A 285877-nucleotide genomic window follows, 5' to 3' on the forward strand; every position below is an offset into this window, starting at 1 on the left:
CCCCACACTTGTTAGCTCTGGCGCCTGGGGCCACTATGTCCTGCGGGCCCAGGTGCAGTTGCATCGCCTGCACACTCAACAGCCATGCCATCGTCTTACGGTGGATGTTGATGGCTGATTCCTGTGCGACTGTTCTCCCGTGTGCCGTTGCGCGTTGTAGGAAACCTGTGGTACCTGCTTGTGGCTTGGGCCACGCATTTGACCCTCTTTGGCATTTTGCTGAAGGACTTTCTGCCGCACGTCGCCTCCAGCTTCCCACTCGCCCACAGCCAAGGTACAACGAATAATCGAGCAGGGCAGGAGGTGTTTGTTTTTGTGTTCGCTTCAAGATCTTTACGGGCCGATAACTTCAAACGCCGATGCCAAACTGGTTGGATTTGTTACGAGACTGCTTCAAGTTAGCTTTCCTTATCTCCGTGTTATGTCTCGGAGGAAACGACTACAAGCCAATTACGGCGAACAGGCGGTTGTATTTGAAAACAAAATACTTGTGTGTAAAGTAATACAGGTGTGTGGTGTTAAACGTAATTTGTTTCACCTCCACCATCAATCATCGGCCACGATCAATAAACTGCTGGATGAAGGCCTCCCCCAATCTATCGCCATCTCTCACGATCCCGTCACGTGATGAGAATTCGTTTCAAATGCATCATTGGTGAAAATTATCCTGAACAATGTCAGAAGCCAATGTGTCCAATGCTCACACGGTAAGTGCTTATTCCTGATAACATTCCTCAGCCAGTGGTATCAATTCCACATTTCTATGGCAGGGTCATTACATTATAAGTGGCAAGTAAAACTATATTTAAAACGCTGGAAATTATCAAATAAATGTGAGATATCACAGCGTCAATTATTAATTCAAAACACGTCTTAAAAACCCATTGCCTAAAATTTACAAATACAGGAAGCTCCTATAAAACGTTGAGACAGTGAAGTTTTTAGAGATAAATAAAGGGCATTTTTATACAAAAGCAAAACAGAAACAAGAGTTATTTGAGAATTAGTTAAACGGCATGTCTTAGTACGTTTGACTCATGATGATGATAATGTTGATGGTTTATTTTTGACAGTGGATGATGATTAGTGTCATGGTGATAACTGAGGATGATAACGACGACGACGACAATGCTTATTATTTAACACTAGCATTGCTTGGCGATTATGATTGAGGCTCGTGACGATGATCATTTACGATGATTAACGATGCACCTTGCCATCGTCATCCGTCACCCAACGATCCATCATCAAAATCACCCGCCCACCATCCCTTCCCGCTCCCACGGCGTGCAGGCGTGGTGCTGTGCCTCTCTGCGTCGTTGCTCGCGCTGCTGCTCTTCACGCTGCTCACCTTCCTCTCCCTGGAGCTTGCCATCGTGCGCGTGCCCCGCGCGGCGGGACATTCCCAGCTCCCCGCCGGGCAGGCCGCCCCCCCGGGGCCGACCCCCACGGGGTACCCCCCCCCGGGGCTCGCCTGCGTAGTACGGGGACGACGCCTGCTGGCCGTGGCGCTCTCGCTCCTGGGGCTCCAGCAACTGCCTCTGCACGCGTTCGCCGGGCTCGCTCTACTGCTGGCTCACACGTTCCTGTGCGTCGTCTCCACTGCGGTCGACGGGGTGGTTCGTCCGCCTGGCACCACCGCCGTCGCCGCCATCGCCGCCGCCGCCGTCCCGTTGAACGGTGGGCACCGGGACGGTGGGCACCCGCGACTCTCGGGTTATTCGGGGACGGATTTACTGGGTTGCAGATGAACCACGCGTGCACTATCTCCCGCGTGCAATTCTGCAGCGTGGATATTGCGTGTAAAAGAGGTGCGACTGCACCAGCGGGCCCTCCAAGCCAGCAGGGCCTGTGTCCCAGACATCTCACCCCCGAGGGTGCCATGGTGGTGAGATGTTAACTACCTCGCCTGGTGTGCAGGAGGCCGTGGGTTCAATCTCGACCCTGACCCCTGCTGTATATGTGGAGTTTGCGTGTTTTCCCCGTGGTCACGTGGATTTAACTCCGGGTCCTCCGGTTTTAGATTAATTATTTGGCTGCTAGAAATGTCCACATGATATGCTACTGCGTTGAGCTATTATTTGTGGCAAGGTTGCTTCTGAAAAAGCACACATACCGCAGTGGGCCTTACCTGGTAAATAAAATAGTTTAGTGTTTCTTCTTAAAATAAAGAAGGGGAAATTGGACAGAGCCCCCCCCCCCCCCCCCCCATTTTATTCCTTCCACCAGGGCCCATGCCAACCGCACTACGCCACCAATTACATCATCATGAAATGTTTCAATTCACGCGGGGCGACCAATTGTGAAAATCCGTACGCGTTCCGCCGTGCAGGTTCCCACGCGGGTGCTTCCGCCAACCACACGGACCACGCTGGAACCGAACCGGCGGGCGTCATCGTGCCGACGGCGTGGGCGGACATCGGAGCCGTGGATCTGCACCTCGACCCGGCCGCCAAACTCTGCCTGCTCTGCATCAACTACCTCACCCCGCTGCTGTTCCACGCGACGCGGGAGGCCCGGCCGCTGTGGCGCAAACATCGCGGCGCGAGCTTCGCCTACTGCGCGTTCCTCGTGCTCACGGGCCTGAGCCGCCTCGCCTCCTACGCGGGCTTCCACGCGCTCTACCTGTCCGCCGCGTCCGGCGCGGCCGCGACGGCCCGCGGCCCAGCTCCCTGGCCGCGTCTCATGCTGCGCCACCCCCAGGCGGTTTTGTCGTTCTACGCGGCCGGGCTGTTACTGTCGCTGGGGGCGACGCTCGGCGTGAAGGCGATCGCGTACCGAGCGCACGGAGCCAGCTCGGAGGGCGTGCGGCTCCCCTCCGCGGGTCTCGTCTCCTGCCAGCGCGCCGCCGCCCCCTCCTCCCGCTGCCACCCGAGGCCGCGCGCGTCCCTCGTGGCGACCGGGTTCCTGAGCCTCGCCGCGGTGGCCGCCAAGCTCACCGTCGCGGTCGACGTGTGGTCGCTGAGCTCGCGGCCCGCGACCCCCGGGCGGCCCGGCGGCCTCCCGCTGGCGGTGGCGGCGTGCGGAGAGGTGGCTTCCTGCCTGCTGTGCCTGGCGGCGTGCCTGGCGGCGTGCCTGCACCAACTGAGCAGCGGGCGGCGGTGGGAGCGGCGCCACCGCCGGCTGTCGGGGTCGTCGCTCAGCGACGTGGCCAGCACCAGCATCATCTACAAGCCGGCGGCGCTAGCAGCACACATCTCTTACACCCCCACCAGCGCGGTCAGCCGGACGTTCGTCTACTGAGAAAGAGACGCTTCACTCGGTGTGCCCGACCCAAAATAAATCGACCGACCGACTGATTGTTTACACCTGACCGCCGACACAACGTGCGCTGTATGTTTAATGACTGTAATCATTCGTGGTTGCATTATTTCCCCGTTTTTCTCTGTGTAAATGTGTTTTGTTTGTATGTATGTATGTTGAACTTCTTTTGCACCGTATGTGGCCAACCTTGCTAATCGGAGGTGCGGGGAAGGACAAGAAGCTAAATACAGAGAGCAGTTCTAACGAAATGAGTTTGCAATCTGGATGTAAGCTTTCGGTCATTCTTGATTTATCCATGGGAGGATTATCCAGGTTGCGGGTTAAAATAAATATCCTCATGCACGCCGGTTGAATCCCGAGCTGCCCTCCACGCGTTGAGGGTCAAATGACCCGGTGCCCACCTCGCCACGCATGCGTCTGCACTGCATGTAAAGCTCCGCACCTCCGAGTCACGGTCATGTATGCCTGTGGAGTGTCGTGCGCAATATAAATTGCAATATTATAATAATTATTCAAACGAAATGGGACCTTTTTTTGCCAGTATCAAAGTTTGAAGGAAAAATTAAGAATAGGTGTTAAGATGTGCAAATAGAAACCTTTTGCTCTCGGAAGTGATAAAAACGCGTGCCACGTTCGACTTCTTCACCCCGATGCTCAACAGTTGATCAATACAGACACGCTTTTCAAGCAATCATTTGCATTATCGGGGTTTTTCCCCTTTTATCTGGAATCCTCATAACCCCAAGATAATCGAGATTTGTCTGTACGTTGTTTCTTTTTTTCTCACACCACCTGCCCCGATTAGCATTTCTTGTTGCACTCTGGAGTCCGTCCAATGCTGCTGAACGTAATTTCACGTCATTTTACTTCTTCACAGAAACGAGATGGCTAATGGGGTGCTTGCGTCGTCCCTGTAGCTTACGGTGCTGATATTTATTTTACAAAAATTCTATATTTAGAACCTTTAAACTTTCAAATGTTACAATAATAACGAATACATTTGGCGTTAGCACCATTCGTATAGCGCAAGGCAGTATCGCGAAGTGTATAGTCTGCCCGTAAGGTGGCGATGTTGCGATTACGTTTTACCAAATTATGTAATTTGCGAAAAATTTATCAAATTTGTAAAACTTGGACCATGCCGACCGGCACACATAGCGGTTTCATCTCCGTTTCAGGAAATAATAGTTGATAACGGTTTGTAGTTTCGCAATCATAATAGAAATATACACAAACAGTGATTCATAGATTTTGACCAATAGATCGGCCCTCCCATAATGCCTTGCACGTCACGTGACATTGGCAGCCGAGTTTCAGACCACCAACTCAAACGAGACACAATTGCGGCCACATTTCTTCAAGGCGGCAGCTGCAGCAGGACAATGATGCAACGATAGTCATCAATGAGTCGTTTGCTAGGCCCACTTGGCCACAGTGTAAGCTGCGTCTATGGTAAATGCTAACGGCCCCAGCAAAATGTAATCTGAACCCTAGTCAGCCACACACGTGCACAAATAGGCCGGGCTATAAGAACACCACTCAGCACAATGCACATACCATCATCGGACGTTTGTTTACTGGAATAGGTTTGCTTCAATAGTTGAATGGCTTGAGGCGACTGTTGACAAATTATTTTGTTGACAAAACTACCCTTTTCGTGTTCCAGTGCTTACGCGGGAAATGGCCCATACTTCAGTTTCAATAGAATCCAGCCACATTCCTGGGATGGTTTCCATTTTAAGCTTTCTCTCCCGCATGCGTGGTCCCGCTATTTTTTTTTTCCAAAAAATCGTGAGCTGCCAAGTAATGAGGTGCAGAGAGATTTAGCAGCTTTTCAGTTTAAATTTCAAACCATCGGCTGTTGTTGTAGTGGTGGTGGTGTTAAAGGTTTTAAGTGCACAAATGTTACCTTCCCCCCCCCCTCCACTTTAATTCGTCAACGTTGACTGCGTCGGTGGAATACATTGACATATCATCAGCCCTGATCAATCCACTGCTGGATGAAGGCCTCCCCGAAGCTCTCGCTATGCCTCGTGTTCCTGCTAAAGTATTGGCCTCGTGTGACCGAGTGATTGCTCATTTTCACGAGGATTTGATGACATCCAGCAGTAGATTGGCAAAGTGGTGTCAATATCTTTAGTTACCCCTCCCCCCCATCCCCCCATTGCCATTGATGTAAAGCGCCTTGATATGTTATGAAAGGCGCTTGATAAGCTGGAATAATTACGACTGTCTGCAGAATGTAACACAGACGTGACCTCGAAGCAAGCAATAGCTGCTGGTGTGTAACGCTGTCATGTTCACGTGTAAACACAACATATTTGTGATCAAATGAAAAACTTTTTTTTCTACTCCGTTCATTCGTGTTATTGAACATGTGTATCCCGGCTTGTTCGGAATTCTGGCTTCGAGAGAATGTTTACCGGATTGGCGATATCATAGGAAAACGTTGACCGATGATGCATCAGGTAATCGTGCACTCTGCAAGTGACACGTGTATGCACACACGTGTCCATCCGTGCATTCATAGACCGTCACCCTCGTGCAGGTGTGCATCCCCTGTGTCCGTGTGTATGTGCCTGTGTGGACAGCCCTTGCCCCTACAGTCACATATGTCTGTAGGGGACCTTCTTAGTCTTTGTACTGTGCGTGTATATGTGTGCCTGGATATTTGTGTGGCTGTGTGCCTGTATGTGTGAATACATGTTCCTGGATGTGTGTGTGTGTGTGCATGTATGTGTGTGCGTGCGCTATATGTGTGCACGTGCATGTATGTGTGTTTGTGCATCTCTACATGTGCCTCTGTGTATGTGTGTATGTACCTACCTGTATATATGTGTGTGTGTGTACCTGTATGTGTACGTCCCTCTGTGCATGTGCATCTTCACATGCCTGCATGTACACACCCGCATTATACGTGTGTATGTATGTGTGTGTATGCCTATCTGTACGTGCCTGTATATATTTGTGTAGGCATATGTACCCGTGCATGTGTATATATATAGGTGCTCGCCAACAACACTTGCCCCAACAGTCTGTTCAGTGTACACGGCAGGCAGGGGTGTGGATCTTTGTCTGGGTGTGTGTGTGTGCGCGCGCGTGCTTCACTGCTCCCGTACGGAAATGGGTCCTTGGCCCCACGTTCCGCCCGAAGTGAAAACAAGCGGGTAAGGCGATTCCTCCAGCTCTCGCTCCCTTGCTGACTTGCTTACATCCCATCCCATCCCTCCCACCCCATCCCATCCCTCCCCTCCCACCCCATCCCATCCCTCCCACCCCATCCCATCCCTCCCACCCCATCCCATCCCATCCCATCCCTCCCCTCCCCTCCCACCCCATCCCATCCCTCCCACCCCATCCCATCCCTCCCACCCCATCCCATCCCCTCTCCACCGCCACCTCCCTTCACCCTCCACCGCAGCCACAGTCTTCTCGCCACGGACCGCTGGCGGCCGCTGACAAACGCGTGCCAAAACAAGGCGCCTCCATGAGCCCGCACCTGCACACGACATCAAGCAGCCACGGCCGCGTGAGAGCGGCAGCGGGGATCATGGTCAAGCTAACTTCTGCCCGAACTTCCGTTACCCCCCACCCGCCCGCCCGCCCGCCCTCCCAGGAGTATGCCAGCCAGCCAGCCAGCCGGCCGGTCCCTAATATAGCAGCAGCAGCAGCAGCAGCATAGTCAGCCATGTTCAATCCACTGCTGGATGAAGTTCTCCCCAAAGCCAACGGCCTCTCCCGCCGCCACCACGCGATGTTATGATTGCACCTCGCAAGCTGCACGTGTGCTGCTTCCACGTGCAGCGCCATCCGAGTGGACGTCGTCTCGGGCTCTTTCCCATTCCAAGGCTGCCCATCACGCGTCCTGTGCAAGCCCACTGTCGCTTCTCGACAGATCGAACGAAGTCATGAAACCGTGAAGTGTATAATTGTAAATGTTGTGGATTTACTCTCCAACACACCAGTGGGCTGAAGTAATTAATAGGCACCACGTTTTGTTTACGTGACAAACCTTACTGGCTGCGTCGGGTGGTGGAGGGTCACAACACATAGTTACACGATCTAACTAAAATATTCTTTATTATGAATAATATTGGTCGCGAAACGCTACGTGTTAGACTGTATATTCTCTGTATATCCATCTGATTCTCCTGTTTGGCTCGGTGTAATTGCGAGGATACATCTCCCCGTGCTTTTTTGCACACTTTTCAGATCAAATTTTGTCAATCATCACGTTTCTGGACCATATGTCGTAGCGGACAGTGCGCACTGATTAACAGCTGACTTCTGTAGGCACACTGCTCTGCTACTTTTCTTTATCACGTTGAGCTGTCCCAATACAAGTCCAAACTGCTCTCGTCCGCCTCTTTATTTAATTCGTTTGATCCTGGGAACGCATTCAATATCTATCCCAGGTACACATACTCTGCCGCGTTTTCCAGTAGGTGTACCGAGGCCACTCTTGTTTAGCGACATTGTTTTACCGAACACGTATGCGACATGCATGCGATACAATACATATGTAAGGGGTAAAAAAAAATAGATTAAAAAAAAACGTCATCATATATAATGACTACTTTATCAAGCCACTACTAGAGGGAAGTGATTTAACCATGCTTCACTGCGCGTTGGTGAGCGGGGGTGGTCATCGCGTTATCGTGAAATTCATGTAACGGTTCTGGAAAAAACACCCACGGTGGTAACCCACCGCAGTCTGATTTGGGCAAAACGTTACTGGAGCAGATAGTCAGTCCGGGCTCTGTCCCAAAAAAGCGAGGCCGAGCCAGACCCAGACGATATTGGATCCATGACGCAGCTGCTTGGGCCAGGGCTCAGTGTGGGACCACGCTCACAGAGAGCACCCTTGCGTGCGTGCGTGTCTATCCTCGGGGAGGGGAGTGGGAGTGTAGCGGTTAGCACGCTGCGCTACGAACCTCGTGACCCGGGTTCGATTCCAGCTCACGGCCAACACCGGTGACGATTATCTGAACCGGTCCTGGGCCTCCCCTAGGTCGACTCAGCCTCACATGAGTATCTGGTGCGATGTGTAAACATCGCCACTAGGGAGACAAAGGCGGTCGGGGCGTGGTGTTGGCCACCCACCCCCTCGTGTGCCGTGCCGGCTTTTATAGGTGCTCTCTAACTGCACTTTTCCCTACGGGGGATCTTTGTATTTGCCTTTATCCTCGGATCGACGAAGGTTCGAAACGAAGGGAGTTCAAATTAGCCGTGTAACCTATACACAGATTACCGATTACTTTGAGGTGTGTAAGTTAGACACTGATCTTAAACGTCATGAAATGACATTCTTTTTAAAATAAATTACATTCATGCATTAACTGTGTCCGTCTGCCCACCTATAACCTGGGGCCACTATAACTCTCGTAAAGTTGTTAGAAACTTAGCCTCTTGAAAGCCGGAAAAATTGTAAAAAAAAAAATAGGGTGGTGCAAACTTTGAAGACACAAACCACGGCAAAAAAAACACTTGCAAATATGCAAACGCATTTTTCATTGACAGCTACCCGTGGGCTTCCGCACTCATTAATTACTTCCGAAAACAAAGGCACGTTGGAAAACGTTATGTAAACATTATTCTTTGTTTGTTTACTTGTCATATTTATTTATTTAACCGGGGCTGAACACGTGCCACGACGCAACCCACGTGTCATCATCACGAACTCTCTCTCGGTGCGGCACCGTGGCTAGGAGATGTTAACTACCTCGCCTGGTATGCAAGGAGGTCGTGGGTTCGATCTCGACCCTGACGCCTGCTGTACATTTTGAATTTGCATGTTCTCTGCCCGTGGTCGTGTGGATATTTTTCCGGGACCTCCGTTTTTTTCTGTCCATATCTAAAAAACACGCGTTTAGAGTATTTGGGTGCTATACATTTCCAAGTGATAAGCCACTTTGTTATTGAACTATCATTTGTGGCCAGGTCGCTTCTGAAAAAACAGCTATATAGCAGCTCAATGGGCTTTAACAGGCTAAATAAATAAAAGATCGCTCCAAAAGCCCTCTCGTGGCCAGCAGACCTCGATATTCCCATTTAGCTCCTGAATGTATTGCTGACAATATAGAACGAATAGAATAGCACACATGACAAGATTCGTGACACATGTAGAAGACGCGTTTTTGCACGGCATGGATGTTTACTTAATTATTTGAATACGTCTGAAAAACTGGATCTGCGAGGGAGATCTCTGTGCCAGAAGTCCATTGTTTTCCAAATGTGGATCCGTTCACAATTTGTGCAGATGAGCATACATTTTTGCGTGGGAGAGCGGTGGTGTAGTGGTTACATAATCCGGCAATCTGAGTTGGATTCCGAGCCAAGGTTTATTTCAGTTGGAGCAGTCCGGGACTGAGCTCAGGAAAAGAATTCCCGCAATCCCTTTCATACAATATTCCATGAGAAAGGTCACTTCCCATCTATGGCTCGCGTCTGTCGCGAGTAATATCAGAACCGATCCCGAGCCTCCCCTAGGTCGACTTAGCCTTCAGTGAGTATCTCATGCGGTGTGTAAACATCAGCCCTGGGGAGACAACAGCGGGTGGGCGCGGTTATGGCCACACAACGCCTCTACATAGGTACTCGCGAACAAACAACAAACCAACTCAACACATCCGTCAATAACACTGTGGCATTAAAGAATAAAATACAGTATATACTACACGACGTTTCGGGCAATGGCCCTTCTTCACAGCACATAGGCCATAAAGGTGTAGAGGCCAGAGAGGTAGATGCTAACTCTATCTTGAAAAACATTGCCTTCAAAAGAAAACGATTTAAGTAAGTATATTTTCGGCGATGGCCCTTCTTCACAGCACAAATATGTACCGTCTCCTTCTATGGCCTCTCCACCTCTCTGGCCTATGTCCTGTGAATGAGGACCATTGCTCCAAACGTCGCCTATTGTGTTTATTGTTTATTGTGGCCACAGTGTTGTTGATGCATTTGTTGCGCTTCCGTTGTTGCTGCTATGTGTTTGTGCACCATTGCCAACGCAATAACATCACCAAAAAAGTTGCCCCAAAGCAGTTATGTTCAAGGCTACGCGGGCGATCTTTGCCTTTGTTTGCTTCTCTGCGCGCGCACGTGCGCGGGCGCGTGCACGTGCGCGCGCTCGCGCTCGCCCTGCAGGCTGGGTGCGTGCCATGATGTGGGCGGCTGGAAGGATGCCGAGGGGATGTATGGGTGAAAGGTTCTAACCCCGGTTGTCAGTGCCCCGAACGAGATGGAATACTCCGGATGAAATATCCCACATGGGCGCCACGCCTGCACGAGGCTGCAGGTGCAGTGTGGTACGTCGGACAGGAACGGCGACGCCTCATCCTGTGTGAATGACAGCGGAGAGAGAGGCGAATTCCCACCGCTGTGGAAACACGGACGCGCGCCTGTGTCTACCGCGCGCGTGCGTGTGTACGAGCGTGTGCGTGCATTCTGTGTGAACAAACGTGTGTGTGTGTGAGAAAGAGAGAGAGCATTCACGTGCACGTGTGTGTGTGCCATTTACTGGGGAGCGGTAGTGTAGCGGTTAGCGCGCGGCGCTACGAACCCGGCGACCCGATTTAGATTCCCGTTCATGGCCAACACCAGTGACGATTATTTGAACCGGTCCTGGGCATCCCCTAGGTCGACTCAGCCTAAAATGAGTACCTGGTGCGGCGTGTAAACATTGGCACTTGGGAGACAAAGGCGGCCGGGCGTGGTGTTGGAAACCCACCCCCTCGTGTGCCGTGCCGGCCTTCATAGGTGCTCGCTAACAGCACTTGCCCCAACAGTCTGTTAAAGGCTACACCGAGGATCTTAGTATTTGTGTGCAGGCGAACGTACGTGTGTGTGTGAGCAAGCACGTGTGTATGCCCGGGGGGGGGGCGGTGGGGGGGGGTGATTGTCAGCTGCTGTCACATTTTTCCCTAAAAGGTCACTTCCCGTGCATCATCATCCCAATGAACTAACTGATCAAGCTAATACCGATGTCAAGGTAATATCGCAAATTCAGTCTAGTGGATCAGATTACTTTCCTACAGCCTTGCTCCCAATGTGCACTGAGAAGGAAGGAGCTTTAAATGAGTCGAGGGCAATTGAGATATAAGAGAGCATTGGCGTACGGCATTGGCCAACATGTATTGCTTTGACCCTTGTGTGCGGTATTGGCTGCCGGTGAAAATTACCCCTGAATACGATGATGGTTAAAGTGGCACCTTTACAGCTGATGGAGAGATATCGCTGCGTGTGCCTAGGGAGGGCCCTTGATTGTGATTGAAGGATGCCCTTGAGGCGGACTAAAGTGTGCTTTAACAGTGGCTAGGGAATGACCCTTAAGGGTAAACTACAGGAGATTAATCTAAGGCCGAGCAGTTGGTGTCGTTGGAATAATCAGCACCGAGAACCGCGGCGGGTGGCTCAGAGTTCAGAGCAATGTGCAGGCCCCGCTGAGATCCTGGGGTCGAATCTGGGCAGCCGCTTGTGATGAAAGTGGGTTCTCAATTGTGTCGTGAATTGATGATCACTGTCCATTCGCCAATAACCATGCAAAAAAACACATCACGGTAAATGTGGTTCTCTGTCCAATGTTGGCTAACTTCCGACTTTGAGGATTAGAAACATTCGTCTTAACTGTCAAGCGACGAAGCACATCTGTCAGTGACAGGGGCAGCGAAGAAAGTGTTACCCAACACTGTGTAGACCAGAGCTCACTTGACCGGATCTTAGAGGGACCTCTGTGGTATCCACTTTCACGTGCCCTTATCCCAACCGCAGGGGTTGTACTACTCCGCGAGCGATTCGAATGAGACCCTTCGTCTCGTGCTATGACACTCATAGCACGTTCGGGATTAAACTAGCCACCTGCAATACAAACGCGGCGAATGGGATCAATAGTAACAGCAGCCGTACGGGTTCCTCATGACAATTACTTACATGGACATATATACAGGGTGGTACAGATGTTTTGGGATCTCACAATTAATTGACCCCTAACATGTTTTTCCCTTTGCTTATTCGTTTCTGTTTTCACACACATTGATATGCAAAAAAAAATTACGTTTTCGAGATATAACTCGGGGTCACGATACATCTGGATCATCCCGAACAAGTGCAGCAGCACACCGCGTGTGAAATAATAAAAAAGTTGGAGGCGCCCGTGCTGGGCTCGCCTCGTGTGAAACCCTCCCTGTGAGCAAGCACCTGCTTCATGCAGCAGTGCTCTTCCCTCTCCCCCCACCACCACCACCACCACCGCCACCACCACCAACACCACCCCCACCACCCCCACCACCACCCCACCTCCACCACCCCCACCACCACCACCCCCACCACCACCACACAACCACCACCATCACCCCCACCACCACCACCACCCCCACCCCCACCACCACCACCCCGACCACCACCACCACCCAACCACCACCTCCACCACCACCACCCCACCACCACCCCCACCACCCCCACCCCCATCACCACCACCCCCACCACCACCCCCACCACCACCCCCACCACCCCCACGTACCTCCCCCCACCGAATGCCCAACACGCTCATTGTGCCACGACTTGTATTTCTCTCTCTCTCTCTCTCTTTAAGGGAGTGTGTGGTGGGGGGGGGTGTGAACAACTCTACGAAGCAAGAAGCTTGACCCTCAATTAACCCGCTAATGTGGAAAGCCCCGTTTTCTCGCGTTCGCCTCTGGTGAGAACTGGGCGCTTGCCTATCGCACTGCCAACCGCCTCCTCCCCCACATCCACCCCGGCATCTCTGGCCTCCCCCACCCACCACCCTCCCTGGCCAATCACCCCTGACGGCTGGCCATGCCGGGGTAACTTCCCCCACATCACGGGCCCCCCTTAATCCCTGGGAAACGTGCGGGAGTGGATAAACGTTGCCGCCCCGTCACCAGCAATGTTCCCGCTCACAGGTCACGGGGGGGGGGGGGAGTGCTGTGCGTTTGGGCTGTCGGTCGGTTGCCGTCGGCACGCATCGGGCGATGAATCTGTGCGGCTAAATTCCGTGTGAATTTAAAAAAGTTAAACGGAGCGGGGTCGTGAGAGACGGTGGCAGCTTCTGAAGGGGGGGGGGGGGCTTCGTCCAGCAGTGAATTCATCACGGCTGATGATGATGATGACGAAGTTGTGTGTGCCATAACCTGATACATCATTATCATTGTTGTTGTGACTTAATGTTATAATTAGATTGTCGTGTTCTTACTGAATTCCATAACCGTGCAGGCATGGGCTTATATGTTGTAACATTACACCAAATTAAGAGTCAACTTTGTTTACTTTGTATATTGTGGGATTTTTAAGATGTGTAAAAACATTGTCCACTAATTTGAGATTATCTCTTTCACTACTGTAGAGTTTAAACCATTTTACGAATTTCAAACAGCACCTTAACTAAGCCACATCAACTCCAGAACAAATTAACGAAACACCAAGCATTACCGAAAATGACAGCGCTTTGTCAATCCAATCCACTGCTAAATGAATGCCCCCCCCCCCCCCCCCACATACGCTGTGTCAGTCACAAGGCTTGTTTGACCATATTTCACCACATTGGTCAATGCAGGTTGCTTTAAATGGGGAGGCCCAGATCAGTTGAGCTATCACTCACCATCGCCAGGCATGGAACTCAGGTCACCGGGGCGTACATTAAAACACCTTTACAGTCCTGCAGTGTGCTGTGGTAAAGAAAAGCGGAGAGAGAGAGAGAGAGGGATCACAGATGGGGTTGGTCGGTTGGTTGGCAGTGGGTGGGAGAGTCGGGAGTAAGTGCTGGGGCCCTTCTAATCGCCTTGCTTTAATCGCTCCCGTGAAAAGGTGGCCTCAAAACCTGCGGCGATTAATGCACGCGGACAATGTCCTCAAATCCCAAATTGCTCTATGAGAAATCTGGAAAAGATTAAAGGCTTCGTTCTAAGAATGAGGGAGGGAAAATAGGTAAAAAAACTTTTCTTTTGGGAGACGCGATTAGCGTCTTTCTTTGAGAGTTTATTTTTTTAAATCACCTTCCACTCCTCCTCCTGCCAACTCTATTTTCCCGTGTAGTTTAATGGGCGTGTGTGTATGTGTTTTTTTCTTCTTCTCTTCATGCAGTCGGTAGGTGGGAGTCACAGCGAATAGGGGGATTTACGTAGCGGCACAAAGAGCGCTAAACCCTTGCGACCCGCGCTTCCTGGCTCCTAATCAGAGCGGGCTCGGCCCCCAGCCTCTGCAGCTCCCCCCTCTGCGCCACCAGGTCGTTTGATGATGATGATGACCTTGCAATCTGACATCATGCTGCCCATTGTGTCCGGGTCGCGTGACCTTTGCAGGGGGCGGCAGGCCCTCTGTCTCTGACCGCGCCCGCAATTAGTGCTGCCCCTTTGACCGAGCAATTGCACGGTCGGTACGACAATGGCTGCTTAAAATACTACCCGGAAGTACCTCATGCTATTAAAGTAAGATCAACCGTCGAGGACAATCATTAGTCTGCGGTATAATGCATTCCATGCCGGCATAATATGTGCATGTGTGTGTGTGCGCGCGGGCGGTGGTGTGGGGAGCGGTGGTGTAGCGGTGAGCGCTACGCTGCGCTACGAACCTGGCGACCCGAGTTCGATTCCCGCTCACGGCCAAAATCAGTGACGATTATCTGAACCAGTCCTGGGCCTCCCCTAGGTCGACTCAGCCTCAAATGAGTACCTGGTGCGGTGTGGAAACATCGCCACTGGGGAGACAAATGCGGTCGGGCGTGGTGCCGGCCACCCACTCCCTCGTGTGCCGTGCCGGCCTTCATAGGTGCTCGCTAACAGCACTTGCCCCAACACTTGCCCAGGCGAAACGGGGATCTTTGTCTTGCAGTGGTGGCACAAGTGTTTGTCGCGCACTGAGATATTTTTCCCAGCGACCGGCAACCTGAGTTCCATTCCCAAGCCACAGCTAACATCAGTTTCATGACTGTGTGTGTGTAATAAAAGACTTGACCACGATCTCTGGCTCAGTGTCCTTTATTCGGTCCGTACTGCGTTCCCACACGGCTGTCTCTCTTATTCTCTCTGTGCTGGTTCCGATGTCACTCCAGTCCACATCAGCAGCCCCGCTGCTGTTCTTGTCGCTCTTGCAGCCCCACAGCAGCTCCGCTGCTGTACTCTCACACAGCTCCCTTGGCTGTTCCTGCTGCAGCTCTGACAGCCTCGTGCTGTCTCGCCTTCTCGTTGCTCCTGCGACTCTTGGCAGCCACCTCGCTGCCCCTCACACACAGCCTTACTGCCTATCTCTGTCTGCAGCTTTACACCTCCCAGTAGCTCCCTACTGTTCCCAGGGTTGGCTCCCGCTTCTGACGGTGCCCCCTCGGCTCGTACGCCCGCGTGGCCCCACACCTTTCCATTCACACCCCGACTGACTCCTCCTTCCGGTTTACGCGCTTAAGGACCCCCTACCTTTCACCCACGTCACCTGGCTCCGCCTCCTCGTGACGTCACATCCGGAAGGTCGCTTTCGCCCGCATTACACCACCCTCCCCCATAGAAAAAACCCAGCCGACCTCGGCTGAACAACACCAAAGCGTAATGCGGTGAACCGACCTTCCCCCTTAAAGGACACTAAGCATGCAATATAACAACAAGAACAACACACAAGTAACATCGACGAACGTACGAAAGCATGCGATAAATACGACGGCAAGAACAAGAACAATAACAACATACAATCAACGAAACGTAAGCGATTTGGAACGAGTGCGGGTCGCCGGCCCGTCCCGGACGGTCGGCGGCCCACTTGTAGAACGGGGACGCGATGGAACACGAGAAATGACAGGGGGTAATTCCCCTGCTGCGATTGGAAGTCCACCGACATCTCGTGTCCCTGACGAATCAGTCTTGCTCGTATTCCGCGAATGCGCCTGCAGCGGGGTCGGAAGGGTCGCCGGGCTTGAAGGTACCGCAGCCCTGGCAGGCGCCCTCCGAACAGGCCCACTCCTCCCCCGCGGTGTCACGGTCGGCCTGTCTGGAACAGGTACGACAGGCGCTCCAGCAAGATCAATGGACGCAGGCGGGGAAGAGTCAGAGTCAGCAGCAACAGACCCCGGCAAGGCAACATTGGGAGATGACGCATCACGTAGGGGAGCAACATATGGTTTCAACCGCGACGTATGAACAAACCAACGGCGAGAACCAAACTGAACGCGCGCCGACTGTGGATTGGGAACCTCAATGAGGCGCACAGGACCATGCCAAGGTTTGTGCAATTTAGGAGAGGTCCCCGGCCGCACCTGCGGGCAATGGAGCCAGGCCAGGTCTCCCACCTTCCAGGGGCACTCCCCCTCAGACCGCCGAGCATACCGCTCGTTCCGGGCCTGGGCTTTGGCCGTAGCCACGCGGGCGTTTTCCCGCGCCTCCGTAACCCGGCGAACCGTGTCCTGAATGTATTCAGGGAGTGGTTTACGAGGTCCCTTCACGCCAGTACCCAATTGCACATCCACCGGAGGCACGTTTTCCCGACCATACATAAGGTAAAACGGCGAATACCCTGTAGCCGCATGGGGCGTCATCCTGTACGCCGAAAGCACTCCGGGGATGTGCAGATCCCAATCCGATTGCTGTTCACTCACAGTATGGCAAAGCATGGCAGACAATGTCCTGTTCAGCCGCTCAACCATACCATCCGTCTGCGGATGGTATGGAGATGTCCGTATCTTCTTAGTCCCAAGGCCTGCACACACTTCAGCCAATAATTTAGAAGAGAAATTTCGGCCCTGGTCCGTGAGGAGTCTCTCTGGCGCCCCCTTGTCCATAATGTACCCAAACAAAAAGGCGTCGGTGATGGCCGCGGCCGACTGATCGGGCAACGGCCAGGCCATCGGCCAACGGGAGAGATACTCAACCCCTACCAGCAAATATTTATTTCCCCTCGCCGATGGTGGGAAGGGTCCCAATATGTCCAGTGCCACCAATTCATTGACTCGAGACACCTGAATCGACTGGAGAGGCGGCACGTAAGGATGTTTAGGCGGCTTACGCCGGGCGCATTCAGGGCACGCGCGCACGTGCCCTACGACATCTGTCGCCATGCCGTGCCAAAAATAATGACGTTGTAACGTCAACAAGGTCTTCTGCACCCCTAAATGCAATAGTGTGTCACAATGGAGAGTTCTAATCAACTCAAATCGCAAGGACGTTGGTACCACCACACGCCAGCTTTCCTGGAACCTTTCCTGCCACATAAGCAGACCATCTCGGAGAGCGGTTCGCGGCCCCACAGCCGAACTCGGACTCCCATTGTCCCTCATAGACCACTTCCGCATGGACAACAACGACTCGTCCATCATCTGTTCCCGAATCCAGACAGACCGCGGCAGATTCAAAACCCCATCAGTCGGTCCCGGTTCCATCGGAGTATCCGACTTCCCGACGGCCAACGTAAGTGGCTGAGGGGGGTTCAGAATCGGCGAACACCTATGCGTCCCCGACGCACATTTACAAGGGGCGCGCCCTGGTAATCTAGAAAGTGCGTCAGCGTTCGCATGGCGCACTCCCTTCCGATGTTGAATTTGGAAGGAAAATTCCTGCAGCGTGTCCAACCAACGTGCCCACTGTCCCGATGGCTGGTCCATTTTAAGTGCATATTGCAAGGCCGCATGATCCGTACGCACAATAAAAGAACGACCGTAAAGGTACGGTCGAAATTGCCGTAGGAAAAAAACAACCGCCAAAAGTTCTCTACGAGTGACACAGTAGCGTGTTTCCGCAGGCGACAAGACTCGGCTACCATACGCCACGACGCGCTCTACGCCCCCTTTAGACTGTGATAATACCGCCCCAATACCTGTGTCACTCGCGTCCGTATCAAGAATGAAAGGGCGATCAAAATCGGGATAATCCAATGTCGGGGCCGTAGCCAATAGATCACGCAGACTCCGAAAGGCCCCCTCTTCCGGCTCTCCCCAAACAAATTTCCGTCCTTTACCCGTAAGGAGATGCAAGGGCCTCGCAATCGTCGCAAACCCCGGCACAAATCTTCGGTAATACGAGGCAAATCCCAAAAACCGCCGAACATCCCCTACAGAGGCCGGAGTCGGCCAATCCCGGACACACGCCGTCTTTTCCGGGTCCGTGGACACCCCCTCTGCACTCACAATGTGCCCCAAATAACGGACGGACCGTTGCAGTAGGTGGCATTTCTTTGGTTTGAATTTCAAATTGGCAGAGCGCATCCTCGTGAACACTGTCTCCAGCCGCGTTAAATGTTCCTCAAATGTGCGGCTGAACACAATAATATCGTCCAAATATATAAGACACGTCTCCCACTGCAACCCCGTCAAAACGAGCTCCATCAATCTTTGAAATGTAGCAGGGGCCGCATTCAATCCCATCGGGAGGCAGTTGAATTGAAATAACCCCTGCGGCGTACGGAATGCGGTTTTCTCCCGTGAGGACTCGTCAAGGGGAAGCTGCCAAAATCCCGAAGAGAGGTCTAGTGTGGAAAAGAACTTAGCCCCCGACAATGCGTCAAGGGAGTCGTCCATACGCGGCAGGGGGTACGCATCTGCCACCGATATCTTATTCAATTTCCGGAAATCGACACAAAATCGCAAGTTGCCATCCTTTTTCTTAACCAAGACCACAGGAGCGCCCCATGGGCTGTTAGATGGCGATATAATGTCCGCAGCCAACATGTCTTCCACCGACCCCGAACGTGTTCTCGCTCCGCTGGACTCATCCGATGCGAATTTAACCGAATAGGGGCAGCGTCGCCCGTCTCAATGTGATGGGAAAGCAATGATGTGCGTCCCAAATCCAAATCGTCGGAGCTGAACACATCCGAATACATCAGCAACAATTTACGCAGCGCATCACGTTGCCCCACGGACAGGGAAGAATTTTCGTCACATAAGGTAGCGATCCAACGATTATCCGAACCCCTTGGCTCGGAAACACCAGCGACCACTCCCCGGCGATGCGGACAATCGTGCGTCGCAAACGCCGTAGTGGCATGTGCCACAACCGTACCGGCCGGAACACGGATGTTTTCCACCCCCGCATTAAGCACCTGTAAAACCGGTAATTGATCCGGCCGGACGATGGTCTGTGCCCCAACTAACGCCAATCCCGTTGTTATCGTGGTGGATGGTGACAACAAGACCCCTTGTGCTCCTAGCCGATTGGGCAGGGGCTTCCGATACCGCAAGGGTATAAGCATCTGTGAACCAGGTGGGATGTCCACAGATGCGACGGACAGCGCCTGCACCTGTACGGCCGAAGCAGGTCGCCCCCAGGGCGACGGCAGAAACGAGATTCGACGGCCCCCCGGCAATTCAATACAATTCTCATTGATTTTAATCAAAATGGGCATCTTAGCCAAAAAATCCGTGCCTAGTAAGCAAGGAACCGCCAAAGATCTTGATATTAACACAACGCCCGAAGCCGACACATCCCCTATAGATATCTTAGCATCCACCTGGCCCACGATACCCATACTACCCCCGTTCGCAGCGACGCAAGACCCATAAACCGGACGCACAGCCCCCGGCGGAATGCCCAACAGATGGAAAATGACATCCGATATAATAGTCGCAGACGCTCCCGAGTCGACCAAAATGCGCACGTCCACACCTTGTATGGACCCCGGTACAGTGGACGAACCCGTAGCGGCCGCGACAACTCTCCGTGCCAATTTGCGCCACTGCGTAACTGAATGACAAGGCCCCGTCGATGGCCTTTCTTTAACAACAACAATAGGATCGCGCAACAAAGGTGGTGGGTGAGGTGTAAAGCCTTGCCGAGTGTCTGGTGCGTGCCGACATGCCTGTTTCGGAGGTTCCTTGGTCGGCTTGTCCGGTGTTGTGGGCTCCTGCTGCGGCGGACCCGGGAAGCGGGCCCAGCAATCTTTGGCGTAATGGCCCCTACGGCCGCAGCGAAAGCAATCGGCCTCGTTGCGCCGAAGCGCAGGTCTTGCATCCCGGCGGCCCCGTCCCGATGGCGTAGCGCGCGGCCCCGGCCATGGAGAGGAGGCAGCCGTCAGCTCCTGTGGACCCCGCTCATCCGGCACATAGATCGCCCTTGTGGGGTCCCACCCCATCGCGCCTCCTTCCTTGACGGGCCCACCCGTCCATGCCGCCACTTGCTTCCAGCGACGGAGATTAAACTGCGCATCCAGACACTTTGCTGCCGCCCGGGACGTGAGCTTCTCATGCCCACACACAGGCATGGGGATCCCCAGATCCCGAGACAGCTCCAGCATTTTCCCCAATATGAGAGGCTCGAGCAGATCCTGTGGCGTGTCAGGATATGCTGCCATGGCCAGCTCCAACACCGCACCCCTGAACGCCACGGGCGATTCTTCGGGTGCTCGTTGTCGTTGAGCGAATCGCCGATGCGCGTCGTCAGGTGGCTCATAGGCGTCGGCCATTTCCTCAAAAACTCCACATAAAGTCTTCTTCTTATCGGCCGTTATGGAACGGAAAAATCGAACAGATTCGTCGTCCAGTAGAGTCGGCAACACTTCCAAGGCCTCCGCATCGGTCCATCTTGCTGAACGAACCGCCGCCAAAAATCGGCAGGCGAAAGCGCTCCAATCGCCCCCGATAGAGAATTCCTTAACTGTAGTAAGGTGGCGACTCCGACTCCTCTTTACGCCGTCTTCCAATGATGGTTGTTCGGGAGGCAAATTCAAAATGGCGTCGGCCCGCGGCGTGGCCAAGATGGCGGTTTGGCGCCGCGGAGCGCGCAAGATGGCGTCTTCTTGCCGCGTGGCCAATGGCGGCGGCAGGGCAGGCAACGTGGCGGCCCGTGGAGCACCTTCTCGTTCCATCGTCGTCCTTGGCGTAACGAGGTGACATAGATGCGCCAGGACGTCCTTGAGTGTCTTCAGTTGTTCTGCCACCTGTTGCCATCTTTGGTCAGCGTCCGATGTTGTTGACGGACCCGCCATCGCGCCGACATCTTCCACGCCCGTCCCCGTGCTCCCCTCAGCAGGGCTCTCCTCCACCACCCCAGCAGAATCCGTGGTCGGAGGGAATTCGTCGTCGTCGGACGAAGAAGCCGATGCTGGCGCCGGGGGAATTTTCTTCCTTACTTGCTTAGACATGCCGTTTCACTTCTGACCCCAGTGTAATAAAAGACTTGACCACGATCTCTGGCTCAGTGTCCTTTATTCGGTCCGTACTGCGTTCCCACACGGCTGTCTCTCTTATTCTCTCTGTGCTGGTTCCGATGTCACTCCAGTCCACATCAGCAGCCCCGCTGCTGTTCTTGTCGCTCTTGCAGCCCCACAGCAGCTCCGCTGCTGTACTCTCACACAGCTCCCTTGGCTGTTCCTGCTGCAGCTCTGACAGCCTCGTGCTGTCTCGCCTTCTCGTTGCTCCTGCGACTCTTGGCAGCCACCTCGCTGCCCCTCACACACAGCCTTACTGCCTATCTCTGTCTGCAGCTTTACACCTCCCAGTAGCTCCCTACTGTTCCCAGGGTTGGCTCCCGCTTCTGACGGTGCCCCCTCGGCTCGTACGCCCGCGTGGCCCCACACCTTTCCATTCACACCCCGACTGACTCCTCCTTCCGGTTTACGCGCTTAAGGACCCCCTACCTTTCACCCACGTCACCTGGCTCCGCCTCCTCGTGACGTCACATCCGGAAGGTCGCTTTCGCCCGCATTACATGTGTATGAGATCCACCAACCGTCGCGTCTGTAGTTATTGTGTTACAGACGTGCATGTATGTATGTTGAACTTCTTTTGCACCGTAGGCAGCCGCCATCCGTGCTAATCGGAGGTGTGACGTAGCTTCACATTATTGCTCAACGAAGTGACTTATCGTGTGGACATTTATTTCGGCCGAACACTCTAAACGCGTGTTTCTAAATGCCTCTGGGAAAAACCCGGAGGAGACCCGGAGGAAAGTCCACGCGACCACGGGGAAAACATGCGGACTTCACATATACAGCAGCAGACGTCAGGGTCGGGAACGAACCCACGGCCTCGTGTATACCAGGCGAGGTAGTCAACATCTCCTAGCCACCGTGATGATGATGAGAGAGAGAGACACGCAAACTCCAAATATACAGCAGCAGGCGTCAGGGTCGGGAACGAACCCACGACCTCCTGTACACCGGGCGAGGTAGTTAACATCTCATAGCCACCGTGATGATGATGAGAGAGAGAGACACGCAAACTCCAAATATACAGCAGCAGGCGTCAGGGTCGGGAACGAACCCACGACCTCCTGTACACCGGGCGAGGTAGTCAACATCTCCTAGCCACCGTGATGATGATGAGAGAGAGAGACACGCAAACTCCAAATATACAGCAGCAGGCGTCAGGGTCGGGAACGAACCCACGACCTCCTGTACACCGGGCGAGGTAGTCAACATCTCCTAGCCACCGTGATGATGATGAGAGAGAGAGACACGCAAACTCCAAATATACAGCAGCAGGCGTCAGGGTCGGGAACGAACCCACGACCTCCTGTACACCGGGCGAGGTAGTTAACATCTCATAGCCACCGTGGTGTAGCATAGCTCCCAGAGGTTGAGCCAGCGCAGCAAACAAGCGAGTTGCAGGTGGGTTTCCACTGGCGCATCTGAGTCGAGCCGGAAACCAAAGTGCAATATTTACACACAGCCTCACAAGGGCATCTGAGTCTGACCCGGCGCTAAGCAGGGTCAGGGGTGGGCGCTGACGACTCTGTCTGTCTTAGCCCTCCGTATGTCGGATTGTCTGTAGCGAGGGTCGTGATAATTCGAGTGAAAATGATCCAATATGAACGCAACTTTAGCGTGAAGTTGCGTTGCTATTTGGGACTTAACCGAGAGAAAAACAGGCCACATTGATCAAAGGGTTTACATTACCTTCTTATATGTTAAAAAAGAAAACTGCGTTAAAATAATTACCTTTGGCGAACAATGCGATTGTGTCATTCGGCGTGATATCATCTCAATGTGCAGTTTGAAACGTAACGTTATTATCGCTAATTGTAATCCTTGCGAGGACAAATGCATGCTGGAAAGCGTTCAAGGATCCATGCGTAAGCACGAGATGAAGACAAGGTTACAGAGAGACAAGAAGACTGAGAGACAGAGACACCGGGAAGGAGACCAGCAGAGACAGTGACAGGGATACAATGATAGAGAGAGGGAAACAATTACACGTAAAGATAGAACAGATAGAAATCTAGATAGCGAGACTGGGAGACAAGGTCACAGACAGACAGGGAAACCAAAGAAAATAGGAAAGACAGACAGAGACTTTTGACTTTTAAACAACTTTTATTGCCGCCAGCAGCAACAGCACTGGAGGCGATTCCGATTATGAAATACATACAGTCACCAGCAAACAAATAAAACGAACGCGATCAAAGACAGACAGAGAGACAGAGGCATGCGGGGAGACACTGAGACTAGGATACACAAGCGGACATGGAAACAGACAAAGAGACACGGAGGAGACAAACGGTGCTGTATATTTCTCTCTTGCTGTTAGTGAGCACCTATTAACATTAGGTCATCGCTAACAGCACTTGCCCCAGAATTCTCGGGGCAAAATTAGCGTGCGCTTTTTGCTTGCGCTCAACACCTGCGGGAGAAAGTTAATTTATGAAAATGTTTTTGAGAAGTTCTGCCCTATAAATAGCCATACCCACGTGGCATGCATTATTGCATTTTTATGGATTCACAGTTAGCAGATGGGAATTAAATATATAAAATGTATTCAATTTAATTAAAGTCCCGTATTCATTTTATATTTCTTTCTATTCATTACATGTCGTATTCATGCTGTGGGAGTGTTGTGGACATTTGAAAACATGACTTTGTCCTCATCAATTTTATATAGCGCGGTAATTTCCACATGCATCTCTTACAATTACGGTTACATTAGTGTATTGTAATTTGTTTTTGTATTCGCTTGTCATTTGTATGTCCCCTCTTACAAAATGTCATTTCAACACGAACCTTCGTATTGATTCCGCAAAAATGATCTACCGCTGGTGCATCACGGGGCTTGTTTGACCATACTTCACCATACTGGTAGGTGAGGATTAGTGAAAGGTAGTGGGGAAGGGGGGGGGTGGCGAATGAGGGAGGTGTTGGAGAGGTGGCTCAGGACACGTTCAGGTAAACATTGCAGTGCATTAACCACTGCGCCACCGCTCCACAAAAACCTTATACATTACACTGCAGAAATAGTATCACGTAGGACAAAGTCATTTAACAATATACATTACTGCAGTGGTATATACCTGGCAGACTGCATTATCCATTAATCATTCCGTAATAAAGCCATTTAATCATTACGTAACATTCTCCAATTTCGCCACTCGCTAATCCATTCCTTTGTTGAAATTGTTCAGGAGGAATGGCTTCAACGTTTCCCTCCGTTCGAAAACACCGGCGTGTTTTATTGCATTTTCCAACTTCAACAAAAAAAAACATACTTGGCACCAGCGGTTTCTCGGTTATTTGAAAATAGAAAAAAGGGAACACATCCTTGTAATTATTTACGTAACTTTATAAACGGAATGTACGGGCCCGGTGTTCGTTACAAGCTCAGCGACGGTGTTATTAATATCGGGTGGAAGTCCGTTACGTTTTGCCGCTCCCATCTCAGGAACGCACTTGGGCAGGGGGATGACATTAAATCATCCCGTGTGCAGCTGCTGTGCGGATTATTGTCTTGCATCGCCCGAGAAGTTAGAGGCTACTTAGGGAGGACCTTCATCCAGCAGTGGATCGAGCATGACCTCGGGGCAGTGTAGACATACGCGCGTTTGCACGAGCGCGTTTCCTGCGTCAATAAAGCACGGGGGAGATCGAGCCCCGAGTGGCGTTTGCGTGGCGCAAGTCACCATGCCATTAGATGTGGCTCGAGGCTAGAAGCCATGAATGGGCACTGTCAAGAGAACGTCGGAAGACAATTTTGAAAAGCACGCCAAGAAGGGTGGCGGCGAAGGTGCTCGCTGGGTTTTACACCGAGAGACGGAAACAGATGGAACACGTGGATTAAGAGAGCCACGCGCGGGTTCGAGACATCTCGAGATGAGCACAGTGCCCTGGGCTTGGGCCGGGCACGTCGTGAGAAGGGATGCGACGTCCGCAATAGAGATGGAGTGATGAAATCAGCTCGTGTGCGGATTGTTACATCGAAACACAATTGAACGGCATTTCCATACAGCGCTGGATTTATCGTGGCCAACAACGATGACGACGACGACGACGATGATGATGTGTTCTAAGAATGCCAATTATTCTTGCGTTGGGATATTTGACCGATTCCGTGAACAAAATATTTGAGGAAACCTAAGAACCCGGATAACACCCACGACGCACACGAGGGCGATGACACTCGGCACTGCCATCTCCTGGCCACGCCTGGCGGTCCCGTGCCTACACCACCTGGCAAGCCCTGGTGGCGGTCACCCATTAAAGTCCCGCGCCGACCAGACTCAACTCTGCATGGCTTGGGGGAGATTTGCCGAGATTGGCGCACGTACGGAGTGATTTTGGGTCGACGATTCCAGTCGATTAGCCAGCGTTCGGCAATCAGAGCCGTATCGGAGGCGGCAGAAGGCAGCAGTCAGTGGCTTTGGATGAAGAGGAAAGACCCCAGCTGGGCCCCGAAGTGAGAGGGCCAGGAGGTATGCGGTCAACAATGCTTGACTCAGGGAGGAGGACGCCCCTGCCATGCATAGTCCATTGGGATGTTGGCTATCAACAACAAGGCAACTCCTATGACTAATTGGGAATGGGACGCAAGCGTAGGATTGATCACCCTGTCGCTGGCCGCCTTTGGGGAGGCTGTATAGTGTGAAAGGCCGAAACACCCTAGGAACCAAAGGTTCACTACTGACGACGCGCTCCCCAAATTTCACCAGGCTCACTGTTCATGAACTCTTGGAAGTGCTTACACAAAGGATAGTAACATCTCATCCTGTGTTCTTGGAATCGTATCATTGCATTCCACAAGCACCTCCTCCCCCAGGAGCCACCAGAGACGATATCTGATCGATCTGATTGATCTGATTGTAACCGTTAACTACACCAACTGCTGAAATCATCTGGTGGGGGAAATTGCTGCTCCGCTATTTTCCAGTGAAGACATGACGCCTGGACTTTGGGCTATCCTCTCGCATGGATGCAATGGGAGAGGATAGTGCAAATCCAAACACCATATTGATTAATTACCAGGATTTTTTTCTTCCTGGGAGTGATTTGTACGCTCACGAAATAGAGCTGTCCAGGGCGGTGCCGTGCGAGATTGTTGTTCAGCGTGATCGGTGTGAGAGGAGAATGAATGATCTGTTATCGACTTTGGCTTCATTTTCACCACTAACAGACACCACGTTGACTCACGGCCGCACTATATGTAAGAAAATAAATCTTTAAATATATATGACAAGGTGTCATATCATGAGATGAGATACAGTGTCGACTGTGAACTCTTGCAGTAAACCGTGCATCGCTGTGTTCGACAACAGCTGGCCAAGAAGCAGATTTCACGTAACTACTCACGAGTTCCTGCCATGCGACCTCTTTATGCAGTAGAGAAATGTTCATAACGTGGCTGTCGAATCTAGAAATGTTTTTGATTCTCAGAGCTGAAAATTAGACAAAATGTGACTAAACAAATGTAATGTTTTTTTTCTATTTAAAGTCAATGTTGACCAAGCTGAGATCATCAACGCAACCACACTTTAGAACCTGGTTAAATCATGGGTGGCTAAGAAGTGGAAATTTAACCCAGGTGCCTCAGACACGCTGGCTCAATGGTCGGAAGTTTTAAAACACATTCCTGCGGAGGGAGCTGGTAGGAACGTTGGGTTGCTCGGTCAATGGCCAGGGTCAACGGCGGCGTGGTGTATTCCGCAAATATGCCCGACTGTGAGGGCGGGCACAAGCCGGCGTGAGTAGGTTAAACGTTGAGTTTTATAAGGGCACCACGGGGTGACCAGCCCCTCCCCACCCAGCCCCACCCTTCCCACCCCCCACCCAGCTCCACCCTCCCCTCCCCACCCAGCCCCTCCCTCCCCACCCAGCCCCTCCCTGCACGACGGACGGACACAATAACCCCCTGTGGGCTGGTGTAACCAGTGGGTTCCTACCAGTAAAATACTGGTTTATACGTGAACTTGTCAATTGCAGGGCATTTTTACGTGTAAGTATTCGTTATCGGAGCACGTGCTAATGTTACGGCTATGGTGGTGTGACATACGGTAATTATACAACTTACACACACTCGAGCAATCACAGTGAATTCTCTTCGCTAGTCAGACAGATATAAACTTGTAAGTGGACGTGAAATGAAATAGCAGTTCACACGCTTCTTAGTTAATTAAGCAGCTGCAAAGTGTTAGACGAATACGTCAAGAAAGCCATGCAAATATTTTCAGCATTGTTTTTAAGCAATACGAAATTTGGTGGTGCGTGCGCATTTGTGTGTGAGCGGGGAGCGGTAGTGTAGCGGTTAGTGTGCTGCGCTATTAACCCGACAACCCGAGTGACGATTATTTGAATTGGTTCTGGGCCTCTCCTAGGTCGACCAGGCCTGAAATGAATGCCTGGTGCGATGTGTAAACATCGCCACTGGGGAGACAAAGGCGGTCGGGCGTGGTGCTGTGCCCTGCCCGCCTTCATAGGTGCTTGCAAACAGCGCTTGCCCCAGCAGTCAGTTAATGCTATATGGGGCATCTTTGCCCTTGATTGGCAACGAAATACACTGAACTCCAACAATCAAACTTGCACGTGCATTTAGATGACTCAGAAATCGTGTGTACATCGAGGCTGTCTTGGTGGCCAACAACATAAATCAACAACAGACCATGGTCCATTTAAATGCATTATACATCTGTACATCTGTCCGGGGTGTAGCAGTTGGCACCAATGGACTCGCAATCCAGAGGGCGTCGGTGCCCGTGCGAAATCCCTGCCGCGTGGCAGTTGACACAGTGGGGCGTGTGTCGTGCACCGCCCCCCACCACCCCACAACTCTGTCGAGCCGACAGAACAAAATATATGGAAATGAGCACACCACAGTTAGTCGATCGGCAGAGGTCGTGCGTGTTGCAGCAAAGTGTTGGTTACTCCGACCTACCGATTCCAGTTAGTGATTTTGTTTTTACATCGTTGAGGTTGATTCATCAGGAATGGATTGACTGGAGAGGTAAATCCGAATCTGTATTAATACTGGAGGAATCCGATGAGCTATGAAGCTCTTTTCACAGATGTCCAGTATAAAGCTTTCGTGACTGCAGGGATTCATCTTCTTGGTTCTTTCGGTAAAGTCACGTAGAATGGAAATAATAAAATAATAAAAATAAAACATAATAAGACTTTGTCTTCTCGACAGACCTGCTCTCCACCTGAGGACGGCTGCTTGCGTTGTGGCCGAAACGTCGTGAGAATTATTTTATGTTTTATTTGTATTATTTTATTATTTCCATTCTACGTGACTTTACCGAAAGAACCAAGAAGAAGATGTCCAGTAGTTTCACAGACGTCCAGTAGTGAGGGAATGTTGCAGATAACACGGATACGTTTGATTGCTGGTGGGACAGATGTGTGAATAAGGCTTGGAGGTGACCTAGCAAGTGCCTGGGCGAGCTCTGTTGGAGGTCAGAGACATTTCGTGAAAGCAGTAGGGCAGTTACCGAGTGTGCAGGTGGTGACATTGCACCGACCCACGCGCAGAAAGGGCCCAGGTGCCGGGCTACGAAGATGGAAGAAACTGGACAGGTTGAGGTGGGGGGGGCATTTTATCCCTGGCACCAGGGCACATGACTCACCATGCTACACCTCCGATTAGCACGGTTGGTTACGTACGGTGCGAAAAAAGTTGAGAGCGTGTGGAGAGGTGTCTGTTGTGAAATCATGTTGAATATAAACTAAAAAACTACTCATTTAGACTGCTGTGTGCAGAGAGGCGGGAGGAATTTTTTTAGAAATGTGTACCGTCGTTTCAACTTCCACGCGGGGAGAAAAACTAAAACTCAACTAAACATTTTTATTTAATTTTACCAGGTAATGCCCATGTGAGCTATACAGTTATATTTCAGATGCGACCTGACCACAAATGATAGCTCAACGACGTGGCCTATCATGTGCACATTTATAGCAGTCAAATACTCTAAACACAAGTTGCTATATGTAGAGGGAGGACCCGGAGGACCCGGAGAAAAATCCTTGCGACCTATGAGTTGGGCACATCTGGATGAAGGCAGTGATGGGTGTCATCAGCGTTTCATCACATCATAAAAGTTGGACGTCACCTTCATTGTCAATGAAAACACAGTTGACGTTTCTGCGTTGTTACTTTGATTTGGAGGTGCTCTGCCTAACGCTTGAATTATACAAGTAGCAGCGATCGTTATTTGAGCATTCCAGCGCTTTGGACAGCAGGTGGCAGAAAACATCTTTAGTTGCGGTAGTCACGACAAAGCAGAGTCAAGAAAATAATGTCCCCCTGAACAGTTGGGTATGAGCAATGATTGTGTACGTTTCGTACGTTTATCATCACCTTCATCATCATCATCAAACATTATTAGTCCACTGTTGGATGAAGGCCTCCTCGACTCGTCACCATCTCTCACAGTTATGCAATGCAACATACGGAGACGCTTAGTAGTTTTCTGTGGTTCTTTTTAACCACTAAAACAATTTGGCAGTGAGTGCTATGCTATGAAACCATACAATAAAAAAAACACTTACATGTCACTCACTCCCTCCACGTGTGTTGGTTGGCACTGGTTTGTGGTGATTGTTTTCCATGAATAACGCTTGGGTCGTCATTAATACTATGGGAACCTCATTTGCCAGTAAAAATATGATAATTGGTTTTTTACCCTTCTATCTGGCAACAAAACTGACACCTTTTTACAAGGAGTCATGTTTGCATAGACCGCAATACCTGCAGTCATAATACAAACAAAAGAACATAACTCTGATAGGGCAGTGCACATTATCAGAGTTATGTTCTTTTGTTTGTATTATGACTGCAGGTATTGCGGTCTATGCAAACATGACTCCTTGTAAAAAGGTGTCAGTTTTGTTGCCAGATAGAAGGGTAAAAAAACAATTATCGTCATTAATAATCACGATACCAAGTAGGCAAATAACGATGCACCTCTCGTGAAAATAAACACGTTTTTACACTTCAGCGAGATTCGTTCTGCGGTCCTCTACATGTTCAGGTGTTATCGGCCAATTAATGAGTGTTTACAGGTGGAAGAAACCTGGAGAAACCCGGAGAAAACCCACGCGTGCGAGGGCGAAACACTCTATCCCGTACAGATGGAACAGATGGACTCCACAATTTGCTGTACCGCCTTCTCCTGGACAGCCAGGATATAGCTCCTTCTCAACGCCCACGGGGGCGGGTTTCACAACATCTGAGTGATCCACCAACCCTCACCTCCACAGTGCTGGATTGTAGGCCACGTGCATAGCCACCACCGCCCGGCAAATTATAAATAGCGGGCATAACCCATCGCGTCCATGGATTAAATATTATTAAATGTGTCCATGGTGATACAAAAATGTTAATAATAATAAGATCATTCATTTAGCGGCTTTTCATCAAGGATCTCAAAGCGCTGTACAGGACACAGCAGCAGCAGACACTTAACATAAAATACATTTTAAAAATCCTTCTACTAAATTAACTAAAAGTTTAATAAGCGGAAGCATATAAATATGGTTTAAGGATCATTTAAAAATGTCTTTCATCAATATCATTGTAATTATATTGTATAAGCTTATGACACTCGTACAAGAGTATGTGTTTAAATTTATGTTTGCTGTGTGAACTGATGAGATCAGTTCATGAGATCAATTCATGTACACGAGATGCACTGGATTATGAAGGATCGCTTACAACTAGCTTCATCAGGCTATCGCCTGATGAAGCTATTTGTAATTACTGGCGAAACGTCGTACTCGGATTGTAAATGTTGTGGCTTGGCTCTTCAACACACAACCGGTGTGCTGTACCAGTGACGAATTGGCACGTTCTGTTTACGTGACAACCCTTACTAGTTGGCTGTGTCGGGTGGTGGCGGGTTTTAACGACACATTCATATATGTATGCGATCCAACCCAAAAAAAACCTCTATTATGGATGATATTGGTCGCGAAAGCCTTCGTGTTAATTACTTTTTTCTATGCGTAGACCAACATGGGACGGTGTACCCTCTGCGTATTTATTAGTTGCAAAAAAGTTTCGCTTGACCTCCTCCAGCCACTTGGGGCCACTTGCACTCACCGCAACCTCCAAACAAGGAAGGCACATCCTGCCACATCCTGCCATGAAAGTGCGACTGCATTTGCGACAACGGCGAGAGGGGAGAATGTGCCGCGTGATGATAATAATAATAAAACAATCCTTCTAAATTAGACGTGGCTTTTCATTATAATGGAAAAAAGCACACTAAAACTAATTACTGATAGTATTTTCTTTTAAAAGGTTGTCCTCGCGGTGCCCTCTTGCCGCATGCATTCATCCTCCCGCGCTGTGTGACCTTCCGCCGCAACCAAACAGGGCGCTTCAATGGTGCCACTTTCATTCCAGTCGGCTAAATGATATTCCCAACCCCTAATTAAGAAACAGTACCCGAGTAATTATCACAGCGCTTTCCTAAAACAGTGTCGATGTAGCACGCAAATGCAATCAATCAGTCGGGCCTTGAGTGGCTTCGTCGCGATAGACGAGGATGTAGACCGCGAATTTAAACGCGTCTCGTCAGATGTGGCAGTCACAAAAAAAAATATCAACTGCATCGAACCGACATATATTTACCCAGAGAAGCCGCACCGGAGCCTCGAGATACTTCCACGGGCCATGTGCCTCGTTCTACATCGCGATGTTTGGCCAATTCCAGTCTTCTTCTTCTTCTGCTTTCGTATGGCGCTTGAAAAACAGCAGCAGGCTACAGTTGTACGTTGAATTTTGCGTGAGCCACTCTTGCACGGCATCTGGAGTCGTAGCTGGGTGGAACAGTTAACTTGTTCCACCAGGACATGCGTGTTGTATTGGGGTAGCTGGGTGGAACAGTTGACTTGTTCCACCAGGACACGCGTGTTGTATTGGGGTAGCTGGGTGGAACAGTTGACTTGTTCCACCAGGACACGCGTGTTGTATTGGGGTAGCTGGGTGGAGCAGTCCACTTGTTCCACCAGGACACGCGTGATGTATTGGAGTAGCTGGGTGGAACAGTTGACTTGTTCCACCAGGACATGCGTGTTGTATTGGGGTAGCTGGGTGGAACAGTTGACTTGTTCCACCAGGACATGCGTGTTGTATTGGGGTAGCTGGGTGGAACAGTTGACTTGTTCCACCAGGACACGCGTGTTGTATTGGGGTAGCTGGGTGGAACAGTTGAGTTGTTCCACCAGGACATGCGTGTTGTATTGGGGTAGCTGGGTGGAACAGTTGACTTGTTCCACCAGGACACGCGTGTTGTATTGGGGTAGCTGGGTGGAACAGTTGACTTGTTCCACCAGGACATGCGTGTTGTATTGGGGTAGCTGGGTGGAACAGTTGACTTGTTCCACCAGGACACGCGTGTTGTATTGGGGTAGCTGGGTGGAGCAGTTGACTTGTTCCACCAGGACACGCGTGATGTATTGGGGTAGCTGGGTGGAGCAGTTGACTTGTTCCACCAGGACATGCGTGTTGTATTGGGGTAGCTGGGTGGAACAGTTGACTTGTTCCACTAGGACATGCGTGTTGTATTGGGGTAGCTGGGTGGAGCCGTTGACTTGTTCCACCAGGACACGCGTGTTGTATTGGGGTAGCTGGGTGGAACAGTTGACTTGTTCCACCAGGACATGCGTGTTGTATTGGGGTAGCTGGGTGGAAAAGTTGACTTGTTCCACCAGGACATGCGTGTTGTATTGGGGTAGCTGGGTGGAACAGTTGACTTGTTCCACCAGGACACGCGTGTTGTATTGGGGTAGCTGGGCGGAACTGTTGTCTTGTTCCACCAGGACACGCGTGTTGTATTGGGGTAGCTGGGTGGAACAGTTGACTTGTTTCACCAGGACATACGTGTTGTATTGGGGTAGCTGGGTGGAACAGTTGACTTGTTCCACCAGGACATGCGTGTTGTTTTGGGGTAGCTGGGTGGAACAGTTGACTTGTTCCACCAGGACACGCGTGTTGTATTGGGGTAGCTTGGTGGAACAGTTGACTTGTTCCACCAGGACACGCGAGATGTATTGGGGTAGCTGGGCGGAACTGTTGTCTTGTTCCACCAGGACACGCGTGTTGTATTGGGGTAGCTGGGATGGAGCAGTTGACTTGTTCCACCAGGACACGCGTGTTGTATTGGGGTAGTTGGGTGGAACAGTTGACTTGTTCCACCAGGACACGCGTGATGTATTGGGGTATCTGGGTGGAACAGTTGACTTGTTCCACCAAGACATGCGTGTTGTATTGGGGTGGCTGGGTGGAACAGTTGACTTGTTCCACCAGGACATACGTGTTGTATTGGGGTAGCTGGATGGAACAGTTGACTTGTTCCACCAGGACATGCGTGTTGTATTGGGGTAGCTGGGAGGAACAGTTGACTTGTTCCACCAGGACACGCGTGATGTATTGGGGTAGCTGGGTGGAGCAGCTGACTTGTTCCACCAGGACACGCGTGCTGTATTGGGGTAGCTGGGTGGAACAGTTGACTTGTTCCACCAGGACACGCGTGCTGTATTGGGGTAGCTGGGTGGAGCAGTTGACTTGTTCCACCAGGACACGCGTGATGTATTGGGGTAGCTGGGTGGAACAGTTGACTTGTTCCACCAGGACACGCGTGCTGTATTGGGGTAGCTGGGTAGAACAGTTGACTTTTTCCACCAGGACACGCGTGTTGTATTGGGGTAGCTGGGTGGAACAGTTGACTTGTTCCACCAGGACATGCGTGTTGTATTGGGGTAGCTGGGTGGAACAGTTGACTTGTTCCACCAGGACACGCGTGATGTATTGGGGTAGCTGGGTGGAACAGTTGACTTGTTCCACCAGGACATGCGTGTTGTATTGGGGTAGCTGGGTGGAACAGTTGACTTGTTCCACCAGGACATGCGTGTTGTATTGGGGTAGCTGGGTGGAACAGTTGACTTGTTCCACCAGGACATGCGTGTTGTATTGGGGTAGCTGGGTGGAGCAGTTGACTTGTTCCACCAGGACACGCGTGATGTATTGGGGTAGCTGGGTGGAACAGTTGACTTGTTCCACCAGGACACGCGTGCTGTATTGGGGTAGCTGGGTGGAGTAGTCTGATTGTTCCACCAGGACACGCGTGCTGTATTGGGTAGCTGGGTGGAGCAGTCCACTTGTTCCACCAGGACACGCGTGTTATATTGGGGTAGCTGGGTGGAGCAGTCCACTTGTTCCACCAGGACACGCGTGTTGTGTTGGGGCAGTCGTCAGAGATATTCGCCTGATGATTGGCACCTCACCGCAATTGCAGTTTTGGTGGATTCATTCCATTCACGGAGGAGACATCAACACCTTCTTCCGTGCGTTGTTGTTGTTGTTGTTGGAACACGGTTGAGAACGGTCCCTGCTGATGTCGGGGCAGAGAGGAAGCAGGCTGTTCTTCGTCGGGTCTCCAATAAGGTTCATGCCAATTCCTTGAATGTTTGGCTTCATATGGGAGAAGATGGTGGTACGAGGAGAACACCCACATTCCGCCCTGCCCACGAATGGCGAAGTATGATCAAATATTCCTTACAGCCTGAAAAAAGGGCTTTACACTTGGGGTTGTACAGAAAACACTCAAATCTTGGCACAGATTCAGTCCACACGTAATTAGCAGTGAGCGGATCAAATCTCTCTGTTGACCGAATCCATTGCTTTTATTCCATCTTTTTGGCACCTCACATTAACCCTTGCCGACAGCATCTGCTGAAGATAGGCAACTGATGTTCACACAGTACATGGCATTTCTCAGTGTCCCACTGCAGACCAAGTGTCAGTGCTTGAACGTTTGTTTGTCACGCACGCATGACGCTTACATGGGAAATGGCTGTGACATATCTAAAATTGGTAAATGCGTACGAATCCCCTTTAAACATTTCCTTGGCTTTTTATCTCGGTTTTTTTCTTGCTCGCTCGTTCGCTATTTCATGTTTTGTCACGAGCCTGCGACAGAGATTAAAGCAACTCTGACTGTCCCAGTTACTCGGGATAGAAATAAAATATATTATTTCACAATATATTAGGTCGAACTAAAGAGCTTGTAAAGTCGTGGAGAGGAGCGCATGTTAGTAAGGCATGCAAACCAACCAAGCCAATGTCGCCAAAAATCAAATGCACGTCTTTCCAATGGCTGATGTTGATGAAAAGCAATAGCTATAATTTCACATTGACGTGGCAGAGCCAGATTCATTGCATCAGGAGCAGCAGAGTGGCGTGTCGCTGCGATGATGCCTCCGTTTGTATTTGTGAATTTGGCAATGAGTCGTTATGTCCCACGGTCTATGCTGGGTGATCACAGTCGCACACCACAGAGTTCTTAACACACAAACAAAACAGAGGTTCCTTTGTAAAATGAAACATAAATTGCCAACATAATGTCACCCGTTTATATTGTCTTCGCTCGAAACAGCAGGCTGTGAGGCCTGATCATCCTCATCAAACTTCACTAAATAACAACAAATTGCACGGGCCGGGTTGTGCTTTCACTGGTGCGTCACAAAAATGGGCCATTTTGCAATGTTGACGATAATGCCGCAGATATTGTTGCTAAAGCGTCCTATTTGTTAATGACTCTCGGTGCTATGCAGTCGAAACAAGGCTATCGCGCTTTGTGATATGCCGGTTTAGAGACTTTTTCCTGGGATTTGTTGTTCTCGCTTTGCTCCAAACTCGAAGAAGCAAATCGCTCTGCACTCAATAAACAATGACAGCGAATATAGATTCACGGCCGACATCTCAGAAGCAGACAATCTGCAAGGTATCTTCATAACTTATCTCGAAGCGTGCAACTGTTTTATAATGTTGTAAATTCTTTCAGCCCGACTTTTTTTTCTTCTGGATTGAACGCTGGGCCTTGTGTTTACAAGTGTGGGGGAAAACAATTTGGCTGTTAAACTTCATACCGCTTGATGCCATAAAAACCCGAGGCGAAATCATTAGTAGCAATCTTTTTAATTTATAAGGTGACCTAAACAGTCTCCAGAGGTCCTATTAAAACAAGCACTCTGTTGTAATCAAAGTTTTGTTTGAACCGAGACCACAATCTACAAGGCAGCAAAATAACAGGCCTGGTTAGATGACGTTTACGGATTAAAAACACATAGAGCACCTACGTTGACTAAATGTAGTCGTGGATTCGTATATTTTCTTATTGTTTTAATTTTATGTTCAATCTGGTTTGTCAATAATAATAATGATTCTAGATTTGAAGCATTCGTGACTGCAATGATTCATATTCTTAGGTTTTTTCGGTAAAGTCACGTAGGTTAAAAATTAAAATTAATAAAAGTAAAATAAAAACAATTTTAATTTTTTACCTACGTGACTTTACCGAAAAAACCTAAGAATAATAATAATGATTGTCAATCTATTGCTGGAGGAAGGACTCATCACGCTTTTCAAGGGCGTTGTTTGACCATACCTCACCATGCTGGTCAGTGCGGGCTTGTAAAAGGGGGAACTCTTGTCACTCGCCACTGATGTTAATCACGGTCGGGAATCGAACTCAGTTTCGAAGGATCATAGCACAGTCCACTTGCCAATGCCTCACTGCTCCCGGTAAAGGGTGAATTAGTATTTTGCTAAAATATTGGGCATTACAAAAGTAAAGCCTTTTGGTTGCCACTAATAATAATAGTAAAGGTATTAGCGCAGGTATTTATTGATTTATGACTCAAAGAGAACTGAGGATTAGGACCAAGCATGGGAAATTAACCAGAGAGGAAGTCGCAATCGTAAAAAAAAAGCCGGGGTAGGGCTTTTATTGCCGACTTAAAATTCAGTTAGGGAAGGGGAGGGGGAGAGACACACGACCTTAATGGAATGGGTGCCCGGGGACACGGTTGTAAAAGCAAGCTCCTGGTCACACTCCGATTCAAACCCCTGGGGAAAGTCCGTGTTCTATCACGACGATCTGGCCAAGCTTGTCCGTGCGCGCCGTCGTTTTCAGTCACCTCGCGCAAGGTCGGACTGCCACCGCTTGCCGCACACGGGTTCTTTGTAAACTCCGCTCAGGTGTCTGGTTAAGACAAACAAACAAACAAAGGACACAGCGAGCGACGGTAACTCGCAGAGCAGAGCAGGTGTCCTCCGTGTTTGTAGGGTCGCATCTTAAAGTGAGTTGCGGTGGGATAAATATTGGTTACGCGCGCGTGGATTGCGTGACGTTTCACAAACATGTGTTTGGTCTTGCTGGGGGTTTAATTAGCGGTGTGGAAACTGACGGGTGGCTGCCACGGGGGGGGGGGGGGAAATAAAAGTTGCGTTTGAAGTTTTTAGTTTTTGCAAATCGTTCCTCGATGTGCTCGGTGTGTGTCTCTACGTTTCGAGGCGGGCTGTGATCAATGTGCCCGATTTTCAATCGGGTGAGTCCCTAATAGCAACGCAAGTTTAGTATGTAGTTTCGTTCAGAGGGGATCACGTCCATGTAAGTTCTCCTGCCCCCTCTTTACAGACAGACAGACCGACATAGCTAATGCATAAACACGCTCTCAACCCTTGTCGGAAAGTATTACAAAACCCCACGGAACAAAACCTCAGCGGCGGCACTTGTGTGACATCACTGAATTGGGCAGACCTTGCCACGGTTCCATGGCTTTGTAAACACAAAGTGATTAGAACTGTTTGCCGAGCTACCCTAGTTATCTCCTAATCCCGTTCAAACTCATCTCGGTTAATAACATTTTGAATTGGGGTGCCATCGAAGGGGGCCGGCGCGGTGAGTAATTTCCAACGCGAGGTATACATGCCGCATTGTCTATGGCTATGTTTCTCATTAGTGGCTTATTGCGAAGCTTGAAAACCTTGCTTGAGCCCTGAACAGCACTTATCCCTAATGCGGAGGCTTTAGACAAAAGCGAAGTGCCGCTCACATTTTTCCTCTATTAGCACCTTGCTGGTGCACATTTACATTCACGGGGAAAGGGACAATTATCCAATTTTATTTTCTGACGACAGTTGCAGCCATCAAATTAAATTCCTATTAAAATGTAACACTGATTGCCTGGGAAACAAAATGTAAGGGTTTTTTTTTTTACTCCCCGGACAGATTTTGAATATTAAACGCGCGCTGTTACTTTTTCTTTTGTAAAGATGAGCGCTGCGTTAAATTAAAATGTATATTAATGTATTTTAAAGGGAGGCTTTGGGTAAGGATGGCCAGGGGGCATGCTGTAGCCCAAGGTTGAGTGTTTTAAAGAAACCGGGGTCAGGCGTCTATTAACCTCGGCTTTATCGGCATCATTTTGCATTTAAATGAAAAATGTGTTATGTTTCAAAAGCCCTTTTTAAAATTAATAGCCAATCAAATGCAGGACGGACACACTCAGTGACAAACAAAAGAGTCTGGCATGACTTTTTTTACATCTCTGAATTGATTGAAGAGTGGAGTTTTCCACGTGTTGGGAAACATTTTTAATAAACCTCATAGAAATTCGAATAACTTGTATTGTGCATGTGCAGTAACGTACTTGGCGTATGGAGCGATTGGCAGAGCGAATCGCGCACTCTGCTATGAGCTCAGCATCCTGAGTTTAATTCCTGGTCATGGCTAACATCGATGGTGAGCATCATCGTGAAGTATGGTCACACAACCCCCCTAATTATCACAGACTTCGGAAGGGGGAGGCTTAAATGCAGCAGTCAGTTATCAAAAGGAGCTGTAAATTAAAATAATAATTATTTTTCTGTATTAAATATATATGCAAAGTGTATTTTCAGCATAATGATGTGCATGTACTGTACGTATTAATCACGTAACTGGCATGGCATCTCAATGTGATTTACAGCTACAAAATCACTATTTACACTAATACCATAATAAATGCCAAACACCTCGGGTAAGGAAGGTAAATTTACTTGCTATACTCTCTCTCTCTCTCTCCCCATGAAACCAGCTCGTGCACAGGCGCTAGGTGATTATTATATCGCAAGATTATGAGAGGTGGCGGTGGCGGTTTGGGAATTGGAGATGCCTTCATCCAGCAGATAATTGACCAAGGCTAAAGCTGGCGATGATATTGATGATGTGATGACATTTCCTCCCGATGATAAATGTAATACGCATTACGTTGACGGTATATTAGCCGTGCAGTGGTGGAGCACACGGGTAATCCAGCACTGTGGAGGCAGTGACGCGTTGGTGGATCACACATATATGTTGTGAAACTCCCGTGGGCTTGCAAGAAGAAGCAATGCTGTGCAGCAAATGTGCACCGCGCCTGTTCTGCCCGTAGAGGATCGAGTGTTTCACCCTCACACTCGTGGGTTTCCTCCGGTTGCTCTGGTTTTCTCCAGCATGTCAACACTCGTGAGCACCTGAGTATATAGAGAACCGCAGAGCTTGGGGATATGGTTTGTGGCTCCTCACGCCTCTCGAGTCGTTCTCTCTCTCTCTCCCTGCGAGGGTGAGTGAATGTTGTGTGCGGCGACGCGTGACTAATTGAAATTGTATTCATTAAATCTAACCCTCAAATTAGTACAAGCTATGATAAATCAGCGGCGACTCTGAGCCATTGCAATTGTTTACGCAATAAACTGAGTAACCCACCGCTGAGCGAAACGTTTAGGAATTTTTATAAAATAATTCCACGGGTAGCGCAAACATGATATTTGCATCGTTTAATCCAAAGGGGAAAAACTTGTCGCCCCGTGGCTCCCATTATGCGCGCAACATGCTGTTACAGCCTAGTCGCGCGAGTAGTTTCGCTTAATGAGTTTTTGTTAGTGCAGCCCCGCGTAACCATTTACGAAACAAGAGCGCGATAATTGAACCTGCAGCCGAGATAATTGCTCGATGGGAGAAGGAAGACCGGCAATGATTGACTCGCATTACGAGCGGTAATGTGCGCGGCATGCGAGAGACAAAGCAGCATTGGGGCGGGGGGGGGGGTAACGGCGAACCTGTCACCGCGTGATCACGGCCGCGCTGTCCGTGTCCTATCGCTTGTATCTGTGAGTGGTGGGGACCCGTCCGCTTGGGCGGAGAAGGCTAACCGGGCCCCTGCTGCTGCTGCTGCTGCTACTGCTCGCCCCCGTGCCTCGTGAATGTTTTGCCTCGCTGGAGGCTATTATATCCCCCGCCGCCTGCTGTAGAGGTTCCCAGAGGAGGTAAATATCGTGGCCGAGTTGCCCTTGCAGTCCAAGTTAACTGGATTAGGCAAATTACGGTATATAGGGTGGCGGCGGTGGGTGGATGGATGGACGGGAGCTTGTGGTTAGCGCACTGCTGCTATCCGTGCATGTATTTGCGTGTGTGTATGTGTGTGGATGCCTTGTGTGCGTGTGTGTATGTGTGTGGATGCCTTGTGTGCGTGTGTGTATGTGTGTGGATGCCTTGTGTGTGTATGCGCAGGGAGCGGTAGTGTAGCGGTTCGTGGCCAATATCGGTGACGAATATCTGAACCGGTCCGGGGCCTCCCCTAGGTCGACTCAGACTCAAATGAGACCCTAGTGAAGTGTATAAACGTCGTCACTAGGGAGACAAAGGCGGTCGGGCGTGGTGATGGCCACACACCTCCTCGAGTGCCGTGTCGGCCTTCATAGGTACTCACTAACAGCACTTGCCCCAACAGTCTGCGAAGGCTTTACGGAGGATCTTTGTTTTTTGTGTGCGTGTGTGTGTACGCGCGATGAAACTGCTGGCCACAATTTCCGCTCACGGCTGACATCAGTGGTGAATATCTAAAGGGGACCTGGGTCTCCCCTAAGTCGACTCGGCCTTAAATCAGCACTCGCCATAACAGCCCGAGCAAGCGACGTGGATAATCTGTGGCTTTGTGCATTCGCGTCTGTGTAGGATCGAGCGATGACGCGGTGGTTGATGCACTGCGCTGCGAACCCGGCAAACCCGAGTTTTATTCCAAGCCGCGGCTGACATCAGTGGCGAGTGGTATGTCAACTGGTCGTGGGGCCTTCGCTCACGTCAGCAAGCGGCACTGACCAGCGTGGTGAAGTATTGGCACCACAATCACCACAACCGGTATATAGCGTGGTGGGGTGGTGGGGGGGGGGTAGGCTGTCATTCCTGAGTTGATTGAGAAGGATTGTAAAATATAAAATGCAATGAACTGTGTGCAGGTGGCTTCCCAATAAAGTTGCGTGCAATATTTTAGATGCATTTCTTTTACGAGAGCCGACGGCTAAGTTAAAAGGGGAAACATTAACAGTGCGGCAACTTGGCTTCGTGGAGGAAAGCCTAATTTGTGACTGATGGCAATCGCACACGTGAACCCACCTAGCGAGAAGATTGTGGAAGGATGTTTACCAAGTTAATGGCATCGGTGAGGAATGTTTAGCAATTGCATCTATCGCGGCAAGGGTGAGTGACTGGTAGCACCTCTGTCTCGCAGCAATTGGCACGTGGATTCGATTCGCGAGTCGGGCGATTTTCTATGCGGAGTGTGTGTTCGCTCTCCCCATGTTCTGCGTGGCTTTCCCTCCGAGTTGTCGGGTTTTAAACAAACAATTTCACCACCCGTGTCGGGTGGTGGAGGGTTACGACACATTTATAAATAACGCGATCTAAACCCAAAAACGTTGATTATAAACAATTTTTATTTTACCAAGTAAGGCCCACTGAGCTGTATAGATCTTTTTCAAAAGCGACCTGGCACCTAATGATAGCCCAACGAAGTGGCTTGTCATGTGGAAATGTATAGCAGCCAAATACTCTAAATGCGTGATTCTAAATGTGGAGGAGAAAACTAGAGGACACGGAGAAAAATCTACGCAACCACGGGGAGATAAGACGCGCAAATTCCAAATATACAACAAGCACCAGGGTCGGGATCGAACCCACGACCTCCTGCATACCAGGCGAGGTAATTATCATTTCGCCACCGAGGCGTTAAAAAAAACATTCAATAAGCTGCAATTGGTATTGGCCATAAATATCCCAATGCTGAACAATCGACTGCAAATTACTCGATTGGGATTGCATGCAGCAGCATTGTGCCCCTTTCTGCGAAGACTTGGCAGCAGAACCCTCTTGAAAGAGGATCTTGAGACTCGGTGATGCTTTCCAGGATACCAAGCGTAGGGATAATATGAATAATCACTTCCACCACCAATGAACACCAACACGCGTCATGAACACTTCACAAGCTGAATTTGACCATCATCAGGGTAGGCGTCTGTGGATATCAGGAATTAACGAATCACTCTCCGCCGTTTCCCCCCACGTCTCATCAATCTATTGTTGCGATGCACCATTGTGATTTTCTTAAAAAGAACGATATTGTGTATATATTCTAGATTTGAAGTTTTCGTGACTGTGTAATAATTCTCCGGAGACGGATTCGGAATCGGTCTTCTTTATTTTCACTTCACGGTACACTTGTTCCCACACGCTCCGTTGCTGGCAGACAACGGAGAGCGGCAGACTCCCACAACTCCCACCGCGCACGTGGCACCCGGAGCCCCGTTCGCACGTGGCTCTCACCCCGTTCAGTTCCCCGTCTCCTCTCGATCATCCCTCTCTCCTCCCTCTTAATCCCTTCGTCACGTGGTCCCCCCAGCCAATCCTCCATGGGCAATCTCGACCGTTCTCGATGGTTCCCTGTCACTCCCGGGACCACGCCTCTTATCCGGATCCCCATTAGCTGGGGCCCCAATGGCTGGGCCAATCACCCCTGATGACATGCCGTGATCACGCCGGCCCCACGCTCCCTATCTCGACCCTTATTAGCTACACAGCAGGACCGGCAAGCCAATCCCCCACGTGAACCCACTATAGCTGTTATTACAACTGCAAGGATCCATACTCTTTGGTTCTTTCGGTAAAGTCACGTAGATGAAAAAAAAATGCAGATAACTAAATTAAATCACGACGTTTCAGAGGCAACACAAGCTCTCACTACAGTGATTTTGCTGTGGCTGTTCCACCTGATGACGGAAGCTTGTGTTGCCTCCGAAACGTCGTGATTCAATTGAGCTATTTTCATTTTATTATTATTTTTATTTTTCATCTACGTGACTTTACCGAAAGAACCAAAGAGTATTGTGCATATATGTTTAACACCGCATTGAAAAGTAGCGTCTGTAATCGCTGTAGAGCGGTTATTTCAACCCATGAAAAAGAACACAGAAATACAAACCTTGATTCTTACGCACGGGAAATGCCGCGCGTGCGTCGTGAGTTTAAGAATCAATACGGTATTGACGAATCGATTCACCGTTTGTAACCCTTAATGAATACCCACTGTCGAGTTTACAGTGACACGTTCCAATTATCCATCAGACTATTCGACACCACGCGCTCTCAGTCTGCCCAATGTGCGTGATTGCATTCAGCAGCATACATCACCTGCTGCAGAGAGGGTATTTTATCATCATTATTATTAACACACACACACACACAGCAATGAACCTGATAATACTAGTTTAAACAAAGCCAGGAGTGGTTTATATATAATTAACATAATTCTAGAATTAATTGCTAAATTCCAGCCTGCGGCGTAGCAATTTTCCCACTGATGTCACGCCCGATAACAGGAAGAAACCAGGCAGCACAAATTAACATTACCGATGTATCGGCCTGGCTTAGCTGATCCTCTCCGTGCAAACCAGACGGTAATTAATATGCATTAGAAATCCGTGTTCCTATAATGCGGGCGAGGCGGGATGATGATGATGACGATGGTGGTGATGTACTGATAACGGGGAAGGAAAGGACTACGAGATGTGTACAATTCCGCTTCGTAATTTATTCTGGGGCTCTTAAAACCCGCCGCCGTGACATTACCACCGGGTATTTTAAGTGCGCTCCATCCCCCAACCCCGCCACCATATCCTGCAGGTTTAACTACAAGTACAGCCTATGCATAGTAGTATATGGCATCAATTGAAGGTACTTCAATATAAAAAGCGCTTTATAAAATAGAGGTTTTTATTTTCATAATTATCGTCATAAACAGGAATCTATGTTGCCGCGGTGTAACGATTAGTGCACTGGATCATTAATTTTATTATTAATCCAGAGATCGCCAGTTCGATACTATCTCCCGGTGCGGCAGCTGCAACAATGGACATTGTTTCAACTTCAAACTCATTTACGGTGTCCGAAATCCATGGACTCGACAACATAAAGTGCAGATACATTATATACTGTTCGTGTATAAGGTATTCTTGTTGAAGAATGCACATGTGCACAATTTGTATCAATCCCACATTTTTTTCCCCCGTATAACTTTTTTTACTTGAATAAACAGCACTTTATATACATTGTTTGGAAACTTGATTATTCCAAATACATATTTAAACACATCTAAACAAGAAACACAGGCCCCGGGGAAAGAGGCAAAGTAAAATGTTCAGATTGTGGCATTGTGACTGTGTGGCATATAACCTTTAAGCCTCAATACAAATGTGCGCGAAGACAAATCGACGTACAACTTATTACATGGCCCGCTTACCACTGCCCCTTGATTCCAGAAAACGTCGTGGTTAACAAGTGGGAAAACTAACTGGACTGTGGAGTGAATAACGTCTTCATTTCCAGCTGGCTCAAGGTGGCCCCATGCCAAAGAGCCACGCACAATGAGCTTTCTGTGAACTTGGCAGCAACAATTTCATAGCTGCTAATAAGGTGTGGCATCTTGAATCTCCCCTATACAGCACCGCGTTTCCATGAGCCGCAACACTTGAATAGGTTCCATACCTTCCCCCCACCTGGCATACCTGTTTCCTACATGTTTGGACAGCTCGAGATGACCGTGATTTCAGCAGGAGCTTGAATTCTCCAGGCCAATTTCACGTTGCTGACCTGACCCGCATTCTCTGCATCAGAATTTGCACAGGACACGTGGCGAGAAGAGGTGATGGGTCAGCTGTTGAGACTAACGATGGCGAGACATGGCAAAAGAGGGAACGCGTTAAGGAGAATGTCCACTGTAGAGATGGAGAAACGAAAACTAGCTCATGCGCAGGAGCTGCATAGATATTTTGTATCGTGATATTGTGGGGGACGGTGATGGCTTCTTCTAGCTGTGGATAGATCACGGGTGATTCTGATGATTTAGTAGTGTACACGTTCTTCGGAGACAGATTCACACAAGTACGAAGTTATTTGATTTATCAGCAGTCAATGCAGAGCTGTGCTTCAGTAAGTGAGGCTCCAAAATATCGACAATCTATCACTTTCAATGAACATTTGTTTAATTTATTTCCTTACATTGATTGGTGCGATGGTTCAGAGTCGCATCAACAGCTATTGGCTATTCCTCTTGCTATCCTGTTGCACGTTATTGCCAACGTAAGTCAACGGGGCCTTAAGTCCAGAGGCCACAACGTGACTGCGGGCACCGATCTAGAACCTTGTTACCACTCGGGAGCGCCACCGCCCGCTTTGATAGTTCGCCGGCAGCGTTTGAAACGTCAACCAGGCCGGCCGCTACTGAAGCGGTCCACTCACGCGTTCGTCAACACTCGACACGAACATTAACACGCAAAAAAACACATGTCGGGTCAACTCCCCCCTCCCGCCACCACCATACGAAGGAAGAAGTCCATCGGCCTGGACCAGATGGTTGCGACCTTTCAGAGGTCAGTGTGTCTCAAGATTTCTCGGAGGATGATGATGATGATGATTTTGTATTGTAACGATGCATCAATTCGTCAAATGTCGATTTTTTTTAAGATCACGTTACATGTATCAGCATCACTTCTGAAATAAACGATGCTATGAATTCGATTGTGCTTTTTTCTAGTGGGTTTACGTGGCCCCTCCAGTTACTAGAAGCTGCTACGTAAAAATATATATTCTTTATTGAAATCGTGACCCAGAATTTCGACAATCCATTGAATCGCGAAGGGGCTGGTGGTACATGTTGTTTATGTCGTTTATTGTGAAATTTCGGTCACAGTTCCTATGATCACTGTTACATTGCTTATGGCTTTATTTTGGTGATTTCGAAAAGTGTTTTGGTTTGGCCATGTTTGTTTGTTGTAGTACGGAGTTAGACTGATGGCTTTAATCTAAGTTGTTTTGTGGTTGTTGTTGTTGTTGTTTGACTTGCATCCCACTGGGATTTTTGCACACAGCGTTGGTGTACAGTGCTTTTTCTGGGAGATTTTGCAGTTTTTTCCTGTATTTTTCTGTTTGCGCATAGTCACTTTAAGATGTTTTCTTGTTCATGTTTTTTTTTTGCGGTTGCACCCGATTCAAGAGCCGAATAGCTCTCACATGGCTATACCAAATAAATGAAACTGAATGAAATGAAACTGAACTGAATTATGCTCAACATTGCAGTTGTGCAAGAGGCTGGCGTACTTGCAATCGGCACGGAGCCAAACCGCCCAGTGCAGGAACCCTCCCACTAGGTGGCGATCTGGCACGAGACAAAATTGTGGTCCACGTGCAGCAGCCGGCAATCAGTGCCACTTAAAATTGTCAGGTTCATTGCCCCTTCAATGTGCGGTCAAGCAACTGCCACATGGGAAAGCGATATCGTCATATCGTTCAGTCTCATGTGCGAGTATGGGACCCCCCTCCCCACATCCATGCGTGCTGACAACACCTTGACCCTTCTCAAGTCCCGGCTTACGACGTCGCGTGTTCCATCGGCTTATGGCTGCCTCTCTCCGTAAACTGAACGTGTAAGCTACGTCTGTACAGCGATCCCGACCCTGACGCCTGCTGTATATTTGGAGTTTGCATGTTTCCTCTCCCCGTGGTCACGTGGATTTTTTTTTCTCCGGGTCCTCTGTTTTTTTTGCGCTCCACATTAACAAACACGAGCTGAGAGTATTTGGCCGCTGTAGTTTAGCACGCAATAAGCCACTTCGTTAAGCTATCATTGGTGGCCAGGTCGCTTCTGAAAAAGAGCCTGGTAAAATAAAACATAGTTTGTACTGCAGTACAGTTTTATTTAGCTCCAGCATCAAACATTGCGCATCAAACCTTATTTCGTGTGGTTTTTTTATTACGATAGAATATTTAAAACCAAACCAGATTGATATTTTTCTACGTTTAACCTTTAGTCATGGTACTTCACATTCACAATACTACGGGGAATTTGCGATGCACTACTGTACATTATCAGCCTGGATCTCTTGTCACTTTATGAATTTATACAATGTGATTCCTTTTTTTACACTTATATGGGACTATAGTTTTTAATGGAAAATTAACGGATAATAATACACTGTAACATGATAACAATTGTATGTTAATAGCTTCAAAAAAGTAAGTCTCCACTTGTCAACACGTGCCTGGAATCTTCTCCAGGTGGTCTCCAGAGCCCGGAAGCACATTTATTGTGGTATTGTTGCAAATTCTCAGAAGTGTCAAAATGTTTTTGAAGCACCATGTATACTGTGCATAATTAACTAATGTTCAGCCTTCATGAGTTGCACGGCTCGTTTTCAGGAGCATCCTGTTAAAAAAAACATTTGGATGTTTGGCCAATTTCAATATTTGCCATATGGAAGAAAACACAGCCAGCGACACCCCACGCCTAAGAGGGAGAGATCAAAGCTTCATGCAAATAAAGTAAAGAATCCACGACTGTGCTACCGTACTCTGCTCACCTCACAACACGGATAGGTCAAACACACATGGTTGTCCCTGTCTCCTGAGTACTAATCATCCTCAATCTTGCTTAGGTTCAAGGATCTGACAAGTTCGGGTTCATTTTGGGTGCTTTTCTCTAATAGAGACCAGAAAACAGAGAGTGCAGACTAATGTAAACAGCCTCACTTCCTTTCTTTTCCAGTATCGGCAGGATGGAAGTACTATAATCATAATAAAGCCTTTCATCAATCCCCTGCGGGATGAATGTCCCGCACGTTGCGCTCATCACGTGGGCTGTTTGATTGCAATTCGTCGGTCTGGCCAATGCAGGTTGGTCAAATGTGGGGGCAGGATTGGTTCAGATATCACTCACAACTAATATTTGCCGTGGCCGGGAATTGAACTCGGGTCGCCGGGTTCATAGTACCACATAGTACCAAGACAGAATACAAATCTTTCTGGCCGAATGAGAATTCAGGTGAGCGTTGTATCCATGCGCTCATCACGTGGGCTATTTGATTGCAATTCGTCGGTCTGGCCAATGCAGGTTGGTCAAATGTGGGGGCAGGAATGGTTCAGATATCACTCACAACTAATATTTGCCGTGGCCGGGAATTGAACTCAGGTCGCCGGGTTCATAGTACCACATAATACCAAGACAGAATACAAATCTTTCTGGCCGAGTGAGAATTCAGGTGAGCGTTGTATCCATGCGCTCATCACGTGGGCTATTTGATTGCAATTCGTCGGTCTGGCCAATGCAGGTTGGTCAAATGTGGGGGCAGGAATGGTTCAGATATCACTCACAACTAATATTTGCCGTGGCCGGGAATTGAACTCGGGTCGCCGGGTTCATAGTACCACATAGTACCAAGACAGAATACAAATCTTTCTCGCCGAGTGAGAATTCAGGTGAGTGTTGTATCCATCTTAATTATAAAATCTCCTGCAAGGCACTCTGACTGAGCATGGACTGGGGGTGGCCGCGCAGGTGACATTCTCACTGTTATACCGCAGCAAGGAATCGCATTGGTGATGGGGTGACGTGGTAATAAAGTGAAGCCTCCAGCCAAATCACCCTGAATGTACCCAGTCCCATCAGGAATCTTAGAAGCAGAATGGAGCCTGTTTAGCACTTGAGTGGGAGACTGAGTGACCAAGAGTTGTATGCTGGGGCTGCAGGGTGCTCAGGAGATGGCAGTGCCGCAATGGATTCTTGAATTTACCTGTTTGGAGCTGTGAGTGTTGCCGTCTTGATCGCGTAGATTGTCTCAATGTACCACCGGTTCCCTCTCAAATGAAGCCAAACATTAATTTGTGGAATTGACCAAACACCCCAATGTACAGCTGTCATGCAAAGGAGGCTCGAAACTCATCAATGCTTTGCTGGGGAATTAAAGAGGCTGACAGCAGTCATTGTTCGTATGTTGTACATGTTTTCCAAGAGGCCTGACCAGTGTTGAAGAGTAGGGGGGCGTCCATAAATGACGTCACGCACCTGGGGGGGGGGGGGGGTCAGACATTTGTGACGATGGGTGACGAGGGGGGCGGGTTGAGAAATGTGACGCCACATCAAAATGCGCAACTTTAAATAAATATAGACTACGCGTTCTACTTAATTAAATAGACTTTTTAATAAATGTTTTCTCCTACAACATCAGAGTGCAGCGCCACACTAAATACACACTACAATGACAATAGTTGAAAGCGATTTTAAGCATGTTTTATTTTGGGGGGGGGGGGGCAGAGCTTTGTGACGCCATATTTGAGGACTGACTTTTTGTGACATCGTGACGAGGGGGGGGGGGGTAAAAAATCGTCAAAAAATGTCCAAAATCGCGTGACGTCATTTATGGACGGCCCCTAGGCCAAATATATCCTCGAGAGAGAGAGAGATACTTTCCAGAGCCCTCTCGAGTGGAGGCCCCAGCAGCGGTGTGAGCGAGCGGTTGCAGTGCCGCGCCTTTTCCCGTCCGCACGTCGACAAAACCCTCGGCTTCACTTATTTTTTACGCAACGACATCCGGTTTCGTGAAATTGATAGTTAATAGGCGGCATTACCACCGGTCTGTGAGACTAACCGCCTCATTACTTAGGGCGGCATTTGGCAGTTGAATAAATATTATGGTGGCAGTGCTTCAGAGGGACGACAGGCAGGGCTATGGGTGGGGGTAATGGAACATTCTTGGAATGGGCAATGGGGGGGGGGTGAATTCCTGGTTGGAGTCTCACGCGAACCCATTTAAACACTGGTGAATTAAACAATAAAACAGGAAAGCATCATGCACTGTACGATCTATAGACGTGTAGCGGCGCATCGATCCACGGCATCAAAATCGATTCTTACTCTCGGGATGCCCGTGGCCACATGAGAATTACCACTTTGGATCGGTTCGCAAACAATGGTTATCCGTCACTGCAAGCAACTTGGCCGCGCTAATCGGGTGCTGGAGGGAAATTTGTTTGACCCAACACGAACACGGCGTTTATAATTTGAGCGCGTCGCAGTCACTCTCATCAATGCAAGGGCCTTATTATACCTGGTTGACACACACGGTGTGTTGAGTTTTTATTGGATTATGCTCAGGTGTGTTTAAATGTGTGGCCTGCCAACGGCACTCATGAAAAACGAGTCGAAACGCATTGTTTTCAAGATCCCCCCCCCTTCATTAGTTATGCAGATAAATCGGCACATTTTCGCCAAAAAATCTTACGAAAAGAAACATTTGGCACTACAAGCACTGTTTAGTTTTTTGTTCCTTCTGTGCATTAAAATTGTGCTTTAAATCGCCGGTAATAAGGCACCTTAGAAACACGTGCATAAATGCACCGTACTGTATAACTGCAGCGTAGTGGTTAGCAAATTGTCATTGAAATCGATAATTTGTATTTGGTAAACCAACGTATCCACGTTGAGATGCACCTTCTAATGGGCACTGGGCCGTTGATACATTCCATCTGATCATATCGCGACACGGGGGAACACACAGACTGCCTCTCTCGGCATTCCTTTTGATCGTCTCACACCCCCCTGGGGTTGAGGGAATCTTCGCTCGGAAAGGATGCATTTTTTAACACGCTATTCTAAATCCACCACAACAGACCGTATGAGAAATGTGCACAGCTGCCATATGGGACTTCAACATTTCGATATTCCAGCGATAGTTTACACAAACCCATCAAGCTTGAACCACAATAATTTACTGATCTCGTCAAGGATCATAAACTATCACGAAAACTCCGGTCATCCTCGCAGCGGCTTTTGACTAACCACAGAACAAAGACGGCCACTACATCGCATGCTTACAAATGCAATTCTGCAACCGTCTGGAATGCTCTTCCTTCTGGTATCAGGTAGCCGCTGGAGTTATGCACTTTTAAAATCTCGATTGAAATCTCATTTCTTTTGAACTGCTTTTTGAGTTTAGTTTGTTGTCCTTCCCCCGCACATTAGCACGGTTCGCTACGTATGGTGCGAAAGAAGTTCAACATACATAAATTAACACTTGATTCATTGGTTTGGGTTGCATGGTTTTGTTACACAGGGCTTTGGGATCTACCAGAAGCGTTGGGATGTATCCGCCACGTAACGTCACAAGTAAGGAATTCTAACTTCTCGTTAGTAAAACAGTTCTGCTTTTTTGGATAGGGCTTATTTTTGTGTGTAAACACCGCCGCAGTGTTTACTGACATACACAACAAAATACCGCCGTCCACAACCGTTGTTGTCAGTTGCAGATGCAAGGAATTGGTCAAAAAAAAAGTGTTGTTTAAAAGCAGGCAGACGATCATGGCAGCGCAAGTCTTTACTTCACTCTCTTTTGGTTCCGATGAGACTTGGGTTGGAGCCTCACAACCAGAGGACTAAAGAGTTCGATAGACGACACGGTGCTGCCTGTATACGTGCTAAATATAGAAACATTTAGATATTTAGTTTGATATTCATTTCACACAACTGTTTTTTGCATTGCAAATATATAATTTGACCTCCCCCCAGCGTCGCAATTTGATCCCAGAGTCCATTAATATTGGTATTGTTTTGACCGTTTTTAAATTGGGGTTTTTCCCCATCCCATGCGTGGTTCTATTCACTCCATTGTCCTCGTAGTAACACTGACCCCTCCTAAATTTGCAGATGAATTACATACATTGGAAATAATACATTTCGTACACGTACAATGCCAAACGTGTATCGCGAGGGTAAGAAACAATTTAAATCGATGCATATCGTTACATGCCTCAATTAAGAGCAGGCACAATAACGGCAAGGATCAGAGCAGGTAGCGGTGTGCAATGCACAACGCAGCTGGCCCGATATCCTCACACCATAACTTAAAATCAAAGTGGTCAGATGGCCTGGTTCAATCACTGACATCACAGTGGAAAACCCCAAGTGGGTAATTGGCCCAATTGCAGACCAATTGCTCATGACCCCCTCCATGACCCCCCCCATGACCCCCCCCCCCAAATCACCCCCGCCCAAATCACCCGCCCCCCATCACCCCCCCCCCCATCACCCCCCCCAATCACCCCCCCATCACCCCCCCCCCAAATCACCCCGCCCAAATCACCCGCCCCCCATCACCCCCCCCAACACCCCCCATCACCCCCCCCCCAATCACCCCCCCAATCACCCCCCTCCCATCATCCCCCATCACCCCCCCTATGTAATCCAGAGCCCAAAACCAAATGGTTAACTTGTTGGTACCGCCGGAGATGGCAACACTTGAGTTGCATCAACATTTTTTAAATTACCGATGAAAATTAAGCATAACAATTATTTTGTTTATTCATTATCACATGCACTATTTCAATTAGCCATATACAAAAACGTGTGCATCACTAAATATTTCCCACCTTCAGTGCTACTAAATGATGCTGCGGTCCCATGGAATAATGGGCCTGATTGCGCACACTCGTGTTGTATTTAACCAGGCAAGGCCCACTGAGCCATGTAGCTCTTCTTCTAAAGCGACGTGTCCACAAACGATAGCTCAACGAAGTGGCTTACCATCACGTGGAAATTTATAAGCAGCCAAACGCATGTTTTTAAATTTGGAGGGAAAAACCGAAAAACCCTGAAAAAAATAATCGACGCGACCACGGGGAGAACACGGGGAGAACACGGGGAGAACATGCAAACTCCAAATTTGTAGTTGTTAAGGTCAGGATTGGAACTCACAACCTCTTGCATACCAGGCGAGATAGTTAACATCTCACCACCGTGGCACCCCAGTGTTATGACGAAGCGTAATATCCTGTTGTGGCTGCTTGGCCAGGTAAAATGACTCATACCGTGACTTATAACCCACGTGGCCAGTTGGCCCGATGGTACTTACACCACTTTCAAATTCAAGCAGCAATTTAGGATGATTGCATACCCACGCCATACACAGCGTGGTCCAGATGTCTTGTGACTCTCAATTAATTGACCCAAAACAAGTATTTGCCCTTCGCGTATTCATCTTTGTTTTAAGTAAACCTTACTTTAAAAAAAGATATGAAGTTTTACAGAATGTATTTTAGGGAATTAAACATGGGGTCGCAATACATCTGGACCACGCTGAAGCACAATGACGGTGTCAATTTGGGTCTGATTTGGACACTCGTTGAACGATGGAAAACGCAAGTGACCGTTTGATCAGATGACAAACTCACGATCTAATTCGAAACACAAGTGGCCTGTCGGCGAAACGACGCCGCGCAATGAAAACTCACGCAGCAAATTTGGCATCATAGCACTCACACCTCGTTCCACTTTGTAGAAGATAAGGCCGCACCACAACACGCAACTCCAACACGAATGTTCAGTAGCCTGTGGCCAACAACACCCGCCCAGAATTGCGAAACCGACCGATTACCGTACAGTAGCTTCCGCCTTCCTGTGCTTCCTCCTGAGTAGAACCGGCACTGTGCTGCGATGCAAAATCTCGCGATGCCTGCTGGGAATAATATCGCGACACAAACGAAGATTCGCACCGAATCGCACCCATTAATTTGAATACTCGCATGGCTCTACAAATCCTGCAAATGCTATGAAAATCAGCAGTGCTCCATGGACTGCTGTATGAAGCCCTCAACAAGCCGTCGCCACATCTCACGGCCATGCCATGGAACGACAATCAGTCGAGCACCTAACACACGTGGTGTTTTCATTAAGTCACCTCGGGTGCATTCCGTCACGTGGCTGTCAAAGCGAATGCTAAACAGTACAATATCGTTGAAAATTCTAACGCTAGTTTTCTTTACAATGGTATACCTCCAAAGGCAGCAACAAAATAGAATTTACAATATACGGCAACGACAAAAAACGCCAAAAACAAAGGCAACAGCTGATTAACGTTAAAAGCCAACCAATGTTACAATAAGATTGCAACAGCTGAAGCAAATACATAAAAACTAACAACTGCCACAAACACAGACAAAAAAAACGCTGCCCACAGTTATTAAGACGCATCGGATGTTTCAACAGCACCGGAGAAATCCAATAACCTTTCTAGCAGCAGCAACGACAACAATAACCGCTGCCCTTAAAATTAATTTGTTTCATCTCATGTACACGGAGGTTACCTTTTCCAAAGACCATGCCCGGTATATGTTTTTCAGTCATTCTCGGTCTATGACACCTATGAAGGATTCTGTAATCAAATTTGACTCAATACAGCTGCTAGATATTGGCACAAATCAATTCCTGCCACCTGAAAACAAATGCCAGTTTTCTGGACTGGTGGCAACTCGGCTTTTCCCGAACAATTTAATGGGAACTGATATCGCACCGTAACAACTGAATTACCCAGGCTCGAACTCGTTTACACTTGTGTAGTGACATAGAATCGGTCACGTAGCAACATAGGGCTGGCTATGCTGCTACGCGACACAATACAGTAATGGACAATCATTTACAGCCCATTGTCAAGACACTGCTGGATGAAGGTCTCATTATGCCCTGTTGATGATGATGGGGGTTGTTTGACCATACTTTACCACCTGGTCACTGATAAGTGTGGGTTGTTGAAGGTTAGGGTGGGGAGGTCAGAGCTGGTTCAGATGTCACTTGCCATTGATGTTAGCCATAGTCAGGATTCAAGCACAGGTTGCTTGTGAAATTTGCTTTGCACAAATCTAAACATGTGAAGAAGTTAATATGATGTAATGTTATTGGTTGTATTTAGATGCTATTTAATAGCAAATTGTGTATTATTAATTGTTTTCCTGCTGGGCAGACATGTCGACACGTGTTATTAATTACAAGCACCTACAGCTGTTTGTAAACAATTGCTTTGCTCCAAAACCTTCTTGGGATTTCTGTATGGAGTACTTCATGATTGGGAAAATAAGCAGCATTGCTGCAATCCTTTTCAAACCTTTTTACAGAGACTTCCACGGAATACTAGCATGCATTTTGTGACGTGTTCAATTTGAAGGGAACGCCAGTCGTGAATGTTAGCTAATCTCTCGTCCTCTGCAGATGCGGTTGCGTGTGCGAGTTAAGCAATGGCCTTGCTCAACATTTTACTTCGTAAAATCTTGTCTACATAACAGCCGCCAGCAGAGCCAATAAAATAACTATTTCTGCAATCACCGGTCTTTGATCATGACGATGATGATGGAAATATTACTACACAAGCCAGGCAGCTGCTGCTGTGGCATTGGTGTCAACGTGGGGCGATTTCAGAAGCTTGAGCCACACAGCTGCTTTATTCAATCACGCATTGTTTTACAATAAGCGGTGCAAAAAAGGAATTCTCAACAGAAACCACATTTAAGGGATTTCACTTTCATCAGGCCTCTATGGCCAATAAAGGAGGACAAAGTTAAACAGTTTACAGCAGGTGTTTGGACCGGACTGTACACACATCGCAATACATTTTTGAGGCAGTTTGATTGTCCTGCTTTTCCAATTAAAGTCAGCAAACATCCTGGTTTGGCTGGAACAGTCGCTCGTTTCAGAGAGGCTATAGTGGTGTGTCAAAATCACTTTAGAATATTTGTATTTTTACCCGGCTTCACACTTTTTGGCCTCATTTCCGATTCATAATACGGGCAACGGTCATGACTGGCCAAGGAGTAGGCGGAGACTGTGGAGCAGTAAGCCCATCGTTAGAATGAGGAAAGCCACTGTTGTGGGCAGGGATAGTGAATGAGTGGGTGTGGTCGTGTAAAAGTGGGCGTGGTCAGTAGAGGGAGGGGCCTGCCAATCCACCATGTGCCATGGTTGAGCCTCCCAGAAGTTTGGTACTGGTAGGAACCTCCTAGTTACACCAGCCCACAGGGGATTATTGTATCCGTCTGTCCATCGTGCAGGGAGGGGCTGGGTGGGGAGGGGAGGGTGAGGAGGGGCTGGGTAGAGAGGGTGGGGCTGGGTGGGGAGGGTGGGAAGGGGCTGGGTGGGGAGAGTGGGGCTGGGTGGGGGGTGGGAGGGGTGGGGCTGGGTGGGGAGGGGCTGGTCACCCCGTGGTGCCCTTATAAAACTCAACGTTTAACCTACTCACGCCGGCTTGTGCCCGCCCTCACAGTCGGCCATATTTGCGGAATACACCACGCCGCCGTTGACCCTGGCCATTGACCGAGCAACCCAACGTTCTCACCAGCTCCCTCCGCAGGAATGTGTTAAATTTATTTCGAATGTGCACAGTGTAGAGCATGTGCAATTAAATTCATGCAAAGAAAAACAATTAATGTACTGTACTCCAAGTGATGAAAAAAACTTCAAACATGTGTTTTTGGCCATCGAAACGCACGAGGTATCTTGATCTGGTGAAGCCCGACGAGGCTACGGTGGAATCGTGAGCGATTGTAAACTAATTTATTTCGCACCGCTTTTTGTGTTTAGTTTGTGATCCTTTCTCCACACCTCCGATGAGCACGGCTGGCTACGTACAGTGCGAAATAACTTCAACATAGATATATACAAACAAAAAGGTAATCATATGATAGAGAACACATTCCAGTTAAAGACGTATTTTTGACTGTTAATGAAAGTAAGTGTGCACAGGAAGGATCCGTCGTTAGAAAGGATGATGACCGGTGATTGAGAATAATCACGGAGCGGCAGGCAAAGGATGGAATTCACCGAAGAGGCTGTCCACCTCAGTGAAACAGCAAATAAAGAATCTACTTGTATGCAGGTGCTTCAGTGTATTGTTATATCACTGGAGCATGAGGGATGGCAACGGCTTAAGGAAACTTGCATCCAGCAGTAGAATGATCATGGCTGATGATGTTCAATTTTGTATTCTTGCATTGGTTTGTGTTCTCACAAAGCTATTGCTTTACACCAGGGGTGGGGAACGTCCGGCCCGCGGGCCGTAGCAGGCCCGCAAAATCATTTGATGTGGCCCTGCCAAGGCAACCGCAGGCGGGACTCGAAATTCAATAAATCTATGAGCGAACCTGGACAAGCAGTTGCGAGTAGCAACATCAACACCAGCTAACATCACACGCCTCACCAAAGAGAAGCAGTTCCAGCCATCACATTAGGGGTGAGTTAATTAAATGTTTAACCACATATAACAGGCTAATTTTAAGTTGATAATTTTGTATGGCCCGCGAATTATGTTATAAATATCCAAATGGCCCTTGGCAGAAAAAATGTTCCCCACCCCTGGATGCAAACTATAACACGCATTAAGCAACTTTGGGTTTAAGCGTGCCATTGTATCATTAGATAAATATATGCAATATACAGTACCGTATCTGAATTGACAAATTGCCCTAAATGTGTCTGATCTTGACATGTTAAACTTCGCAGGTTGGAGCCTGGTTAGTACTATACTTATGTAATAAAGGACTTCGCCACGCTTTGCTTGGTCTCCGTCACTCTTTATTTAGGTCAACACCCGCACCCCACTGGTCCCGACACCGGACCAGCTGTTCCTCGCGACGCGCCCCGCACGCGCTCTTCGGTTAGTCTTTCCAGCTCCCCCGCTCCGCACACCGCTGGCCGACGGTGTGCTGAGCCCGTGCAGCCACGTGGCTGATGGCGCGGAATCCCTCCGGCCACCCAACGTGGTCCCGCTTCTTCACTCCAACAACTGACCTGGAGCCCTTACGGGCTCCCACCTATATCCCCTTCACCACGTGACCCTGTCTCCTCCCTCACACCACGTGCCTCCGAACCTTCCAAATCTCGCCCCTCCATCGCGCCCTGCTGGCTCCGCCCCTAGGTTCCGCCCCCACTCACCTCGCTTCCGATTGGACCCGAGGTGAGCGGGGACCTTCACATACGCCCCCATACTGGCTCCTCCCCCCAATACCCCGGCCCATGTGATTGGCCCAAAGGCCAGCAGCGAACCCCGCTTGCGCTCGCATTACACTTCGAAGAGAGAGTGCCTGAGAAATGGCAGCTTTTGTAAGCCTGGACTGCGAGGTCGCCACAAGATGCTAGCAAAGCAATGGATGTGTTGACTCTGTGTGGATCCTTGTAACATGCTCCTATGCGTGGTGAGTTCTCTCTCCAGCTTCATTGCACGTGACAACACACACGCGTGACTGAAGACGGCCAAACATCCCAAAGCAGAAGTAACATTAATGAAAAGGTGGCTTTAAGACTCGGCGAATAATTCCTGGGTAAATAACGGCCGTAATTAGTAAAACATTTTTTTTTTAATAAAACACAATTCAGAAAATGTAGGAAACTGTTAGTAATCGCATTATTTGAAGCGTTAATAAGTACAGGCATACGTCGAGAGGATAGCGTTTTGTCCGTAAAGTCGGAGGTTTTCTTCGCATTTAAATGATATCATGGCATGAATGCTCGCATTCTGAAGCAATATTGTGAAACACGTTTTGCCTGATCTCATGACATCATATTTATTTAGTTATTTTCTCCTTTACTGAGCAGATTGGAACATGAATTACTCTCATTTGTGGATGTATGCTAAAAAATGTTTTATTAAATCTGGCATTCCCATACAAACCCAGATTTATATTAAAACTGCAAAAAAAATTGTGGCTTCATGTGTATATTCCTGTAATTTTTTGCAGATTTGTCCTGGAATAATACGTGCATTGCACATTGGCAAATTCCAGAAAAAAAAAACTTACTTTATCCCAGCGGATGCAGCCCTGACGTAATGGTTAGCACACTGTACACGTCTTGCAATCCAGAGGTTGGCGGTTTGATCTCGGTGGCGAGATGTTAACTCCCTCGCCTGGTATATGGGAAGTCGTAGGGTTCGATCCCGACCCTGACGCCTGCATGTTTGGAGTTTGAATGTTCTCTCCGTGGTCGCGTGGATTTTTCTGGGTCCTCCGGTTTTTCCCCTCCACATGTAGAATGAACACGCGTTTCGAGTATTTGGCTGCTACACATTTCCACATGATGAGCCGCTGCGTCGAGCTACCACTTATGGCCAGGTCACTTCTGAAAAAGAGCTTTATAGCTCAGTGGGCCTTAGCTGCTAAAATTAAATAAAAATGTTTAGTTGAGATTCAGTTTATCTCCCCGCGTGGAAGTTGAAACAACGGTACACATTTCTAAAAATTCCTCCCGCCTCTCTGCACGCAGCAGTATAAATGGGTACACCACAATCGATTGGCAGATCGCTTTGGTGGGGTAAAGTGTGGGTACCTCCACCACTTGCAAGCCATCTGGTCAGCGTGGAAGACTCGGCACACTATCCCCTTATGGCAGCAGTGGCGTGAGCAAGCAAATTGTAGGGCCGCACCTTTACCTTATTTTTTTACTTATTTCAGTGAAAACTGTTTAAGGAACAATAGGACCCATCCCTAATCGTGACCCGGAAAGTCCCCGTGGGTGCATATCATTGTTCGGACGTTTCACTTTACGACAACCAGATGTTCACCGCTTGGTGTTCTTAGGGGGCAGGAAATGGTTTCCCGTGAAGAGAGTTTCTCCCTCCCCTCTCTTTTTCTGACTTGGCCTTTGCACATTCCTGAAAATTTTCCCTGGTCTGCATTACAAAGGACTGAACGTGACCCCCAGATCAAGTCTGCCTTTGTGACAGTGTATGTAGGGCAGTACTGAAGTTCACCACCGCCATGACTTTGCAGTGAGCAGACGATTAGAAACATATAGTGATACGTATCATTTTTTGATACTAACTTATGAACATCACTGCCAGATCAATTCATTCTTTTTTATATTTACAGTGTGTGCAGACCAGTGCAACTGTTATCTGCGGTGAGAAGATAATTTATACCATTTGGACCGAAGGGTTTGTATAGGTTTATCAGCATCATCCTCGGACATTATTTATCCGATGCTGAAGGCCTTCTCAAGCCGTCGCAATCTTTCATGGTCTTGCGATGCAGCAGTCCATCTAACTCCTGCACAAGAACTGATTATATTGCCCCATCTTCATAAATAATACTTCTGAATATCAATACATCATAAGACATGAACATTAAATAGTAAAGTATCAAGTAGTTATCTATTAAAATATAAATGTATTCACAGAATTTCAAAACCATTCTCAAAATATATATTTTTAAAAGCATAACTTCAGAAAAAATATGCTGGAAAGTGTCATCCAAGGCCCACTATGATTTTCCATGCCAGGTAAATGTTTCATCCTTATTGAACATCTATCTTTTGCATTGTAATGAAACATAGCCTAACCTACTGTAACCTACATGTAGATCAAACTTCGCCTTCACATTTTAAATGTATTTCTTCCCTATAGTCACTCCGTCGATGTTGCCTTGATTCCTGACCAGAAACGAAGTGCCCTCCGAAGGTGGCACGCTCGGCCACAGTGTCGGGCAGCAGTTGAGAACCTTTTCCTCAGAGGGCCGAACAGAACTTCCAATTTCTGTACTCTACCTTCGGCGGAAAAAAACTTTACCATAAACCGTAGCGTTATCTAATGTGAACTACATCAGAAAGACAATGTTACTCGGTGAAAAAAAATGTATTCCCCTCTTATTCCCGATTCGTACCGCTAAGATGTCGACAGTGACTATCGTTCACGGGCCGTTTAGAAGTGGGAGTGGGAGGTCTTACGTGGCCGCAGGCCTACATGACGTAAAATCGCGGGCCGTATGCAATAGTAATGGGGCCTCATGGATTACAGTCAATGGGGTCTTGTGAAACGAAGACGTGGGTCGTATGAAGCTGTGGGCCGTGTGGAATAAATCGCAGGCCTGATCCGGCCTTCTGGTTGGCAGGTTCTGCACCATGGACGTATTGGTAAGGTTCTAGATTTGAAGCTTTCGTAACTGTAAGGATTCATACTCTTAGGGTTTTTCGGTAAAGTCACGTATGTAAAAAATAAAATTAAAAGTTAATAAAAGTACTAATGGAAATAAAATAAAATAATAAATCACGACGTTTCGGAGACAACACAAGTCTCCGTCATCAGGTGGGACCGTAACAGCTAATTGATGCAGTAATTTCAGCTGTCACGGTCCCACCTGATGACGGAGACTTGTGTTGCCTCCGAAACGTCGTGATTTATTATTTTATTTTCATTATTACTTTTATTAACTTTTAATTTTATTTTTTACATACGTGACTTCACCGAAAAAACTTAAGAGTATGTATAGGTAAGGGTCTGGGTTGGAATACGGGGAGCGCGCTTGGCTTTGGTTCTTTGGGCGTCAATAGCAGGAGAGGATGGGGCCATCTGGTTTACGGGAACATGATGATGACTCGAGCCTGGTAGGCTACAGCAACGCGTGCCGATCGGCGCAGCGATTTGCGTGCCCCTGTGACACATCGCGCCCGTCACTCGGCACCGACAACTCGTACCGCAGGACGAGCCCCGCGGGGTCTGGGTGCCGGTGGGCTCTGCTGCTCTTTACATTCGGCGAGATTCAATCTTGCCTCAGGGGCACACGTGTGTTATTTTGCGAACATCTTTGCTGCGTCCTCTCGTACAGCTAAAAATAAAGAGGCAAAACTGAAATACTCTTAGGTTTTTTCGGTAAAGTCACGTAGGTAAAATATAAAATTAAAATTTATGAAAGTAAAATAAAAAATCACGACGTTTCGGAGGCAACACAAGCATCCGTCTTCAGGTGGAACCGTCACAGCATGATTAATTGATACAGCAATCATGCTGTGACGGTTCCACCTGAAGACGGAAGCTTGTGTTGCTCCGAAACGTCGTGATTTTTTATTTTACTTTTATTAATTTTTATTTTATTTTTTACCTACGTGACTTTACCGAAAAGACCTAAGAGTATGAATCCTTGCAGTCACAAAAGCTTCAAATCTAAAACTTAAATATATGTTTTTTTGCAAGGCTGTTTAATTGATCAGCGACCATTGTTATAGGCTGGTGTTGGGCTACACAGTGAACACAAAAACACAGAAGGGCAGCAGAATAACCCATTGGTACTCTACTTCTGTGTTCTCATGTAAATGTTATCCGGCTTCACCAAACTTCACTGCCCAGCCTGGTAACCGTTGATGCGCGCAGACTTCTCCACAAATCTGGCTGTCGCCTGATGAAGCTAGTTGTAATTACTTGCGAAACGTCGTACTCAGTTTGTAAATGCTGTGGCTTGGCTCTCCAACACACCGGTGTGCTGTACTCGTGACGAATTGGCACGTTCTGTTTACGTGACAAACCTTACTATAGGAACCCTTACTAGTTGGCTGTGTCGGGTGGTGGCGGGTTTTAACGACACATTTATATATTTACGCGATCTAACCCAAAAACCTCTATTATGGATGATATTGGTCGCGAAAGCCTACGTGTTAAACTGATGCGCACAGCATTGGGAAACTCTCATCCACCGGTGTATTCAAAAAGGGCTCCACAGTTAATGTAGATGTGTACATGTGTAATTGAAGTGACTTCACCGGGTCAATAACAGACCAAGAAATAATATGCTAATTAAGTTTAGGCATGGGAGCAATTAAGACATTGAACTACCGAGCGTATTTTTTAAGGTTCTATACAAGGCTAATCACACGTCATGAGCAATGGCTGGTCAGCAGTAATTTCCCAAGTGCATTGACCTAATGATCACATTTATACTTAGCAGCTACTGTTCTTTTATTCTGGGGCTGTGCCTCTGGGGAAAGAAGCGGCAGTGGTTAGCGGGACTGCACTGTGAACTTGATGAGTTCAACTCCTGGCCATGGCTAACATCAGCAGCCAGTGATATCTGAAATGGTCCTGTCTCCACCCCCATGCCTTTATTCAACAACCCACACTGACTTGAGTGTTGAAGCATGGTAGAATAACCTCCATCACTGACATGTAGTGTAAACCTTCCAAGGGATATGCCAGTACGTACGGTCGTGCCATTTTCATAGAACAAGACATTTACTGCACTATTAACCTGCCATGCAACTGTTTTTCATCTTAAAATAGTATACCCACTATAGCCATGAACACAACTAATCAATGCATTTAGCAGAAAGAATCAATACAGGGCAATCAGTGGCTAACCCGTCTCAATGTTTACAAGTGTGGCCCAGTGGAAGGGCCATCCATTCTGCTTTAGCAAATCAGAGGCGACGCATCAGGAAGCCGATAACGCATTATCAGCAATGTGTTAAACGGTGTTTGATTTGCTTCGAAAAATCCTGTGTGGTCATGAAAACTTGCACACAATTCACCGCACATTTGCTCCGAAGTGACAGGCTACATATCAGAGGTGTACATTTCAACCCCCCTCTTCAAGATTCAGTGAATTGCTGGGAATCAAGGATACAAACTGGAATCACGAATGGACGTTTATTTTTGTAACCCTTGTGTAATTGTAATGAGTCTCTCGTAGATGGAGGGATCATTTGAACCGATGACAGAGAGTAATGATTTGATGCATTTAGCATGAGTGTAAGAATCAATATTAATTAATGAATATTGATAGTGTAGAATACAATGTGGATTTACCAAGCGTATACATGCGACTGCATCTCAAGTTGCTGTACAGAAACAGTGGACGTAATATGTATATATATAAAACGACAGTCAATCATAGACAGAGGGAAATAAATGAATGTTTTGAGCCCCGGACTTCAACATGGGCAGGGATTCGACAGCGCAGACGGCTCGGGGATAGGAGTTCCAGAACACGTGGGCAGCAGAGGAGAAAAATTAACCCGTAAAAACAAAGTTTTTCACTATAAATCCTTTATATGCGTGGCATCGGTTTTATTTTATTCATTTCTGTTTTTCTTGAGTAAGAGTTTCATTTTTATCACATTGGTATTTTAAATTAAATATGAAAAAAAAATTCCCTAAAAAGTGGAAAATTTTGGAGAAAAATTTTTTCACGAAAATAAATTGTCACGCACAACGAGTCTGTGTGCAAAATGTCAGCTCGATTGGATCACGGGAAGTGGGTTAAAAACGACCGAAAGATTTGCACGGTCGTAAGCGCGCAAGCAAGCAAGTGAACTTAATATAAAGGATTTAAAAAAGGAATCCCCTCTGAGCGAAGGTTTGGCGTGGGCTTGGTTGCTGGAGAGGATAGCGCATGGTTGCGAGTGGAGATCGATGATAGAGAAGACGTAGGCAGTGGTGAGTAGAAAGAGGACGTTAAAGACCTTGAGGAAGGCGCGTGTAATCTTGAAACTGATCCGGGATTTGATTTGGAGGGAGTGGTATGATGTGGTCTCATTTACAGTTGTCTGGCAGCGGTGGTATATTGGATCATCTGGAGTTTAAAGATTACTAATTTTCAGAGGCCGTTGAAGAGAGAGTCGCCATAGTTGAGTCGGGATGTGATCAAGGTGTGAACGACAATTCACACCTTGATCACATCCAGCAGCAGCTGGGTTAGGGAAACGGAGAATTTGGGAGATGTGGCACGCACGGAGCTGTAAGGTCCTGCAGAGTTGAGATGTGTGGAAAATACGAGAGCTCAGGATCAAAATACAACGGCAAGTTTGTGGCAAATTATTGGCCGGTCTTTGTTGAGAGTGGACTTTTTGTTGATGAACAGTACTTCTCTTTTGGCAATATCTAGCTGGAAAAAACATGAGAACAATTGCCATCTATCCACTTTCACTAAATCCACAAATATTACACACTGAGTTGCTGTATGCATCGCGGTCTAAGTACGGCTAATCCTGCACTTAAGCGAAACTGTAAACAATTTGCTCTGGAATGTAACTGACCGCGCCCAAACAGTGCGCGATTATTTTTGGGAAAACTGTGCATTGGGATTGTATTTTGAATCCTTTCGTTGCCAAGCAATGAATGGATGTGTCACGAATATATTATGTCATCTATAGTATGTGTTGGTAGCTGTACATTTAAATAAATTCGATGTTGTACCACCCATCAACTGAAACTGAGATCTATGTACAATATAATACGGTAAGAGTAATAACCTTCTACCCGTGGCACTGGACGGGGAGTAGAGTGAAGGATAAAATTAAATGAAGAATGAACTGGAAAGGGAAGAGACAAGATGAGGGCAGACAGGGGCAAGATGACCGGCAAAGAGAAGGGGATGTTGGGATGGAAGTCCGCAACGCAGACAAAGAGGACAGAGCTCAAGATGAGCAGCAGCAAATTAACAGGAGTGCAGGCAAGAGGAAGGGGGAGAAGGAATCACGAATCCAAGATGTCAGAGATGAGAGGGGAATGAAGAGGGAGTATGAATGTTGGAGCAAGCGGTAGTGAGCTGCACGGAGCAGTTCCTGTTTTCAGAGGGGGGGGGGGGTGTGGGAGATTAAGTGTCCATACTTCACCATGCCTCTCCCTGACTTCGCCGCAATTAAATGAATGCTCATTGAAAGTGATACTGTGCAATATTTCGATGGACAACGTGTTTTTTTTGTGTGTGCGACAATTTATAAATAAAATGTACATGAAATAAATCATGTTAATGACTTTGTCAATGAACTGCTGCTTGAAGGCCTCCCAATCGACGCACACCGTGTCCGTCACGTGGGCAGGGGTCACGTGCTGCTCTTTTCGGGATTGCTGCGTGACATTAATCACGTGTCATTTTGAAATATTGAGGTGGGTTTTTTTTGGTTACCCAATTCGAACAACAAAAATGCATCCGCTTGTTATTATGTTTGCCGACCCCTTGATCGTGGGGATTGTTTGTGTATGCTTCACCGTGCTCGCCAGTATGGTTATGAAGTGGTTTATGACCGGTGGCGGGTGAGGCGGAGAGGGGGGGGGCAGGAAATGGCTTTAGTCAATGGTGTGGTGGATATCTTCTTTGTCTCGGTTCAATTTTCGGAGTTCACAGTGGCTCAGTACCATGTGACGTGGTCGATGGTCGGGTCAGCGTTTTTGGAATCGCACGCCGGGCTTTCGTTGAATTTACGCTTGCGAGTGTCATAGCGGATGGATCTGCCAATAGACACGTGGATTCAATTGAACGTGGACCATTGTTTTCGAGGTATTTGTGCCCTTTACCTCAAGTCACCGAAAACACCCCACATTTACATGTAGCTCCAAGCGTCAACAAAATATAGATGTGGTCCGTTTTTCGTTGTTGCTGCAAACAAGAATACTGCAAATGGCTCGGAGGCACACGACCTCAGATCAAAGGAAGAGAATTAACTGAGAGGGCGTAGTCAGTGAGACAGCTGTGGAGTGTGGAGGCAGTGCGACTGCACTGGGACCCATGGACTAGGCCATGAAGAGGGTGGATATTGGACACGGGGCCCCATTTTATTCATTGCACCAGGGCCCGTGCCAACAATGCTATGCCACTGGGCATATAGTATACAAGGCAATTATCTAGGAATGGCCGTTTGATTTGTTTGAGGGAAATACTTCAACTATTAAAAGGAGAAACAGATGCTTCCTGCAGCTAGGGCAGACCTTCCTGTGTTCAGCGCACGATATATCAATATTGGATTGACTGTAACTGATGAAAAGGTCACCTTTTAAAGTTTCCTGCATTTCTCTAATTTCTGTACTTGTGCGATTGCGAAATGGCACAAGAGTAAATTCAGTGCCCAATCTTATTTTATAATTGAAAAGCATGATTACACAAAGGAAGCCTCTTAAAATATCACTTTTTTATTTTATAAAAGAAATAGCAACAAAAATCTGTCTATAGTTTTCTAGTTCGATTTTTGTTGCTATTTATGTTATGTCTGATGATGATTGCTCGTGTTGCAATCGAAACGTCGTAATATGCTATTATTAAATTTATTATTTCATCTTTAGACGTGACTTAACCGAAAGAACCAAAGAATACTGTACATCTCTCTGTCAATCCACTGCTGGGTGAAGATTTCTGCACCATGTGTCAGTCACGGAGGTTGATTGACCATACTTCTCCAAATTGGTTTGTGCTGATTCGTGAACAAGGTAGAGGAAGGTTCAGATATCACTTGTCACTGATGTTAGCGATGGTATGGAATGAAACTCAGCTTTTTAGGTTCATAACCCAGGGCACTAAACACTCTTACCATGCCTCCATGTACTTTCTTTGACAGAGGGAAATAAATACCAAAAAGGACAGTTCAGTGAAGGATATCCTGCAAATATTTATGGCTAATTTGCTACCCACATATCAGCGAGATCCTGGCAAGACAATCTGAAACGGGTGCAAATAATTTAGACTAATGAAGAATGATGCAGAACCTATTCAAACATTTCTATATTTTCAAGAAGCCACGTAATTATAGCGCCATTATTAAAAAAAAATATTTGCCTGCTGGATAAAATAAATGATGTTATATTATATAGAGGACAATTAATTATTCAACCTGGTTTGCACAACCGCACCCTCGTGCATACAAATACTGTACGGAGGGATCGCGAGTGGACATGCACTTGAATTAATGAGCGTTTTCCTGCCTGCGAGCCAAGAGAGCCATTCCATGCCACATGCGAATGTGAAATGCGTTCACGCAATGGCATGCAGGAGCACTGCTCACCCTGCCAGACCGTTATGCTAGGCAGCTGAATAACGTTCCTTTTTGGGAAAACATCGCTTTTGTCCCAAAATTTGCTGATTTTTTTACCAAGAAATTAAAAAGAATAATCTTCCTATAATTTTTTTAAATATTAATCTACCACAGACCTAATTCACAGCCTCCCGTAATTTACTGGCAAAAGGGCCCCCATCTGCTCCCAGCATTTGGCGAGAACGGTGACGTGCATGAGAAAAGCCCACGCACAGGAGGCTACTCTAGACTTGCTCAAAGCCTGCAGCCATCTGACATTTATTTTCAAAATTCCCCATGCCAGGTGTGGGTAAGAAACTGTGGTAAATACGGCCCGACTGTATCTTAAAATATGTAGGCAGTACACGCGCTGCAGCCTCTGTTAATTCACACTGCAGTAATTCCTCGGCTATGTCCAAGTTTCAAGGGTACACTGATTTTTCTTTTATAAAAAAAGGCAACCACCAACTGCTGCAAAATTAAATAGTATGAGCTCATAACAAGTGAAATGCGGCGTGAAAGGCATGGTCAGTCATTGCATCTATCACATCATTGCGAGTAAATAACACGGAATAACCTTGGAATATGAAAAACATATTCCCCGATAATTATTTAATACGGTCTCATCGACATCAGTTTGGCAAATAATCTTCAAAGAGGTTCATAACTACCTAGCTCTTGCGACATTGATAATACCAAAATTATTGAATTGACGTTCCAAATAACACATTTAACCCTGTAGCAAAATTCACGTTTTGGATAAATAACTTATTGCCAATATCATACGGTGATACATCTATAAAAACACATTTAGGAACGTTACCGACACTTGTTTAAAGCTATGAAGGGCATCGCCAAAATGCGATTATTTAACTGCGACCATTCAGTTGACATGGTACAGTACATTATAAACTCAATCTTGTAACAAATGATTGTTTTAATATCGCACGTATTCCTTTTCATATTGCCAGTACAACTATAATACTGTCATGTAGATTTAATACTAATGTTTTGTATTAATCATATTATTTGAATGTAAATTACTTTAGGAATACATCAATTATTGACAATAACCATATCATCTGAATGCATCCATGAATAAGCACAACACGTGCATTTGTCTGATGCTGTACGGATAAGCAAAATAAAAAAAATACTTCTCTATTTTATGATTTGCATAGCGTGGCTTTCGTGTGGCATAAGCCCCCCCCCCCCGTCGCGTCTGTGTTTCCCTTCCCTCTTTCTACATTTGGCCATTCGGCAAGGGGCCGCGCAACAACGGGAGGGGTCAACGTCCCAAGAGACCCACGTGGCTCCAGAGATGAAGAGCAGTGGCGCCGGCAGTGACGTCAAGTTAACAGGATTATTTATATCATTTATATTGTCCCCTTTCTGTACAAACAAGTTGCGACACCCCCCCCACACACACACAACATGCACAGCACCCACACACACACACCCCCCTACCCAAGTCATGATATCCCGTAGTCCCACTCGTAAGCTAAGCAAGCAATCATCTCACCAACAACCACCACCCACCCAACCCAACCACCCCCTTTCCACCCTCCCACCCCCATTCCTTAAGTCGGCAGCGCATGTCAAGACACACACACATGCTTACGGCAGCCGGACAAACACAGCATTGTGTGTGGGACGGTAGCAAAGTAGCGGGCGGACACACACGGACGCACACACACGGACACCACCCAGTGTGTGAATGCACGCGTGTGTGCGCGCGTGTTGCGCACAATCGGCAGATGCTATCGTTGACGTGCGAACACGGCGGCCTGGAGAGACAGCGAGAAGCAGAAACAACAGCAGCACGGGCAGAGATGAAGACGACATTCTGATTCTTCGCAAGATACAGGAGCGCAGTGATCAACTCCCGTGTCTCCATCAGTGCCCGCGCTCTCGTCGATGCTGAGTTTAAGAACGAACTCGTGTTTGCTGCTTTGTAACTGTAATTCTTGTTTTTTTTTAACAGAAATATTTCCTGTCCGTCTTGGGGTTCTGCTCGGGATATACGGAGGGCGGTCGGAACGCGTCTTTAAGCGGAGAGGAATTTGGACAGGGAAGAGTGCAAAGGAAGATCTGGAAGACTACGAAAGGGGAGGATGATCGTCCGGATTGAACTTAGTGTTTGTTAGTCGTGGCCAGAACCTCTCTCTCTCTGTTTGCGGTGCTTGTTGTTTTAATTACACGAAGGGAATATTATTAGAGAGGAGTGAATACAAAAAGGGGCAGGATATAAAGAGAAGGAAGACAAGCCAGTTCGAGGCGTAGTGACGGATGGCCACAAATAGATACCAAGGCTGTATTTTAATGTAGATTATTTCGGTCGAAGGCAGAAAGGCAACAGCAGAGATAAGAAAGTGGCTTAATATGTATTGTTTTGTCTTATACAGCACATTAACACACCGTGCCTAACACTCAGTATTTTTGATGTAATACCCACGTCCAGTCTAGGTACACAGTGGTTATACAACATCACCACTTATTACTAAAGAGGACATCAGTAGTGTACTGCGGTTATTGTAAGATAATTGTTACTATATTTGAAATCAGTTAAGAAGACCCTATTGAGAATAATCCTATAAAATATATGACAATAGGTAACATAGCATATCAAAGGTACATCGCTTATTTAGATAAAGTGCTTATAATACCAAGATAAAGAGCATACTAAGATAATTATAGTATCAATACACAGCATCGTTCAGCTAAACTGTTGAGTGCTATTGTCTAGATACATAGACACCGCCGGATAGTGTTGCTATTGAAGAAGCCAAGAGGGGAAGAAGAGGAAGATGTCTTCTGGATCTCTAGAGGAGCAGGCAGCTCAGAGGTGGTGTCCCACTCACGTGCAGATCACCGTGCTCCAGGCTCGTGGCCTGCGTGCAAAGGGCAAGAATGGAACCAACGATGCCTTCGCAGTCATGGAGCTGGGCCGAGAGCGATATGCCACGTCCGTGCTGGAGAAGAGCTCCAATCCCGAATGGAAGGAGGAGTGCTCATTCGAGTTGCCCCCAGACGCCCTGGTTGGAGACGGAGCGGCAGGAGGAGGTCACCGCCAGGAGTCGCAGAGCTGCGTGGTGGTGGTGGTGTCCGTGATGCACCGCTCCTTGCTGGGTCCTGACAAGTTCCTGGGACAGGTGTCCGTGTCGATCTCCGAACTCTACGTCGACAAGTCCAGACGCAAGCCCGAGTGAGCTATGGGTGGGGGTTGGGAGAGACACGTTTGGATGGTGGAGCTGGGTTTGGGATAGGAGATGGATTTGGGATAGAAGTTGGGTTTGGGATAGGAGATGGGTTTGGGATAGGAGATGGGTTTGGGATAGAAGTTGGGTTTGAGATAGGAGTTGGGTTTGGGATAGGAGTTGGGTTTGGGATAGGAGTTGGGTTTGAGATAGAAGTTGGGATTGGGATAAAAGCTGGGGTTGATATAGGAGTTGGGTTTGGGATAGAAGTTGGGTTTGAGATAGAAATTGGGATTGGGATAAAAGTTGAGTTTGGCATAACAGTTGGGATATAATCTGGATTTGGGATATAATCTGGGATAGGAGCTGGGTTTTGGATGAAAGCTGGGTGTGGGATAGGTGATGGGATTGTGTTTGGAGTTGAGTTTGGGTTGAGGTGGTATGGCGGAATTTTACAGCATAGTGAGCTTGAGGATTAATTAAAACGTCCAAGTATCAAAATGGAGAGCCCACCTGAAAACAAAGTCCTGAGACTCGGTGAGGTTTTCCTGGATTATTAAAGGACACCGTTTTAACTATTATCGTGTCAACTTCAGACTCGAATATATCTAGACTGTTATCGAGTATTGTCGGGCAATACTGTGCCGTAGTGTACTCTATGTGATTGTCCTGTAGGTATCCTGTACTGGTTTCCGTCCAAGTAATGTGCAATTTCCACCATTATATCAGGTCTTGGGATACATAGTACAGTACTGTAATAATATGCAACCTATATTCCATACCATAATACTGAAGTAGTCTCATTACTATACCGTGCTGTTGAAATGTCCTATTACGATGCAAGTGGGTGGGTGTGTGTGAAAAAGAGATGGCGTTTGCAGGCAAGACTAAGATACTGTTCTTTTACACAATACTCCAACATGCTTTCTCAGTCTTAACATGCTGTCATGACGTGCACACACAAGAGCAGTACAATAACTGTAGTAGTCTACAGTACATTTGCTGTACATTCACATTTAGAATAGCACAGTGCAACCAGCGTGGTTGCAGTATGGTGTAACAAAACCCACTCGCACCCCCCCCATTCGAGTATCAACACAGGGTGGGGACAGGCATTCATCGAGCAGTGGATTGGCAAAGGGCCCCACGTGTTAACGTTGCATTGCAGCGACTCCACACTTTGTATGCAAGCCTTGGAGCCACAGTGGCTAATACAGTACGGGAATAACCATGCACACACAACCCTCCACACACACAGTGTGTGTGTGTGGAGGGTTTAGTGCTTATGCCTGCACTGCATACAGTAGAGTAGTGGAAAACATAGTGCTCAGCAGTCGTGAGCACATTTGAGCTCTGCGTTGTCTGGGCCTCGGTGAAATGTCCTCGTCTCAGCAATGCATCTGCAGTCATCAGCAGCTCACAAACAGAAATGAAGCCTGCACCCACCGACAGCACTTGCATACGGCTGCTACCTTCTGCAAATAGTGCTTGAAATCATGTCCGTACAGTGTGCAACATCACTTCAGCCAGAACTCAGCGTTATTACCTAAACCCGAAAGCTTGTGAGAAGAACAAGAGCACAACAAAGCCTTTTTTTTTAATCCATGGCCAAACACAACAGGGCTTGTGAATATTTTTTGCTGATAACGGCTTTGTTAGGAGCCCTACGGGGGAATTCTTTAAGCAAAGGAGCTGTGGAGGCTTGGTTGGCTTTGGAGATCACACAGACGATTACACCAAAAAGTGGACTCTAGGCAGGACACGTTGCTCAGAGGTCGTGGACGAGACCAGGAGCAGAGTGGCAGCCTAAGGAGGGGGGATACATCCCTTGAGAGGACATCCGCTGCAGTGATGGAGCGATGAAATTGGCTTGTGTGCAGGCGCGAGATGGATCGTAGGATCGCAACAGCGAGAGATGACTATGGTTTGGCGTGGCCTTCATCCAGCAGTGAATATATCATGACCGGTGATAATAATGATGATCATTGTCAACTGGTCCCACCCAGAACATTGCTTCTTTGTTCCCATCGTCGTACAGTGGAGCATTATGAAAGGCAGTGGTGCAGCCATTTATCTCCCTTGTAATTGAGCTGGCGGTCAGTCGGGGTGGTGTAGGGTGGGGTGGGGGATTGGTTAGGCTAGAAATTGCAGGAGTGTCTTGCTGCGTGCTGGAATTTTTAATGTTAATATCTATTCACGTGGTGGTAACTCTTAACAACCTTGTGTCTTGGTATTCTGACAGGTCCACCTTGGATGTGCCCAACAATATATACGACCACATCTCCCTGAATGCGTCGTGATGTTTTCAGAGCTTGTCAGCTAAAGCAGGGTTTTGAGCCTTCTTAACACTTGCACGGGCTTTCTCTCGGTGTCATAGCCGCTAGGCTCTGAATTGACCACCATATGGCAATGATGAATGTATCCCCTTCCTGTGCGAGGAGATGGGCATTCTCAGAGAACCTGGGTTTCCTCCCACATGTTAGACTCTCTCTCGGAATTAGCCATACATACCAGTACAGGTGTCTCCTGCAAACAAGTCTTGAGACTTAACGAGGGTTTCCTCGGTAAATAACGATGAATAATAATTATTATTGTTATTATTATTACATGACACACCGATGACATTCAACAATATTCGTTGCCTACCACCCAAACGATATCAGTTTGTGTCCCTTATTTCCGTGGTGTGGAATTCATATTGCATCTGCAAATTACGTTTTGACCTTGGTTATTACGCTCTAGTCATGCGTGATTGAAAAACGGTGCGATGACGTATCCACGATTTGTTTTTATATGACGGTCCACACTTGGTCACCTACAGTACAGTGCAGCAGCTGTTATTCTGCTGCTGCTGCTGTGTCCTACAGAATGTCGAGGCATTGTTGCGTCCTGGGAGCAGATCAGGGTCAGATTTCGAAATGCCCAAGTCATCAGCTAACCTGGTTCAGCTGTTTGTTCCGTTGTGTGCGTGACTTTCTGTCAACGTAACCAACTGCAAGGTAGTTTCTTGTGGGATTCGTTAGCGAAAAATCAATGACAACTCAAGTGACATTCAAGTTGGTCAATATTTCAGCCGATACTGTGTAAATGGCCGTCTTGGATGTTGGACAAAATTGGCTGTGATAAAGAATGGCATTTTGACCAATAAGCTGACCGATACACAGCAATATGGGCGACCAATATCACGGATCCTCTTCCAGTAATACTGTACTTATTTAAAGCGATTTTCCAATCCACTGCTGTCTGAAGTGATCCCCACGCCATGTTGGTCATGGGGTTTGTTTGACCATATTCCATCACACTGGTCAGTGCGGATTGGTGAATAGGGTGCGGTGTCCAGGACCGGTTCAGATATCACTTGCCACTGATTTTAGCCATGACCAATAAATTAACTTAGGTTGCCGGGTTCATAGCGCAGTGTACACAGCAATGCGCTACTGCTCCACCCCAATACTGTAACTCTACAGTAGAATACATTCCTATAATATATTAGCACAACCAAAAAAAACAGCAACATGTTTAAATTAATATACTGTATGCGTTTAGAGTATTTGGCTGCTATACATGTCCACATGATAAGCCACTTCGTTGAGCTATCATTTGTGGCCATGTCGCTTCTGAAAAAGAGCTAAATAGCTCAGTGGGCCTTACCTGGGAAAAAAATAGTAAGATAGAGTAATATATATGTGGTACGGTTGAAACGTGGTTACCTACAATACAGCAAAGTCTTTCAACTTTTCGTAACAGTTTGCTGATGAGTAGCTTGAGTTAGAATACCCTGTGAATACAGTATGAAGTCTATGGCCAAATCCTCCAGAATGTCCCCGATTTTGTCAGATCTCAGAAGCTAGGCAGGGTCCCAGATATAGGTTGGACGGGTGACCACCATGCTCAAACAGGTTGTTATAGGCTACAGGGCAACGTGGTGAGTAGCAGAGGGCAATGCAGTGAAATCAACTGTTGCACTGTACTACTATGCCTCTGCTTCTTTGGCTGCCCGACTTCACCAACAAGCACTTACCAGCGTTTTGAGGTGTAAATCCCACGATCTGCACGGTGCTAAAAGGGCCCTCATCCAGCAGTGCATTGACAACATCAAACCACACAACATGGGTGCAACATAGTTCATGAGCAATGGATACACAACGTATATCCATAAAATCCGGTTATAGCCTGTCATTTCTGAGAAAGAAAAAAAATCACTTAAGTGAATAGCATAAAATAATGAAGACATTGAGCTTTGTCAGATGAATAAACAATGCTTTAATGTGCCTAATGGAAGGCTGCGAAAACACATGAAACCCAAAGCCATTAATGCCTGCAGTAAAATTGGATATTTGCAATTAAAATACTGTGACGCATACTGCAGTACATGAACTGCATGACTGCTGCATTGTAATGGTTAGCATACTGGCCTTGCAGTCCAGCGGTCGCCAGTTCGATTCAGTCTTCTGACGCGGGAGTTGAAAACTTTAAACAACGGTTGCAAGTTCCTTAAATCCCCTGGCCTGTCCACCCGGCATTATAAATGTGTACACTGGAGTCGATTGACAGGTCGCTGATGGTGGGGTAAGTGTGGAGTACTCTTACTTTCCTCGAGATATCTGACCAGTGTGAAACAGTAGGCCAAATACCCCCTCGAGGGTTTATAGAGCTTCCTTTAATGGAGGCCCTTCCTCCAGCAGTGAAAAGAGCAAGCATTTGCAGGGCTACACATTTGCATGGTCATAGTCTATGAACGACCGTTTCCTTCGATTTATTTTTCAGGTAAACCATTATTTGTTATGCTGGTGTCACGATGACATTTCAGTATATTTAATCTGCGCTGTGAACAGCATTGTTCTTTCTTGACGTTTCTGCACGGCACGTTCCAAAAAGAATGTTTGAGGCCAGCTGCCCTGAAGTGAGAGTGTTTATGATACTCCGTGACGTCAATGATCCCTTTAAAATATCTAAAATTATTACCTTTGGTACTTCCTTTGGTGCCAAACACTGTACTATATCTGTGCGTAACAACACGTAGCTCTCTCGCACACGTATTCAACTGGCCAAGTTCAGTGTATACTCTATCTTCCAGATAATGTCATGTTGTAAATCCACTGCTGGATGAAGAGCTCCCCATGCTTTCTCGCTGGGTTCACAGCAGCCTGCACTATGGGTTAATTTCAAGGCCATGGCTAATATCATTGGCGAGTAGCATCATAATTGGTCGTTAGGTCCCACTCTTCCCCAACCCACGCTGACCACCATGGTAAGGCTTGCTCAGAAAACACCGATGACCAAGAGAGTGTGGTTAAGGCCTTCACCCAACAGTATATTAAGGGATTGTAGATTTGTATTAATCATGATTTTTACACGTAATATTGTATATGAACTGGTCATGTCAACGATCAATTTGATATTTGTAAGAAACGCTCATTTACTGAGCGTTTCACTGCCGTGGCATGTGGAAAGAATACATGATACCGCAGGCAACCTTCCTCCGTTCTTGTGGGTGCTGTGTCATCCGTTATGCGGCTGCAGTAAGGCAATGTGTGAGATAGCGACACTAGCACCGTGTCACTGTCAGTTTCCTGGCATGCGAACACAGAGATACAGCAACTTCCCGCATTGTGCCAATATGCTCACGCGAACGATTCTAGCAAGTCCGTGTGTTTGTCTGCTTCGTCCTCCATGAAGGCCCATTAGTGCGATGTGCTTCGTATCTTGCTGTGCTGGGAAGTCCCATCAAATGTCCCTGCAGATTGTTGTTTAAGGGGCCGTGAAGCTAAATTATATCTTGTGTTGCCGGAGCAAACCACGTAGATTTGTGAGATAATTGAGCACGTATTCGGCACGCTGTTCTCCCTCGCTAATGTTTTGTGAGTAGGTGGGAAGGGGTGGTGGTCTCTTAATTTCACATGCTGTAAGTGCAACAAATTGAACCAATTATGCACACTTATTTATTGTTCACAGTAATAGCAGCCATTAACTTTACGCAGTACACGAAACGAAATGCAGTGCAGAATAAAGCGTTGTTTTTATAGAAAATACGGTACACCGTGGTTTATTAACATGCCGCATTGCATTTTGTTGCAGATTTGCCCTTCTCCAATGGCAGTGTTCTATTTGAGGCAAAATAGGAGGCAGCGTAATATTGAAAGATATTATGTAAACACTGGATGCCACCGTGGCACAACGATTCGCAGGCATGACTTGAAATTCAGAGGTCTTCGATTCAATCTCCCAGTTCGGGAGTTGAAACAGTGGACACTTTTCTCACTTCTCCCTGCCTCCGGACACGCAGCAGTATAAATTGACGCACCACTTGTTCCATCGGAATGTCGTGCGTGGTGGGGTGAAGGTTGGCTATCGCCATCTCTTCAAAGACGTCTGGCCCGTGTGGAAGAGTAGGCCAAATTTGCCTCCGGTGAGGACGCTGGCGCTTCCGCAAGTGGAGGCCCACTTCGTTCAGCAGTGGCATGAGCGAGAAATTGTGGCCCTGCACTTTTACCTTTTACCCAGCAGGTAAACGTGTAAAGAGCTTTCCATTCTGCTCCTTTTCTAAAGAGGCCATTGTTTGAGCATCTGAAACACGGAGCAGATGTGTTGCCCTCATTATTTATTGCACTGAAAAACAGTCGGGCGATTTTCCAGAGTCTGGCACATTTAAATTGGTAGGTGATCCAGAGAAAAGAATGGGGTGACGTGCCTCGTGGGTTTTTTGTTTTCATGGATTATGTTTTTATTGTTGATATTTTTGTAAGAATCTTAAAATATTTAGCATTGCCAACAATGAGAAGGCATTTGCTTTGTGATAGCTTGTGGCTCAAAGAACTCTTTCATTTTTAAAATGTTTCTTTGAAATATAATGGAAACAATAACCTGTGTTTAATATGTAACCTGTTTGAAATTATCTTTTGTTAAAGCAATGTATAGTACTCTAATACTTTAGGTTACATATATAGCAGTTTTGGAACTTATGTTTTAGCAAAAACTCATTGAGAGATGCATTAAATTGCCGTTCATGTGGATCATATATACAATGGAGAGTTTATACTGGTAGGAACCACCTGGTTCCACCAGCCCACAGGGGATTATTGTGTCCGTCCGTCGTGCAGGGAGGGGCTGGGTGGGGAGGGAGGGGCTGGGTGGGGAGGGGAGGGTGGGGAGGGGCTGGGTGGGGAGGGGAGGGTGGGGAGGGGCTGGGTGGGGCTGGGTGGGGAGGGGCTGGTCACCCCGTGGTGCCCTTATAAAACTAAAAGTTTAACCTACTCACGCCGGCTTGTGCCCTCCCTCACAGTCGGCCATATTTGCGGAATACACCACGCCGCCGTTGACCCTGGCCATTGACCGAGCAACCCAACGTTCCTACCAGCTCCCTCCGCAGGAATGTGTTGCAGCATTTTTTCTCTTGTGCTCAGACCAATAATACAACGTTCATAAAACTGAATTTCTGATTTCAGTGAGAGATGAAAGCTGTATATGGGAAGTTAGGAGTTGCTCGCAGAGGTGCAGATCGGTGGTCGAGCTTAACAAGAGCGGCAACCGAAGAAGGGAGTGATAAAATAACCCCACGTTCTCTCTGGCTCGATGGCTTGTTGCATTGTGGATTTGTGGGACCGAAGGATGGCAATGGATTGAGGAGGAGGCTTTCATCTAGCAGTGGATTGATTGCGACCGATGATGACGATGATGATGAGAGTTGAGAATATATGCAAATGAAAAAAAAATACTGTAATATGTAAATGTGAGTGCAGTTATTCTGTGCTGCACCAGATTGCTTGGCCTCTCTTGGGGAAATAGATCCCTCTGAGTCAATCTGAACCAGGATGACCATGCGCTGCCTTCATTTGAAATCCCTAGGGGCTGTTTTATAAATGATCATGAACAGATTTGGTTCGTACTTTTCTTTTTGCAGTTAAACGACACTGAGTCGTGCAAGGAAAACGACAATTTATTCTTTAAAATACAATTGCCTCCACATCTAAAAGCAGTCGTACCTGCACTAAAGCTCGCCGTGTATGCCGTCCGCTATTACATTGGGATAGGAACTGGAGACTCGGCGGTGCGTTCATAAATATGGTCATTGCAAGGTCATTAGATGTGTGGCGGTCTGGCTGGCAGAGCATCATTAATTCCTACTAAGCGTGGCTCAGTGCAGCTCATGATCCATTACGGTTCCACTTTGACGGCGCAGTCCGTGGTGGTTTAATGCTCGCACTCAAGACAGGCCTGCCAACAACAGATAACAGCAAGAAAATTGCATCCAATCAGCACTTGCTCGTTGCCACTTGTTTTTGCCTTACGAAAGAAATCCTCCACTGCAGAGCGAAAATTGGAAGGAGAAGAAACTCCCGCACCCCCCACCACCACCACCCACCACCACCTTGACTCCATCGCAAGCAAATTATCGGATGCGTTGTCAGCGCCCGTTTTTTGGTGCAGCCTACATACAGCAATGTGCAGTTTGCTCGTCGATATCGAATTGTCAACAAACTGGTCAAACGGCTGATGTGAATGCTTTTGTAATGATGCAAGTGCAACTCTTGTTCACGCTGAATTAGTACTGCGTCCCAATACCATCACCCCCTCCCCGTTCACTTTGTCGTTCGGTGCCGCGACGTGTCTGTTGCTACATACGATGAGGACCTGTTTATCGCAACCCTTTTTTTTTCATCCCACGTTTCGTATTTGCACGCTCTGTTTACAAAAAAAGCACGCCACAGTATTAACAGAGGTTGCCTTATCTTCAAGTGCCGTGTGTAGGGTAATGGATGCGTCTCGGGGGTTTTATCGTGCACGGACACAATAGGCGCTCTTCTCCTTGTAAAGCTAATCCCTATTTATTGCTCAAGTTACGGTTAAATGTACACTGAATATGGGCGCAGGGTTTCCTGTTCCCACTGCCCGCGGCTATCGCAAAGATATGTCTGGAATGTCTTGGGAGAAAAAAAATGTGGTCTAGCGTTTGCATGCTATATTTAAAATGCACAGAAGACGTACACGCTACAAACGACATTATAACCATATAGTTTACGGTATTGTAGTGTAGTAATCTAGTACTTGTCCGTTAGCCACTTCAATATTAACCTTTTTTTATGTATAGACTTCACCCTGTGGGGATTCACTGTAAAAATGGGCATTCAAGAATATTTAAAAGCAATAAGAATCATTCATGTGTGAGAGACATGGCCCACATTTGTATCTTACTCGCAGTGCCTGATGCCAAAATATGAAATTACCAAGTTCAGAGGGTTACTCTTTTCGAATCACATTTGCTCTGCACAGGCCCAAACTTCCAAAATTGACAAATGGCTAGCAACAAGCAGCACTGTTGAGAGTGTAACAGACACGAGTCAATGTGTCTTGCATTGAGCAAGGTTGTGAGAAGCTGGGAAAAGAGATGATGGGAGGGAATTCCCAAGTCGAGCAGTGCAATGAAACAAGCAGAAAGAGAAGTGTTTTGACCTGCAGCACGGTGGTGAACACAGAGTGAATGTGACCAGGGCCACTCGGAGGAGAAGGAACAAAAGGGGCAATTTGCCACTGGCCTCACACATGAAAGGACTCCGCAACGGGCCTATATTGTTGATGTTGCTAAGGAATAAGGGGGCCCCAGTTGGCATTCTGCTCTAGGCCTCCAGGAACCTCTGGGTAGCCTTGGATGAGGTGAAACAGTCAAGCTCGTTGGGTCTGCAGCCAAAATATCAAGATGAGTAATTTATTTCGAATTTGTTTTAAAAATAGCTCAATATTTCAAGATCCACAATGCACGTGCATAACGGTCACGAAGCGGCCATTAAACAGCCTCGTGCGGCTCTGGAGCCGCAGGTTGCTGACCCCTGGTCATGCTGGTAGGCCGAGTTGCCTCAGAGGTAACTGCAGTCTGACGAGTCGGCGCTACACCACCCTTAAACCTCTCCCCCTTGCGTTGGCATTCCTTGCAGGTGGTACAAGTTACACTCGAAAGCCGGCAAGAAAGAGAAGGACCGGGGCGAGGTGCAGCTTTCGGCACAGTTCATGAGGAACAACCTGACGGCCAGCATGTTCGACCTGTCGGCGCGTGACAAGCCCCGCTCCGCCTTCGGCAAGTTCAAGGACAAGGTGAAGGGCAAGAAGAAGGGCAGCACCTCCGACTCCTCGTCGGCCATCGTCCCCGGCGTGCTGCGGATCGACAGTGAAAACGAGGACGAGGATGCGGAGAGGGAAGAGGAGGTGAAGAAGAAGGCGAAGGGCAGGAGCTTCCTGACGCTGCCGGGCATGAAGAGAACCTCGGTGACGCACTCCTCATCCTCATCACTTTCCTCCTCGCACGTGTCCATCCCGTCCACCCCTGATCCGTCGCTGCCGCCGCTGGGACTCCCGTCCTCCGGCCCGGGCGCTGGGGTCGGGGTGACAACCGTCATTACTCCCCCACCTGTTGAGCTGGCTCCAGAGCAAGACATGACTGGTGAGGATGTAAGAGCGGTCAATTAGGCATGTACCACCATACACTTCAGATTATGTATAGCAAAAAACGTTTTCCCCCTCTATTTTAAAGCAGAAGTTGATGGTGCATCTTATAATCTGGAAGGTGCGTGTGTGTGTGTCAGACCAGATTTGTATAACTTTAAACATCTTATCATCTAGACAATACTGTAATAGTGCATCAATAAAAATGTATGTTTAAAAAAACCTTGCTATGGCTAAGATCAATGGTAAGAGATGTTAACTGATCCTGCAAACCACCTACTCCCCCTAACCCGCACTGTCCTCCATCAACATGTACACTCCCCAATACAGCATCGGGAGTCGTTCAGCACCGGATTGACAAAGGGCTTCAACTCATGATTATTTGTTGATAGGTCATTCAATTGCCTTGATTTTTCAATCGTATTTTTATACAATACATTTCTTTAAAGTGATTTCTGGAGTGAATGCAAGACGTCTAATCTGAAACATTCACCGTACACTATATCCTCATTCATGTTTTCCAAAGAAAGCCTAGCAAAATTCGATTTAAAGCTTTCGTGACTGCAGGGATTCATCTTCTTGGTTCTTTCGGTAGTCACGTAGAAGGGAAGTAATAAAATAATATAATTCTCACGACGTTTCGGCCACAACGCAAGCAGCCGTCCTCAGGTGAAGAATGAAACACCACCAAGCTAGGAGCGTATATATAAGCTGGGTTGTTATGTTGTTAAGGCGCTCTTCTTCCCACCTCCCCCCCTCCAACCCAGCTTATATATACGCTCCTAGCTTGGTGGTGTTTCATTCTTCACCTGAGGACGGCTGCTTGCGTTGTGGCCGAAACGTCGTGAGAATTATATTATTTTGTTATGTTTTGTTTTTATTATTTTATTACTTCCCTTCTACGTGACTTTACCGAAAGAACCAAGAAGATAAAGCCTAGCAATGTAAGTTTTTTTTTGCCAACACGTAATCTGTTCCCTCATTTCATATGCACCTCTTCTGAGGTAACGTTAATGCCATTCCTAATCGTTGCACATCAATCTTCCACTTGCGTTTTAAAACAGTAACGATTAAATCATGACTGCGGTTATTTCTAAAGGTATTTTCACCAAATCCATGAATCTATCCAGATATTATTCACGTGCTATGATGAAACTGATTTCATGCCTATTACTCGACTGTCTGCTCCCTTTATTGTGTTTTACTGCACTTTTGTACGCACCTAGAATTAGCAACACACTTATTGTCATGATAAAAAAATTATGTAAACAAATTAATGAAATGACACTACAGTGTTTATCAACACTGCCATTACTAGCAAATGTGTTTTTATGTCTATTGACATCACAATAATGTGGTGTCTTTTTCCAACATTATAAAGCCCCTACCACATGTTCTTCACTCCACCAACCAACGCTTTCTGTTGCAGCAAGTGGGAGACCGCTCATTCTCCTATGCTGCTGCCCCTGTAAACTTGAACTCCATTCACCCTGCCATCCATGCTGTCAAATCCCAACTCAAGACCTTCCTTTGGTTCCTCTGCCTTTGACTGCACGCAGAAAGAAAATCAAATGGCCACTGTTTATGTGCAGTGTCTCGAAGATGTGGTCGCATTTATTCACCGTATTAACCCAAATTGTATCGTACTGTGCGAAGTCTACAGGGAATGTCGATCAATATTTTCAAGTGAAATTTGTCCCGCAGGCAGCGTGGGTCGCAGGAGGACGCAGAGTGCCGACATAACGATGGCCCTGCCCGTCAAGGAAGAGCGAAACCTCTTCGGGGGCCTGAAGCCGAAATCCGAGACGGCCTCCAAGTCCTCGCTGTGCATCAATGGCAGCCACTTGTACGTGCCGGAAAAGGGCGCAGCCGCCACCGGTGGGCAGAACCAGGCCCAGCCCAAACCCAACATCGCCCTGTCGCGATCCCTGCAGAACATCAACAACGCGGAGGAGCAGAAGCCCTCCATCCAGAAGACGGCGAGCGTGGGTAAGGCCGACGCCGTGAAAGCCGGATTTTTCGGGGACAAGAAAGCTGGCAGCGACAAAGTCCTGGAGTCGACCTCGCTGCCGGAACCGGGGAAGGATGGAATGCACAAGGAGTCCCGGAGGTCGCTGGACCTCAGCAAAGGCGTCGGTCTGGACCTGTTTGACAAAGTGAAGGTCAAGGAAGTAGACGAGGGGAAAAAGGAGGATGGAAAGAAAAGTCGGCTGAACATCAAGTCTTTTGTGACCGGGTCCAACAAATCTGAAAGCGCCAGTCGGAGCTCCAGTGGGCAAAACCTGGCCGAGGAGCTTGCTCATGGGACCACGTTCGGTTTTCATCGGGACCACAAAGACAAGGTTGTGAAAGTCAGGTATGTAACAAGTTTGCGCGGGTTTTCATTTTATCATGGCTTGCCAATTTTCCTTCCATCACTATGAGCCCATTATGCACCGTGTGTCTTGGCAAGCATGCAGTACCGGGCAATCGATAGGCCCTTTCAGTAGTTTGCATTAACCGTGCAAGGGCTGCTCTTTGCTAAACGCAGCGTACGAACATTTATATGAAACATAGTGCATAACGATTAGGTTGCATAATAGTGGCCTGAGACAAAATGTATTAATATGTATATAAAAAAAACGAATGCTTGCTGTACATATATTGAATGATCATCATCAAAGGAAGGTTATATAATGTGATATTACAGTGATGTAAAAACACGTGGAGAGGTACATACTTGGAAAAACGTTGAGAGACAGGAAGAACACATGCAAGTTTGAGGCATCACTGACTTTAAAGAAAAGCAAGTTGGCTTGAAATGGACGTATCACCTGAAGGCATGGTGGGCGTTGGTTGAGACTTAACAATAGCAGGTGGTAGCCACAGGTGAAGACACACCTGGCACCACGTCCGTCATGAGGATGGAGCAGTGAAATTAGCTCGTGTGCAGGAGGTAGATGGGGTTTTTCCATAGCAAAACTGAGAGACGTCAATTTCAGTGGATAGATGAGCATGGCCGACAATGAAGATGTTACACTGTATCGAATAGTTTTCTTAAATTGTGTACGCTGCAAATTTCACAAGTACATCGTTTGTGGCGGTGTCAGAATATTTCTTACAAAGGCCACGCTGCCAGGTGGTGTAGGGCACGTGACTAAACATATACAATAAAAAAAATGACGGCATGTCAAAAACAGCTGGGTAAAAGTTGTCGATACACCTTAAAATACTGTAATGGGATATGCTTTAAGGGCATGAAACACATTTACGTATTCACGGGTGCGTGTTGCAGTCAATTCAATGCCATTATGCGTTTTGTTCCCTTATGTATTTTTAATCAGGGCGATGTCGCTGACAACGAGCAGCATTAATATTTTATCGGCGCTCACACGTCGTTCGCGTGCGATAGTGACAATTTGGAAATAGGCGTGCGGGACCGTCCGTCTGCTGCCTCAGCCGGACCACCCACCCTGAATAAGGTTGTGCAACTTTCCTGTTGCCTTCGCTTGCAAGTGGCACTGACACGGCTGCGGTGCCAGATAGCTAATATCGCGTTTGTTTGTAAGTGCCTATCAGAGGCTCTGGCAAAAAAAAAAAACGGGTTTAGGCAAAAACGAATGCATCATGAGGAAACAAAATGGATGACCCACACACACAGTGTCGTGGTTGTTCAGGGCAGAGACAAACATTACATCGGATTCTGCATTCTGTTGAAATGCCACCAGTTCATTTTGTGGGCGAATGTGTAAATGCTTCAGAGCACGAGTAGGCAACCTGCGGCTCGCCTGCCTGTCTTCGTTTCTTGCAGCCTGCAGGTCACTTGATCCAGGACCACTTTCAAGCAGCCTGTTAACGATATGTACACTTCACTGCGATCCATTGTAGCCGCGCTAATCGGCTATTAGAAGGGAGGTGTTTTCAAGCTGTCAATAACCGTGTTTCTAATCTGAGCACGCTCAGTCACTTCTGACACTGCCAGGGAGGGTCTCTTGCAGTGACAGAAGGGAATGAGATGTGTGTGTCTGTTAGTGTGTGTACTTGCGTAGTTTTGTGCGTGGGGAGCGGTAGCGTAAGTGCTACAAACCCGGCAGCCCGAGTTCAATTCCTGCCCACGGCCAACTCCAGTGACGATTATCTGAACTGGTCATGGGCCTCCCCTAGGTCGACTCAAACTCAAATGAGTACCTGGTGCGGTGTGTAAACATTACCACTGGGGAGATACAGGCAGCCGGGCGTGGTGTTGGCCACCCACCCCCGTGTGTGCCGTGCCGGCCTTCATAGGTGCTCGATAACAGCACTTGCCCCAACAATCTGTACAGGCTGTACAGGGGATCTTTGTATATGTGTGGCCTGCCAAAGGTATTTGAAAGTCACATTTGGCCCTCGGTAAGGACAAGGTTCCGCACCCCAGCTGTCGGCTGTCAAGTACCACAACGTTTCACTCTCACAACCCATATGTCTATAATGCAGCACAAAGGGAAAAATGCCATAAAAATGACTAGGCAGTGATATTATTATTATTCTTGTTTAACTAGGAGAGCCTCACTGAGTCTCATGATTCTTTTTAAGGAGCATGCTGCTAATTTTTCATGCTCAGGACAATGATGTATGTGTAATTTGCGGTGTAAGTTTTCAGTATGGCAAATTTGAACTATGATGCTGGTACACATTGACCTCCTCTTGCAAATGACATCATGGGATCTTAAACGTCCACTGTGATGCAACATTGCATGTTTTTGTAATGATCGAACCCACGACCTCCTGTATACCAAGCGAGGTCATTAACATCTCACCACCACGACGCCCTCATATTTTAAATGATAATAGACACCTTGGTATTAATCAGGGCGGGCGCTGGATTTGAACCGTGAACATCTGCAATAAGCAGTGAACGCGCTAGCCGCTAAGGCTGCATTATCTTAAGATTGTTAAAGGCACACAGAGTATGATATGTAACCCATCATGCAAAAAATATATAATGCATCAAAAAGATGTTTATCAGTGTGCAGCTACTTAATGCACGTAAACCCCGTACAGTACTGTATTCTCAAAAGTGTAATACATTTGCCATGAAAATAAAAAAACAAATTTGATACAACCCACGTAAATCATATTTGATATTATGGGATCAAATGGAGATCACGAACAAATGGGATCATTTTCAGGTATTGGCAGGATTTTGTATCTATCCGACATAGCGTTTCGAGTCACTGCTGGTAAGCCTACGTTTAGTCTCGAATCATTTTACAGCAGTACGCAGCTCACCATGTATCACAGCAACATGCATCATCTTTGTTCACATTTAATATTCGCCATTTACTTGAGGTTTTTTTTGGACATCCTCTAATGCTTTTCTTATTCAGAGTGCTCTGTAACGCGATAGCTGTGCGATATGTATGGCCTTACTTTGGAACAAAATTGTTTCCATATGCAGTACAGTACTTTGGCTTGGGCTAGGCAACCTCTGTCAATCTTGGAACACAAAATTGGGAATATAACAGTTCTAAAATGTAGTCGTATGCTATTTTAATGCTATGTTTTTGCGTGTATTGAAAGTAATTTAAATGGCAATACAGTACAAGCGAATATATACCTACTGTACTGCTGCTTCTACGGTCTAACTTGACCTCTTTTACATCTTTGAAAGAGAGCTTCATCACTCATCGGATTCCTCCTCCACTCGAAATAAAGATTCTGTATATACAGGACCATATAGTATATACGATGCTACATATGTATGCTATTGCAGGGAACGATGTTGTGTGTGTTTTTTGGGGTGCTAATTAAGGTATTAGAAGTGGTCAGCAATACTGCGCTCTGGATTTGGCCACCCGACGTTGATTTATGACCACAGCTCACATCAGTACAGGCAGTCCCGCCCGAGATATGAATTTCCAACTTACGAACATCCGCACTTACGAACGAACCGCTCTGAGGTTTTATTCAAGATGCCATTTAACCAACCGACTGGCGAACGCTCAGTCGTACCAACGAACCCAACCGCAGAACTATGTTGTTCGGCGGAGGGATCCTTCGCGAGATGTAATGAGGCCCAGCACCCTAGAAACGCGCAATCTGACAAGCAAGCCAGCATCAGGACTCAATGCAAGTGAAAATAAAACATAGTTTTTTTCATTTCATGCTTCTTTAATTTACGCAAATTTATGTTTTTCTTCTTATTTATGAGTTTAACAATGTTTTCCCTCTTTTGTTGAACCATAACACATTTTATAACACTGACCGTATGTACAATTACATATTGAGTTCCGAGATATGAAAAATCGACTTACGAACGGGTCTCAGGAATGTAACCCGTTCGTAAGTCGAGGACTGCCTCGTAATATTTAAACCAATCCTGGACACCCTCTTTACAATCTTCCTTCTTCACCAGTGGTATTAATATCATTGGTACGTGAATGACGCTCAAACATTAACATTTCATCAAAGTTTCATATCGTCTTTGATGCTGTGCTTTGGCGATATCAAAAATAGTTTGCAGTTTAATTTCCTACAGTTCAACAGTGCGACGACTCACGTGTTTGGGCTCTTATGCCAATGTTCGTGCCACCGTCGATGACCTACGTTTGTTTTCCCCACTTGGCGTTGTTAAAAAATCCGGGTGTTGTCTTCGGCTTGGCCGCTGTCATTCAAGCCTCATGTTAAAAAACACCACTGGAGCAGCTTTCTTCCACCTCACAAACATCGCTCGTCTGAGACCCTGCTCGTCCGCTTCTGATGCCGACGGTCTGATCCACCACGCCGTTGTGTTTTCAAGGACCGATCATTGCAGTGCTGTCTCTTTAACGTGCCGGCTTTTGAGACCAATATTATCCATAAGAGTTTTTTTTTTTTGGGTTAGATCGCTTAAACGTAAATTTGACGAAAGAGGAGGATTTCTCCACAACTCCGGCTGTCGCCTGATGAGGCTGGTTGTAATTACCGGCAAAACGTCACGGTACGCGAATGGTAAATGTTGTGGGTTTACTCTCCAACACACCGGTGTGCTGAACTAGCAACGAATTGCCACGTTTTGTTTACGTGACAAATCTTACTAATTGGCTGTGTTGGGTGGTGGCGGGTTTAACGACACATTTATATTTACACGATCTAACCCAAAAAAAAACTCTTATGCAGTGCTCTCTGTTCGGTGCCTCTGCCCCAGTCCTAAATTGCAATACGTCCTCTACTCGGCTACCAGAATTGTATCAAGAGTCCCGAACATGCGAACATATCCGTCCGCTCTAGGCCTCTCTTCGCTGGCTTTCTATAAAATCCAGAGTTGTAATCCCCAAGAAATTCCTTCTGACAAATGAGGCTCTCGAAAGTGGACAGATTTACTCACCCCAGTATGTGTGGCCATCCCGAAGACTTTGTTCTTCAATGGGCCAGTGGCCCTGTGCATTCCCCGTGATGTGGTGTTGCACATTGGGTTGCGCGTGCCTTGTGTTGCGCTGCTGCCCGTCAGGAGAGGGCTCTGCACAGCGTTGTTCGTGATTCGGTGACAACGGCGGTGGCGCTGAAACCCGCGCCTCAAGACGCGTGCATTGTCTCTTGCGTTCGGTTCTATAAATTAGCTTCTATACTTTTTAGTTCCCCCCCCCCCCAAGTGCTGTATTATTTATGTGTTTATGTGTGTGCAATATAAATGTAGTTTATTATGATGGTTAACCCACACTGGCCAGCATAGTGAGGTATGATAAAAACAGCCATGTTCGACTGCCACGGCAGTGAATTGGAAAATGTCTAAAATATAATTAGTTTTTTTTAAATGATTATTGTAATGTTCATTGCTTCAGTCTTTAACAAAGATTTGATTACTTTTACGCATGTTATTTTATTATCCAGTATTTAAGTGCGCCAATGAAACTTGAAATTACTCTTTACCGAAATGTGTTTGACAACGTATGGCCAACTACCCCACATGACCGATGGTGCATTATGGGGAGGCCTACAACCAGCAGTGGATATACGAAGTTGCCCTAGATTACTTTCGTTATTACTTTGTAGCATGCCGACGTTCAACCATTTATGCAAGAGATTCGCCTGCACAATGTGTCACATTTAAAACTGGCCTCTGAGGTGCACTGTACTACTTGCACGATATTTATAACACTTGTAAAAATAAATATGATGACATCTCTGCTTGACTTTCACCAATACGAATAGCTGCGACAGCCCGCATACCGCCACCTACTCACAAATGAGAGTGCGTACGCTTCGGGTCCGCTTGCTTTTATTACTAACATTGCAATGGGTTCTCAAGTCGGCTTATTCAACGTGCATTCGAATATGTTGCGCAACTTTACTGCCTTAAAAGGAAACGTGGAATAGACGATTTAACACATTGGGTCTCTGTGTGTCTGTGTTGTGTGTCTCTCTCTGTGTGTGTCTCTGTTGTCTCTCTCTGCTTGTGTGTCTGTCTGTGTGTCTCCCTGTCTGTGTTTTGTCTCTCTCTCCCAAAGTTAGTTCTACCTAATGACGGTTGCTTGTGTTGCAATCGAAACGTCGTATTCTATTATTGAATTTATTTTCTTTCTACGTGACTTTACCGAAAGAACCAAAGAGTTAACACGTAGGCTTTTGCAACCAATGTTATCCATATTCGAGGTTTTCTGAGTTAGATCGCGTAAATATAAATGTTTCGTTAAACCCACCACCACCCGACACAGCCAATTAGTAACGTTTTTCATGTAAACAAAACGTGTCAGTGTGTTACTAGTTCAGCACACCGGTGTGTTGGCGACGTTTCGGGCATTGGTCCTCCTTCACAGCACGTAATCTATGTACTGTATCGCAACATAAATGATTTGTGTGCTTTAAATCATCTATGTGCTGAGAACCAATGCCATTAATTTCACCTATTATGTTTTTCCTTTTGAGGCCACAGTGTTATTGACGAATGCGTTGAATCGTTTGGTCTATGTGCTTGTGCACCACTGTCAACATAACAGAATCACCAAAATAAATAGTTTTCCAAAATGTAAATGCTTTTTATAAACGGCAGAAACTGGAGCCACGTTCTCTGATCTATGATTTTACGGTAGTTTTTTCCTCATTATAACTGTCTGTGATTGGATGGAGTCACATGTAGATTATTTTTCTTAGAACGCATTAACGGTGTCGTAAATGAATTTTTTCAACAAAATTTAAAAGACAAACTCTCCACATTTTAGCCCGTTTGTGAGTGGGTATACTTTTTTTGGATGGACAATATACATTGTTAATCATTCTATTGCTTTTTTGGGGATAAATGGTACTTTTTTTAGATGACATAGTACATTGGAAACCCACGTATTCCTTTAAGAAGAATAAGCACGCTTTGATAATGGCTCGTGCAGATGCTCAGCTGAACAAATATCATTGACCGGTGCCTTCAGCTCACGTAATAAATACTCATTTAAGCTAAAATTATCAAAACGTTCACGGTCTGTGAACACTTTATGGATACGCGCAACTTAACTCGTAACTGTCATACCTTCCACTTGGCATGCAACGATGAATCAATTCACCATCTCTTATGCTCACTAATCTCACATGTCGCTACACGGAGTGGATATCACTGAGACGGTAAGAATTACACGAAAATAATCGATCTAAAATCGATTCATGACCCCAAATTGTGATGCTTCATCAAACTTCTGCTGGTGATAGGGAAGGCGGGTGGGGGGGGTGCAGGCAAGGGGGCAGGGGGGTTGCAGGCAAGGGGGCGGGGGGGGGCAGAGTGAATCGTTGCGTAATTTCTAACCCTCCTGCGTCTCACAATAACGGAGCGCCGTGGCTGGAGACGAGTAAGAGGGTAAAATGATTTGTATTCCTCCTGCCCCTTGTTTTGTGTCTCCCCCACAGACTGGACGTGTCTCCCGAGGTCGAAACCACAAACCTCCCACAAAGCCCGTCCATGTCTGATAACTCGCCCCTCGCTGCGGCAGCTGCACCCGCTGTGCCTTTCCCTCTGTGCCCCCTACTAACACCCGTGCACTCCCCCACCTCTCCTTCCAGCCCCATGTCCATAATCTCACACCCTCCCAGCACACCCCCTTCCATTCTGTCGCAGTCTCCCCCCACGCCCGCGTCGCTGCTGTCGTTCACCGACATTGCCGAGGTTCCCAAATCCCCCCCTGCACCTAGGCCGACGCCGCGGCCTTCTCCACACGCCGAGAACCGTGCCGTGAGCGCGCCCGGAAGTTCCGTACGGGAAAACAATTTGTCGAATGCAGCGGCGGCCTTCGCTCGGGACGATCTGGTGTCGCCACCGCCACCACCCTCCTCACCGGAGAAGGTTTCCACCAAATCCTCCAACCCCTTCTTTTTCCCGTCCTCTGCTAAAAACCCTTTCCTGAGCAGCCATTCCTTTAACCCGTTCCTGGATGTTCTGTGCGAGGGCTCGGAAGCCCAAGCGTCGCAGGCACCGACGGTAGCGAGAGAGGGCGACGCGACTGAACGTGCTCCCAAGACTGACGAAGCCAGGACACGTGGACTTGAGAATGAGAAATTTTCCGCTCACAAGAAGGACATCCAACATGAAGGAGCCAAAGATTTTATGACAGGATCGAAGGGGGTTTCTGTGAAATTGAGTGATTTAGAGACTGGCAAAGTTGATAAACTGGTCACTCAAGATTTATCTCCGGGTTCATCTCAGATGCAGGCTACAGGACCTCCACAAAGTGCCCGTCTGAGGCCAATGCCAACAATGGGGAGGATTGAAAAACAGGAAAATGTTGCGCCACCTCTAAAAGCTGATGATGTGGTGCTCGCACAGACTGCTCGCCAAGACGATCCTATTCACCAAAAAACACAGATGCAGTCATTTTCAGATTTAATATTGGGCAAAGGAAAGGTTTCTTCCCCTATAAGGTCACCGCTTTTCCTGCAGGGTGTTGAGGAGAATAACCAACAAAGGAGTGGGACAGGCAAGTCCTGTTCTGAGGAACAGCCTACTAAAAATGTGCCTGTACAACAGGAGAAAACTCCTGCCCAACTGGTAGACGCCATTGCAAGTAAGAACATAACGCCGGGACTTCAGCCAAATCTCTTGGATAAGTCAACCACTAAGATGTACAGTGAAGTTGAAGGCGCCGACCTAGAGTCGTCGTTAAAAATAAACTACTTGGACCAGGACGAAACCTCGTATTATCCTGTCAAAAGCCAGTTATACAGGCCTCACTTTTACAGCGCGTCTACGTTACGCTCGGACGCGGCTGAAACTTCGCCGCCTTATTTACAACTCTCCGTCGCCGAGGAGGACTTTGAGAAAGGTTCTCGCCGCACACCCCCTTCGCAGTTTCAGCCAAAATCGCCCGAAGAGGCTTCAACCGACACGAACCTCAGCGGCGCGCGCGGCGCAAGCTCTTCACGCACAGCGTTGGGCTACTCCGAGCGGGGTGTAGAGTTACCGGTGAAAGACTCAGACACGCAGCCATGCATTTTAAACATAGAGGTCACCACTCAGCCTGCACGGAAGTATGGTTCTCAACCACTGGACACTGCCTCCAAAAAGAATGAAGAAGGTTCTCGTAGCGGGTCTACGCTCTTCCAGTCGTCCTCCACTCTGGCCGAGTGGTTGGAGGCCAAGCACGCACAAGCCACGAAGAAGAGTGAGGAATCGCTGTCAGGCACTACCAAAGGCAGTTCTCTTGCTGATGGGTTGGATGTTTCGATCCTGAAGCAGCCGAGGAAGGACGATAACCCCAGTTCTCTGCATGAAGGAATAACTGACGATGGTTTGTTTGTTCGCACCTTCACTACAAGGGCTACTAATTTGGAAAGTAAGGGCTCAGTAAAGATGGACAATGGAGCACTCTCAGGGAAGAATTTTGTGCCTTCTGGCTCCTCTGCCTTGTCTCCCACCGACGGAGCGGGTAGCAAAACATTTTCGCCAGACACTTTCAAGCCCATTAATAACTTGGAAAAGATTGATAAGGCCAGCTCGTCAACAACACCCGCAGACGTCAGCAGTGAAGAGCCTCCACCGGACGTTGCCGGTGCGACCGAAAGGGACGCGGCGTTGCAGTCGACGTCCAAAAGGCTACACAGCGTAGACACAGCGTCTCGGGTGACCTCCCCCTCCGCACCGCCCCCCTCCCCTGGCTTTGTGCCTGCGCTTGCTGAGCCCTGCACCCTTCACCCCATCGCGCATGACTCTGTTCCTGCCCCAGTTGGTCGTCCCGTGATGCCCTTTACGGCGGCTCGCGAGTTTGGTCCATCCGGTGATGTGGGTTGGCACAGCCGAAGGGAAAAGGGCCCTCCATCCTCCTCTTCCCCACTGGTTTCAGCCTCGGAGACACGGCCAGGCTGCTCGGAGCCGCAGGGATGTGATGCTGGAATCAGGTGAGCCTGACCACGGCACTTTATTGATGGACGCGTAGCAGGACAGGGACTTGGGTCGGGAGTTGAACACAGAGATTAGTGTGAGCGTATACCAGCAGAACTTTATACTGTGTCTCCACATATGAATACAATTCTTTTTATACCATCGACCTATTGCATTATTGCAACCAAGTTTACACAGCAGCTTTTACTTAAGCACACAAACACTGGGCCGGTTTTGACATTTTTGGATAAATAGCTTCTGGGTTGCCATCTGTTATTCAAATTAAATAATTCGTACATTTGGTATTTGTGCTATTCTCATAGCGCAAGACTATGACAAAGACGTTATGTTTCCCAAACATAGTCTGTGGCAGTTTTGGCAGTCGGGGCTATTGATTGTTATGTGTTTTCCCGTTTGGATGATTTACGGATTTTTTTTAATTCGGCAAATTTGGACGACGCTGGCACAAATAGGCCACAAGAGCATTCCACTTAAGCTATGTGGCCCTTTTAAGCGCAAACGTTTGTACATAGAGTTCAGTACCATTTAGCTGATAGTAGTAGGCTCTTGGAGTGTATAGTTGGAAGCATTCCTTGATGCAGGAACAATTTATCTGGGATGTAAAATATGTTCCAGGAAGATGTTTTGTCAGCCGCAAGAGGTCTTTGGGCCGGATATGTAACGACATCTCAGTTGTGAGGTGCATGATGCAATGCATCATATGATATGTCGGTCATTATATTAAAATGGAGAAGTGATATGAACAAGGCCCATTCCCCAAAAATGTCACGTGTTATATGCTTGTTCTTTTTAAGGCCACAGTCTTATTGATGAATGTGTTTGAGTTTTTAGTTCTCCGTGCTTGCGCGCCACTGCCAACGCAGCATCACCAAGTAATGAACTGTTTTTTTTGTATTTGATATTGACGCAAACGCTGCAACGACGCTTTTAGGATAATCTGGCGCAAACACGACTGCAAAAAAAAACAAAAAGACGCAAACATTAAAAGAGAAATAATGCGTACGGTGAGAGTAGACACGAGACGAACGATGTTTTTTTAAAAATCATGACCCAGAATTGTAAATATGCATCCGACTTCTTCGGTAGCAAATCGTTACGTGCCGACCTGAGACTGTCGAACTGCAGGGGGTCATGTTTGGACAGGGCGGTGTCCTTCAATCCTGATTGGTGCATTCAGCGGCGGCGCTAACGAGGTCTTTCTCACGAGCGTTTTTGCACACCTGAAAATGTTCACCCAGTGAAGCTATTTTCAGGGGTGTTGCAAGAATCCCAGCAAATCGCTGGGGTCTCAACGCGCAAAGATGGGCGTGCGGTTCACGCGTCACATTGAAACATTCTCACGCAGAAAATGGAATAATTTAATGTTTAAAACGTGTATGCATATACAGTATGTGTTAGTATTCACGTTGGCATGCAGGGTAAATATGGTGTATTTCTGTATTATTACCAAAACAGGCATTTTGCAGTTGAGGAACAAAAATGTGTTAGCATAGCTGCTGTTTAAGTTGCTCTTCTTACTTTGTGTTATGTTTATATATTAAATTAGAAGCTTCCATCTTCTTGGTTCTTTCGGTAAAGTCACGTAGAAGGGAAATAATAAAATAATAATAATAATAAAGACAGACCTGTTCTTCACCTGAGGACGGCTGCTTGCGTTGTGGCCGAAACGTCGTGAGAATTATTTAATTATGTTTTATTTTTATTATTTTATTATATCCCTTCTACGTGACTTTACCGAAAGAACCAAGAAGATGAATCCCTGCAGTCACGAAAGCTTTAAATCGAAATTTAGAAGCTTCCATTAAACAATCATCAAGAGTTGTGTTGATGGTGTGGTGGGACAGCAGCTAATGCACTGCGCTATAAACCCGACCGAGTTTGATTTCTGGCCACAGCTAACATCAGTGGCAAGTAATACCTGAACCAGTCTTGGCCCTCCATTCACCTGAGCAGTGTAGCGGAGCATGGTGAACTCTCACAACTGACACGGCATGAGGAGGCCTTCCTTCAGCAGTGGACTGTCAAATTAATTTAAATTACCATTATTAGGTCTTGTATCGATAGTGAAATATCTGTCACGACAACTTATCCCTGTGAAAGCTGGTACAGGGTGTTGTAACATTTGCTTTATTGTGTGCGGTGGTGCACTTGGGCAATTGCTTGTTGAAGTCAACAAGGAATTGGCTGCAGGATTTTTATTTGTGTAGCAGCAGTGTGGTGGTGATCACACTGTGCTATGGATCCTAAACTTGAGTTTGATTCCCGGCCATGGTTCACGTCAGCGGTGAGTGATATCCGATCCGGTTCTGGTCACTCTCCTTTCCACTCATCCTCGCTAGCCATGGTTAGTGCAATTTCTAGCCTGCACCTCTCTACCTTTTACATACGTGTAACCACTTCATTCGGCAGTAGTTTTACTATTGCCCGTCAGATAAAAAAAATGTTTTACCTATGTTTGAAAAAAACGACGTGATTTTAATTTTACCAGGTAAGGCCCACTGAGCTATATAGCTCTTTTTCAGAAGCGACCTGATCACATACGATAGCTCAACGAAGTGGCTTATGTTGAAATTTATAGCAACCAAATACTACTCTAAAAACATGTTTTTCAATGTGGAGGGAAAAACCGGAGGACCTGAAGAAAAATCCACGCGACCACGGGGAGAACACGCAGAGGCGAGGGTCGGGATTGAACCCACGCGCTCATACCAGGCGAGATAGTTGACATTCTCTCCTCTGTGGCGCCCTAAACAAAGAGATTTAGGAAAAATAAAAAAAATACGTCGTACGTTGTATTGTAAACCTCGATTTAAATGTGGTACGCGAGCAATGACGGCCAATAAAGCTGCCAGCGTATTTGTCTTTCGTTGCAAATGCAGCCCCCGTTCGGTGCCACCGCTGAACGCAAGCGGGAAGAAAATGGAAGAAGATGTCAAAACCTTTCCAGCTGGAACTCACAAGGTTGGTTATCTGCAGTTCAGCGACACACTCAATGAGACCTCTCTGTAATATGTACATTGCGTATTCATTGTAAACGCATGTTAACGTGCCAAAGAAGTGGTGTGTGACATTAATCCCGTGACGTTGCCTGGGGCTGCAACAAAACGAGGCTCGGGTTAGCCACAGTCGTCACAGTGAATGACACAGAGTGCCAGCACACACATTCAATATTTATATATATAAATGTTACATATCTTATGGGATACTGCCGAGCTTTAATGGTTAACACAATAGACTTGCATTGACGTTTGCGCGGTTTGATTCAATCTCCCGGCGCGGCAACTGAAACCAGAGACAATCCTCTTGAATCACCCCACCTCTGTCCACCCAGCAGTACGAATGGGTACGTCAGAGTTAGCTGCTCGGCAGGTCTCTTGTGGTGGGATAAAGTGTGGGGACACTCACATCCTCTGGGACGTATAACCACTGGAAGTGTAGGTCAAAAACCCTCTACTGGGGCCTTCTAGAACTCGTCCTAGTCGACTGAAATGAGCAAGCAATTGCAGGACTGCACCTTTGCCGATGTACGGATACGTGTTGCTATAAGTTTTCTCTGTTTATTTTGTGCGAGAGAGTTTCACTGGACTCTCAGTGCTCCACCGTGATGTCTGGAGAAGGACTCCAGAAGATAACAATAGGCCTTCTCACCCACACTAAGGACATACATTTTATGAGCGTTGCAAAGAGTCTTCATCGCATGGCGTGTGGGAACCTCCAGCCCGCTGGCCCAAGTGCAGTTGGCACCACCTGCACGCTCGATAGCTATGCCACTGCCCCTGAGCGATGTGGCTACTTTCTCATTCAACCTTCTGCTGAAGCTCGGTCTTGCTTTGGTGACCATCCCGACACCGTGAAGTGACTACACGTGAGAGAGAACCCAGATTAATCATAGAATGCTGAAACCCAGGTTCCAATCCAGGACCTCAGTGGTGCCACCTGTCCTAGTTCTCACAGAATTGTCCTTCTTAGACGTAGCCATCCTGAGAAATCTGTAAGTCTTCACGGAGCATGACGATTCCTGCTTTTTGTCTGTTCCGTAATAATACGGCATTCAAAACAACACATTTGCACACGACCCCACATTCTGGCATTGTGAGATATTCTTCTCCCCGTGATACGTCGCAGATATATATATACATTTTTGCCACCACAGAGGTTGCAACCCTTAGCTCTGACCTCCCCACTCCACCCCGCCACCCCCCACAACCGAGCGTCGCCCTGAAGCGCTGCAACTCGTTGCGCCCTCCTCCCGCGCCCCCAGGACGGCGGTCCGGCGGCAAACGCCTCCTCGGCCGCGGTGCTCTCGCGCCTCTCGCACGCCGAGCTGGTGGCGCTGGTGACGCGGCAGCAGGCGGAGCTGGTGCGGCGCGACGACACCATCCGCAACCTGCACGAGTACATCGACGGGCTGCTGCTGCGCATCATGGAGGAGACGCCGCACCTGCTGCTCGTGCCATACCAGAGGGCTGCTACGCTCGGGCAGAAGTAGTGCCCTTGGCATCGCTTCGTGCCCTCGGCATCACTTCGGTTCGGCTCGGCCCCATGTGCCTCTGTTGGTCGCTCGCCGATGCCGGTGGTGGGCTTGCCAGCCCGGTTAATGGTGTGCGCGGGGCTTAATTTCAACCGAGCATGTTCGGGTCAGCGACCCTAACAATATTTGCGCTCCCGGTGCACCACATCGAGTGTACCTGTCGCTACGGCCGTGGCTACTACTCGTCACGTGCAATGTTCTCCAGTCAACCGGCGAGCCGGGAAATATTTAGTGAGAAATTAAGCCCTGGGCATGCCCGGATGTACTGCATAGAAAGGCGTGATATAAATATTAAATTACGATGATAATATTTATGAGGAGTCAGCCATTGGGGTGGGAGGGTGGGGGCGAGGATTTAAAAAAAAAACTGTCAGCTGAAAACAGCACTCCGCTATGCTCCCCTACTCGGAGCGCTGTTAGTGACATTCCCATCAGCTGCTCGAACTCTGGACAGTTGCTGGTGAATTAACCATAAGAAGTATATTTACAGGGAGGTAAAAAGAGTAAAATGTCTGTTTGGGTTCTATTAGACACAATGTGAACAAGTATAGGACGTTGATCAATTAGCTTAGCTCAGATATGTGCGTGGGCTGAGGCTCATGATTAAGGACTACAGTTGCTGCCATCCACACTTGCCCTGTGGTACAAGGACAGATTTCATGCGTTTACTTGTGGAGCTAAATAAGACTTCTTTGGCCATGTATTAAAACGCCCATAATGGGAGTATTCTCTTTGCAAGGCTTTAAAATATTTATGAATCTAACTAGTCTTTGTTATTGACCAGCAAGGCTAATTCCATTTCAGGCGGTATTATTATGGGTATGTGTTTGACACCCTCTTATCGAAAGCAGATATACATACTGCATTCCGCTAATTATAAATGTCCCAGAAAGTAAGGCGCACCTCGGTCTTGTGCCTGGTGCCAATAAAGTTAAATAAAAAATCAGGTCACACACATGCACACACCTACTGGATTGCAAGACTGACCACCAACTTTAGCTGTAAAATACAGGGGAAAACAGTGCGCCTTATTATCCAGAGGCTATGGTGATGGACTGGTAAAGGACGATCGAGATTCATTTAGTGAAGATGTACGTGGATGGCCTGTGTGTTTGGGTGCCACGGTGGCGAGATGTTAACTACCTTACCTGATATACAGGAGGTTGTGGGTTCGACCCTGACACCTGTATATTTGGAGTTTGCATATCCTCCCCGTGGTTGCATGGATTGCTTTTCCGGGTCGTCCAGTTTTCCCTCTACGTTGAGAATCAAGACGATAAGCCATCTCGTTGAGCTATCATTTGTGGCCAAGTCGTTTCTGAAATTAGAGCTATATAGTTCAGTGGGCCATGCCTGGTAAAATACTAGTTTAGTTTTACACGTGACTGCACGGCCAGTGGGTTACGTATGTGTAAGCAAAAGTGTTTAAAAACCATACTGCAAATTTTAATTGACAGTGCGTATGGGATATGTTAACCAGTGTCGAATGTGCTCTTCCAAATAAGGCACGCCGCTATGAAAACAACCCAAGCTCGTCAAACCATTTTGGGGTGGAATTGCTGCAGGGCTGCTTGTTCATTGTCCCAAAGGATTGGTGCAGTTGATGATTGAAATTATTCAGAAGGTCTAGGTCCAACAATTGTACTGCATGCATGAATACATGTTTATGAGTTACGTTCCATAGATTAATTCCCATTTTTATTGCATTACAGTATTTGGTTTATCATCAGAAGTATATTATTGTAAATTTGGGTAAATACAAGTCCGTGATTATATGCCAAATCAATTCTGTATATACAGTATAGTATGTGTTTATACGATAATGTCTGCCTAAATATGCTGTAGAAGAAACGACAATAATGTTCATTGCAAAAATGGAAATGTCAAATTGAACTTCATAGCTGTAAGTGAAAGCACAAAGCCAATTAAGAATATAGGAAAGTAAAAATTACAATAATAGTGATTGTAAGATTGTATTGTCTATCAAACAGTGTTGATTATATCTGGATCTGTAGTGGTTGAATGTTGCTGAATTATTGTCGGTACAAACAGGAACTTAGCTTTTTTTAAGTTGTGACAAAACTGAATGTGTAATGCTCACATAAATGTGAGCTTTATTTTACGCGCAAGTATTTTGTATTATTTTACACCAGCTTTATTTTGGCTTGTTTACACTCCGCTAAATATTGTTCGCATCTGTATGTGATCTACAACTACTAACTGCCGTGCTTTCCATCGGATTCAGTGCTACATCAGTTTATCGCATCATAACATATTTAATATACCGCACACCATATTGAACGCCTGCGACCAAATCACCCAGAATGCACGCAGTGCCGTCAGATCTTGGAAGCTACACATGGGCTGAGCACGAATGGGTGGCCACCACCACGTGCACACAGAGGATGTCGTAGAGCAGCGACAGAGGGCATTGCAGCAACGTCCATTATTGCATTGCACTTGTGTGCTCTCAACATGCTCACCGCCTTCAACCCACACTGACCGGCGTGGTGAAGTATGGTCAAATAACCTGTGACGGCCCGCACGGTATGTGGAGGCCCTTACCCAGCAGTGGATTGACAAAGGGCCGTACCGGTATTAGCTTGCTGCCTTACTTTGCTTCAGTATTATTTCATGATATATAAAACAAATCGCATTCAGGTAAATGCGCAACAGGAAAGTGTTTTTGAGAGAAAAGTCAATATTTGCTGGCAGTAACACTGCAAAGAGGATTATTGCCGAAGCCATGTTTAAAAATGACACGGCAATCTGGTGTCAATGTGCTTTGCAACGTGGCCATTTAGGGGCGCCGCGGTGGCGAGATGCTAACTACCTTGCTGGTATACAGGAGGTCGATCCCAGTCCTGACGCCTTTATATTTGGAGTTTTCATGTTTTCTCCGTGGTCGCATGTTTTTTTCTCCGGGTCCTCCGGTTTTTCCCTGCACATGGTAAGCAACTTTGTTGAGCTATCATTTGTGGCCAGGTCGCTTCTTAAAAAGAGCTATATAGCTCAGTGGGCCTTACCTGGTAAAGTTAAAATCACGTAGTTTTTTTCAAACATAGGTAATTATATTGTATATATATGGCGTCCTCTGGTCTACCATCGTTTGAGACGAGGCTCAAAAGAAAGCTCTCCCTGGTGTGGACCAATCAGTTTCAAAGACAATGCATATATTTTACACTGGTCAACAACAAAAAAACATTTTTTTCTGGCCTGGACTTTTGCAGCTGTTCTAGACTAATTTCAGGGTGCTGATTCCAAATCTGATCTCAGATTTGCTCTATCACATCTCATTTTTATGCTATCGGCATACCCCATTTTCATTGATTTTATCCGAAATTAACTCTGTCACTTATGATTGCAAGTTGTTGCGAGTCAGTGACTGCTTTAGTGTTAAAATATGGTGCTGTATTTTTAGGATAGTGTGTTTATAATATCATTTTATGTAGATATACACATTTATTTAATATTTTTCTTCTGCAGTTTTTATTGAAAATGCAATATTTGATATCTCAAAAACCTGAATCAGCACCCCAAAATTACCTTAAAACCGTTGGAATACCTTATGCCAGAAAAAAGTGTGTTGACCAGTGTTATCATTCTGACCACAAGCATTGTGGTTAATGCAGACATGATTCCTTGTTAAAGGTTTCAGTTTGGTGTTTTAACATCTTAACACCTGTTTTGTTGCCAGAAAAAATGGTTTAGTTTTATTTGATGGACAGCTTAACTGGCTTTTGCAAGATGCTTGATCTGCATCGATTTACAGTGCATGCAGTCAATCCTGTAGGAGGACTGGCTTCAAATGCCATATTCAGTGTTCCCCGTCATATAAAATGACCCAATTAGTTGACCTGGATGCATGAATAATATTTTTTTGCAAAAATATTCTGCCAGCATCTTAAAGATTTTAAATTTCTACTTTGCCTTAAGTGTTTTAACACATGTAAACATTATGTATCCTGACTGATGTATGATTTTTTTTGTTATTGGTGCTGTACGGACTGCAATAGACTCAATCAAAAAAATGTCGCTGCCCATAAAACTAACTTGTCTATCTCTACATTTAAAGTGAAAAATCACAGTTGATGTGCACAGGCCCAATAGCCACAAAAATGCCAAGCGGCCAGCAATAAGCAGCACTATAACAGCATATAGAAATGATCAGGTTTTCCTGAAAAAAATTCCCCCTAAGTGCTACATTTTTTGAGAAGTGGCATGCGAAGTGTTTCTTAATTACATTTGCGGTTCCCTGATGTGTGCAGCAAATTGCGTTTCAAAAAGCTATGTTTTTACAGTATTCTGTTACTGGAAACACCTTATGAAAGTATTCGCTTTCCCGTTCCGAGGTTTCATCTATTGTTGCTTGTTTATTTTCTTTGACAGTTTCTAGGAAAAATACAGGGATAAAAAAGAAATTGGACGGTCCAGACCGAATTAACCACATATTCATTACTGCTTCCTCTGTTGCTTTTGAATGATAGCATTTAAAATGTACGCCCTGTGAATCGGCTATAAGTTTTCACTTGACGTTGCAACGTGATTTGTTTTTAAAGCGCCGTTGTTGATTCCCACAAAGAAATTATTTATTCAAAGGTTAAAAAGGGACCACCATGCATTGTTTTGCTCTTAAAAAAAATTGTTGCAATTACAAAGGCTCCTTCCTTGAAGTTACAGAAATAATTACGGCAACAACAACATTATACTGTGGCTGAAAGTTGGTTGCCTCCTTTAAAATAAAGTACATATTGTTATGGAACCTCATGTTATTTCACTCTGCCAACATTTTTGTTCTATTATACATCTTCATTTTACAGTTACTTAAATGTCCCCACATAATATAGTATGTAAAATAAAAAAACACATGGAAGGTATTAACATTGTAATTTTGTTTTAGAAAACAATAAGGGAAATTATATTTGTAAAAACCAGATGGCTAAAAAAAAGATTTCGAAATTAAATTGGTTTTTAAAGTAATTTGAAAACAATAAAGTTACATTTTGAAATTGCAATGGCCCATATATAACATGTATTAATGTTATTTGATACATATTTTATTTTCATAGAAAATAATCCCATGCACGCACGTGGATTTTTTCTTTGGCATGTTTGTCCGCAACATTTACTTACATCCGCACAATTGTGAACGTGGAAATAGCGGCTGGATTTTCGTAACTAAATTGCATGGTGGTCTGCCTTTTAGTCCCATTGCCACTCCGGGGAGAGTAACTCAGTCAGCCTTGCAGATGTATAAATAGTGCATGGTCACACGTGCGTGTACGCGTACAGACCCGTGTTTTGTAGAAATGTATACGCTTGTGTGTGTTTGCGTGCGGGGTGAGGTGGTATTGCAGTTCGCGCACTGCGCTACGAACTCTGCTACCCGATGTCGATTCCTGTTCGCAGGCCAACAGTTGGCCCGTCTTGGGCCTACCCTTAGGCGAATCAGCCTCAGATGAGTACCTGGTGCAGTGCGTAAATATCCTAGATTTGAAGCTTTCGTGACTGCAAGGATTCATATTCTTAGGTTTTTTCGGTAAAGTCACGTAGGTAAAAAATGTTTTAAAATTAATTTTAATTGTTTTACCTACGTGACTTTACAGAAAAGAACCTAAGAATGTGTAAACATCGTTGTTCGAGAGACTAAGGTGGCCAGACGTGGTGCAGGCCACCCATCGCCCTCGTGTGCCGTGCTCGCTAACAGTGCTTGCCCCAAAAGTTTGTTAAGGCTACATTGTGTATGGGGGGGGGGGGAGCAGCGACATAGTGGTTGGTGAAAATTAGTACACGGTCAGGTCCTGGACAGGCACAACACTGTACGCAGTCTAGGGAGTGACGCACTAAGACACCTTTATAACCATACTCTTTGTTTTTTCGGTAAAGTCACGTAGGTTGCGTGACTTTACCCACTTTTATTTTTCTTCAAATTGCCAACATTTTTTCCATTGAACTTGTGATAGTTTTCATTCTATCATCTCCAAATGGCAGAGCCACATCGTTGTTAGCTTTAATAATTCACATTTTCCATGCACTAAATCCACCTGCTTTCTGGACAGTGGGATACTGTGGCTTATTGTGTTTTTTTTTTCCCCAGGGCATCGCTGAGTTTTTCAGTCAATCTGACCATGGTCAAAATGACCCAGAATTGTGACAATTAATTGAATATGGGAAGCGAGGAGTTACGGATAATTACACCCCTATTATGAACAGAATACGAGGCTGCGCTTTCATTGACAATGCTATTTTTGTCGCTGTGGCAACGTGGATTGTTTTGTTGGTATAGCAATGTTCATGCATTCGTTATGGATTAGACTCATACGATTGCGCGATAACCAATGGTCAGACTTACGTTTCTGATCCATGTCATTGCAAGTAATGTACACTGATGACAAAACCTTGTTCTTTGGGCGCAATTCATTATTAAGTTCCGCTTTGCCAAATGTAGAAGCGCTGGCTAGGCATCTCACTGAGGAAGAGGAACACGTGGATTTGAGAACATACGCACGTTTGAGATATTTTGGAAAGTACACGTCCGTTCGACGGAATGAAGGCCACACTGGTCCAGACTAATGACAAAGGTGGCACACCCTCCCCGAGAAGCCCTCCCCTGTGGAGATGGAGCAATGGGATCGGCTCACGTGCAGTGGCTCGATGGGATTTCCGCTTTGCAAGATTGAGAGAAAGCGATGGTTTGGAGAGAATGTTTGAATGTTTGTTGTATGCTGAACTTTTTTTCGCACCGTACGTAGCCAACCGTGCTAATCAGAGGTGCGGGAAGCTCATCGGAGAGCCATTCATCCCACTGTGGGTAGATTCCCGACTGCTCTGGTACTAGTGATTGATAATTTTTCGTGCAAAACGTCAGCTTATTCAAGTACAAAGCAACTCGTAAAATCAACATCGATGTATTTTACCTGCCCTGCGGTGTGGATACAAATGCATAATGATTCTGCATTCTTGGAACACGTGCATCGTCGGCTGTTTATGTTCTGGCTGCAACAGCACAATGACTTGGCAACTCGTGCAACCCAAAGCAGACTTCACAAGGCAAATCATATCCAGGACCCAGGACTCTAACAGCACCAATTGGCCAATTCGCGTCCAGTTGCTGGAAAAGGTTTAACGGAAATAATTTCCATTTTTATTTATTTCAGTGTGTTGCTCATGGGGTTGATGCAGTTGGGGGGGGGGGGGTGGGGGGGGGCGTGAACATACTTCACCATACTCATCAGTCTGCATCCAGGAATGGCATGATCATGGCATTTGATGATAATGGCGAATTTGCAATTTATTTTCACGTTGTCGTCTACAGTAAACAATTCTGATCGGAGAGTTCAGTCTCAAATGTATATATATAAACGATATACACAGCTTGTTTGTTCATTGTAAACGAGTGCCTGCACAGTCACTTGTGGTTGGTTGCTCATTCCCGGCAGCGTGTGACGAGTGGATCATAAAACCCGTGCTATGTGGAAGTTGACCTTGCAGTGCGTGTGACCTTTTGTTACGCAATCGATAATGTTCAGTTCATGTTACTTGCGAGCTTGCGTCTCAACGTGTGTTCTGCTGTTGTCCTCCGGTCACCGGTTTTACTTTCGTTTGCCTTAAATTGCTGCAGTACCGGAGACCCGTCGCGATTATGCAGAGGTATCCGACAACAAGGTGTCGGCAATTGTTGCGCACAGTGTACACGTCTCGCTTCAAGTTTGCGGGCGGAATGCCAAGCAAACGTTGTCTTTTGGACGTCGTCTCGAGTAAGTACAAGGCACGGCTAATAGTTGGATGGGTTATGCCATGCTGTTGTGAAGAGTCGCAACACTCCAACCAACCTACCAAAGAATGTTGCTGCGGCGTGTACGGCATGGCAGTGTTGTGTGTTGCGAATAAACTAATAAAGGGAATCAATGAAGAATCTGCCCGATCCATTTTGCCCTCTTAAGTGGCATTTGTCATCTGCGTGTGCGGAGAATGTTTGTGTCATTGGTGGCCGCGCATTTCTAGAACAGCATGGCCGTGCGCGTGTGTGTTTGTGCCTATTTTTTTTCATTGGTGCTCGTTAACAGCACCTGACCCAACAGCATGTTAAGGCCTTCTTGGTTCTTTCGGTAAAGTCACGTAGAAGGGAAGTAATAAAATAATAAAAATAAAACATAATAAAACAATTCTCACGACGTTTCGGCCACAACGCAAGCAGCCGTCTTCGCCTGAGGACGGCTGCTTGCGTTGTGGCCGAAACGTCGTGAGAATTGTTTTATTATGTTTTATTTTTATTATTTTATTACTTCCCTTCTACGTGACTTTACCGAAAGAACCAAGAAGATGAATCCCTGCAGTCACGAAAGCTTTAAATCGAAATTTAGCATGTTAAGGCTATACGGGGGATCTTTGTCTTTGTGATTTTTATGGAGCGGTAGTGTAGCAGTTAGGGCGATGCGCTACGAGCCCGGCTACCTGAGTTCGATTCCCGCAAATGGCCAACACCAGTGACGATAATCAGAACTGGTCCGGAGCCTCCCAGAGGTCGACTCAGCCACAAATGAGTTCCTGGTGTGGTGTGTAAACATCGTCACTAGGAAGACGACGGTGGCCACCCACCCCCTCGTGAGCTGTGGCGGCCTTCAAAGCTGCTCGCGAACAGCACTTGCCCAAACAGTTTGTCAAGGCTATTCGGGGGATCTTTGTATTTGTGATTTTGGCCACCCTTTGTGGGAGTGCCCGAAAAGGCCTTGCGGTCTGTTTCCTGGTGCCCTCTTGTGGAAGCGACACGCATCACTTCCCCTCGTTTAATGCGATATGAAGTGAGGATCCAAGCAGGAATGTTGCATTTCCATGCCAAGGAATGCCAAAGAGTGTCGTGTGGGAGGCCATGAACCCGAACCGCCGTTATTAGATGCTGTTCATGAAGGGTGGAGAGCACAGCCCACTTTTCCCCAACTTTTCGACAATTGTACGAATCGTAGCTATTTCAAATTCGCGATTCTACTTAATTATGTTTTACAGAAGCTGAAGGGCTCATGCGAACCCACTGCATACAACGTATCATCATCATGATCAACCATGGTCATTGGACTGCTGTATGAAGACCTGCTTAAGCCTCCAGCCATCTTGCCATCATGCAATACAATAATCCACCTCTAGCACCTGCACATGATCTGGTTTAATCGCTAATCCTCGGTCCCCTTGGACACGTTCCATGCCTTGGCTGCCGCTGTGATTTGTCTTAAGCATGGCCATCATCCCTTCCAACGGACGTGATCTGGCCACGCCTAATTATCAATGTATATGACATTGAAAAATGTCTTATTTTTAAACGTGATCCCATGAACATGTCGTGAGCTTTAAGAATCCATATTAATAGATGCACCGCCACATGCCTGTCTATCCACTGTTGGTACAGCAAATACTAATTATATAGACTCTACCCCCCTGCCCCACCACTTACGTTTGTGCCTCTTCCCGTGTCTTCTCTTCTCCATATTAAAAAAAACCTACGTTTCCGCTCGCAGTCCCTGTGTGAGTGGGGGCAGTGAGCCCAATTGTCTCCCATTCTTTAAACCCAGGAGCACTGAGTTTGTGTTTCGGTCCACGGGATTTATTTGCCCTTTTTCGTGCTTTGTACCGGGCTCTTATAAAAAAAAACTCTTAAGAATGTATAGACTCTACATTGCTCAATGCAGTGAGATAACAAATCATGTGCGTGGTTATGAAACGCGATGTGCACAATTTGTTTTAATCTGCATGATGCAGTCTTAATTCCCAAAGCGCGTTTGATGTGGTCGGGTGCATGGCCAGATGTGCGCTGCGTTAATTAAATCACAATTATGAAAGTGGTCTGCTGTAGTGGCAATGGGGTTGTTGGAGTAAGAATGGCGTGGCCCACGTTAATGAGCCGTTTGAGATGAGGATGAATGGAAGCTTAAGTGGAAGGCTGTGGTGTTTGTGAGCAGGTGAGAGGCTATTGAGATAATGATGCAATTGCTCTTTGCTGTTGCTGTTAAGACTGATCGGGGGAAACGGTGACATCGCATGCCTTCGTCTACGATGATGATGAGGATGATGTGGCGAATACGTGGCACAAAATGAACAAAAAATGTACGTGATAATTACCGCAATAATCATACCAGGGATACAAATGTTGTTAAATACGAGCGATTTACACACACTTAGAAATATTTTCTAAACTAGGACAGCGCATACTGTGAAATGAACTCATTAGAATTGATCAGAGCAATGTTATTCAAGAGTTACACAAATTACTGAACAATGCATGTTTCTTCTACGTTCGAATGTCTTCGATTCATGAGTGCCTTCTTATGGACAAATGCCCAAAAAACGAACAGAAAATCAAGCATTCGTGAAGGGGGAGGGGTAACACCCAGCACTGACATTTCCTGGCCACATTGCAGCCTATAACACCTGGCAAGACCTGGCGGTGGTCACAAAACCAAGTACAGGTGAGAAAGGAATTGGCTAAACATGTCAAACTCGGCAAAGTTTAACTTGGAAACAAATCATTAACATCGTCCACGTTTTTGTTCATTCTACAACACGTCGATTCATTAACGCGGGTAATACACCGTGCGAGTTGGAATGACCATTGTACCCACACCAGTGCTCGGGAATAATAAATAGCGATCGGGTACTGTTTCAATAATCTCACGTCGGAGTGTGTTGGTTCAAGGCTGGCTGGGCGATTGCAACCACGCCTCTCACACCTTTAACACTAAAACTACGGTTTAAGGCTCAATGCAATCATAGCTTTGTTCATTTGTCAATAACTGTCGGAAAGGTGATCCAATATGAACAAAACTTTAATGTAAAGTTGCGTTGGTGTTAGGGAATTCCACCGACAGGGGTTGCCCAAAATGTGGAGATAAAATACCAGCGCTAAAAGGACCTGCCTGGATGTTTTATCGAGGTCTAATGACGTATTTTTTTTACCAATTATTAACAGGTAAGGCCCACTGAGCTATAGAGCTATTTTTCAGAAGCGACCTGGCCACAAATCATCGCTCAAAAAAGTGGCTTATCATGTGAAAATGTATAGCAGCCAATTCCTCTTAACGTATTGCTTTGCCTGTGCGCCTGTCATGCGCGCTCTCGTTATTACCGCTAATTAAATGCTTCCGAGGACAAACGCTTGTTATAAAATACACCATGCATATGAGGTGCGAACACTCAGCACTGAATTATTAAGTACCGTACTTAATGATTGCTTCATCCAGCAGTGGAGAAATCGTGATTGATGATGAATACATAGTAGCAGCAGGGGGCATTTCCAATTCCCCAGTGTGCTTTGAAACAACTCATGGCCACTAATGGCTCGGCAAATATATTTAAGTGTTATGACGTCTATAGTACATTTCGATTTAAAGCTGTCGTGACTGCAGGGATTCATCTTCTTGGTTTTTTCGGTAAAGTCACGTAGAAGGAAAATAATAATAATAATAAAAACATAATCAAATAATTCTCACGACGTTTCGGCCACAACGCAAGCAGCCGTCTTCAGGTGGAAAACAGGTCTGTCGAGAAGGCAGAGTCTTCTCGACAGACCTGTTCAGACTCTGCCTTCTCGACAGACCTGTTCTCCACCTGAAGACGGCTGCTTGCGTTGTGGCCGAAACGTCGTGAGAATTATTTTATTATGTTTTATTTATATTATTTTCCTTCTACGTGACTTTACCGAAAGAACCAAGAAGGTCTATAGTACAGTTATTACATTTTTTGTTCCCTGCAAAATATCTTTGAGTCCAAAGACTGACTATTCAAGAGGGTCCTGATTGTCAATGTTTAGCCTCTTCATTTGTTTATCCTTACACTGTAGCTGAATGCACACATAATACAGTCATATCCCCATCTCTTCGTGGTCCTCTAACCCAACATCTGGCCGGGTGGCAGAGAAGGGTGTAGATGTAGCTATGTTGGTGTGATATATATGCACGTAAAATTCACAGCCCTTTGTCAATCCACTTCTGGCTGAAGGGAGTCACCGTCACCTTGTCCACGTCATTGGGGTTATTGACCATACTTCACCACGCTGGTCAGTGCTGGTTGGTAAAGAAGGGGTGCATCCAGGAATGGTTCAGATCATCACTCCCCACTGATGTCAGCCGTGACCGGGATTCAAACTGATGAGTTCACCTGCGAAGTACACATTTCATGTCCACTGCTCCTCCCATTAAGCTTTTGTCAATGACACGAATTTAAAATAATTTCGTAAAAAAACACTGGCCTTAAAATAAAAATATATAATAAACGACGTTATCATAGCACATAAACTGATCATCGTTTTTTGGCTTAAAAAATTTTTTATTATTAAATGCAAACTCGATTAAATGATTATGTCAGCTTCAATAATTAGGTGACGAGGCGAGAAGCCTCACCCATTCATTGGGGCATTCTCGCAGCCAGCAGTGCACCACCCTGCGGTGGGACCACGTCCAACTTACACAGTACACACCTTGCTGCAAGTGCCTCGCGTTTGTAATACGTGCTTACCACACGCCGTGGTTGGTATCCGTAGAATCCGAGGGAGGCGGAACTGATGCGCGCAACGTTGGCGCAGCCTGTGTCCCTTGATCCGGCAACGCAATCTGCTTCACAAACAATTAGCGCACACTTTTTAGCTAACTAGAGCGTAAACTTACGCACGCGCACAGACACACACACACGCGCCCACTCTCACTCACTCTCACTCGAATAGAGTCGACGGCACAACCTTTGCTACGCGACGCACGCTGCAAGTTCTTAAAGCGGCGATGGAGGAGCGTCGTGAATGCCCGCCATTCAAGCTTGGAAAGTCCATGTTTGACCAGGTAACACAAAAAAAGAACAACGTTTAAGAAAATAAAATAGATATACTGTACAGTATTTTAAAATATCCTCTACCGTACTATTGTTTCCAGTCTTGTTGAAGGAACTAAGTCTGTTAAAAGCCAAGTTGCGTAGTTTAGTGCGCGCGCGTGTGCGCGTGTGCGCGTGTGTGTGCTGTGTCATTGCGTAACGTGAGAGATAACGCGGTAGATGTGTTACAGCCACGTGGAGGGGGGGGGGTGTTTTAGTGTTTAAACATGCGCCAAGATGGTCAGCCGATGGAACGTTTCCGAGAGAGCAAAATAGTGGCTGTCCACCACGTTCTTCCGCGGGAGACGGAGCGACGGCACCGCCGTAGCTTGGCGAGGGGGTAGGGAGGGGGAGCGACTTCTCATCCATCCAGCGGTGGATTGCTCGTGCCTCATCGGACGCGATATACGGGGAGTCGTTCCAGCTTTAGCACGGGCGCTTCAAATCCGCCGCTTTCGACGCTTGATCCCGCGCGCTGCAAGATATGCGGCTCCCTTCGCATCGACTGCAGCGGCGACAGTACACAACAGACTGCATCCGCTATTGATCGGCTCGGCATGGACTCGTTGGGCCGGGAGAGGGAGGGAGGGAGGAAGGAGGAGAGGAAGCTTTCCGTCGTGATGTGCGGGTTGTTTTTGCTCTTGTCGAAAAGAGACCGCGTCTACTTTGCGTTCTTCACACGCTGCCCACTGCCCCCCCCACCGCCGCCAGCCCACACCCCACCCTGACCCCCACTCGCTGCATCCGACTATAAAAGATTTGGATGCTACGTGGCACGGGTTCATGGCTCGCGACACATCCCGTCTCGATGTTTTGGCGAGGCCGGTTAATCGGCGGTGCCTCCTCCTCCAGGGTGTCCTCGCTCTCAGTCAAAGGGTCCTGTTGCATTTGGGGCGATTGCTTCTCGGCCGTGAATGCCATCAAAGGTCCACGGATGTTTTGCTCTGTGTTGGAGGAAACTTGGAGCGAAGCCATCACGCAATCCGAGGTGGTGGTGGTGGGGTGGTTACATTTCGGCACTGCCATCAGCTGGCCACACCTGGCAGCGGCGTGACTACAACTCCTGGCAAGCCTTTGGGGTGATCACCCACCAGATTGCCTCGCTTAGAGACCTCTCAACTGCTTAGCTTTTGAGATTGCCGGGGAGCGGTGGGAGGGCGAACGCAACGTGATTTGGTCATAGGCGAATATTTACGTGGCTTCGTACGATATGCTTCGTCGACTTTACGCACCTCGAATTCACCGCGTTGGCGAATTCACGTGGGGACGATGCCGAAAGGAGCATGGTGCAGATGACGACGCAGCGTTAAAGTGCTGCACGGCGGGACTCGCGTCCGTGACGTTTAGACACGCGCACTTGCACTCACAAGCACGCCTTTGTCCAACACAGCATTTGTACCAGTTGCACGCGCCGTTGCTAAGTACATTTTTTGTTGTTGCTGTTGCGTTGACACTCTCCACGGCAGTGGCGAGCTCACGACAGTGTGAATTTCATTTGCTCGGAGGAAACAAAATCACTGTTACAGTCGTCGCCGGCGTCAACCGTGATTTGTCCACTGCTGGATGGATGCATGGTCCTGCGAAGCGCCTGCACAACGAGCCGATTCGATCGCTCCATCTCCACCGTGGGCGTTCCCTCCTTGGGCTGCCACTCTGTCGCTAGTCTCGACGACGAGCGGTCATCCTGCCTAGGCCTCATCCGTGCTCATTACTCCATACCTGTCAAGCCCTTATCAGTGCCTACCTTATGATAGACCACTTGAGACCTTATTAGTTACTCCGTGTCCTTATAAATATCAACGTCCATCCTGCAAAGTCCGCATTGAAACGGCTGCATGCCGTATGGACATGAAAACTAAATTTCCCTGTACAACAATACGGGGTAAGCTGTATGGGTTGACAGGTATGCGTCACTCACAGAGTCCGTATGATGTACAGTATCTTGTTCCGTATGGAGTTTGAAAAAGGCAACAGACTGACATTTTTAAGTGTACGTTGCGAGCCATTCCACAACATACGGGGCTGAGTGGAGTTGGCGAGTTCCACCAGAATACGCGTGTTGTCTTGGCCAGTGATCAGTGATATGTCCGATGGTGAGCGCCTCACCACATTGTAAGTTTGGAGTATGATGTATATAACTTGTGCACGTTTTCTGGTCCATGTGATCCCTCTGTCTCTCTGTGAGTGACCCCAAGCGTGCACCATATCTTTCCTTTGTCCACTTGTAAACCTTGGTTCCATTTTCTTTGTCGGTGACCATATCTCGTTGATCCATATGTCATAGCAGGAAGTTTGCACTGTTCGTAATAACGGTTTTTGGGTTAGATTGCCTAATTACAAATGTGTCGATAACCCACCACCACCCGACACGGCCAATTAGTAAGGTTTGTCAAGTGAACAAAACGTGCAAATTAGTTGTTACTTCAGCACACCGGTGTGTGTTGGAGAGTAAACCCACGACATTTACAATTTAAATATTAAGTTTCGCTGGTGATTACAACTAGCTTCATCAGGCAATTTGTCAGAATTGTGAAGTCTTCCTGTTTGCGGTCTTCAATATAGTAAGTTTGCACTGATTGAAAACATTTTCCTAATGCGTAATTATTTGCTCAGCTAAGCCTTACTGTTGAGTTTAAAAAAGTGTTTTTTCTGGAGGGCCTTGTGACAGGATTGTTTGGCCATTTTGTTTTGGACATGTTTGTGCGTGTAATTACATTGGGGTGCCTGGAGAAAACACACACATTCCAAGGGGAATAACTGAAATGCCACACAGGCCACAAACATACTTGCTGTACTGCCTTCTGGCACCTTGTAGCCGCTGCAATGGGTAGTCACACGCGCGCCACACACTCGGATCTCAGGATGATTTACCAACGCCCACCTACAAATCTTAGGCTGTCAGGTGCGTACCACCGCAACACACGCATGGTAGAGGCATCGTATTGAATTGACTATTAAAAAAAAAACACTTGGCCGATGGTCCAGAATAATAATAACAACGCAGTGGCAGCCAAGGAACGTGATGTGTCTGAGAAGATGTCCACCGAGGAGATGCAGTGAAGTGCAAGTGCTTGGTGGATTAATAATAATAATAATTCCATTCATAGAGCACTTTTCATCAAGGGTTTCAAAGTGCTGTACAGGACACAGCAGCAGCAGACACTCGGCATTAAAACAAATCAATTTACTAAATAAACTAAAAGCTTCATAAGCAGAAGCGTATAAATAGGTTTTAAGACACGTTTTAAAAATGTCCAAATATCCTGATATCTCATGGAAGAGCGTTCCATAGTCTGGGGGCTACACAGGGAAAGATCTCGGTCACCCATAGACCGAAACCTCGAACTGGTGATGCAGAGAAGATCTGCATCACGCCCAGATCTTAGGGACCTGGAGGGGACATATGGGTGCAGCACGTCAATGATGTAGGCTGGGGAAAGATGGTTCACTGCTTCGTAAATTCACAATAGGATTATGACATCACGTGATGATGAGAGATGGTGACGGCTTGGCGAGGACTTTATCCAGCAGTGGATTGATGATGACTGATGATGGTCATTCAGCGCTGCTCTGTCTCAGTCAGTGGTTTTGAATATCACCCTAGTATGTTTTGTTATATTATTAATGTTACCGTGTTATTATTTTCAGACCACATTCTACGGACGCCTTCGGCACTTCCTCGACATCATCGATCCAAGAACTCTGCTCGTGAGCGAGGTGAGCACTGGAAACGGCTGCTCTGGCATCTGGAATGCCTTACTGGGAGTCTTGATACCTGAACCTCTGAGAGAATGGAGCTGTGCTTTCCATGGCCATTAATAACCTGTGCGAGTTGTGGATCATTACTTTTACTGTCCATATAGGACATATATACACGATACCTGGCAGAGCCAAATAATGAATTTAGTACTCTATATATTTTTTTTATTTCCGCCAGCCAATCTGGATTATTGCCGAGTGTGCTTTTTTTTTGGTAAAAAAATTATGACAATTCCAGAATTATACTTCATATATTTAGCAAGGAGTATCTGACAGGCATTGCAGTGATGAATACATCGTATGTTTGAAAATGTAATTGTAAAAGGCATTTCCACTGAAGTGCAGTTGCGTGTAACAATTCACTGTGTCAGTCCACTGCTGGATTAATACCTCCCCATGACACGTTGGTCACGTGGATTCTTTCACCATATTTGACCATATTGGCCAATGCTTGTTGTTGAATTTGGGGTTGGGGTGTAGGATTGTTTCACATATCGCCAACCACCGATGTTTTTCCTTGGCCTGGTCTCGAACTCATTTCACCAACTTCACAGCACAGTGTGCCTACCACCTTGACACCCCCCCGCCCGCATCCCTTGCATGAAACAATACTCTTAATGTGCTATTTTTCCAGTGTGAATATGAATGTATTCCTATACCTACATAAAGTAAACCATGTGGTAACCTTAAACAAAACATCTGAAGCTCACGTTTGCCGAACACACAAGTAATATTTCATATCTTTGATTTCTCTCCATAGGCCGATACATAATACTAGTGTGGCTGGAAGTCTATCCTTAACGGTTATAGTGTCTGACTTGTATAATTTGGCATTGTAGTGCATATAAAAACTGCTGGCGTGCATGATGTGCAGAGGGTTTTGGCCTGAAGGACACACAGAGCATGTGGTGTACTCACTTTGGTTATTTAAAAAAATTAAAACACAGCGCACCTTTGTTAAAGATCCGTTCTCTCTGCCGTGTTTTCTAAACGCTTGTAAAACTCAAGTGCCCGGTAGACCAGTCCCCTAGTTTGTTTTAAGCCCTGTTTTTTTTATCAGTTAAAAGCAAAAACATATATTTCAGGTCCAGACTGTTGGTGTAAGACATATGAATGAACGTGTAGAATGTAGTGCCCTCTGATTCTCTCTCTGTCATCCGGAGAATTTGCCAATTTTGCATAGTCTGAGGGATTAATGCTGAACCTTAAGAATTACGCGCGTGCCTTGGTCTTGTTCTATAAAGCTTGGGCAGTAACTATTACCCTTAATAAAAAAGGTACCTTAGGCTGGTTATATGAGCATCAGGCATTATTGATCAACAAGAAGCCAATAGGTTGCTTTGTGTAACTCTGAACTTGAGAAAATTATGTTGAACCCTGATCATTCTTAACGTGCCTTATTCTGCTTCTATGAACCTTGGTTATCAATTATCAGCTGCAGTAGCTCCAAAGGTGCCTTAGTCTGGCACTCTGTGTATAACTGCGTGCATCGCTGTGCGTGCGCACATATACTGTGTGTGCAGACGTTGTGATGTCGCGAAGTCCCGCATTCCCGTTGATGTTCTTGGTGACGGACACAAATGATTAATTTTTGCGCCAGTCCATCGACAGAAAAGGGTGTGGTAGATGTGGCGCAGTGCCACGTGCACAGTGCTGTAAAGCCTTCGAGCTAAGTTTGAATTCTGGCACAGCTGACATCAGTTGGCGAGTGTTATCTGTTTAATTCTAGATTTGAAGCTTTCGTGACTGCAAGGATTCATATTCTTAGGTTTTTTCGGTAAAGTCACGTAGGTAAAACATCAAAATTAATAAAAATTAAATAAAATAAAAATCACGACTTTTCGGAGGCAACACAAGTCTCCGTCATCAGGTGGGACCGTCACAGCCAGATTAGCTGCATCAAGTAAGGGATTACATCTTGAATCATTGCCTCACTTGATGCAGCTAATCTGGCTGTGACGGTCCCACCTGATGACGGAGACTTGTGTTGCCTCCGAAACGTCGTGATTTTTATTTTATTTTATTTTGATTAATTTTGATGTTTTACCTACGTGACTTTACCGAAAAAACCTAAGAATATGAGTGTTATCTGCACTGGTATGTAGGCCACCCTCACCTTCTTTAACCCGTGCTGAGTAGCGTCGTGAAGCATGGTCAACCCCCGAAACCAACACGGTGTGGCCAGTCCTTCATCCAGCAGTGGATTGACAAAGGGTTGTACGTTACATTATCGGTGGAAGATATCCTCCAGACGTGAAGCATGTCAATTAATATTTCTGCAATCGACAGTCACCAATCGGATACAATTCTACACGCATGATGTTTAGTATTTGCATTGCAATCTATTTGGCATGTACAGGAGGCTTTGGTTATTTTGCAAAAGCTGTCCCCTTTGGTCTTTAAGCACGAGTATATAAAATGGTATTGCGTTCGAGGCTTCGCCTTGAACGTTATCTCCATAAGCCACCCGGCCATCTCATTTGGGGTGAGTGTTTTAATTTGAGAGAAAAAAAAAATCGGGATCCAAATGAACATTCCCATGTCTGCAGGTCAACATGTGCCGCAAATGATTTTCTCAAGGCGTTACGTAACGACTGTTTAAACCTGAACCATTAACATTTCTTGTTCAAATGTTCAATTTGCACTCGTGTCGCTTAGCTTGCGCGTATGCATATTTCGAACCGGTTCCTCTGTTTTCCACCGGCACGCACGCACGTACGCACGCACGCACGTACGCACGCACGCACGTACGCACGCACGCACGTACGCACGCACGCACGTACGCACGCACGCACGTACGCACGCACGCACGCACGTACGCACGCACGCACGTACGCACGCACGTGTTCACTTATTTCGTCATTACAATTGAGAACATCTGGTCCCGAGCCCGCGAGGTATTTGAGCTACGAACGAACCAGCCCTCCTTCCTCCCACATCTCCCCCCCTCCCTTACCCCTCCCGTATCCCATCACCCCCGGCTCTGTGACATTGAACTTGTCAGCTTTGGTTTGGCGGCAGATCGGTTTACGGCTGCACCTGAGCGGTCGCAATTAGCCTTGTTGAGCTCGGCCTTCCCGGGCCGGACCACCCGGCTGCACCCGACGCCCGGGGTCCCCACGCTGTTTCCCGGGGGGGGTGAATGCGACCAAGGCCTCGGCCGCAATTAGGCCGCGGACCGCCGTGTGGCCTTGATGTGACGAATGAGGCGCTAAAATTACGGGGGCCCGCTTTCCCGGTCGACCTCCCTGCAAGCGAGCGGCCTCCCATATGGCCCTGCGCGCCGCGACGATTGACTCGCAAGCTGTTTTTGTTATCGTTGTTAACGATTATTACGCGGTGCGGTGACGCAGAGGTTGAGCGCGCCGCGCTGTGTTGCCGAGTCGGATACCCCCCCCCGCCCGGCACAAGCTGATGTCGGTGGTGGGGAAGGTCTGAACCGGTCCTGGGGCACCATTCCACGCAAACCCACACTGAGGTTGAGCAAATCCTTCGCCAACCTGCGCCGACTAGCACGGCTAAGTATGATCACGCCTACCCCAAAATCAACATGGCACGTGGAAGCTTTCGGCACACAGCGTTGGTGACGGATGGTTATAACAAAGAGAAATGTTTAAGTAAATTGCAAGTTTTGCTTTGCAAGTGTTGGGTGATGGCGAATGATTGTTACCACGACCGTAAAGCGATGAAATTGGTGGCTGTGCAAATTGGGCAGTCAAAATAAAAAAAAAATCATCCTAATAATACATTTGGAGTGTCATTTTGAAGGTAATAATAGTGTTGTGGTAAAAAAATAAAATTGTATAATCCGGCTTGTTTATGGACTAAGTCACTGGTTTGGCGCGTACGCGAAAGTAAATGTGTCGTCATTGTCCCAGCCTGGGTGAAGCAGTCGGTTCGCTCTTCTCCCCGATTGAAAAGGGTGGCCCAATTTATTATTTTTGACATCTGGATAAAAGTCATAAATCGTTAACATACTATGCCCAGGTATAATATGCCACTTCGTGACAAATGGTTACCCACTTATGTAGTGTCTGAATTGTACATCAAGATATCTGTGAAAAATAACTTTATAGCTCATCGTATTCTTCCAGTATTAATAAATATTCTGATTCTGATCGTGGAACTGCCCATATGGCAATGGACTTGCTGTGATGCACCCACTGAGATGGAGATATTGTCTCAAGGTTCATTGATTTCGTCCCGGGATTTTAACTCGGTGAATGTGGATTGAAGGAACGATATGCAACATAACCACAGTGCCACATCAAATATCCTCCACCCAATGTGTGTTAATACGTGACAAGGTATTCGAGGTGTAGTGATGTGTAGAATCTTCGATTCAAATCGAATGTTATGCTCAAGATATATGCAGAGGATTGTGCGCTTAAGAATTTACTATTTAGCGTTCATGTTGGAAATTTGTTCCTGTAAACCCCTGCAGCTACTAGAGGTCATATATTGCACCGGAATGTTTAAACAGTGATATATCTATATTCTTTGGGTCTTTCGGTAAAGCCATGTAGATACAATTTTTTTTAATACAAATATGACGTTTCGATCGCAATGCAAGCAATCGTCATTAGGTGAAAAATATATATCTTTTGTTTGTATAATTTTAAATTTGTTCAGTTATGTTGCATCATTGGTCTAAATGTAGCGTTACTAAATCCGTTTTAACGAATGGATCATTACATGCCTACTGAATAATTCCCAACTGGATTTTTTTAATGTTGAGGATATATTACCTCCACCATGATCTTCGCTATTTTGCATGCTCACATGTTGATGTGGTCGCATTTAAATCCTACACAAGTCTAAATAATAAGTGTATACATTTTAATTTATATTCAGCATGTTTTAAATCAAACTTTTATCCATCCGAAAGATCTTTTATTTCCAAATCAACCGGCAGGAAACGGCAGTGTGTGTTTCGCGAGTTGTTCGTAACCCCGAGGTCACTTCTCCACAACCCACGATTGCACGACCCCGTTAAGCGGCACCGATTAGCTCGCAGCACCTGGCGGCTTCGCCATCCGGACCGAGTGACGTGGACAGAGCCTTGACCTTCTCGGGAGCAGCGTCTCATGGTGGCGGTGGATTTTTGTCGGAATCGGGTTTCCGAGCGGAGCTCCCGTGCCCACCGCGCTAAGTCTCACTTGCCGCACATCTGTCCGTCTGTCCGTCCCATCAGCTGACGCTCACCCCAACCATCCCCACCCACCCACCCACGCTCGCGTGATCGTTCCCTTGCTTTGGACACGTGTGCGAGACCACACAGCCTTGAGGACTGTGACGGATGTGTCGGCGGATATGGACCTCCCTAACGAGCTTCGGCTAATTGCGAAGTCCGCGGCGTGAAGTGGAACGCGTGACTTGGCGCGGCCTCCGCCAAGTCTCTGGCCGGGGTAGAGGTGAGGGGCGATGCATCTGTGCACGCACGGTGGCACGAGCGAGCGAGCGAGCGGCGCCCAAATCCCCGCGGACGCAGCACCGGCACAGCTGTCGTGTAACTTCAGTGTCTGCGTCGGCCCCTCCACCTTGGCCTAGCTTCCTGCGTCCGCCCATCATCGGGCGCGTGCGGTGCACGTTAGTGTAGATTGCGTGGAGATGAACACAGTCGTGACGTCTTGTGGGCCGTCTTCTGCTAAAGAACATTTATAAACGATGAAAACCTAAACGTTGCTCTCGTGTCCAATGTTGTGATCATCAGGTTTCGTGCCCTGGCCGTGCTGTAATTCCATCAGACTGTGTAGGAAGCTGTGGAGTTGCTGCTGCCTGTGGGGTGCTTGTAAACTTTTACTTGAGGACATTGCGCGTGTGTTTGCTTTCGCAATCGAGTAGAGCTGTCATCAGCAAATCGATAGCGTGTTACATGTTGAAATTGGCGATAGTTCCTGTGTGAAAGCATCCTCCAATTACATTGCAAATTGCTTGTAAATAACAGTGTTATATGTTTCACTTGTGTACGTTTGTACACTGCGGTGCTGCTAACTTGAAAAAAAATAAACCAAAATCACTCTGCACTCTTGCAATCTACAATGCCCCAACACAGGATAGTGTATCGTAGACTCTATGTTTTAGTCAATGGCATTTTTAGACATTTTCTTTCCACGACTAAAGTACTCGAGACTTTTGACTTGAGCAGTGTTATTTTACACTCGGCCATTAAACTAACATTGACATATTCACGATAATAATCACAATCCACACTTCTATAGCGCCTTTTACCCAGAGGTGACAATGCGCTGTACAAAACACGCACGCAACACGCAGGCTCGCACCAATACAATCCAACACCAAAATATACGAATTGAAGCGGATACGAAAGCCGTTTTCACTCCCAATGTGCTGGACACAGCTGTTGCTGTCCCACGTGCATCAGCATCGCCTTGCTTGGACTGTGGATTAGTAGGATTGTTGCTTCTTTATTCACGGAATGAAAACTCTGGTCGAGGACAGCCGTTTTGTCGCGAATGTCTCGTGTGTTAGTAACCAGCGTACATTACAGTGATGCTGCATTTTGCACAGCACAGTGATCGTCTTCAAGATGTTTACAAGAAAATCTCAATCTTCTCACTACCGATCGATACACAAGCACCACTCTTACCAAAGTGATCATTATTGCATACTTACTGTCATAGTGATGGCGATGACAGTAAGTTAGAATGATGCGGAAACATTGCTCGAACGATTAGCCGGGTAATTGGAACTTCTGTTCCACCCGTTGCTTGAAGGTTACTCTGGGTTAAAACGGGCCCTCTCGGTTGTCTCAAGGAACGTCGGCGCAAACTTAGCTTGCGCTCGCGTGCCCTCCAAAGCTAAGAAAAGCAACGTCACCGGCGTGGGGAGCGAAGGTGGTGGGGGGGGCTCAACAAATCGGTGACTCGGACATCGCTCAGCGTCGACGCAATGTAGGCAACCCACCGAGTGGTGCGCTCTTTGGACATAACAACGCTGTTTCCTTTCGGACGGATTCGTCACGTCGGAAGTTTGATGAGGCGGTGACCGATGCCTTCATTTTTAAACGGTGTGGCTCTGACGTGAGCCGCTCGCTTGTCCGTTCGTTGAACTTGCCCTGGTCGTGCAAAACGAGGCGCTTAGTCTGCAGGAAGTTTGAAGGCAATTTGAAACTGATTTCTCCGCCAAACGGAAAACCAATCGTCGCCTCACTCGCCCAGACGCCCGCGATCATTATCCTCTGTGCGCAGTATTCGCTTCCCCGTTTAATGTGAGCAGTGTTACTTGAGATTGAGGTTATTACATTTTGTAAGGTTCACGATCGTAATGAAACATAACGTTTTGCAGCCCTTTGGCAATTAGCTGCTGGATGAAGACCTTCCCGAGTAACGTTGGTTGTGGTGGTGGTGGTTTGACCGTACCTCGCCGTGTTGGTCAGTGTGGATTGGTTTGGTGAAGGGCAGCTTAGCCTGGTCGTTGGCTGGAAGGGTCCTGTTTTAAAATCACAGCAAGAGGTTGGCTCATGAGCCAGGGTTAACTCATTCCCATCGTTAGCACAGCAAACAAAAAAACACGGCAAATATTGTTTTAAACCAGACGGTAAAAGGAGACCAAAATTTGTTCTTGAATGGAAATGCAACTTAAGCTTACACCTTGAATCCCTCCCTCACTTGATGCAGCTAATCTGGCTGTGACGGTCCCACCTGATGACGGAGACTTGTGTTGCCTCCGAAACGTCGTGATTGTTATTGTTTTATTTTAATTTTAATTTCATTTTTTACCTACGTGACTTTACCGAAAGAACTAAGAGTATGAATCCTTGCAGTCACGAAAGCTTCAAATCTAGAATCATAGCCATCGTTCGCTGCTGGATGAAGGCCTCCCCCCCAACTCTAGGCATGTAATAATTCAACTCCCCTCGGCCCCCACAATATATTTGAGAACGTTTTACCAATCGTGTTGCATTTCCATTCAAGAACAATTTTTGGACTCCTTTTTACCATCTGGTTTAAAACAATATTTGCCATGTTTTTTTTGTTTGCTGTAATATCGGCGTGTCATTTTCATGAATTGTAAAATGAATCGAATGAGGGCTTTGTTGACCCATACTTCACCACGCCGCTGGTCAGTGTATGTTGGTGAAGGGTGAGGCTCACAGCCAGTTCAGATATCACTTAAGCTGTCACCGAATGTGTGCTTCAGTGCGTGAACCGCTGTGTCACTGTTATTATTATCATCAACAACATCATCATAAAAAAACACATCAAAGGAAGAACTTACATACGTGAAGACCAATATAACATTCAGAACTTAAGACTCGTAACTTTTTTACTTTCTGAAGTATTTTTTTTTACATGACGATAACAACAACCAACAAGTCACATTTAATTGAGAGCTGCACAGGCACCAGTTGCGGCAGCGGTGTCGTCGGAGTGAAGCTCACAGCGGGGGCCCCGCGCCACCGCGGGCGCGAAGACGACGCGGGAAGTGACAGCGCCAGATGGCGGCAGAGCTGCTGGAGCTGTGACTCTCCGCGGGGGAGCTGTCCTCGACTCGTGGCTCCCCACCGAGCCACACCGCCACGACCGCCCCTGCCGAGCACGCGGGCACACACGCGGGCACACACACGGGCACACACGCACGCGCGCACGCGCACACACGGGCACACACACGCGCAGACACACGCGCACACACGCGCACACACGCGGGCACGCGCACGCGGGCGCACACACGGGCACGCGCGGACGCACGCGGGCACGCGCGTGCGTGTCACGACAGGTCCCGTACGCCGCGCCCGAGACTTCCCTCCCTGCGGCGAGCGACTCGGCCGTAAACCGCCGCCGGCGCCTCCCTCCTCTGCCGCCGCCCGCGATTTTCGTTCGCTCCCCCTTATCTCTCCTCCCTGGCGAGGCTGCATTTGCATAATGATTATCACACGCCTTGACGTGCGAGTGGTGTGCAGTCGCCCCCCTCCCCCCCCCCGCTCTGTCTCCCTAAAGACATAACCAGCCTTGCCCCCCAGCCTTTGCCCGTCTCAACTCCCCTGCCCCCCCCCCACAACTTCAGCAACAACCTCCGTGACCGCCTCCTCCCCCCCCCTGCTCTCTCGCTGATTCTCGTGCCGCGCAGCAGTGGTGTGTTGTTGGCTAGGGAAGGAGGGGGAAGGGGGGGAACGGCCACGTGAGAGGGGACTTCTGAGGGCGAGCGGCGATCTGCGCCAGCGGGGAGGTTGGCTCAGGGTTCGTGTTGCTGCTTCTTGAACCTGAACGGTGAACGGGGGGAGACCCTCCCCCGTGGGCCGCCCTGCAAATAAACTCGGCCCACGCTCACCCCGCGACCATTTTCCGAGCGTGAAATGTAAGATCCGTTTTCGTCGTTGTGCTCCTCGAGTGTGGGTGCGAGGACGAACGTCAAGCCTCGGTCGGCGTTTATTTTTTCTTTCGAGCTAATGTCCTTTAATGCACGGTAGCGGCGCTGGAGTGCGGTGGAGTGTACGCGTGGTTGTGTGTGTGCACGCGCGAATGTGACGATGTAAAGTTAACATTTTGTATGGAGTAGAGTACCTCCACTCAACCTTACTTGGAGGAGGTTGCAGTTGTTGAGTGCCAAAAGTTCCACTGCATTACTTTGGTACGATCGGTTAATTTCACAAAAAGAGAAAGAGTCACTTTCGTTTTGCTAAAATTGGCCCTAGATGCTTGCCCTGTTATAAGTTAAGCCTGCAGCGTAATCGTTTTAAAGCGATGTAATTGAAATGAAATAAAAATAAGCGTGCGGTTCAATAAAAAATAACGCTTTAATGCTCGCTGCGTTGTCAAATATGCGGCGTTTCATGCATAAAAAATAATCTGTCATCACCAACTGTGATATCCGTGGCAGTGTGTTTAACGCTGTTTTTATTAAACCACCCAGGGGCGGTTCTAAAGTTCGTGACTCCTGACGCCTGCTTGAGAATTTGTTGGCAACGTACACATTTTACAAATTATTTTGTGTGGCTTTTTTACGTCTCGCAGATCAAGAGATTTGCCAAGATGCCTCCAGATTTTTCCAAGTGGAAGTTTAACATCGCTCCCTTATCAATTTGCAGCTTTATTAAGGCCCCCCACCCCCATGACAGGTTTAACCCTTGTGATGGGTTGAGCATACTTCACGCGGGTCAGAGCCGTTTGGTAATGGGTCAATGGGAGAAGGGTCGTGGGGTCACAGCGCCGGTTCACGGATTCGCTCGCCACTGAATGTTAGCCGTGTCCAGGTATCGAACTCGGGTCCGTCGGGTTCGTAGCGCAGTTCGTGACCCTCTGTTCCATTGCCCCCCCCCCCCCCCCGTATTGATTTGCGTGACGCACGGTGAACGAATGTTTTAACTGAGCCGCGGGATGATTGACGGCACTTACAGTGCAATGAATATTTGCAATTTAATTCGGTGGTATAGATTACTTTAATCGTGCAGTCCACACTTTTGTAAATGTGGTGAATGTACTCTCTCAAATATCATAATTAAGCTAAATATATGAAACACTACTATTGTATCCAAATTATTGGACTCTAATCACGATACTGTAATAATGTTCAGTCCATCTACTTGAAGGACTGACCACACACCGGGTTTGTAATCTGGGGCGTGTTTGACCATACTTCGCCACGCTGGGCAGCGCAGCGTGATGGAAAGCGTGTGGAGTGTGGGGGTCGGGCAGGGGGGGGGCGTTGGTGGATAGGACTGGTTCAGACATCACTCGCCACCGATGATGTGATATTACCTATCACGGGGGGGGGGGGGGGGGGGGCGGGCGAACTCAGGACGCCAGCTTCACAGTGCAGCGAGTGCCGTCTATCCCCCACCCGTCTTGTGGTGCAGTGGCCGGCGTCAGACGTACGACAATCGCAATAACACTGCATCGGCGGCGGGCCGCAGTTGCGCGCGAAACACAAAGGCGGCCTTCATGGAAACGCACCGTCGCGATCGTTCGGTTCGAGCGGAACAGTTGAGGGCAAACCGCTATTTTCAAAACGGTTCAGGTTATGCGTAGGTTTATTGGTGTTCGAGAAGGGAAAATAAACGACTCAAAATGAAAACACGGCGAGGTTGCGGTCGGGCGTGAGCGGACGTGGCCGACTCGACACGCGCGTGCTCGTGTGTGCGCGCGTGTGTGTGCGCGCATGTGTGTGTATGTGTGTGCGTGTGTGTGTGTGCTCGTGTGTGCGTGTGCGCGTGTGTGTGTGCGTGCGTGTGTGCGTGTGTGCGCACAGTGATTAGCACTCTGTGCACCGAACCCAGCGAGCCGAGTTCAATTCCCGCTCACGGCCAAAACCCGTGACAATTATCTGAACCCGTCCTGACCTCCGAACCTCCCCTCGTTTGCGTGCCATGCCGGCCCATCACAGAGGTGCTCGCTTAACAGCACTTGCCCTCAAAAGTCCGTTCAAGCTGTACGGCGAACCCTTGTCTTCGTGCACCCGCGCTGTGTTGTTGGGGTTTGTGTCTCGGTGCTCAGTCGGCAATGGTGAGTTTGGCCGCTGTGTTGCTCCGTAAGTGTTAGCTCGAAGGTGGCGTTAGGCCTTTGTAAAAGGTGGGATGTTCATGCTCCCCGTGATGTACTTGCGTTTATCTGCAGTTCGCTGACTGCTACCAAGTCCAGGATGACGGCAGGTGACAGGCGTGTGCTTATCATCCGATTACAGGCCACGGCTTCTGGTGGAAATTCTACATTCCTATGGCCGGGAGGGACAGTTTTCCCATCGAAACACCACTGTTGATGTTGTACACAGTATGTGTGTTAATGTTGTTAAAGCGCCGTCTATGTGTATATCAGCTATAGCAAACGTATACAATTTTTAAAAAAAATATTTTTTCGCTTATTGAGTTACTTTGGAACCAAACTGCTGTGTAGAAAAATCTCCTCTCACAGCAGTGCGTCTTCAATGCAGCACACAGCTGCACCGCAAGCGATCAACAATCTGGGGTGTGACTTGATTCAAATCTGCAATTATTTTTGGCCTCATTTCCAGTCTTTTGTTATCGGTATTTGTTTCCGTCTTGTGGGTGTAGTTTAGTTTACTTCATCAACCCTCTATCCCCCAATCGTTGTCGCATCACGAGACGGAGAGTCTGCTTGGAGCTTCTCACGAGAAGGTAGTGCGGTCCTTCATGCGAGTCAACAGAACCATGCACGTGGGTATCCCAGGGGCTATCTCTTTCCACACAGTAGTGGGCAGAATTTAGGACGAAGAGTATTGTTACATCACGTGACAATCATACCGATAGTTTGATTTCCCAGACCAGGAATTTAGCCACATTCAGTGTAGAAATAAAACGATTGTGAAAGTTATATATACATATTTTTTTAATGTGCAGTCACTGGAGGCAGCTGGCCTGGATTCCAACGCAGGATCTCAGCAGTGCCAACTCAGTGATCCATTCTGAGCCACTCTGCCACTTGGCTTTAATCGGTTCCTCCACACGACGCGATTCGATGCACGTATCATGATCGTAACACTCGAGTTTCAGTCGACGGTCGGAGGCGCATCTGTCCCGACTCGCGCTGCCGAATGCGGCGCGCGCGTGCCACATTTCACCTTCGCCGCGATCGTAAACGCCGCCTCAAGCAGTTCTCGCTTTGTACGCGCGGCTCAAGTTCGTTTGGAGAGAGGGCGCGAGTTTGGAGGAGATGGGTGGGTTGTAGGTGGAGGGTTGGTTCCATTTCCACCCCCACCCCCCCGCAGTGTCACAGATGCGAGCCTCCCCGGAGAACGTAACCCCTGCACGCCGAGGAGAGGTGTCTGTACAATTAAACAAGTGTCTGTGCCGATAATTACAGGAGCTGTGTGTTTAATTACGTGCTAATTAAGGCTCGGCAGCACACCGCTAGGGGGTGTCCGCCTGACGCCCGTCTGCGCCGACGCCGCACAGCCGACGCCTCGGCAGGCGGAGGGCAGCGGATGATGGGAGACGGCGGCGCGAGGGGGTCCCGCCTGTGCCGCTCCCTCCGGACACGTCGCACCATCGCCATCTCGGCCCCGAGCGTCCGGGGTTGGTGGGGGGGGGGGGCGGGGGGGGGCGGGGGGGGTGGCCCTGAACCGCACCGCTATCGACGCGATCCGGTCTGCACTGTTTGGGGATCGCGGTTGGGGCGGTCGTGGTGGTGGTGACGGTGGCGGCGGTCGTGCCCTGGGTAATTGTGGGGGCCGTGGACGCCGCTAGGGTAATACGTGTTGCGTGCACCTCTGAAATGCTACTTTGTTGTATTGTTGTTGTTGTTGCTGCTGCTGCTGCGTGTTTAGTGACGTGTGTCACTGGAGAGGATGGACAAGTCAATACGGGGCTCTGGCCTGGTGTAAGAGTTCTGTGCGTGGGCAAATACGCCACAAACAAATGATGAGAGCAAGGCAGTTAGAATGAACACAGTCGTGATGTCTTGTGGGCCGTCTTCTGCTAAAGAACATTTATAAACGATGAAAACCTGAACGTTGCTCTCGTGTCCAATGTTGTGATCATCAGGTTTCGTGCCCTGGCCGTGCTGTAATTCCATCAACCGTGGAAATTCGGGGTGTAAACACAACACAACTTGGATTTGTAATTTGTCCGAAATGCGAGACCGCATCTCTAACCGGCGTACAAATGGGGAGGGACACGCACATCGAGGTAATAGTTGCATACCCGAGTATAGAATCACCTTGCACGCATCGTAGTGTAAAACACCGATTGTGAACGATTGCAAATGTGGCACGTGAAGCCGCAATGACACTCGAAGCAAAATTCCCAGACGTGTTTTTGTATTACTATTATTATTATGATAACCGCCTGTAAGGGGAGTGCGCGCGTTTGGCTTTCGTAACGGCTCTCCGAGCGAGCTTCTCGTCGTGTCCTATCGGTGTCGACTTAGAAGCGCGACGCTGAGCCGTGTGCGCGTGTCACATCGTGTGTGCGTCTTAGCCAAAGTGCGTTTGTTGTTTTGTTTTAAAGGTGCATCTTTAGAAACGCGCCATTGTGCCGTGCGCGTGTGGCTCGTGTCACATCGTGTGTGCGTCTTAGCCAAAGTGCGTTTGTTGTTTTGTTTTAAAGGTGCATCTTTAGAAACGCGCCATTGTGCCGTGCGCGTGTGGCTCGTGTCACATCGTGTGTGCGTCTTAGCCAAAGTGCGTTTGTTGTTTTGTTTTAAAGGTGCATCTTCAGAAACGCGCCATTGTGCCGTGCGCGTGTGCGCGTGTGCGCGTGTCACATCGTGTGTGCGTCTTAACCAAAGTGCGTTTGTTGTTTTGTTTTAAAGGTGCATCTTTAGAAACGCGCCATTGTGCCGTGCGCGTGTGGCTCGTGTCACATCGTGTGTGCGTCTTAGCCAAAGTGCGTTTGTTGTTTTGTTTTCAAGGTGCATCTTTAGAAACGCGCCATTGTGCCGTGCGCGTGTGGCTCGTGTCACATCGTGTGTGCGTCTTAGCCAAAGTGCGTTTGTTGTTTTGTTTTCAAGGTGCATCTTTAGAAACGCGCCATTGTGCCGTGCGCGTGTGGCTCGTGTCACATCGTGTGTGCGTCTTAGCCAAAGTGCGTTTGTTGTTTTGTTTTAAAGGTGCATCTTTAGAAACGCGCCATTGTGCCGTGCGCGTGTGCGCGTGTCACATCGTGTGTGCGTCTTAGCCAAAGTGCGTTTGTTGTTTTGTTTTAAAGGTGCATCTTTAGAAACGCGCCGTTGTGCGTGCACGTGGGAGATGGCGACGGCTTTGGGGAGACCTTAATACAGCAGTGGATTGACCATGGCCAATGACGGCGATGATCATGATGATGACGACGATAATGCGTACAGCAATATATATTTTTGTTTAATTTATGTCAACATTCATCACTTGCGCGAAAGGGGGGGAAAAACTAAAACACACGGGGATAATTTTACGGCATTCTAAAGAAAAAAAATATATATCTTCAGCGTTTTAAGAAATGTTTTAATAAAACATAGCAATGCTCGTTCAACGCCCGTACTTAAGTTTATTAAAAATGTAATACTTTAGCTGACAGACCATTACTCAAAAACTATTTCACACGCACATATATACCTACGTACGTACGTACATACGTCCGTGAGTGTGTGTGTGTTTGCCGTGAATAGGATTGGCACTTTTAATTCAAGTGCTATAACCGAGTTTAACAAAGAAAATCTGGATTTAAGCCTTGGGCTGTGGAGCCGAGCGTGCACACGTGTGCGAGGAGAGAGGGGCCAGAGGAATGTTGAGGCTTGCGGAGCACCAATCAATATTCCACCACTCGTGCTATAGGGCTATTGAAGTGTAATCTATTCACAATTGATTTGAGAGCTTAAAGGGACCTCGGGCTCTTTACAAGTAATTGGATGTTCTTATATTATGAGGTTCTTCCCACCCCACCATCCCCCCTCCCTCACCTTCTTCATGTACACATAACTTAGAGATGAAATAATTAAATCAAGGCACGGCCTCCCGAGTTATTTCCGACCGTCGCAGGACAATCTCTGTTTGCTTTTTTTTGTTTGTTATTCGCTACATTTCACCAATGCCACGCAACCACCAGGGTGCCTCGTATGAAGCCCACTGAAAGGCTGTCGGAGCAGGTGACATCAGCGAGCACCTATTAAGGCTGGCGAACAAAGACACGCGCAGGGGGTAGTTAAAACTCTTTAACGACGACGAAGATGAGCTATGAAAATCGATGTTATGTCGACGTAATGCAGTGCTTGTTTGGAAGACGCACCGCGACCAATTGTAGGGTGGAGCAAGCTCTCGCGCACGCGTTAACGTTGATCGTACACAGTTTTACTTTTAATTAAAAAAAATTTGAAGTACGTGTAGCAATGCTTACACTCGTCGTAGTCATAATGAATAACAATTTCCCCTTTTTGATGAGTTACAGTGCAGTTGTGGTTTAGGGGCAACAGCGTGTGCAGGCATTGAGGTGCTGTGCCATGCACCTGGCGATCCGGGTTCGATTCCCAGTGACAGTTGACGCATCAGTGGGGAGCGAATTTATGAGCAGGTCCTGCCCCCCCCTCCTCCTCCTCCCCCCGCCATCCCCACTTTAGCACTCTTTTCTGACCAGCTGGGTGAAGTATAGTCAAATAAACCACCACGGCTGACACGACACGGGGGCGGGGTTGGGGGGGTGAGGCCTTTATCCAGAAGTGGGGTCTATTCCATTGGGATATGTTCAGGAGCTAAACGCGAATGGCGATGTCTGCAGGCCCCCACAACAGAGCTTCGGTAAATTTCGATTTAAAGCTTTCGTTAGTGCAGGGATTCATCTTCTTGGTTCTTTCGGTAAAGTCACGTAGAAGGGAAGTAATGAAATAATACAAATACAACATAATAAAATAATTCTCACGACGTTTCGGCCACAACGCAAGCAGCCGTCCTCAGGTGAAGACCAGGTCTGTCGGGGAGACAGCGTCTGAATGACGCTGTCTCCCAGACAGACCTGGTCTTTCAGACGCTGTCTCCCCGACAGACCTGGTCATTCAAACGCTGTCACCCCGACAGACCTGGTTTTCACCTGAGGACAGCTGCTTGCGTTGTGGCCGAAACGTCGTGAGAATTATTTCATTATGTTTTATTTTTATTATTTTATTACTTCCCTTCTACGTGACTTTACCGAAAGAACCAAGAAGAAGAAGAGCTTCGGTAGTTTTGCTCCTCCGTTGAAGGAGCGCAGACTCGGGCGGCTCGCTTCTACGGTCGATGGTTTGGATTTACTTGGCCACAGTCGCACCGCTGTGGCTTGTCTTCAGTTTTCCTCTTTACGAAGGAGATGTGTGCACTTTCGCGGATTATATATCGTGAAAAAAATGCAGTGAAAATGGAGCGCAGCTGTTTGTTTGTAGCTGAATATCCACATTTATTTTTATCCGGATTCACAATGATGTACGGTACCGCGATTTCTCTTTTTTTAATTTGATGCGACTTTTAAAACAAAAGCGGCAACTGGTGAGGGAGGTAAACCGACGCTACTTAAAGATGTAATGTCCTTTGTGTTGGGGTAATGCGAGTCGATAGCCATTGCCGTTTTAAACAAGAGTTTGCTCGCCTTTAAATTTTGCAAGGGACATAAATAAATGCGACGTTGCATCACAGCGACACTCAACGCTCACTGACACAATGCAACGCGCTTGCAGAGTACGCCGCAGTCATTCAGCTGTTTATCACCGAAATTCACTCGCGGCAAAAAGGACGATACATTGAGATGCGTGGGGAAAAAAAAAGCCCTGAATTGTAAAGTCTGATGCTAAGCTTTGATGTGACTTGGGTTGAAAATAAGATGCGTACTTTCGCGTTAATCTGCGTGACATTATGTGCTGAAATAGATTCATATCTCTGTGACATGTTGGCTCGATTTCCTCCTCGTGTTGATTATCGTTTGGTGGTTTTGCCGTATGATGTTGATTTTCTTATCAAGGCTGGATGGTACGTTTAAATTGTAACTTACGTTGGCTTCTGTCTTTTTGTGTGATGTGCCATATTTATCCGAAATAAAAAATTGTCCGTGCATTGGTTTATGGTCAGAGTGATGATCAAAGTCTTCGTGTGAGAATGCATTATCTGCACTTTAATGTCACGTGTTAACCATCTATAAATTGCAGAATATGTCTTGCAGGCTGACGTGATTTCATTCGATTTCAAGAATTGAAATGCTGCAATGGGTGGCTAGCCATTCAAACTCTTTCCCAATAGAGTTGAAATATCCTCTAAAGTTATTAAGATTTTGTAACTGCAATTAACATAAAAAAACTATCAAAACTGCACAATCTAATTGAGCAACAGCGTGTCGGTTAAAAGTGTGTCCCCTTTTGAGACTACTGACACGCACCTGTATACACTCCGCATGCGTACCATGTTTGCATAACAACAAATGATATCTGTTGATGTTTAACAAAAAATATGATAATTATTCACCCAGGAAAGTTTCGCTGTGTCCAACGACTCCTTTTCCGAAGGGTCCTACAACATAGGGTTTTTATTTCAAGACATTTTCAGCCAATTCATGGTGATTATTTGATATGTGGGAGGAAACTGGAGCACCCGGAGGAAACCCTACACGTGCGTGGGGGAACACTCTATCCCCGTACTTTTGGTGACGGATGGAGATTAGTTCACACTTGCTGTACCGCCTTCTCCTGGCGGCTCAGGGTATGGCAACATCCACGCCCACAAGGAGTTTTCACAACATTTGTGCGGTGATCCACCAATCCTGGATTACAGGCCACAGGCATAGCCACCACCGCACGGCTACAATGAACATCTAACGATGATGATGAACTTAATGAGTGACAGCTCATATCTTTGTTGTCAGAAAATCTGAGATGGTGAACGTTCTCTCCATTTACATTCATGCCTTTGTTTCAACTGGAACAGCCACACTGAGATGGCGTTGAGAAATTAACGAAACCCCTGTCACAGGGCGAGTTGAACAATGTGACGCACTTTCGCCATTCAAGGGAAGGCGTTTTCTCTAAATGATTCACCACCCGTAGCAAACGGTAATGATGGTCATGATTTACAGGGCCTTTTGTCAGCCCACTCCTGGATGAAGGCCCTCCACACGCCACGTCCAGTATACCCGTCAATATACGGCAGAGACATTTCAAACAATTGGCCAACAGCAAAATTACTTAAATTTCGATTTAAAGCTTTCGTGACTGCAGGGATTCATCTTCTTGGTTCTTTCGGTAAAGTCACGTAGAAGGGAAATAATAAAATAAATAACACGAATTATTTTATTATTTTAGCACGTTTACTTTTTATTATTTTATTATTTCCCTTCTACGTGAATTTACAATTTTATAATGTTAAATTTTTATTATTTTATTATTTCCCTTCTACGTGACTTTACCGAAAGAACCAAGAAGAGCAAAATGACTGTCTCCGACAGCGAGGCGTCGTCATAATGCGCTCGCAGAAGGAGCGCGGCGGAGCCTCTGGACCGGCTTGACGTGCGTGCGCCTGCGCCCGCCGGACGCGAAGATTGCTCGTAATTGCAGGAACGTTGTTCAACGTTGAGCGCCGCGCGCGCGTGTGTGCGCGCGTGTGCGTGTGTGCGTGTGTGCGTGTGTGCGTGTGTGCGTGTGTGCGTGTGCGCGTGTGTGCGTGTGTGCGTGTGTGCGTGTGTGCGTGTGTGCGTGTGCGCGCGTGTGCGTGTGTGCGTGTGTGCGTGTGTGCGTGTGTGCGTGTGTGCGTGTGCGCGTGTGTGCGTGTGTGCGTGTGTGCGTGTGTGCGTGTGTGCGTGTGTGCGTGTGCGCGTGTGTGCGTGTGCGCGTGTGTGCGTGTGTGCGTGTGTGCGTGTGTGCGTGTGTGCGTGTGTGCGTGTGCGCGTGTGTGCGCGTGTGCGTGTGTGCGTGTGCGCGTGTGTGCGTGTGCGCGTGTGTGCGTGTGCGCGTGTGTGCGCGTGTGCGTGTGTGCGTGTGCGCGTGTGCGCGTGTGTGCGTGTGTGCGTGTGTGCGTGTGTGCGTGTGTGCGTGTGCGCGTGTGCGCGTGTGCGCGTGTGCGCGTGTGTGCGTGTGTGCGTGTGTGCGTGTGTGCGTGTGTGCGTGTGTGCGTGTGCGCGTGTGTGCGCGTGTGCGTGTGCGCGTGTGTGCGCGTGTGCGCGTGTGTGCGCGTGTGCGCGTGTGCGCGTGTGTGCGCGTGTGTGCGTGTGCGCGTGTGTGCGTGTGTGCGTGTGCGCGTGTGTGCGCGTGTGCGCGTGTGTGCGCGTGTGCGCGTGTGCGCGTGTGTGCGCGTGTGTGCGTGTGCGCGTGTGTGCGTGTGCGTGTGTGCGTGTGTGCGTGTGCGCGTGTGTGTGCGTGTGTGTGCGTGTGCGCGTGTGTGCGTGTGTGTGTGTGTGCGTGTGTGCGTGTGCGCGTGTGTGCGCGTGTGCGCGTGTGTGCGTGTGTGCGTGTGCGCGTGTGCGCGTGTGTGCGTGTGTGCGTGTGTGCGTGTGTGCGTGTGCGCGTGTGTGCGTGTGTGCGTGTGTGCGTGTGTGCGCGTGTGCGTGTGTGCGTGTGTGCGTGTGTGCGTGTGTGCGCGTGTGTGCGTGTGCGCGTGTGTGCGCGTGTGCGCGTGTGTGCGTGTGTGCGTGTGTGCGTGTGTGCGTGTGTGCGTGTGTGCGTGTGTGCGCGTGTGCGCGTGTGCGCGTGTGCGCGTGTGTGCGTGTGTGCGTGTGTGCGTGTGTGCGTGTGTGCGTGTGTGCGCGTGTGCGCGTGTGTGCGTGTGTGCGTGTGCGCGTGTGTGCGCGTGTGTGCGTGTGCGCGTGTGCGCGTGTGCGCGTGTGTGCGTGGACATGAACGTGGGGCGCCGCGCGTATAAACGCGCGGTCCGTGTACACATACGCGCGTGTGTACGACCGCGGCGCCCCGCGTGTACACGAGTAGTCCTGGATATATAATCAGAAATTGACTACACGTTACATTATACTGTCATTACTGTAATTGCCAGTACCCACAGAAATGATGTTAGTGAGCTGCGCTTATTAAAGTCACTTGTTTAATGGAAGTATTTTGTAATTATAACAAAGAACACGACCTCTTTATTACGAATCCTCCCGCAGAAGTTTTTTTTTACGGTTATTATAAAAAAACATATTAAACTAGAAGCAACTTTTAACAAGCAAAGTGATTAGAGTGAAAGATTAATTTGAATAAAAGAATTTGACTTCAGATACAAATGAGAAAAAAAATATTGAATATGTAAATCGCTTTAACAGCATGGCACATCAGTTTTTAAAAACAGTCTCGTAGCCAAGGGGAACATTTTAAGTGCTCGCATTTGCCTGGTAATTTCAAATTTTCTGCTGGGAAACATGAAAAACGATCCCACGTGCTTGCAGTTGAGAGAGAGAAAAAAAGCCTTTCTTGGTTGACGTTAATTTAAAGTTTAAAGGGCTAATTTGTTTGAACTGGCGTATTTAATTTATAAGAACCTCCGGGCCCATTATATGTTTTAATAACTTCCAAATCACTTGAGTGCGGGGTGGATTGCGCGTAAGATCCTGTTCGTTGCCATTCCCTCCAAAATTCCCGTATCGTCTTCGCGCCGTTTGCTTTTATCGTAATTGCGCTCCCAACGAAAGTTCGCGGACGTTCGTCCGTACGTGCATGTTACGCGTTAAACCGGTCGCGCTCACTGCGGCGCGCGGGCAACGCTGCGCTCGTTGCCTCTCGCGGTGTTATTCACATTCTAAAAAAGACACCGCTGCATGGGGCTATTATGACAGTTGGCCCCTCCGAGTTCAGAGGAAATGTCTCACGGTTTCTGACGTTTGCTTAAAAGGTGTTTAGGCGCCGGCTAATAAGAAGCCGATTTTTGAATTGCGAATGTTTTTTTTCTTCTTCCCTTCCCTGTGCCCAAAGACAAAATTGGCCCCACAAGAATGTGCGAAGGAGGAGAAATACGATGTAAATAAATAACTAAACGTGGGAAGGCATTAAGGGAAGGTTTTGAGGAAGGGGGGGGGGGGTTGAGGGCAAGGAGGGCAGGTGGGGGGGGGGGGCTGGTCTCCTAACAGGTGGATAATGAGGGTGCAGAGCGAGGGCGGGTATTTTTTTTTCCCCCCGTCACCGCTATTTCGCGGGGAGAGACAGCGGGAGTTCCTTTGCACTCGGCTCCGTTCTCATCATTACGCTCAAGAAACTAATTAATTCGGCTTCGCAGTGGCCCGTAGGAGGGCCCAGGCCTCTCGCTTTGATCCGGTGGCGTAAGAGTCATCTCGTTCGCGCTAATTGGGGTTTGTTGTGCGGCGACAGGAACCGATTCAACACCCCTCCTGCCGCCCCCCTCCACCGACTTACACCCCCCCGCCTCCCCCTCGGATATGCGCATGGGTGGGGCCCCTCGGTCCATCTGTCTCCGTGAGGTGAACCAAATGTTGCGGTGATGTTTTAAAAAAAAAAATCCATTTTGTCTCGTTGATTTTACCTAACTTTACTTTCAACGTTTTTTCCCCCCTCTCTCCCGTTCCTTGTTTTGCTTGGAATGCTCCCCCCCCCCCCCTCTCCGCCCCCACCTGTCGTCACGTTCGTCGTTGCCCGCCGCTCCGTCGCGAACCGCCGACCCCGGCCCAGAGGGAGCTGCTGCGAGCCGTGGAGACTCTCGATGACTACAAGAAAGGCGTCGCTCGTCCCGGGGTGACGGACAAGCAGGTAGCGCGACCTCGGGTGTCACGTTCGCGCGTGCTCGTGTGCTCGTGCGCGCGGGTTCGCGCAAGAGACGGAGAGGCACGCCGACGCGCGTGCGAGCGTGGGCGGTGCCGCGCCGCGCAGCGGTTCGTGCGCCCCACGCCACGAACCCGGCGACCCCAATTCGATTCCCGCTCACGGACAACACCGGCGACGATTATCTGAACCGGTCCCGGCCCTTCCGTTAGGTTGACTCGGCCTCAAACGAGCAACTGGTGCGATGTGTACAAGTAATCGCCGCCCGGGGGAGACGAAGGCGGCCGGGCGTGGTTCCGGCCACCCACCCCCTTTGTGGGTGCTCGCTAACAGCACTTGTCCCAACAGTCCCACAAGGCTATACGGGGGGGGGGGGGGAGATCCTTTGCCTTTGTGCGTCTACCGCTGAAGCAGGTTCCACCGTTGGAACCACGCGAGCGCCACTTGAGATCGAGACAAATCCGTAGCCACATCCGTCGTGCTGCGTTGAGGAACTTCTCAAACTTCTCAACGCAGCGCGTTATTCATCTGGCTCGTTCTCCCCAAACGCATTTTTACTTGCTCGGGTGTTCGCTGATGTGCGTGTGTATTTTGGCGCGCGATGTGAAATATTTCAAAAGGCGCGCGTTTGGTTGGTTTGCGTGAATTAACGGTTAGCGTTCCCGCATAATATGCAATTGTTTACATTGCAATTAGTCGCTGAGTCACTTTACTGTTGCATGTGGTGATACATTCTGAGGGTCCCTGTTCAAATAATCCAATTACGTTATTATTATATGACTTCACAGGAGAAAACATGACAATTGCGGTTTAGGAAATAAATACGGTGATGTCAATGGAATAGTATTCACAAGCCTGCTTTTGTGGTGTTTCTGTACGTTAAATACAGCCGTTATTTTCTGTTCGTTCAAAAATGAATTTACAATTAATACCTACCTGGTATATTTCAACAATTATTATCCAATTAACGCTAAATTAGCAGTTTCATTGATTCACTTAATTGGGTCATAAACAAATTGTGTTCATCCTTTCAACACAATACTTTGAAATTGCACCGTGGACTGCTTAATTGGTATGTAAATGAGGCGTTCGCTTGTGTATTGTTTGCATTATACACACACACACTCTCTCAAAATACATTTCTGTTTGAAGATACCTTCTCACTTCTTAATCGTGTATTTAGCTGAATTCGTGATTGATGTAGGGACCATTAAATGAAGGTAGCCCCCAGTTGGTGTTCGAGGTGATGAATTTACATATCGAGCCATCGCATTAATAACGTACTCACAGCTTTCACCGGTGTTGTTCGAAGGTTGCCCTTCATGACAGGTTGTCAGTTGACTTGGTTTCAATGAAATGGCAGCACAAATCTGGCCACTTGGCATGTGTGTGCATAGGTGCACGTGTGTGTGTATATGTGTGTGTGTGTGCGTGTGGGGAGCGGTAGTGTGGTGGTTCGCGCGCTGCGCTACAAACCCGGTGACCCGAGTTCGATTCCCGCTCACGGCCAACACCAGTGACGATTATCTGAACCGGTCGTGGGCTTCTCCTAGGTGGACTCAGCCTTAAATGAGTGTCCTGGTGTGGTGCGTAAACATCGCCACTGGGGAGACAAAGGCGGCCGGGCGTGGTGTTGGCCACCCACCCCCCTCGTGTGCCGTGCCGGCCTTCATAGGTTGCTACTCGCTGTTCTGGCTATCCGGGGGATACTGGTCTTTGTTTTCTCCCTGATATTTCCACATTGACTTGTCGGCTGGTAGCGCTGCATAATTGGGAAATGGGCCAGGAAAAAGGAAAAGGCTGTAAGGTAAATGGATGCTAATAAATCCAATTCATCGCTTCATTGCCACCCCCCCTCCCTCTAATTTAATGGTTTAATTTACACATCTCTCTCCCTCTCTACAGGATCCTGCCAGTAATTGACGCTTAAATTGATTAGTTAATTTACCAATATAGTACTTTACTAATTCGTGCGTTTCATTATCATTATCCCTACTTACCAACACGATTCCGGTAAATACGAGTGCAGTTTAAAACATGTATATATATATCTAATATAAAACTGAGGATTGAATAGTTTAAGTGGTTGACATTTTATTGATGACTTTGTTTAGAGATTCACGGAAATCATTCTCGGTGAAAAATCCTGACTATACATTGATTTTAACTAACTATGTTATTATTTAAATTTGACCAGTTAAGGCACACTGAGCTATATAGTTATTTTTCAGAAGCGATCTGGTTACAAATGACAGCTCAACGAAGTAGCTTATCATCACGTGGAAATGTATAGCAGCCAAATGCTCTAAACTCATGATGTTGATTCTAAATGCGGAGAAAAATCCATGCTCCAACGGTGAGAACATGCAAACTCCAAATGTACAGGCGTCAGGGTTGCTGTATACCAGGCGAGCTAGTTAATATCTCGCCACCATAGCAGTTTGCGTGGTTCTACATTTGGTGATGGAAACATACTGTGTGTATTTTTGTTACATCCAAAATGTCGAATCAAAATTTTTCGTTCGCTTGTAGGTTTTGTTCTGGAACACACGTGAGCAATCTCGACAGTGGGAGAGGCTCAAACTCTGGTATCGGCCACTTGTGTCGGAAGCTGACGGTTGACCTTCGACCTAGTCCCATTACCCTTTGACTCCGCGTCGCGAAGGGGGGGTGGCTTGTTAAGGTTTGATGGCATCGACGCTGAGGCCTGGGGGGTCAATGTGAGTGCTTGTTCGATGCCAAAACACTCATTGATGGAATTGACCAAACATCCGAATGAAGCGGGCCCTCCTGAAAAATGTGTGCAGAGACTCGGAGAGAGCCTTTCTTTTGTAAATAACTGGAATCATTAATTGGCATTTCATGTTATTTTCAAAATGAACTCCAACAAGCATTGCTTCAAGAAGAGTACGTCATTTATTAATCAGCGATAATTATGAACAGTAGTGACAACAATTGCAGTAATTTTGGGAAGACTTTCCTTGGTAAATATATTAATGTAATTATTATTGATATTGGTCTGGCCTTTGTGTGACGGATATAGTGCGACCTGGCACACATTTTAGAGGTGCAAGTCTGGACTTGACGATGATAACCCACAGGGCTTTATTTAACATTTTGTCTGACTTCACCCCTAATGTAAGAGTGAAATGTCTTGTCGCATGATGGGGTGGCATGTAAACGTCATGGCATTGTTAAGTTAAATACTCAAATCAAGACCGCTCTGGTTTCATTTTAATAGTTGTTTGACCATATGCTGGTGGCTCAGCGGCTTTTGGTTGGAAGCCTATGAGTTCGAATCCCAGTCGGGGTCGACTCGGCCCATGCTCCATCTCGGTTCAATAAAATAAATACAACTTCAGGAGGAAATCAAGAGCGGTTATCTTTTATAAATACTCTCTTGCCAAAGAAATGTGGATTTCATACCACGAGCTCAGGGCTGTGAAGAGGAGGTGAGCACCACCCCATGTCCAGTTCAGTGGGAAACCACTTGGGCTCTTTTGAAAATAATTATTAGTGGTTGGTGAATGAAAACTCAATTACTATATTTTTCGATTTAAAGCTTTCGTGACTGCAGGGATTCATCTTCTTGGTTCTTTCGGTAAAGTCACGCAGAAGGGAAGCAACAAAACAACAAAAATAAAACATAGTAAAATAAAATAATATAAAATAATATAATAATATAATAAAATAATATAATAATAATTTTATTATGTTTTATTTTTGTTGTTTTGTTGCTTCCCTTCTGCGTGACTTTACCGAAAGAACCAAGAAGATCAATTACTATAATTACTGAGTCTTCATTCACCAAGCCACACTGACCAGCGTGGTGAAGTAATGAGACGGCCGGTGGTGGCTACGCACGCTTCTAATCCAGCACTGTAGACGCGACGGTTGGTGGATCGCACAAATCACGTGAAGCTCCATCTCTGTGTGGACGTCCAGGAGGTGTCATCCCCTTGTCTCGCCAGGAGAATGCAGTACAGCAAAATTGTGGACGCCACCAGTTCCGTCTGTGGGATAGAGTGTTTCCCCCTTGCATGCGTGGGGTTTCTCCCGGTGCTCCGGTTGCCCCCCCCCCCCCCCAACGTGCGAACACTCCTTAATTAGCCAATAGCACCTTACTATGCAGAGGAACATGGAGCTTGGGAAATTGTTGGCACCGTGAGGCTGCATTCCCGCCTGTCTGGTTCCTCGCGCCTCTGAGTCGTCGCCTGTTTTCGACAGTGAGTGAATACTGTGCGTTTCGTTACAAGTTGAAATTTGCATTATTATGACTGACAGCAGTAGAGTCACAAAGTGCTGTAAAAACCAAAACATATTTGACTGTCAATGTTACATTGAATAAAATAAAGAATACTTAGAATAATAATAATATAAAAGCAATCGTTGTTTTTATATTCTATGGTTGTTTCGGTAAAGTCACGTAGATAGAAAGATAAAAAAAAAGTGATTAAAAAAATCACGACGTTTCGATCGCAACACAAAGCGGTCCTGATAGAATATGAATTCCTGCAGTCACGAAAGTTTTAAGTCAAAATCGTTGTTTTGTTTTCTGTTTTTGCAGCTCTGGGAAGCGCAGAAAGTCAAGCAGGTACGTAAAACCCACTTTCTCGGTGCGATCCGGACCCTCCCCGTGAAAGCCGTGAGCGCAAACCCGCAGGGGCGGCAGCGGTAGCGGCGGCACGGGCTTCCCAGCGCAAACGCACGCCGAGTTCGTCAGCTCCCCGGTGCTCGGTACAAAGCCTCCCAGACCTGGACTTTGGGGGGGTGGGTGGGGGGGCAATCCATTTGAACTCGTCCAAGCGATGAAACAAAAACACAAGAACGTCCGCACGTCCGCACGCACGCACGAGGCTGACCGAACCTGAACTTCATTGTCCTCGCCCACAATGCCCTACTCTGTACGCTGACCCCCGAACAGAGACGTTTGAGACGATTAGAGAGTCACTCGGGGATCAGACGTGGAAGCCCCTCGGAGTGCGCGCACAGTTGGTTTAACATTTGCATAATCCACCGAGATCGGCCATCTCCGGGCCCCGCTCGCTCGCTCGCTCGCTCTGCAATGCGGCGGCCGCATTAACATTTTTTGCGCGTTGCAATCAACTCGTCATCGGCTCTCCGCGGAGACTGAGCCTTTGTGCTCTAATCCGAGGGCGAAGCGATTTACGCCCAGGCCACTCGAGTCGCGATATTGTGTGTGATATCGGCTTTGTTTGCCAGAGAGCCCTTTCCTCTTAGACACCCCACCACCCCCCTTTCATTTTTTTTGGTCCTCTTTTTACCTTAAGATTTTGGAACCGGGCGGTGTGCTAATTGTCCGTTGTGGCACTGTGCCAGTGTGTAGTTATTCAAGTGTTCGATCGTTGGAAGTGATACAGCTATATCTCTTGTACGATGATGATGCTAATGGTGATGATGATAATGATGACGGTGGTGATTTTGAAATTAATATATCGTGTCTGTTTGCGATGTTAGGCCGGTAGATTTGCGAAGTGATCTCCGTATCTGGGAGGAAAGCAAGGTGCTAAGAGAAAGCCCCCACATTGTTCAATGTGCTGAATGGATGAGCAAATGTTAACTTACTTGCCCGTTATGCAGGAGATTATGGGTTCGATCCCAACCCTCGTGTGGATTTTTCTCAGGCTCCTCCGGTTTTTCCCTCCATATTTAGAAACTTGCGTTTTCGAGAATTTAGCTGCTATACATTTCTACATGATAAGCCACTTTGCTGAGCTATCATTTGTGGCTAGGTTGCTTCTGGAAATGAGCTATATAGCTCAGTGGGCCTTACCTGGTAAAATAAAAAAATTGTTTCATTTTAGTTTCTAATTTAAATTTCAGGCCTACTTGCTCTTAGAGACACGCGTTTACTAAAAAATGATTTTTTTTTCAGTTTTCGAAATGAATTACCATCTACAGCGACAAATAGGTGATATTACAGTTTAGGTGACTGTGGCTTACAACGTGGCACCCGGCACAGCTCACCATTCTTGGTGGCACATTCACACAAATTCACGGGGCATCTTTGACTGTACTTCGCCTGCCCCATGAGTGTGCGCACCGTTTGTGGCAGCCTTCATCCAGCAGTGGATTGACAAGCAGACGTGACGTTTATTCGTAAGAAGTTTCATTTGCAAGCTGTTTAGCGGTAACAGTCGTAACGAACGATAGGAATGTTTGTTGCCTTTCAAAATGCGCGTCTGTAACAGTGCCATGAGCGACAGTTCCAGAGTGTGCTCGTTTTGCTATATCCACGAGGACGTCAACTCGGAGGTTGTGTGGCAAAGTTTAAAATCATGATTTTAGATGGAATTTGTTTCGCTAACTTTGCCGTGTCATCATCCTGTGTCCGTTTGACACGAGATGATTTCCGCCGCGCACCATTCGCAAGCGTGGTCCTATTCGACATGTTGTGTTGAATTTAGCGCCTCTAGTGGTTGCTGCAGGGTTTCCACCAACGCGCAAGCACTTAAATCTTACACAGGTCAACAATAAGTCGCTCACACGCACCCTTTCCCAATCGATATGTTTGGAACACTTGGTGTTAATTGATTAATCAATGCATCGTCAGTCACACGCCTAGTGTTCACATGCTATAACCTCGCCGAATCAAAGAAAAAAATTGTCTTAGTTAATTTCTGCCGTGATATAATTCGCGCTTTGAGATCTTGATCACCTTCGTTGGCATTCGGCGCTGTGCTAAGCAATGCCATTAAAACACTAACAAGTGATATTGATGAATCAAAGTTCCTTTTCTAGAACATGGCCCATTTTACTGCCTGTTTGCAGTCAATAGACGAAAGAAATTATAATGTTTTTTTATGAAAACCCCCACTAGGCCTGGAATGTTCATCATAAGCCAGATGTTGGTGGAGGCCCAGGACACGAGTCAGGATGAGGGCACATGCTCTCTCGTGGCCTAGGGTAGCCAGCACGCACACGCGCGCACACAGACGCACAGACGCACGCACGAGCACACACAAAGCACATGCAGGTAGTAGGCATGTGCATGCATACATGCACACGCGCGCACACATATGCACGCACACAGACGCACGCACGAGCACACACAAATCACATGCAGGTAGTAGGCATGTGCATGCATACATGCACACGCGCGCACACATATGCACGCACACAGACGCACGCACGAGCACACACAAAGCACATGCAGGTTCTAGGCACGTGCATGCATACATGCACACGCGCGCACACATATGCACGCACACAGACGCACGCACGAGCACACACAAAGCACATGCAGGTTCTAGGCACGGGCATGCATACATGCAGACGCGCGCACACATATGCACGCACACAGACGCACGCACGAGCACACACAAAGCACATGTAGGTTCTAGGCACGTGCATGCATACATGCACACGCGCGCACACATATGCACGCACACAGACGCACGCACGAGCACACACAAAGCACATGCAGGTAGTATGCACGTGCATATATACATGCACACGCGCGCACATGAAAATTCTCGCACACGGGGAATTCGCATGGACGCGGGCACACCCTCGCGCGCATGCACCACAGTCATATGTCGCTGGTGTTGGCCTTGAGCGGAAATCAAAATCGGGTCATCGAGTTCATAACGCAGCGTGCTAACCGCTACACCACCACTCCACACGTACAGACACAGGCACACACGAAGACGCACATGCACTGGCGTACACACTCATCCATAAACGTTGGCCCCGTTCTCCCCTCTGTCCCGAAAGTGCTCTGACGGACAGCTAACGATGCTAATCTGCTGCCTTTGTGAGCCAGTTGGAGCATAGTGTGGAACCAATAATCAAAGCCGCGCTTTGTCAAGTCCAACTGCTTCTTACCCATTCCCAGCAATGTTAAGCCTCAGCACGGTGATTTTCAACCTCTTTGAGAAACCGAAATAACACTGTCAAACACAACCTAGCCGCGATTGCTCATACATTAAGTCAAAACAATTCCGCCACCATTAAGTCGCATTGCTGTGCTGTACTGCAAGATGGGTCACGACTCTGCCGGGTCCGCGACCCGGAAAGTATTTTCGCACCCGGGGTACCCACGTCCAGTGCTGCCTCTCGCTAAGGCTCTGGCTACTCGAGTCACGTGCCACGTCTACGCCGGTCTACCAGCGGCGAGAAATCGTGCAGTCCTGTAAGGCGCGTAAAAATACACCTGAACGACTGTTGTTTTAACCCAGACTTCTTCCGAGAGCTTCCCCGCCTTAGCGCAGCCGGGCCTGAGCGGGTCTACGAACTCGCGCGGGGAGGGCCCATCATGTGACGGTTTCGGTGAAGGCGCGGACCCGAGTGGCTTTTCTGCCGCTCTGGACGGGCCGCTTGACGTGCCCTTTGAAGCGCTCGCGCGCACAAAATCCCGCTTTGCGCTGCCACCCCCGTCCCCTTCTGCCTCGGTCGACTTTCCTTCCGCGGGCTGACGTTCGCAGTTTAAAACCCTAACGGTCCCGCGACGGCGTGAAACGCTGCAAATCACCATCGGCTGTTCTTCGTTGGCTCTTAAGCGCAAATCTGCTCCTGGCTGTCGTGGCCCTCGAAAGGTTAATTTGAGCAACAGCTGGTGAGATGGGGAGCGAGAGCGTGGCAGAGTACAAATTGGCCTCGCCCGGAGCTTCACGGCATGAAACCCCCGTCGTCAGGAGGCTGTGCAAAGAAGTGGCATGGCGCTAATTACCGTGCTTCCTTTATCTTGGCTGCACATCTCTCACTCCCCATCACTGGCGCTCTCCCTCCCTCACTCTCTACCCTCTTGTTGCACTCTCTTTCAGCCTTCCTGTCCTACTCCCCGAGTGTAGGTTCTTGCAGGAAAACATGAAATTGCCGCTGATGATGGTGATTTTCTTTCTCCCCTCCCCCCATACTTTTCTTTGGTGTCTTATCTGTATTTGTTGTGTTCTATTGTGAAACAGTGGCGGGGTGGGGGGGTCGGTAGGATGCGTGCAATGCAATTCCCCGTCCCTCCCACCCCCGTTTAATTTGATGGCACGTGTAAGGAGCGGCACCTCGTCGAAATGTGTCGCTGCGTGGGTGTAGTTTTCTAGCTGGTGACAGCCCCCCGGGTTGCATAATACATCGGTCATAATTCCCGTTGCGCAGCCAAAAGCCTCATTGAGTCTCAATAATATTTTTGTTGTAAGGCGGGTCCTGCTTCATTGGGACGTTCGGCCATTTCCAGTCGTGAGCTTGTCGGCTTTGAGAAAACCGCAACGTGGCACAAAAACCAGAGAAGCCGGGAGAACAGACCATGTGCGTTTCGCGAGGGCGCTTCGCTCCCAACTTTTCGCTACAGACAGATTCAATTACCCATCTCCCGAGCCTGGGACAAATGCACAACCGAGTCGTGAGTGGCGACGCGCTCTGCGCCCCAAGCACAGTGCCCGCAGAGGCCAGGAAACCGCGATCGCAGGTGCGGCTCGGACTTCGGCATTTGATTTTTGTGTGTGAAGAGCCCCATGGCGTCGGGTAATGGGAAGTGCCCGTGCCCCAGGTCCTCTACGCCGAGCCGTCTGCTTGCTCAACGCCGTTCTTCGATCGTGCGTGGTGCGCAACATTTCTCTCTCTCTCTCTCTCCATTCCGCTGAGGCGAAGAATTCGCTCCGATGTTTATTTTTTTTTAACTCAGTCCCGGTCGTTCTCCTCTCCCTCTGTCTCTGTGCACGCTCTTAATGGCTGTTTCTCTCGCAGGCCATTTTGCACCCTGACACGGGCGAGAAGATTTTCATGCCGTTCCGGATGTCAGGTGAGGCTTTCGCTCGGCGCACTCGGACGCGGTCTTTTCGCACCGTGTCGAATATTTTGCTCGTTAACGAGGGGTTGCTGGGCTGCTCCCTCCACCACAGCACCCTTGCTCCCTCCCCATGCGGACTTCCGTGCCTTGCCTCTCCCGCTTGTCGCTGCACCTCCTTGCTTTCACCTCCAACTCCACGCCGTCTCCACCGCAGCCACCGGCACTCCGACCACCACCACAACTCCACCATCACCGCCGCCACCCACACTGCACACCAATCACCACCACTCCAACCACCACCGTCACCGTCACCACACTCATCATCACCACCGCTGCCCGCCACCCCCACCTGCAACGGCACCACCAACCCCACCACCGCCACCGCTACGAATCAACACCCAGCACCGCCACCCTCGTGGGCCCTCCTCACCCGCTCACCTGGTGTGGCCGTTGGTGGCAATTAACGAGTAGCGGCGTCTGTTAGAGAAGGAATTAAATGCAGAAGTGGGGAAGGGAGGAAGTGAAAAAAAAATTGGAAAGAGCGTGCAAAAGAGAATCACGGCGCAAAAACGTGATCGACTGCATCCAGCAAAGTTTTACAACTGCGCGTATGGCTGGGCAGAGAGAGAGAGAGAGCCCTGCTATCAGATTAAGCCAGGCATGAAATATGAAACTCATACCCAACCTCCAGCCCGGGTGCTTTTTTTCCCCCCTTTCCTCTCAGCGCAATGGGATGTATATTTAAAGGACCTTAAAAAAACCCAGCTTTAATGAGCCAAGCGTCTGTAGATTCATCAGCGACTTTGTTTGCCTGTTACTTAACTAATTGAATTTTGGCGTGGGCGTTGTTTTCAAATAAAAAAAATGGTTTACAAGGTAAGCCCACTGAGGCTATATGACAACCTGCCCACAAATGATAGCTCAACGTAGTGGCTTAGCACGTGGAAATGAATAGCAGCCAAATACTCTAAACGCGTGATGTTGATTCTAAATGTGGAGGGAAAAACCGGAGATCCCGGACAAAAATCCAAGCAAACCACGGGGAGAACGTGCAAGCTTAAAAAATATACGAGCGTCAGGATTCGCGATTGAACCCACGACCTCCCGTATACCAGGCAAGGCAGTTACCATCTCGCCACCGTGGGTGCCCCCCTTTTGCCCGCGCTCATACCGGGGGCTGAGAACTCCGTGGCGTTTGTCTTGTTGAACGGGAGTGGGGGGGGGGAAGGTGGCGTCTTTGACGTGAATAGCGATAAATATCCCGCCCGTCGCCGGGCTCCTTGCCTTCAGCAGCAGCGCCGGCCCCTCTTGAAGATAACGCACAGCTCAATAAATAACCCTTGGGAGGGGTTAATTGATCATTATCGCTATCGGGCAAACACCCTTGAACGTAATTGGCGTTCCATATTTCAACACGTCCAGGAGTGCAAAGAAGGAAAGTCCCTCCGAATTAAGCGATGTCGTTACATTACCCCCGCATTACATTGCCCGGCGCAAACGAACGGAGCTCGCAGTAACACACTCCGGTAATTTATTGCCCGTGCGCGCACATGTTCTTGGGAATAATGCTCGGCTCGGTAATGGCGGAAAGTGTGTGTGTGGGGGGGGGGGTTTCCCCTCTTTCCCCCCCACCGCCACTTCTCCACCGTGACGCGCCGCGTTTTAGCGACATGCTCGGAGCCACGATCCACGTGTGGGCGGTGGCCACCGCTCGTCAGCCGGCTGCTCGGGCCGGGCCGAGGGTGCGGCGTTGCCGCCATCGCATGGGGGATTCCGTGTGGGATAATTACCGGCGAAATTTGCGGGACAGGTCTGAGCATGCGGCCGAGCGAATGTGTGGCGTTTCCGAGAGGGTGAACCACCGCCGCCCCCCCCACCACCCCCCTCTCCACTGCCCCTCCCCTCACCACGCCATCGCTACCCTCCTGATCGTCTTCATAAGCGCACACAAATCTGAATGCGGTGTTTTATTTTCCGTCTTCTGCAGTTGTCATTTTCGCGTCGTGATACCAAAAATATCCGTTTGCATGCATCTCACGGAGAATGGCCTGCGCGGAAGCGGATATCACAGAGCTTGCTCTGAGATCGCTTCAAGTGGCCTCTGGCCATACAGTAGAGAGTCGTGCTCGTCTCGTGACGGTCAACCCGATCGTTAATTGACAGAGCTCGTATTTTACGCGCAGAAACACATTTTACGTTCGAGTTTTTGGTCATGCAGTCATTTGTGAGAACGCGGTTTAGGCACGGGTGGCTGCTTGCAGTCGAACCCAGGAGCGCAGCGGTGCTCAGCGCTCTGACCTCTGAGCCACGTAGTCACCTCTTAAAATAGTTTAAAAATCATACGTGAATTATACAGCGTTAAAAATTACGTTGCATTTTCTCAAACAAAACGCATTTGCAGAGATTATTGTTTTTTTTAAACAATTTCATCGCAAAGGTGACTTGAGATGGATAAATGGGAACGTAATACAAAGTTAATACGCATCATTCACCTGTCACAATATAATGCTATGGATCTCATCAGATTTCGGAAGCTAAGCAAACTTGAGCCTGGATAGTGCCTGGATGGGCCACTGCCATGCAAAACAGGTCTTACAGGCTCTGAAGGCAACGTGATGGGCGGCAGAGGACAGTGCACCGTTGTACTGCACTTCCATGCGGATATGTTCACCACCTTCACCAAACCGAGCTGAGCTCACAAACATAACGATTACGGCCCACAAAATCCACATGACCAGGTGAGGCCCTCATCCAGCAGTGGACAATGGGTCGCATAGGTGCAGGCACAAGCAGCGTCCGCAAATCAGCTTTCTGGATAACAGCGCACCGGGTCGTGCTGACCACGGTAAAGTGCCACACTCTGCTGCCCCGAGCATTTCGATTTTTTTTTCTCCTTTGGCGACGCTGCACAGGTGCCCTTGTGCTGGCACATTGACCGCCCCGCACACATCGCGGTGACTAATCCCCAGTCGTACAACCAATCCGTCAACACCGCCTACCCGTGTCAGCCGTGCGCCACCTGCCTCTGCGTTTCTTCCGCGGCCTTCGTGGGTGGAGTTTATCCACCCCCATTTTTGTGAACCGGCCGCAGTGGCACACGCCATACACGTGATGTATTGAAATAATATTTTCTATCGGGCACCGCGGTTGCGATCTATTGACTCACTATGTCTCTCACCGCTGCCCTGTCTCTCTTCTATGAAGAAGAGCCATTGCCCAAAACATTGCCTAATGGACACTGTTTCTTCTTTAGAACAGTGTTGATTGATGCGTTAACCTGCAAATGAGAAGTACTTAAGTATAACTTATAAAAAAAAAACAGACAAAAACCTTTTCCATGAGCCTGAGATTTTACTTACTATGCACTCCCCTTCCCCCTTAATTATATGTTGATATTTAATGCTTTCTGTACCAACGATGTTTAACATCCTGTGTTTACACAGAGACAGGGGAAGGTATTATTATTGTTATTTCTTACACACCCCAAGCTTTGCCAGTAATAAGGCAAGGAGAAGCAGGCCCACAGCAGACATGGCCGAAACACGTTTGCGTCAAGACATGTGGCGCGAATTTCACACCACCTGGGGTGCCTAACGTCTACCTTGTTCGCGCCAGATCTGCTAAAATAACACCATAACAGTCGTTAAATCCAAGGGTAACTTTTGTGGATGTTTAAAGTGGCAAGAGCTGTAATTTAAAGGCCTTGCAAGGGTTTTTATTTTGGAATATATATCTATATCTCCGTAATACCCCTGTGCCGGTCGTTTTCATGGACCGGCTTGTGAGAGGCCTTTTCCCAGGCCTATGAACCTCTTAGTATTCATGCACCCACTGCTTCGTCATCAGCCATGATCTATCCACTGCTCGATGAAGGCCTCCCTCCCCAAGCTGTCACCACGTCCAACAGTCACGTGATGCAACAAGTCTGGCTTTTGCACCTCTTCGCTGTGTTCATCCTCTTGGGTGTGAACGCTGGCCCGTCAAATATCCTCGCGACGTGTCCCTACCCTACAAGTGGTGATATTGTTGTGCTACGATGATTTAAATCGTTCTACATAATGCTCCAGATATATTCGATGAAAACGGTCGTCCACCACAATTTTTTTTTATTCTCAAGATACCACTCGTTTGCAATTTTAAGTATAATACACAGCGAATCATGGCCAAGGGAGGGAGTGATTTGCCAAATGATCATCATAACTAGACTAATGACCCTTGCGATGATATGAACCCAAATTGGAAAAATATACTAATTGGCTGAAGCCATGAAGCAACATCACTCCTTGCTGTGAAACTACTGTAGACCATAATTGTCTAAAACATAGCGGTTTCGTAATAGCCCCTTTGCTATAAATAACGGCACAAAATACCAAATGTATTAATGATTTCAAGGACCGTGTAATTGCCCGTCCTTGTGGATAATCCTTGGCCCTCCTTCGTGGTGTCCTAAGTCTAGACACCGATCTTGTCGCCTTGCTTGCCACCACTTGCAAGGCCTAGCGACCTCTGCCTCCACGTCTAGCCCAAGCTGCGCCATGCTTTCCACTCGCAGTCTGAATGCGCCGGGCGCCTTGACAGCCCATGCTCCTCTGCGTCGACGTAAACCGTTACGCTGGCCTCTTGTGCCTTGCCTCCTGTGTCCTGGCCTTCTCTGTTCTGCCTCCTGTGCCCGGCCTCTTTTGTTCGGCCTCCTCTAGCCAGCCTCTCCTGTGCCTGGCCTCCTCCTTCCGGCCTCTCGTTGTCTAGCCTCTTGTGTCCTGGAGGAATCCGATGAGCTATTAAGCAATTTTTCACAGATGTCCAGTAACGGTGGGTGAGATAATTAAAACAACAAATGATACGAAACACGATGAGAGTGCAAAGTATAAGAGAGGTAAGCAAATCATGAAACGAATATTTGTTTTTATTTTCCCAGGTAAAGCCCACTAAGCTGTTAGCTTATTTTTCAGAAGCGACCTGGCCACAAATGATAGCTCAACGAATTGGCTTATCACGTGGAAATTTATAATGGCCAAAAATTCAAAATAATAAAGACATTCCCATGGGCTATGTCAGCCTAAACGATAGCTGATGTCCTTCAACAGTGCCGATCCTATTTTTCAGCCGTTCATGGCAGTAAATAAAATGCGTTCCATTGGTTGGCAGCTGCAAAACGTTGCAAAATTTTTCCTGAACGCACTTTTCCGACTTCAAATCCGAGATGATTTTTCATTGGAATCACATGACTCGGCAGCGAAAATGCTCGACGGGGCCTCTGAAAGCAGCTGTTTCAGCCCATAAAACAGGAGGCCGATTGAGCGCCGGCAATGATTCGATATTGTTTATCACATTTATTAAGCACATGTGCTGGCGCTGCTGGAGAGGGTGGTGTTGCAAGATGTGTTAGATGTTTATTACGTTCGCAGCCATTCACTCAAAAGTAATTTGTTGACATAGAGCGAAGTGCTTATTAAGGCGAATGCATACCTGTCAACCCATACGGTTTGCCCGTATTCTTGTGCAGTGAAATTGAGTTTTCAGGTCCATATGGCGTACAGCCGTTTCAATACGGGCGAAAAAATATGTCTATTTGTGTTTCTCCCTAATGATGGGACTTTGCAGGATAAACGTTGAGATGTACAAGGGACGGGTTGACCAATAATGTCCGAATTGGTCTGTAATAAGATAGGCACTGATAAGGGGTTGACAGGCATGCGAATGACAGTGTCTGGTGTGTGTTAAGTACTTTGCTTTGTTGTTTGTGGCCTAAATTAATGGACAAATAAAGGCAAATCAAGAGTTGTTTTGAGCGAATTGGCCAGCAAATGCAAAACCAAATACCGCCCTGTAAATTAACGTTAATTCCGCATGTTTTATGGTTGAAAAAAGAAAAGCTATATTCCCAAGGCAGCGTCACTAATTCTGTATACAAATTAAAATTACTGTAAGTTCAAGGTAAGCAGTGATGTTTATTTAAAAAAAAATGATTGTAACTTCGCTTGAATGAAGGTAGTGAGTGTAGAGCTGAACACATTTCCTTTCCGTTTGAGGCCTTGGACTTAGACTTTATTATTCCAGCTGGTGAGGCACCAGTGAGCAGTGAGCAGCTCTGTTACAAGGACGACCAGAGCTCAAGACTGTCGGCAGTGCTGACAGTTACAGGACATTGCAGTTAACGGGACATCACAGTTACAGGACATTGCTGGGAGGGAATGTGAAAACTAACAAGAGCCAAAAAACATTTATTTTACACGAAACAAGTCTTGCCCGTCAAGTTGTATATAAGTTGGACCGAATCGTGAACTCGTAACAGAATCCACAGCCATCCAAAACCAACGTCTTCATTCTCATTCTTCTCATCTGAGATGCCCAGGTGGTTTTTATGAGTGTAGTATCTGGCTTTCAGTCCTTGCAGCAGTTTTTTTTTACTGTTGCTTTTCTAACATTGCCATTATTGATTATAAAGTGGTTAATAACCTTTACAAAATCAACAAAAACACTGGGAACCTGATTAAAGAAGTTACATTTTGTTGATTTTGGCTAATAATTCCACGGCATATTTTCCAATATTACGTAACCTGGGATAAAAATAGTACTTTAGAGAAATGTAATTACCACGCATTTCATAAATGCAGTCTTGAACACATTATTATAATTATTATTATACGATGCCTTAATGTGTGTGGCCTTTTTAATATTTTATACAAATTGTAATGATTATTTTGTGTCGTGTTTTCTTATATCGGTTTTTTTTTTGATGAGCGATGACGCGTTTATTACTGGGGAGGGTCCTTGCCAAGAAACACCGTGTGCAAGTTCACCAGCATTTATTCTCAAGACAGAGACGTGTTGGAACCGGTCCAGCGTTTGCTTGTCGTGAACCAATACTGCTGATACGATTGACTTCCCAGTAGGCCGTGTGGCAGATGGTTTGTGTAACAAAAAAAAACAACGGTTTACAGAGACAAATATTGGAAGGAGACATTGTTTATTTCGTTAAACAAATGTAGGGTCACTTATGGGTAAATAAAGTCATAGAAGCTTGCTGGCGGAAAGGAGCAATGAGGAATCTCGTTATTACAGTGGCGTGCAATTTGTGGGTCGCAGCCCTTGTGTCTTAATCAGTTAGCCTAATGGGGTGGCATGGCAGGGTGGGCGGGCGGGCGGGCGGCCGTGCGTTCAGGCTGGGGGGTGCTTCTATTTTAGCAATGAAGAACACGCGAAAATAAGGCCAGGCAATTCCGCACTCAAACAGGGAACTGTTTTGTCTGAAATTACCCTAATATAACTTGATGCAACACAAGCTCTTGTTTCTATTTACCACTGTATTCATAACCGCGTGCATGTGGTACCGCTGAAGCCACGGCTCCCATTTCATGGAAAAGCGTAATCCTATCGTCCGTGACCTTCACGGCGGTAATTGTGTTGCTGTATATTCCTATTGACTTGAAAATTGCGTTAAAATGAAATAATTAGCCATCGCCGGGCAGTGTAATAACAGTCGAATGAATCATGTTTAAGAGATTATAATTAAAACCAAAAGCACGTTATAGGAAAAGGCATCTCAGTTTCGTTTAACTGATTTAAAAATATCAGGCCACCAGCGAGCGAGATTAGGGTAGGAAACTCCGAGTCCAGTCCGTTCATTATGAAATTGCCACGAAAGAGAAAGTAATTTAAGAGTAATGCCAGCCTAATTCATGACTTAATGTTTCCCTTCTGCCCGGTGTCTGGCTGTTAATGTGAGGACTATGTGCTCTGTGATTAAAATATAACGAGCAAATTTCTTCTCTCCTCAGGTTACGTACCGTTTGGGACCCCCATAGTGAGTATGTTACATCTCATCCATTTCATCCACACTGCTTCATTTATTACCGCATTTCTTTCAGGATGTAACCTCACACCTGACGTGACTGCCCCGCATTATTGCGTGTGTTATGACCGGGGGTAGTGGGGTTTGCGCCGGCGTTACCGTTCGCAGGAAAAGCATTTTTACGGTGAAGGGGAAAAAAAAAATCTCACAAGATTTGCCGATTGCTTCCTCATGTTATTCACTTCCTAACCATTTCTGTTATAAATGAAATATCCTATTTTCTGTACTTTACAATTTCGCGATAACAATGACCGCGGGAGGATCAGCGGTGCAGCGGGTTAACGAACTGCCCTTTGAACCCAGCGGCCCGAGTTCAGCGGTCTTTGAACTGAACAGGTGCCGGGCCGCCGCATTACCAACCCCGCACTGTGCCAGCACGGCGAAGTAGATAACCCTCACTCACGACCGGTAGAGCATGGGCAGGGCCTTCACCGAGCAGTGGATTGACAAAGGGGCCTTCATCGTTTTCGTGTCCATCGTACCAACGTCGTCAGACCAATGACGGTCGTTTTGGACACTGCTCGGAATACCCGTCGACCTGAGTTTTGATTTCCGGCCACGGCTAACATCGGTCGTGCACGATGATATTTGAACCGGTTTCCGCGCCTATCCCCAATTCGACTCTGCCTTTAACGAGTTCCTTCTACAGTGCGCAAACGTAAGCGCTGGAGAGATCAAGGCGACCGTTTCGCGGCCCTCGTACGGTCAGTCACTGTGCGCCAATTGGCATTAACTACAGTTCCACTGTTATAGGTTACGAGCTTGCAAACCATTTCTGCGCGATATTTTAAGACCTCGCCGGAACCGCGAGGGGGTTGGCTGCGGCACGTGGCCTTCACCCAGCAGTGGATAGACACTGACCGATGACGACGTACGCCGATCGCGGAACCGTTCGTGAAGGTCCGTTTCACGTTTTACTTCTCCGTCAATGCGACCACTTGCTCATGCCCCCCAACCACCTTAGAGACACGGCCGCTGTCGTTGAGTTGAGGCAAGTGGGGTCCAGCTGTGTCACCGCCCGCCCAGTGTCTTAAGAGGGGAGGCGAGAGCCACCACCCTCGAGGCGTTTGACGATGCGCCGTACGAGCGATTAAAATAAATTATTGGTTTGCTCGCTGGATTGCGGGTGTGATGATGAAGGCCATTGCATGGACGTTGTTTTTAGTGAGCCGCAGGAAACACTGGGGGACTGGGCGTATAACGAGCATCGATGCCGACGCTCGGGATATTTGCATGTAATCGTGGACGTTCAAATGGATGTTATGTTACAAGTGATGCAAATGATACGGGAGTGAAACGCCAATGTTGCCCCTCGGGTTTAATTTTTACAAACACTGCGCATACGAGACGGAAAAAACAGCAACAATTGAGACACAATCTAAGCGAAAAGGCACAAACTATACTGGAAAAAAATTCAACCCTCCGAATCGTATAAGGACCTTCCAACCTTGAGCACGAGTTTAATCGTAGCGAGGGGTGAGGCGGTGCGTGCCCCGTTACCCCGTAGCCTGTGTGAGGCCGATTGCTACACGCAGCACACATGACGCTTGCGAAACGTCGCTCGGGCAGCCGCGTATCGGATGCTCAAGCAAAACGGTCGCACCTGCTGGTGCTGCTGCCGCCACAGCTCGGCTGGCGAGAATTGCGGCCGCTCAAGCAAGCGCAGCCCCAACGACCGAACGTCATGCGGAGGGCTTGAAACGCGTTCCTGTTGTCTTTCCCAACGCTACGTCCGGCCACGATCCTATCCAACGCTGGATGGAAGGCCTCCCTCCCCCCAAGGCCGTTTCGCCGTTGCTTGTGGTTTCCTGGGGCTCTGGCGTTGCGAGCCGATTTTGCCGCTCCAGTCTTCCGGGGTGGACGTGCTTCCGGACGTGTTCTCTCCTTTGGCCGTCACTCCGTTGTTTAGTGCAGACCACCGGTCATGGTCCCTTTTATAGCGGTGTGACCTCCCGTACAAACGCAAAAAATTACGGCCCAGAGGCCTATTGGTTTCACTTCCATTGGGCAAGATTAAGGCTGCAGTTCTACCATTGCTTTGTCTCATTGTAAACACTTCCACACATATATATATGATCGTCAGTGAACCAAGTAGTTCGCCTCCATGGAGTGTGATCCTGCAGCAGATGGCAAACGCATGAAGCCTACCACCAGTTTCCACGGGGCTCCACACAGTTAGTTTTGTGTGTGAAATTTTAACCCGACCGTGTGGCCGTTTCCACTGAAAATCGAAAATGCCGAGCACACAACTTTCCCCAAACAAGTTGGGGATTGTTTGGCAGTCATTAACACTGACCATGTGTGGTGCTTGGCCCGGGACGTGGGGGGCCTGATTGACGATTAGAAATCGGTCAATACAAACACGCCGCTACAGAGAGCTGCGATGGAGCTGCAGTGCTGTAAAATATTTACTTTAATGGGGCGAATAAGTACGTTTGTTATTACAGATTATGCGGTGATGCCGCTGCTGCGTTGGCAGTGGTGCACAAGCACAATTATCAAATAATAAAACGCTAAGCATGTGTCGACAACACTGCGTGGCGACGTTTCGAGCAATGTCTCATTTTCATAACGCACTTAAATGTGTCATCTGGAATGCTCTTCCGATATTAGGAAGCCAATGGGGAGCGATTCACTTTTAAATCTAGATGGAAAACTCAATTCTTTAGAACTGCTTTTTGTGTTTGGTTTGTTGACCTTCCCCCGCACCTCTGATCTGCACGGTTGGCTAAGTACGGTGCGAAAGAAATTCGACATTCATACTTACATTCATGAATGTGCTGTGTTTTTCACGTTTTATTTTATTGTCTGTTCTCATATTCCATTAAGCCACAAATGCACACACGCACAGATCCAGCTGAACGTGGTTAGTCTGCGTCGTATCGCAGTGGTCTTTGTTTCATGAGAAGGATTTCCTTTGTGAGCCTGGAAAGCCTCGCTGAGACCTCGGTAACCCAGTGAAGAATCGCTCTCCTGGGGGTGGGTCTTCATTATTGATACGTGTTCAGCTCGTGGAGCATCTCAGCATGTGGGAAGTGACCGCGATTCCCAGAGAAGACCTACGCAAGCGAGACGATAGGTCGAGCAGCAACCTCTTCGCCGCACTGCCTCCTACAGGGCAGCAGATGGGTGCCTCGTGCATCGAGTGGTGGGGCACGGCCGTTGGTGATTATTGACGAGTGACATCTGAACCTGGTCCTGGCCTTTGAGTATCTGGTGCGGTGCGTAAACGTCGCCACTCGGGAGATAAAGGCGGACGGACATGGTGCTGGCCACCCACCCGCTCGTGCGCTGTGTCGGCCTTCATAGCTGCTCGCTAACAGAAATTTCCCCATCAGCCTCTGTAGGCTATACGGGGAGGGGGGAAATCTCTGTCTTTTTGTTGCTTCGTGCTTACGGTGGCTTCATCTTTGCCTGATCTACCAACCCGGGCCTCTCCCAACTGTCCGGACTCGGGGGGGAGGCCTGGAGTTTGGCGACGCGCACCTGGCGGATGACCCCGTTGAGACGAGACTCGCTCCAGAATCCTCCGCAGGGACAGGGGCCTGCCAGGTCTCCCCTCCTCCTCCTCCTCCTCCCTCCCTCCCTCCTTCATTCCTGCCTGCCTGCCTCCTCCTTGGCGGCGGCCTCGCAGGTGCCACGTCTTGCCGCTCGGGGAGTTTTACGATCGCGATGTGAGCGGCCCTGTCAGTGCTGACGGTACACAGCTGCCCGACCGACCGTCGCAACTCCCCCCCCGCACTCCCCCTCGCACACCACCCCCCCCTCCACCCCCACGTGTTGTGCCAATGCGACAGTGCTGCCACTGTCCGCCCTCCGCGAGCTTAGCCACGAGGGCGCACTTGGCCACGAAGCATCTGGTGATCAAAATTAACCCTGCGTGGGGAGGGGGGGGGTCGAGAAAAAAACGCGTTGAATGCATTGCGTCAATTGGTTTGAAATGTGTCGGCTGTTGAAACCTCGTGAAAATATATACAAAAACAAATACTTGCCTTGGAGTTATTCTCATTACGCTTCACCTATACCCTCATTGCGCTGAGGGACGCATTGCGTCATTGGCATTTACCGTTGTGGACCGATGGGAGGACTGATGGTGAGACGGACAGAGAGGGACGGACGAAGGGTGAGGAGGAGGGGGGGGGGCACGGATCGAGCTGCCTGTCGGCGTGGGTGCCGCGCTCTCCTGTGCCGCCGTGGGTGACACAATCCAGACGCAGAGAGTCGGAGGAAGATCCTTGCCATGGGGCGGATAGAGCGCATTACTCACGCGCAGGGGATGGATGACTTAGCGCGAGCGCGGGGATTCCTTCGGGCCTGCGGCGTGGCCTCCGGGCCCCCCCCCCCCCCCCCCCCGTTACTCATGCCGAGTTTGATAACGGAACCGGCGGACGGACGCGTGCGCTTGCGCGGAATGCAACCCACCCGATCGCCGCCCCCAAAAAACGCATTCGTCCTTGTTAGTTTTAATCGAGGACACCGCTCGTGATTTACACCCACGAGGAGATCGCGGCTGTGCACCGTGCGGTATTCGAAACATCCGCTATCACCGCGCTCCCATTGATAGGAAGGAAAGGTTGCGCGCGTTCTCTTACGTAAGTCGGCCCGCTGATTTATATAAATGCCGGGCTTATCCGTCGATACGAAGCTACTTCAGTTGTGGTCAAGTCTGTTATAAACAATTGGCAGTTGGTAACATCATTTATTACGTTTGTAAGTGTCATTTAAAAAAAGTCGAAATCATAATCACAATAATGGCAGTGATTTTACCCACAAAGGCCTTACTGAGTCTAAAGACACCTTACACAAGAGGGTCTGGCATTTGGATGTTTTGCCATGAATACACTTACCCTCTTCGGATCTCAGAAGCGAAGCAGTTTTTTTTAGCCTGGCTAATACTTGGGCAAGCCCAGTGTTTAGCAGCTGTTTGCTAGAGGTGTGGGGCTGCGAGGTGAAACAGGACATGGAAGTGCCATCACCCCCTCGTACGTATGTTGTGTTTTCTCTCCGGTGGGCCATCTCCTACATGACAGATACTCGTGAATGGTATTGACCAAACATCCCAATGCCAGGGTCCTCCTGAAAATAGTATTGGGAAGCTACCCCAAGTAATTGTCATTATTCTCATTATTATGGCCTGTTGTTTTAATCTCGTAACGCGTCGGTGAATTAAGAGCACCTGCAGGAGGCTACATACTTTAGCCGGCGTGGAATCTTAGCAGGATGACGGCAACGTTGTGTTCCCACTGCCATGTGGAAACATTACTGTTAGAAATTCAGATGCAGGTACCAGATAATTGTATCAATGATAACAATAATTTACACGTGTAAAGCACATTTCATCAGTAGATCCTCATGCACCCCGTGTATGGAAATCTGGAAATGAACAGAACCGGGGTAAACGGCCAGAATTATGGGGTGAAAGCCAGTTTAAAGAGGTGAGTGTTCAAGACAGACTTAAATAGCTCCAATGACTGTCTTATTATCAACACCGTGGTCCCAACGTTGACATGTGGCTGGAACCGTGAGACCAACATTGGGGCCCATCGTTGCGTCTTGACCGGGATCATCCCTTCTTAGGGGCATGCCCTATCCAAGCCCACTCATCTTCTTGGTTCTTTCGGTAAAGTCACGTAGAAGGGAAATAATAAAATAATAAAAATAAAACATATTAAAATAATTATCACGACGTTTCGGCCACAACGCAAGCAGCCGTCCTCAGGTGAAGAACAGGTCTGTCGGGACGGCTGCTTGCGTTGTGGCCGAAACGTCGTGAGAATTATTTTATTATGTTTTATTTTTATTATTTTATTATTTCCCTTCTACGTGACTTTACCGAAAGAACCAAGAAGATGAATCCCTGCAGTCACGAAAGCTTTAAATCGAAACAAGCCCACTCACTTAAAATAAAAAAATGAAAGTGATTGCTACTGAAATTTTACGATCCTGGAATACTGTGGGGATGATGGGTTGTGTTTTTTTACATAGAGACACATATCTACGCATGAGACATAATCTACTCTGTTACTTCTCCTAACAGTCAAACTGATCCCCTTTCATTTTCGTACATTTATCTACACCAAGTTTGTTATTATTGCCACCTGTCAAACGGGGCTAAGCTAGAGTATGACCTGTTTAAAAAAACAATCGATAAAACCTAGAAAAACCAATTAAGTTTGTTTACTTAAAAATGATAGCCACAGATGTTTTGTGGTAGGCAGGCTTGCAAACGTTATTGTTCTGTTTGTGCAGACTGGGTCCCATACAGGGTCCCGTACTGTATTTACACCCCATGTTTAAAATATTGTACATACAAATTAGCGCATAAGGGGGAAATACCAAGGGACTAAAATGCTGTTCGCACTCTGTAGCACGTGGTAATTACAGACGAAACGCCTAATTAACCCAGCAGTCGTTATAACCTGAAGCAGCAATCACACACACACACACCCAGGGAACGGTGCCCACGGCCCAGTGCAAAAAATAACCGCATATTTATTTATTTTCACCTTTGTATGTGTATATATATACACACACTCGCGCATATATGTAGTAAATACAACAGGGATTACCACTGTCGCATAAAATGAGCTGAGCTGATGTGAAATTAATCGTTTGTGATTCTCTGTCTCTCTCTCTCTTTCTTTATTTCCCCCACTTCGTCCCGCTATTTCATTGTGTCAAAAATGAATACCTTCTTTTTGCACGCAGAAATCTGCTAAAGGTCAGCGCACAAAGCTGTGGGTGCCCAGCCAATGCCGATATGTTGTCTTGCACGTGTGCAATTCGGTGTTGCCACTGGTTGTTGGCAATCTGTGAAGATGACTTCTTACCTGGAAATATCTTGTTGGGGGGTGTTGGGGGGGGCATGGTGGGGAGGCTTGGTTGTCGGTGAGGGGAGGAGGGGCTTGCCTCCACGACGCCTATTAGTGCCTATGCTTCCTCCTACCCTCTCCTCGCGAGACTGGCTCTCGCAGCCGGTTAACTCAGCGGGGCGGCATCGTGTGGGTGCACAGCCGTTTAATTCGAGTTTGGCCCATTTGAACGGATTTCCTGTTTGAATTATTGAAAGCCCAAGCCTCGTTCAGGTCTCTTCCGCTTAACTTCCACCTGGGCTGTTTGGGTCAGTGACACTTACCGCATTGCCGCATCCGAAACGCACCACGTCCACTATACCTCTTGTCATGGCCGCGGGCACTAGAGTCGTGTGCCTACTCCATTCTCCCAGCGTCCCGTAACATATTCGGTGATAAATGATGCCCCCGGACACGTTTGCTATCGAGTGTCCAGGCGGTGCAAACTTGACCGTGGCCCACGGTCCGCAGGCGCCGAGGTGGCCAGACCATGAAGAGGGAGATAAAGAGGGCCCCACTTCATTCCGTGCTCCACGGGCCACGCCAACCACGCCATGCCAACCATGCCACGGTACCGTTTCCATATCTATGGCAATTGCGCAATGTCGTTTCATCTGCTTTGTAGGTCCAACGGGTAAGGAACGTGCCGTGGAGTCGTATCGTTCTGGCGGTTGCGAGTTTTAATTAGCTCGAGTGCGTTCTGTGCCAGTCGTTTAATGTTCTACAGTGCCACCGAGTCACCGGGTTTTGATGAAAATTAATTTATTTTGAAAATTCATTGATTTTTCACCTTCGCTTTTGATTCGGTCATTGAATTAAACACTGAGTAAGAAGGCACAATCTCTGCCTGCGTCATCACTGGGAATATTATTATTATTGATTGTTTCAAATAGGGAAAGAGATCTCATTAGTCCCGGAACTCCGATAAAGTCCCGTGATCAGTTGGCGAGATGAGAATGAAATTGACGCAAAATTATGCCTTCTCGTGCTGTTTTTGGCATTAGGGCAAATTGTTGGCTCAATGATTGCGTTTGAGTAAATCAAGACGAAAGTACGGTATTCCAAAAAAACTGATAAAGCATTATTTTTTTTTCCTCTTTCTTTTAAAGCCATGTCCTATCACACTTCAAAATCTGTAAGGGTTCTTCATTTTTATGTTGCACCGTTTGGAGAAGGTGTTAAACCGCCTTAATTGAAGCCAGTTTCTCCGGGCGCTAATCAGCGGTTTGCTTGTGTGTGCATGCTGCCCGTCACGATAGGTGAGCACGTGCAAGACATCGACCGATATGCATAGCCAGTGTACATAGCCGGTGTATACAGCCAGCGTGCGTAGCCAGGGTGCTTAACCGGAGTGCGTAGTGGGTTTATATCGCCGGCGTGTGTAGCCGGTGTATATAGCTGGCATGCGTTACCAGTGTGTATAGCCGGCGTGCTTAGCCGACTTGCATAGCCGGCGTGCTTAGCCGACTTGCATAGCCGGCGTGCTTAGCCGACTTGCATAGCCGGCGTGCGTAGCCGGTGAGGGCCGATGCTGAGGAGGTATGTGCATGGGCGGTGGGGCGGCTCGGGCGAATGGGGCTTTTAGCCCCCTCCTCAAACCTATTCACCGGCTGGCATTCAAACACAGCCTGCACAGTCAAACACTCGTGCAGCGAGGCAGGGCGAGAGGGTGCAAGTCCACCATTAGCAGAGGACGTGGTGGGCTGATGCGCAATGGTGAACCCGTGCAATTTAATTTATTTAGAAAATTAATGTACAAAAACGAGAGGGTGCAAGGTCACTCGCTATGAGCAAGAGAAGGGGTGGACTGATGCAATCATTGAACCGGTCCTGTTGGCCACATCTGTCTGTCACGTGCTCTGCTTGTGTGGGTCAAACTTGCACTCTTTTGGAATTTTAAAAATGTTTATTTATAAACTAAGAAAACATTTTGTGCATGTCGAAAAAATTCAGCCCCACAAATAATATTTTCACCGACTTCCTCTGTGTCTATCCTAGGGATGAGTTTTGGATGAAAACATTCCAGAGTTTGGATTTTTACGGATCATGTCCGTTTTGTATTCGTGCTCAAAAGTGATGTGGCCCTATGCGGCGTGACACCACCGCCTTTGGCCAGGGAAAGAGTGGAAGTGACGTCATATTAGTAGTGAGGTCACCTCCAACAGTCACATCAATCCGAAACATTTACTGTCAGATCATCCAATATTTCATATATAGGTATAATTTTGTGGATTATCTATGGATTCGTCCATGAAGTTGGTACGCATCCCAGGTCTCTATACACGTGCCCAGTGGTTAGGTGACGTTAGCCGGTGGGTTGCCGTTCTGGTGGTGCCCGTTGTTGGGGGGGGGGGCGGGCGGTGGGGTGCTTAATACATTTTTCATTACTCTCACTGCGGGGCAGAGCACGAGCGATTAACGTAACAGGGAGGACAACATTTTTTTTTGGCAAAGGTTGTAAATTTTGCATGGCAACTTTCCGTAATGATTTGAGATGAAAGGTGTGGATGTTTTACGGTGTGAGAATGTAACCAGCTGGCAGCTACAAACTGTTACCACTGAAATACATTTCTAAAGTGCCTTTTTTGCATAACGGTAGTTTAGCTGTTCAGTTCATAACTAAACATGAAGACATTCTGTAACTTTACAAGAAGCGTGACCATATTGCATCTTAAAATTTAAGCTACCACTTTATGCCATCTGATGAACAATATAATGCAATTTACAATCGTAGACTATGCAATGGATTATAATTGCATTGTTATTTTTTTATCGACAAGGTTAGTGGTGAAGGGCGATTGTGGTTGCAGTGCTTGGCACACTGTGCTAGGAGCTCTGAGACCTACGTTTGATTCCTGGCCACGGATGATAAGAGTGGCGAGTGATATGTGAACCGGTCCTGCCCTTTTCCCCCAGCTTCAATCACGTGGTGAATCGTGGTCAAACAACCTCCATGACTGAGACGGCGTGGGGAAATTTTACATCCAGCAGTCGATTGCCAGCGTTCATTGTCGTGATAAAAATCTTGGAACAATTCTGATCTCAAGTTTCGTTAACGTGCTGTTAGGATAGTTCTACACTCAGAGTCAGACGGTGGGAAACACAGTGAAGCCATTGGGCCAGTACAACAGATATTATAAATATCACGATATTATCAATAATCTCCACTCATTTTAGTACATTGTCTACACGTTTGCAAAATTACATTTCCCAATCTAATTTACAAAATAATAAAAAAGCCTCCTTCAATTTAATGAGCATTTGTGACCAGTATTAACAGCATGGAACATTTTCTGCAACACCTTTTTGCAAAGTGTAATGCCATTTAAAATAAAAATCTGCTCAGAGCGAATATATTTATATTTGAACCAAAAAAGCATTTTGTGAATAATGAGAAATAATACATTTTATAAGCTGGTCTTATCATTTAATGCGAATAACATGTTGAAAAATCTAAAATAGATATGCGACAACTGACGGGATTGTTATTTAAAGTATACGCCGTTACCTTTTTTTATTCCTAAAAAAAAAAAATCTAAGTTATTTTTTTATTTTTTTATTTAATTCACACGTTGAATGCACAAGTACGTTACGGCGTGGCACTAATTACGGCGCGAGCGTGCAATTTATTCGGCGAAGCGGCGGAGAATGCGGGAGCGTTCTTTGACGTTTTTGCATTAAAACGCCGGAGCGATTCATTAACGTGGCTGGGAGGAGCTGCGATGCGCCGGAGGAGGCCTGTGTGGCAGCTCCCACCTTGCCGATGACTTCCTGCCCGCGACGCTTGTAGGGCTGTCTTGCCTGCCTGCCTGGCACGCACGGTGCCGGAGTAGAACGCGGCCACCCCAAGTAGTTAGCCAGCTCGAATTGGGTTTTACTTGTATCCTCCGACAACAACAACAGCAGCGGCGACAACAGCGGCGACGATAGCGGCGACGAGGTCGAAGCGGAAGACACCCGAAGCGAGGCTCCGCATCCTCCTCGGGTTGACCGACCGACGCTCGCAGCAACGCTATCGTGGTGCTTACCCCCCCCCCCCCCCCCCCACAGCCGGGAAAGCGCGGCAGGGCAGGAAAGTGTTCGACAAAAGAAGGAGACAAACAAGAACATAAAAGGGAAAAATAGGATGGGGAGAAATCGTGGAATGGGAGGGGGGGGCTGGATACGAAGTGACGGTTCTCCTTCTATGCCACGAGCGATACCTATGACAGTCATTATTAGTTGGTTCTTTCGGTTAAGTCACGTCTAAAGATAAAATAATACATTAAATTAAGTCACGTCTAAAGATAAAATAATAAATTAAATTAAATTTATTATTTTATCTTTAGACGTGACTTAACCGAAAGAACCAAATAATAATTCCTGCAGTCACGAAAGTTCTAAAATTTAACCTATGACAGTCCCCAAGCGTTCGGGGGGGGGTGGGGGAGGTGTATTATCTCTCGCATCCGGTTTGACCAGTCTCAAGGCCAGCCATATAAACATTTTCCTGAAGAGAGCGGACGGACACATGCGCACGTGTTGGCTTGCCAGAGAGACGAGCAGCAGGCGCTGAGCGACGCGTGTGAGTCGCCTCGATTTTCTGAATTGGTTCATCCAGTCAGAAAATCACAGGGCCACGAAAGATGGTAGCAGCTTGCGTGGGGAGGGATGGAGTTTGGGGGTTTCATCGAGCAGTGGATTGATTATGGGTGATGATGATGACGGAAAAATAGAAATATTACGCGCGATGAAGCTGTGTGATTGGCTCGTGTGCAGGACCTATACTTTGATCACCAACATTGCAGGACCAAGAGAGAGGTGCTGACGGCTTGGAGAGGCCTTCGTCCAGCAGTGGATAGATCATGGCTGACGATTGTGATGATGACATGAGAAAAAACCCCAACAAGCAACCAACAAGAGTCTATACTCTTAGTTTTTTCGGTAAAGTCACGTAGGTAAAAAAATGAAATTAAAATTAATAAAAATAACATAATAAAAATCACGACGTTTCGGAGGCAACACAAGTCTCCGTCATCAGGTGGGACCGTCGCAGCCAGATATTGCTGTATCAAGTGAGGCAGGGATTCCAAGATGCATCTTGGTATCCCTGCCTCACTTGATATTTTATTTTTATTAATTTTAATTTAATTTTTTTACCTACGTGACTTTACCGAAAAGAACTAAGAGTATGAATCCTTGCAGTCACGAAAGCTTCAAATCTAGAACAAGAGTCTAGTGTCTGTAAAATGTTACTTTACAAGCGATGTTCCAAACTCGGACTGCGATTGTCAAGATTGAGTATGGCATTAGGAGTGGGATAAGTGTGAAGTATGGCTGAGCCACACACTGAAGGGTTATTGAGTGTTGGGAGCTCGGGGTTAATTCAACGGTAGTTGATGCCTTGGGAATGAGTGACATCGTGACGACAAGCGAGAGTGACATGCGAACTGGTAATGGGAAGGTGTCTGAAAAGATCAGCTCAGTGGGGTGCTAAGATGTGTGTGACATACGCTGTGCGTGTGTTGGAGTGAGAGAATGCGTGTCTGTGTACAATTGAGAGTCGGGGTGTGTGCGCGTGAGAGAGTGAGGAGTGGTAGTGCAACCGTTAGCGCGCTGCGCTACAAACCCAGCGACCCAAGTTCGATTCCCGCTCACGGCCACCACCAGTGACAATTATCTGAACTGGTCCTGGGCCCTCACCTAGGTCGGCTCGATCTCAAACGAGTACCTGTTGCGGTGTGTAAACATAACCAGGAGGAAGACAAAGGCGGCCAGGCGTGGCGCTAATCACCCAACCCCTTGTGTACTATGCTGGCCTTCATAGGTGCTCACGAACAGCGCAGTTTGTTTAGGATATAAGGGGGATCGTTGCCTTTGTCTTTGTGTGTAAGAGTATAAGAGAGTGTGGTTGAGCATGTGTCTTGAGCGTGCTTGTGTGTGTGTGTAAGTTGGTGTGTGTGGGTCTGCTCGTGGGTGTAAGCGAACGTGTGTGTGTGCGCGTGTGCAAGTTCACGGTGTCTGCAAACCCCGAACTCTTCTCATTTATTATAAACGTGTGGAAGGCACTCCATCTGCCTATTTAACACATATTTATAGTGGAGCTCGCAGTTTAGTTTGCTAAATAAATTAACACGGGGAGAGAAAAAAACCCGAGGCAAGTGAATGAATCGTGTAGCACATCTCTCACTTTGGGACTCTTTTTTTTTTAGAGCGAATTTTCCGATGCAAATTTTTTTCGGTGGCTTGTTAGACAGACGGGAGGAGGGGCTTGCGATCGGACCGCTGGAAGGCGTTACTCACCGAGCCCCCCCCGCCCCCGTGGAGTTCGCACGAGATGGGAACTCACTGGCTCTGTAACCCCTCAAAGCCGCTTGCGACGTCCGCTTAATAACACTACTTTAATTTAATAACGTAATAAAATAATTATTATGTTTTATTTTTATTATTTTATTATCTCCCTTCTACGTGACTTTACCGAAAGTCACGAAAGCTTTAAATCGAAATTTAATTTTATATTTGTATAAATTTGCCACGTTCCCACCAAAACAACCTCCCCTCGATGTCAGTGTCAGATCCACGCAGGAGCTAGCGTTGTTTTTTTTTCTGGCAAGATTCAAGGCAGGGATGAGCCTGTGCTTTAGGGCTTTGCTCTTTGTGTCACAGTTAATAATACTTTCATTTTATATAGCGTCATTCATGCTAACAGCATCCCACAACGCTGCACGTTAATTATGTACAAGGACCAAATCTCGCATACGCGGTTGGCTATGTACGGCGCGAAAGAAGCCCAGACAAAGATCCCCCGTATAGCCTTAACAGGCTGTAGGGGAAAGTGCTGTTAGGGAGCACCTATGAAGGCTGGAACGGTACACGAGGGCGTGGGTGGCCAGCACCACGCCCGACCGCCTTTGTCTCTCTAGTGGCGATGTTTATACACCGCACCAGGTACTCATTTGAGGCTGAGTCGACCTAGGGGAGGCCCAGGACCGGTTCAGATAATCGTCGCTGGTGTTTGCCGTGAGGGGGAATCGAACCCGGGTCGCCGGGTTCGTAGTGCAGCGCGTTAACCCGCTACACTACCGCTCCCCACCATGAATGAATTAACAAATTAAGAAATGGCACCAAAAACAAAAAGCACAGGCAACTACAAAAATATATCACAACAAAGACACAAGTCCACGAGGTCGCATCTCAGACCACAGGCGTCGTGCTACCATCCAGTCTGGATCCGATTCTCGACGAATCGTCGTGAATCGGGAGTGTCGTATTAGGGAGTGAAAGTAAGCGTTCAGATTTTGGGCATTGCTAAAACAGCAATTGCTACAGCAGTTTTGGTGAATGACGCGATAGCTCATAATTCTACCTGGCTCAGAGATGTTTCAAAACTGATTGCACGGTGCGCACCTACATGCCATCTGCTTTCCCACCGAATATGACATGCCGGGGTATTTATTTGCGTATACGCGGCTTACAAACAAACATATTGACGTACTGTGTGTATGTGTATATATTGAGATTATTTATTTACACATATATACGATATATACGTCTGAAAATGTAAAGATTGCAATGATCCTTGCACTGTCTGTCAGTGAATAATAAGTACCAGCACAGGCAATGCACTTTGCCCTAAAATATGCTGAAACAAGTACATTTGGGAAATTATTTCCATGTGTGCTTTTAATTGGATCCATAATTCACAAGCAAATGAAACTTGGTGGCATTTGGAACTGAAATGATTGTGTATTATATTTAATAATAATTTAATAACAACAAATTTACAGCCCTTTTGTCAATGCACTGCTGGATGAAAGGCTCCCGAGGCTGTGTTAGTTGTAGGGGTTGTTTGACCATACTTTACCACGTTTGTCAGTGTGGGTTGGCGATGGGGAGGCCCAGGAAACGGTTCGGATTTCACATTGGCACAGATGCTAACTGTTGAATGGGAATCCAGCTGAGGTTTGCCGGTGTTCGAAGTGTGGTGCCCTAGCCAATGTGCCACTGCTCCACCCCAATAACTGTTTAAGTAGAATATACTCTATTAAAATATTTGGTAGAAATATTTCTAGATTTTTATTTGAGTTTTGGAATGGCTTTGACGACACTCTGTATTTTATTTTCATATACATAGACTAGTTCATATAGCCTGTCTTCTCCAGGCAACAGTTTTCAATAAATCTAATAATCAACCTGATATGATTATTTACAAAAAATTTCAGACACAAATAATTACTCCATAAATGTGTATTTTTCCACACGAAAAATAATTGTATTTTTTTATTTAAAGACATACCCATCGGAAACCGCTCAATGGAAAGATTCCGTTCTTTATGAGAAATAACAAAAATATATAAACTTAATACTCTATTATGGGAAGCTCCTATCTTTTACTGTTTTCGAATTATTCAGATTTGAACATCATAAAATGCGTATTTTTTGTTCAAAACCACTTTAATCCGAAATATCTCCAAAACAATAATGATAGAACCAATGCGTCTCGCTTAAATTTTATTTTCTGTTTAATGCTGTCAAACCAAACAAGCTGACATCTTATATTTTGAATGGTTTCTGAATGACGTGTGCAAACATTTTCATGGGGCACTTAAAATCTAGATTTGGTGGCCTTAAAATAAAAAATCTCGGATTTTCACGTTGCTCCACTTGTTTGTGTCCTAAAAGCTACCCATGTACCTAATGTCAGCTTTCTACCTTGTCGGGAAGTACCCTGGAGGTTTTTGAGACATACATACATATTAAGGTCTGTATTTATAAAGATAATGAGAAAATGTGGCAATTGGAAATATGAAAGGTGGTGAATCATCCGTTAGCATTGTTTTAACAAGTGAGCTCCCAATTGAGATTTTAAGCGTTTTTTTTAAGGCAGACCTGGGCTAAATTAAAATACATGCATGTCAAGTAGCCGCATCATATTTATATAACCTTGCAAAACTCGTTCGTATTTGCCGATTCATGTTTCAGTCCGTGAAACGAAATTTGATTGCGATGTTAAGATGCTCAAACGCAGCCCAGATACGAAATATCATTCGGTGTTACCGGGGCATCGTACTTTGAAGATATTTTTGTAAAATGTATTTTTGCCAAAGGACACGAGTCGTCACTTGAAAATGGCATCCTGGGCATTGGCGCTAAGTGGCAATGCCACCAACATTAAAATGTGGAACAAACTCGCTCGCCAAGGTTGTTGTTGGGGGGTACAGCAGGAGGGGGTGGGCAAAGGAGATTGCGCGAGCCTTCCACGGAGCAAAGTAACGAGAACGCGAGAGGGGATGTGGAGCACGTGTCGGAGGTGAGAGATAGCGCCCGGGCGAGGGAGACGCAGCGTGGGAGTGGGAGAGCGAGTGAGAGAGAGAGAGAGCGGAAGAGCGCCAGAGAAATATCACGAGGCGGGAGGGTGCGACGGAGGAGGTATATAATAATAATAATAGGAGGAAAGGGGGAGTGAGATTGGCACGGCACCTAGCACCCCGGTGTAGAGCAGTAATTAGAGTCGGCAGGGTGGCGGCAGGGCAGACGGTGTGTAAACCTATCTGCGCTGCGAGGGTGGGGGGGGGTTATAACGAAGCGCAGCCGATCCCTGCTCATGGGGAGTAATTGTGCGTGTGTGCGTGGCGTGCGTGCGCGCGCGTGCGGGCTGGGGCGTGCTAGCAAGCAGCGGGGGTGTCTGCTCCTGACCTTTGCAGCGAAGAAAATTAATTCCCCCGTTTTTCCCCTTCTGTCCGGCACAGCTTGCCGGGCCTCGTTTCTTCAAATGCGCGTTGGTGCTAAATGCACACTTTTTCACACTTCTCGCTCTCGCGCGTACACAGAGCGTCCGCGCACATATTGAACGTTGCTCCGGGAGCACATGTGTCCGGAAGCGCCGCGTCCTCTGAATGCTTTTGAAAATTTGGATGCTTCATCCTTCCAATTAACTTTTGGACAATGCGCTGACCCGTGGCTTTCATTTTTGGGCGTATAAGTGGGGGTGGGGGGGGGTCCGTGCGCTGTTTGCCCCCACTGATTCAAACCGCGTGCGCGATGATTTGCCAAAAGGCGCCGAGACGTCGGCGCCTTTTGGTCGCTTGATTTCAACCGGTGGCTCACTCGGCGATCGTTTACGCTTGTCTGCCGCGCAAGTTGATACGGATATTTCTATATGTTCCAGCCCACTGAGATAATGCAGCAGCGATTAGGGTTTTTGAGGGGGAAATAAAATGAGAAAGAGAGGCAGGGGAGGGGGGGGGAAGTATTATAGGGCTTCATCTGATCTAACGACAGCAGCGAGCTCGGCCGGTTTGAATCCAAGGACATCTGTGAATCTACCGGACATCTATATTCTTGGTTCTTTCGGTAAAGTCACGTGGAAGAGAAATAATACAATAATATTAATATAAAGCAATAAAATATTCTCACGACGTCTCGACTGCAACACAAGCAATCATCATCAGGTGTGAAATCCACAGCAAGAAAATTTGAAAAAAGTGGCGGTTTTTCCTAACGTCGTGAGAATTTTTATTGTTTCATATTTATATTATTGTATTATTTCCCTTCTACGTGACTTTACCGAAAGAACCAAGAATATGAATACCGGACATCTGTGATGAAGAACTTCATAGCTCATCGGATTTCTCCAGGATAAAGAATTCTGATTCGGTTTTCGGAGGGACCCGGTGGTACGAGTTGGTGACCAGGTTTTGGCGTGGCCATGCAGCTCGTCCTGTGGACGTTGTTCTTTGTCCAGAGCTCGGTGCAGGAAGTATTGGGAGGTTGGCTGGTGAGGACCCAGGGTCGAGTGTTGGCATGACTGCTTCTAGCACTCATCTCGCCGCCGTTTGCCGTCACCGAGAACGGTGACAGCAGTGGGGCACGCAAACGCCAAATCTGGCTCTCGGCAAGTTGTCGCCCTGTGTCATGGCACCAAGCGGCTGAACTTTGCTGCGTGAAGTTTTCTAAGTGTTTGTAAAACTGACCTGTTGACTAAATGATGCCTTCTCCTCCCTTACTTGCATAGCCACTGACACTGCCATTGCACGGCGCTCCCTGCTGCTATGGCACCCGCTTTGTGCACGCAAGTAAAAAACCATTACAGTAAATAAGTTTTAACTGCTGAAAATCTCTTATCAAAGTGAGATGGGAACTGACAAGAAGAAAGTTAATTGCTCGACTGTGCCGCTTTTGGCATTTTACTCATTACAAGGACATTTTAAAAATGTAATTGAAATGTCACTTTGGTTAACAATCATGCTCTGCCAGTTTGGGGCCTTGTTTTACTAAGAGTACCGTAATCATTTGCCTCTGGACTCAACTTTTCCATCAAATTATCCACCCTCCTCCCTTCCCGAAAAAAATATATATCAATCTCTTCTGTAACCACAACAAGAACAGCTGTGTTAATTCTAGAACCAAGAAAAAAAGAAATGAAATTAAAACGGAAAGCCCCGTTTGTTTGTTAAATTCGAACCGTTGCCAGGCTTGGTCGCACTATATTCAGTTTTTTACCGAGTTTTAATTGAAGGCAGAGTTTGCACGCTCGAGTGCAGCGCGGAATCCCAGACGCGAGAGAGCAGACAGAGTGGGTAGGGGCGTGGCCGCGTGACGGTGAACGCGGGAGACGCGATGCGTGCAGCTCGCTGGCAGCGTCGCGCAAATGTCACTTTCCGAACCTCGCTCGCTCACTCACTCGCTCGCGTGAAGAGGCGTCAGAAGTGTTTCTCTGAGATCCGCTTCCGCGGGATGTTCTCTAGCACGGGAGGTGACCCGCTGCTCCACGAGAGGTCCAAATGCATTCTTTGTCACTTTCATATGACGGCAAAAGCAAAATCGGATTAAAACTCCATCTCGCCAATGAAACAAAAGGAACTTGTCGTGCGGGTGGTAATTGTTGCTGCTGTCTTCGGCAAATAAATGATGCGAATTTTAAATACATCACAGCACTTTGTCAATCCACTGCTGGATGAGATCCTCGCCCACGCCGCAGCAGTCGTGGTGGTTGTTTTTGACCGTCATTTTCCGCGTTGGTTCAACCAAATTGATGACGGGGGGGGGCGGGGGCGGGCAAGTATCAGTTCGGATATCACTTGCCACTGACCACTGATGTTAGCCGTGGCTGGGAATTGAACTCTAGAAGGTGGGCTCGCTCATAGCGCAAATATCGCTAACCGCTGCGCCATCATTTCCTCCCGCCGATAGTAACGGTAATAATAACAATACAAATTGTTCACTCAGGAAATCTGCAACCTGGGGCCATCTGCTCAAGTGATATTAACCAGAAGAGACTCGAGTCGAAGTATCGTTTAATGGATTAAATACATCCCACTCCTTACTCTACATAGTTTCATGATTGCAATGAACCAGGTGGGGGGGGGGGGGACCGGAGACGCTTTCTCCGTCTTTCGAACGCAGGGCTGGAAGTCGTCACCATTAATCGCACGCGGTCATTAATGCCAATCATTTGTAATAATAGCTTTCAAGTGTGCTTACCCGTCAATAAATAAAGGGTGAATAACCGGATAATTTAAAATAATAACGGGGTTTTCTTTTACTCTCGTCGGGAGTGGAGAGGAAGTTATTGACATTTTAGATGTCTGGCCTGAAGATTGCCGGTGGACTGAAGAAGGGCGGTCAGCTGGAATGTCTAAATCTTTCTTTAATTTTACTCAGAGCAAAACAAAGCAGTGTTGTTATTTCAATGTAACCTGCTATTGTATGAGCTGTCGCTGAAGTGGTAACGTTTTCTGAATATGTGAAAAGTGTTTCTGCCCCCCCCCCTCCATTCTCTTCCTCATCATGATAAGGACAATGCCCCTTTATCCAGAACACCCACCGCCGAGTCACAAGACCATTTTTCTGCAGGTCCCTGCGGTATAATGTTTTACCAGTACCATGAACGATCCTTCAGCACGTGTCCGGAGAAATGCCACACAAAACGAGGGGTTGCACGTAATGCTCCTCCACAGATTGATTCAGGAATCCACACTTACACTGCCATCTCCTGCTCACATCAGCCCAAGTCTACAGCACCTGGTTTTCCCTGTCAGTCTCCCATCCAGGTACAAACCGGCCTCAAGCTTCTAAAGGACACGTAACTCATGAATTTGCATCGACTATTCTGTCATTTTTGCTCTCCCTTGCTGCCTTTAGAACTCCCATCATCTCTTTTACCCGAGTTCCCCTAACCTCACACAGTTATAGAACGACGTCGGTTCTTATCTGCACTGCACATCATCAGCACACTGAGTCCCCTGGCCGCTTGCACACTTGGCCTTTGGGCCTGTGCTTTTTGTTTTGGTGCCATTTCTAAAAAAATAAAAAATAAAAATTTACTTTAATTGGTAGTACAGTTTCCATTGGCTTGGTATATAGGTGTGTGTGTATGTTGGGCTTCTTTCACGTCGTACGTACCCAACCGCGTATATGGGATTTGGTCCTCATAATTAATGTACAGCGTTGTGGGATGCTGTTGGCATGAATGACGCTATATAAAATGAAAGTATAATTCTTATTAACCGTGACACAAAGAGCAAAACCCTAAAGCACAGGCTCGTCCCTGCCTTGAATCTTGCCAGAAAAAAACGAACGCTGGCTCCTGTGTGGATCTGACACTGACGTCGAGGGGAGATTGTTAGGTGGAATGTGGCAAATTTGTGTTAGCGGTGGGTGGCGGGGGATGACGGTGGTGGTGGGAGGGGGAGGCGTTGGGTGGGTTGGCAGTGCCCCCCCCCCCCCCCAGTGCCCCCCACCCCACCCCACATGTTTGTGGTTAAACGGGGGGCAGGCGAAGGGCAGCCCACGTGTGCGGCGTTAACACCGCTCACGCCCGCTTCGGCTCTCGCGCCGCCACTGCCGCAGGCCTCGTGATTAGCCCGCACAGCTGAGCACCGCTCGCTCGCTCGCCCGCCCGCCCAGCACCTCCCCCCCCCCCACTAAGCCAATTTTTGGCAGAGTAAAAAAAAAAATTTACACCCAAGCCCGGCGCTATTTATTGGCTTCGAATGGCGCGAGAGTAAGCCCCCCGCCGTGTCCGGTCGCCGACGTGGGCTTCTCGCGGGGGGCTCCTCGCGGGGGCGGCTTGCTGCTCCAGCAGAAATGTGCACCGCAGCAGATCCACTCCGTGCCGCTGGGCTACTACCGGGAGTGGGTTTTTTTTTTTAGCAGCCCCCGGTGTTATCTTAAGATCTGAATTTTTGGTGGATGACCCAAGATCAACATGAGCTCAACCTTTGACGGGTGGCACATGACAGCCATTATGGAGAATTCCGCGGAATAACATTGTAGGGTTATTGGATACAAATTGCCCATTTACGTGTGTCATTGGCGCCCTGTTTCCCAGGTAGGTAAGAAGGACCGCGTTTAACTTGGTGAATGTGCGTGATGACGATACAGTCTCTAAGCCGCATGGTGTAGGACTCTTAGAATATCAGGTACTTAGTAACAAGCAACGGGCTTCAAATAATCCTTTAAATGGAGACACTTGTGGGAATTGCCTGACGTGTGTAGGAGTGCGTGAGATTGCGTAGCGTGCTCGCGCCTCGTGTGTTGGTTATCGCACGGCACCTGGTGACGTGAGATCAATTCCTACTCATGGCCAACTTCAATGGCAATTACCAGAACTCTGTTCTAGGCATCCCCTAGGTCGACTCAGCCTTAAATGAGTACCTGGTGCGGTGTGTAAATATCAGCCCTGGGGCAGTCAAAGATAACCGAGGGTTTGTGTATGTTTGTCCGTGCCATGTGCGCCGTGCCGGCCTTCATAGGTGCTCGCTAACAGCACTTGCCCCCGACAGTCTGTTGAAGGCTATGTGGCCGGCGGGGGGGGGGGGATCTTTGTCTTTGGGGTGGCGCAGTGGTCCAGCGAACTGCGCTACGAACCCAGCGACCTGAATCGAACGCCGCCCATAGCTGGCGTCGGTGGCGAGCGATTTCCGAACTGCTTGCGTCGCCGCGCTTCTTCAACCAGTGCTGCCCCGGGTGTTGGCGACGGAGGGCCCAGACACAACCCCCATGATGATGAGCCCAGCGTCGGGTAGGCCTTCATCCGGCAAGTTGATTTTACAGGGGGTTGTACATTATAATGGTAATAATTATATATGTTGAAATGTACGTACGGTGCAAGTGCACAGAATTATATTTTTTTCTCCCATTACGAGAGAAAAAAAAAACACTTTCAAAAGAAGCGGTAAAGTCTAAGTAAAAATCTGCAATTAACATTTTCAATAACGTCACCTAATCCAATTTTAAATATACACATCGGGTATATTATATATTTATTTCTGTTGTCTTTTTAATGATCACCCAGAATCTTACTTCGTCTAATTTGGGGCGGATAATTTAACGCGCCGTTTTTGCTGTTTTCGCCGACATTTCTTCTTACAATGGTCCGTTTAAAACTCGACAGATTTAGCAGCGCAAACCCAGGTTATTTTTTTGCGCGAAAATATTTACCTTGTTCGTAAAAATGAGTGGGGCACCACTGAAAGCATGAACAACGAGCGAGTGATGCTTCTCCTTTTGTGACGAAAAAAAAATCGCTGAACCTTGCCGTGCACCACATTTTTGTTTTTTTGACATCTGTCATCTAATTCCAATTTGCTATTCGTTCACAAACGTTTTAATGAGCTTTATCTCGAAAGTTTTATTTTAATTATAGCTTTCTGAAATTAAACCCTATATTGGGGCGCAATAAGCATTCTAATACCATATGTCAATTGCGGCGCGCTTGCAAATCACAATTTTCGGAAGACAGAAAAAGAATTGCTCTAAAACACAGGCGATAAATCATACGGCGAAGCATATTTCCGAATAATTGGATATCCGCACGATCGTATTTTCCCAGGAAACTTAACACATGTGGGTAAGCGTGGTCTCGCATAGCCCAGTTACTTTGCCAACACCCCACCAATCCTTTCCTTCAAGGCCTCCATCCACCTATGCACCTTGTAAATGTCGGTTCGACTGCTAAGGTGGATTCATCCCTTCCTTGAATGCATTCACATTTTCCCATCCGCAAGGTTTCTCGTCACGTCTTGAAAGTGCCACAGTCGGTGCTTTCAACGGACGCGTTCGAAAACGTGCGCAGGCCAAAGGCAGCATAGCTTTTGTTAAAGAATATTAAGTGGACTTGGGACAGCACACGTCAGGGCTAGGAGGGATTAGTGGCCCAGTGCTCGACAAATAAAAACGGAGTGGTGGCCAAAGGATGGGGAATGCATTCGAGACGACGTCGACCGTTAAAGACGTCATTTATGAAAAGTAGGTTGCCTTGGGCATGACGCGTCGCTGGGCAAGAATAGGAACTGAGTGTCTGCCAAAGGAGGGAGCACACACGAGAGAGAGAGAATGGCCACCAAGGAGGTGGTAGCGACTGAAATGTTGCCCCGTCTGCGGGCGCAAGGAGTTATTTTGTTTGTATAATTGCACTGCAGGGCCGCGAGAGATCGCGAAGGCCTTGGGGAGGCCTTTATCCAGCAGCGGATCGCTCCTGGCTAACGATGGCGATGATGAGAACGTGTCTCGCCGCCGCCACGTGCGGCCTATTGGGTTTACTCACAGGTGCCGGGCTCTGCGTGCTCCCACATGGCACTTAATAATGACCTGTGACCCCCACTGCCCCCGCCCCCCAAAGGAGGGGTGAACTGATTTACACCCCCCACCCACCGCTCCCCGTCCTCCTCTCCCCCCAATTCACCCCCCCCCCTCCACCGAAACCCCCCACTCTTATGACGCAATGAATGCTCACAATTCAATTCAAGAACATTGTTGTTTCGTGAACCATGTGGTGAATGGCAGCAGAGCCTCTGTTGGCTGTAATGGTTTACAACTCTTAATCCACTCTTAAACCACTCTTAAACCACTCTTAATCAACGACTGAATGAAGGCCTGCCCCGTGCTATGTAGTCCGTGGAAGTTGTTTGACCATACTTCGTCACGCTGGTCAATGCGGGTTGGTGGAGGGAGCAGAAGGTGCTTCGAGACCAGTTTGGATATCATTTTGCCACTGATGCTAGCTGTGGCCCGGAACTAAATGTATCGTTTACAGTGCATCGTGTGAACCACGATACGAATTAAAAAAAAACAGATTTTTACACGTGTGAGTTGAAGCATGTAGGATCAATATTAATTGACGGATCAATATTTCTCCATGAATCGGTGAATCGGAGCATTGTTGCACGCCCCACGGTAAAGCATGGCAAGAGTCACGTTCACTCTCGCCACAAGGTGGATGGTACTTGGGTTCAACAAAAACTTTTCTCTCTCTCACTCTCTCAGTCACATTGCTTATCGTCATCAGCAGCAGCAGCAGCAGCCATGACCAAGCCACTGCTGGATGAAGGCCTCCCGAAACCTGATGTGTAGGCAATGGATCCTGCAACTCATAAATCGTCGTGCCATGTGATGGTTTTATTATTTGAGGTGTGTAGACATTGTGCATTGTCAATGCAGTAACAACTGGTGATGTTGTGTGTGCCATGGGTGTTGTTTACAACTGGAGAATCGTGTCCTCTCACCAACAGGTTGTTGGCCTCCTACTCCCCAATCAGACGCTCGCCACCACGGTCTTTTGGCAGGTGTGTTTGCTTTCTCCAAAAACATTTAGTTCCGAACATTGTTTTCACGAACATTCACTTACAGCATCACTCGCCATTATTTCTAATTCCCTTTGTGAGATGACATTTTTGTTCCTTCCGTTTTTTTTTTGTTCAGAAAAGAATGTAGTCGTTTTGTTTTTGTTACATTTTGTGACCGGTCCACTGTTCCTATAACGTACGAAGTGCCTACCGATACTGGCTGCGTGTATCGCCACCTCTGTGACCATGATTGCAACTCAGATCCTGTTCTGTACGACATCTCGACCGTCGTCGTAGGACGCCCATGAAACAGGCGCTAGCAGCAGCTCATTGGGCCGTTCCTACTGAAATAATTAAAAACGTTCGTCGAACTCCGCTCCACTGAAAAAATAGCGAGAGGAGTCTCTGCTGGCGACGCAGTCCTGTTCGGGTTCATCTTTACGCGTACGTTTAGCGCTGGATTATCCGTGGCCGCCGGATTTGGCTGCGCTCGCTCAAATATGAGCACAATGGTTCACGGCAGGCGCACGCCACTTCTATTGCTGTCGGCTCCTGACTTGTCGAGGGTCAGAGGCTGAGTGCGGTAACCGCAGCTCTGCGCGGGCCGCCGCGACGTTTCGTTCCACCGCTCGTGTAACCGAGCCCGTGTCATCGCGACGATCCACCCCCCCCCCCCCCCCCGTTGCCGTGCTTTGCAGTGGCTGAACCAAAGTCACAACGCGTGCGTGAACTACGCCAACCGCAACGCCAGCAAGGTGAGGATCCTGTGTGCGGCGACGTTAGTATACATGCATGTTACATGCATGTATACGTTAAAAACAAATGGGCGAATTAATGAAAAGGTCGTGCATCGTAGTGGGAAAGAGAGGCGAATCCTAACCCCTAATCCTGACCAACTAGTCAGCCATTCTCACGCGTTCATTCTTCGCACCGACTCAAACGTTACCCGTACCGCATCTCCGGCGCGTTAAATATTCCCCCTTCTCACTTGTTGTTCGCCTTTCAGTGCCGTTGCTCATAGCGCACATCGTAGACTTCCAACGCTTGTAAATCAATTTTCCAAATGCTTTGCGAGTGATCAGACGCAGTAAGAAGGCCGGCCAAACCCCCCCCCCAGGAAGCGAATCCACGGAACAAAGATCCCTATTTAGAGACAACACGGCAGCCTCGTACAAACCCGACCGTTAACAATTAGTCAACAGGCAGCAGTGGAAGGTCGCAACGTTACGTTTTAATAGGACTAGCGAGATGTTGGGGAGGGGTTGTGGTCGATGGGTGTGGGTCAATGGAGAGGCATGGTTGGAGAAGAGGGGAGGGATGGAGGGGAGGGAAGGGAGGGAGGGGAGGGGAGAGGGGGTGCCCCGTCGTGGTGCGTGATGCGCACGCTCTCATTACGACGGCGAGCTCTCGATCGCGGGCCGCGTGATTTCGGCGGCCGTGAGCAGCACGCCCGCGTCCCCCCCCCCCGCTCGCTTCTTGCAAAGCGGGGGGGGGGGGGGGGGTACGCGTGCGCCGCACTTCAAAACACGTCGATGTTTCCGAGTAGCGCCGCCAATTAAAGTGGCAAACCGACGCTCGAGCTCAAATTGTTTTCGCCCTAATTGGTTTTTGTGCGCATTGCATCGCGCGAGAACAATAATAAAAACGAGCGACGCTCGCACGCAAACGGCGAAGTAGCGCTTTGTCCCCTCGCTCACTCCGCTCGCTCGCTCGCTGTCTCGCTCTTTCTTCTCGGGCTCCCAGGTTCAGGTGACTAATCCCGGCCCTAAAGCCTCGCTTCGCTGGCCAACAAACAACAGCAACGCCCAGTGTTCTTTACCGGAGGGCCATCGTTGCTTCTCTTTCCGGCCGCGGCGCGCGAACTCTCCGTGTCAGGACCTCGCGGCAGATGATACGAGGGATGGCGATGCCCCCCCCCCTGCCTCCGGGATATCCATTACCTCCCTTGGCCGGCCTCGGGAGACATCAAAGTCGGGTCCATGAAAGCTGTCGGCGGTGCCAAGCCCACCTGACTGCCCTCCTATCCCCTGCCGCGTCCAAACAGCACCCACATGTCCACCCGATAGGGTCACTGGCTGCTACCTAAGAATTAACCACCCATTAACCACCCTCCATCCTGAAATCGATTCGACTAATCGTCACGATTCGGGCCTGTTATTCGATTGAACAGTGCTTTTGTATTGTTCTTGCCTTGAATTGTATACTTTTATTCTACTCCATTGGCCTAAGAGTTACATCAGCATGTCATACGCTTACACTTAAAGTATCCCTTCTTATTTTAAGTTTTGAACGGCGTTTTTTTGTTCTGCGTTTTATTACGCGCTTGCCGCATTCCTTTGTTTTTTTTTTACACCGGCCGCCCCTCAGTGATATCGGTGAATTTTCAGTCATCGCAAGTAATTCGAGTCCTGCAGAGCACAATTTAGCGGACGCATCACGAGCGTAAGAACATTGCCATCACCGTCTCCTCCTGCTCCTCCCGCACCCCCGCACGCCCCGCACGCCCCGCACGCACCCCGCCGTGTGCTGTGAAGAAGACTGCCCAAAGCCCAAAAACGTCGCCCACGTTATTTTTACTTGCCCACTTTGAATGCCGCGTTGTTATCGATGAGCGCGTTGACTTTTTATTGTTGTTGTTGTTTAAGCTGTGGAGGGTTATTATATTAATTGTAACAAAAATAAGAATGTACATCTCGAAATATATATTTTTTATCATCGTATCTAAACTTTCAACTTAACAATTTTTATTTACCAGGTAAGGCCCACTGCGCTATATAGCTGTTTTTCAACGAAGCGGCTTATCAATTGGAAATTGATTGCAGTCAAACACTATAAATGCATTTTTCGATTTAAAGCTTTCGTGACTGCAGGGATTCATCTTCTTGGTTCTTTCGGTAAAGTCATGTAGAAGGGCAATAATAAAATAATTGTATTTTATTATGTTTTATTTTTATTATTTGATTATTTCCCTTCTACGTGATTTTACCTAAAGAACCAAGTAGACTATAAATGCATGTTTACAAATGTAGAGGGAAAAATCTGAGGACGCGGAGAAAAATCCACGAGGCCACGGGGAGAAAATGCAAACTCCAAATGTACAGGCGTCTGGTTCGAGATTGAACCCACCCACGACTCCCTGCATACCAACCGAGGGAGTTAACATCTCGCCACAACGGCACCCCATGAGCCTCATCTGTATCTGTAGGCCTCATCCAGCAGCGGATTTGTCAAAGGGCTGTGACTGTTTAATTTGTTATTGTGTAAATGTATCGAGCATCTGGGAAATGCTCTGCTCGCTAACGTGAGCGTAATAGTGGAGGACTGAAGTGTCGTGCCCTCTGCTAATATTGCCGCACCGTTCACAAACATCTCGTTTAATTCAACGGCAGCAACGACAAACGTCGTTATTGTTTTTGGGCGTTGGTGAGAATACGTTGGTTAATGTTCCGTCGCGGCGTTACATTTCGTTAAATCGCACGAATCTTGTCGTTTCGATACTGTACTTGTAATTGCTGCGATGTTGAAGCACTTAAGCGCGCTCGCGCGTGCAAATTCGGTCGCAAGTCAAAACGTTGTTTTCTCCGTTTCTCGCCTGTGACCTCGACGTTTCTGCGCCTTTTGCCCACCACAGCCAACGCCGACCGCGCGCTTCGCGCAGGGATACCTGGGAGCAGTGGGCAGCGCGGTGGTGCTCGCGGTGAGTGTTCCGTCGCCACAGGCCACCCCCGCAGCCAGGGTCACACTCTCTCTTGAGTGTCACGTTCAACCGCAGTCGCTCTCACCGTTAAACTACGGCCATTGTCGGATTCAAAAACACGAATATAAATATCCCCTGTATAGCCTGAACAGATGGTTGGGGCAAGTGCTGATTGCGAGCACCTATTGAAGCCCGGCACGGCACACGAGGGCGTGGCTGGACGGCGCCATGCCCGGCCGCCTTTGTCTCCCCAGTGGTGAGGGTTTACACTTTGCGCCGGGTACTCACTTGATGCTAAGTCGGCCTAGGGGAGGCCCAGAACTGGTTCAGATAATTGTCACTGGTGTTGGCTGTGAGCAGGAATTAAACTCGGGTCACCAGGTTCATGGCGCAGTGCACTAACCACGACACTACTGCTCTGCACTACCACAGCCATCGTCACAGCCATAGTTACACTTACATTCAGCCACCCCTGACCCTAAACTCTAACGCTTTGAATGATGCATTATACTTTAAAAAAATCAAACGAGAGCCGTTTAATATTTTTCTCAAAAACATATACAGCGTTACATAACACCAGCATTTTCAACAGTAGCATTGATAAATCAGCTTAGACATATAAATTGTCATTCATGTGCTTTGCTTATTGAAATATGATGTGTTTTGATTTCTAAAAACGATGATATTTTCATTCAATATGTGTGTCAAGGATATAGTTGCATATTTTCACATGCGCATAATAAATCAGTTATCGTCAGTCGCGATTAATCTGCTACTGGACGAAGGCCTCTCTGAGCTGTCGCCATCCCACGCGGCTCCGCAATGCGACATACTTAGTGGACGGTGATGCCAAAGGAGAGCGACACTCTTTTAAAATTAGCCAAATAGTTTATACACGGCCGATGAACGAGGCACGTCCTTAGTTGGGATAAACTACGATCATCACCCTCGCCGAATACAAATATCTCAAAAAAACAAACACGTGAAGTATAATTATCGGCAGCTATTAGAAGCTTTATAGAAGTTGCATTCAACTAAAAGTCGTACGCGTATTTGTCACACACAATAATTACAAACCACTGTCAAACAAAAGTGTTAGAATTGGTTAATGCAGTGGATTAGGAAACGTGTTTGAAAGCCGGTGGAGCTATACAATTTTAAATCTAAATTGAAAGCGAATTTCTTTCGAGCTGCTTTTTATGTTTAGTTTGTTGCCGCCCCCCCCCACCACCCCCGATTAGCGCACGGTTGGCTACGTACGGTTCGAAATAAGTTCAACATACATACGTACGACATCGTTTTGAGCGATAAGGCAGGCCGTGTCACTCCAAGGGGATGATTGCCGATGGGCAAGAGTAACGACTGAGCGGCAGCCCAAGTTGTAACGCAGCAAAGAGAGAGAACGAAAGCACGTCCATCAAGGAGACGGAACGATTAAATCTGCTGGCACGTTGGCCATGGGAGGATTGTTTTAGCATTGCAACACCGTTGGGGGATATGCGACGGGTTTTTCTGGGTGGGCTGTTAATTCAGCAGTGGATCGATCATGGCCCGGTGCTCCTTTTTAATGATGGGCACAGCTGATGGGGGAAGCCTGCCGACTTCATCTGTTCTTCCAATAGCGCCTTTGCTTTGCTGGGGTTGACCCCAATGCCCCCACTCCGCCACTCCTGGGTGTACGGCATTACCTGTAATTTCCTGTGTGTTCCGGCTCGCTAGCCCCAGGCATGTGCACATTATTTATTTTCTTACCTAACCCCATCGCGGACCACACGGCCCTACCAGAGTCTGGCGGCTGCCGGCATAGCGGCACGTCGCTCGCCGTTGGCCACGTAACGATGTACGCGGCTCATCGATTGAACGTCGATTTTCGTACGCTTACGATGCAGTGCGTTGAAGAAAATGTGCGTGAGAAATGAAAGTGGATTATGGTGAGCAGTAGTGCAGCGGTGAGCGCGTTGCGCTGCGACTTCCGATGACGCGAGTTCGATTCCCACTCAAGGCCAACACCCAGTGACGATTATCTGAACCGGTCCTGGGCCTCCCCTCGGTTGACTCAGCCTCAGATGAGTACCTGGTGCGGTGTGTAAACATCGACCACTGGAAAGACAAAGGCGACCTGGCTTGGTGCTGGCCACCCACCCCCCCCCCCCCCTCCCCTCGTGTACCGTGCCGGCCCTCATAGGTGCTTACTAACAGCACTTGCCCTAACAGTCTGTTAAGACTATATGGGGGATCTTTGTCTTTGTATACGTGTGATGGCCTTAATCCAGCAGTGGATTGATAAAGGGCTGTACATTACATCTGATGCGCTCGGCTCCCGGAGCTTACGAGACAGCACAAACAAGACAAGCAATATCTATGTAACGGGAAAATACAAGAAGGTTAATACAAAATAAATTAGACAGACCACGTGAGATGGTAGAAGTCAGACAGAGCGAGGCAAAACAAGTGAGAAAGTACAAACGGTGAACAGGCGCGACAGACAACGCATACAAAGTTAGTTCGGATAAAATGTATAAAAAAATATAAAATGAAAGTACCGCGACCCATGAATCGTGACAGATCATCAAGTTGCCGGATCACGACGCACTAGGTCCTCAGCATGAGAATGCCGAAAGGAAATGGAACATTTTGCGCGGTGCCGTCTGTGATAACAGCGCCCCGTCTTGCACCGCTTGCTCTAAGCGCGCGCCACACGCCGCTAATCTCGGCTGGCCCCACGCCTCCACCCCCCCCCCCGCAGCGCCCGGTCGCCCTTGACATCCGGCGAGGGTGTTGATGCGACGTGTCACGCCGAAGGGTGTCAACATCCAAATCATCTCCAATCTCCGCTAAGCTCCGTGTGTCGGCAGCCCCAGCTGCGTCGTCGAGGAAACGCAGCCACTATCTTTTTCCACCCGCAGCCGGGAACCGAAATGGCTACGCGCCCCCCGTTTTCTTTTTTTACTCGCCTCTCGGTGAGTTCACCACGCTTTCAATTCCCACGTCCACGTGGCGGGCAGGGGTCCCCCCCCCCCCCGCCCGCGCGACCTTCGGGAATCGCACCTGGCGAGCGGAATTTGAAAATCCTCGGTCGCTTTGCCGTGCTTGGCGATGAGCCCCGGGATTTGAGTCGGGGATCTAAACCGGAGCCACGCGGCAGCCGGAAGAGAAAATTAGTTTTCACAAAAGAAAAGGTCGTACTGCGGAGGAAGTTTTTTTGCGGTGGCGCTCCAGTGCGTTTCTCGGATTGTGCACCGCGTCGTTTGGCCCGTTGTCCTCCTCGCTTTTTGTGTGTGTTTAGTTGGTTGTCCTTCGCCTCCCACCCCCCCCCCCCTCCATGCACCTCCGAGTAGCACGGTTGGCTATGTACGGTGCAAAAGAAGTTCAACGTAGATACACACGTACGTGTCGGACGGTTTTCGCTCCATGTGCAGCTGGAGCTCTCCGGCGCGCGGAACGAATTGTTGAACGCCGTGCGGAACGACGCGCGTGCAGTACGACACAGACGCGCGATACGACACAGACGCGCGATACGACACAGGGGCGGTACGACACAGACGCGCGATACGACACAGGGGCGGTACGACACACGGACAGCTCGCTTTGCCTTCTCCCAGGTGGCTACCTGGGTGTGGTGCTTCATGCGGGTGTGCGTCTTGCGTTCTGTTTTTCTGTTCGGACCGCGCTAATTTGCCCATCGTGGGGGTTAACGCAGGATCCTACGTAAGCATTAGCGTCGAGGTACAGTCCAAAAATATATTTTTTGTGCTGCCTGCCATCGGCTTTCCTACTGCCTAGCCATGCAGCCTGTAACAACCTGTACTTCCCAGGCCCAAAGGCTACTTAGCTTCCGAGGTCTGACAAGCATGTGGTGCATTCTGGGTAACCTCGCGATGGAGATGCTGTAAGTAGGCCAGCTACTATTCTGAAAGTAAACACCTGACTTGTGTGTGACGCTTGCATAGCCGAGGTTCGATCTCCTTTTAATGAGCTAGCAATCGTGCACATGTCTGGTACGTTTGTGTGTATGTGCCTGTGTGTGTCTGTGTGTCTGTGTGTGTGCCTGATGTTAACGTTCACGAACCACATTTGTAAAATTACACTACTGCGTGTCTGAGTGTAATTGTCGATGGGTACGTCTGTTTGAGTATGTACTTGTTTTCTTGTGTGTGTCCGTGTGTGTGTGTCCGTTTGTGTGTGTTTCTGTGCTTTTGTAAAGTGTGCTGTACTGTAATGATTAAGCTCACTGCGCCGCAAACCCAGCAAGTCCTGGTTTAAATTTTTAGCTATGGCCAACATCAGTGAAAAGCAGTGTTTGAACCTATCCCTGGACTTCCTTCTCGGTCAACTCAGCCTTTCACTAGTACCTGGTGCATTGTGTAAACATCAGCACTGGGAAGACAAAAAGGTGGCCGAGCATGGTGTTAACCACCCGTGTCCCCCCTTGTGTGCCGTGCCGGCCTTCGTAGGTGCTTTCTTCACAGCACTTGTCCCATTGTTCGTGAAAGGCTACACGGGTGTATTTGTCTTTGTGCTCTTGGAGTAAAGTGGTTTGATGCTTTCGGGTTGAGTCACTCACTGTTGAGTGCTGTCCCGAGGCACGGCTAGACGTGTCACAAACGAAACGGGGTCAAACGTGCTGTTTACACGGCTCATGTTCTTAATCTCGGCCTCTTTGGCACAGACGACATCTGCCAAGTTACGTTTACTCGTAGCCACGGCCACAGTGGCATCCTGGATGTGGTGGTGTCCCAGGTGTTTGGAAATAATTTCCGGGGCCGCTGGTTGCCCAGAGTCGTTTGCACGTGACCCCACAACCCAGACACTGTGGCCCGGTGTCAAGAGAGTTATCCAGATCTGGTCACATGCACACATACAAAGATCTCCCGTATGGCATAGCCTGGACAGACTTTTGGGGTATGGGCTGTTAGCGAACACCTATGAAGACCGGCACGGCACACGAGGGGTTGGGGTGGCCAGCACCACACCCAGCCGCCTTTGTCTCCCCAGTGGCGATGTTTGTACACAGTCGACCTAGGGAAGAATCGAGACCTGTTCAGATCATCGTCACTGTTGTTGGCCTTGACTGGGAATCGAACTTTGGTCGCTGGGTTCGTAGCGCAACATGCTAATCGCTGAACTGCCGCTCCCCACGCACATGCACAAAGTCAAAGATCTCCCGTATAGCCTTAACAGACTGTAGGGGCAAGTGCTGTTAGCGAGCACCTATGAAGGCCGGAACGGTACACGAGGGAGTGCGTGGCCAGCACCACGCCCGACCGCCTTTGTCTCCCTAGCAGCGATATTTACACACCGCACCAAGTACTCATTTGAGGCTGAGTCGACCTAGGGGAGGCCCATGACCGGTTCAGAAAATCGTCACTGGTGTTTGCCGTGAGCGGGAATCGAACCCGGGTCGCCAGATTCGTAGCGCAGCGCGCTAACCGCTACACTACCGCTCCCCACATGCACACACACATGCACACACACATGCACACACACATGCACACACACATGCACACACACATGCACACACACATGCACACACACATGCACACACACATGCACACACACAAACTGAACACATTATGAGACTCGCCGACAACTTTTGCTCTAGAATGCAGGTGGGGAATACACTAAACATGCTCCAATGGTTCCAACCACATGCCGGCCTTGGCCCAGCGGTTGCAAAGTCCATCGGGCAGTTGCCACAGTGAGAGGTATCCTGAATTGAATGTGGTGTGTATCGCGTTTTACCGATCTGGACAGACGCGGCTGAAAATGTGCCCCTGTGCTGTGGAGGCGAGAGCGTGCGTGCACTGTCGAGGGAGAGCGTTCAGTGCGTCTCGGCACACGGAGCCCGTGGGCACGGCTTTTTCGCCTCGGCCCACACCTGCGCGCGCGCCTGGCAAATCGGATAGCGTCGTCGAGAGCCGTTTAAGGTCGGATCTTGTGAGCTGAATTCTGCCACTTACCACTGTGACCCCTATCGCACAACGCTCTCCCCCTCTCCTTAGCACCAGAAGGCTCGCCCGCCCGCCCGCCCGCCCCCCTATTTCCCCCACCTCGCCACCGCCCCCCTCCACTGACGAGCCGAGCCGATCCGAAAATCGCACACTGAACAGGCGGTCAAGCGTGGCTGGGAATCCTGCCCCGATTAACTCCCCCCCCCGCCCCCTCCCCTGTGTTCGGCTGCGTCAATTATGTGCGAGTAGGAGCCTCCCTGCTTGAGGCAGTGCCTCTCTCAATGGGGACAGCCCAGGGGGTGGTGGGGAGGCGTGAACCGGGGGGGGGGGGTGGGGTAGGGGGCTCGTGGTGAGCGGCGGGCGGCATGCGGGCCCGATGGCTAACGAGCTCCCCGTGCGAAATCACTCGCGTGTTCTCCGTCCGACATCGATCGTCGTCGTGATCCGTGAGAGTCAGCCCACTGCTGGATGGAGGTCTCCCCAGAAGCTGCCGTCTCCGGCTGAGCTGTGGCCACAGCCAATTCGTCCGGCGCCGCTGCGTGGGGGTGTTCAGGGTCGTGCCGCGTGCTGTTCGGCACGATGTCCGACGTTACGCTCCATGCGCTGGCAGCTTCTTCGGAGTCTGAATATTCCGTCGAGCATCGTGCCAAATAACACGTGGTACAACCAGAATGACACATCTACAGCTGCTCTTTCTGTGCTACATCTCGACATTGGACTGCCGCCCGTGCACGTTTCCTGCTTTGGAAGACGCTGGTGTTAGCCGTGCCCGTCGGCCGTCATCCCTTCTAGTTACGCGTCCTGCCCAAGCTCGCTAACCTCAATAATGACGTTTGTTTTGCCCCAGAAAGCCTCACTTGACTCTCTCTAGGCTGAGGACCGGTTTAGGTAACTGTCAGTGGTGTTGGCCGTGAGCAGGAATGGAACTCGAGTCGCCGGATTCGTAGAGCATCGCGCTAACCACTATGCTACCGCTCACTTTATAAAGATGCATTTGCATACGCTTCCAAACACACACACACAAAGACAAAGAACCCCCGTATAGACTTAACAGACTGTTGGGCCAAGTGCTGTTACCCGAGCACCTATGAAGGCCGCTGCAGCACACGAGGGGATGGTTGGCCAGCACCACGCCGGGTCGCCTTTGTGTCCACATTGGCGACGTTTACACACCGTGCCTGGTGCTCATTTGAGGCTGAGTCGACCTAGGGGAGGCCCATGACCGGTTCAGTTAATCGTCACTGGTGTTGGCCGTGAGCAGGTTCGTAGCGCAGTGCGATAACCGCGACAATACTTCTCCCAAACACGCACGCAAACGGACAGACACACGCACAGGAAAGCGCACGCAGCACTGCGCATTCACCCCGAGCACAAGGGCCGTTTCTTTGGGGCCAGCGCTCCGCTAAGTCGCTAAAGCAGCACCCCCCCCCCCCCTCAAAGGCTGCGGAAGCGTGAAGGTGCCCTCCCCCCGTCAGAGCGGATTGAGCGAGTGCGGATGGGGTCCCCCGCCTCGTCTCTGACACGGTGCCACTCGGCTGGTAATTGGGCGTTAACGCGACCGACCACAGCGTGGACGGCCTGGGTAGCTGCGGGGGTTGGGTTAGGGGGCATGTTGTTTGGGGGGGAGGGGGCGAGGAGGAAGTTTGTGCAGCGATGGTTGGAGCGAGTGCAGTGGCGTTGTTGTGCAGGGGTGGTGAGGTGGTTGGGGTGATAGCGGTGGCATTGTTCGGGTGATTTGGTGCAGCACACAACCCTGCCTCGAACGACGTTGTGTGCGCCCTGCATCTTTCATCTCTTGCAATTTCGATCAAATTTCATTCGGCAAATTAAATGTATTTGGCTATCATGAACGCAATTATTTCTTCGCAGATTAATGCCAGAAACTAGAGTCTATCCACCAAACGCCTATTGCATTTTTAAATTGATTTGGGGTCTTACATTTCATGGTTGTTGCAGTATGCATTCAGTTATTATGTCTGTGGACAATTTATTTATTTCGTCTTTAATTGTAATTAATCCCCGTCCCGTATATTTTGCACCCGATCTCTCTTCCGAATGCGACTCATCTCCACGTGCTCTCCTCACCCTCCGGGGCCTGTAAGCGTAAATAGAAAGGAAGCTCGCCGTTTTTCGTTTTTGGCTTGTCGGGGTTCGAAAAGAAGAACGGAGCACGTTTCACACTCGTTAAAACCACCCTTCGTCCAGCAGTTGGAACGATTCCGTTAGGGGCTAAGGGTTACAATCCGCGACTCGAGGGTGCAACGCCTCCACGAGTTACAAGGGGCATCTCCTGCGAGCTGACAGCTTGCAAGACAACACCAGATGATTATTTGGCTACTCTAAATACATTTCCACAAAATCCACTCTGTTGTACTATAATTTCCGGCCAGGTTGCTTCTGAAAAATAACTCGTAGTTTATTGAGCTTAACCTGGTAAAACAAAAATGCAATAGTTTATTTTAGTATTTGAGTGATTTGCTTACATTTTCCTATACTTTGAAATCTTATCGTTTTTCGTATTGTTTATTGTTGTATCTCTCTGACCCCCACCCCTTCTGGGCATCTGTGGAAAAGAGCTTTGTAGGTCATCGGATTTCTCCAGGATAAATAAAGATTCTGTTTCTGAGTTTGGAAAGTGGATACAACCGCATTTCCCCCCAGTGTTCTCAAGCAAAAGTTGGGAGTGCGTCATCTTCTAACCTATAAACGTCAATCTTTGTCTGTCTGTCTGTGGACGCACGCTTGCGAAGGATTTGGCTCGCAAACCGTGGGGTGTATGTTTAAAAAATTTAGCCAGGTACCACGCCGTAAGCCCCGCGGTGAGCAAGCGCTATTCCTTTTTCCCATCCGTCAACTTTTAAGTATTTTATTTAGCGATTTCAATCAAAATACACAACGCTTAAGGTTAATTCAATTTTATGTGTTTGTGTGTGTGAGTCCATGTATGTGTGTGTAAGTCTATGTGTGTGTGTGTGAGTCGATGTGTGTGCATAGGTCCATGTGTGTGTGCGTCGATGTGTGTGTGTGTGAGTCGCTGTATGTGTATACGTCGATATGTGTGTGTAACTCCATGTGTGTGTATCTAAAGTCGGTGTGTGTGTCCGTGTGTGTATGTGTGTGTGTGAGGAGAGTTAATGTAGCGGTTAGCGCGCTTCGCTACGAACCTGGCAACCCGGGTTCGATTCCCGCTCATAGCCAACACCAGTAACGATTATCTAAACTGGTCCTGGGCCTTCCCTAGGTCGACTCAGCCTCAAATGAATGCCTGGTGCATTGCATAAAAACATCGCTACGAGGGAGACAAAGGCGGCTAGGCGTGGTGCTGGCCACACACCCCCTCGTTTACCATTCTCGCCTTCATAGGTGCTCGCGAACAGCACTTGCCTCAACAGTTTGTAAAGGCTACATGTGGGATCTTTGTCTTCTGTGTGTTAGACTAGATTTGTACAACTTTAGTTTGGGGTGCGTCTTACTTTCTGGAACGTTCTATAATTCGTAGAATGCGGGTTTAACAGTAGCATTAACAATCATTTGATAATTTACAACTCTTGGTCACTTCGATTGCAATAAGGCCTTCCGACACTTTTTGGTAAAGGGGGCATGGTGGGCTTCGTTTTGCTTATATGACCATACTTCACCATGCTGGTCAGTGTGGGTTGGCGTATTGGAGTTGCAGGTTCGGGGGGGGGGGGGGGGCAGTGACACCGGACGTTAGATCAGGAGGGCGACTCATTGTGGGGTGTAAGTTCGGGTGGAGAGGTCGTGGAGGTTTGGAAAGGAGGGCGGAGGGTGGTGGTGGTAGTGGTGGGGGAGGACTCGGTAGAGTGGAAGGTGATGTGGGCTATGTGGTCTAATCCCCTTTTTGCTTGTTTGCTATTCACTCTCTTTGCGCAGATTTGCCGGCTTTTCGAGGGTCGCCCGGGGTGTAATATTACTTAACGCGTTTGTCCCCACGCAGCAGCGAGCCCAAGCTCGAGCCCCAGGAGTGTGTCCCTTTGATGTGTCCAACTTGTCCCGGAGCGCCGCAGTGCCGGGAGCTTGTAATCTGGCCTCTGGCCGACAGAGTCCCAGGACCCAAGGCAATAGTGTGGGTGTGGCAATCCCCCACCCCACTTTGCCTGCACTTCCCTATGAGTTCGGGAATTGAACTCAGGTTGACGAGTTTGACTGCGCGGTTGTGATACACATCTCACCTCCAGTCCACCGCGGTCAACTAAGAGGTGTGTGTCATAGTCGTAGAAAATGCGTTTTCTCTTTGTGATGTCGTGAGTTCAAAGCCCTGGCAGAAGTCAATAATTGCCCTGTTTGAAGAAACGGTCACTGCCAGAGAAATGTGGAATTTTCATCACTGGCTTATGGCTGTACTCCGTGACATGGGTGATTGGGACTGGCGGCTCTTTAGAAACTCATAAATGAAAGTTCATTTTGGCATTTCGAGTGGAAAAATTTGTGCAAAAAAAATATATACGCTCATCCAAAGTTTCAAAGTGTCAATTTATCGTAAGCTGGACAGTTGTTGTCCACTCTTGTCTAACTCGGCACAAAGCAGTTATTTAGTTGACTGTTGAGAATTTTTCAAATGATAGAATGTGGCTCATAGGTTGGCTGCATATGCGTAACGCTAATTAGATTTTTTTTATCACGTCTGCAATTGTCGAGAACACGTTTTTTTTCCTTCCTCAGCAGTGCCACAATTGCCGATTTGTCGCGCCTTAATTGTACTGTTGACTTTTCTGCAAAAAAAAAGTTATTAAAAAATATAATTGTACCCTACCAACCATCTCTAATATTATCTTGTGTGTTTTTTTATTATTATTTTTATTAATATTTTTTTTATTAAAATAAGCTTTTAATTATAACGCTCTGAAATATTTTATTTTATTCCTTGAACTAAAATTGCTGTTTCGCAGTTAAAGTGGAAATCCGGTGTGTATTTCTGTCCCGCTTTTTTATATTATTTTAAAACTCTTAACGAGATATCGCTTTACAATTTGAATTGCACGAAACTAAAGTGGAGCGTTTAAACGCGATTATAGCTTGCATTTTTACAATAGAGTTGAAGTTTCCTTTTGCAAGTGTTGCATTATAATACAACATTATATATGCTATTGTATAAAAAAAAACACTCGCAATGAGAGGGGAGATATGCACACAATTGTGCATTAATTATGTCATATTGACCAACTTTTAAAATTACTTCAGGCCGCTATCTGCAGCAGTAATGATTAAATGTGTATAATTATGCCTAAATTGGTGAGCCTCCGTAGAAAATAGACTGCTCTCAAGTTTGTTAATGATCCTGCTTTGTGGTTGCACGAAGAGTGTCAGCAAGCAGGCTTGAGGTTCAATAAACACGACGCGTAAACGGGGTCTCTGAATGCACACCTGCGTTTGTGTGCGTTTGTTTTTGTGTGCGTGTCGGCGTGTGTAAGTGGGGAGCAGTAGTGTAGCGGTTAGCGCGCTGCACTACGAACCTGTAGGCCCCGGTTCAATTCACGCTCACGGCCAACACCAGTGACGATTATCTGAACCGGTCCTGGGCCTCTCCTAGGTCGACTCGGCCTCAAATGAGTACCTGGTGTGATGTGCAAACATCTCCACTCGGGATACAAAGGCGGCCGGGCATGGTGTTGGCCACCCACCCCCTTTGTATGCTATAGGTGTGCTACTCGCTAACAGCACTTGCCTCGATTTGTCTGTTTAGGCTACATGGGGGATCTTTGTCTTTGTGTACGATAAACACAGTATACACAACTAGAGTTCAGAAACATTTTCAATTGTATATCACCAGAACAAGTTGCGCCCAATAAATGTTAGGATAGTTTTAAAATACACATCCTTGTTAACTGGGGGGGTGAATTTGGTTCATGCACTGTGCTACGAAACCTAAGCTCGATTCCCGGTCACAGCTCACGTGAATAGAACAGCAGCCAGCTGACGGATCCGTGTATTGGGGTGACGTCTCGTTCTCGACATCGCAAGAGCTTCCTGTCCATCCAGTCGGCATGTTACTTGCACCGCTGGACTGCACACCTCGTATCTGGCTGAAAGAGATACATTAGAACATATGGAAAATGAAAAAAAAAATACGAAAAAATGACCTCACTTCTTTTTTGTGTGTGCAAATAAATCGATCATCTCGTAAGCATTCGACCTTTTAGCTCTTTGGCCAAAAGGCACACTGCTCCGTTGAACAAAAGAGCTTCTCGGGAAATGAAATGTAAATAACAAGGCCCTTGATGTCCATGTTGTGCAGCCTTAATGGTGAGACATTGTCAAATTTGGCAAATTTCAAGCCATGACGTTTGACATTCACTCCAATTTAGTTTTACAAATTGTCGAATCGCGTGTGAATCTCAAGACACTGACAAAATGGAGAGAAATGTGCCCATCCGCAGTTTTTGTTGTTGTCGTTTCCTCACGAGAAGGAATTGTGGGCATAATTGTCCAGGCCCAAGAGGGAATTGAGTCGACATTTCAGGTAGAATTACTTTACAACATTCTTCGGTAATCTGGCAGCAGTTTCAGAGATTAGGAAAACTGTGACAAAAAAATACAGAACACTAATTGGGTATAATTTTAAAGGTTTTAGAAAATATGACTTGTAAGTGGATTAAATCAGGTTTGACGAATACGTGAAATGGAATGCAGCATCAAAACCACAGCGCAGTAAAAAAAAGTGTTTGTGTGTCCGATACCATGGGTATCTCATGAGTATTTCTCCCTTATCAAATAGGTCGACGAACTATACATGATGTTTGCCTGAAGTAATCGCTTACGTTTTGTTTTAAGTAAAAAAAAATCCTTATATTTTGTCACTTTTTAAAGTTGGCACTTACACGGCTTTACCCCTATACATATTAGACAGCATGTGTAAGCATAGTGTTTGTGCGTGCATGTGTCTACGTGCGTGTGTGGTTGTGCGGGATGTGTGGTTGTGTGGGGAGCGGTAGTGTCGCGTTTAGCGCCTTGCGCTACGAACCCGGCGACCCGAGTTCGATTCCCGCTCACGACCAACACCGGTGAAGATTATCTGAACTTGTCCTGGACCTTTCCCGGGTCGTGCGGTGTGTAAAAACATCGCCACTGGGGAGACAAAGGCGGTCGGGCGTGGTTTCTGGCCTTCATAGGTGCTCGCTTAGCAGCATTTGCTCCAGCAGCCTGTTAATAGGCTACACGGGGGAACTTGGTGTTGTCTTGCGTGGTGTGCTCGTGTGAAATCGGCAGGTGGGACTAAACGTCTTCATTCAGAGAGCCAGTGGCTTCAGCCCGGCCACCCGTCTCCTCATCCAGCGCCTCATTCCCTTCCCTGCCGTGGGTAAAGTTCTCACACCCACAACGACCGCACACCCCCCCCCCCCCCCACTAATACCCCCCCCCCGGCCACTTATACTTCCCCCCACTTCTACCTCCCCCCACTTCTACCCCCCCCCCCCCACTAATACCCCCCCCCCCCACTTCTACCCCCCCCCCCCCAAACTACCCCACCCTCTCCTTCCCCAACCGCAACACCACACACACACCTTACATGACGCTCCACATCCACCCCTTCCACATTCCGCTGTTTTGAATTTCACTTTTATTTTACAGCCCTTGTGACGAAGCCACAGTTTCCTCCGTTTCTGTTAAAAACCTTGAACAGGTGACATCGTCAGTGTCAACATCGGCCTTTCTTTTTGGTGCTTGTTGCTGTTGTTGTTCGGGGAGAGGCTAATGCCACTGAAATGTGCGTGCGAGCCAAAATATTTTATTCAAATAAGTGTCGTTTGTTTGGATCTACGTTGTTTTGTCAAATGTATGGGATGGATACGATTATATGTACATGTTCTTGCAAAAGTGTTCTTTGAGTTTGAAAAAAAAAAAGGAACGCGCGTGTCTTAACATTTTTTCCTAAAAAGTTATTTTTGAAAAATGGAATGAAGATTAAGTTGAGTTAGGGTGCACGTGACAGACTGTGTCCGATCACGGCCATTTGTAATCAGGAGGCTACTGTGAAAACGCCTAAATCTCCGTGAGAAAGGTGATCGTGAAAGATAAACTATTCTCTATTTGAAAACAAAGTTTCTCAACTTGAACAAATGCATTGTTTTATTCGATTAAGCTGCATTATCGTCGCTAGGTGTTTCATGGGAAATCTAGCGAACAAAAAGTGCGAAGACTCATTAACAGTGAGCAGCACTTGCATTACGCAGAACTATTGCAGAAATTCCTCCACACGAAAAAAAAAGAAAACGTGGTCGCAAAATAATACAATTGAGAGAAAAAGTTGAGAAAATCACCAACATTGCGGAGCAGAAAGAAAACAACCCAAGGTTTTATAATGAGCTCTCTAAAATAAATGTATCATATAGCCGCCAGACTCGGTAGCTTATTCAGTTTTGGCGCGGCGTTAATTAATGGAGGACTCGTGAGTTGCGCGGCAATTAAAGGCTTCCAGGGAGATTTGCGAGCGAGCTAGGGCAGTTTAATTATTAAGCGCATAAGGACTTAAAACTTCTATTAACGTCCTCATTATCGGCTTTAGACCAGGCCCGTTAAAGGTTAATGAGCTGCTCTGCCCTTGCCTCGCGTGACGAGGCCTTGTTCATGGGCGAGGGCGGTGGACAGAGATGAATAAATAAATAACGGGGTCTTTTTTTTGTTGGATTATTTCATTTCACCCCCTTAAGATGTCACCGCGTGTTTCTGTGTCACCTCAAACGTCTTTATTTCGCTAGCCACAGCCGTTCCTAGTCTCCAGTTACTCGGCGTATGCTCCTGGAGTGTCTTTGTGTCTGCGTGCGTGCGTTCCCATCGGACGGGGAGCGGTAGTGCAGTGGTTAGCGCACTGTGCCATGAGCCTAGCAGCCCGAATTCAATTCCCACTCATGGCCAACATCGGTGATGAATATTTCAACTGGTTCTGGTCCTCCCCTAAGTTTTTTTTAGGCTCATGATTCAAGCATGGAATTTTGTGTGTGAGATTAGTTATGATTTATGCAAATGAAATGTTAATTCACATGTAAGCAAATGTAGTCATCAAAACTGTACAAATGAGAACACTGATTTGAATCCCTGGTGGGAGCGGTGTGGGGGGGGACATCTGTGGCATTGAGTGACGGAGTCGTGTCTAGCCGATGAAAACATAATTTATTGAAAAGAGCATTCGCTGAACATTGATTGGCCCACAGAGCACCCCCGGGCAGCCACGTGATCTCTGTGATCCCATTCGACGTTGCCATCCCAGTCACCCACGAGTGGTGGCAGCCAGGGGCGGATTAAGATTTTGTAGGCCCCTGGGCTACAGGTACTGTGAGGCCCCCAGTAATATTTTCAAAAGGAAAACAAAGTTAAAGAAAAAATATAATTTATTATTACAAGGCTAACAACAAATAAAATTCAGCATTCACAAATGAAATAACTTTTAACTTCATCTCTGGAGGCCATCCAGATGGCAGAGGTCTTTGGGCTGCAGCTCCTAAAGCCCCCGTGCCTTCATCCGGCCCTGGTGGCAGCGATCATATTTGCCCGATTTTGCGCGAGCAAATTTGTCAAAGCGTTCGAAAACGGCGCCGACAAATATTGCCGGCCACGATTGACCAGAAACGATTTACCCTAAAAAGAAACGTGCCGGGGCGCGACCCGGTCCTAAAGCGTCCCCCCTCGCATGCGGAAACTCAACAGCCACCGCCAACGTGTGCAACGTTCTGCTGATGCGGCACAACGAGCTGCAGGAGGGGGTGGACGTCGTGGATGAGCACGGCCGCGTCGTGGGGACCTCGCGGACAGCAGCGAAGCACGTGAGTGCGGGACGCGCACACGCACACAAAGACAAAGATCCACCCCCCTCCATATAGCCTTCACAGACTGTTGGGGCAAGTGCTGTTAGTGAGCACTTATGAAGGCCGGAAAGGGTGGGTGCCCAGCACCACGCCCGACCACCGTTGTCTCCCGAGTGGCAATGTTTACACATCACACCAGTTACTCATTTGAAGCTGAGTCGACCTAGGTGGAGGCTCAGGACTGTGTCAGATAATTGTCACTGATATTGGCCTTGAGCAGGAATCAAACTCGGGTTGCTGGGTTCGTAGCGCAGTGCGCTAACCACTACACTACCACTCCCCCCTACGCACTCGCACACACAACAAAAACCGCTATTTGCCACAAAGTGGCGGTGATGTCACCACGGCGCTTGTGCCAGGGTATGTCCACTTTAAGGCCACGTGAAATGTCGAAAGGATCGCTGGAAGGAGGTCACGGAACAGACCCAGGTGCCATGGGTTGACTGGCCGAGATGACTGACAGATGTACCAGCTGTGCCCCGTGCTGTATCAGTTGGCACTTTTGGCACACACGCGCACACACACACGCACACACGTGCACGTCACACGGCCGTCAGCCGAGCAGCAGCTACCCTCAACCTGGCTGTCACAGGCTCCCAATCAACCACCACCAACCACAGTAACCCCACTTGCCTCTCACCCCCACCCACAGCCCCTCCCCCCACCACCACCCCAGCAAGTCAAGGCATCATTTAGCCCCCCCCCTTCCCCCGCTGCCTGTAAAATGGTGGTGGTGTCATCCATGCCAGCAGTGTCTCGTGCTGTGTTGGTAAAATTTCACCATAGTGACCACGGTAATCCTCATCACAACCTTAACCCCAACCCTAATGCCAACACTAATCCTCAATTTAACTCCCAATGCGAACCCTATAACCCCCTTAGCCTTAATCCTAAAACTAATCTTTATGCCAAGGCTGATAATAGGCGTTTATCTAGTCCCACACGAACGTTAACCCCGATACGAACCCAAAACCAGCCTCTAACTCTGACCTTTATGCTATCGCTAACCATTACCTTATTGCCAACCCTAATGCTATGCCTAATACGAACAAATAACACTATGTAACACAATTTTTGTTCCTGGGTAATAAGTGTTATTTCGTAATTGCTTATGCATTAAAAGTAAAAAAATTGCTGTTATTCCCCACAAACTTTGCTTTTGTGACCAGGACAGTGATATTTTTAAATGTACCTATTTTCAATGAGAAAACAGGCGAATTTGTGTTTTATCGTTCACATTAAGTCAGAAAATGCAACATATGAATCAAAATTAATACAAAAAGAATACAAAAGATTTAGACACCAACGTGCACTACCACAGGCGGGACTGGCATGTCCGATTAGCACGGTTGGATTCAAACGTACATACTTAAGACTCAAGTGAGGCTTTACTCGATGGATAAAGGGCAATTGGGATGCAAATCCCAACGCTGACCCTGACCTAACCCTGAACTCAAATAGTAAAGCTACTCCTCCAACTAACCGACACGGAATGGCTGTGTAACAATTCACACAACGAGCTGTTCCATGGCAGAAAATGCCACAATAGTGGCCAAACGATCGGTCGTACCCATCGTGCCTTCCACGTCCCGTGACACCACCAATCCCACGTGACACCACCAATCCCGCGTGACGCCACCAACCCCGCGTGACGCCACCAACCCCGCGTGACGCCACCAACCCCACGTGACGTCACCAATCCCACGTGACACCACCAATCCCACGTGACACCGAAAGGACGTCCACTGCAGTTGGAACAATGAATTCAGCTTGCGTTTAGGTGTTATGGTGCCACAGTGGCGAGATGTTAACTATCTCGCCTGGTTCGATCCCGACCCTGACGATGCCTGTGCATTTAGAGTTTGCATCTTCCCCTCGTGGTCACGTGTATTTTTCTCCAGGTCCTCTGGTTTTTCCACCCAACATTTAGAATCAACATGCGTTTCAAGTATTTGACCGCTATCATTTCCACCACGATAAGACACTTTGTTGAGCTATCATTTGTGCTCACTTCTGGTAAAATTTAAATGGTTTATAGTTGAAACCATATGTTTTCTCTGGAAATCACATTTTTTGGTGCGTCTCGTATTTTGTTATTCATTGCTATCCTTTATTTATTTTCAGCCTGCACGCACATTATTGCCTGATCAGTTTCTCATCATGTAGCCAAAGTGTTAGAATTGGTTTAAACTAGAGGGGAGGGGAGGGTGGGGGACACACGTGGATTCGTAAGTATACACACGTCAATTTTGAACCGCGACAAGAGTGACGGCCGAAGGAGGGAATGCACTTAGGAATAAGGATCCATCATGGAGATGGAGTGACGAATTAGGCTCGTGTGGATGTATACGAGCCCTAAATACATCTGATGTTCACACTGTTGTGTTTTTTTTTTTCACACACAGCCCGTGGCGGGCTCGTACGTCGCCGCGTTTCCTCGTTAATCTACTTTGCGAGAGAGTCTTCCCTGTAAGGCCCTTTGCGAGGATGCGAACGTGCGCACAAATGAGTGTTCACGCGCGCGCGTGGCCTCTGTCGTTGCGAAAACAGCGGCAGCAAATAACCGCTCTCGTCAAACGCCCGAACGCATTGCCCGGGCCCCCGAAGCCGTTTCCAACGTGGTGGCACGTGAGCCTCGGATGCCTTGCACATTTCCTTCCCCAGACTAAACTGCAGAGGTGTGCGTGTGTGTCTGCGCGCGTTCTAAATTATTTCTTTCTCCGTCGAGCAACTTTAAATAACCGGCGCTCATCGATCGCTCATCACCTGCAGCGATTGTGATTAAAGGATTCCCACACCATCACCATTCCCTCAAAGTTCCGTGATGCTACCAGTCCATCCCGCTTGCTATACACGGAGCTGATCTCATTGCTCCATCTCTGCAGTTGTACCCACCCAGGCACATTCCCTCCTTTGTACTTTCGCTGCCATTCCGCCATCAGTCTTGCCCATCGTCCATCATCCCTTGCATTGGCGTTTCTTGCCCAACTCCCACTTTAATGAACAGTATGCATGTATGTATGTTGCACTTCTTTTGCACCGCATGTAGTCATACAATCGTGTTTATTACCTAACCCACGTGCTGTTGTCCATCACGTATTGTTTTTAATTCTCGGCGCCATTACAGAACCAGATTTACTATGATGGTCATTGGTGACTGGGCTGACATCCTCAACTTGCTACAAACTTGAGAACCCGGTTTGATTCTTGTAGGTGGCTGAAACCCGGATTCGAACCCAGAGTCTCGGCAGTGCCGGCTCAACTCCTCTGCTACCTTTGTGCATTTTCCAACTTTTGTAAAATTTTCATGTTTCTGATCAGTAAATGGTTATTTTTGTCTATATATATTATCCACGGTGCAAACCAGCGTTGACGCTTTGAAAATCGGCCTCCTGCGTGCAGATGCTTCCAGCTGCGTTGACACCTGAATGTAAAACACTGACGAGTAGACTTAATCAGAAGCTGTAAACTCGTGTTCCAGGCTGTTACCACGTCGTCATTTAATTTACGCACTTTTCTTGGATAACTGATGGTGCAAATGGCGCGCGATGCTTTTCAAGAGCGTCAATGCAAAACTGTGACCTGGCACGGAATTTGCATTGTCAAATTAGTCCCCAAAAATGTGTTTGCAAGGCGTAAACGAAACCGCGCGGCGGCGCAATGCAGGCTGTTTACAAGCGGCGCGGAGGGGGGGGGGCTTGCGATTCGCCCGCCCGTAAGCAATCGTTAAACGATGGCTGGCATGAACTAATTTGCGGGGCCTCGCGAATCAATTTGTAACCTGTCGGCCGAGGTCTCGCGTTGTTTCCCAGTTTAAAGTTTGTGGTTACAGCATTGCGTCAGAAATGTTAGACATGGAAGTGGTTTAACGCAGCGTGCTAACCACTACACCACGGCCCCCTTTAGCCAAGCAAACTTTGTTGAGTCTGAAGACTCGTTCGCTGGAGGGTCCTGCATCGTGATGCTTGGCCGGTGCCATGTACCGGTGTTTTGGTCGAACGTGGGAGGACACCAGAAAAATCACTTGTGACCCATGCAAGGTTGATAACTCAAAGCTCTGCGCAGTCGGAAACAATCCGTTGTTGTGCTGCCATCTCCCTGCTACCTCACAGCCATTGTTGAGGGTCTGTAAATTATTCATTGAAATAGTGCGGTCACACTTTTTTAAAAATATAAAATGCACCGTTAATCATTCGACTTCCCTCCCTTGATATTTTGAGCCTATTGACGCTTTCTACGTACGCTCACCCGACAGTAAAATTCGGAGGCTTACACCACCTCCCCCCCCACCCTGTCATCCGATTCGGATCCTAGCATGTGGCTTTACTCTGTCGAGTTTCTGAGAGCCGCTTCCCTGTCCCTCCCACACATCTCTCGTGCCGCCTTCTCCCCACTTTCCACGAGTCGCCGGGGTGTTACTCCCTGTCCTCCTTCGCACTCATCGCTCAAGCCCCTCCACTCCTCCCTCTCACGAGACGCTGGGGACGCCGCCTCCTTAAAAACTTGCGTTCAGATCGACGTCGACGCTCAGATCCATTGAAGGGCGCCCCGTGTGTCATTTGTTGTTGTTGTTGTTGTTTGTGGGAAGTTTGGGCATTTCTCCTGGTTGTCTGGCCACCAAGGGAGATGTCAATCAATCAGTAAATATTCATTTTACGCCCTTAATAAAGTGGGCATCGGTGCACATTACAACCGAATGGGAACACCGGATGAGCAAAGTCAATTGTAACCGCACACGAAATAAAGTGCAACCGAGCGCAACGAATAGCATAAGAAAGGTAAGTAGTCCCTAAAAATACAGGAAAAGTAAAGAGACCGTTTTAATTAAAAAAATTCGATTTTATGGGAAGGCAAGTCTGAATACATGTATCTTACATGGACTGCGGAATTGTGATGTGTTGCTGTGATGCCGATAACCTATGCGTTTTGAAAACCTGTCGCCTCTAATAAAATACCACGTGTGAGCCCAAGCCTGAAGCTTCAACCTGCGTGCAGCACCCCAGGCTCCATTGGCAACCCCGCTCGTTGCCGGCCCAACCCCATCAGGACCGCCGTGGCAACACAAGCCGAGTCTGCTCTGTGCCCGGGTCACACACCTACCTAGCCGGCACTCTCCCCAGTGAGAGTGGGCACGCGGCACGCGTTTGTCCCACAACCGTGTTTGTTTGTCTCGCCCCGCATGGCGGCCGCGCTCGCTCCGTTCCAGGCGCTGGCGGAGACGGCGGTGACGCGCATCGTGCTGCCCATGCCCATCCTGGTGCTGCCCCCCCTCATCATGGCGATGCTGGAGAGGTGAGGGCAACGCTCACTCGCTCATAATTCGCGTTCTCGCCCACTCGCTAGGCCTCGGCAAGGTAAGGTAATTTACCCTTTTTACCGGGTAAAAGGGTAAAGGTAAAGGTGTCGACATGCCAAGGGGTAAGGTAAAGGGTAGGGTAAAGGTAGCGCGGAAGAATTACCCAGTAAATACCTTGTTTACCGCTCGCTAAAAGCTCTGTGGCGCAGTCCGTGGCCTCCATTTAAAATTGGAATCATCGAGAGTATTCTAAATGAATGAAGCGCTCTACCTAGCATTTAGCTGTTATAAACCTTTTTAATGTGTAGTACCCCAGTAATTACCTGGAGTACTACACATTATGGGGTAAGGGTAAAAGGTAGGGTAAAGGTAGGCTCGTTGTTTTTACCTTTTACCTTACCTTGCCGAGGCCTACCACTCGCTTACCAATTCGCTCGCTCATAGTTCACTTGCTCGCCAACTCGCTCGCTCGCTCACTCATTGAGAATTCACTTTGATTTCCCCTTCTGGTAGAACGTGCGATTGTGATGAAAGGTTGAAAAGGTTTCAGTTGTCTCAAAAGCGTCCGGGTGGCTTGGGGAATCACAGGGATAAGGAGCCAGCAACTACCCAGGTTCTGAGTTTGAATCTGGGTTTTGGCCACCCATGGTTAAACTGAGTTGAGAGTTGATGATCTCAGGTCAGTCAACAATGGTTGCTTAAAAATGAAACCCGTTTTATTAAGTTCGTTTTTTTGACTGAATTTGGCTAAATTCCAGATCTGAGACTGAATCACGTTGGTTTGATTGGGTGAATAAATGGTCGTGCCCCTACTGTGGCAGACTACAATCTAAAATAATCATCATAATTAGATATTTATCTGTGCAGGAAAGCCCTACTCGGTCTCATTGACGGTCCTTCTTGGGGTGTATCGCCAATTACATTTCCTCTCTGTGTGTTTCTGGAGTCAATGAAAAAAAACTCATCAAAGAAGGGATTATTCGTAATACATTAAGAGACCGTTCCTCAGTAGCCAACTTGCTGTACTCATTAACAGTAAAGCCTTTATTTCTAATGCTTAATTATACAGACTACAATGTTTTTACTATGAACATAAAAACACATTTTATTATGCTATGTATTACATGAAGTAATGTTTTGGATTATTAGTCAAATAATATAAAATGTACTTTGGCTGCTAGCAAGATGTCCCACAAATAAACATAAAAAACATCTTAAAGAAAAGAAAATGAACACAAACTATGTTTGCATTACACCTGGCGTGGACGAGTGCACCTTAACATCTTCACGTCTACAGTGAGACCGTGGAAAAACACAGCCAAACATACTCGGAACAAAGACAAAGATCCCCCGTCTAGCCATAGCAGACTTTTTTGCGTCAAGTGCTGTTAGTGACCACCTATTCAGGCCAGCACGGCACACGTGGGGGGGGGGGGGGCGTGGGTGGCCAGCACTCCACCGGGCCACTCTTGTCTTTCCAGTGCTGATGTTTCCACACCCCCAGCACTGTGATCATTTACGGCTGAGTCAACCTAGAGGAGGCCCAGGACTTTTTCAGATATTCGTCACCGATGTCGGCTGTGAGCGTGAATCGAACTCGGTTCGCCGGGTTTGGTAGCGCAGTGCGCTAACCGCCGCACCAGCGTTCCACTTGTGCGCTCACACATGCCACACATGCATGTGTAGTGCTATGGAATGGGTCACTATGACGTGTCGCGCTGACTGCTGGCAAAAAGGGACTCGGCTGCCATGGTAATCCTGTCGGCCGGCAGGTGAGGGGGTAGGCGGGAGGAAGGGATGCGGGGAGAAGGTGACGGAGGGGGTACGCTAGAAGCCCGGGAACCTTCTAAGAGGTTCTCGAAGGGGGGCGTAGCCAATTGGGGAGCGAGGCTGCCCTGGGGGGATAAAAGGGGGACCCCGGAGACGACTCGGGGCTGTTGTTGAAGGGGAACCCGTGGAGCGACACAAGTCTCCGTCTTTGTCGTCGTCTACAGTGTTGTGGGTCAGGCAGCCTGTTGCTGCCCTGGCCTGAGTATCGTGTTCCCTGTGCCTGTGTAAGGCTTTAATACTGGTAGGAACCTCCTGGTTACACCAGCCCACAGGGGATTATTGTGTCCGTCGTGCAGGGAGGGAGGGGCTGGGTGGGGAGGGAAGGGTGGGGAAGGGTGGGGAGGGGCGGGGTGGGGAGGGGAGGGTTGGGAGGGGCTGGGTGGGGAGGGTGGGGCTAGGTGGAAGAGGTGGAGCTGGGTGGGGAGGGGCTGGTCACCCCGTGGTGCCCTTATAAAACTCAACGTTTAACCTACTCACGCCGGCTTGTGCCCGCCCTCACAGTCGGGCATATTTGCGGAATACACCACGCCGTCGTTGACCCTGGCCATTGACCGAGCAACCCAACGTTCCCACCAGCTTCCTCCGCAGGAATGTGTAAACAGAGCGCCTCCCGTTATTGTCTGCGAAGTGCGTCACTACATACATGCACACGAACATATATGTACGTGCACACTCGTGTAGGCGCACGCGCACACAGATACACGCACAAACACACACGCAAACACTCGATGACCCAACTCCATATGCATGGCGTTAAATCCTTTACCCGTCAAGCAGGAGTCACACAGCTTAACCCCTGTGGCGGGTCATTAAGTCATCTGTCAAGCTACACATGTGTCGCTTGCTCGATTAATGTTGTCCCCGCTAATCAGCACAAACGTCAAGTTCTACCGACGATCGGCAAAGGTATTCGCAACGTCTTAGGGCCTGTCCTCAGAAACTCGGGCGAGGCGCTCTGCAGATTTACCACGCGTTTTGTTTGTGTTGGAGCGGTTCGGTTTGGGGAAAAGTTGAGGATGCGTGTGTGGGCTACAGTGGCGGCGGCAGCGGCGAGTGTTATCCGCGTTGAGAGCTGCCGGGACGAGTGTTTTGCAGCGGGTTGAGAATCCAATTGCTCAGCTACGTATGAAAACGCGTTGACACGAGTAACCAATTGGCGCGCGCGCACGCACGCCCGCTTTGCCCAACACGCCGTGGGGTTTTTAATTGTAACGGAGCGCTTGGGAAGTTCGAGGCGGCGTGGGTGGACTGCGGCTCGAGTGTGGTCTTCGAGCTTTGAGAGACGAGTGTTTCAGCGGCTGGCCGTGCAATTCCTCATTACTTGCAGAAACACGTCGTGTGCACACAACGTGTGCGTACGCACTGCTGTGTGTACAAGTCCTCTCCAAGCACAGGGCTTATTTATAGCGAATCAGTTCTCTCCGTCTATTTTGAGTAAGGCTCTATTTTTTTTTTATGAAACCATGATTAACAAGGCATAAAAAGGCGGCGTTTAAAATACACTTTTCTAGTTAGCTACTAAAATATACATTGCACTTCTCTGGACGTTAACAAACACTAAGGAGGTTATTTGGGGATGTTTACACAAGCGTCGGGCTCAAGTTTATACAATCAAAACAGTACGGGCGCAAAAAAAAAAGTGGAATGTTTTGTGCCCCTTCGGCTGGGCCGAGAGGACACACCTGCGGTCACGCATGAGCCGCAGTGCAAATATATCGAAGGTGAAAATATTATTTCTTAATTAAAGGCTGAGACATAACAACTAATGAAGTATAATGGGGGGGATTGAGTCCGTTTTTGGGTCCGCGCGAGTGCGAGAGTGGTCGGGCGCGCGGAACCTTTCTGCAACAACCGCGACGACACCGCGGCTCTCAGCCGCGATGCAACGCAATTCCTAAAATCCACAAAACCCACAACGGCAGGATTGACTCGCCGCTCCCCACTCCCGGTACCGGATTTCAGACCCCCCCTCCCCCTCCCCGCGCCCCGCAACCGCTCAGCCCCCTCCCACTGTGCGGTGCCCACGAGAGAAGAAAGCAGCTGATGTCATTTTGAAAATAGGATTTAGACGCCAGTTTCCAATAAGCAGGGACTCGCGTCGTTGTTGAGCGCGAGCGCCGCTGTTGTTGTTGTTGTTGTTTGTTGTTGTTGTTTATTGTTGTTGTTGCTGCTGTTGCCGTGTTCCCCCTGCTCCACGAGAGCCGGGCAGCTGCGGCGAGCAAAGGGTGTGGAACGCGAGTTGCTTTTGTCTTTGTTCGTGCGATTTTTTTCGTGACTTTTTCTTAATTTGTTGATTCATTTTGCTTGGTGTAGTGGGCTTTTCAATTGCTTGGTATAGTGGCTGAAATATGGGATTTGGCCCTTATGGATAATTAATGTACAGCGTCGTGGGATGCTGTTATGAAGGTGTTGTTCGATTGACAAATTGATTCTTGATTTCGCACGTAAAAATCTAAAAACATATGTAAACGTCCATATTTATTCAGGTGTTTTGTATTTAGGGGGTAGAGTGCAGCGGTTAAGCATGTCCCGTTGGGAACCTGGCAGGAGGAGTTCGATTCCCAGCCACGACGTAACGTCGGTGGCGAGCGACGTTTGACTCAGTCCTGACTGCATCCCCCCCCTCCCTAGCTCCCCTTGATCAGCGTAGCTGAAGCAACCCCCAAAACCAACGTGGGGTGGGGAGACTTTCATCCAGCAGTGGATTGATTTCGTGCTGACGGATTGTCACAATTTCGTGCTGATGAATTGTCACAATTTCGTGCTGATGAATTGTCAAATCTTGGTCCCGATTTCACGTCCCGATTTCACGTCCTGCTCGAGTAGCCTAAAATCAGCGTTACAATACAGCCCTGCTTTCTGTCTTGTATAATTGAGTATTACTAGCCACATATTGATGCAAGTATCAAGAGCTGTTTGTGGAATCGATGTATTGGCTACATGCCTATTAGTCACATGCCTATAACATGCCGATCATCTCACGAGCGTGGACTCCCTAATTGGGAGGCGGTGGTTTAGTGGGTCGTGTACCGCGAGACTCCTGGCCACGGCAAACATGAGTGGCCAGTGGCATCCGAATCGGGCCCGAGCCCTCCCCGAGTTCACCATTCCCGCACGGGACAGCGCGGTGACGGACGTTTAAACGATGCCCGTGACCACACGGCACGGGGGGGAGGCTTTCGTCCAGAAATAGGTTGAGAAATGGCCGTTCATTATTTGTATTACATGCATCTATTATGAATGAACGATGCTGACGAGAGGCAACCGGGATGCGCGGAAAACATGCGAACGTCCGCACAGATCGTTCGGCAACCCCGCTTGCTGTACCGTCTCCTGATCCCATCTTAGGTCCACTTCTTCTCACCATCACCTCCCCGTCAACCACCCACCCCCCCCAACCCAACCGACCCCACTATGGCCCTGTCCCCCTTCCCTAACCCCTCTCGCCCTCCCCCACTAAACCCCCCTAACTCCCCACCTCGCAACTCCCCTCTTCACAGCCGTACCCTCCCGGCCCCCTCGCTCCCCGAGCTCGCACTGACGAGGAAAACCAATATTGCCCGCGCCGACGATGATGCTGGGTCGAGTTTGTTTGACTTCTGTACCAAAGCGCTAATATTAACCAGAAAGTGTAAGCGCACCTGAAATAATACGGCCGAGTGCTGAATGACGGAGCGCGCTTGACAGATCTAAGATAAACTATCGTTGCGCCCGCGCCAGCAGGCTTAGGAACAGCCCGCCTAGGCCCGGTGACCTCTGGACAACACTTTTTTTATGCCACTCAGGAGGCGCTAAATCAATTAAATCTATTATAATGAAGCATCCTTCACATTCTTGAGCGGATATGTCACCGGTTATATTTAGCGCACGTGTAATTCGCCGGAGGGGAGCTACGGGTACGTTGGGGATGCGGCGGGGGGCGGGGGGGAAATGATGAGGTCATTTTATTTTAAGAGTTAATGTCAGTCCGCTGATGTGATGAAAGATTCTCCGCGCTATGTCAGATGTGGGAGTTGTTTGTGACCATCCTTCACCGTGCTGGTCGGTCAGGGCTGGCGAAGGGAGAGAGGGGGCGGGGGGCTACAGCATTGGTTCAGAAATGTGAGACATGGCAGTGATTAGCGCAGCGTGCTAACCACTGTGCTACCGCCCCTTTAGCCAAGAAAACTTTGTTGAGTCTGAAGACTCGTTCGCTCGAGGGCCCTGTATTGTGACGCTTGGCCGGTGCCATGTATCGGTGTTTTGGCCGAACGTTGGAGGACACCAGAGAAACCAGAAGAATTATCGTGGCCAATGCAAGGTTGATAACTCAAAGCTCTGCGCAGTTGGATACAATCATCAATTCGACTCCCCGAGCGATATTTTTGAGCCTATTAGCACCTCATAGAACAATTTGTAACAGCGGTACAGATCGTAGTTTTTGTTAAAGCAATATATATTCAAATAAAATCAAACACTAGATATTAGATATAAAAAAGAGGCAAAAGGGTTGAACCATTTAAACGTAAAATTAGAGCATGAATGTCTCATTTTGTGGATAGTTGTACAAATGGAGGGGGAAAAAATGTCTAGTAATACATATATAGATTTAAGAGTGGATGTGTTGGCTGTCTGGCTAACACATTGTCAGATCGCAAAGGACTGCGTGTTTGTGTATCGGTGTCTCTCTCCCGCTCTCTCGCTCGCTTGTGTAAGAATTGCCTAATCAATCCCACATTCACGAAACGTGGCCGCGACCATCTGCTCCACATTTACCTCACCAACACCCACCCACCCCAAATGCTGGCCAAAACAAGACGCACGGCGCTCACCGCTCCACGACGTAGGCCACGGCCGCTCTCGCTTAGCAACGTGCCGAGAATTTGAACCAAACTAAACTATTTAAAAAATATATATTTTAGCAGGTAAGGCCCCACTGAGCTACTGTATATAGCTCTCTTTTTTAGAAGCGACCCGGCCACAAATTATTGCTCAACGAAAGTGTCTTATCACGTGGAAATGTATCGCAACCAAATTACTCTTATAATCGCACGTCGATTCTAAATATGGAGGGGGAAAACCGGAGGAGAAAGATCAACGCGGCCACGGGGGAGAACATGCAAACTCCAAATATATAGGCGTGATGGGTCGGGATCGAACTCCCCACCCTCCTGTATACCAGGCGAGGGAGTTAACATCTCGCTCACGGCACCGAGACCGCTACCCCCTCTGAATCCCCAGACATCTGCGTGGACGCGGTGGGGGGCTGCAGGCACCGAACCGCCCTGCTGCTGCTGCTGCCGTCAGGGGCTGTGTGGTGCCAGAATCGGTTGCCACCTCGGGGATCTCTAAAAACCGGGACGATAGCGTGACACGACAAATATTTTACAATACCAGCAGAGGGGTGGGGGGGGGGGAGATCTGCGTGTAAATGCATCGTTTAGAGTGTTGTTGTTGTTGTTGGCGTATCATTACGCAACTGACAAAACCTGGGGCTTATACTGTCCCGGGAATACTCACAGATTGCCCAGGACAGCAGCTACCTCGCAAGAGTAAGATCCAGGAACACAAACTGAGACAGGTGGCAACCCCCAGTGCCTCCAGCAGGTAGCGGCCGGGTTGATGGCGGATGCATTGTCAAGGGTCGTGGCGACGCGACCAGAGAGGGGGGGCGGGCAGTGTGCGTTGGGGCGCGGGGGGTGGGGCGAGTTAAGAGACGCGCACGAGACCCTGATTGGTTCATTAGCGCCGCTTGTTTGTGCAGCCTGGAGTAATTACACGGCTGCATGGAGCCTCCCCCAGCCACCTCCTCCCCACCTCCTTCCCCACCCTCTCCCCTCCCTCCAACTCGCGCTCAATCAATCTCCACCACCTCGGCTTCCCCCTCCTCCTCCCGCTCCCACTCCCTAGCACATTCGCCCCACTCCTTATCCGTGCCCCCTCCCCCAAGTATGATGTGTGGGGGTGTGTTAGTAGAGGAGTGGGGGGGGGCAAGGAGATAGCAGAACGGCGAAGATCGTTGTCCTCGTGCAGCGGTGTTTATTTACCCGGTCACCGAGAACCGCCCAGCTGTGTAATTGCCGCTTAATGGGCAAGGACATGTCAGGCTGATTATATTAGTTTCGAATCGTGGGGATGCGACGCATGGGGGGAGGTGGCGGCGGGGGTGGAAGACACAAAGAAGTGTTGGTAGTGTTGGTGGTGGGGGGGGGGAGGATGAAAGAAGGAGGAGGGGGCTAGAGGAGGAGAGGATTCGCTTGACGGTTTCTGCTCATCCTCCATTGGTGTGCCCAACGCCAACCCCGCAGTGCGATGACGATGACGTAGGCTCGCGCATTGATCGATCGCGAAGGGACCGAGCGATCAGCACCATCGAACCCCCACGTCCGTCCGTCCGTCCTCCTCCTCTGCCTTGCACCACTTTATGATACCCCCCCCCCCCGTACTCGCCGCCGCTCGTGTTGTGCCGGTTTTTCCCGTTGCTTTGCTCGCGCAAACACGTTTCTAGCGGCCTAATTTGCACGTTCTCACTTTGGCCAACATCGCTTGCCGGCGCTCGGAGAGAAAGTGTCTGTGCATGCATTTATGTCTCTAGCCTCGCCGTGCGAGAGGCTGCGTTCGTGGCGGCCCATGTGACTCTCGTATGGCTCCGTCTGTGTGTGTGTAATGCGTGTGCAAGCTCTGTGTGTGTGTGTGTAATGCGTGTGCAAGGTCTGTGTGTGTGTGTAATGTGCGTGCAAGGTCTGTGTGTGCAATGCGTGTGCAAGGTATGTGTGTGTGTGTAATGCGTGTGCAAGCTCTCTGTGTGTGTGTAATGCGTGTGCAAGGTCTGTGTGTGTGTGTAATGTGCGTGCAAGGTCTGTGTGTGTAATGCGTGTGCAAGGTATGTGTGTGTGTGTAATGCGTGTGCAAGCTCTCTGTGTGTGTGTAATGCGTGTGCAAGCTCTGTGTGTGTGTGTAATGTGCGTGCAAGGTCTGTGTGTGTAATGCGTGTGCAAGGTATGTGTGTGTGTGTAATGCGCGTGCGAGGTCTGTGTGCGTGCGTAATCCGCGTGGCTATATATTTATATAAACTGTTCGCATCTCTCAGAATGCGCCCGAGTTCGATGTCTCTCTCTCTCAAGCTAAGCAGCGGTGAGCCTGGATAGTGCTGAACCGCGACCACCATGCATCACGGGTGTTAGTGCTGCTGCGGCTGCTGCTGCTGTTGCCAGGACGCATTGTTGGCAGCAGAGGCACAGAAGAAGAAGAGTGCAGAAAATCCATTGCACTGTAGTTCTACTCTCTCACGTCCCTCACGTCTGTGCTCCCCCCCCCCCGCAACTTCACCAGCTCGCACTAACCATCTTCTTGGTTCTTTCGGTAAAGTCACGTAGAAGGGAAGTAATAAAATAAGAAAAATAAAACATAATAAAATAATTCTCACGACGTTTCGGCCACAACGCAAGCAGCCGTCCTCAGGTGAAGACCAGGTCTTCACTATTATTATTTTATTACTTCCCTTCTACGTGACTTTACCGAAAGAACCAAGAAGATGAATCCCTGCAGTCACGAAAGCTTTAAATCGAAATTTCGCACTAACCAGTTTGGTGAAGTATGGTCAAATGCCCCCCGCCCTGCCCACGACTCCCACGGTGTGTGGAGGCTCGTATCACGGTCGTTGCATATTTGCTTGCTCATATGTTCGGACCTATGAATGCGAATACGAAGACACACACACACACTCACGTATGTGTGTCCGCCTGCCTGTGTGAAGGAGTGTTTGTGTGTGTGTATACGTGTGGTTGTGTGTATACACATATACAAGCGGAAATTCTCTCTGGATTGTGGAGGTCATTTGGAGGGGGGGGGGGTGCAGGCATCATTAAGGGGCCTGACCCCAGGAAATTACTTTTACAATCCGAGGAATGTCAGGAGAGGATTCCCCCTGTGTGGCTGCTTGTCAGGGCGGGGAGGACTCTCTGTGAAAATAACAACAGCGTTGATCTGCTCGCGGTGTCATTGGCGGAGGGGGAGGAGGGTGGTGGGTCGAGTTGTAGTGAGTCTCGGAAAATGTGTTTTATCCTGGAGGAATCCGATGAGCTCCAAAGCTCTTTCTCACAGATGCTCAGCAGCAAGAGCAGTGGGCAGGGCAGATTATTTGTTGGTGTAACGTTCTGACCTGCCCCTACTGGACATCTGTGAAAAAGAGCTGTATAGATTTCGATTTAAAGCTTTCTTGACTGCAGGGATTCATCTTCTTGGTTCTTTCGGTAAAGTCACGTAGAATGGAAATAATAAAATAATAAAAATAAAACAATAAAATAATTCTCACGACGTTTCGGCCACAACGCAAGCATCCGTCCTTCTCGACAAACCTGCTCTCCACCTGAGGATGGCTGCTTGCGTTATGGCCGAAACGTCGTGAGAATTATTTTATTATGTTTTAATTTTTATTATTGTATTATTTCCATTCTACGTGACTTTACCGAAAGAACCAAGAAGGAGAGCTGTATAGCTCCTCGGATTCCTCCTGTATGAATAAATATTCAGATTCTGATTTCGGAATTGTAATTCTCAGATTTGTCAGCACTGCAATTATGGGAGAATGCATGCGTATATAGAATGTGCTAAACTTATCATGAGCAACAGTAACTATGCCTTATCCACTGCTGGATAATTGCCTCGAGCCACTTGTATAAAGTACGAGCCGTGAGTGGGCGGGGCGGGGGGTGGGGGGGTGAGGCATCCTACAGAACTGAGTTCGATTCCCAGCCATGGCTAACACCAGTGGTGAGTGAAATCTGAACTGGTCCTGGGCCCTCCCACCCTTCGCCCCCTGGCAGTGACCAGCACCATGAAGTAAATCACCCCAGTTGCCGACGGGGAAACCTTCATCCTACGGTGAATTGCCGTGTCAGTGTTCATGTCAAACGTGGGTAGCTTTGCACAAGACGCGGAGGAAACGCTCCCAGATGTCTATTGTTTTAGTTTTTGCAAACAAAGTTAAGAGGTGCTACACTCAATGTGGAGAGTATGTGCTACGTGTTTGTGTGTGCGTGTGCACTGCGCTACAAATCTGACTCCCTGAGTTTGATTCTTGGCTAATGTCAGCGGCGAGCGTCGTCTGAACCGGTTCCGGGCCTCTCCTATGTGAGCTCGGCCTTAAATGAGTAGCTGGTGTGGTGTGTAAACATCGGCACTGGACAAATACGTATTGTTGACCACACACGCACGCAAACAGCACTTGCCCTAACAGTCTGCTCAAGGCTATATAGGGGATCTTTGTTCGATCTTTGTATTGTACACACTCGGGCGTTGCAATATACAACGGCATCTCTGTCTTTTCGTCTCAAACGGTGTTCGTGCCAACAAATGCGGTGACGCGGGATCTCGGCACATCTGACATCCGTTTGCACACAAATTATAGAACAAATGATACATCACCTGAACTTTGTTTTCAGTTGCACTACGCATGCACGCACACAGTCAAACAGGCACTCATGTACACAATCACAAGCACGCACACACACACACACACAAAGCCAAAAGACCCATATAGCCTTAAGCAGGCTTGTTGGGGCAAGTGCTGTTAGTGAGCACCCATTCGGGCCGGCACAGCACCAGGTACTCGTATAAGGCCGAGTTGACCTCGATGAACTTCGCAACCGATCCTATGGCTGCACTCAAAGTTAGAAGTTCAGGTTTTGAGGCGCCATTCACTGTCCACTATTTCACCGTTTCTCATTTACAAAGACAAAGATCCCCCCATGTAGCCTCTTAACAGACTGTTGGGGCAAGTGCTGTTCGCGAGCACCTATGAAGGTTGGCACAACACACAACGGGGTGAGTGGCCAGCATCACGCCCGGCCGCCTTTGGCTTCCTAGTGGCGAGATGTTTACACACTGCACCAGGTACTCATTTGAGGCCGAGTCGACCTAGGGGAGGCCCAGGACCGGTTCAGCTAATCGTCACCGGTGTTAGCCACGAGCGAGAATCGAACTCGGGTCGCCAGGTTCGTAGCGCAATGCGCTAACCGCTACACCACCGCTCCCCACTTACACGCACACAAAGACAAACACACGCAGAGTCTGACAACCCGCGCTTTAACGCGCGCATGCCAAGGGTGCGGCTCAGGGTTCGCGACCTCGGGAAATGAGCGGTGAATGGCTCGGATTTCCTGCCGCGCTGTGATCTCTGACCCGCGCCACCACAGGTGTGCCGGGGCACACAGGGGGCGAGCAAGCGAGCGAGCGAGGGACAGAGACGGAGAGAGCCCCTTCCATTCTCAGACGACGCACAGCGTCGCTCGCGCCTTTAATTGCAGACACTGCCCCGCGTGGTAATTGCCTCTGCGTGATTTGTACATTCTGTAGTTGTGGTGGTCGGGTTGATGAGATAATGGGATTTTTTTTTTCTTCACTCTTTTTTTTTAATCGAAGAATAGTAATTTGATGAAATGTGATATATACATTTTTTTTTATCCTTTTTTGGGATATCGATTTTCACATTTCAGGATTGGCCTGCTTGCTTTGCGAGAGTCCCGCGTGGAAGCGCGCACATTCTTGTTAACGGCCCTTGATGTACAACGTGTTGATTTTAAAAGGTTTTTAAAAAAATTAATTCGCGCGTGAAATTTTCGACGTATCTCTAAAAGAGTGCGTAATTGCCGGCGTTTTATTATTTTTAAGATGTCTTCCTTTACGGATCTATATTAGCCACATGATCTAATAAGAAAGGATCAGCATTACCCAATGAAATATTTCTGTGCTCGAGAGGTCAATAATACCTGCGTAAGCATTCTGCTTGCACACGAGAATTGCCTTCACACTTTTGTTTAATAGCAACATGATAATAACGATAATAGTGTTTAATTGCCTGTTGTCCATGTGAGTGTACATTCATTTGTCATTGTTGTAGTTTGTGGTATGTATGCAGTTGAACTTCTTTCGCACCGTACGTAGCCAGCCGTGCTAATCTTTGTTGTGATTAATTTTTTTTTGTTTGTGTTTTTTATGTTTTGGTGCCATTTCTTAATTTGCTGTTCATTTTTTATTTTGCTTGCTGTAGTAAAGGTTTTCATTTGCTTGGCGTGTATGTGCGTGCGTGCGTGCGTTGGCCTTCTTTCGCGCAGCGCGTAGCCAAACCCCGTCTGTGGGATTTGCTCCTGATGTATAATTAACCTACTGCATTGTGTGACGCCGTTGGCACGAAATGACGCTCCGTATAAAATTCAAGTATCATCATTAATAACACTGGTCAACAAAAAACAAAACATTTCTGGCCTGGACTTTTGCAGCTGTTCTAGACTAATTTCAGGGTGCTGATTCCAAATCTGATCTCAGATTTGCTCTATCACATCTCATTTTATGCTATCGGCATACCCCATTTTCATTGATTTTACCTGAAATTAACTCTGTCACTTAAGTTGTTGCGAGTCGGTGACTGCTTTAGTGTTAAAACATGGTGCTGTATTTTTAGGATAGTGTGTTTATAATATCATTTTATGTAGATATCCACATTTAATATTTTTCTTCCGCAGTTTTTATTGATAATGCAATATTTCATATCTCAAAAACCTAATGCGATAGACAAAAACTGATGCCAGATTTGGAATCAGCACCCCAAAATTACATTAAACCCGTTGGAATACCTTATGCCAGAAAAAGTGTCTTGACCAGTGTTATCGATGCAGGGTGGTGGCTCACCCACCGCGTGTGCCTGGCACAGGACCGCGCTGCTGCGCGCGCGGCCCCGCCTCGCGCTGCCGCTGCAGACCCTCGTGTGCACCGCCACCTTCGCCGCCGCGCTGCCCCTCGCCATCGCCATCTTCCCGCAGTACTCCCAGGTGAGCGCCCCTTCGTCCACACCCACGGTGGTGGGGGAGGGGTGGTGGGTCGGGGGGGGGGGTGGTGGGGAGTGGGGGGGGGGGTGGTGGGGAGTGGGGGGTCCGATAACAACACGGAGGAACGCCGCCACCTGTTGCGATTTTCCCAGGATCGTCTTCCCGCTCTTCCAATTGTCCGTCTTCCCGCTCTTCCGATTGTCCGTCCTGCGAGGTCTGTAAGTCTTTCCCGGGACGCTAAAAGTCAGAATGAGAATTTTTATATTGGAGGAATCCGATGAGTTTTAAAGCTCTTTTTCACGGATGTCCAGTAGGCGCGGGTGGTAATAATAGCGATGATACACCCAGGGCTCAATTTCTCACTCATTATTTTCCTGCACTGCTGCTCGGCTTGGCTTGGAAGCGGGGGTTATCGGTGTTAGGCCTCGCGCCTTGCGCTGTTTGGTCAAAAGATTCCTGCTACTAATTTAACGTGGGGAGGCCTTCACCCAACAGTGGACTGACAAATGACTCTCAATGTTTTTTTTTATGTTATTCACTAAACTGTGAATGCAGCAAGCACAAGGTATGCCTATCCATAACCATCCTGTAAATTGTTTGGTGATACTTGAGTTAGCATTGGTGCCCAAGGACAAATAAAACATTCAACACGCTCATCATTAACGCCGAAAAGGAAACGTATAATAGGCGACGTTTCATGGAAATGGCCCTTCATAGCATAATGATCCCATATTATCGTAGCGTATATTGCCACCACCACCCACACTACTGGATCGCGAGGACAAAACAAGGCGAGGTAGATGTGGCTGGGTGCCAAAATGATTCCCGTAGCAGCGCTCCGGACTGTTCGCGGCTTACGTTAACCACTCGGTACGCCGTTCCAGACGATGTGAGACATTCCTCCTCCTCGTGAGATGTCCTGGATCTTTGTACGTCAGGGGGTGGCAGCCCGAAATGTCGCTCGGACAGGTAACGGTAAAACCTCTCCTTTCATCCACATGGTCAGACGAGTTGTAACGTTTCGTGCTTGTGATTCGATTCGAGATTCCATTTTCATTAAGTTTGGGGAGAAGGAGACAATGTCACAGGTACACTCTTATGTCACACAATAATACCAAATGTTGTCTCCTGCTGTGTTTAGAATTTTAATAACGTTGCATTAATAAGTACACTGTAGAGAAAATGAGCAATGATAATTCACTCCTGTAGCTTGCGTGTAATGTTTTGTTTCGGTCACAAAATAAACCCAGATAGATCATCAGTGTAACTTTGTACGGCCTAATGTTGGATAGCAAATAGCCCTGCAGGGTGTGTGTGAGATACAGCTCCAGTTACTATTCGTAAATCAAGGCATCGATTCATCAATTAAAACCACTTCTTACTCTCACAATACACACACAGAATCCTGCATTTATTTACACACTGTGCAAATTGTAGGTACCAGATATGCTAACGTTCAATTTAGAAAAGCGGAGCGAACAAAACTGTACAGACGAGACGAAAAAAACCACAATGGAGAAAAAAAAAACATCCGATGTTTTTTACAAGGAAAAACATATTTTAAAAAAATAAAATCACGACACGGATTTGTCCTAACATTCACCGGGATGAATCGTCACATGCCCAGGGTTCACCCCCTTCTCTGCGCTGACGGCGCGTGGAATTGATTGTCACACTCTGGAGCATTGCGGTGACGACGACGGCGGTGGGGGTGTCGAGCTGAGCAGCAGTTGAACTTTGAACTTTTAACCGCAACGAATGGGGACGCTACCCCCTCGCTCACCTGCCCAGCGCGGCCAAGAAGGGGCCCCTCAGGAAGCACGGCGCGTGTTTGAACGCCCGCCCGCCCGCCCGCTCTCTCTCCCACTCGTTGGCTCGCCCACCCGCTTGGAGCTCGCTCGTTGGCCATGTAACGCACGCACGCACGGGGGACTCTGGGCAGGCCCCGGCACTCGCCCGTCGATTGTATCTGCACCGTCCCACGTCGGTTCTATCGCACGCTCGCATCTTCCCGCGCCGCCAGCCGCAGAGTGTGCGCTCCATCACTCACGGCCGCCGCCGCCGCCACCACCACCAAGAACCCCCCCCTTCCCCCCCCCCCCGCCGTGTCTTTTGCGCGCACGCAGGCCGGACGGGAACGGCACCGCTGTGCGTTGGCAGCGGACTCCGTCCAGTTGGGTTTTATTTTTCGTGGAATGTGATTTGGAAAAGTGTTGACTGCGCTGTCGCCGTGACTCTAGACCGACTCAACCGCGGCAAAGAGGCGAGCGGTCGCTGTTCCGAAACGGCTGACGACGAAGCCGCCACCCTTCTCTTGGCAGAACGGAGCCACGAGGGGCAGTTGCGCTAGGCCCTCAACTTTTGTTAGGATCCTCGGCAGCAGAACTCCAACAGTTGACCCCGATTCGTCAGCTTGCCTTGCGCCATCCCAAAAATTGGTTTCTGGGATCTCGGACGAATTTATGGAGGGGTGATTTATTAATAGAAACCTTTATTACTGAAGTGATTATGCGAATTGCTCTGATAGCATGAAGGCGAAGATCTTAGCCAAATACCTAATGCACTTGGAGAAGTGCCGGAGTTGGTTAACGTCCTTTATTTAAGACCAGGGGGAAGAGACCATTGGGAGCAGGAGTTTCTTTAGCAAAACGGGGGGGGGGGGGGTGGGGGATCTGGGTTAAATAAATAGTGGAACAGCAGCCAAGGTTCAGTGGGTAAATTGGTTTAACGGTTTTCAGCATGAGGCAAATGTGAGGGTCCAGTTTCTGCACGTCATTGCCAAGCATTCCTTTGCTAAATCAAAAACAATGGCAAGTTCAATGTGAAATGCTGTCATGTGATCGTGTATCGAAAACACTATCAAATGCAGTGTTTAGAGCGAAGACGTTGATTTGAGGAGTTACGTGAAGTAATTTGAAGTCTCACAGTGGCTGACTTTTTAGGCTCCATTCGCAGTGAAATAGATAAGCCAATGCAGCAAATATTGCAGCTTATTTTGTCAATCCACTGCTGGATGATGGTCTCCCCCACGCCGTGTCAAAATTTGGGGTTTGTTTGACGGTGTCAGCACGCTGGTCAGTGCAGCTTGGCGTTGTTGTTTGTTTGTCGTTCTTACCAGTGGGCCTGTCACGATGCCTCGGCTCGTCGATTAGAGACCAATCCCTACGCTCTCGTTTAAATGCGTTGAAAGCGTGCGCTTGATAACCGCTCATTGATATTTTTGCAAATTGGATGCGCGAGCCGCAACGAGGCCAATGGAGTGGAGGAAACCGTACAAGTGTGACGGACCAAAATTGAGAACCAAGGAAAACGAGAGGCCGTTAAAATATATTGAAAATGGCATCGCTGAATCGTGACAATTAATCTCTTCGCTCGAGAGGTCAAAGGTTATATACCTCCGATTAGCACGGTCGGCTATGTACTGTGCGAAAAAAGTTCCACATATATGGCGACTTCCCAGCACTTCTCCCCGCACGCTCCTCTCGTGCATCTACAAGAAGCGGTTTCCTGGTGTTTACCTTTTACAAACTCTGAGAGGTTCACTTTTAATGCGAACTCGGGCACCCAAAGTGGTATTTTGGCTGCTATAAATTTCCATGTAATAAGTCACTTCGTTAAGCTATCATTTGTGGCCAAGTCACTTCTTCAAGAGAGCTATGTAGCTCAGTGGGCCTTACCTTATAAAATAAAAAAATAGTTCGTTAAATAAAGTTACTTGGTATAAAAAGCCCCCATGGTGCTGGCATGCATTTTTGCATGAAAATTTGCTCCTATCTGGCTCCGGGCCACTGCTGTCCAAGTCTCAATCAGATTATTCTCTACAGCGGACCGAATCCGTGTGTTAGACCTGACACTTGCCTGGCCAGCGGAATCAAGACAACCACCTGGCACAGTTGTTTAATATGCCTTCAAACAACAAAACACACAACAACAACGACGACGATGACGACGAGTGAGAAAATCACCTTGAATGCGTTCGATCTCATCAGATTTCTGAAAGTAAGCAGGGTTGAGCCTGGGCAGTGCTTGCATGGGCGCTGCGGACTGCTGCTGCTGCGGGGCTGTGATGTCAGCAGAGAAAGAGCAGTGCAGCAAAGTCCATCGTTGTGCAGCAAAGTCCATCGTTGTACCGCACTTCTGCGCTTTCGTCAGTCCGCACTGCGACGTACGGCCAGTGAATCCCGCACTGCTGAGTCAGCATGGAGAAAGAGCCCTCGTGGAGCAGAGTGAATTGACTCAGGGCTGTTAAAAGGAAACGAAAATCTGAACCTTGAGTTGAGTCGGGCAGTATCATACCCAACATTAAAATGTAGCACTGTACTACAAAGACCGGCAACAAAATGAAAAATAATTTAGTAAATCGCTCTTTTCTTTTTACTTCCAACCTGAACGAGCGCGAGACCTGCGTGGCCAACCGCTGCGGTGCGTTTCGCACAGCTGATCCCAACGAGACGGACGAAGAACAGCCCCTGCCTGCCTGCCTGTACAGCTGAAGTTCTGCTTTGCCTTTGCATTCCTCTGCGGGAGCGGCACGCGGTTATCCAGAGGTAACGGGGGGGGACCTCGCTCGGGGAGCCGCGTGGACTGCCAGGGACGGATCTCGCTTCACGTCGTAAACGTGGCCTCGGCGTGAGCGGTTTTTGGAGCACGGCCTGGATGGCCGTGTGCGGCCCGCCCGTCGAGATGTCGGCGCAGCGCCGCTCGCCGTAGAGCACTGGCGGCGACGTCGGCGAGTGCGGATGCTTTTGACGTGCGACAGACAGGCAGCCGGCAAAATTTGTTTTTTATATATATATATGAAGTTGGGTTTTTGTGTTCAGTCATTGGTGACCCAGGCTTGGACCATCATCAACTCACTGCACTCGAGAACCTGGTTTAACCACAGCTGGCTGCAACCCGTGTTCGAACCCAGGGTCTGAGCTGTGCTGACCCATCACTCTGTTCCATGGCGCACAACGACTCACCCTCTGTATCAATGTTTTTCTTCACTGCACGAGCGGATATTTCCCCCGGCGTGCTGAGATATCGGCTGCTGCTGCTGCCTTCCCCTCCCGCCGTACACTGTCCCGCCTGGCTGCCACGCAAACCCCCACGTACCTCCACCACACGGGTAATTGGTCGCGTGCATCAATTGCACCCGTTCACGATCTTGCTCCGAGGTGAACACTCACCTCGCCGTCACGTTGACCAGTGATGGAGCGGCAGCACGTAGTGGTGAGCGCGCTACGCTTCGAATCCAGCGACCTTGGTTTGATTCTCGCTCACGGCCGACACCCAGTGACGATTATCTGAACCGGTCCTGGGCCTTCCCTCGGTCGACTCAGCCTCAAATGAGTACCTGGTGCAGTGTGTAAACATCGCTACTGGGGAGACAAAGGCGGCCGGGCCTGGTCCTGGCCACCCCCACCCCTTTTGTGCACCGTGCCGGCCTTCATAGGTGCTCGCTAACAGCACTTGCCCCAGCAGTCTGCTAAGACTATACTGGGGGATTTTTGTCTTTATTTGTGTGTTGGGAGTGGTGGCACACTGCTCCCCACACGTGCACGAGTTCGAGCCCCAACCTCGGCTAACATCGGTGGTGAGCCTTACTCGCTGCTCGGTAACAGTACCTTCCCCACAACTCCGTTAAAGGCCACAGGTGGATCATTGTATTTTGCACGTGCATATGCGTGTGCTTGTTTATGCGTGTGTGCACGTGTGCAGGATTACAAAGACAGAGATCCCCCCTGTAGCCTTTACCGACTGTTGGACAAGTGCTGTTTTTTCTGAAGGCGGCCAACACGGCTCGCTCGAGGTTGTGGTGATGTTTGCACACCACTCTAGGTACTCGCATAAGGCTGAGTCGACCCAGCGGAGGCCTCGGACCGGTTCAGATATTCGTCACCGATATTTGGCCGCGAGAGCGAATCGAACTCGGGTCGCTCGGTTCGTAGCACAGTGAAACTGTTCACTGCACCACTGATGGTATCGCGCATGCATGCTCTTTGCGCGGTGCCACAACAGTTAATATACTGCGCTCACAAATCCAGCCACCTGACTTGGATTCATAACCATGGCTAACACCAAGTGGCATCCAAATCTCTCCGAAGCCTCCCTTAGATCGACTCGGCCTTAAATGAGTCTCTGGTGTGGTATGCAAACATCATCACTGGGGCGACAAAAGACATCCGGGTGTGGTATTGGCCGCATCACCCCCTTGAGCGCCGTGCTGGCCTTAATAGGTACCCACCAACAACTGCACTTTGCCCCAGGCATGAGGATTAGGTGTTAAGTTTGGAGTCAGGGGTTAAGGGATGGGGGTTAGGGGGTTAGGATCTTTACCTTGGTGTTACCGTCGGGGTTAGCACATTCTCTCGGCACGATGGATACAGAGGCTCAGAGTATCGAAACATGACCTGGGGGATTGCTTAGGTCACCTCGGCCTGAAATGGCGCACGCCGCGTGCGGGGAAATGCGTTCGCGACGTACAGTGTTGAGTGCACGTGAAACGGATGCTCGTTAGCTCCAGGCTGGCAGGTTTTTAGGGAGGAAGACGCGGGGGCGGGGGGGGGGTTATTACCGTGACCCCCCCCCCCAGGGTGTCGTGTAAGCGAGCCCATAACGCAAAGCCCGCAATTTTCTCCACTCTCTCGTCTTATTGAGGAAGCGGCAATTGAACACGCTCGCTCGTTAGATTCAAGCGCCGCGTGTCGTTCAAGCGCCACGTGTCGTTCACGCGCGCGTGCACGCACCTGCTCGCGGAGTTGAGACCGTTAACATTATAGTTCGGCGAGTGGCGCAGGTGGGCACTGAGGGTTTGGGAGCCAAGTGCAAAATGTGCACGTGGAACTTCTTTCGCACCGCACGTGTGCTTATCCGGAGGTGCGGGGGAAGGGCAACAAACTAAACACAGAAAGCAATTCTAAAGGGAAATGAGTTACTTCAATGTAGATTTTAAAGTGTATTGCTCTAGTTGCTTCCTAATGTCGGAAGGAAGAGCATTCCAGACGGCCACAGAAGCGCGTCTGAAAGTGCGTGATGCGGTGACCATCTTTTTTCGATGGCTAAGCCGAAGTCCGTTGTGATTTAACACGGGTTGCAAAACGAAACCGGTGAATAGATTTTATACACTTAACTTTGTTCGCACCGCGCGTAGCCAACCGTGCTAATCAGAGGTGCGAAATCCGAATGTTCATGCCCGGAAAGCGTGCGTGCGTACGCGCGCGTCTTCGCGACGCGATGTTTGTGAGCGTGGCACGGAATGAACAGCGTCGTCGTCTTAAAGCTTTCGTGACTGCAGGGATTCATCTTCTTGGTTCTTTCGGTAAAGTCACGTAGAAGGGAAGTAATAAAATAATAAAAATAAAAATAATAAAACATAATAAAACATATTATGTTTTATTTTTATTATTTTATTACTTCCCTTCTACGTGACTTTACCGAAAGAACCAAGAAGAAGCGTCGTCGTCGTAATCAACAACACTCCGACCGGCGCGTCGTTACGGCCGCTCCAACGTCGTGTTGCGCGGAGAGAGCGTCGTCGTCTGTGACGGAGACGCTCGCTCTCGGGATGTCTGCGGGCGAACGTTGACGCGGTTTTGCGCCCGGTGGTGTCGCGGGTTACGGGGTGGCTCACACATTCAGAGGCACGAAGTCAACGGACTTGAGATGACAAACTCGTCCGCTGCTCGCGGCTTTCGGGCTGCGTCGTTCCCGCAGACATCGATTGCGTTGTTGCGTTCAATTGTGATGTAGTAGAAGGGAAGCTGCCGCGATGTAATGGCGGGAAGCTGGACTTGCAATCTTGAGGTCGAAGGTTCGCTCTTCCGGCATGGCATTTAAAATCCCCCCCCAAACCCCCTCGCCCCCCCCTACCTCCAGCGGTGTAAAGAGTCGATCGCCAAGTCCCGGGTGGTGAGATAGAGTGTGGTAACTCCCACGTCTTCCAATTAGTCTGGCTATCATTTTTTTTATATTAAAATTTTATTTTATTTTTCTATCTACGTGACTTCACCGAAAGAACCAAGAAATACCATGAAAGAGTCGGGCAAATCCTCAACTGTAAAGGGGGTTGCTCTAGAGCTCCGTCGAGTTGGAGGCCCTCCCTGCGCCAGCAGTGGCGTGAGGGGCGGATGGCAGCGCTGCGCCCTTCACCGCCTTCGCGTCGTAGCTGGCATCTCGCCGGAGACGCGGGCCCTGCTCTTACAGCGAGGCACCACACAAACACTCGCGCCAGGACTCGACGATAACCTGCTCGTCGCAGCGGCCGTCTTTTTTTTTGTCGTCGCTTAGCGCGGCAGCGTTTTCCAAGATAGGAACGATCTTCAGAAATCCCCCGTTGGCGGGGCAGCCGTCCAGCAAGTCGGCTAAATTGCCGATTAACGGATTATGTCTCCGGTAACTGGAACATTCCTTTCTCAAGCGAATGTGACTTGCACGTAGCAGTTACTTCCAACGCAACCGCATTGAGAACCCGACCCTTTCATTTGGTGGCTCCGTTCGGGGGATCTCTCTCCTGACCCTCAATTAAGAAAGGAAAATCACATCTAATTAAGGCCCTTATGTCTGAAATAGTTTCTAAGATCTCTATGAATATAATCGCATGGCTGCTAAGCTATTGCAATTTGCATATGGTCGGAATGCCTTTTGTGTGCGGATTTCAATTTGCGACGAAAAATGGAACGGATTCTCGTGGGTATCAGAAGCTGTCGGCAGTAGCTGATGACGGCCGAGTGCCATCGAGTTCGGCGATCTTAATTTTTTTGTTTGTCGGAAATTAATTGGATGTCTTACGCTTGCGACAGGTGACGCACGTTCGCGGTATGGTGTTGCGCCAAAAACACAGCCGCGCGTGAAAATAATGGATACATTTTTCGCTCTGAGTGGTGACAATTGCATACCTATCGATAAACGTTTTATTTTGCGTGAATTTCTAAGTGGACCGATGATCGGTAGCAGGAGCACCGTGATGTGTGTGTGTGCAAGCCTGCAGGCGCAAACTGAGCTGATCGTAGAGGGTAGAGATCTTGCGAATGAGCCTGTCCTGGTCTTCAGTTCTCTCCAGGCCAAACACAAGTAGTTTGAGTTGTGAATTTTTCCCAATCGCAACGTTAAAGCGTTGGCGCCACGCTTGGCCCACCGCGACACAACCCTGGCAAGCCGAGTTTGATTCCTGACCACGTCTAGGATCGGTTTGCGAGTGATATCTGAACTGGTCATATATCTTCTTGGTTCTTTCGGTAAAGTCATCACGTAGAAGGGAAATAATAAAATAATAAAAACAAAACATAATAAAATAATTCTCACGACGTTTCGGCCACAACGCAAGCAGCCGTCCTCAGGTGAAGAACAGGTCTGTCGGAAAGACAGCGTCTGAATGAACACCACCAGGCTTGGCAGCGTATATTTAAGCTGGGTTGGAGGGGGAAGAGCGCCTTGACAAAGGATTAGTCACTACATATCTGCATTTCCCATAAATATGCTAAATTCCTCTTGATATGCAAATTCCTTTGTCAAGGCGCTCTTCCCCCTCGGGGAGGCCTTCATCCGACAGTGGAGTGACGAAGGGCTGTAAATAATTATTGTTGTTATTGTTATCAAGACATAACGATACAAGCAGCCCATTACAGGGAGGCAGACTTGCCTGCAAGTTATTTCACGACAACACATTGCAGCATTGCGGTAAACGTCGACCGGCATTGCGTTGGGGCTTGTTATCCGACTTTCCCACGTCACCAATCGCCCCGCCCAGGTGCTGCCCCAGTGCTTGAGAGACCCGTGCCATCCCAGCGGTGTTAGAAGTCAAAATTCGGGTGGAGAATTACAAACTGTCAAAGTTACATTCTTCCCCTCTCGCGCCTTTAATTAAATCACTTTCGGGTTTGTTTTGTTCTTACTCCCCTTTCCCGCTAGAAATGTAACGTACCGTGTAATGGCTTTTTTCCTTTTAAGTCAAGTGGACGTAAATATTGGGGGGGGCTCTCCTCGTGATAACAGAAGGCAGAAGTAATTACTCGCAACTGCCCACAGAAGCCCTTGCAAGGCTGTTGTAACCTGATGTCGGCAGTAATGATGCTATTAATTCGGGTGATGTCAGTGCTCGTGCTAATCCGCCAAGTGAAATTGATGTAGAAGCCTCTCTCTCTCTCTGTGACCTTGGTGGTAGCGGTGGTTACCGTGCCGGTGCGAATACGTTGCCCGCACTCGTGAGCGTGCAGGTGTTACGGCCTTGCCGACGGAATTGTTTCACGTTTAAATTTTTCGCCGTTTGATTGCCTACAAAACCTGCTTTGTTTTCCCGCCATTATTACAATTATTAACTTACTCACCCAGAAAAGCCACGCTGAGTCCGAAGACTCCTTTTCAGGAGGGTCCTGCATTGGGATGTTTGGCCAACACCGGTGACATTGTCTGTTTTTGGCTATGGAGGAGGGGGGGGGTGCGGGGGAACGTGCACACTTCACACAGACCGGCGCCCACAGGTGTTACCACTGCTCCACCCTGCCACCCCAATATAACAGCGCGCCGGGTTCTTATGCAGCCGTGATCAACTCACTGCTGGATGGAGGCCCTCCCCAAGCCTTTGCCGTCTCTCACGTTGCTGAGGAGAGTAACAATCCATCTGCCACTTGCAGACGAGCTTTATGCTTGTGAGTTGTGTATATTTAATATTTATTTTGTTGAAATTTTCAGCACGTGCTTTTTTTTTTACTTTTTTGGGGTGGAGCGATGGGCGCGGTGTTTTGCGCGCACTGCACTGTGAAACTGAACACCTGCGTTCGATTCCTAGCTAAAGTTAGTGGCGAGCGATATCTGAACTGGCCTCGTACAACCTGTTCATCAACCTGCGCTGACCAGCATGGTGAAGTATGGTTAAACAACCCCCGTGTGGGCACGTTTCTTACATAGCCCGGCCTCTGTCCACCCAGCAGTAGAAGTGGATCTACCACATATACTTGATACAGCAATCGTGCTGTGACGGTCCCACCTGAAGACGGAAGCTTGTGTTGCCTCCGAAACGTCGTGATTTTTATTTTATTTTATTTTTATTTTACTTTTATACATTTTATTTGTATTTTTTTACCTACGTGACTTTACCGAAAAAAACCCAAGAATATGAATCCTTGCAGTCACGAAAGCTTCAAATCTAGAATGGATCTACCACAGTCTATCAGCAGGTCACGAGTGGCGAGTGGGGAAAGGCGCAAGTGGTATTCCAAGACGTGGAAGAGTAGGCCAAATACCCTGCCAGCGTGGGCGGATAAGTCGGTTCATCGGAGTACGATGGACACCGTGGTATCTCACGCTTTTAACCAAGTGGACCAGATGAGAACTGCTTTTCGTCTTTAGCTTGTTGTCCTTCCCCCGCACACCTCCGAGTAGCACGGTTGGCTACGTACGGTGCGACATACACAGACAAAGATCCCCCGTGTAGCCTTAACAGACTGTAGGGGCAAGTGCTGTTAGCGAGCAGCACCTATAAAGGCCGGCACGGCACACGAGGGGTGGGGGTGGCCAACACCACGCCCGGCCGCCTTTGTGTCCCCAGTGGCGATGTTTATACATCGCAGCAGGTACTCATTTGAGGCTGAGTCGACCTAGGGGATGCCCGGGACCGGTTCAGATAATCGTCACTGGTGTTGGCCGTGAGCAGGAATCGAACTCGGGACGCCAGGTTCGTAGCGCAGCACGCTAACCGCTACACTACCGCTCCCCACATACACATAATACATACACACACACACAGATGTCACGGTTGTCTTGACGGAAGCCCCGTTGTCGCGCCGTGTCACTGCGGTGCCAAGTTTCCAGAGCCGCTCGAGAGTAACGGCTTTGTGGGAGACGATTGCCAGCGGTGGGCGCGCTGAACCTGCCCGAGTGAATCGCGGCCCTTACAACCGCCGCCCCCAGCTCGCCTCGTCCGACGGCCTCGGCCGCAGAACCCAAGGCCACCACCCCGGCACTGCCACAACAACAACAACAACTCCTGTTGGGGGGTCACGTGCCGTCGCAGCCCCCCCCCCAAAAAAAAAATAAAAAGGAAAGCGATTAGGAAATTCCATCTGTTATGCCGCTTTGACTTATCGCACCGATGTGAACATTTCGCGCATCGCCTGTATGCTGTTTTAATGGGCGGCCATAAATTTTAATAAATAACCTTCCCCCTCCTTTGGCCCTCCCGTCTCTCCTGCCCACGACCTCCTCCAAACAGCAGTCCCTGTCCAAAATAACCAAAACCCCTCAACGGCCCCTGATCACTCACGACTCACAGCGCACACCCAAACCCCGCAGGGCCCCCCCCCCCCCCCATCTTCCCCCAGGGGAATTGTGTTAATGCGAGTTTACACCTGGCCTCCCCAAGGACGCGATGCGCGGGTCGCAGAACCGCCTGCAAAGATCAGCATCGCTGGCGGTCACTGCGACACCAAACGGCTCGCGGAACGGCGCCGTTGCGCAACCGCCATGGGAAACTTTTTTCCGCTTTACAAACACGCGCAAGCAAAAAAAAAACGCGTCGAAATATTCCTGCACACCTTTTCCGCTTGTTTTGCCCGACTTACAGTTAAGACGATTATTCTAAGGGGTAATTAAACGTGCCGCGTCGGTGATTGCCTAATGAACGTGTCGCGTGCAGATGGCCGTGCAGAACGCGGGATGGCTCGGTGCCAGTGATCGTGTATTCGATATCCCCCCCCCTCCCCCCCACTGCTCGCGATGCTGCTGCCCGCTCGGGGTACCACGCTGAGTTGGTTGCCGTCGACTCGACGTCGATCCTTAAGCTCGCGCCCCTCCCGGTTGAGTCGTGCGCGTGTGCGAATCGATGTCTTTTACGATGCGCGTGCGACTGATGTGATTCCGCTCCGCGTGTTATTAGGTAGCGACTGGAGCAGTGCACTTTTAAATCCAGATGGACAACTCGTTTCGTTAGAACTGCGTTTTGTTTTTAGTTTGTTGTCCTTCCCCCGCGCGCCTCTGATGAGTACGGTTGGCCACGTACGGTGAGAATGAAGTTCAACATGCATGCCCCTGCAGCCACTTATCCTTCACCCCAGTGTTAAATGATCCTTGCATCAAATCGCCACCCGAGTGGGCTTGGGACACGTCAAACGTTTCCACCCCGAGATAATTCGGGGGGTTTTTTCTTGTCAGCTTATTTGACCATACTTCACCACTCTGGTGTCAACGCGGCTTGGCCGAGGTGCGATGGGGAGTTGGGGGGCCCGGAACCGGTTCGAGGCATCGCTCGCCCAAATTGAACAGGCGCAACCTTGCGCGACCATTGCCATGATGCGTTATTGATTTTTGGGTGAGATCGTGCTCGGTTAAAGACATGCGTTGTACACCCTCCTCCACCCCGACACGCCTGTTGACGTGACAACTTAATGGACTGGCCGCGTCAGGTGGCGGAGGGTTCACAACACACATTTCACTTCGACGATCGCGATTTACGAATCGCGGTCCGCCGAGTTCATGGCGCGGCGTGGGCGAGTCACCTTGTCGGGAACCGCTCCCAAATAAATAAATAACTGCGCTCGACTTGGGCCCTTCGACCACGCGAGCCTCCTGCGGGGATTCGAGCGGCACGAGGAGGAGGAGAGGGGGGGGGGTTCGGCGTCTGCCACGGCGCTGTCGCGTGCACGCGACTCTTTGTTTTCACGCTCGACGCATCTTCTTTTTTCGCCGGCGAGGATCTATTAGCGTTAATTACCCCTACATATGGTGTGCATTTTCACAAATTTAGCACTCCCGGTTTTTCTCTCTCTCTCTCTCTTTTGTCTTTAAAAAAAATAAAAACGAGCAAGCGATACAAATGCGCACTGAGCAAACAGCGAGTAACGTGCATATAGTGCTCTGTGCTACGTAAACTAACCCTCGCAGTTATGATTATTATTTACAGTATTTTATAATTATTTACTATGGTTATTTTTGTGTAGTTTGTATTTTTTGTATTATAATAATAGTCACGCCCTTTATTTATCCGGAAGAGACTGGCATGAGTCTGAAAGCTCGATTTTAGGAGGGTCCCACACCTGGTAGTTCACCAATCCCATGAACGAGCTTTTGTTTGGCTGCAAGTTGGAGATAACCAGAGAACCCCAGAGAAACCCCACCACGCACACCCTCGTGGGTGATAACACCCAACTCTGCACAGATGGATTCAATAATCTGTCGCTGCCCTGCCACCTTTTGGCCCGCTTGCAGCCCAACCTTCACAACACAGTGGCATTCTCAAGCAACGGTCTCTCAATGACGTACTAACCAGGCTCAACCTGCTTAGCCTTCGAGGCAGGACATGATGAGGCACGTGCGGGGCGGGGGATGGGGGGGGGGTGAATTGGTCGTAGAGGGGGGAACCGCCGAGAGATTCAGAGATGTGGCCTGGCGGCAGGGGAGGGGGGGCTGGACTTGTGCCACCGATTTCCCGGGAGGTGCGCGCGGAATCGATTCTCGCCGTGACCTTTTCATGTAAAAGACTGCGACGGCCGTCGGAACAAAGGGAAGCCGAGGGGAAGGGCGCTCGCACGCCGCCACTCCACCGGCCGTTTCCTAAAGATCACGCAACCGTGGAGACCGGCTTATCCGCGTGTGTGTGCGCGCGTGTGTGTGCGCGCGCGTGGGGAGCGGTGGCGCAGCGGTTGGCGCACGGCGCTGCGCGCCTCGTTCGATGCCCGCTCACGACCAAATGACAGTGGCGAATGTTTGAACCTGCCCTGGGGCCCCTCCCCTAGGTCGACTCAGCCTCTAAAAGGAGTAGCTGGTGGAGTGTGTAAACGTCGCCACTAGGGAGACAAAGGCCGTGCCGGCCTTCATAGGTGCTCGCTTACAGCATTTGCACCAACAGGCTGTTGGGGCTATACGGAGGGGGCGGGGGGTTCTTTTTGCGTGCAACATGCGTCCGTGTGTGTGGGCGTGCGCGTGCGTGGTTGTGCACGTGTGTACGTGCTTGTGCGCGAGCATGCGTTTGTATGTGCATGTGCGCGTGTGTGGATGGGGGGGGTAGGCAGTGGAGGGAACTGGTTGGGGGGAGAGGGGTGGCGATGGGGGGGGGGCTGTTGTTTGGGAGGCAGTGGAGCGTGGGAGTGAATCCATTTTAATTGGCCGATGTCTGCAGGTCACAAGGATATGCATACTGATAGGTCAACAACTCGGGGCTGTAATGAGGTCCCAAAGCATTGCCGATTTCACCATTGGAGTGTGAGCGGTGCTCGTGGACGATTTGAGATCCAAGCATTTGCTGATTGGCGGCATTATTGAAAAGCACCATCTCTGCACTGATGTTTATTCTGCAGTTATGCTTTCGGCTTGATGTCGGTCAGGATCGTTGTCAGACGCCGTGAGCCGTAGCGCATTGGCGGCTTCCCTGGATTGATAATATAACGTGCAGCCATATCCATTGGAGGCTGCGCATTCATCTTCGTCGTTGTCGTCGTCGTCATCAACGACGACTGGACAAGCGAGCGGGCATGGAAGTGAGCGAGTGGGTGGGCAAGTGAGCGATTGAGGCAGCGCGCGAGTGGGTTGGTAGGCGATTGAGCGCCTGGGTCAGCAGCGGGGTGAGTCAGAGAGCAAGTGGGTGAGTGAGTGAGTGAGTGAATAACCAGGTGAGTGGATGAGCGAGCGAGCGACGTCTGGGCGTCTCACCGTGTGAGCGTGCGTCGGAGGGAGTCCTGGGAGGCTGCGCGCCCAATAATGAAGCCCCCTGTTTTCCTAATTATCCTAATTAGCAGGCAGGGCCGGGCGTCATTTGGTTATAAATGTTACCTAATCCGCCACCTCCACCGAGAGCAGCAGCCTCATAATTATTGATGCCAACCGTCTGTTGGCTGCGCACGCTTCGGCAAGCGAGCACATGCAAAGAGACGTTTCCTTTAACCCTCGCTCGCCCGGCCGCCAATTCCGCCTCCCCCCCCCCTCGGCAGCTCACTCGTGAAAGTTGCCGCTCGGGAAAATCAGGGCATGGGCTGCCTGCCACTCGTTCTGCCGTCGCAGGACTTTAAATGCTAAAAGACATTGGGAGGGCGGGGGGGGGGGGGGGGCAGGGGCCAGGGGGGGGGGAGAGTAACATACGAACTGTGGTTGAGACTCCCAAGGAAACACATTTGGGAATATCGCAATAAGTGGGTTAAGATTTGCTTGTCTGAGATTTTTTTAAAGATTTTTTTTGCGGACGATGTTTTGTTGCTGAGCGACGGCGTCGGATGTAAGGGGGGGTGGGCTGGGCTGGGCTGGTGATTTAACGGCGTATGAAGGCGCGAGTGTTAAACCGTGGACGGTAGTCGGCTCATTAGATCTCTTGCAGGAGCGAGCCGTGTCGGAGGGATGTTCGACGTTTGTGAGCGCGTCCAGGCTCTCACGGGGAGGAGGCGTTCACGGCGGCGGCGTTCTTGGTAAATTATTCCCAATTCAGCTTAAAATAATATCGGAATTATTTGGTTCTTGACATTTTTCTGCACGATGATTTTTTTTTTTTACTAAAATTAACGGCGCAAATTACCGCGCACGTGTGTGCATATTAAAATAATTCTACACGCTAAGTTTTTATAGTTGCTTTTTTTAATTTCCACGAGACAGAATTTTCTGGGTTTTTTTTACAAATAAAATGAAAAAAATAACAACAGTAATTGATTCTGCCGAATTAATGCTTGCCAACATTTTCCCCAAAAAATATCCTTTATAAGATTTTAATTAAATTTTCTGACATTCGTATCATTTACTTTGGGTGAATACCGCAAAACCGTCTTACCTCCCGCGACCCTGACGCGCGCCCGCTACCCCACCCCTCCCTTCGAATGGTCTCGACGATTAATGTTCAAACAATTCGAATGACTACAGCTTTCCGCTAAAGTCATTACGTAAGAGAGAAAAAAACAACAAACCAAAATGGATACGGCTTTAGCGATCGCTCTCATCCTCTGTACCTGTGGGTGCCTTGTTAACTTGTGTTGTGGGCGGCATTTAGCGCACGGTCAAGCTGGATCTGTGCGGTTACCTGGCAACACCTGACCGATCAAGCGGGCACGGAGCCTCCCATTGGCTACTGCCCCGTTGGGATTTTTTTTGGGAATGGGAGGGGGGGGTCAGGAGGGGTCAGGTGAAGCACACGCACACGCGTAGACATGAACGTACACACGCACACTCGTGCATGTACACACATTCACATACACACGCACACTCGTGCACGTACACACACACACGCACCTGCACACTCACATGTATGAAGACAGGTTCGTAGTGCAGCGCGCTAACCACTACACCACCACACCACCGCCCACACACACACACAGATGCACACACACACTCGCGCACCCACAAGCGTACGTCTTTGTCGTGTCACCCCGTGCAGGGGTGTGTGTGCGCGTGCGTTTGGCTCTGCTTCCTGTGCTGGCTTGAGATGATGTCGAGCCAATTTTGTCATTTAGCAGTTTCACTGCGCTCGGCAATGTTTTTATTACATTTCCCCTTTGCTAATTTTGTTTTAATTAAATGTTTTTAACGTTCATGAAACGGCAGAATTCTCGATTAATTTCAGTCACATTGCCGTGATATTTATTTAACGTTTTTGCATGATGTGTCGTGTATCGCATACGGGTTCTCTGCACTTTGGGTCTTTGTCCGGGCACTCTGGCATTCTCCCACACTCAAAGTACTTTACAATGAACTGACCAAACATCACAAACAGCGCCATCATAAAAAAAAAATTACATCACCTTGAGACTCCGTTATGGTCACAATTACAACGTTTATGTTTTACCAGGTGTGAGAACTCAAGAGACCAGGATGAGCCTCACTTGCAAGAGTGGCCCAGGCCCATTAGTCTGCCAGTAGCGGGTGACGAATGCTGCTGCGCGTATAACCCCAATTGAGCAAATTGCGAGTACATTACGACATTGACCAAATTTGGACCCTTACACCGACACACAGTGGGAACTTAACTCTTGCCAACGACATCAGGCGATCGTCAACGTACACTGTGAAGCGGACGGCGCGTATGTACGTATGTTGAATTTAATTTTCGTCGTACGTAGCCCGCAGTAGTAACCAGGGCGGCCGACAGGATTCGAACCGTGAACCTCGGCCAACAAGCGGCGATCGTGCTCCACCGCTGGGCCGCATCGCCACCCGAGGCTGTGACGTTCTTGGTTCAAGAATGATGTGTTCTCGTGGGCATCTGACGTGGGTGTTTTTTGGTACATTCGTAAGTTGGGCTTTTGCGCTGGAGAGATGTGGCCAGGAGTCACAATAGTTAAGAGTGTGCAACTTGCAATTTAGAAGGCTTCTGTTCAAATCCTGGTTGAGATCAACTCGGCCGTTCATGTCTCCAGGGTCGATAAAATGATTATCGCTTTAGTTTGTTGTCCTTCCCCCACACCTCCGATTAGCGCGGTTGGCTACGTACGGTGCAAAAGAAGTTTGTGGAACATCCATACAACAGTGGCTTTGGCCTGTGGATAGACTCGCTCCCATCATAGGAATGAGGAATGTCCACCACTAGGTCGGGATTATAAATGTGGTGATGAAATCAAGCTCGCGTGCAGGTCATCAGTGGATATGCTTACATTGCAGCACCATGGCTGAGATACGATGATGGGTGGGAACTGTAGGCAGAAGATACTTTTACCGTGCCCATCCGAACCGGAATGTCTCATTGACCGCACTCGACGTTCCATAAGCGTGCATCCACAGTCGATGTCAAGTCGAGCCCGACTGACTTTGTGTTTTGCAGCTGACTGTTGCACACCAGGTAGCCTCACTGGCAATGCTTTTTTTTTCCTCGTCCAAAAATGCCCAACCCAATTAAATCTGTATCAAGTCCCAGCCCTGCAAATCGGGGAACGTGCAAAATCTCCCTTATTGCTGCACCCTCGAATGGCGTCTCGTGACAGTGTGCTCGCTAATTCTGTGTGTACGTGTAATAATCCATTCCATCAAACAAAAAAAACACACAATTTGTATTCTTCTAGTCAATTACAACTCGTGTATTATCACAGCCAGACAGCCGGGCCACACTTTCCCACTGTAATACACGTTAATAATTTCTGTTTTTAAAGTCTATTATTATATAGATTATATAGCTCAAGTAAAGGGTCTGGTGGAGGGGAGAGAGCGTACGTTCGTATCAACGGCGAGAGCCATGGTAGCAAATTAAAACTGAATTATATCATTTTGTAATCCACATAATTACGTTCGTGGTAAATTTTCAATTCCTCGTGTGATGCGGCTTGTTGTTGTTGTTATTTAAACTGTTGTTTACTTTGTCTTGCTCTTTCCGTGTTGGTCACCCAGGTCACTCTCGCAAATGGTAACACAATCGACTTGAAGTCACCTGCTCACCGATTCACCCACGCACTCACCCACGCACTCACCCACGCACTCACCCACCCACCCACTCACCCACCCACCCACCCACTCACCCACCCACTCAATCACCTACACAATCATTCACCCACTTCCGCGTCGGCGACGGGGGTTGTTTGACCATACTTCACCACGCTTGTCAGCGCCGATTGGTCGAGTGGTTGGTGGTAGATCCGATTATCGCTTAAAGTGTCTCTCGCCGCTGATGTTTGCCGTGGTCAGGAATAAAACTCAACGCACACGACTCCACTGCGCAGCTGCACAGCCACTCACCCTGACATATCAGTAACCATCAGCCGTGATATCATCAGCCGTGGTCAATTCACTGCTGCAGGATTGAAGGCCTCTTATCGCACGTCCTGTGTATGCATTGCTCACGAAGATAATTGGAAACGCATGCTCATAATGTACACAGTTGAGGTGCAGCACTGCAATTGCTTGTTCTCACCACTGCTGGCAGAAGGAGCTCCACCAGAAGGGAATTCGAGAGAGACCCCCCCCACCCGAATGTATTTTTGACCTACTCTTCCACGGTGACCAAACATCTTGAAATAGGTGAGAGCAACGATTAGCTGAACCCGTTCTGGGCCTCTGTTAGGTCGACTAAGGCTCAAAACGAGTACCTGGTGCAATGTAAACATTGCCGCTAGGGAGACAAAGGCGGTCAGGCGTGGGGCTAGTCACCCACCCCCACGTGTGCCGTGTCAGCCTTAATAGGTGCTATATAGACTTCACAGTTTATAGACTTAACAGTCTACATAGCTACGGGGATCTTTGTGAATGCGAGTGTGTGAATGTGTGTCTGTGTATGGGGAGCGGTAGTGTCGCGGTTAGCGCGCTGCGCTATGAACCTGGCGACCCGGGTTCGATTCCCGCTCACGGCTAACACCAGTGACGATTATCTAAACCGGTCCTGGGCCTCCCCTAGGTCGACTCAGCCTTAAATGAGTACCTGGTGCGGTGTGTAAACATCGCCACTGGGGAGACAAAGGCGGTCGGGCGTGGTGCTGGCCACCCACCCCCTCGTGTGCCGTTCTGGCCTTCATAGGTGCTACTCGCTAACAGCACTTGCCCCTACAGTCTGTTAAGGCTATACGGGGGATCTTTGTCTGTGTATGCACATGAGACTGTGTGTGTGCTAACCGCTGTGCCACCCCTCCTCTCCACGTGCAACACAGATCTCGAGATGGCCGCGGGCCTGCTCACCTTCACCAGGATGTGCCCCCCCCCCCCAATTCCCCCAACCCCCCAATTTTCTTCACCTCCCCCATTCAACCCCTCCAGCATCCCTTAAACACACCACCCCACCATCCTCCCTCCCTCCCTCCCCCCTGATCAAGTAAAACCATATAATCCCATTTAGTAGTACAACGCCCTCCCTGCTGTCACAGCCAGCTGCATGCCTGCCCCCAACCCACACCCCTGGGGTTACACGGGGAGATTGAGTCTGCCAAGAGGGAGGGGGGGAGCCGGGGGAGGGGAGGCACAGACAACAACGTCTACCCCCCTCCCACCTCCCTCCCTCCCTAGCCACTGCCCTGACCCGCTCCCCACACCCCTGCGTTGCCCCCCCCCCGTCTCCCCAATATCCTTCCCTGGAGATGTTTACAAGCCAGCTGATTACTGCCACTGCTTCATGCTGGGAGGGAGGGGGGTGGCATAGCCATCGAGTGTGTAGGCGGTGCAACTGCACAGCGGCGCTCAGGCGGGAAGAGTCCCAGGCCACGAAGAAGGGCGGGGGCACTACAGAAGGCCCTCTATGGCATTCTTTGCACGGTGGCCCATGGCCCAATCACGTGACTCCACTGCTTGCTGCGATGATACTTTGGCTGTGCGGTGCAGCAGTCATTGTCTTCTTTGCAGGCAGGCAGGCTGCTGGATTGGCGTGGGTGGAGAATGAGAGAGAGGGGGGTGAGGAGGGGTGGATGAAGGGATGGGGAGGGTCTGATTGGTCGTGGGCGGGGCTGGGGGAGAGAACACGTTAAACACAGGCTGCATCTCCCCTCGTCTGGACTAATTACTGATCAGAGCAAACACGACGCGACACAATTAGGCGCATAATTAGTGCGGTTTTAGCGCCCCTTGTTTGCTGCGTTTCGCCGGAGTGAGCAGATTAGGGCGCAATCTGCACGCACAGCAGCGATCGTGGATCAGCGCAAAAAAAAAGCCCCTTTCATTATTATATCATTTGTGTTGGGAAATGCTACGGGCAGTTATTTATTTCATTGCTTTTCAATAACATTTTGATTGCATTCAGAGTCGTAATTATCCCCTGCGTGGCCAATAGAGTAAAAAAAAACGCACCCGCCACTTATCTTTAAAGGGACAATTGGCAATCACCCTAAGTCTCGTCAAACGCCACGTTTGTTTTCTCTCTCTCTCTCTCAATTAATCTTAAAGAATTGGCTTCGCCGGTTATCTGATGAGTGTTGTGCTCTAATTTTGGCGCCCCGTTAGATTACCAAATAGCCGTTGATTTGCGTCTTCCTCGTCGGCGACAACGCCGTGCGAGCGTTTGCTGCTCACAATCAAACCGTGGGCCTCATTAACCTTCCGCGGACACTTTAAGCACCGCGCGGATTAATTTAGCAGCGGCATGGCTGTACAGAAAACTATGACTCAAGCACGTGGGACTGTGCCAGATCGCATCCGATGTTTCCAAGCTCGTGTTTGGATGGGTGATCCCAGCGTGCGCGGGCAGATTGTCACAGGCCGCTGTTCTGTGGCCAGCAGCGAAGGGCAGTGCAGAGAAATCCATCGCTGCACTGTACTTCTATGCTCCCACGTCCATGCTCCCCCCGCATTTGCACCGACCCCACACTGACCATCGTGGTGAAGTGTGGTCCAATAACCTCCTCGACCTGAATGGACGAAGAGGTGTGTGACGATTGTTCATGAATCATGTACCTGACCCTTGCTCTCGTGGGTAATAGGGGTAACTGTCCACTGTCTGACCTTTCAATATAAAAGCCTAATCAACGTCCAATAGCTGTTTTTATTATTATTATACGGGCGATGGTTCTGGTGTCTCTAGAAATGTACTTCCCCTTGCCGTGTTGAAAGGTGGTACTTGTGAAAAACATCTGTTGGTCTTGCGCGAAGCTAACTCCCAGGCCAGATTGGAATATCGATGTCGCATGTCAAGATCCATTGTCATTTCAGAAAGTGGTCGAGAGAATGTATGGGTTGTACGATGCATTGATTCATCAATTAATATTGATTCTTACGTATTTGTGTTTTGGTCTTCCTAATGTTATTCTCGCTGCGCTATCGTCATGATGTCACAAGGAATCCATTCGGAAATCTCGGCCCTATTGTGTCTTCTTAAATACTCTTCATGCGGTATTTATTTATTTATTTTTCACTAAAGGTGGCGCATACTCCGATACACACTGCTATGAGACTGGTGTTTGTTACGTTGACGGTGAACAGATGTTTTACTTCTGAGAACTGGTCTTCCGCCAAATTAAGTGACAACCCAATTTTTGTAATGTATATATGTTCTACTGAAACTATTCAACACCATCAAAATTCTGTGGTAAATATAATTTAAAAAAACATTTGTACCATTGTAAGTAAACAAAAATGAACTCGGTGACATCTGAAGGTCAGAGTAAGAATGCCTGTGCTCCCAATGCCTCTCGCCACGCCTCAAGTCACCCCTTAACGCCTGCTCACTTATTTATTCTCCTCGTCTCTTCCCCTCTCCCCTGTGCACAGATTGACGTCTCCCAGTTGGAGCCAGAGATACAAGCGTCGACCACGGACAAGATCCTCACTTACAACAAGGGCCTGTGAGCCAAGTGACGGCCTCCTCTCTCCACCCTGGAAGACGCCTGCAAGAAATCAACAAATCGCAACTCTCACCATGGCTCGCACCTGCACGACCCTCCCAGGCAAAGGCCCTCATCGCGTTGCGTCGCGGTGCGTGTGCCTCTCGCCGCATGCCGCATGCCGACGCGGCGTGGGGTGTTTTTTTCCCCCTTTCTCTCTTTCCCCAGGATTGTTTGGCGTTGTGGACGTAATGTGACATGCGCCTTTATTGAGCAGCATGTCATAATTCTCGGCAAACCTTTTGACCTGCAGGAATGCGTGAGCTACTTAAAAATAACCCCCCCCCTCCCCAAACGCAAATTTACAAGAGTAAAGAAAAAAATCTAAAACGCGGCCCTACCAAGAGAGAGAAATGTAATGGCTGTTATTTAATGCCGTGCCTTCCTACGGCACAGAATGAAACCCTTCGCATTGAACACGGAACAAAATCCCTCCTAGGTCATCAACAACAACGCTTTGAAAGATAAGCCGATACAAGCTTAGCATAACGTTCACACGGGAGGTTGAACCCGAAGAAGGGGAACGGAGGGAGGGAGAGAGAGGAAAAACCGCGTGTTTTGAGCGCTGCACAAACGGGACAGCTGCACCAACTCGAATTCCTGTCGCGTCCGACACGACGCGACAATGATGCAGGGCCTTTGTCGAGAGACACGGGGGGCGGGGGGGGCGGCGGGGGGGATGAGCGGACCAGGAGGGGAAGAGCCGCTCATTACGTAATCGTCGCCGATACCTGCACGCACACCGCGGCACCTCCGACTAGCACGGTTGGCTACGTACGGTGCGAAAGAAGTCCTACGTACGTGCCAGTTTTGTTGTTGTTTGTTCCCCCCACATCGCGTGCCAGCCGGGTTTGAGCGACAAGTCCGGTCCGTCGACGTGTGTTGATTCTCTCCCTCGTGGTCGCACGCGTGCATCGGCAGAGAAGCGCATCGGGTCGCGACGATTCGCGCACGTCACAACGGCTGTGTCACGTGAGCCCCCCCCCCCTCTCTCCCCCCCACCACGAGTCGCTACAGCTGCTTACACCGCCATTGACTGCAGCGTTAAAACAAAATACTGTCATTGGTTCTTGAAATGTGTGTCATGGATCGTGGGAATTCATTGAATCACTCAGTGCAGTGGGTGGGGGAGGCAGGGTTTGAGGGGGTCTGGACCTTGCCCATTAGCCTGCTAGGCCCGTAATTGGGTCTTGCGCTCACAATCCGAAAGTTGGATCCATAAACCAGATTGTGCGCGTATAAACATTTGATTGTTTACCACTCATAGAGATGAGACGCTTACGATATATTTAGGCTAACGGAGTGAACACAACTGTACGAACTCGAAGGGGAAGAAAGAGAATGCAGATGACACGAAGAAGAATCGATTCTTAAAAGGCGAGGTGTAACGCTTCTGCCTAGCGGGCATGCTGCGCTGCATAAATTCGTCGATTACAACTGATTAACTATTATTACGCTAGCGATAAGCGCATTTCATCGTTTGTGTAAGGATGAGTTGTTTTTGACGCATCCTGTTCGTGGTGCGTTATTTGTTTGTACGACGCCGGCAGCCACAAGTGACGATTTGTTTCCTCTCGTTCCGATAAATCGTCGCGATTTGAGGTCACGGTTCGATTACATAATCAATGTGGGGGGGATAAGGAGGAGGAGGAGAGGGGTGTGATTGTTGTGAAACGTTAATGTAGTGGCTGCAAGGGTCGCGTGCGGCAAACGCAACGCAATGATTTTGCTGCGTTCCGTAAAAAAGAAAGCCCTGGTTGGTGCCATGCAGCATGCACATGCGAGTCGTATTCTATTATTGTCGTTGTTGTTGTTTCAGTAATTTAAATCGACGAATCGGTGCCTCGTGACTTACCTAGAAAATAAGCAATTGCTTTCAATCATCTTGACCAAGGACTCGAGAACGTTGAAAGTACCCTTTGTTGTGAGTTCGCTTTGGTCAGAGTCTTGAGCATGATATCTGAGATAATTGTCCTTGGCATGTAAGGTTGTGAATGTATTCAAGTCGCAGTCATTATTGTTCGCTCTCGTGCCCGCAAAATGTTTAGTAGCTGCAAATATAATGGCATTGCGGGCTTCCATAAACCATGCCACATAACCATAATATATTCGTAAAACAGAATATGACTACAGTAATAATTAATCTAATGCTGGATTGAAGGGCTTCTCACATCGTGATGATCATTGGGGTTGTTTGACCATACTTCACCATGGTAGCCAGCGTAGGTGGGTGAAGGAAGGGGTAGGGTGGCCAGTTCTGGTTCAGATGTCAGCCCCTGGTTGGGAATCGAACTCGGTGTGGCTGGGTTGATAGTGCAGTACTCTGTCTCAACGCGGTGTCAACACTCCACAGTTGTCTGTCATCTAATAATGTAATTAAAGAATGTAACGTTTACAAGATCTATTAATTGTTGATGCGTGACGCTAAGTATAATTTTAATAATGGTGTTGTTGAAAATCCCACTCGCACTTGTGGTGTGACTGTTTCGTTACAATGTACGCCGCACACTAAACAGGGTAGTAGATCTATTGAACAATTTCTCACCGAAATAAAGTTTACACTTCAGTTATATCGTTCACGCTTGCGCTTTTCATGTTGCCTGTCGTGCACGTCAGTTGTCAATAATAATGATGACAATTCTTTTGCGTCAAGTGCCGCACATGTCATCATCTATATTTGTGGGAAATGTCAGCTCTTTACGCCTTCTAGAACATCTCAAAGAACGAATAAAGATGTGCACAGAGAGAGACTACAAGTGGGAATTACCTTTTTATTATTTTTTATCTAAGTGACTTTACCGAAAGAGCCAAAGAATATGAATTCCTGCAGTCACGAAGTTTTAAGTCAAGATTTAATTACTGAGACGTTTGACCAAAAGGACCTTGGCCACGTGCAGGACATATCCTGAAGAGGGGCACAGCTGGAGAAATGGACTCAGATGATTCTGCATGGGGAAGATGGAAAAGAATGGAAACATCGGCTGGTGGGACATTGTTGGAGCTGAGTCTCCATGAGAGAAGCAGAAGATCGTGAAATATGGAAAAGGTCTGTTATGAGGATGACACTAGATCGATGGAGAACATCGTCATGATTTCAATCTGTTGGTGAAACATGATTATCTGATTATGTATTTGATTATTGTTGATCATAATTTACATTCCTACGTCAATGTGCTGACTAAAGGTGTCCCACATCGTACCAATCGTGGGGATTAATTGACCATACGTCACCACGCTGGCCATTGTGCGTGAAAGTGGGGAGAATAGGACCGGGTTCGGATATAATTCGCTTACTGACGTTAGCTATGGCTTTGATTCGAACCCGGGTCGTCGGTCAAATAGCGCTGCTACAACCGCCAACGACGACCATTCGCCACTAAGTGGTGGTGACGTCACCACGGCGCTTGTGCCAGGCTATGTGCACGTTAAAGCCACGTGAAGTTATTAACGCCCGCTGGCAGGAGGTCATGGTTCAGACCCAGCAGGTGCCATGAGTTGTCTAAGTTGACTGGCTGATGCACCACCTGTGCTATGAGATGGCCATTGTTATTTCACCTGTTTCGCACAATTCACTCGCATTGGCAAAATACATAAATCGGTACCAATAAATAAAGCTTAATAACCCCGGGTGACAACACGAAGAGAAACGCAGGTCGGGGCTCGTGGCCAACCCAGACCGTGCGATGAATTCCATGGTAACACCAAGTGAAACGTACGGCGCTGCTTCGTGACCTATTAAAGTCGCAAGCGAGGATACGGGCCACGGGGCCGAGACCAACGATGGGGAGTGGCAAAGCCGAGGGGGGGTGGGGCAGGGGGGGCAGACACGCTCGAGAGAGTTCACCACCTGAGATAGAGGCCACGAGGAACGGCCTCGCCGTGCGTGCGTGCGTGATGCAGGCGCGAGATGGATCCTTGCATCGCGAGTCCACGGGCAGACGGCCGCGACAGGCGGTCGCCCAGCAGCGATAATGCCCGCCGAGTGAAAGAATAATCATGTCTGGGCCTCGTTCACGATACGCGGACCTATGAGCAACAAACGTACGCCATGGAGAGCTTGCGCGGGGGGCCAGGTTGCCCCCCCCACCCACTTTTTTTGAGGCCGCGCGAAGTGTCGGCAGGAACTCGCCGTAGCATCCCCCACGTGCGCTTCTGTCGGCGGGGCGCGCGAGACGCGCACACGTGTTCACGTATGCGAAACAAGCGCATAACTCGCGGCTCTCTTACACCCGCCCTGCGCATTCCCCCCTTTCGCACCTCTACCCAAACATCGGCTCGAGTTCCGCTCTTATCTTCGCGCTGTTTGCAGAGCCTGCACATCCCGGCGCGTCACGTGCCCGCTCGTATTGTGACAGCGTTTGTCACGAGTGTGGCGGTGACTCATCACCGCCCCCCCCACCCCGTTGTCTAAAGACGGCTCCGGCTGCGATTGGAAACGTGGGGCAAAGGGGCCGTCACGTTTGCTGGCACGGGCTGTCGAACGCCGACAAAGACAAAGCTCCCCCCCGTGTAGCCTTAACAGACTGTTGGGGCAAGTGCTGTTAGCGAGCACCCATGAAGGCGGGCACGGCACACGAGGGGGGTGGGTGGCCAGCGCCACGCCCGGCCGCCTTTGTCTACCCAAGTGGCGATGTTTACACACCGCACCAGGTACTAATTTAAGGCTGAGTAGACCGAGGGGAGGCCCAGGATCGGTTCAGATAATCGTCACTGGTATTGGCCTTGAGCCGGAATCGAACTTGGGTAGCTGGGTTTGTAGCGCAGCCGCGCTAACCGCTACCCTACCGCACCCCACACTATCGAACTAATTTGTGTGCGAGCTATGATGAAGGCTCGTTGCCCGAAACGTCGCCACTATAAGTCATTGAGAGGCTATGGAGGACCATTGCCTCAACTATTTATATGTGTTTTCTTTTAAGGCCACAGTGTTGTTCATGACGAATGAGTTGAGTTGTTATTGTTTGTTAATTTTGCACCACTGCCAACGCAGCAGCATCACTGAGTAATGTGTTTACTCACACTTAGACTTTATTATTTCAGCTGGCAAGGAAGGCCCTATTGAGCCAATGAGCTCTGTTACAAAGACGATCACAGCCCAAGACGGGCGGCAGTGGTGGTAGCTTCAGAACATCGCAGAGAGGGAATGTGCAAACGTGCAAGAACAAACACAACACTTATTTACACGAAAAACACACACACGCGTCGGCTGATGTCACGTGTGTGCGTGTGCTGTAGTTGTATGTAGTTATGTTCCGTGCACATGTACAGCCCTTGGGCAATCTACTGGTGCATGCAGTCTTCGCCACACCGTGTCAGTCATGGGGGTCGTTTGATTTTGTGGTAGCTATGGAAAGTGAAGGCACGGGACCAATTCAGTTATCACTCGCCACGAATGTTCGCCGATACCGATAACGACGATTGAATTCGGGTAGCTGGGTGTATAAGTGCAGTGCGCTAACCACTGCGCCACTGTTCCACTCCTAATTACTGGACGGGTAGGCAATGTGCAATTGTTTTCACCATTTTAGCATCAATAGATGTGTTGTTTATGTACCTTGGTGCAAACGGGGTGCGTAGACGTGGGAGGAGGCACGGAGGTGATTTGGTCACAGTTATCCAAATTCACGTTTGACACCAGACATCTCCACGTGCTCTTACAGTGATTTGTTTTCTCAAAAAATAATTCCACGTCTGTTGAGAGACAGTCGAGAAATGTTCGCACGACGCCTCTTGGATTTTCCTGCAGTCTGAAAATTGCAACTGCCAATTAATTTTTAAATCCTTTATATTAAGTTCGCTTGCTTGCTTAGGACCGTGCAAATCTTTCGGTCGTTTTTTAACCCACTTCCCGTGATCCAATCGAGCTGACATTTTGCACACAGACTCGTTCTGCGTGACAATGCATTTTCGTGAAAAACAATTTCTAAATTTTACACTGTTTATGGAATTTTTTTAAAATATTTAATTACCAATTGTTTAATGCTGCCAGACAATCATCTGACCCATAGGTGGTAGCCATCTCAAGCCAGAGGACGAGAGGACTCTAGCCGCCTCGATGCCACGCATATAAAGGATTTATAGTGAAAAACTTTGTTTTTACGGGTTAATTTTTCTTAGACGAGCCTCGTGGAATTTTCAGTCAAGTCTATCGTATGTTTGCGTAGCTTTGGTGAAGTTTAAGATTGTTCTAAACAATCTGAAGGTATCTCGGGTAATTTTCCTGAGTGTTTTGTATAGTGTGACATAATAATGATAATTGTAATGTCATTTATTTACCGAGAAAAGGCTCACTGAGTCTCACGATGCTTAATGAGTGGTTGGCTTGTGGAAGGAAACTGGAGTAGCCAGTGAAAAAACCCTGAGAGCTACGCACAGATAGATTCAAAAATCCATATCTGTACTGGTTTGCGAGATGTGAACTACCTCCCCTCGTATGAAGGAGGTGGTGGGTACGATCCCGACCTTTACGCCTGTATATTTGGAGTTTGCATGTTCTCTATCCCGGCCCTCCGGTTTTTCCCTCCACATTTAGAATCAACACGCGTGTAGAGTATTTGGCTGCTATACATTTCCTCGTGCAAAGCCGTTTAGCTATCATTTGTGACCAGGTGGCTTCTGAAAAAGAGCTGTATAGTTCAGTGGGTCTTACCTGGTAAAAAAACAAAAAAAGTTTTAGTTGAATTCGTGCTGCCACTGTAAGCTTACCCTCCTGGACACCTTGCAGCCCAAGCCGTTAACACCCGATACTCGCAGGCTATCAGGTTCCTGTCCAACTATTATCCAGACTCACAACGACAACGTGATTAGCTTCCGAGATCCGACGTTATCGGACGCATTTCAGGTCGATTTGATTGTGGGCATTGGCAGGTGGATCCACGTGTTATAGTAATAGGCTCATAACATAACTATATAATGCGTGCATAACAGCACTCGCCTGCCAGCCATGTAATTACTGCGTGAAACAGCTGAAACAGCTGTGACTTGGCCCGATTGTAACACGCGTGGGCGCGGTGGTGGCGCAGTGATTAGCGCGCTGCCAGTGCGCCATGAACCCCGTGACCCGAGTTGGATTCCTGGCCACGGCTCAAACTAGTGGAGATTTATATCTGAACCTTTCCTGGCCTCCGCCCCCCCCCTTTTTTTTACCAACCCTCCCCCCAACACTAGCGAGTGATGCTTACAACGGCCATACGATCGAGCATCACTTGACCAATCCGCACTGACCAGCGTGGTGAAGTATGGTCAAACAACCCCCCTCCCCCATGGCCGACACGAGATGTGGAGACCTCCGTGCAGCTGTGGTGTTACCAACGTTCTGTAAATTACAATTATTACAGTAATGGGACCTATTGCAGGGGGGTGTTTCTTTTTTTATATTCGCGTGTGTCAACGTGACCGCGTGCCAATGTGGTTAAGAAAGGTCGACAGACCTGGCTCTCACTTGCCTCAATTATGTCGTTTGTTGATTCAGCACAGCCTCAATGAGGCTTACGACACTTCTTTTTTTCACGAGGGTCCTGCCCATGTTTTCGCAGTAGGTAGGGGGCGGTGATTGTTATTTGGATTCCAAATAAATAATTTGCGGCGGTTTTTTTTTCAATTGGGGTGTTTTTCAAGTTTTTAAATAATAATAAATCAAATGTACAATGCGCATTCCGTCTTATAATCCCAATGCGCACCCAGGGGCAACCGACGAAACTGAAGCGGGAAGGCCACTTCCAAGAGATGAGGTTTTCAAAGCAGTCTCAATGACATCTACCGACTGCGATTGCCCCGATTTCAAGCGGCAAGGCGTTCCATAGTTTGGGGGCCACGCTTACCAAAAGTCCCGATCACCAAAAAGGGCGCAACCTCGCCAACTCGCACCGGCACGCCGGTGCACGGTGGGGCCACGTGTTGCGAATGACGGAACGGGATCTCGAACGTCCGCTGTGAATCAGACGGCAATAAGAAGCGTAAACGTCGAGGGAAATGAACGCGCGCGCGCGCGTTGTTGGTTGGGTTGCACACACGTAACACCCATAGGCGCACGAACGATGACGCGGTACGAATATTTTTTTTTTCATTTTACAAATGCGTGTTTACTAAAGGTGATGGATGGACGGATGAGTCGCGCGGACGTAAGTTTTGGAAAATCGTGGTTAGCACCACTTCCATGCGGGTACTACAACAAATACAAAAAAAGACAAAGGTACCCTGGATAGACTTGCCAGACTGTTGGGGCAAGTGCTGTTAGCGAGCACCTATGGAGGTTAGCATAGCACACGATGGGGGTGGGTGGTCAGCACCACGCCCGGCCACCTTTGTATCCCCAGTGGCGATGGTTACACACCGCACCAGGTACTCAATTGAGGCTGAGTCGACCTAGGCGGAGGCGCAGTACCGATAGAGATAATCATCACTGGTCTTGGCCGTGAGCGGTAATCGAACTCGGTGAGGCCCGGTTCGTAGCGCTAAGCGTTGCACTGCCGCTTTCCACAGACACACACACACACCTATACCTGTGAATGTGCTGACGGTACGCGTGTGTGTGCGTGTGAACTCGAGACACCTGTGTGTGTGTGTGTGTACGCGCGCGCGCGCTGAGTGAGGAGTCTCACGCAATTAAGAACGCGTCCCCGGTTTGTTCCTTTGAGGCATCGGCCCCTGCACGCTAAACAAACACATCAATCGGTAATTACCCGCATTCCCGTCTACAACGCCTCCTCCTCCTCCCCCCCCTCTCTTCGTGTATTTACCTCTCCTTTTGTAATGTAATATAATAAGATAAATATAATCCACTTGACTCTTGAAGGCAGCAAATCAAACACGAGACGCGACGGAGGAGCTGCCAGAGAACGTACACGCGCACACACACACGCACACACGCACGCACACACACGGCAGACCAGCAGATGTATACGCAGACTGACGATTATAAAGGCAGATAGATAGACAGGCAAACGCTCACCTAAACGGAGACACAATGGCACAGACAATCACATAGCAAGCAGACACACAGACAGACACATAGACACACCGCCTTGCGTACACACAGACTGACAAGAAGACGGATCGACAGACATACAGACATAGAGACAGACACGCATACACCGTATAGGGCCGATGTGTAGAGTCCCAGCGGCGAGAAGCTGGTCCGTGTCACAGAGGCCAAGTCGGTGGAGCGGAGAGAGACGGACGCGTCTAAATGACCATGCAGGCGTGCGCGTGTGTATGGCTGGATGTGTGTGCGTGTGTGTAAGTACATGTGCGCATTTGCGTATGCACTCGTGGTTATGTGTGTCTGTCGTTGTATATACGCACATGCGCGCGCGTGTGTGTGTCTACGTGTCTTTGAATGTGTGGAGGGGGAGCTTTAGAGTCGGTGCTGAGCGCACTGCGCCACGAACCCGGCGACCCGAGTTCGACTCCCGACTCGACTTTAAACGAGTCCCCGATGCGCGACGTGTAAACATCACCGCTGGGGAAACAAAGGCGGCCGGGTGTGGGGTGTTCGCCACCCACCCACACGCCCGCCCGCCCAGCTTTTCATGTGCGCTCACTAACAGCACTTGCCCCAACAGTCTGTTAAGGCTATACCGGGGATCTTTGTCTTAGTGCATGCCTGTGTGTGTGTGTGCACGCGTGTGTCTGTGTGTGTGTGTCTGTGTGTGTGTGTCTGGGGAGCGGTAGTGTAGCGGTTAGCGCGCTGCGTTATGAACCCGGCGACCCGGGTTCGATTCCCGCTCACAGCCAACACCAGTGACGATTATCTGAACCGGTCCTGGGCCTCCCCTAGGTCGACTCAGCCTAAAATGAGTACCTGGTGTGGTGTGTAAACATCGCCACTGGGGATACAAAGGCGGTCGGGCGTGGTGCTGGCCACCCACCCCCTCGTGTACCGTTCTGGCCTTCATAGGTGCTCGCTAACAGCACTTACCCCTACAGTCTGTTAAGGCTATACGGGGGATCTTTATCTTTATTTGTGTGTGTGTGTGTCTGTGTGTGTGTGCGTACGGCGACTGTGAGAGCGCTGGTCTCACTGAGTTGTGACACCTTGATGAGCATTTTAACGCCGCGGCAAGGCGAGAATGCGGGCCTCGGAAGGCGCAACACCTGCGCAGGTAACCGCCCGGCAGATTGAATGACACCGAGAGGCGGAAACCCAAGCAGCCGAGCCGGCCGTGTTTACCGGGCAGGTTATTGTCATCCCACAGTTCTGTGCTGTCAGAGCGGTCACCCTAGATCGCTGGGGCAAGCTACGAGCAGCCGGCACGCAGACGCGCGGTCGTTCCATAACTCCTTTGCGCGTTTCAAAGGCCGCCGAGTGCGCGTGTGTGTACGCACGTGCGTGTGTGTGTGTGTGTGTTTCCTGAAGATGTGTTTGTCCGTCTGTGTGTCTGTGTGTGTGTCATTGTCTTTATGGGAAGCGGCAGCAGCGTGGTTCGTGCACGGCGCTACGAACCTGAGTTCAATTCTCGCTCACAGTCAACATCGTTTATAACGAATATCTCTGTCTCTTTATACGTTGTCCGTATGTGTGTGTGTATTTGTGCATATTATGTACTGTATACGTACCGCGGTCTTTTTGGGTGTGTCTATGTGTCTGTATTTTTGTATGTGTGCCTTTGTAAGTGTGTACCCGTGTGTTTATCTTTGTGGGGAGCGGTGGTGCAGCGGTTAGCGCGCTGCGCTGCGAACCCGGCCACCCGAGTTCGATTCCTGCTCGCGGCAAACACCAGTGACGATTATCTGAACCTGTCCTGGGCCTCCCCTAGGTCGACTCAGCCTTACATGAGTACCCTAGTGTGGTGTATAAACATCGCCACTGGGGAGACAAAAGCGGCGGGGCGTGGTGCTAGCCACCCACCCCCTCGTGTGCCGTGCCGGCCTTTATAGGTGCTCACTAACAGCACTTTCCCCTTACTGTCTGTGAGATGTTTGCCTTGTTTATCTGTGTTTGTACGTGTGTTTGTACGTGTGTGTGTTTGTCTTTGTACTATTGTGTTCAATAGAATGCTACAATCCATGTAATCCGAGTTCGAATCCTGGACACGATGCACGTCCGTGCCACGCGGTATTTGAAGCCCTCCTCGGCTTTGCCCAGGTCTACTCGGCCTTAAATCAAATCGTTCGACGCGTGTGACAGATTAATAACTGAGAGAGACAAAGGCAGCCGGGCGTGGTGCTGGCCACACTGCCCGGCCTTAATAGGAGCTGGCTAACAGCAAATTTTCCATCAATTGGAGTGATCGCTATGCGAGAGTGTGAAACTAATTCTTGCAAAATTACAACGAATTTGTTTTTGAGTTTGAAAAGCGAAAGCCTGAAAATAATACAAACGTCAAAGTTACTCTAAAACACGTCATTATTGTCAGGAATAAAAGCCATTCATACTGACCATATACTTCAGTACGGACTGTTGAATCGATAGGCCGAGGCACAGAACCAATGTAGTCATAGCTCGTGGCTGATGTCGGATTCAGAGAACAATGAGATCACAAGGGTCGAGCGTTACCGCTCGACCCTTGTGAAACCGAAGACATCTCTCTACAATGAAGTCAATACTCTTAGTTCTTTCGGTAAAGTCACGTAGAATGTCTCCCCAACAGACCTCGTCTTGACATGAGGACGGCTGCTTGCGTTGTGGCCGAAACGTCGTGAGAATTATTTTATTATGTTTTATTTTATTATTTTATTATTTCCATTCTACGTGACTTTACCGAAAGCACCAAGAAGATGAATCCCTGCAGTCACGAAAGCTTTAAATTGAAACAATGAGATCACTAAAAACTGCGTTACCGCTCCACCCTTGTGAAACCGAAGACATCTCTCTACAATGAAGTCAATATTTAATGCCAATGCCGCTTAGTAACCCTAATAGCGAAACATTGTTGCGTGGACGTCAAGCAATTAGAAGGACGATGACCTTTGCTCATCTGCAGGTTCCGAGAGCATTGACATCGGTGTCCTTTTTAATAATCGTCGTTTGACAACACCATCAAGAACAAGTACAGTATATTCATTACTAATTATAATCATGTAAGATGATTACGGAGGAGCGGTGGCGCACTGGTCAGCGCACTCCGCCACGAACGCAGCCACCTCGAGTCTCAATAACATCAGTGGGCGAGTGAGATCTCGACAACCGGTCCCTAGCCAAACCCCGCTCGTCGCCAAAGCCGAACTTATCAGCGTGGTGAAGTACGGTGAAACAAACCCTCTACGACCGTCAAGGGCCTGTAAATTATTACGATGTTTCATTAATTAGACACGTGAATAGATAAGTGATCTGTTTTATAACCCGAGCGAGATCCCATTGAGACCGAACAACTCGTTGTACAAGGAAGACGCGGGGTCGGGGGGGGGAGACAACGTTCGCGCTTGTAAATCAAGACGAGTAATGTATTCCCAAAGACTGTGTAATCATCTTAATGATTATAGTTCACGTAGAGGGGACAGCGTGTAAAAAGATCGATATGAGATGTAAAACACCCCCCCCCCAAAAAAAAAGGCAATCGTGAGATGTCTGGCGCTCTTCGCAGTCAGGGACGCGCTAATCTCGGAGCCTCTCGATACTTATCACGTACACGTACAACTCAACAGCCATCCGGCCCGCTCCACTGCTGGATGAACGTGTGAGTAAACTACATCTCAACTAGAACGTTGCTCCGACGCCTCGGAGATGGCAATCTACCGCACGGGAGGTTGTCGTTTTTATTTTTATTGAAATAAAAAAAAAGATATAAGCCTCGACGTTTGACGCGACAACTCGAATCGACGCAACCAGGGGAAGGTCACAGGAGAGGGGCGGACAATTCTGATTGGAGATCAGAATCAGAATCTTCATTTAAACTGGAGGAATCCGAAGAGCTACAAAGCTCTTTTTTCACCGACGCCCAGGAGATGAAAGGGGCAAAGTGGGCTGTTGGCGTCACGCGAGTGAGATCGTTAACATGGACGCATTTCTCGAACGGCGGGGCAGAAAAGTAAAAGTCCTCGACCGCAATGAAGCTCAGCCTCGTGGGTTCGCCACTCGAGACGAGCTGAACGGAAGTCGACTGAGGACAGCCGGGGACATGGCGCAAGACGAGAGGAAGCACCCGCCCCCCTCCACACACATCGACAGCAGGAGACAGGCGACGAGCAAGCAGAGCACCGCAGCGGACACAGAGGGAGGCAGGCCGAGAGAGACGGCGGTGGTGTTCCAGAGTGGATGAGCGAGGAGACAGAGGACAAGATGAAGGCAGAGCTCACGTAAGGCGAAGAAGAAGAAGCAAGCAGCGAGACATGGTGGTGGCGGCCGGAAAGCCAGGCCCCGCAAACAATTTGAGTCATCGGCCGCCACTGCTCGCATCGTCCCCAGCAAATCGGCTCCTCCGTTCCCGACGGCGCCTTTCCCACCGGTGACAAAGTTTGCTCGGAGCGTGCACGTGTCGCCCACCCGCTCCGCTCCGACCCGCCTAGCCCTCCACGTCGCCCGCACTGCCGCCCTCTTACTCCGGCACCGCGAAAGCAGACGGGGACACGGGCGAAGCATGCGTGGAACGTGGTGGGCCCACGGCGGGATGATGTTTTAGTCGCGAGGATACGTCCAGAGAGTGGTGGTGGTGACAACAGGAAAAGACAGCGCGAGAGGGGTGGGGGGCGAGGGGAGGGGGGCCAGGCGCGCACCGACCTTATTAGCGTTCTAATTGAGTCGGAACGTGAGCGGCGCGCGGTTCGTGACATTTCAGGTATTATTAAAACCGTACGATGGTTAATGAGCGAGAGCACCGCTAATTAAAATGTTAATGTGATTAAAGCCCGTACACTCAGGTGCTGTCTGTGCGAGCGGCCCACAATAATACGCTTCTTTTAATTAATTCCCATAAGTGTTGGAGTTGGCTGATGAGAATTTGAACGCGCAAGCAATAGTGGGAGGCGGGGGGGGGGCACATTTGAGTTGTCCGCAATGATTAATTATACTGGGAGGGGGGCAGGTCCAGCGCAGAGAGACAATGAATAAGAGAGAGAGAGAGAGGCGATGGAAATTGATATTTGGAAACTGTCTCTATCCATACACGTGGATATGGTGGGATGTAGCTCACACAACCTAACAGCACCACCACCAGCACCACCTTTCCGCGCAAAATAATTTGCCAACGTCGGGGCGATGGGGGAACGTGAGTTAAAAATACGATTTATAAAAAAAAGGTAGGCACGTAGATGTGTCATTATTCCAACTAATTGGATGCATATTACGGTGTAATTGCTCATTAGAGGTGTGTATTTGTCAGAATAGCTGACGATAAGGCCAAAGAAATATCTGTTTAAGGCCACGCACCTCTTCCCCGCACCGCTCACTGTCTGTGCATCCTCCTCCCGCTTCACAATCTTTGCCCATGGCCTCGCGAGCCCTCCCCGCGAAGAGAAACGTCGAGAAAATCACGGCTCTGGGAACGTGACCGTCGAATCGCGTGCCCGTCATATAGAATGGCGACGGCTTGAGTAGCGAGGGAAGCGCCGCTTCATCCAGCAGTGGTTATGATGATGATCATCATCATCATTTTGATGTAGGCACCGGTAACCGGGTAGAGAAATTGTCCCACTTTTTGTTGGTGCCACTCTCCATGGGAGGCGAATTGCTCGGTCCTCTGATACAATTTGACCACAACTTCACCGAGTGAAGCCATCGAACCAAACTGGAGGCGACCTCTCTGTCGTAACTGTGGATTAGTCCCGAATGAGAACGTGCTGTTTTACGGATATGTATATATATTTGTTTTCTTGTAAAATCAGCATTGTTGCCCTTCTAGAACATTGTTGGAATTTACATGATCGTCGATATGCATCGTTTGTGTGGTTGTTCTACAGATGGACTCGCCCCGTCATAGGAATGAGGAATTCCCGTCACTGCCTCGGGGCTGTAATTATAGAAGAGCATCGCTACGTGTTGGCACTTTGCGTGGCTTTGCGTACCACATTAATTATAATGCCCAGCCTGATGTCCGTCTACTGCTGGATGAAAACCTCTCAACGCAGTGGCAGTGATGAGAGTCGTTTGACCACACTTCACCTCCTGCCGGCACGGCACACTCTAGTATTGGACAGACGTCCCCACACGCCTGACTTCATAGTTGTGATTATCCACACAGTTGAAAGGGTATGGGGACTTCTCGCCCACTCTCAGTACAAAGCATGAACAGCCCAATGGGCCTCACGTTGAAATATCACAATTGTAGTGGCGGTTAAATGCGATAATAACATGCCAGCGTTTCAAATGTTTTTTTTGTAAGTGCGCACAGAGCGCATCTGGAGACGTGTCTTCTTAATTAAAGCGCCAATACGGAGCTCCCAAACACGGTCTATAATATAATGAATATTACAGCGGTCCAGAGACGTGTCCATTCGTGTGAAGTCGAGAACGGACGCATGCATGGCTCAGAATAGAACACTCGTGACACGCCGGAGTTTCTGAAACTCCAGTCCTAGCGATTCTACAAGGCTCGTCTTTCCATGCTTGCCAGTCTTCTCCGCTCATACACATATCTGGCCTCTACACGCAGCACGTGCCCCATGATTGCTAAACAAGTCTCACTGTCTGCCTACGTCGGACACACACACGTACAAAGATCCCCCATGAAGCCTGAACAGACTGTTGGGGAAAGTGCTGTTAGCGAGCACCTATGAAGGCCGGCACGGCACACGAGGGGGTGGGTGGCCAGCACCACGCCGGGCAGTCTTTGTCCTACCAGTGGCGATGTTTACACACTGCACCAGGTACTCATTTGAGGCTGAGTCGACCTAGGGGAGGCCCGGGACCGGTTCAGATAATAGTCACCGGTGTTGGCCGTGAGCGGGAATCGAACCCGGATCGCCGGGTTCGCAGCGCGCTAACCGCTACACCACCGCTCCCCACACACACACACACACGCGCACGCACACACATAGCAGTTCTTCATCTGAGTTTGAATCGAAGTTCTCTATGTCACGCGGAGCGTGCTGAACAATCATTGGGCGCGTGCTGCGTCTGACGATGGAGACGATTGGCGCACCACGAAGTGTGAAGTTTACGAAAAGACTATTTTTTTTTTACGATCACAAAACATGCATTGAAACTTGGGCGTGTGAATGAATTGTTTGCTACGTATGTAAATTCAGAAAAATATATACAGTATACTCGCGCTGCCCGCGCCTTTGCATGGGTTACACGGTAACGTTTGCGTGGGATACACGTGGAGTGTCGGTGAGAGGCGTGACGTCATGTTCAAGCTAATCATCTCCCTCTCATCATCATTATCAACCTCGTCGCCTTCATCATCGACATCGTCATCGTCACCCACAGTCCAACACGGGCCGTGTCTGTGCGTGGACAAAGAGAACGCGAGTGGTGAAGAAGTGGCCTCTGTCATCCACCCCCCCCCCCTTTAAGACGACGCTGATGGAACACATGATGATAATAATAATAATAAAACTTGCGAAAGCGCAATAAGCTGCTCTGCCGTAGCGAATTCCCATTAATTAGTCTCTTCTCGCCCCGAGGCGTCACGATATATATATAGAGAGAAAGAGGCTGTACACAGGCGAAGGTGTTGAAGCGACATTGTCATGTTGATAGAAATGGTCTTCTCGCAGTACATCCGTGCACGTGTGGATCATTCCCGTCAGCCATGATCGATTCACCGCTGGACGAAGGCCTCGCCAAGCCGTTGCCATCTCTCTTCAAGAAGCCTCTGTCGGCCCACTGCCAGGTGAAAGCGTTACCCCCCATGCCGTTATCGGTCATTGGAAAATTGTTTGGCCATACTTCACCACGCCGGTCAGTGCGGACTGGTGAAGGAATGGGAGATGCACGACCCCCTTCAGATATCGCTCGCCACTGATGACGGCCGTGACCGCAGCACGGTGCGACAACCACTGTGCCACCGCTCCTCCCACATCGGTAAGAGGTAAGGCGCAGCCTTGCAATGACTCGCTAATACCTCTGCCGTAACAAAGTCCTCCACTAGAGGGATCTTAAGGAACGGTATTTGGCCTACTCTTCCAGGGTCACCAGACGTCAACTTGCCAATCCGACTAACGGCGATTTGCCCAATTATAATTGTGGACCAAGGTGATATGATTTCATAAACATGCCAAATTGTTTTAACTGCCACACTGGGAGGACCATGTATATAATGTAATAATAATAATAAAATATGAACCTGTATGTGCGTCTAGCACAGGAGTCGGCAACCAAAGTGACAAGAAAATCCATTATTTTTGTTATTCGATCAAAAAAAAACACTAAATATTTCTAGAGCCGCAATGCACGTGAAGGCGAGACGGTCCTTAATTAATAACGTCACGAAACAGTCCTTAATGAGCCGTATGCGCCTCCGAAGCCCATGGTATAACTGGACTTCCATGATATACTAATAGGGTTTTTCCCCTTTTTTCTGGCAACAAAACGGACACATTTTGCAAGGAATCATGCTTACATTAACCACAATACTTGCAGTCAAATGCAAACAAAAAACAATACTCTGATAATTTATGCATTGTCTTTGAAACTGATTGGTCCACACCAGAGACAGCTTTCTTTAGAGCCTAGTCTCATATGGTGTTCGACCAGATGACGCCAAAAGGCGTTGTTGCCAGAAAAAGGGGAAAAACCCTATTAGTATATTTTGGTACTGGCAAAAGGAGGTCCCATGATGATGGACTTCCATGCTCACGGGGTCAGCAACCAGTGCCGGATGATCCTAGTAGCACAAGTAGCTACACATGCTACGGGCCCCGCACTTTCAAGCTATCAATTCCGGTTCTGTGATTTTGCACTTGCTCTATTATTAAAGTACTATACTGCCTTCAACTTTTATGAACGACTGGGTGTTTAAGGTTAGCGATTTGTCATATTATCTGGCTTTTCGCAAGTAAAAAAAAAACAATGACTTTACTATGCAATTAAAAAATTGCATGTTTTTAATATTACGTTTTTATTTAGGGTCCCTTTATAATATATGCTACAGGCCCCGCAACTCAGCTTAATCCGGCACTGTAGGCAACCAAAACAACAAAATAAAAGAGCCGCGTTTTCTCGAATATCAAGAGCCCCCCACTGCGCCCCTTAACAGAGCCGCGTGCGGATCGCGAGGCGCACGTTTGCTGACCCCTTGGTCCATCGTCACACCGCGTCGGGCACACATGCCGCGAATTCCTGCGAGCGGCGGTCAGCTGATGTCACGGACCCGCGGTGGAAGAAGAAGAAGAAGCGTGGAGCGGCTTCTCGCTATCTGCGCATTGATCGCGCGTGCGTTGCGATGTTGAAGACGCATTCCAGGTATGTCTGGGGCGCTGGCGATTACAAAATGCCGTTTTCATATTCTGACGCCATTGCTTGCATAACCCCCCCCTGCTTGCCTTGCTATGGCATCAATCTACTATTGAATGATTGAAACATGTTTGTCATCAATATCATGATCAGCCATGTTCAATCCTCTGCTGGATGAAGGGGTCCCCAAGCCAATACCACGTCCCACGATCCTGCGATGCAATAATCCACCCAGCACCTGCACGAAACCGATTTCATCGCTCAATCTCCTCGGTGGACCTACTGTCAGTTGGCTTACTTATCCTAATACTTGGCTGTCACTCAGTCATTATTGTTCACCATCGGCCACCAACCCTTTCCTGACGATCGGTCATCGTTGCTGAAAACTCGGGGAATTAAAGTTGCAGAATGGGGGAGCGATACACGGTTAATCTGCCTTAAAAAAGTTGTTTTGAGAGAGCGCGACGTGAACTGCACAGAGAACGGTCAAGAAAGTTTTCTGGGGAGAAGATATCTCTTCCAGTTCTCGAACGTTTGTTTTGTTCGTGTGCCACTTGAAAATTGCGAGGGAGGCTGGGGTCGAGGGTCTCGAGGCGGACCACTTAATGGTGAGCACGGTTGGCTACGTACGGTGCAAAAGAAGTTCAACGTACGTAATGAACATTTATTTTATTTCTACGAATCAACGTAGCCCTTGTTATTTTGTATATATATAACCACAGTCTTGCCTTTCTAATGCGACGGAAGTGCCTCTCTTTTTGCGAGCGAAGTTCTGTGAAGTCGGGTGAAGGCGTGTGTCGGTGCTAGCCTCAGGTCAAGTTCAGCATTCATCCGGCATCTCCCGACTGCGTCTGGACGAGAGCGGCGATGCGATGGGGAATCCCGTCCCGCAGACAGATGCGTAGCGGAAAGTGGCGACAACAAATGCACCGCTTTGCCTGCAAGTTCTGGGCACCCTCCATTTCTCTGAGTTCCAAAACACCAATCGGCAATGTCTTTTGAATCCTGAGCTCAACATTTCATCGCAAGACAGCTCGAGCGGCCACTCTTGTGCCTTGGTGGAGGAACGAGTGGACAGGTCACTGCCGAGTGGATTACGTATCCAGTTGTTGGGTTCGGCTTCAACTGGAAAGTAACCTTCAAACGGTTTCTTAAGAAGAACGCGATGTTTGTCCATCTCGTTGTTTTCTTTTGTCGTCAAACAACCAGATCATTTTCATACGGAAAACTGTGCAATGTTGGAAATGTGCCGAAGATATCTTTAATGATGGCGACTTGCAATCCGGTCGAGTTTTCTTGATCATTGCATTGACGCCTTCTCGCGCTTCCAATGTGGGTCACCGAAACTCACCGCGGCCCCACGTGCAGCTCATTTGGGCGCGCGGATAAATCGGCGAGGCAAGTCGATCGTGAGAGACGGGATCGATCTTCAAAACAACTTGTGAATTTGAATGGACGGTCCGTTGCAAAAGAGCCGTAGTTCTGAACGCAGCTCAAACAAACGGGCAAGTCCTTTGCCTCTTGACAACCACCGCGCTTGTGTATGAAGAAGAAGAAGTCGGACATGGGGATTTCCCAGTGCAGGTAAGTCTCGCTTAACGAGGGAGAATACATCTTCTTGGTTCTTTCGGTAAAGTCACGTAGAAGGGAAATAATAAAAATATAAAACAATAATATATTATTGTATTATTTCCCTTCTACGTGACTTTACCGAAAGAACCAAGAATATGAATCCCTGCAGTCACGAAAGCTTTAAATCAAGAGGGAGAATACGTTCCACAAAAACTCGTTAAACGATCATCGTTTTCCCATTCACTCCCGGGTGAAAAAAGCCGAGCGACGTTTGAGCCCAAACATGTTTCACTCTTGAACAAATAAAATGGACCACCAGTAAACACTCTGACACGTTGCCAATCAATACAGTCTTCCTTCACAAACTCGTCTAATAACTGAACAAAATATGTTCTACGATTGTTTTAGTTGGCAGTGATCGACAGAGATAGATCTTCCAGCACTTTGCCTACCCACACATACCTGATGTATGCGAGAATATTTTCAAGGTTAGCGACATCAGCGGTCTCATCCAGTTGCAATGCAGAATACGTACTGCTGTACACACGCTTCACAAGAATGTCTTTCACATGAGGTTACATGTCATGCACTTTGCGTGACAAAGTGTCATTCGGCAGAGGCACACAATCTTACCGCTTTTCCGTCCATAACGGCTCCCTATATATACCCTGCGCCTAACTTGGCCCTCCCGGTATGAATAAATTGGTTTCGTGGCTGTAGATGAGAAGACATGGTCCGAGCTGGTGGTTGGAAGTGAGGTGAAAGCATCGGGGGGTTTTGGGAGGGAATGGGAGAGGAAAGCGTGGGGAGAGGAGGGCACGTCGGAGGAGGGACGAGAGGGGAGAGCTGTGGATGAAGGAGGGAGCTGTCTGTCTGTCACAGAGGTGGACGAACCCTGACCTGTCTCCGCACGTTGGTGAACGGAGCACTCGCTGCAGTATACTGAATCGTTAGCTGTATGCAATTTTTGTTGTTACTATATCTAGTGTTTGTAAACTCACTGCCACTTCCTTTCCATCTATAACACCCCCCCCCCCCCCCCACATGGTTCAACGAGGGAGAGGAGACGCGACGGTTTTGTGTTGTCCGGTTCCATCACTCCGCCACGAAGAAGGACCATTGCCCGTAACGTCGCCTGCTTATATATACATACATACCATTTTCATTTAGAGCAGCATTGTTGACGAAAGTGGCGATTTCCACATTGGGAGGGGGGGGGGAGAGATCCCGGGGAGCGTTATCCGCATGGGGAAAGAGTGCAATACCAGCCTTGTGTATGTGTACAGAACGCCAGGTCCTCCGCTCCCTCCCTCTCTCCTCCCCCTCGTACCACCCCCCCCCCCCCCCCCCCATTGGCCACCTCCCCCGCCCCCCCCTCTTCTACACAGCGGTGTCTCTGTGTAAGCGAGCGAACGGCAGGCGACAAATTAACCCCCCCCCCCCACCCGGAATGGGATTTACCATTTGCGCCGTAATTGATGCATTAATTGCCTTTTGAAAAATTAAACTGCACAAAGGATCAGAGCTGTTGCTTTTTCTTATCGTCATGACGGAGCGGGAGTGGGGGGGTAAGGAAACAGCAGCAGTAATGATAGCGCGTGTGTGTGTGTGTATATACAGACAGACATCTTTATACAGAACACACAACTGGAATGTGTGTGTTGTGCGAGCTAGGGGATGGATGCCCAGGACAGGTTCATATATTGTCGCCGATGTGAGCTGTGAGCGGGAATCGAACTCGGCTGGCCACTTTTCGTAGCGCAGTGCGACAACCACTGCGCCACCGCTCCGCAACGCAACTCACAACACACACACACACGTACAACACACACACACAACACCTACAATGCAACAGACACACACGCGTACAACACACACACACACGTACAACACACACACGTACAACACACACACGGACACTTCCACACAACACGTACAACACAACACACACACACGGACACATTCACACAACACGTACAACACACAACACACACACACGGACACATTCACACAACACGTACAACACACAACACACACACACGGACACATTCACACAACACGTACAACACACAACACACACACTCGGACACATCCACACAACACGTACAACACAACACACACACGTACACATTCACACAACACGTACAACACAACACACACGGACACATCCACACAACACGTACAACACACAACACACACACACGGACACATTCACACAACACGTACAACACAACACACACACACGGACACATCCACACAACACAAAAACACACCGACACCTGAACACGCACAGACACACACACAGACGTGTTCCTCGCTAATTATCACACGCCGGGCTGATTGGATGGCAAGAACGGCCTGACCCAAAACACCAGATTGTCGCGAGCAATTTTTAGGATCGCGGCCGCAAAATCATACATATTCATCGTGGCCCTCCTCAATTACGGCGTCTGTTAATTAACGGAGCGGGAATTTACACCCCCCGCCTGCCTCAGGAACCATTTGCGCCTTGTCAGACGATTGTTGTGTCCGCGACGGACGCGTGAACTCGGGGTCACGGGGCCTCGCGGGGACTGGGCGATCTCTACTTAGCGGATGTTTGTCAACCCACTGCTGGATGAAGCTTCTATCCCCCCCCCCTCCAACCCCCCCCCCCCCCCTTTGCTTCACCATAGTTCACCACACCGGTTGGTTTGAAGCAAGGGGACTGCCGATGATGGCTTCGGATGTCACTCGCCACCCATGCTAGCCGTGGCCGAGAATAGAACTAGCGTCAGAGGAGAGGCAGAGGAGGGGACACGTTTGAAGGTGTCTTGGGCCAGGACTTGAACGGGGGCCTCGAGTCGAGAGCACGGCTGGCTGTGGGGACGGAGGTTTCGGGACTGTGAGTGATGCAGCAGAGGAGAACGTGTGACCTCCACCTGCAGGGACAGCTTCAAACGCATATCAAGTTGTATACGTATGCACGTACACACAGTGCCACTATATGGGACACGTGCAGTTAGCGAGCACCTATTGAGGCTGGTAATGCGCGTGAGGGTTTCGGTGTCGTCAGAAGCACGAACGACTGCCGAGATCTTCCAAAGCACTGATTGTGTACAACACCCGCAGCGGATGCTTCATGTTAAATGCTGAGTGGATCGAGGAAGAGACCGGGATCGGTCACCGACCGGGAATCGAACCCAGATCCGTAGCGCATTCCGCGCCACTACAAAGACAAAGATCCCCCGTGTAGCCTTAACAGACTGCCGGGGCAAGTGCTGTTAGCGAGCCACTATGAAGGCCGGCACGGCACACGAGGGGTGGGTGGCCAATATCCACGCCCGGCCGCCTTTGTCTCCCCAGTGACGATGTATACACACCGCACCATGTACACATTTGAGGCTGAGTCGACCTAGGGGAGGCCCAGGACCATGTTCAGATAATCGTCACCGGTGTTGGCCGTGAATCGAACTCGGGTCGCCGGGTTCGCGCTGACCGCTACAAGACAAAGACAAAGATCCCCCGTGTAGCCTTCACCGACTTTTTGGACAAGTGACACACACACACACACGCACTCACACCCTACACGTACGAATACGATGCCGCTTTAATGAATGCGCCGTGTGTATTAATTACAGGTCTGAATGCGGTAAACACACAGGGAGAACAAGCACATTAATGCTGACTGTAGCCATACATTCACCGCGCGTGTGAACAGCAATGCCAATTTACCGAAGCTATTTATTCTTTAATTGTGCAAATATTGCTCCGAGCGTGCTCGCTACGGAATGATCAACAACAATAAAAAAAAACATCACGCACGTTTTTCTTTTTGTGTGAATATATATAAACGAGAGGCTGCGTGTGCGTGCTAATCGTTACCGTTAGGAGTAATCATCACTCGACAGCAGTGGTTCTCGACGTGTGGTCCCCACACCATCAGTAGTCCGCGAAAGGCTCTGATGCAGATGTAAGTACATATGGTGAACCTCTTTCGCACCGTACGTGGCCAATCGCGCTAATCGGAGGTGCGCGCGGGGGCAAAGGCAACAACACGGACACAAAAGCCGTTCTAAAAAAATACGTTTTCAGTCTCGATTTTAACAAGTGCATAGCTCCAGTGGCTTCCAGACGGGCGCGGAAGCGCATCTGAAAGCGCGAGCGATGCGGTGACCGCCTTTGTTCGATGGCCAGCAAAAAGCCGTTGCAGGTTATTTGCGTAAATAGTGACAATGTTTATTATACCTTTTTGTTTCGGACATTAATCAATCTTTTACTCATGATATTTAATTAAAAAAATGAAGTTAGATAAACTACCTTGATTAAATTACCCTCCCCACCACCACCACCGACTATGAAACAACTTATTGCTGCGTTTTAAAAAGAGAGACGTGTTTTCACGTTCCGGTAATACGATTCATTTTGTATTACTGACATTTAGATATAAAAAGAGTCTCGGGTCGAGAGGTTGGTTACTGTGACCTCACTCTTCTAGACGCCGGCCGTGATGTCTTGGAAGAGGTGGGAATACCTCGACACGTCATCGTTGTCCACCGCAAGGTACCTTGCAGATCGACTAACTGCGTGGTGTGTGTCCAGTCGTACTCAAGTTTCAATTTTCATTTATTAGGTATAGCCCTGTGAGCCATTCGGCTCTTGAATCGGGTGCAATCGCAACAAACAAAAAACAAAAACATGAACAAAAAAGCATCTTAAAGTGACTATGTGACGATGTGCAAACAGAAAATCCAAGAAAAGACAGCAAATTATTGCAGAAAAAGCACCGTACACCAACGCTGTGTGCAAAAATCCCAGTGGGATGCAAGTCAAACAACAACAACAACAACAACCACAAGACAACTTAGATTAAGGCCATCAGTCTAACTCTGTACTACAACAAACAAACATGGCCAAACCGACAATTCATGAAATCGTTTAGAAGTCTCGTAAATCTGTCGATCCGTATTTTTATGATTATTTATTAAGTCCATCCTGGTGAAGCATGGTCATACAACCGCCACGACAGACATAACTTGGGGAGGCCTTCATCCATCAGAGGATCGATACATTAATTGCCAAACACGTCTTAGAGAACGTGTATTATTGTATATACATCTGTGTGCGCGCAGAGGTTTACATATTCAAAAGGCATCGTTTTGCCTTCCTACTTTAACATTTAGAGTAACCATCACTGCAAACATGAATGGACACGCATTTCTTCAAATTCATTATCGTCATCATCATCATCATCGAGATCGTCGTCATCGTCACCATCGTTCACGTCATCCTCATCGTTACGATCGTTTCGTGCCATACTTGAAAGGGCACTTACTAACTGCGACTTTGATGTAGCCTGAAAGAAAACACAATTGGCCAGCTGTTGGTGAAAAACAGAACGGTCCTACAAGTGCCACCTCATTAAAACGCGTAAGCTGGCTGATGGAGCAGTGGCTACAACGCCGGAGTGGTTGAACCTGGCGGTCACTTGAATTCGATCCACAGGCCACTGCTATCATCAGTGGCGAGTGATATCCGAACCGAACAAGCCCTCTGCTCCCATCCCTCATTTCGTGAGAACTGCTTGTTGTGTATTCTTTGTTTCTGTCGGTAAAGTCACGGAGATAGAAAATCATGAAAAGGTAAAAAACCACGACGTTTCGATCGCAACACAAGGGACCGTCCTCAGGTGAACAAAAATACAGCTGGCGGACCGTTGAGAGACATTTGCTTTTTGTGTCCAGTTTGCTGTCCATCCTCCACACGTCCGATTAGCACGTTTGGCTACGTACGGCGCGAAAGAAGTTCAGCATACATCCCTGCTCCACTCAACCACCACATCCTTCACCGAACCCGCTGTGACCAGCCTGGTGAAGTATGGTCAAACCATCTCCACCGAACAGCACGGCGTTCTCAGGGAGGAATTCATTCACCAGCGGATTGGTAAAGGGCTGGATGTGATTAGAACTCATGCGGTTTGAATTTTCTTTACGGAAATGTGCCAACAGAATTTGCTTCTGACTATCTATTCCACGAGCTATTTCTTTTTTGTTGTTGTTATGTTTAATGCGCTCACAGACCTCAGAATCTTTATCCTGGAGGATGGTCAAGAGCTATAAAGTTCGTTTTTCATCGATGTCTAGTAGAGACTGGTTAGCAAGTACATCAACAAATAATACAATAGTGGGTACTAAAACAAGATAGAGACATGTTAATGTCATTAGTAAGTAAATATAGATCTAGCATGGAAGTACATATTGAACTGGTGTACAAAATGTTTTTGTAGATTTATCAGGACCAAATGTAAGCTTGAGCAAGACATTATTTGGCTATTTCGGTAAAGTCACGTAGATGGTTGAAGACATCAAAACAACCACAGTACCAACAATCAAAAACGACACCAATACAATTATACTGCACTTTATTATTGAACTATCGATGTCATGGGTAAGGTTCGTAGTTTAAAATCGCTGTTGCAAATGTGGCTGTAGCTGGCACTCATCTTCTGTTTAAGGATAACATTTGAATGGAGATTTGCTAGCCTAAGGGAAGGAACAATGATGTTCCAAAACGTTGGTACTGCCACGGCACAAGCGTCGTCACCTATTCCAATTCTTGATCTACGGCGAGAGACACACACACACACATACAAAATAATATTTATTTAGTTAACAAAGTTGCAATTTAGCACATTATATACCAGCCGGGGCGTTTAGTGCAACAGCGTGTGAAAAGTATGTTTGACGCTTTTAAATCGAAAATCATTTTTTTTTAAAGCCGACGCAGAATATATATTCCGAGGATATGATTGCGCGCTGCCGTATTAGGACGTGGCAGTATATGTCAACACGGGATATTCTCCCTCGTTACCCATCGTGACACGCTTCATTTGTCTCGGCACGGCACAGTCATTATACAACGACACGCCGCGCGTGCAGTTGTATAACGATGATGATGATGCTACTACATGCCACGCGTGTAGTTGTATAGCGATGATGATGATGATGCTACTACATGCCACGCGTGTAGTTATATAACGATGATGATGCGACTACATGCCACGCGTTTCGGAGCATCGTCATTGTTCATAAGCTACCGGAAGCACCGCGGGGGGGGGGGGCAATGGGCCAAAATTATTGGTTATACTATGTAACACAATTTTTGTTCCTGGGTAACAAGTGTTATTTCGTAATTGATGATGCCTAAAAAGTATAGAAAATGGATATCGTTCCCCACAAACTTTGCTTTTGTGACCAGGACAGTGATATTTTGAAATTTACATGTTTTCAATGAGAAAACGGGCGAATTTGTGTCTTTTCGTTCACATAAAGTTAGAAAAAAAACATATGAATCAAAATTAATATGTATGTATACTTAAGTAATACAAATTACTACAAAAAGATTTAAAAGTGAGGAATTTTTCGAGATTTACGATTATACTGTAAATCACTTTCACGAATCAACCCCCAAATATAGTCTCCCATCATGTTCTCGTTATACTTTCCTGGGTAGCGGCGTTCAAAGTCCAGTATATCCTGGTGGAAGCGCTCGCATTGCTCCTCCAAGTACGCTCCCATGTTCTCCTTGAATTTAACAAGATGAACATCAAGGATATGGACTTTGAGGGACATCCCACAGACCATTGTTCCATAGTTCTTCACCAGTCTCAACCAGCTCCACATGGTTTTTGACCTTGTGATTGCCCAGGAAGTCACGAACCACTGCGACAAAGCTGTCCCAAGCCGCTTTCTCCTTACTAGTGAGCTTGGGGATTCATTGCACTCCAGGATCTTCTTTACTTATGGTCCGACGAAGACACCGGCTTTGACCTTTGCCTCAGACAGCTTAGGGAAGAAGTCTTGAAGGTACTTGAAGGCTGCCGACTCCTTATCTACAGCTCTGACAAATTGTTTAATAAGGCCCAATTTGATGTGCAGTGGTGGCATCAGCACCTTCCGGGGGTCCACCAGTGGCTCCCACTTGACGTTGTTCCTCCCCACAGAGAACTCGGTCCGCTGTGGCCAGTCCCGCCTGTGGTAGTGCGCCTTGGTGTCCCTGCTGTCCCAAAGGCAAAGAGAGCAGGGAAACTAAAAATCGCCTTGGAGACCCATCAGGAATGCCACCATAATGAAATCTCCGATGACCTCTCAGCCATATTCATCATACTTCAAGGCATCCAGCAAGGTCTTGATGCTGTTGTAATCCTCTTTGAGGTGCACTGAGTGAGCCGGTGGAAGAGACGGGTACTTGTTACCATTATGGAGCAGCACGGCTTTGAGGCTCCTGGATGAACTGTCAATGAGGATGCGCCACTCATTCTGGTTACAGGCGATTACGATTGCCTCAAACAGACTGGTCACATTGTGGCAGAAGCAGAGCCCATCTTGATGGGTGAAAAAGTTGCAAAAAGGTTGGTGACGCTTTCTTTGATCTGCGACTTGTACACTTTCATCCAACAAGTTCCACTGCTTGGGCCTAGACGTCAAAAGCTTGGCATTGGACTTGGTGAGACCAAGATCTCTGATCAAGTTATTGAGGTATTTTGGTTGGGGTAGTATGGGTTTCTCTCCTCAGCTCCACCTCTGAAATTGTCACCTGGATCTACAACGTCTTCCTCGCTCTCTGACTTGCTGCTCTCTTCTAAAGATGGCTGCTCTCTCTCCAGAGGAGTGGGTACGGGGAGCTCATGACAGTGTGGCACCGGGGTGATGGATGAAGGAAGGTCCGGATATGTGATAGCAGGTGCATTCTTGCCAGTCCGACGTTAGAAAGGGTCCACCATGCAGAAGTAGCAAATGCTTGAGTGGCCAGTGGGTTCCCGCCAAATTCTTGGGATAGCGAATGTCATATCTCTATTTTCCCCTCTGCGCCATCCTACAAAAATAAATGTATTTCCCCCATGACTAATGTGTAAGAGATTATCGCAACATTTTTCATGTATGATATATTTTTTCAATAACATTGAACATTTGTAAACATTGTAAAATAAAAAACTTTTACAATTTAAAACATTTTAACAAATTTTATAACATAAAATTCCGAGCAACAATTGTCCATCTTACCTTCCAGAGTTTTTTTGCATTGCTCGCAGGTGAAATGAGGTGGCCAGGGTTTGTTTTGATCCCCGACAGACATGCCGAAATATGCCTTGTAGGCCTCACACATCTTAGCAGATGCTTCCACAGAGTACTTTTTCGCTCTTGTTTTGATAAATTGGCCGCAGACATAGCAAAATGCATCTGCTGGATGCTTGCAGTCCCTTAATGCCAACTCAGAAAAATTCAGATATGTATCCACTTAGGCAGCTGGAGCTAAACTGAACTGGTGGGCTTCAGGCCCCTGTATTTATACGACTATTTATATTACCGGAAAGTTCTAGAATGTTCTAGAAGTTACTCCAAGTTTACTCAGCACTCAATCTATCTGGAATATTCTGAAAATTGGTAAATTTCTAAATATCACTGTCCTGGTCACAAAAGCAAAGTTTGTGAGGAATAATACCCATTTTATGTACTTTTGAGGAATAAGCAATTAGGCAACAACACTTACTACCCAGGAACAAAACAACAAAATTGTGACACAGTGTTATCTAACATTTTAATTTGAGGATATTATTCGGCGTTACGTTTTGTTTAAGAAGCACGGACGTCACTGCGCGTGTGTCAAATGTCAGCTTTGTAACCCTTCTCGGAACAGCATTAGAATTAACATCAATCAGTGCGGTCACTCAGCCGCAATCTTGTACGAGTCTTGGACAAGCGCCGTGCGTGGCACAAAGCGACCTCGGGGGAAGGCCGTGTCGGTGGCGCGTTCCGCTCCCACGTGCAACATGTGGACCCACGTGTGTCCGTGTTCACGCGTGTGAAGAACACGCACGTGCGCGTGATGCGATTGAACTACGCAAGAAGACGGTGGCTTCTGTAATAAGCGCGCTTCGCGGTAGCGAGATGTCGTCTGCCTCGCCTGGTATGCAGGAGGTCGTGGGTTCGAGCCCGACCCTGACGCCTGCTGCTGTATATTTGGAGTGTGCGTGTGTGTGTCTCTCTCTCTCTCTCCCTGTGGTCGCGTGGGTTTTCCTCCGGGTCCTCTGGGTTTTTCCCTCCGCATTTAGAATCAACATCACGCGTTTAGAGTTATCCGGCTGCTATACATGTCCACGTGATAAACCACTTCGTTTGAGCTATCATTTGTAATATCCAGGTCACTTCTGAAAATAGACCTAGACAGCTCAGTTGGGCCTTACCTGGTAAGAGATTTTTTAAAAAAAATAGTGTTTTTCTTGTACTCTTATTTTCGGAATCTTGTCTCAGAAACTTCTTCCCTCCCTCTCCCCACCCCCCTTAGACCCCCCCCCTACCCCGCCCTTCCGCGCCCCTCCTCCTCCTATATATGGCACATTATGGCCATGCATGCGTCGACTCAATGGAGCGGCCGGTGAACACAAGCGGCACTGAATGTTCTCACCCATTACTTCAATGGCGCGCTGGAGAAAAGCCGTAATTAAGGGGATTAGGGGAGGTAGCGGCGGATCAGAGCCGAGGTCCCGGGGTTTCAGGTCCCGTCTGTATTCAGCAAGATAGGGAGGGATGGAGTCGCGCTGCATTCAGCAGATAGAGGCGAATGGACTCGTGTAATGCGGCGATACAGACAGAATTAACCTCATTAGCATCAACCCTTTGCCTTCCCCCGTTTTGGCCCATTCAGGGGGAGCCTTTCAATCGGCTAATCCGTCTGTTTTCAAAGCGCACGCCTTAATAATGCTCTGGGATTATTTAGAGCGACCGGTTTTTGCTCTCCGTAGGCTTATTTGAAAGGAGGAGCAGGAGAAGATGGAGGGAGGGAGGGAGGGGGTGTAACAGAGAAAGAGAACGTTTGGCTGTATAGATGGAGCAACTTTAATCCCGACTATATCCCTAACTGCTGTAGCCATGGCAGCAAAACTGCATGCCTCGCTTAAGCCATTTCAGTTTGTCGAGTCGTGGGTTGCGGTCGAGGATTGCCCCGTGCCCGTGGCGCGTGCGAGAGCGGCGTGCCGAGTCTTGGTGCGAAGTGGTGAGCGCACAAACCCGGCCGACGCGACTTGGGATTTTTCCCGCTCACGGGTCAACACCAGTGACGATTATCTGGACCGGTCCAAGGCTCTCACTTAGGTAGACTCGGCTTCAAATGAATGTCTGGTGCGACGTGAAAACAAATCGCCACTCGGGAGACGAAAGCGGCTCGGGATGGGTGTTGGCCACACACAGAATCGCGTGTGCCGTGCCGGCTTTAATAGGTGCTCGCTAACAGCACTTTCCGCCACACACTGTGAAGGCTATACGGGGGATCTTTGTGCATCAGCATGCGGACAGACTCACTCACAATGATCCGTGAGTGGCTTCACTATATAAGCGAAAATAAATCAACGCTCGCCACGTTACGCATCTGACAAACATCCACCACCAATCTTCCCCAAAACCAAGGCTGTTTAAAACTCAATTCAAACGTCAACATTTCCCGACGAAGCCCAGTCGACCGAAACGTCGAGATCTTTCCTCCCTCTCGGTGACATCGTAATCAAATTCTTGTGTTTTTATTTTATTAACTTGTGATTTCATGTGTATGTTTAAATAAAGCAGCAACTTCATATTATTGATCAGAATTAGCACTCCCTCGACGTTGCGGGCACTTTTCCTTGTTCAGAGCGGAACGTGATGATGCATGCGGTGAGCGTGATGTTGTTTTGTTGTTGCTCGCAGTCTCTCTTGTAATTGTGTCTCATAGTGAACGACACAACTCCGAGGCAGAGAATTGTCCAACCCTGTTAATAGCCCCGCATGTGTAACGATTGTTGGGCAAGCTTTCTGAAAGCGAATTACAAGATAAACCCCTTGCTCTATTAATACTGGGTTACAATTATTGTAGAGATGATTAGGCAACAACAACAACAATGAAACGGATTCTCCGCGCGAGTCTCTTTGATTGGTACACTGGCTTTCCCGGAAATGTATTAGATTTTAATAAAGGAAGAAGTTTGTGGTGTTGTTTTATTATTGTATATATTTCGACTCGTATCACGACGTTGTAAATCGCGGTCATTCAATAATTAGCCCGCAGATAAGTCCAATATAGAGAACAACAGGAATGATATCATCACCAACACTGTTTACGCAGACCAGAAAAGGCATGACTTTTTTTTTGTAAATTATCTATTTTTGCATTCGTCCGCTTTGCACGCACATTCAACCAAATCCCTTTTTGAGTAACATCATTTCCCCAAGGATCCCACCGGTGGAGATGGGAACGATGATTATATAAGTTCGTGTGCAGGTGCTAAGTGGATTGACGCATCGCAAAATCGCGAGTGGTGGTGGCGGCGGCGGCTTGCGGGCGGTGGGGGGGCTTCATCCAGCAGTGGACTAACCATGACTGACGATGATGACGACGACGACGACGATGATGAAGTTCTCAACATCGATGTTCAAAAGCGGTGGTGAAAGAACGACACACAATAGAGCACGTGGTGTCATTGTTGAGACGTGCAGCTTAGCCCAACTGACACGGCCTGGGACATCACGCGAGGCGCACGCATCACCACTGCGCCCGGTGCTGGCGTGATCGAGGGGGCCTTTAATTGGGTCTTCAAGATTGCGTCCTCCTTGTGGGAGGGCAACGTGGGGGGAGTGAGTTGGGTTTGTAAGGGGGCGGTGGCAGGGGGTGGGGGGAGGGGTTACAATGGAAGAGGAGAAGAACGAGGGATGAGGTGAGTCAGCAGAATGTTGGCGTCCAAGATGAGCGTGAATCTCATCATCATCACCATCACCATGGGCCGCGATCAATCCACTGCTGGATGAAGGCTTCCTCTGAGCGGTCGCCATCCGTCACGGTCGTGCGAGTACGATTTGCTTGGCGCCTGCACACGAGCCGGCTGATTTCACCGCTCCGTCTCTACGGAGGGGCCAGTCCTCTCGGGCGCGCTCCCCAACCTTGGCTGCCGATCCGTCACGAGTCTCGACCCTTCCAGCGACGTGTCCTGCCCAACCCCACTTTGCTTTTCTTACAATGCTAAATAATGTAGTTCTCATATAACCTCATCAATTGATTACAGTGCTATCATTATTATTACTCTGACGAATAATCCGTTGCGGTTGTATATACGGTATTTGTTTTTGAATCCTAATTGAGTATTTTATAATAATTATTATTATTTCACCGAAGCACATTACCGCTGAAAATCTGGCATGTGTACACAAGCTTTATTTTGTCATTTTTAATCTCTAAAAAATATATATATCTATACAAAAAAAGAAAACAGCAAAGAGTGTCCTTCATTTTATCCGTTTATCCCCAACACTCATAGTCACGTCCCTTAGCGCCCTTCGTGTCAGAAAAAAAAACCCCACTAAAAAACATTTTCCTTTTCATCATCAAATCCTCATTCGCTGCCGCGGAGTTGCTGGCGCGCGGGTCACGGATAAGTTGCTTTGCGGATCGCGGAATGGAAAGCAATTTACGGGGTCAGAATTTGGGGGTCCTAATCCACTTACGCACTAAAGACGGAGGCCAATCCGTGGCGTCTTTATATCGCCCACAATTCCCTTTCAATGCCGGGGGGAGCTGCCCTCTCTCTCGCCCGCCTTTCTCATGCTGATGGATGTGCCCCGTGTACCTGGGACAATCGTTTGGCCGACACTGTATCGCCTCCGTTGCTTGCTTAAGGCCAAGGCAGACCATCCTGCTTTACATATGACCAATTCACCTCCCCCGCCCCAAGCCTCTCGCCACCCGCCCTGCCCGTCAAACTTACACACAAACTTCTCTTCTCACCCCACACAAACCCCGCTCTGTGTGCGTCTCACCCTCTTCTCCGCGAGCGACTCCTCTGCGTATCTCTGTGTGTGTGTGTCTTTATATATGTGGAGGGGGAGGGGTGGTGTGGTGACGCAGTGCTTAGTGCGCTGCGTTATAAACCCGGTTGCGCCATTAGTCGCGAGTGGTGAAGTATGGTCAAACGCGGCATGAGGAGGCCTTCATCCACCGCGCCTTGGACGCATGCTTGCCTGTGCATCTATGATTTCCCTTGTCTGTCTGCTCTCCTGTCTATCGGGTCGGTGCCGTCTCTGTGTGCCAGCCTGCCTGTCCACATTCGCGTCTGTCTGCCTGTGTCTCTGCACGTGTCTCCCTGTGCGTCTGTGTGTCTTGTCGTCTTTCACTCCGCTTGTGGGTGCCTCTCCCTGGCTGGCTGTCTGCCTTACTGCTCGTCAGTGTCTCTCACTCTTTGCATCAAAGCCGTAATTATAATAGAAATTGGGGGGGGGGGGCACATCCCCCACCCCCAATATTTAAATATGCTCAAAATGTCCCCCCCCAATATATTGGTATGAAAACAGAATTGCTATGCTGTGTAAATAAAAATAACAATTTGCTAAACCTTGGCCACAATATCTGGACTTGTCTTCATATAAATCAATGCATATATTTCTGTTTATATGATTGTGGTTATGGTTTTACTTTATAAATCCATAATCTCTGCCATCGCATACAATAAAACAAGAAATGGGAAAAAAGTAAAAACAGAGCAATGTAATACAATACACTATTAGACATTATTGTAAAAAATAAATAAAAAGTCCATCCAATCTTCTTGGTTCTTTCGGTAAAGTCACGTAGAAGGGAAATAATAAAATAATAAAAATAGGATGTTTTATTTTTTAAAATAGAATGTTTTATTTTTATTATTTCATTATTTCCCTTCTACGTGACTTTACCGAAAGAACCAAGAAGATGAATCCCTGCAGTCACGAACGCTTTAAATCGAAAAGTCCATCCCATGTGTTAGTTGATTTTTTTAATATTTTAGGCAGGAAATGAGTTTTCAAATTTAGACTTTTTTTTCTGGGTTGGGACCCCCAGACACCCTGGGAAGATTTGGTCCCCCCCCAATGTTGACTCCATGGCTACGGCCTTGTTTTGCATGCTGGCTTCACGCTTTCATTCGCGTCTTTCTGTCTCTCGATACATCAAAGTGAACGCCTCTCGCTCTTTTGGCTGTCTCCGTATTGTCCTCGTTATTTCCTTCATATCTCCTTACGTTTTGAGTTACAGCTTTCGTGACTGCAGGGATTCATATTCTTGGTTCTTTCGGTAAAGTCACGTAGAAGGGAAACAATAAAATAATGTAAATATAAAACAATAAAAATTCTCACGACGTTTCGACTGCAACACAAGCAATCATCATCAGGTGTGAAATCCACAGTAAAAATGTTTTTCTTTTATTTTCTTCAAATGTTCTTGCTGTGGATTTCACACCTGATGATGATTGCTTGTGTTGCAGTCGGAACGTCGTGATAATTAATATTGTTTTATATTTATATTATAAAATAATTATTAAATGTTTATTATTTATATATTTTTAAAAATATATATGTTTTTTTTTAATTTCCCTTCTACGTGACTTTACCGAAAGAACCAAGAAGATGAATCCCTGTAGTCACGAAAGCTTTAAATCGAAAAGAACATATCTCCTTACGTTGTTAGCTGCTGCCTCTCACTCTACTCGTTCCCCTGGCTGAATGTCTCCATGTCCCTGTCTTCCCGGACTCCGCTTGCCTGCTGGCATTCCTGACTGTATCTGTGTGTCTGTCAGTCAGCTTCTCTGTCTGTATTCCTATCTTTGTTAGTATGCTATTGTGTCAAGGCCTCTTTCACTGTCCCGAACGCTTCTCGCCTGCCTGCATTCCTGTCTGCATGTCTGCGGGTCTGTCTGTCTGTGTGTGTGTCTGTCAGTATCCCGATTTGTCTTGTTGCTTATCGATCTGTCTATGCCAATAGCTTTCACTCTTCCTGCCTGCCTGCATTCCACGAAGCGTGTCTTTGTCCGTCTGTGTGTGTCTATCTGTGCGTCCCGCAGAATAGTGGTGAGTGGCGGTAGTGTCGTGGTTAGCGCACTCCGCAACGAACCCGGCGATCTCAACAAAGCCCTGTGCCTCTCTTAGGTCGACTCAGACTTAAAATCAGTACTGGTGCAGTGTTACAGGCGAGAAAAGACTCAGAGGGCGGGTAGCAATCTGTGGCTTTCCCTGCACGATGTGTCTGTGTGTGATGTGTCTGTGTGTGATGTGTATGTGTGTGATGTGTCTGTGTGTGATGTGTCTGTGTGCGATGTGTCTGTGTGTGATGTGTCTGTGTGTGATGTGTCTGTGTGTGATGTGTCTGTGTGTAATGTGTCTATGATGTGTCTGTGTGTGATGTGTCTGTGTGTGATGTGTCTGTGTGTCTGTGTATGATGTGTCTGTGTGTAATGTGTCTGTGTGTGATGTGTCTGTGTGTGATGTGTCTATGATGTGTCTGTGTGTGATGTGTCTGTGTGTGATGTGTCTGTGTGTGATGTGTATGTGTGTGATGTGTCTGTGTGTGATGTGTCTGTGTGCGATGTGTCTGTGTGTGATGTGTCTGTGTGTGATGTGTCTGTGTGTGATGTGTCTGTGTGTAATGTGTCTATGATGTGTCTGTGTGTGATGTGTCTGTGTGTGATGTGTCTGTGTGTGATGTGTCTATGATGTGTCTGTGTGTGATGTGTCTGTGTGTGATGTGTCTGTGTATGATGTGTCTGTGTGTGATGTGTCTGTGTGTCTGTGTGTGATGTGTCTGTGTGTAATGTGTCTGTGTGTGATGTGTCTGTGTGTGATGTGTCTGTGTGTGATGTGTCTATGATGTGTCTGTGTGTGATGTGTCTGTGTGTGATGTGTCCGTGTGTGATGTGTCTATGATGTGTCTGTGTGTGATGTGTCTGTGTGTGATGTGTCTGTGTGTGATGTGTCTATGTGTGATGTGTCTGTGTGTGATGTGTCTATGTGTGATGTGTCTATGTGTGATGTGTCTGTGTGTGATGTGTCTGTGTGTGATGTGTCTATGATGTGTCTGTGTGTGATGTGTCTGTGTCTGTGTGTCTGTGTGTGATGTGTCTGTGTGTGATGTGTCTGTGTGTGATGTGTCTATGATGTGTCTGTGTGTGATGTCTCTGTGTGTGATATGTATGTGTGTGATGTGTCTGTGTGTGATGCGTCTGTGTGTGATGTGTCTATGATGTGTCTGTGTGTGATGTGTCTGTGTGTGATGTGTCTGTGTGTGATGCGTCTGTGTGTGATGTGTCTATGATGTGTCTGTGTGTGATGTGTCTATGATGTGTCTGTGTGTGATGTGTCTGTGTGTGATGTGTCTGTGTGTGATGTGTCTGTGTGTGATGTGTCTATGATGTGTCTGTGTGTGATGTGTCTGTGTGTGATGTGTCTGTGTGTGATGCGTCTGTGTGTGATGTGTCTATGATGTGTCTGTGTGTGATGTGTCTGTGTGTGATGTGTCTGTGTGTGATGTGTCTGTGTGCGATGTGTCTGTGTGTGATGTGTCTGTGTGTGATGTGTCTGTGTGTGATGTGTCTATGTGTGATGTGTCTGTGTGTGATGTGTCTGTGTGTGATGTGTCTGTGTGTGATGTGTCTGTGTGTGATGTGTCTGTGTGTGACGTGTCTATGTGTGATGTGTCTGTGTGTGATGTGTCTGTGTGTGATGTGTCTGTGTGTGATGTGTCTGTGTGTGATGTGTCTATGTGTGATGTGTCTGTGTGTGATGTGTCTATGTGTGATGTGTCTGTGTGTGATGTGTCTGTGTGTGATGTGTCTGTGTGTGATGTGTCTGTGTGTGATGTGTCTATGATGTGTCTGTGTGTGATGTGTCTGTGTGTGATGCGTCTGTGCGTGATGTGTCTGTGTGTGATGTGTCTATGATGTGTCTGTGTGTGATGTGTCTGTGTGTGATGTGTCTGTGTGTGATGCGTCTGTGTGTGATGTGTCTATGATGTGTCTGTGTGTGATGTGTCTATGATGTGTCTGTGTGTGATGTGTCTGTGTGTGATGTGTCTGTGTGTGATGTGTCTGTGTGTGATGTGTCTATGATGTGTCTGTGTGTGATGTGTCTGTGTGTGATGTGTCTGTGTGTGATGCGTCTGTGTGTGATGTGTCTATGATGTGTCTGTGTGTGATGTGTCTGTGTGTGATGTGTCTGTGTGTGATGTGTCTGTGTGTGATGTGTCTGTGTGCGATGTGTCTGTGTGTGATGTGTCTGTGTGTGATGTGTCTGTGTGTGATGTGTCTATGTGTGATGTGTCTGTGTGTGATGTGTCTGTGTGTGATGTGTCTGTGTGTGATGTGTCTGTGTGTGATGTGTCTGTGTGTGATGTGTCTATGTGTGATGTGTCTGTGTGTGATGTGTCTGTGTGTGATGTGTCTGTGTGTGATGTGTCTGTGTGTGATGTGTCTATGTGTGATGTGTCTGTGTGTGATGTGTCTATGTGTGATGTGTCTGTGTGTGATGTGTCTGTGTGTGATGTGTCTGTGTGTGATGTGTCTGTGTGTGATGTGTCTATGATGTGTCTGTGTGTGATGTGTCTGTGTGTGATGCGTCTGTGCGTGATGTGTCTGTGTGTGATGTGTCTATGATGTGTCTGTGTGTGATGTGTCTGTGTGTGATGTGTCTGTGTGTGATGTGTCTGTGTGTGATGTGTCTATAACGTGGTCGAACTCACGAGTGCCCTTGCCGCTGCTGCTGCTTCTGTCTCTCTCTGATGCATTTGCTGCTACTTCTGCTGTATCTCTCTTCTACTGCTGCTGCTGCTGCTACTGCTGCTACTGCTGCTGTATCTCTCTTCTACTGCTGCTGCTGCTGCTGCTACTGCTGCTACTGCTGCTGTATCTCTCTTCTACTGCTGCTGCTGCTGCTGCTACTGCTGCTACTGCTGCTGTATCTCTCTTCTACTACTGCTGCTGCTGCTACTGCTGCTACTGCTGCTGTATCTCTCTTCTACTGCTGCTACTGCTGCTACTGCTGCTGTATCTCTCTTCTACTGCTGCTGCTGTCTGTTTCTTGCTGCTACTGCTGCTGCCTCTGCTGCTGCTGTCGTCCCTCTGTGCTGCTGCTACTTTCGCTGCTGTTGCTGCTGCTGCTGCTGCAGCCACGGCGTCTGGACGTCCGCTAATTGCGCGCTGCGTCGCGACGTCGTCACATCTCGTCCCGCGTTCTCTTGTTTGTCAGTGAGAAAGAGCTTCATGGCTCATCGGATTCCTCCAGTGTCAATACATCTGCTTGTGATGCGAGCGCTGGTGTCAAACGCAAGCCCCGTGGCCGGGCTCCGTTTGCTCCACAGCCACACCGAGCGTCGTCATCATCATCATCAGCAGCATCAGCATCATCATTATCATCCTGAGCATCATCATCATCAGCATCATCATCATCATCATCCTGAGCATCATCATCATCATCCTGAGCATTATCATCAGCATCATCATCATCATTATCATCCTGAGCATCATCATCATCAGCATCATCATCATCCTGAGCATCATCATCATCATCATCCTGAGCATTATCATCAGCATCATCATCATCATCAGCAGCATCAGCATCATCATTATCATCCTGAGCATCATCATCAGCATCATCATCATCATCCTGAGCATCATCATCATCATCATCCTGAGCATTATCATCAGCATCAGCATCATCTTCATGAGCATCACCAGCAGCAGCTGCCGTGATTTCATCCACTGCCGGGATGAAGACCGCCCTAAAGCCGCGTCCTCTCACCATTGTTAGGGTGCAACAATCCATCTCTGGAAACCTGCACCACACGAACGTGATTCCATCGCTCCATCTCCTCGTTGCACGTGCCCCCTCTCGGACGCGTTCCGTTCCTTGGCTGAGCATGAGCATTGTTAATTTACTCTGCAGAGCCTTTGTCAGTCCACTGCTGGATGATGAAAGCCTCCACCACGCCGTGTCGTTGATGGGGGCGGGGGGGTGGAGTTGTTTGGCCATACTTCACCACGCTGGTGAGTGGGGGTTTGGTGAAGGCGAGCGCGGAGCACAGGCGCGCGAGAGCATATAAGTACGGTACAACGATGGATATTGCTGGGCTGCCCACAGCGTCGCATTCCCAGGGTGGACAACCTCCTCGTGTGTGGTGATCAATCGTTTGCTGCCCCCAGACCGACCCCACGCCTCGATCTTCGTCGGCCGCACGGCCAACGACCGCGACGCAGCAGCGCGCGTGCAATTAAAACGCAATGGCCCTCGAGAGCACGTGTGTGTGTATATATATAGTTATATTTATTTACAATGCAATTATGGACAAATGACTCGGAGAGTTGTATCACGCGACCGATCGATCGTTCGAGAAGAGCAGAGCGAGGGAGGGGAGGGAACGGAAACAAAGAGAAATAAGCTTAAAAGTAAGCACCGGTTAAGATATTTACACTCGCGACACACGCGCGGGTCACGCCCCCCCCCCCCACTACACACTGCACGGGCTGGAGTTGAAGCGACTGTTCACGATCCTCCTCCTGCTGCTGATGCTGCTGATGCTGCTGCGTCTGTTTCAACAACAACAATGTGCAGCGTCTCCTTTTCAGCGGCGAGAAACATAAAAAAACCAGAAAAGAGAAGACGCCTCCTCTGCCTACTTTCATCCACGGAGATTTATTGATTTAAACACAGAACTTTACGGCAATAATTTAGGACCCATAATCGTGTTCGGAGTTCGAGAATCATTCTCTCAAGTCTCTGTGCCCCCTCTTACTCCACCCGCACCAACCACAGCGCCCTTCCCACCCCCCCATCCCCCCAAAAATAATAAACTAAAATAATAACAACAATAAAAACATCATGAGATTGCAATGTTCACAGTGAATCTTTGTTTCGCTCTACCCATTTGTACGGCTGAACTTTGTTTTTAAACGTCTTCTTCTTGTTGTTGTTGTTAAAGTGACAAGAAAACACCGTGACAGCACCGGCAGCACGACAGCGACGCAGCTCCTCCTCTCGGCGTGACGTCAAGACCGTGAGCGTGACGTCAAGATTGTGACGTCAGGACCGTGAGCGTGACGTCAAGAAGGTGAGCGTAACGTCAGGACCGTGACGTCAAGACCGTGAACGTGACGTCAAGACGATGAACGTGACGTCAAGACGATGAAGGTGACGTCAAGACCGTGCACGTGACGTCAAGACGGTGACGTCAAGACGATGAACGTGACGTCAGGACCGTGACGCCAAGACGGTGCGCGTGACGTCAAGACGGTGACGTCAAGACGATGAACGTGACGTCAAGACCGTGCACGTGACGTCAAGACGGTGACGTCAAGACGATGAACGTGACGTCAGGACCGTGACGCCAAGACGGTGCGCGTGACGGTCGCCGGCATGGCACGGTTCCGTCCACGACTGACGACGAGAGGGGTCCCCCCCCCGCGTCCCCCGTGCCCGCACCGTGACGCAGCCACGGCCACGTTCCCTCCTCGTCTGTCCACAACCTCCTTCGCAGCCGCCTCTCTCCATCTCAACCTTCCTCGCCTCTTCATGTTGTCGCTCGAGTTATAGGTATCGAGCTACCCCCCCCCCCCCCCGTCTTGCGATGAGCGCACTTTTGATTTGTTCAGAATGCGAACCTCAACGTACACCACACAGCACCACACACACACACACACAGACACGGCTCCTTCTCTCGTGGCTACGATACACGCCGATGGGCTGCGTGTTCACGAGCCGTGTCCCCGCACTCCGCCACGCCAAGCGTGTGGAGCTTCCTTAATGAGAGGCATACAGAGAGAGAGATGGCGGGGGGCGGTGGGGGGGGGGGTCACGGCTTCCAAAGCGCTCCCCGGTGACACCGCGGGAGTAACGGATCACGGAGGGCGCACGACAGGCAGACTCGCTCGCGCGCGGCTCAAAGGTTCGCGTTCAAATATCGGTCGGGGGTCTCATCAGCGGAGCTTCAAACACCGCAGGCCCGGGCAGGTGGAGGGGGAGACTCGGGATGGAGGACGATGCCGTCCTTTGACGGTCACGGGACTCGGGGTTTTGTGTTCACGACTCCTTTGTCGCATTGAAGTTTGAACCAAGTCACTGTTGCTTGCTTTCTTTTTGATCGAGTGTTTCGGGTATCATGCTCTGTTCCAGATCTTCTCGGTGCTATAGTCATTTGCGTGGCTTGTGTGTCTGTGCAACCAATTACAACCTCGCCAATAATCTCCCTCCACTAGCTCCTACCGACCCTCCTCCTCGACCATCTCTCACCTTCTTCTTCTCGTGCCAACGTACAAGCAGCTCCATCTGTCCATCTGTCCGTGTGGTGCGTGCGTGTGTATATACTATGGAGTAGAGGGCAGGCCATCCTACGAACGGGACGAATCTTCTTCTTTGTCGGCTCCAACCCCTCCACGCGTCCCAACGCCCTACACACGCAACCTGGAAAGTTTTCACCTCGCCTCGTTTTCCACCCCCTCCGCCCCCGCCCCCACCCAGGAGTTCATCTCGTTGCGAGTCTCGTCTCGAGGCAAGTCCACCGGACACACGAACCCCCCCCCCCCCCCGAAAAAAAACTATAAATATTGAAGCGCTCTGTGTTGCGCAACGACGCTGACGCTTCCATCTGCAACGGCGACCGCGCGAGATGCCCCCATCTCCCTCTCAGTCGTCGGAGGTGACATCGATGTCCTCTGAGCTCGGCTGCTTCGTGGCCATGCGCCACCGGTTCACGTGATGCGTGCCCTTCTTCTTCTGCTGCTCGTCGGGTCCCTCCTCCTCCAGCTTCTGCCGCTTGTGTTTCGTCCTCCTGTTTTGGAACCAGACTTTGACCTGCGGAGAGGCGTGGGGGAAGGGGGGGGGTAACAAGTGAGAGAGAAAGAAAAAGCAAGGTTAAGGGCGGATGTCTCTGCATTGCGTGGTCCGCATAGACAAGGGGTCGGGAACCAATGTAACAAAAATAGATTTTTTTTCTCGAATTTGGTGAAAAAAATAACTGAATATTTCAAGAACCACAATGCCATGTGAAGATGAGACGGTGGGTCCTTAATACATAACTGTCACCAAGCCGTCCTTGAAGAGCCGCATGAGGCTACGAAACCACAGGTTTCCGGCTCCTGCCCATGCTAAACTGAACTTCCACAGTAAACTGGACTTCCATAGTAAACTGGACTTCCATTGTAAACTGAACTTCCATAGTAAACTGGACTCCCATGGTAAACTGGACTTCCATAGTAAACTGAAGGGCCATTGCCCGTACCGTCGGGCTATTATATTCATATGCTAGTGTTATTGAGGAATATGTTGAGTTTGTTTTATGTCATTTGCAAGAGTGTCCAAGTGTAAAAAAAAAAAACCGCGACGAAGGTGAGATTCGAACTCACGCGTGCAGAGCACAATGGATTAGCAGTCCATCGCCTTAACCACTCGGCCACCTCGTCTCACACACTCACACACGCAAGCTCATACAAAAAGAACCAGGATGAAAACTTGCACGCACATACATACAAACAGACCCCACCCCCCACACACACAGTCATACCAAAATATTGGGGCAAGTTCCATTCGCGAGCACCTATTAAGGCTGGAGCGGCACACGAGAGGCTGGGTGGCCAGCACCACGCCCGGCCGTCTTTGTCTCCCCAGTGGCGAAGTTTACACATCGCACCAGGTACTCATTTGAGGCCGAGTCGACCTAAGGGAGGCCCAGGACCGGTTCAGACAATCGTCACTGACGTTGGCCGTGAGCGGGAATCGAATTCGGGATGCGGGATTCGCAGTACAGCACGCTAACCCCTGCGCCACCGCTCCCCATACAATACAACAACTGCCGCTCGCCACAAAGTGGTGGTGACGCAACCACTGCGCTTGTGCCAGGCTAGGTACACACACGGACACACAGTCGGAGGCACACAAACACGTATATGTTGAAATAAAAAAAAATCCGGTATTACGTGAATTTTATGATATGTCGCAGTTTACAACACGATGCGACGATTATTGCTTAAATTCGAACTTGACTATTCTATACAATGAGTCATTCTGAGACTCGTGGCTCGTATACGTATCGCCTGAGCGAGAGAGGCAGTTTTGTATCCACCCCTCGAGGCTTTGTTCGCCAAGTTTCAACGCTGCGCGGCTGCAAAGGGGGAGACCGGCACTCCCGCGGCGACCTTGACACGTGCACTCCCACGTGGTTGAAACGAAAAGAAACAAATTGATGATTCGTTGACTGCATTACAGTTAGGTAAGTCCTCGCTTAACGCGAGTTCACACGACGCGTTCTCGCTATAACGCGGCCCTTCCGTGAGAGGACGATTTTCGCACGACGCGTAACGCGCCCCTTATAACGCGGTTTCCTGAGCGTTCGACACGATGCAGGCGGCGAGCACCTCATTTATTTATTCCGCCATCTGACTGTGTGTGTGTGCGTACTTCGTATCTCGCTGAACTTTATCGTTACATTGAGGGCCGTCTCCACAATACGCCCCCCCCCCCCACCACCACCACCACCAACGCCCTTTCACAGCCACAGGCGCCGTCCCCTGGCTCGCTGCCGTCTCCCGCGATAATGAGACCCGCAGGTAATTAAAAAAAAACCTTAAAGACCCTCGGCCCAATTAGCGGCATCCACAACGCAATTTTGTTTCAGCGTCTTGCTTACTGTAGTCGCAGCCGTCATCGTCGTCCTAGTGAGGTCATCCAATTCGCAGGTGTATTATCCAACCCGCGTCGTCCGGAGTTGTGTTATTTTAAAACAAAGTCGACGGATCGTGCGAACATTTTTTCGAGTCGTTGTAACATTTGCCGCTCGTTGTAGCGCCCCCAGTGGCCGCGGGGCTCGCGCGAGCCCATTGGCACAGCTTTAGACGACGACGACGAGTCGATAATAATAATAATTTGATCGATTCATTCTCACGAATAATGTCGGGGGCTCAATTTACGCTCGCGTATTGGACGAACACCTCGTGAGCAGTGTCGGATTAAGCTAGTGCGGGGCCTGTAGCAGATGTTACAAAGGGGCCCTAAATAAAAACACGCAAATATCCAAACATTAATTTTTAACTTGCATAGTAAAGTAATTGTATGTTTTCATTTGCTATACAGCCGGATAATACGACAAATCGCTAACCTTAAACACCCAGACGCTCATAAAAGTTGAAGGGCGGTATAGTACTATAGTAATAGAGCAAGTGCAGAATCACTGAACCGGAATTGTAAACGTGAAAGCATTTAGCGCGGGGCCCTTGAAAGTGCGGGTCCCGTAGCTACTACACGTGTAGCTGCTACACGTGTAGCTGCTACACGTGTAGCTGCTACACGTGTAGCTGCTACACGTGTTGTAGCTACTTGTGCTACTGGGATCATCCGGCACTGAACGGAACGCGTTTTTTAGAGAGCGTGCAGCGTGAGAGACGGAGCGGTAAAATCGGTAAATGTTGCTCGATGGTGGATTGCATCCCAGGATGGTGAGAGGAGGAGGAGGCGGCGGTGGAGGCCTTCATCCAGCATGGCTGATGATGATTGTAGTGATAATGACCATACACGTGTACATAAGATGCATTGCCATGCATTGTTATGCAATGATCCTTGGATCAATGTACATTGTGTAATTCGTTGTAATGCAATGAACCTTGGATTTGCCTACATGTGTAATGCATTGCGATGCATTGTAACACAATGAATCTTGGATGTATGTACGTGTGCATGAACCCAAGGTTAGTTGCATTGTAACAGTCGACAAGATCCGTTGGCAACCGCGCTAAGCATCGC

At 48.4% G+C, this 285877-nt stretch overlaps 3 protein-coding genes, 1 long non-coding RNA gene and 1 other non-coding gene across 8 annotated transcripts in view; 2 read left to right on the forward strand and 3 right to left on the reverse strand.

Moving 5' to 3' along the window:
• The first annotated feature begins 69225 nt into the window (after positions 1–69225).
• LOC144721619 (rab11 family-interacting protein 2-like) lies at positions 69226–98536 on the forward strand. 2 transcript variants are annotated; one of them, XM_078599404.1, is made up of 6 exons: positions 69226–70921; positions 80843–81345; positions 83052–83703; positions 91176–93656; positions 96540–96621; positions 97922–98536. In XM_078599404.1, exons 1-6 carry the CDS (start codon positions 70524–70526, stop codon positions 98147–98149), a joined length of 4344 nt encoding a protein of 1447 aa, XP_078455530.1. In that variant the 5' UTR covers positions 69226–70523; the 3' UTR covers positions 98150–98536. The 2 variants fall into 2 exon arrangements, with proteins under 2 accessions (XP_078455530.1, XP_078455531.1); XM_078599405.1 differs by lacking the exon at positions 91176–93656 and having other exon boundaries at positions 69249–70921.
• Positions 98537–109817: 11281 nt separating this feature from the next.
• On the reverse strand, positions 109818–111177 carry LOC144721621 (uncharacterized). The gene is made up of 3 exons (XR_013585937.1): positions 111088–111177; positions 110693–110787; positions 109818–110335 (listed from the first exon to the last, which is right to left on the reverse strand). It is a non-coding gene; the product is annotated as an uncharacterized LOC144721621 (long non-coding RNA).
• SFXN5 (sideroflexin 5) lies at positions 110575–243021 on the forward strand. Of its 2 annotated transcripts, XM_078599406.1 has the most exons (14): positions 110575–111009; positions 114686–114754; positions 136801–136878; positions 141458–141484; positions 146593–146647; positions 154414–154439; positions 178831–178884; positions 179583–179639; positions 182516–182581; positions 195760–195850; positions 198196–198311; positions 203560–203645; positions 217169–217286; positions 240339–243021. In XM_078599406.1, exons 1-14 carry the CDS (start codon positions 110953–110955, stop codon positions 240414–240416), a joined length of 978 nt encoding a protein of 325 aa, XP_078455532.1. In that variant the 5' UTR covers positions 110575–110952; the 3' UTR covers positions 240417–243021. The 2 variants fall into 2 exon arrangements, with proteins under 2 accessions (XP_078455532.1, XP_078455533.1); XM_078599407.1 differs by lacking the exon at positions 198196–198311.
• A 37372-nt stretch (positions 243022–280393) lies between these two features.
• The window catches only part of LOC144721622 (homeobox protein EMX1-like), a 53504-nt gene continuing 48020 nt past the window's right edge, over positions 280394–285877 (reverse strand). For both annotated transcript variants that reach the window (XM_078599410.1, XM_078599408.1), the window contains one exon: positions 280394–282937. In XM_078599410.1, the coding sequence (XP_078455536.1) occupies positions 282770–282937 (168 nt within the window). In that variant the 3' untranslated portion in view covers positions 280394–282769. The remainder of the gene's footprint in view (positions 282938–285877) is intronic.
• Positions 283464–283545, reverse strand: TRNAS-GCU (transfer RNA serine (anticodon GCU)). Its single transcript has one exon. It is a non-coding gene; the product is annotated as a tRNA-Ser (tRNA).

This window comes from Lampetra planeri, chromosome 12 (assembly GCF_965212315.1).
Source record: "Lampetra planeri chromosome 12, kcLamPlan1.2.h2, whole genome shotgun sequence".
Taxonomy (NCBI): domain Eukaryota; kingdom Metazoa; phylum Chordata; class Hyperoartia; order Petromyzontiformes; family Petromyzontidae; genus Lampetra; species Lampetra planeri.

Excerpts from the sequence above, each read along its gene's own strand:
- LOC144721619 (XM_078599404.1), top strand. The coding sequence starts at position 70,524 with ATGTCTTCTGGATCTCTAGAGGAGCAGGCAGCTCAGAGGTGGTGTCCC. Across the intron at positions 81,346-83,051 it reads TCCAGAGCAAGACATGACTG|GCAGCGTGGGTCGCAGGAGG; the intron begins GTGAGGATGTAA and ends TTTGTCCCGCAG. Across the intron at positions 93,657-96,539 it reads GGATGTGATGCTGGAATCAG|CCCCCGTTCGGTGCCACCGC; the intron begins GTGAGCCTGACC and ends TTGCAAATGCAG.
- SFXN5 (XM_078599406.1), top strand. The coding sequence starts at position 110,953 with ATGGAGGAGCGTCGTGAATGCCCGCCATTCAAGCTTGGAAAGTCCATG. Across the intron at positions 136,879-141,457 it reads CCGGGGTGACGGACAAGCAG|CTCTGGGAAGCGCAGAAAGT; the intron begins GTAGCGCGACCT and ends CTGTTTTTGCAG. Across the intron at positions 217,287-240,338 it reads TCTTCCCGCAGTACTCCCAG|ATTGACGTCTCCCAGTTGGA; the intron begins GTGAGCGCCCCT and ends CCCTGTGCACAG.